Below are 285,520 nucleotides of genomic sequence, written 5' to 3' on the forward strand. Positions count from 1 at the left end.
CTTCTCATCTGAAATGCTGGATCTGCCCCAGGTACTTGGTTTACACTGGCTCAAAATGCATTGAAACTTATGAGAAGATATATGGTTAATAGACAGATTTCCGGATATAATTCAGGTTTCAGTTTACACTGGTTTTAGTTTACACAGGTTTCTGGGTAATTCAGGGTTCAGTTTACACAGGTTTCTGGGTAATTCAGGGTTCAGTTTACACAGGTTTTTGGGTAATTCGGGGTTCAGTTTAGACAGGTATTCACTGTATCTACTGAGTATTTTGTTACCTTTTCAATATTCTGGGCAGGGGCTGTAAAAGAATGAAAGGTTAATGTCCGAGTCATACAAAAAACATAAAAGACAATGTTTGTACTAACATCACAGTGCAATCTAATTTCAAACAAAACCGTGTCAACACACCTTTAGGGGGAGGAGGTATCAAATTAACTTTCCAATCTCTTCTATGACCTCTATAATTATATTTATCTGATCTACAATGCTTCAAGCTGTTTCCTTTCAGTTGAAGGGTAGACAACAAAAAAATAATTTGCCAAGTCATTTCAGTACCTTTGTGTAGCATGATTTATATAAATTCTAATTAGTTTTTAACCCTATCACATGTGAATATCATAAAATTACAACACATTTTATAGCCTTAAACCAAGGTTTTTGTATCAATATCAAGCTGTCATATCATCAAAGGGAGGTAATACACTAAAGATATTACCATCTATACATCAACAATCCAAGAGGCAAAAAAATAACTATTTTCTACATCATTGTACAGTTATCGTTCAAGAACGATTAAGGGCTACTGACTCCTGAATCATACACAAGGTTCAAATCTCATATCTAAAAACAAGTACTATCTTTAAAAAAAGATAGCCAACACATTAAAATTTTACATCTAAGATTCTACATTTTTTCAAGGAGTTATAGAAAATATTTATAAATCCTTGATTTCTTTCAAGAAAATAACACAATTTCAAATTTTCGATACAGTTATTTCGAACACAATTTCAAATTTTCTATACAGTTTTTATGAACGCCACTAAGTTATCAGTATTTGGCCAATCGGGGAAACAGAATTGCTATCAGGTGACTTGCATTTCCATAAAAGAGTGTCCTTAAAGTCAAAGGGGAAAAAGCGAAACAATACTGACTGTGTCGGAAAAAGTTATAAAAAAAGAATAAATAACTGTACTATAAGCACATGATACACCCACCTCACTGGGAACCAAACTGAACAACTGCTATAATTCATGAATAAAATAAATAAAGAGATTGCCTTGAAAAGGGGAGTCAGATTTTGAGATCAGCATAATTAACTGCTCTGTAAAGTTTGAAATAATATAAAGCTTTCTTAAGATATGGTGTGACATGCAATACACCACTCCAAAACCAATCCCCTACCCCAGCCCACATTTTTAGAGTGTTCCATGTTCAATAACTTGAACAGATATACACTAATATAGAGTACATCAATAATTATAATATGTAAAGGTTGAAATATTATACAAAAAGAATTTTCAAATTATAGTGTGACATGTTAATATATAGAAGTACAGACAGACTGACTGACAGATGGACTCACAATTGTATACCCAAATAATCTACAGGACACTGTAAAGATATGGGTTGTGGTCTTTTAGACATTCACTGTGAAACTACCATTGTTTGTATGATACAAAATTTCATGGTTTTCACTGGTCAAATTTTGACAAACCATGAAAATTGGTTTCCAATAAAAAGGAAACTTTCCATTCATTTCTATGATGCAGTTGTGAAATTTACAAATTCAATAATACACTTACTAACATTTCTTCCTCAAACCACAACCTTAGTGGTCTAGTAAATGCATAATGAGGGGGGAAATCCTTTTGATTGAACCTGACAAGATTATCTATTATTCTGATTAAATCAATATTTTTTTCATTAAAAATTCAAATTTAGATACAAAATGCCATTAGCCTTGAATTAACTGTGATTCTCTGGATTTATTTTCATTAATCTTATAAATGTTGGGAAAATCATTCATTCAAAACATTCAATGGCTAAAAATGCAGCCATAAAATGCAATAATATGTTTTTTTCTTTCAAAAATTCAATGAAAAAACTTCAGTTGTTGACTCAAGGAACAATTGGGGCTATAAAAGGCTTTTCCAATGCTGATAAACTTTTTAGAATTAATAGAATCTTTTATTAATAAGTTAATAAAAACTGACATTTCTTCTGTGTCACAAATTTATTAAAAAAAGCCACAAATATGATTTGCCATATCTGAGTGATTCATTAATTAGAATTCAAAAATAAAAAATACATATTTGTATAACTTTTGAAAAATGCCAAGGCTTATTAACAGAACAACAGTTCAGATGTTTCATATAATATCGCTGTCAAAGAGATTGCGAAAGTAAGTACATAATGTTCATGGTGTCTGTCTGTCTGTACCATGTTTATAAAAGTTTTCTCGATTTCTCACAGATATTTTGCCAGAAGCATTATATAGATAGTCCAAATTATGGAAAATGTCGTCATGATTTTCAGACTTCCTGTTGGACAACTTTTTGTTTTTTTTGTATGTTCTTGGATAAGTATTCGACAATTTTTGCAAGTATGAAAGCATAAGATCTTTTAATACAGAAGCCATAACAAAATGGAGATGGCAGGAAAGAGGATCCCTTATGATTTCTACAACATGCTTTTTAGGCCTTATTATGATAAAAAGAAACATTATGGGAATGATCAGTGAGAAGTTGGAGTAAAGTAGTTGGGTTTTTCAACAAGTTTGTGAAGTGAATTGCGAGTAAAGGGGAAGCCAATTAGATACTGATACCCCTGTAATTTGCACTAAATTGGTGGCTAGTTCATAAAATATCACATGCTGCTCATATATGAACCCTCTTCCATCAAATTCATACTAAATATGTCATTACGAGCTGTGACTTCAAAATGATGTAACAATGTATTAATTCTTTGTAACTTTCATTATTTTCTTACAATAATGGGAGGTCTGCAGGTGGTTTTTCTGTCCGGACATTACAAACTTAATACTTTGTCAAAAGTTGTTATGATGTGGTAAGTTTTTAAGGTTGGAAAATTAAATTGTTGATGCATGTGGCTAAATATCCTACAACACATAATGATAAAAGCTTTTTATTCCAATTTGCCAGAATTTACACATTTTGCCTACAATTTGCTCCAAGCTTTCCATTTTATGTGAGGATGAACCGCCAAACAGGATTGTTGGCAAAGTAAGCACAAAATATACTTAATATTATGCAACATCCATAAAGATTTAACTTAGTGTATTTTTAGGGGTGAATTATATATAAAACCAACTTACACCTTTGTCTATAGTAATTCTTCTTCTATGATGACATGATTTACAACTAATTTTACATCTTTGTTAAATCAAATATAGTGCTGTAAACATTATTTCCACTTAAATTTAATTCAAAGCGTGTTAAAACAGTATTTTTAAAAATTACTCACCATATCAAACACCTACAACATTTGTGTGTTCAATTAAGACCGAAAATCTTATTCTAATTCACTGGACAACAAGTTTTAGGCCCATAGCCAGAAATTTTTAGAGAAGTATAGAGAGGAATTTTACCAACTTTAATCATGCTTAACCAACTATGAGCTTGTTTTTAACAGTTTTTAATGATTTTTTTGTTCCTAAGGGACGGAAAAAAGCATACTTTTCACCAAAATTCATTAATACATACAAAGGGAGATAACTCAAATTTAACGCCACATAAATGCTTGCATTTGCACCTGTACTTAGAGCAACCAGGCTCAACAATTATTTTATTTAACTGCATCTAAAGTATGCTAAAATGATGATTCATTCACAAAAAATATTAACAAGACTCATTATATGTATATGCAATTTTCAATTTTATGTATTTAAACATGTAAAATGTTCACCAAGTTTTGATGCATACCATGATCAAGATATTTTTAGCATGCAGGTAGCATATATCTTAATTGTAGAGCTGACTTATGTGTATATTCCAGACCATACTGGTACATACATGTATGTATTTTGACTATACATGTATTGTTAGGACTATATGTATATAACCCTAATGGTAAGACCATATGCTTACCCTACCGGTGCACCTGGTCCATGCTCCCAGTTTTCAGTGGAGTCTGAGTTGCTCATTTGCTTTTGTTACTTGGTATGTATTATTTTAGTTCCTTAATGTTCTTTGTTGTGAATGTCTGTTTTCCATGTCTGGTCTTTGTCCCTGGATTACATTCTTTTGATTACCACTAGAACCTTGGTTCCCTTGATTACTCTTACAGTAAGGGTCATCAAACAATTTGACCTTACAAGTCTCTCAACTATATACCATATATATTTTGACAAAATCTGTAAATTGGCACAAAATTATTTACCACTGATTAATTTGTGTTTGATATAACAAAATAAAATGAAAAATAAAGAGGACAAAAGTTCTTTATTCATATGATTGGTGTTGATAGCATTAATAGGAAATCTCTTCATTTTACACACACTGACTGCTTTAGAAATGTTATTAAAACATGTTTTTATTCCTATTTTATGACTCATTTGATTCCCTGCGTAAGGTGAATATTTTACACAAATATGACTTGTTGGAATATTGAAAAACAGTTAAATTTTAAGAAAATTTTATATTGATTTTTATGACAGGTTTACTGCCACCATCATAATAAAATTCAGTCTGTAACCAAGGTGCGGATCAAAGGATGGGCATGGTCTGTAACTTTGGCCACTATTCCAATGTCCCAAGGCGTGGATCAAAGGATGAGCATTCTGACATGCATTAAGGAAAAAAGAATAACCATTAAAATAAAGTAAACAAATAATACCACTTTGAAAGTATCATAAACCAAATACTGTACATATCAAAGAAGTCAGAAACTACATTGTACATAATTCCTCAAATTCTGACTCCTTCATGCTTTTCCAACACAATAAATGCTGTGCTTGTCTAAGAGGTAAGAAACAATCACCCCATTTATATATGGAAGATTTTGTAAATTTTTGAGGTAAAATTGACCAATGATAGCATTAAACCCCTCTGAAACCCCCTTTCTGGATTCAAAACAACAAAATACAAATGTAAGGCTCTTTTGGCCTGTAATATCTGTGTCCACTACACAACTTCAGTTAATACCCCCACTTGTCATTCAAATTACTTAATTTTAAGTAGCTGTCTTTGTAAGAATCATGCAAAAATGTGATAAACCTCCAAAAACCGCTAATTTTTTTAAAATTGTAATTAAGTTGTTTTAACAGTCTATATTATGAAATGTGTAATTATTCATTCATCTCTGCCTGCTCTTAGGAGATAATCAACATTGAAAATCCTATAGAATTTATTGTATTTGAGTGTCATTTACAGAGTTATCTGCCTTAATTTTGAAATATACAGTGCATTCTATATAATTTTTATCTCCTATGAATAGGGGTTATATGAAAAACCACTTGTTACGTTCTGTTTACTATTACATTTTAAACAAAATATCAAAAATAAAAATATGTAGGCTTTCCAACCATGAATCACATTTTGCATGATTCTTATGTGGAGTGAAACTTAAGTTGAAAATTTTCTTCCATACTTGGGATAAAATTGGCCAACAATAGCAATGTCCCCCTTTCTCTCCTGAAATTAAATAAATCTGGAGATCTGCACTCAAAAATAATGTAACTAGCCTATTGTATCTGTGTCTACCAACACACGACCAAATTGATGTAAGGCACAGTATACATAGAAATAAGGGGAAGATAAAACTGAGGTTGATTTCTGTTGAAGGCATTCAAAATAACAAGCTCCAAATGAATAATGCTGTTTTTGTATTTAGTGCAGTTCTGAAATCTGTCAGGGGGAGGTAGACCTCAGATCAAGAAATTTATACATAAGGTGTCAAGGCTATTGTTTGTCCATTTTTGCCCCTTTACAGCATAAAACAAAATACCAACACATAGAGGATCACAACCCTTGGACACCCCTGCTGTTTGATCCCCAAGAACTGTCTATACATTATGGAACCAGGTAAACGATACATTCTTCCTAACTTTACCAAGTTAGCATACTAGTATGTCCTTATTTTCAATGAAAATTTGAATTCAGTCCAACAGAAAATATTTTTTTTATAAATCCTATATAATTTCAAAAATTGGAAGACCCATATTACAAGACTGGTTACCAAGTAGATATGGTTTAAGGTTAGGTAAAATAGAGAATTATGATAGAAATTTCATGGATTATGTGACTGTCACAGGGGCAGATCCATGAATTTTGAAGAAAAATTCTTTCAGGTCAGGGGGCATTCATAGAATCAATATTATGTGAAGCAAGTATGGCAAGCCAACATGGACAAAAATGAGCATTTTCTAATATTAAAAAATGATTTTTAATATTACAAATTCTTTTTCTAATATTACAAATTGGATTTCTTATATCGCAAAACACTTTTTTAATATTAAAAAATCATTTTTTATCTCCAAATTCAATTGAATTTTTAATACTAAAAATTTTTTTCTAATATTAAAAAAAATGATTTTGTAATATTAGAAATTCATTTTCTAATATTACAAAATACTGATTTTTGTCCACTTAGGCTTGCCATAAGCAAGCAAAAAAAAATTGGAGTAGAATTTGTGAAAGATCAAGATTTCATGCACAATTTTTTTTATTTCATGTGGTGGGGGCATATATATTTATCTTGATATATGAGTGAATGAAATACCTCTGATAACATAGAAACCTACAACTTTTTTACTTCACTAATGCCTTTTTCTTTAATTTTAGAATCTCTGGATTATTACTTTGGTTTCTTACGGGGTTCAGTTGCACCCTACTAATTTTTGCTAACAGTGCATCTATATAGAATTTTAATCTTTTAACTGGTGTCTTTTAATGATTTCAATCAGTCAATGACATTTTCTGAAATGAATAACATTTCCCATATCTTATCATAAATAAGTTACCCCCTCCCCCCGGCCCTACAACGCGATTCAAATAGTTTACCCTTGGGTCATTTTAGTCATACTCCTCATCTTAGCTATTTTTTTTCCACACTTCTCTGTTTGTTAGATTATGTCAGACCGGGGAGCGTAACGAACTAATATATGTTCTTCGTTCTACACCTAAAATCAATGGTGTTGCCGGGAGTTCCATTCTTTTGATTACTACTATAACCTTGGTTCCCTTGATTACTTTTCCATATGGCTTAATTGTCTTACAGCTAAACGGCTCGCAGCGCCATATAAAGTTTTAATAAAGTAGTTTTTTTTTTGTTGTGTTTTGGTATCTGAAAGAATGTAATTACTGAATTAGTTTTTGAAATAACTATAAAAAGTTGCTTATATTTAATCACTATTCACTGTTTCATTGTCGTTTCTATCTCCGGCATAAGAATAATCAAAAAATATTTTGATTAAAAGGTCTCAGTATCGTATTAATTTTCCCATAGACTTCTATAGTGAAGTGCATATTTTTAGGATTTTTTAAAAAATATGTAAATTGATTCAATAAAACTTTCACTTATGTACCATTTCTAAGGACATGTGAAAAAAATAATTTCCCGCAAAAAAATAGGGTGAGTCCACGAAGATCGGACAAAAAAGTAGTCTTGAACTATAAGTAGTCATTTTCCCTACTTTCACTTTCGTTTTGCACTCACCAAACCAACCTTTTCAGTCGAACATTTTTATGATATTATGTTAGATTTTCTTTTAAAAAAAGTTCTTCATCTTACAGTGTGATGTTTGCGCTATTATATAAGTCATTGTTCATATCTTTTGACAAAACATTAGTTTGTAGAGAGGCAAAAAGAAGATATGGAGAAGCTCAGGGATATGCAATACGATACTGGTACCAAAACATATATTTTGGTAAAAAAATGATACGTCTGTTTCCTGCTACCTTATGTACCCAGAGATATAAAATACATATTGTATACAGGCGCGTAGCTGGGGCCAAATTGAAGTGTAGGCAAAATTACGGCAGGGGGTCTGGGGGCGGCTTAAGGCCCCCCGCAGGTCCAGGGGGCAGAGCCCCCCCCCCCTCCCCCCCCCATGAAGCTCCGCGGAGATAGCGTTTTAGAGCATCATTTATGTCTCTCCTGGACGTATTTTATCTCCAAAACAATGGCAAAATTAAGTGCAGGCAAAAGCTTTTTTGCTTAACGGCAGCTACGCGCCTGGTATACTTATGGTTCTGGCTTATCCTAGTTTTTTTGTGCCAACCCTAACATTTTATGGCTATTTTAGGAGCTATCGACTGTAATAGTCACAAATAAAACAAAACTTCGACTTTAACAGTGCTTATTCGTTTTTAAGGGGGTCTTAAGAACCTACGGGTGTGTGGTAGCAGGAAGCAAGACTTTTTTTTTGCCTTAGTAATATATTTTTAACATCACCAAAACCCAAGTAGATGGACAACCTGGATTCCACTAAAAAACACGGAGTATTCTCCAGGTGCACCGGTAGGGTGGGTTTCCACTGCTTTTCTAGAAATTTGAAATGTTTTCAAATATTTCTGCTCATTTTCTTTAATATAAGATGCACTTAGATTCAATCTAACTAAAATTGAGGCTTATTTTTTGCATCACATTATGATTAGACCTAACATAAACTTGTTTAAATCGTACTAAATTTGAATAAAATCCACCTTATTAAACTCCAATAGCCACAGTCAGAAGCTGAATCACGCACGCTATGGGTGACTGTTCCTTTATCACTGAAAAAATTACAATCAACTTCTCCAGATGGAATAAACGAGAAAGGATAATTCATTTTTAGGTCGTGGTCTTAGGCTGATACAGCACTACATGCTATACATCAATACGCCAGACTACTACATTTTGACTTTTCTTAATTGTTTTCCACAGTTAATTCATTTCTAATTTTTAATAAAAACATCCCGTTTCTGGTTTTCATTCAGATTCCTTTACATTTGCTTATGTGTGACTTTGATATAGGTACAATCACCCACAGAGTATATAATATATATATATATATATAGTATACCAAGATATTTAAGTAGCACTCCACATAAGAATCATGCAAAATGTGATTCATGGTTGATAAGCCTACACATTTTTATTTTTGATATTTTCTTTAACATGTCATAGTAAACAGAATGTAATATGTGGTTTTTCATATAACCCACGTTCATAGACGATAGAAATTATATAGAATGCACTGTATATTTCAAAATAAAAGGGAGATAACTCTGTAAATGACACTCAAATACAATAGAACCTATTAGATTTTCAATGTTGATTATCTCTTAAGAGCAGGTAGATTCAAATAAATATTTACACATTTCATAATATAGACTTATAAGTCAACTTATATCAAAAATAAAAAATATGTAGCCTTTTTAGAGGTATATCACATTTTACAGATTTTGCATGATTCTTACAAAGACTATTCTTACAACACTATATTGCTATTGGGATTCAAACCGGACTATAATGTGTATCGTTATTTTTACTGTTTTCAATACAATAGGGTCAAAGGTTATTAACAACACAGTGTGTAAAAAATAACATGACTCTTTTTACTGCATACATGTATTACTTTATATTAAATGAATGAATACAACAGAATTGGACTAGATAAAAGTTTCCCAAAATTCTTCGGTTATGTCATATGCTAAGAACTGGATGATGGTCCATTTTCTCCTTTCCTTGAATATTTATAAATCCAAACAGTAGACTTCGTGTCACCAACCCAAAGATGTCCTTCACAGTCCAGCGCCATAGCATTCGGACCGCGTATACCGTCCTTCTCCGAAAGAAGAAATCCGACAAATTGTCCGCTTAGGTCTAATAAATGTACCGCATGGTTACTCCAATCGGCTACAAGAACATTTCCAGTCTTATCTGCAACTACACCGAAAGGATTGAATGGTTTCTTAAGTCCTACATCCGAAGGTCCTTTATAGTAATGTTTCACAAGGCCATCAATGGCCATGGTTGTGATATGAACATTGTTCTCTTCGCGGTCAGATACAACAATATCACCGAGCATGTTTTCGTGAAGTCTGTAAGGGGCACAAAATATCTCTTGACAGCCATATTCCTCTATTTGGTCTAACATTTGACCTCGTTCATTGAATCTGATTATCATTCGTCTTGATGCTGCAGAACGCGTGGTAACGTAACTATCAACAGCGCATACTAGCAGCTCTTTTTTCTTTGTGAAAGTAATACCCCCAGGAAAATAGTTCAAGTTTAAAAAATCTTTTGGATTTAGATCCTGATCAAGCTTAACAATCTTCTTTCCATCATAACTGGTAACATAAACTTCGCCGTTTGGGCGAGCGTGAATATCATCAATCTGGATATCTAATTGCTGCGAACGTAATTTTTCGCCCTTATTGGTAAAAAGGTGCATCTGGTTCATTCCCCAGCCACAACATACCCACGCCTCCTTATCAGAGATTGGTGCAATCGCGTGAATAGTGTCATTAATATCAGCCACACGGAAGCTGTGCAATAGTTGAACATCAAATTGAAGAGCCATTCTTAACCCCCATGGCAATGGAAGGAAAGGCATTTTGATGTCTGTGTCTTCGCAGTACCCGACCATGTCTTCCAAGCATGCAGCATTATCTGTTCCAATGTGGAAAGTTGTATTTTTACAGGATTTTAACCCAGACTTGGGAATTTCCTTGTCCACGTGTTTAAAACGGTTCTGAATTTTGTGACACGTCATGACTACTTCGGCATCATTTCCAAGATTGAGAATCTCTTCAACGGAATTGTTGATGGACGAGATAGAATTTATTGTATGCGATGTTACTTCCAAATGTTTGTCGATCCGCTCGTCCTCTTCTTTCTTGCGTTTGCTCACCTCTTCTACTAAAGTCTCTCCTATTTTGTCAATCTGATCTTTCAAGAACTGACAACGATTTCGAATGTCCTTTGTAGCATCTTGAGAATAAGTTTCGAGTGTTTTCTTACTGTCCAGCATATCATTCACGTAATCTTGCAGACATGGTAAATATTCGTGTATGCTTTTTATCATCGGTTTTACCTTTTCGCGCCTTTCTTTTGCTCCCTCGTGAATACCTTTATATTTATGTCCCTTATGATCTGAAACCTTCTCAACACATTCCTTACACACTGGAATTTCACACAGCATGCAATAGAAGTTATTTTCCAGTTTATGTTTTTCGCATACCGATTTATGTGAAAGTTGCGTAATACTATTTGCTTCTGGATTTGAAAGTTTAATAACGTGGTGCTCCCGATTCGCATCATTGTTGATATGTAGGCCGCTACATGTATCACAGAAATTAGTCTCACATTCGAGACATCGCTCTGATGCCTCTTTGGTTTCCTTCTCTTTACACAAACCACAAGTAGAAGTAGTTGAAAATGCAGCACTGGCCTGAATAGCTCGAATGTAGTAATTTACTTTTATCCCTTTTACTCCAGATTTTGGAAGGGTTATTTCAATCTTGCACATCGGACACGCGAACGACACTTTGGCTTCAAGTTTGTTCACGAGTTTATCCAGACATTCTCGGCAAAATGAATGAAAGCAGTCCAATATCCGAGGGTCTTTATGTCTTTTCTTACACAATAAACACTGTAGAGGATCGACAGAAGACATTTCTGGTATCAGGCGTTAAGTACTCTCTGTTGATCGCCACCCGGTCTGAGTGAATTAACCCTAATCTCCTAACGAAACACCACCAGAGTATCTGAATGAAACCTCGTGTATCTAAAATAGTTTCTTTGTCAATATACACTTCAGGACTATCGATCACGATCATTTAAAATATATTCAATGTCAAGGTATATTGGTACGTAAAGAATGAAGGAGTAACACCAGAGGAGGCCAACACGGGATGTTAAAAGATTACTTCCAAAACAGCACCGACATGACTGTATGGCTTCTTGATTGCAGATCTAAAGATGCAATGGGTCGTTTAAGAGAAAGAAAATGCTTTCCATGCAATATCAAATCAGCCAGATTGTTCAAATATTTATAATATTGACCTAAATCCCATCAATATTTAATCAACAAGCTCAAACGCGATGAAGGTATTTAAATGTAGATTTAAAAACTCGAATAAATAGACTATTAGGATCATGAACACACATACGTAAAAGATATTATTAATTGTATGTGTTTCAATATTTGAAAGCCGATAAACATATCCAATTGTTGACACTTTGATTCTTAGTCGTGATTTTTTGTTTTGTGAACAATGTAATCTGGCTAATATCAAAACTCAGCAGATTTTGAACCGCGTCACTAAGGCAGTACGGCCTTATCCGTTAAAGCTATCGCATTATCCATATAAAGAAGGTTATTACTTAGTCTTCTTGTAATTTTTTCATTGTGAAACCATAATTGTGGCATACAGGCATGAAATGTGCACAACTTAAAGTGTTTGGATAACGAAAAGATTTGTGTATTTGAACCCTATTCTTTACATATATAAACATTCCATGTTCTTTTAAAGAAGTAGAAATGCTTCATAGTGTGCAGCCACAGCACTGTATTTTAATCTTGGTTATAACATGGTTACTAAAGCAAGTTACTCGCACGGTCTCCCTTATAGGCATCAATATATTATACAGTTGTTAATAACTCAACTCAACTCGATCAGAATACGTTCTAATAGCGACTGAGCTGACGCCCAGGTCACAACCTACTCTCGATCAGATCTCGCGTAGATCTGGGAGCATTCCCCACTGCATGGAGAGGCCTTGAATAGTTCTCTGAAAATTGTTTTTTTATCGTTTTTTAACATTTATAGGCTCCCGCATGGGACTACAGAGCAGTGAAGTTTAAGTCCGTCCAGTAATGATAAAAAGTTAGTCTGGGTGGTCACTGCTTCTCCTGGAAGAACACGGTATGTTATGTATCGGAGACCTATAGGCTGACGACTAGTAGTTTCGAATCAGAGTTGGCAAATGATGATATGCCCGGCTACTTGTGGGCAGTTGTTTCACAGTGGGCAGTGGCACACAAAAAATACAACTTGCCGGACTAGGTATAAAGCGGGGTCTGTGCGGGGTCTGTGCAAGTGATCAATTGTTCTCGTCCTTGAATATATGATGTATCTGTCATAATACGTTTAACACAATCAATGTAATTTTGACGTTGTAATGAATATGCCGCGAAATAGACCATGTTTGAGTTCGTAGAGAAGACAAAAGGCAAGGGAAACCATGTAGTTTAAAAGAAATGAATTCAAATCTCAAAAGCGTGGCAAAACAACAGAAATAACTTATAATCTTTATAGCAACTACGAGAAATAGTTTGGTATTGCTTGTCCAGTGATGGTAATTGAATTGAGGGGTGGATACAGAAATTGATTAAAAAGGAGAGTCCGATCCAGAAACTGAAAAAAAAGTAATGTAGTTCTAGGCTAAAATGTGCCCATCTATACCCTATCTCTTGACTCCATATGCTCAGCGTTTAATTCTAGTTCTAGATCTGCCCCCCTGGATCCGTGATGTATGACCATAAAACTGTATTTAAATTACAGATCTATGGTATGATATTACATATACTTGTACTTTCATATTCGTAAGCATGGGTTTCATTCATTCATCTATCGTTTCTTTTTTTTAATTTCTGTATTTCGTTTGTTGAAGTAGGTATAGGCTCGGGGAGGAGGTTCCTGTATGTAAGGTGATAGGACATGCCGCTGGAATAGGTACCATTTTCCAGCTTGCAAATAGACAGGGAAAAACAAACATGATTATATGATAAGTTAATAAGTGTGCATTACAAATTATATGGATAGTCAAAAACATCATTGTCATTTCATCTGTAATTTGTAAAATAAATGCATGACAAATATTGCTATTATATGTTCTAGTGTATCATAATCAAGAGAACACTCCTTATATATATCTCAGAATGTGACGACTCTATTCGCTACACTGGTCCATCGGATACAGGGAAGATAACGTAAACGTAAAGAAGGGTCTGAAAAATTCCCAACGATGTTACAACTGTCAAATTTGCGATGCAAATTTTTGGTCGTTTCCTCCGCGGGACTCGAACTCGTACCGCTGTAGACCACTCGGCCAGCTAGGCTGTATAAAAATATAGCTTTCGCTGTCCGGGTCATACCTCCTCGTAGGATTAATCTAGGGCTGTAACTTAGTACACGATGTATGGTAGTACGGGACATATAGCGTAGCTGGCCGAGTGGTCTAGGGCGTTGGATTTAGTGCAGGCGGTGTTGCCATAGATGTCACAGCGGTACGAGTTCGAGTCCCGCGGAGGGAACGACCAAAAATTTGCATCGCAAATTTGACAGTTCTACCATCGTTGGGAATTTTTCACACCCTTCTATATATATAGCTTTAAAATGGTATTGATTTTTTCGTTTGTTTCTTATGTTTTTTGTTTCTTTTTGTTTTGTTTTAATTTCTTTATTTTTTTTCTCTTTTTTGCATAAGAAATACTATAATAAGAAATAAAATTGTCATAATAACCTAAATTGGGACGGTTTTTCAATGTGACGACTTGTCCAAGAAGATAAGAACTTCCGATTCCGTATGTCCTTGACCTCGCTGAAACTGAAAGTATCTGGGCTGCTGCATGAGAAAGCAAAAACACAAACATCGTCTTTGATTAATGAATAATAATACTTTGTAGGTATTTTACACATTCAGTATGACAAATAGTTGTATATTAGTAAATTTGAAATGATAAAAATACCACTTATTACTGGGTAAATGATGCAGTGCAAATCAAATTTTCCCTTCCAACCCTCTTATTCTCATGAGAATCAGAATTGTCCATTCTGATGGTATAGATTTATACTGATTGCTAACTTTTCTTTTATTGCTGATTTTAGTATGACTTGAAGTCACTAAGATTGAATATACATGTGAATATGTCGTCAAAGACTGTAGTGCAAGCTGTAGCTAGTGTGGAACATGATGAAGGGGAGGGAGCTGTTGTCAGACGCAGTATTGGAATACCTGAGGTAAGTATTATTGGGTTTAGTATTAGAAAACCTGAGGTTAATTTTGTTAGACACAGTATATAAAAACCCAAGGTAAATTTGATACAGTATTTAAACGACTGGGGTAAATTTTGTAAGATGTAGTATAAGTTAGGATGAAACGATTCATCACAATATTGGTGTATCAGGATACTTTTGGTCTTGATAAGAAATTATACATTTGAATGAGGTTTCAATATGATATGATACAGGTCAAAATACAACTTTTTTTTTCAAACAATTGATGAAATTACTATGCAAATAGTAAATTAGGACATGGCTTGTGAGGAAAAATTCAACAATCTTTGTTAGGATCAAAGTTATAGATGCTAAGAAGGAAACCTGGCTTTAAGAAAATTCATCATACATTGTACATGTACGTATATTTAAATCTGTTGAATATTCTTTATTCCAAATGGTATTACAATTTATGTATTGTATCATGAGGTAGGTTTATCATTGCAGCCCTAAATATAAGAATAATATAATAATATAAGTAGGAAGGTAAAATCTTGTTTTTTTCAATTAATTTACATGGACACTTTTGGGATAATTTCTTGAATTAAATAGTGCTTAACTGAAAATGGTAGTGAAGTGGCAATTCATTAAAAATAATAACAATAAAGTGTGTTAGGGTAGGCAGAAAAAAAAGGGTAGATAGGGTAACCTTAAGCTTTAACAAACAATTTTTTTATCTTGGCCTTACATGTACTGGTAGTTTTTACCCTGTTTCATAACATATAAAATCAACACAGGTATGGTAAAGGTCACTACATTAATTATCAATATGAGAAAGAATTCACTAAAGGGGTATCATAACTTTATGTCAGACTACTTCAAAAATACATAACATATATCACTGTTGTTAATTTATGTTTAAAAAGACAGAAGTATATGTCAGCTAAGCCATTCTAGTGTTTAAGTTCACTAGATTTTTTCTTGTTAGTCAAAGCAACCCAGTCATGAACAAGAAGTCAGCATGGCTTGTGTTGACAGCAAGTCTGTTATTACATTGGTTCCTTATAGACTTGTAATAAACACAGCTGTATAGTGCTATGGGGAGGTAGGCAGTAAAATATAAATCCAAGGCTAATTTGATTAAATGTGAAATCTCAGCAGAAATTATGAAATTAGGTGAAAATGTGTACTGCCAGGGTAGGAAACTTACTCAAATTCTAGCCAGTCCTGAATAGAATTTTTCAATATATTTACTATATGGCTATATAATTTTTTTTCAAAAAATAGCCAGTCTTGGGCTGGCGGGCAGGCTACTATTTCTTACTCTGGTACTGCCAACTCAATTTTTGTTTGGAATGTAACGGTAAACAGACATAATTTTTATCACCTTATTATGCTTGCATTATTGTTTATAGTTGAAGCATCTGGATCCATTTTTGATGTTGGATGAGTTCAAAGTAAAGCCACCTGCTGGATTCCCTGACCATCCTCACAGAGGGTTTGAAACTGTAAGTCCACATTTTTGGGTTTTTATCCTTTAGGATCAAAATACTTTATGTTGCCAATTTTGCCTGGAACTTCTCTACTGTTTCTGAACACTACACAAAAATATGGCCAATTGTAATTCGTTTTTAGCTCTTACCAAAATTGGTATGAATGTTCCTTGTGGTGTCCTGCATAGAATGGATGTGGGGATTTTTGATCCGTCGAAAAACATGGCCGTCGTTACTAAAAATAGAACATAGGAGTCAGACAATAGTTTTTCACATATATCTCCATAACGTTTAGGTTTAGCCCATTCTGAAAGAAATTAAAGTATTCAGCATGATGAGATCTATCTGCGGTCAAATTTCCATTTTAATCTATTAAGCCATGTTGGAGTTATTGCCCTTTTTTCAAAGTTTTTTGCTGTTTTTAATGTTATTTCTTTCAAAAATCTTCTCCTGTGACACTATTTTACCAACTGAAACAAAACTTGGTATAAGTGTTCCTTAAAATTGAAGTGGGGTTTTATGATCCGTCGAAAAACATGGCCACTGTCACTAAAAATAAAACATAGGGGTCAGACAGTATTTTTTCGCATATATCTCCAAGACAGCTAGGTTTAGCCAAATTCTTCCAATAGCTGAAATGATCCTTATTTCTAGGACTACAAAAGTCTTCAGGCATTAAATTTGTCAGATGCCTTCTATTAAGAGTTATTGTCCTTGACAGGGGAAAATGACAGGTTTTTTTTTACAGTTTTCAGTCAATGTCTTGAAAACTATGATAGATTTAGACTTTCATTTACTGAAATGATCCTTATGATAAATCCTATCAAAGTTTTTGTTAGTCAAAATTGTTGGACAACTTGTTTAATTTATTGCCCTCGTAAGGCAAAATTCAACCAGGTGAGCGATTCAGGGTCCTTGGAGCCTCTTGTATATCATTCATTACATCTTTTATAACTTGTAAATATGTTTCTGGCAATTACTCAACTCTATGATATTATATTATTTCTGAAAATAAAATTAAGATCTAGTCTTCTAATGAACTAAAAATTTGAGGGACTCCTTATTGGCCTTGAAAGATGTTTATTAATAAATGCGCATTTAGGGAATGAAGTTTTTGCAGTAATGTGTCAAGAAGCATTAAATGTGCTAAGCATGTTTCATTTATTACAATTATAAGTCAAAATCTTCATTATATCATTTTTTTATTAATAAACAGGAAGTGAAAAGCAGTGATTTTAACCTAGTAAAATTGACGGCAAATTCAAATTTGTAAAAAGTGTCTTGTTTTGAAAATTTTATTTTGATCAAGGAAATTATTTTTCTTTGAGTAAAATTGCAGTGTATGATTTACTTAGTTGTAATAGTTTTGAATGTGATTGCAAATTGACTTTTGGACTGATTTAAAAACTTGGGAAAAAAATGGAAATGAACAAAATTTCTAAATGTGTGTGAGGTTGGATACTGTTTAACTATCGATTACAGTTTCTACTTCAGAAATTGGTAGTATTGATTGAAATTCAGTTTACATATTAGGAAAAACAGTTTTAAATAAAATGAAATGAAAATGTATGATTTTAGTTTTATTTTACATCATGTAATCTTATAACCTTTGTCCATGGTACAGGATATTTCTGTACATGATGAAGGTGTGCAGGGTCAAAGGATTTTGATTTTCGTGAAATATTACAGAAAGTGGTTAAAGTTAAACTTATTTATTTTCGTCAAAAAATAAGGCTATATTGCTTGTATGGCTATCTCTTTCTGTAGTTTTTGAATTACATTTAAAATATTTTTGGCATGATGTTTCTACACATAATGATGGTGTGCAAGGTCATAGGATCTTGATTTTCATGAAATATTACGGAACTGGGTGATAGTTAGACTGTGTTATTTTTGTCAGAAATATATCCCAAGCAACAAAGTTAGGGATTTGTTATTGGGAGTATTAACATTTAACACTACCAAACAGAATTTCATGACATTATGTGGCCAGGATACAATATGTAGATATGCATATATTTAGGAATTTCTGATCCCCAAATTGATCCCCAGACCATGAGTAACACAAGCCTTGGAAGGATTTCTGAATCTGCAAACCATGTCTTCATATAAAAATAAACATGTTACTAATTTGGCAAATCTAGTGAGCGGGGGCATCATTAGTGTCTTACAGACACTTTTGATTTACTAAAAAAAAATCACTACTAACAAATGAGGCGGGGGCTTTTGTAATAAACAGGCTGTCTAGTTTTTTTTGTTTTTTGTTTTCATTACACAATATCTTTTCACTTACAAAAATCTTTTATTTCGTGACCAGTTCTTATATATTGATGCATTATATGCGCCCCATGCTTTTGAAATGGTTTCTATGTAAAAATGTTCACATTATACACACCAAAATGCAGTATATTTCTCCTTTGAATATTTATAAAGCAAAACTGCATTTACCAGAGATAAAAATAGGCAGTTTTGCATTATACTGAAAGGCAGTAATGCATGTAATAGCTCGGCTTGTTATGACATTTTTTTTCTTAAATTTCAGGTTTCTTATGTACTGAAGGGTACAGATGTAATAACTCTGCTTATTATGACATTTGTTTTTCATTTCAGGTTTCTTATGTACTGAAGGGTACAGGACAACATGAAGATTTCTGTGGCCATAAAGGTGCCCTTAACAGTGGTGATGTTCAGGTATATGTTAGTTATTTCACAATTGAAGTGAAGTTTCAAATGGATTATGTATGGTAACATTTTGGTGACTAGTCATAAAATTGTCTTATAAATACATTTTTGAGACCTAAAATAAATATTTCCTTTTTTTTTCAGTTTTTTCAGACAAATTTTTTATTTGATTTAAGAAATGCTGAAAATGTTTTGTACCACAAATACTTCTGGTAACACTGGAATAAAAAAGCACATTAACCACATGCATAGCTTTTCTAAAAAGCTTTAAAAAAAAATTTGAATTTTTCAAAAGTTAAGCTGTCCATCATATAGTGAATACAGCTTATTGCACAATCTTTTTTACAATGTCAATTGGTCGGAGTAATTAGCTCCACCATCATTATTCATCTATACTAAGGGTCCAGACATTTTATCAAACTTCAGCAGATATTTGTGTCAGTCTTTTACATGCTCAGATCGAAAAATAAACTTAAAAAACTTTTTATGTAGTTATTTTAAGATAAATATTGGGAATTGTGTTATTTCATCACATACTCTGTCATTTTCAAAATATCAGAACTAGTGAAAGAGTTCAACCAGGGGAGTTTCGACCACAGGTGGAAGTTCTAACATGTAAACAAAACATATCTCTCAGACCTTTTCATCACATAGGCAAACAGTCGAAAAGTTCCAAGTGATGAAAGAAAATGTTGATTATTTATAAAAGAAAATCACAAACTCATATAGTATATCGATTTAAATGGTCTGTTGACTTCAGTGTTAAAACACTTCAATCGATAAATTAATAATTACAAACTACAACTGATTTGTAGTTTCAGTTTCATGCGCTTTGGTTACCTCTGAAAGATCGGCTGGTAAATGATGGACTTGTCAATCTTTTTTCTTTATTAATCAACTAATAAATGTATGAAAATTCTCCGAGTCACTTCAAGTAATTTGTATATGCAATGGTCCTGCACGTGTACCGTTAATTCAATTATGCAATCAACTAATCCGTTTCAGGTAAATCACAGTCACAGGTGGCTGCACATCGGCTAAAATTGACACACACCTGTCAATTCATTTCCAATAAACGATTAGGAGACTAGTAGATGGGATGTTTATACAATAATAAACGATTAGGACTGTAATTTATAAGGGTTGACAATTTTTTATGTCTAATATTGGAAAATGGTCGTCGGTCATTTGCAAAATTTGTCGGTCAATGACCGGCTTTTTTACTGTTTCCATACTCTTGATCTATACATGTAAATTGCTAAATAAAGCCTGCCAAAACTGTAAAAATAGCAACCATAAATAGGAATCCTTTGTTTCCTTGATTATTTACATAAAAAATGAAATGACCAGGGAACCTATAAATTATTAAGTAGTACTACAGTAAAGAATCATGCAAAATGTGACTCATGGGTAAACAGCCTACATAAATTTTATTCTTGATATTGTGTTTAAATTGCCATAGTAAACAGAAATTAACATTTGGTTTTTCATATGTGTTCTTAGGAGATAAAAATTATATAGAATGCACTGTAGAATTAAAAAATAAGGGAGATAACTATGTATATGACACTAAAATACAATAGAAACTATTGGTTCCTTGTGGATTATCTCCTAAGAGCAGACAGATTGAAATGAATAATAATACATTTCATCATATAGACCTATAAAGCAACATAATAACAAAAATAAAAATATGTAGCCTTTTTAAAAGTGTATCACATTTTACAGAATTTGCATGATTCTTAAAAAGACTGCTACTTAATTTGAAATGGCCTATTGAATATTTGTTTCAGTGGATGACTGCTGGTAGAGGAATTGTACATTGTGAGATGCCCCAGGGTTCTGAAGAAGCTCATGGTCTTCAGTTATGGGTAAATTTGGCTAAAAAAGACAAGATGATAGAACCAGCTTACCAGGAGTTATTGGATAAGGACATACCAAGGTCAAATAAAGATGGGGTCACCGTCAAGGTCATTGCTGGAGAAGCCTTTGGTGCCAAAGTAAGATATATGTGTAACTTTATTGCATTACTTTGTTTTTGTTTTTTTTTGCCTTTGGTATTAAAAACAGGAGTTTTTAGTGCATTTAGAAAAAATGGCAATACTGTTGACTTTTACAAGTAACACCATTGGCCATTTTTTATATGGTTTTCATTAAAGATGACCATTGAATAACAAGAGAAAAGGAACCTTATCAGGATAGTACCAAAACTGATATTCCTTGTCTGATTTTTATTTCAGTCCCCTATGTATACCAGAACTCCGACCATGTATTTAGACTTTAAAATGGAGAAGGGGTCAAGTATAGATCAACTCATACCTGCTGGATGGAATAGCTTTATATATGTACTCTCAGGATCTGCTCAATTTGGTAAGGAAAAATATATATGATAAGGTTTTGAAGGCAATGGGGACAATTTTTGTATGTACTTGCAAGACCTGCTCAAATTGGTAAAGAAAATAAATAAAATGGGGTTAAAGGCATTTTGGAAATTTTTGTCTCATTCTGTTGATGGAGGTAATATTGTATAAAACTATTCCTCTATCTAGTCTGTCAGTCTGTTCACAGTCAATATGATAATCATAAAATGCTCTTAGGGAAATTTGGTTATTTTTAGAACTACAATCAAACCTGTCTTACGTGACCTTTTATGGAAGAGTAAAATAATAGTCATGTAATACAGGTGGTCTTTATACAGGTTCATTCAACATAGAATGCACTACATTTTGAAGCATGGTCTCTTAAGACATGTTAGTGCTCTATATAGGTAGTTGCTAAAACATGTTTGACTATTATATGTTTTTTTTAAATGGATAGAGTAAGGCTTGTTCATGGGGAAAATGAGTGCATAAATTTACCAAATTTCAGTTTTTCACAGGAAAACTCTAAATGAAGATTAACTTGAAGGCTTCTTTCCAAACTTAACAAATCCTTTTAAAGTTCGGGCTTTCTACTTGACCAAGAGAAAATGGGACATAATTATCAACTTTCTTATACCAAAATTACGCTTGCTTCTGGTGACTGGAAAGTGGAATCCTAGAACACTGATGTATGTCTTATGTACAAGTGCAGCTGTATTTTTTTATTGATGTTTGGTGTGTGACAAGTTTTGTAATGATTTAATTTTTTTTATGGATGAGTGTGCCCTTATAATTAGCCAAAAACATTCATTAACATAGTATGCCTATGGCCTCACAAAATATCAACTTTGAAATTTGTTCACTTTTTTATTCAAAAGTTGTTCTAAGGTTATAGAGCTCTTGCCTAATTTATTCTGATTTAGATTGGATTCACTACTGACATTCAAAGGATACATGTAAATGAATAGTTACAGTTTTGCCTTGAGATACATGTGCATTCAGTGTTGTTGCTGCTATGTCAGAAATGATCAACAATATACAATACACTAAAGAGATGTTATGACTAGTGAGATTATGCATTTTGACTTTCGCTGTTGTGTCCGCAATTATTGACAGATGAAAACAAAACATTTTGGAATAAAAAAAATTGATGTTTAAATACTTTTAATGTGATTCAGATTTTTTAATAGAGGCAAAATATTAATTACATTGTTGTATATATATGATATTTTTTAGGCTGTACAGACAAACCAACAGTAGGCAAGCCACATGACACCTTGGTTCTCAGTGAGGATGGGGAAACTATACATATATTTAACCCAGTAAGTCATTTTATAGTGCATTTATTGTTTGATATCAGATTGTGGAAATTTCAGTGTAGACAGTACAAGAGAATCCTTAATGCCAGACAAGTTTACCTTTACAGGTTCTCCATATTTCTATGAATTTTTACTGCCAATTAAGAGGGTAAGAATCCACCTGTTCATTGGTACACCACAATCTTTTTAGTTACGGTCCTGAAATGAATATTGGTTCTGTTTTTACGATTCTGATTTGATTCCTCATTTAGCTTTACCAGTAGTCAAAATAGAAGTAATGACCTCTAAAATATTGTTTCTCAATCACAAGGCTAGTCAATACTTACAGGTATGACTATGTGTCATTTTGTTCATAATGTGTTGAAATGTAAATGAAGTAACAGAAACAAGACATATCTGAAAAAATTGTAATACAAATTGGATCATCAGCCAAGAATCGTGATCTCTGATTGTGGCAGAGTAGAATTGTTACTCCCTTACTGCTAATTACGCTCTACGTATAGTCAGTCTCGCCAAAGTGTCTTTGTAAAAAATCACTAAGTTCTGAGTTTTTTGGATTATTTTCTTAATACAAAATATCATAATAGGATAATTAGTTGGAATAAACAAAATATGATCATGAGTGTCAAAGAACACGCTGATTTAACGAGTGTGCAGAACTTGTTCTAGGCATAAGTTTAATCTTATTGCAATCTTGCCACAAATGATCATATTTTGGTTATTCACAATAACTAATTAATTAATTATTTATTTATTTATTGTATAGATTTCTTCATCATTCATTGCTATTTTCAACATGAATTTTAAAGTTTGTGAACGGTGGATTAATATTAGTGTTATATTTTGTGACGTTTTGGTGGGAGAAAGTCAGAGAGTGAAATTATCAAATTTATTTCGATATGAAATATCGAAGAAAAAATTTTACACTGGGAACATTCAGTAAATCATTGCTATCTATATAATTAAGAAGCATACACAGGTATGTACAGAACATCTTATTTTGGTGTAAACTTTGATTGCATTTACTCAATTATCCTAATTTTTTGTTTACAGGAATCGGATACCTGCCATTTTGTATTGATAGGAGGCTTGCCTATAAATGAACCAATCGCTCAGTATGGTAGGTATCTGGGGTCTAATTATGGGTAGTCCTTTTGAAATAAATTATGACAAAGCAGAGAGCCTAGACAATATCTAACTATTTGTCGTGTTTTTTGTACATTTTATACCCCCACAACTTGGTGGCATATTGGAATCATCCTGTCATTCCACCCATCCATCCACATTTCGTTGCAATTTTCTCCAATCCCAATGGCTGGATTGATTTCAAATTTGGTGTGTGGCTTCATATAGATGAGACATACATTATAAGTGATATTTGTTTTTTTTCAAATATCAACTTCCTGTACGAGTGGTGGTATGTCTAGCACTACAATGCATGCAACTTCCTGTTGATTTTGAAGCTTTGTAAATATAACAGTTTCAACCACACATGGGTATTCTAACATGTAATCTCGTTATCTCTCTGACTTTTTCATCACATTGGCCAACACCAACAGCCCAAAACTTCTGAGTGGTGAAAAAATGTTGATTATTTATAAAAGAAAATTGCGAATATATTTTGTATATTGATTTAAATGAGTTGTTGACTTAAACTGTGTTAAAAAGATTCAATCGATAATTTAATAATTACAAACTACGACTGATTTGTAGTTTCAGCACCATGTACTTTTGTTTCCACTGATAGTTCTGTGGGAAAATGTTGGATTTATCAATCTTTTTTCTTGATTAAATCCAGTAATTAATGTATAAAAATTCTCTGAGTCACTGTAATTAATTTACGCAATGGTGCTGCACATGTATCGTTAATTTAATTATGCAATCAACTAATCAGTTACAGGTAAATCACAATCACAGGTGGCTGCACATCGGCTAAAATTGACACGTACCTGTCAATTAATTTCCAATAAACAATTGGACAGGTAGACAGGATGTTTATACACTTATAAAACCAAGCAGACTGTAGTTTATGAAGGTTGACAATTTTTTATGTCTGACATTGGAAAATGGTCGTGTGCCATTTGCAAAATTTGTTGGTCAATGACCGGCTTTTGACCTTTTCTGGACCCTTGCTCCCTTACCTACTTATCTACCTTACCTAAACAAAATTCAAGGTTGAAGAAGCTCCGTTTTTATAGTTTTGTTCATAGTACTTTATGACTGTCTGTTGTCATCACAACTGGGTTTATTCAATTTAAAAAAAAAGACTTTCTGTCACCTAGAACTAATATTTCTGATTGTTCCCTAAAAAAAGTGGGTGTATCAGCATACTGTATTTTAGTCAGTTTTGGAATAAGAAGTGTTAAAAAAATGTTATTGGTCACGTGCAGTGATTTGATGGAGGAGCTTAGAAAAGGTCTGAGCCAATTCACATACTTGTCAGTCTGTCTGTAGCAGTTACTGTAAATGAATTTGTTTTCCCAATGTACTAGCATCTTAATTTTTGCAATGGAATATAAGCTAAACACTGCACAATTGCAAAAAATCATATCTTTGTCTGATATTTCTGTGATAAAACATGTATTTTTTATTTCACAGGACCATTTGTAATGAATACAGAAGAAGAGATTGAGCAGGCATTGCTTGACTATAAACTTGGACAAAACGGCTTTGAGAATGCTAAAACCTGGAAATCTGAGTATTTGAAGAATGGATAAAGCCCCACCAGTCAGCTGCAATTATCTGTGATAGACGATTTTATATTTCATTGTTATTTATTGCTGCACTTGATGGAGTAAAGTGTTCATTTTTTTTTCAGTTTTATTAATTTATTGTGTTCGTTTAATAATTTTTGTTAGCTTTATTTGGGTCCAAAATATTAGTTGTTAAGAAAAAATACAGATTGCAGGGGCGGATCCAGGATTTGAGTTTAGGGGGTGTTAATTGAATTAAATGCCGTCCAAAGCAAGGCAAAATATATTATTTGGGTGAAACTTGTGAAATTTTTTTTCTTATCAATTTAGGGGGGCGTACGCCCGCTAGGCCAGTCCTTGGATCCGCGCTTGGATTGTTAGTTTTCCATATATTGTATGAATACATTTTTGTGGAAAACATTTCAAAAATGGTTTTAATGAAATAAAATTTAGAAAGTCCATTTGGCCATCTTAAGTTTAAAAGGACAAAGCATTAGCAACATCCTTCATGTATAGACGGTTTAAAATATGGCAATGCATCATCAATAAAATCTTTGAGTACAAATAGTTCTGTCCCTAATAGGCAAAATCTAAATTAATGTTATTAGTTATTAATATAGTATTAGTAATATTATTAGTAACTGATTGGTTCCCATGATGCATTATTTTTTTTCTATTAGTATTGAAGAAGTGTTACAGGTGGCAAATTATTTAAGAAAAATTTAACAATAACATGCCTAACATGCCTAAAAGACTTTATTTCATACATGTTGGAGGAGAAGTATCTTTTAACAAATTCCTATTGCCATTTACCTTTCTAAGACTACATTATTAGTTTTGCTGAATGTTTTCTTGAAATAGCCATAAAATGGAATTGTGTAGAATATTGTTATTTTTTTTTGTTATAACAATGAACATGTAATGATCTTGATTTTTTTCATATTTACAACAATCAATCTTGTATTGACGTTAAGAACATAAAATCAAGTTAGAAATGTGACTTGACATTATTTTGATCTAAGTTCATACAAGAAAACTTTTTTTTCAACTTATCTACAATTTTTTATGGTTTTGAACTTTTCTTGAAAACTAGCTATTACCTATGATTTGAATAAGTGTTGTTGAACTAGCCCACAAATTTTATTATACCCCCACTCAGTAAGTAGGTGATATATTGGAATCTCTTTGTCTGTCCGTCACAATTTCCGTTGCCAATATCTCAGCTACCAGTAGATGGGTTGATTTCAAATTTGTTGAGTGGCTTCATATATGTTAAACCTGTCTAAACCGAACCCAGAATAATCCAAAACCTGTCTAAACCAGACTCTTATTGAAGTTTCTTTGTATCAATTTAATGTATTTTCAACTTTGATAAACCAAACTCTTTTCTAAACCGAACAAAGTCCGAAAGAGATTCTGTTAAGACAGGTTTCAATGTAGAACTGCATCTGTTGAAAGCAATTTAGGTTGCTTTATGATTCCATGGTACTTTGCAATTATTCACTATATGGGATGAAAGAGAAAATTTTCTTCACAAAAATATTGGCTCCTAATGGAAATGGATTGATTTCAAATTTGGCATGTGACTTTAAAGATGGAATATGTTTTAAGCAATTTTTGTTGCTATCCACTATCGACTTTCTGTACCAGTGGGAGTATGCATAGCACGACAATGCATGCAACTTCTTGTTTTTATACTAGTCAGTATGGTTTGCCCACCTTGCCTTCAGCCAATTATATACCTCCTGTCTCATACTTTTTTTTTGCTTGGTCTTGAATATTATTATTATTTTAAGTGCAATTTTCAGATTTCTTTATGACTGTGTTCTCGTCTATAGTATTGTTTGCATAATGATTGTATTTCTGGCAACACATTTGTACACTGTATCATTGTTGAAAAGCATTTTTATAGCCTGACATTTTGACAGCCATTTAAATGTATACTGCTGTCTGTCTGTTCATCCATACATGTTCAGGGATGTTAATGATTTTTGTTTTTTGTCTGTCTTTATAAATAGAATCTCTCTTTTAATTTTCATTGTTTTGATGCCTTTCAGAGTTTTCGAGATAGAGGGCTTCTAACAACCATTGTTTGCCTTAGAAAAATCTTTTTGAAGGAAATTTTTGACAGTTTCATACTACCAATTCAGGAAGTATTACGTTAATTTTGTATGATAAAGCCTTCACGATATGAATGGTGCTTATATTGATATCTTATTCTCTATAATTACTTACTGGGTACTGTGAAAGTACATGTATTATTGTTTGTGGGGTTCCTAATGGAAAGGAAATGTCTCATTCATTTGTAAGATGGAGTTGTCAAATCCACTCAAAACTCTACCAACTGACATTTTCCCCTAAACCATGGAAATTGGTATCCACAAGTTCTTTCACAGTTTATTGTCACAGAGGTGTTTACTCTTACCAGATCTTTGACTTTTTCACCCATTTTTACTGCAAATTACACTCTATATTGTTCCTATGTAAATATGAAATTCAGGATTCTACAGATGTTAATAAAATTGGGCCAAAAAATGATGCTTGTCATAAATTAACAGGTAGTGTGAACAGGTCTTTCTCAGAATATGCTCAAGACTACCTTAATGGGCTCTTTACAGACCTGTTTCAGTTTATAATAAAATAAGAGCATTATTTTAACTATCCTACATGAATATTTCTTCAGTCATATATCAAAAGTTGTTTCATATTTCCTTGTTTCTAACGAAACTTGAACTTTGCCAAGGTAGACATAGTTTTGTTCTTTTTTCATAGGCCCTTAGTCTGTTTTGTGCCAAATAGTACTCTTTTTTTTTTCACTACAATCTGAAGTTGTATTTGTAAATTAATGCTGACAAATGTAACATTTAAGGAATAGAACGTTTTTGTACATTTTTATTCTCACGGCTTTGTACTGTATTTTATAATTAGATAATTGTTTCTTATGTTTACAATAATAAATTTCATGCATTTATTTTGTAATCTTCAATTCTTTTAAAATTATTTATTGGCTAATTAGTTTGAAAGAGTGAATAACTGAAGTATGATTCGTAATGCTGAAGAATGCAAAAAAAAAAATAAAAGTGAGAGCCCCCACTTTTTTGACAAACAGGAAGTAGATGTCATAAGAGTATAAAAAGGCATTCCATAATTCAGTATTAATATGTATAAAAATATCAACAGCTTGTGATTAACAGAAGCTGAGAACTTTGATACAAAAACTGTCAGTATGCTTAAAAAATTTTGTAAGTTAATCGGTAAACAGGAACAAGATGGGTGAGGAACCTGAAAATTGTTGACACAGTACAAGTCATCATGTAAAAGCAATATACAAAATGTACTGAATACCAAAGCAGTATACCAAATATCCAAGCATTCCCTCTCATGGAAGTTAGGAAATCTGAAATTAAACTCCCACATAATTTGAGGGATCTGAAGTCGCAGGTAATAAGAACAACAACATATGATATTGTGTTCTTACTACATACTAAGTTTCATGAAATTCTGTTCAGTAGGTTATGAGGAGAACTGATGTATAGATTATGGACACTTTGTTGTTTCGGGTATGTTAGAACCTTGTAAAAATTTTCTCATACATGTGTATATGGTTTTACCTCCAAGTTATTCAGGCAAATTAAATAAAATAAAACAACATCACTATTGCACATTTTATTGTATAAATATTTTACATGTCAATTCCATCACTGGATGGTTTTAACATTTGTTTTTTGTACAATTTTTTATGCAAAATACATGTCTCATCACAGGAAGACTGGAGAAATTCAGAATTTTATTTCATTCTTGTGTTTATAATAATGTTCTCTCTACATCTAAAAAAAAATCATACATCATTGATTAAGACAACGAAGGGTAACTTTTCTAACTCTCTGGACCATTTTTCAAGTCTTTACCTAAAAAGGTAACATTCAAAGGGCCATTTGGTCCCTTTTTACCAATATGCAATGGCCTCAAATGATCTCAGAAATTTATCCCTTTGATATCAATGATGGAACATAATTTCCCTTAATTTACTTATAAACTCACCCAGTTTCATGCAATTTAGACACTTACAAGTTACCTAAAGGAAGGTCAATCTTTTAAGATGAACATTTAATGCAATTAATTTCTTTATCAAAATCCTCCATGCAAATCTTAAATACTGACTTTCATGGAATATTTCACAAGAATCATTTAAATGACCTGATTGGTAATCAAATCATAGCACAAAGACAATAAACCCAGGTAGTACAACCATTAATATCCAGTGCTTAATCTAAAATACTGTGAAAGTACTTTTTTCGTGGGTACCAATATTTGTGGTTAAGGAAGAAATGATCAGTTCGTGGATTTGACACCTTTATCATACAAATGAATAGAAAAATTTCCTTTTTGTTGGGAACAAAATTTCTTGGTTTACCAAACCCACAAAAATTAGTACCCCATGACCAACAATACTTTCACAGAAGACCAAATTCTTTATTTTTGCATGGTTTATGACACAAGATGTGTGGCCTAGTAATACCTTTCAGCTACTCTCTTGTGTCAAGTTTAGTGTAAGAGTTCATCGATTGCTGAAATTCACGGATTTTCCAGCTATTTAGCCAGAAAGTAACACCCCATCATGAAAAAGAGGAATTAAAAGTTTATACCCACTTGATAAATGATTAGGAAAAGTGTGAAAGAGAACATTATTACAAACACACTGAAAACAAAATCCATAAATTTTCACCTGTAAGTTAAAAATTTATGTAAATAAACAAAACATATAAAATTTCCTAACTTCGAATCATATTTAAAAGGAAAGTAAAAGTCATATTTGACAGAAAAAGTGAAGAAATCAACATAGTATGGCATCTACAGCTGTATAGAGAAAACAAGTACTATAAGATATTGATGAGTTTGAAGGTCAGCTGCTGATGGTCAATTAACAACAAATAGTGAGTGTAAACTTCCTCATAAATCATGACAATATGTCAAAATAAGCAACTCACATAGTGAAAGCTATGTCTGATTAATTTTACACATACTATTATCAATGAAACAAATAATGTAAAATCTTGACTTTTTAAGATATTCTCAATGTGAAAAAAAGATTGAAGTTCTTTCATCCAAAAATAAAATGCCAAATGAAGGGAGCAGCCAAGTGAGAGACAGATAAATAAATAAAATACAGAATTACCACAAAAAAAACATCTATCCATTATCATTACCACAAGTTATGTACCCTTCACTGTGTTTTCTTTTTTGCATTTCTTCCGAGTAGATATTAAAGCACAATGTCAAATTCAAAACCTAAGTTAAATTCCTCGTTTGAACTGATACATTTTCAACAGACCAAATAGAACTACTTACAAATGACATGATCAACTACAAAGAAATTTTGGAGTTTTACTGACCATTAACAAGTTTTATTCTGATGCAAAAGGTATAGTTTCACATTTTACCCTTTGACCTTAAGGAAGCTCTTCTATGGAACTGCAAGTCACCTGATCACATTCTGTTTCCTGATTGGCCAAATGCTGTTAACTTAGTGTCGTTCAAAAAAACCGTATCGAAAATTTTAACTTGCTTTAAGAAAAAACTGTATCGAAAACTTTAAATTGTGTGCCATGTGTTATTTTCTTAATGAAATGTAGAAACTTAGAAGTAAAATAAGACTATACGTCTGTTATCTTTTTTAAAGATAGTACTTGTTTTTTTTTCACTCTGAGTACTTTCAATCATTTGGCAGTCGTGAAAAACAACTTAACAGACACCTAAAAACTTTGACAACAAATATAATTGAATCAATTGCTTTACAGCATGTAAGCCTAAGCTTATTTAATTATTAAATTATTCTACCCTTCAATTATCATAATACCAATTAAGCTTCAAATTATTGACCAAATTTTTCATAAGGTGAATACAGTAAAACCTAAATTCCATTTTTAAACCTTTAAGATGATAAATCTCTACAAAAATAGTATCAGAACTAAGTGAAAAATGCCCAGAAAAATGTGGAGACAAATCTGCATGATTATGAAAGTAGAAAATTCGTATTCAAAATATTCTATCCTTTTTTCAGTCAAGACTCAAGATCATTGACCAATTATTTTTTTATCAATATAAATGTGATATTTTATTCACAATTTATAAAATATCATTTGAAAGAACAAAATAGTAGACGATAATAGAATAAAACATTCAACAATTCTTTATAAGTTAGGAATGGAGTTAAGCAAAAACTCCAATTCGTAGCATTTTGCTGCCTTGTTCAAACTTTAACAAGTAACAAAAAAAAAACATGTCTGTAGTCTCCTAGCAACAATGGTAGTCATAGCAACAAGTTGTCATTCTAACAATGTGTCTATATCACAAACAGCACTGTCCATGTCAAAAATTAATCAATGTACCACACTGTCATTGCACTGTGTTGTTCCTTTCAAGTTGTTCACACAATGTTTTGATTTCTCATTTCCATGGATGGAATGACATCATAAGAACACAAACAAAATATTTTGCTCCAATCACAATAATCACCGAAAAAATATTTCGGACAAATGAAAAAAAAAATTCCACCTCTGACGAACTTCATAAACAAAATACTCAAGTATGATATCCAATACTGAATGAATAACCAGTAAAAGAATAATCCTCATAATTTGTGAACAGTGTAAGTAAAAGTAAATGTCCCATTGCCAAATTTTAGCTAGGGCATTATAAATCAGCTGGTTCAAATATCAACATATTCTGTATTAGTTGTTCTAAGAGTGAGATCTTCAATTCCAAAACAATTAAAAAGATCTAAATCTCATCTAAGTGAAGGCATTCGACTGGGAATCAGAACTTGTTATAAGATCATTGAATGCACGCTCGAAGTTTTGTTTCAACTCGGCATATGTCACAATGAGAACACTATTTTCATCACGAGAAATTAGACAGATCTTCTCAGGTGATCCAGCATCCAACTGTAAAATACACCACAAAAAGGTCATCAATTAAAAAAAATAGACAACAAAGGTTATAAAGTAGGTCCATTAAATTCTGGAATAGGTAATATATGACCCATATTTTCAATGTGTATTTGAAATATTAATTAATATATAAGGTATTCATACATAGCGTGTTCGATGAAAATTTTAGAAAAATAAAACTAGCAAAAGAATAAAAATTCACCTCTATACCATAAAAATAGTAAATTGTAACTAGCAAAAGAATAAAAATTCACCTCTATACCATAAAAACCAATAAAAGATTTTAAAAATATCAATATTACTTTGTTGGGTAGCTTTAATAAAAATATAATTGTTTCTCACCTTATTAAGAGATTGTACAATATGAGCCATATCAATCCATGGTGTACCATTGCTGTCATGCTGGTGAAACAAGAAATCTCTATACAACTTCAACATGTACCGATCTCCAGTTTCAGACCACTGTGGATCCATCTGAAATCTAAACATCACACATTATTTGTAGTTTTCAATCCAGACAAAAATTCATTTTTGCCATTTGTTTTAATTTGTACAAAGAAATTTAAATGCACACCAGATTTTTTTTTCAGTCAATCATAAAGTTCAAAATGCTTACGTGTATGGTTACGCTGATTTACGACAAGAAAATACAATTTTTCAATAATCATTAACAGGCATCAGCCCAATAAGGGCAGACATGGGTTTGCTCCCTACAGTTGGAAAACAAATTATATCTGGTTGCATAAAATCAGTTTTCGATTTTCACAAATTGAAACGAAAAATCTGCTCAGTCATTATTTTTTTTTACTCCTCCCTTTCTAACTGGAAATCCCAAATCTGTCAAAAATACATATACATCAAATAATAAACTCAAGACAGACCCTGTTAAAATACTAATCAAAGGGACTTACTCTTTCCTCTCGTTGATAGTTCCTAGTTTACACAGGATTCTAAATAACCTGCCATTCTCTACAGACTGTAAAAACCAATAGAAATAAATTTCAGGAGAGAAGAATATTTAATATGAGGAAGATTCTAACTTGAATGCCAATGATGTTTTTTTTTATAATACAGTAGAGTGCCTTGCCAAGACTAAAATGTGTTTTATTTCTAATTTTGGTAAGGTGGAAACTTCCCATACAAATTCAACAGTTCCAGTTGTAATTAAAATCCCATTACAAGCAAATACTTATTTCAAAAGCACTAGGTACATGTATGCCATAGTTGACAGACCTTTTATAATTTAATTCAATTTGATAAATGGCTGCTGAAAATGATATTTTGGAGAGTTCAATCTAGGCACTTTCAAAGACAGCAAAACAAAACAAAACTAAACCATGCCAGAATAACAACATTTGGTGTAGTGTTGTACAGAATGTGTATATAACCTTAGATAACTCCACTTCTATCACATCACTCCGTAACTGAGCTGCATCCAACTGTGTGTAGAACCTTGCACCAATCATAGGCATAATATCATTTATACTTCGTGGCCTGTTTGAGTTAGTCAACAAATACCTAAAACAGTGAAAGACAGATCAAGTATTCTATATCAAGAAAATTCTCCACTGGTTGCAGCATTATATGACCACAAAGGTCAAATCCTGATCAATCTGAGCAAGCATGAACACTACATTATAAAGAAATAGCAAGAAATCACAGTATGCATAGCTCTTTCTCTATAAATAATTCAATATGTATTATATTATGATCAATGTATGAAGAATAGATCTTAAAGCTTGTAAAAATGCATTACACATATACATATATTTACAAATCAGCTTCCTTTCTTGGGTGCTAGGCATTTAAAATCATTTATCAGACAGAAATGAAATGGTAACTAATTCAATACATCACAACACTTTTTAAGAATCTTAAAATAAAGAAACATATCATCCTCAAGTTCCCCTCATTCTTTTTATTAAAAAGTTCAAGTCTCAGTTATACACAAAAAAATAGCAAAAATAATTTCAACAAAAAAGTTACATATGAACATATAAAATAACTAGTAACAAAAACCGACACGAAAAAATTTTTGAGATCTGCTGAATAGTTGCGTGCTACAAGTTCCATGGAGTTGCTGATGTTGTCTCGCTGAATGGCCATGATATTATTGCAGGCTAAGGCTAATACAACCTTCCCCAGAAATACTAAATCTTCTTGCTGAAATAAATGATAAAAAACATACATGAATTCTAATAAAAAGGTTTACAAAATAGAAGAAGAAATGCATGGAAGAAATATATTTGTATATCTTCAAGCTTCTAAGATCTAAAAGCAGGTATGAAAAAGAAATTTACTGAACAGGTAACTTTCATCCATGGTTGACTTAATCTATGAAATGATGAAAATTGGTACCATGGGCACAAATTCATTCTCATGGTGTATAATTTGATAAATAATACAAAAATATACCTGATAATGCTGCATCATTGCCAAAGGGTTGCCCTGGTTGCTGTCAAACGTTAACACATCCATGATGCCAACACAATTCAATCGTAACCGAGACTTGCTGTAGATAAGAATTTTGGTAGGATCCATTGTTCTACATGCCAGGCCTGCAGCATGAATGGCCCTCAAGGCTGAACTCAGCTGCACCACATAAGCCCAGATCATACTCTCTGGTAACAATCCCGCATGCTGTCGTGGACCATTGTTGCCACCACCTATAAGGATCAAAATTCAATCATATACTTGATGTTTATATACTTAATGTTGAATGCTATTGTAAGTGAACAAATGTCCTTCTAAATTTTTGATCAGTACTAAACCTAGACTGAGTTTATTTACAGTAAAGAATATCAGTCAAGAAACAATAATATATTTCAATGTAGTTAAGCCTTAGATTTTAAGAATTTTTTAGACTGAGTAATAGAATTTTAAAGTTCAATGACGAATCTTGGAGTTGGTAGCATTGAATAGCAAAATTTCCTATATTAGTGACTTTGTCCTTTAGACTTTAAACCTTGAATCATTCCTGCAAATAAGTCTTACAGCGAGTCAATTGTTAACTTCAGGGTATAGTTGGTCATTCCTTGATTAAATGATCATTATTTGATGGAATGTCTTAATAAACTGGAAAACTGACTAGAATCACAGTAATTTACAGAAGAATAATTACTAAAGTTCTCACCTTTAGAGTTGCCACCTGAGTTGAATGACCTTGAATTACCATCCATACTGAATGGTTGGTTATAACCGTTGATAGACCCTGGACTGTTAAAGTGTCTACTCATCAATGTCTCAGCACCAGCAAGGAAATCATATACAAACACTATGGCTGTAAAAGACAAGCATATTTAAGTAACAGTTCATATAAAATTCAGACATTACCAATGGTAAAGTGATTCATGGTGAAGAAAAATCCACCAAACAAATGATGTTTCTTCAGTCTATAGATGTTATATTTTCACATAACAATAATCATCTCTGCATTCAGATCTGCACTTTTTTGAAAAATCATACATTCATCTCCCACTAAAATCAACCAAATGAAACCAAATCAAGGACAATAAATCTTGCAAAGTGCCATTTTCAGATACAATCTATAAAATTTTTATCTCAAAAGCACAACAACTAAATGAAAAACTAAGATTGGTTATGTTATCTGTTACTGTTTCTCATGCCTATTGGAAATAAAATTGAATTTGGTGGGTTTTTGACATGCATAAATCATGTCTTGTCCAATTTTCAGAAAGACTGCCAGTTACAGTAACTGTAAACATGAAAATTACGTCCCATAAAAATATCCATTTTGACGGAATCTGTGAAATTTAATGTGTTAACATTATTTTCTGTAATGATGTACACATTTTTTTTTTGTACAGAATATTCATTTAAAATTAAAAGACAGAAACAAAGAAAAAAATATTTTCAACCGAAGGCAACAAAAGCCAAAATCTTATCTTCATTGTTTTAAAAATTAACTAAACTTAAACGTTATTTGAACCTTGATGTTTTTCAGTTACTTCTTTCTAAGGAAAAACATCAACAAAGGATTACTTTACTGAACTTAAGAAAGAAAACATGATAAACTTACAGTTATCACCGAAGGCCTTAGTAGTGAAAACTTCTCTGAGCTGTACTATGTTGGGATGATACATTTTCTTCCACATATCTATCAGCATCATGCACTTGGTATTAGATAATCGAAAACCTGTAACATAAATGATCTAAATAATCTTCTAGAAATCAGAATTGAAGAGAATGTGTCCTGTTAGAGTCAAAAATTGATTGGCTGGTGGTCATTTTATGCTTTTGGCAGTATATTTTTGTAAACCAATTTATTTTCATGGAAACTTACATTCACAATTAAGGGAGTCAATCCAGTTTGAAGGCTATTTAATTTTGCTTCTAACACTCTTTTAAACATGTATTCATTAAATAAGAAAAAAAAATGCTCACAAAAATAAGTTGATTTACAATATGCCTTTAAATTTTCTGGAAGATCTGATAAATCCAGTCAACTTTACTTTGTACTAATTTGTCAAAAAAACTTAACCTGACCTTTAACATGCTAGCTAAGACCCAACTCAAATACATTATTCTGAAGAAATACAACTAACTTTGAATCTTCCATACTGAAGGTAAGAGTAATTACTAGAGAATTCTTTTAGACACAAGAAAACTTCAATTATCATGTTGTTAAGATAGAATAATTTTGCTTGTGGATTTATTTAAGCAATAATGAGAGGTCAAAACCAACAACTTTCATAAGTTCCAACATTCTGTGTGTTTTTCTTTTTACTTTATGTGACTCTTTCAATTTGTAAAAAATAGTGAGATATTTCTCAATATCTCAAACACCAAAGTCTCTTTTTGGTAAAAAAGTACAAAATTGTATTAACATCTGATTAAAGCATGTAAGATTGTACTCCCAATACACACTTAGTACTTGAATTTTATCTTTGTCGTTTCTAGAAATTCTGTCCACCAATCACTTAATAAATTTACATCCTTAGAGGGACATCAGAGTATTATTGGCAACTTTTTTTGTTTTTCTACTGTTCTTACTGCCTTAATATATCAGCAATTTCCAATGACAATGTTATGTCAAATTGACTGATGCCCCAAATAAGTGGAATAACATCCATTTTGAACATCTCAACAGAACGTCACATCTTGCCCTAAGGTTACTCCATGTCTCGACCTCAAAACTGCTGTAACTTTGTAAATAGTCGAACTTCGTTAAGTCGAAGTCGAAGGGACTGGGCAAAAATGTTCAAGTTATCCGAGGTCGACTATAAAATGGACATAATTTGGTTGATGCCATGATTGTTTACATCATTAGTTGTGCTTGTACATGTACATGTTTTTCACTTACAGGGCTTTTTGTTCGTTTCATATCAGAAGTAATGTTTATGTGGTGTTTATCATGTTTTAAATATTGAATGGCACTGAGTGTTTAAGGAAAATTTCAGTTTCATTTTTTATATATCTGAAATGTCAGAAGTTCCAAACATACTGCTTTGGACGACTTGCAATCAGAAGATTAGTCAACACATGTGCTCTACATTACTACGATAAAATTTCAGATTCACTAGCGAAACAAATGTAGTCTTCGAAATATACACTTTTACTATCGTCTGTTTGAAGTTTAATTAAATATTCAGATACATATACTATTACAATTCATCTGTAATTAATATAGTTTATCAAAATATCCAATATCACTGTTAGTGTGAAATCTGACGTTTGATAAATAAAGTTCATTTCCTTTCACTACACACGCTATATTTAGATTAATCAAGCCATAAAGAGTATCAACAAATAATTTCAAAAGCCATGCTAATCATAGTAAAAACACACATCGATCATGGTTTGTAATAAAGTAATCAGTTTTCCAACCCATTAGTTGACTTCGAGACATCAGGGCTAATTAACCTCAGTCCTATCGAGAGGACTGATTGAAAACCTTGAGTTATCCAAGATTCGTTTCATCCAAGTTCGAGTAATCTGAGGTAAAATTGTGTGGGCGTAGAAATTAGTTAGAGTTATCCGTGTTCGACACATTGAGGTTTGACTGTATCCAATTTCTTACACAGAATCAATAAGCATACTTACCATGAACTCTACGAAGACAATAGGTAAGTCCATCTTTGGTGTTGACAGCTTTGTAACAAGTGGTGGGGTACCCAAATCTGTTTGATTTCTGCATGGACGTTGGAGGTGGGGGCTCCAAGGGGAATAAATTGTGATAAGTGTCCACTTCAGCTGGTATGTCTGTAAATAAAATAGCAAATAGGGCATTAAGGAGCATTAAGTGATACCTGCTATGTAATGTGGAAAAAGGGGGATGGCAAAATGTTCAATAACTACATTTCAGATTTTGCTGGAGATATTACTCAATCTTGAATTTCATGGTACTTAAAAACTGATTCATTCTCAAATTATCATTTGCACAGAAAGTCACACAACTTAATGTGGCATGGTATAAAAACTAAAAGATATAAAATATTTCTCCACAGAAACAGAGTTCATAAAAAAAGTTTCTAGATTACTGGAAAAGAAAATGTTTCATATGTAAATATTTCTGGTCAAAATATGTTCAATTTAAGGTCTGGTAACAAAATGTCAACAACAAAGAGGAGTATGACAGTACCAACAACAACACATCATTATACAGTTACATAATCTATGCAATAATATACAAAAATTCATATTTCATATACGTTATGTTGATATGTTCAAATTCTATTTTTTCTTCAATATTCACATAACTTAGTGTACGCACTAAATATCTATACCTTGGTTTTGTTGCAGATCTATCTGGGCAAGAGAAAATGCATGTCTGTTCAATATGTCCTGTAATAGAATATCAAAAAGGTTTTGAAAATGGAAATATGTAAAAATGACAGCTTAAATAGCCTTTAATTATTTTATCAAGAGGACTTGTCACTCTAAACTGTACATTGAACTTTTGAATCTACAGGTTCTGTTAAGTAGCAGTCTTTCTAAAAATCAGACAGAAGGTGATTCATCCAAGTCAGAAACCCACCGAATTCTGTTTTATTTCTTGTTGATAAACAGTAACTGATCATGTAACCAGTTTTCCATTTGGTTGTTGCTCTTTTGAGATAAAAATTAGATAGATTGTACATAAAATTTGCACTCTGCAAGAGTTATCGTTCTTGATTTGGCTTCATTCGGTTGCTTTTAGTGGGAGATAAATGTATGATTTTCTCAAAAAGGCAAATCTGAATACAGAAAAGGTTGTTGTTATGTGAAAGTATAATATATGTAGACTAAAAAAGCATTGTTTGTTTGGTGGGTTTTCTTGACCATGATTCACTTTACCATTGGTAGTGTCTGAATTTTATGTGGACTGATACTTAATAATACAGTTATTTTTTTTCCTTAAAAATGACAATCTTGGAGAGATTTCTGAAGGAAAATTGGCCATTAATAGTTAGCTGCTCTTGCAAAAGCCCTCATGGATTGCAGAATTAGTTTATTAAGACTGTCAGCCTGTTTATACCAGTAAAAATGCAATGAAACATGGAACTGAAGATGTCTTGTCAAACTGTTTAGACAAGTATTACTGTGCAAATCTTGTTCATGAATATTCTGCATAATTTGCTAGGGGGAACAATACCATTATGTAAGACAAATTTCAAAACTTACCATTTTGAGTTCATCACACATAAAGAACTGTGGCATGTTTTTCTTGACTGTCATGTGGGCCACATGTGGAGGTAAACTTGGGAACAGGGTGAAATTTGGTAAATGCTGAAAAAAAAAGTCCACCTATAGAACCATGTGTACTTGTATAATCAAATATGAATACCGTGACAACTTTACGTCACGTCCTATTCAGTATGGTTTCTGTACAAGTCATAAAATTCTGGAGAGAGTTCTACAAATGTCTCCAAATATTGACGGTTTCTATACAAGTGTTAAATTCTGGAGATAGTTCTACAAATGTCTTCAAATATTGACACGAGTTTATCTTCATAAAAAATGTTTTGACTTGGTGTTGACTTAAGTGAGATAGGAAAATTATATGCCTTATACACATTTTGCTAAAACCTTCTAGACTTCAATGGAAGAAGTTCATTGCTTAAGTAAAGTTGAAAGGACACAAAGGATGACAGACTAATATTTCTAAGTCCAATGTGTAATTAAATTTCACATTTCATAATTTAATAACTGTATGGTAGTGATTTTGTGAAAGATGTTAGATGTAACACTTCAGCTAAGAATCATGCAAAATGTGATATATTGTTGAAAAGCCTACATATTTTTATTTTTGACATTTTGTGTAAAACGCTTTACTAAAAAGAAATTAACATTTGGTTTTTCATATTACCCGTGCTCATAAGAGATAAAAATTGTATAGACTGCAATGAAGAATTTAAAATTAAGGGAAATAACTCTGTAAATGACACTCAAATACCATAGAATCTATTGGATTTTCAAAGTTGATTACCTCCTAAGAGCAGGAAGATTTGAATGAATAATTATACATTTCATAATATAGACCCATAAAACAACTTAATTACAAAAATAAAAATATGTATCGTTTTTTTAGGGTTTATCACATTTTTCAGACTTTACATGATTCTTACAAAGACTGCTACTTACGTAATTACATGAAAACCAAATGTCTATAGACAATGACAACATTGAAAGGATATAAGGTCTCATCAATATTCATCTGATAAACTGATAAAATATACTTTTTTAATACTTACAATGCCTTCTCTATGTACAGAATATTCCTCTGGATTGTAAAAATATGTAGTCCCACCAACACTTTCCTACACAGAAATAAAAAGGCATAGACATTTAATCAATTTCAGCTAACAAAGGCATCAACAAATAGTCATGTTCTGAAGATTGATGAAAGTCCCAAACCTTCTAGATGTGATTAAATGAGTGAGATTTTCAGTAACGCAATATCGTCAAAATCATTGGTCAGGTAGACCTAAGGTAAGGGACAAAACTCTTACAAATCATTGGAACATTGGTATTCAGCATTTTACATCAATCTCATGTAAGCATCAAAGTAACTTGGACTGATTTCATTCTGGTTTTGGTGAAATTGAATATAGTACCAACACATCACTGATTTCAATAGTTATGTCCCTTATCATAGAGTAACCTCCTTAAGCAAATGATATTAACCAGGACAGTTATTCATCCTTTCTACTCCACTGATCAATAATTCCACTTCAAATGTGAAAAAAATGATTATTTATATCAAAGAGTGCAGGTAATTAGTATCTGTTATTGTTCAAAAATATGTAAAAATTAAAAACAAAACTTAAATAGTTGAGCTAAAATGTAAAAAGTTTTTAGCATATGACAAAGAGATACAGTCGAACCTTGTTAAGTCGAAGTCGAAGGGACCATGCAAAAATGTTCGAGTAATCCGAGCTGAGGATAAACTGGAAATACTTGTAGTTTGGTCAATGATTGTTCCTGCATTGACATCATTTTTGTTGCGCTTGAACATGTACAATTTCTTCACTTAATACGGTACTTCATAATGTCTTGCGTTTCATATCAGAAGATATTTTTTGTATATTGTATTTCATGTTTGAGATACTTAGCATTTTAGTGAAATTTCCTTTCTATTGCTTTCTACATCGAAAACGTCATAGATCATAACATGCTGCTTCATTTGACTCACAAACAGGAGTATCATCAAACCATGTGCTATACATTATTAAGATAAAATTTCAAAATTACTAGCGAAACGAATGTGATTGTTGAAATACACTTACTATCATCTGTTAAATGTTTCATTAAATAGTCAGACACCATTACAATTCATCTGTATTTTTTTTTAAATTATCAAAATATCATAATGTCCTATATCACTGTTGGTGTAAATTCCGACGTGTGATTAATAAAAGGCGTTTTTTTTCAGTACACACACAATTTTAAATTAAATAAATAAACAAATCAAGTCATAAAGAGTGTCAACAAATTAATTTTAAAAGCCAGGCTAATCATTGTTAAAACACACTTCGATCATGGCTTGTAATAAAGCAATCAGTTTTTCGACTAATTAGTTGACTTCGAAACATCAGGATTAATATCCTCAAAGCCCTATCGAAGGGACTGATTGATGACCTTGAGTTATCTGAGGTTTCGATTTATCTTAGGTAAAATTGTATTGGAGTAAGGGGAGTTTTGCTGAGACATTGTAATTAGTTCGAGTTATCCAAGATTTTGACTAATCCTTTTTCGACACATCGAGGTACGACTGTAATAGGATGTCTCCACAGTTTTAAGAAAGAAATTTCTATCAAGACTGACAGTTGAATAAGCCTAAGTTGCAATGAAAATTTCTACCGAGTATAGAGAATGCATAAAACCAAACATCATTATCACCTGGGATTATTTTTCTTAGTATTGAAAAACAATCAGTGTTTCCTGGTTTAGATATTGGAATTGATTCTTTTCTTTATAATTACCTGTCTATTATATAAATTTGCAACACTGGACCTCTTAAAATACAACTTCATACAATGCATATTTTTGCCATATTTTATGAAAATTATTTGTATACATGAATTTTTGCACTTTTTTATATGGGTACTATGAGAAGATTCACAATCTGTAAAGGTAAACACCTCTTCAACTGACAGATTGATCATGGCTAATGTCTTATAGTAGATATTTCATGCATTTCAGGGTGACAAATGATTGACCAATCAAACAAACCTTGCTTTGTACAAGACTGATACACTGAATCAGATCTTTATTATGCCAGCTCACAGAAGCAACACCCTGCAGGTAAGCATGCCAACCCCAATCTGAGACAATACTCAGACTCTGAGCCAACCACTTGTCACTCTAATCCCTTAAATAAAGCAGTGACTACCAACTTTGAAGTCTTTGCTATGACTGCTGGTATCAAACCCACGACCTCTTGCACTTGAGGTGAGCATGCTACCTTGAGACCAACAGGCAGTTAAACACCTCTTCAACACACTACACAGTAATATTTGACATGAATGGAACAGGAGTAAGATCTTACCTGGATGGTATTGTTTTGGTTTTTCTTTGGTGTTCCTGGTTTGATTGGAGCCAGAGGAGAACCTGTTCTCCTCATCATCAAGGGAGAACTGGTAGGAGAAAGGTGTGGACTGTTGTTTGGACTGGCTGATGAATAGGTTACACCTATAATATCAGAATATTTTACCATCAAATTCATTCAGATTTGTGTTGCAGTGTACATATATGTATAATATCAAAATTCTAAATTCCAGTATCCTAATAGTAAGTACTAGATTTAGTTGTATCTTCCCTTAATATTGAATTTTGTATAAATAACAAAAACAATTTGATGTGAAATTTTATTCTTGTATCCACTATATCTATCAAAATCAGTATCTCAAGTACTGAGAATGTATAAATAGGTGTCTTTTCTAGAGAGATCACTTAAAGACAGCCATAACAGGTGATTCTTTCTACTTCAACCTTAAAAACTTTAATGACTATATACAACCATTTATTAACAGGATAAATTTATTAAGAATCAGCAAAGTTGTTTGTTGTAGCTTAAATATTATTATCCTAATGAGACAGAAACACATATATGGCCACATTAAGTTAATTTGTAGTTTTTCATCCTTGCCCACCTTAATTTTTTTAAGGCAGTTCAAAGTTCCTTTTTTTTTAACATATATCCATCATGACACTACTTCTACACAATGACTATAGACTTCCAGTCATAACAAAGTTCAAACTTGTGATGAAACATGGTTTATGTAATTTAATGTTGTCAGCAGATCTCAGGATGATGTATTTATTCAATAGAATGTTTTAATCCATGTATTATTGTACTACGCATGTTTGACAGCATATGCTACATGTAGCTTACTCTGCTGTTAATTTATTTGGACTGTACAGTTCCTAAACAAAAATTAAATAAATTCCTCCCATCCATCCCCTTTTTTTTAGTCACTGATTTATGAGAATCTGCTAATTAACCTGATGTGGTCTACATATCTTGGTTACACTATCAAACCTGTTGGTAATAAGTGATTTGGTGGTGGCGTGTTTGACATCATTGGACCTGCAATAGACAACGGAATATCTCCGCCAGGCTGGGTAGAGTTACCAATGTGACCATTGTCCATAACATGATGGGTGGCATTTGACATGGGAGGCATTCCCATGGGACCATTTTGAAATGATGAGAAATTTGGTGAGCTGGCACTATGTGTTAAGGCTCCTGTCTTGGGAATGAACTCATCTGCTCCAGGATTAGATCCCTGTTAATCAGATATTTGTGTTAAGTATCAGACTCTATATAAATCAAGAAATGGATAGAAATATTATGAAATAACTCACCACAGTGTAATATGACTATTAGTATAATACATACCGTCAGGATCAAGGAATAAAGACAATATTTTATACATAATTTAAATAAAATGACTTATAATTTAATGGAACTTAATTGCAAAGTAGTATCTCAAGGACACATAACTCTTTTGCAATTTCCTAACATGAAAAACTGACGTGTAGAAATAAGTTTCTTTTCTGATAGTCTTGAGGTCTTTTCTATTTTTTTTTATCTAATAAAAAGAAATGAATCTGGTTTTAAATAATGTTGGGGAAATGTACATATGCATCTTTCTCCCCTGTTCAGCTCCACTGTCTATTCAAGAACCTAATCCACCTCAGAAAAAGTATAGCTTTGATCATATTATCCACATCGAAGCATAGCTTTTCTAAGATAGGAAAGGACCTTTTAAGAGCATTCATTATCTTCTTGAAATAGAAAGTCAGTTGCTAAGACTTGATTCTATTAGTGCTCAATAAAATGAAATTAACTTATGAATGAATAAATCACTTCCAAATAAGTTTTAATGACCTTTTAAACTATTTCTTTTTTGCAATGTATGTAAAAGTACAGTGTACATTTTAAAATGAACCATAACCAACTCAAATGGTAGGAATGTTTATAGTATGTACTTATTTCATTTACCTTCAAATTACTTCCAGGCATCTGAAGATTTAGAGCAGCAAAATCATTTGTCAGACCTTGATCAAGTCTAGATCCTAAACCATCAAATTTGGGGCTATCAATTCTGGACCCATATCCATCAAACATCTGGCCTGGACCAGGACCTTCCATTCTTGGGTCAGGGGGGCCATCCATTCTAGGCATGTCCATCCTAGGACCCATCCCATGACCTGGTGGTCCAAAATTTCTAGGTCCTGCTCCTGGCATTGGACCCATCATGTTCCTAGGTGTTCTTCCCATTCCTCTTTGTCTCTAGAATTAAGTTTATATTCAATTCAGCTGGAGTACTTTTAAATGTTTTTCCCCAGTGATTGGGAAAGTCTATGTAAAGATTTTTTGTAATGGGTTTAAAGACCCTTACTAGAACAATTTATAGGCCATCAGGCTAAGTGAATAGACCATATTTTCTTGATATTTGCCTTATTATTTTTAACTTCCATAATTTTGAACCCAGAGTGCAGCTGATGGTACATTTTTTAAGACATTTACATGTTTAAGTTTAGTAGCTGAGAAAAGTAGTTCATTGAATAAAGGTCAATAGTAATAAGTGGAATAGAACTTACATTGAATGGCTGAAAATCTGAGACAGGTGGTTCATTGCCAAAGGTAGCATTAAAATACTGGTCACCATTACTTCCCATTGAGTCAGGTATTCCTATAGGCAAAAAGAAAACATTTATTCAAAACCTTGGCTATTAAAAGCCACTATAAGTCTTGAAACTACCATGATAATTTGTAATTTTAAAGTGTACCACACTTGGATGCCAATCTATAGTACTTTGTACACCTTTTGGAATTACCAATGCCTTTGATACATGTAAAATTTTACAAAAGGTGTATCAGTAGTAAACCTGTAGATAAGTTCAAACATGTAAATTTTACATTGACAATTTCAAAAAGATTGCCTTTAACTGTATAGAAAATAAAATATTTTACATGTTTCTGTTAGGATCAAACTTAATTTCACACACTGTTTAGCAACCTTCGAGTATGATTTACTTAATATCAACCATGTGTATAGTCAATTTAAAATACCTATCTCTACATGTACAGTATATCCAGAATGCATTGATTTGTGAATCCAAGCTATTTCTCCCTAAATATTGTCCACTAATAGAGTTGTTTTGCCTCTTTTCCTGTTCGCCCTGAGTCATTTCACTAAATCTTGAGTTGGACACTGATGAACTACAACAGCTGTTTATTATTTTTTTTAATCGATTATCTCACCTTTCAATTGCAATTTAATCAACTAATTGATTGGTATTCAAAATTTGAAAATGGTTGACATCTTGTTTATTGTATCATAAAAAGCTGACTTAAGAGTTCAAACAAATCTGTAGAAAGTTATAAAATTCTTCTTTGTGTCTATCATATAAAAATCATCTTGCTGATTACTCTGAAGCATATTATTTAAATAAATCATATATTTCATAAAGATTTAAAACAATAAGTAAAAAGTATAAATCATTATTTGGTAAAAATACTATCACATTAACATATCAGAATGTAAAAAAATAGTCATGAACTATACTAAATAATGTACAATCTGAACTGTCTTAATAACAGGTAAAACAACCAAGCACAAATTTACCCAGGGCAATCGAACAGGTAATGGGGACAAAACGACTCAATACCCATTAATTAAACCACACTTTGAATAATAAAACAAACAAAATACACTTTCCAAATTTGACATTGCATAATTATAGTTTATGGTACTGCTTAATCTAAATGATAACATCTAATGTTCTTGAAATTTCATAAAAATGCAATTGGTACAAATGTGGATTCACAAATTCAAATTTGTTGAAAATGAAAATTAAATCAAGAGAGTTCAACCAAGTACATATATTATATATCTTTTCCCTAAAATATGAGGAAATAATCATATTTTCCCCATTCTTTCAGCAATTTGCTTTCTCAGCTGATCTGCATTGATCTAAGCATGTTTGTAAACAATGGCAGTTCCCATGTAGAAAACGGCAATATGGACTTAGCGCCCTTTCTAAGAAGGATTGTGACAATGATCACAATACATATTTTAGAAAAGGCATGCCAGAATGCAAGATTTCAATGATGACACTAATCGCACCTTGCTTTTCTTGCAAAGGACCATTTACGAGTTGTTTTTGAAACTCAACACTTGGGTTATGGTGGAGAAATTGACAGTCGTCTCCGAAATTACAAGTGCCTGTTTGCAGAAAGAAACGACACGGTGTAGATTTTTTCCCACCAGGAACTCCAAAGGGCATCCTACTATCCTGATCTTAAACACTTTTACGCGATTGTTGCATTTTTACCGAGTTACAAGATTTTTTTCGTGGTGCATTCAATCATTTGAACAGGTCCTTCGCTTTGGATTATACGCTGATTGCGCATGTGCATGTAATTGGGTCAAGTCTTTGTCTGAGTAGTGTTTTGTCAGATAAACGCTTCATTTTCACTGAATGCTATATGTAAATCGAACATACATTTTCATACTTTTTCATTCAAAGAAGACTGCAAACCGCATAATAAGTTTTCAACCCCAAGAAAATGTAATATTGAAATATTGAAAGAAAAGCTTTTTCGTTTTGAAATTATCAAATACGAAATTTTCACCGTTACGAAAGTTTGATACGAAAATACAAAAAGTACTTGTAGGTTCTTAATTAAAAACGGGGTTGCTCGCTTAGTTTTTTAATGGAAATATGGTCTTTGAAGCTGGTTTTTTTTTCAAATAAAATCCGATTGATTTGTCAACGGCCCATAAAAGATTTATTCGTAAAGGATACATGTTTCAAATAATTGTCTATTCTTTAACCTTTTCTACGAATTCGGCGACGTATTGTGACGTTATTTTCTTTGTTAACGTCATAAAATATCCAAATGAAAACTGCTTCAAAACAACTCGGCCTGGCAGTGAAAGATATAGTGCATACCAAAATATGCCATGGCAGTAAAAGGGTTAAACATTGTTTTCACATTTGTGCAGTAGTACGTGGGCTGAGATAACCCCGTGCACCCCCACTCATCAACTCAAATAGTTTATGATTTTCATGTACCCTTATACCTCCTAGTTGTGAATCATTTTGTCGCTTAAAATATTAACTCTTTCAGTGCCACGGCACATTTTTCATTTTGTACCTCGTTGAGGAAAAAAAATACAATTTTTGTTTTTTTTTCTTCTAACTTCTTTATGGAGATTAGGCTTCACATCACAAGAAGCAAAATGCACCTATAAAATGTACAGAAATGTTTTTCCTTTCAGAAACTGTTTAAATTTTTTAAATAAGACGAGAACTTTTTTCACAGCACTATGAGGAACAGGGGTAATTTCTGCGTAGGACTATTTTTGCCTACGTTCCAAATGCTCATTGGTTGAATTGGTGGTCTGTAACCTGGAGGCTTTGATTTCGGAAATGGTTTGCAATCCCTTTGTTCAGCAAATTTGTGTAATGAGTTCAATAAACCAGTGACAAAATTTACAAATTTTATATTCGCAAATGATTATATCAGTTTGGTTGCACATTGATTTGATACAAATGGTAAGTTCGATTATTGATATGTTACACTTGATTTGGCCTTAGATTTGTTACGGGTTTTACTGTCAATGAACTGTTACAAATGGTGGAGCCTTAATTTGAATTACTACAGGTTATGGATATGTTTTCAAATAAGATTTAGTATTCGATTTGTAACAGGTGTAGTTTGGGGTTTTCGATTTGTTACAAATAATTTAGTCTTAGATTTTTTTTGTTATAAATTATATATCTACAAATGCATCGGCCTTTGATTCGTTACTATTGTATGGGAAATTGATTTGTCTTTCGATAGATGTTTTGGTTATCGACTTGTTACTTATGGTTTAGCATTTGATTTGTCACAGGTATTTTGATTTTGATCTGTAAGAAGTGATTAAGCCTTTGATTTGCTACAGTTTATTGATTTGTTACAAATGAGTTAGCCTTTGATTTGCTACAGGTGCATTTTTTTATTTTGTTACAAATGACGCAGGCTTTGATTTCTAACGGATTGATAATTGATTTGATGCTTATGATTTAGTATTTGACTTTCAACAGATGTTTTTGTAATAGATTTGTTACAAATTAATCAGCCTTTGATTTGCTACTGGTGTACATGTGTACTTGTTACATGTGTAGTTTTAACTTTGTTACAAATAATATATAGTTTGATTTATTACAGCTCGCAATTGCTTATTGATTTGTCACTAATGAAGTACCCTTTGAATTGTTTAAGGTTGATTAGTTATTGATTTGTTACAAATGGTCTAGCCTGTGGTTTGTTACAAATAGTTTAGCCTGTGGTTTGTTACAAATGGTTTACCCTGTGGTTTGTTACAAATGATTTAGCCTGTGGTTTGTGACAGGAGTATTTTAAATTTTATTTGTTACAAATAATACAGTCTTTGATGTGTTAGAGCAGATTTGTTATTGATTTGTTTCAAGTGAATTGTTCTTATATTCATTACTGGTGTATTGGTTATTGGTTTGTTAAAATGATTTAGCGCTTGACTGGCTACAGGTGTATTGATAATTTTATTTGTTACAAATGATATAGTCCTGGATTTGTCAACAGTGGATTGTTTAATTAGTTGCTGCAAGTGAATTAGCTGGTAAGTGATTTGTTACAAATGGTCATTTAGCTTTTGATTTGTAAAAGATGGATTGGTTATTGATTTGTTACAATGTTTTTAGCCTTTGATTTGATATAGGTGTTGTTTTCAGTTGATTTAGTTACTGATTTTTACAGGTGTACAGGTATCTTTATGTTTTTAAAAATGATTCAGCCATGGATTTTTAACTGTTGATGGATTTGTAACAAATGAGAAAATGGGTAGATAATTTTGGTTTTTTTTAGCAAGAATTGAATTATCAATAAATGATTTCTTCTAGTAACAGTACCTGCTCCAACAATCAAGATGCATTCAAATCAGGAAGACAACAAGAGTGCAATAATTGAAATCAAAGCATAGTTTTACCAACCATTTAGGTCTTGAAAACACAACCATTTTTTTACACTTATGATCTGTTAGTGATATTTTGTTTTCTGTTTTCTTGTATTTTTTATGGCACATCTGTGTCTTGTATGAACCAAAAGTTGGATTTCTTATTTTATCTTACTTCTCCAGTTAACTACTGTTTATATAGTATTTCAGGCCAAACAAAACCAATTACTTGATTCTCTTACCCTCTTTTGTACTATTTAAGGGTGCATCACTACTCATTTTACTGCATGTAAAAAAAGACCAAGAAATTAAAAAGCATCACCCTAATATTTTTTTTCTGTTTATGAACAATATAAAAGTATCCTCATAACTTTTTGGGGGCATCATAAAGGTAAAAGATATGATTCCCTCCTAATTAATGGCTTGAGAATTCAATAAAGAAATTAACTTTGAAGGGCCTTAGAAACATAGTTTTTGTTTTCAATCATTGTGGATATTTGGGCATTATATTAATTTTTATCAGTCTTCTTTTTATGTAAAAGAGTAATCAAGGAAACCAAGATTCTGGCAGAAATTGAAAGATTGTGACCCAGGCACAAAGACCAGACATGGAAAACAGACAGACATGACAAAGAACATAAAATAACCAAAATAACATGTACAAAGCAACAAAAGTAAATGAGCAACTTTGATCAAGTACCAATAACAAGAACTCGTGTAACAATTGATTTGACTTTGTCATTTGGATGGTTCATGTACAGTGGCAGATCCGTAGGGAGTGAGGCCTTGTTGTGTGAGGAGGGCAGCCTTGTTGTGTGGTGAGTGGGGCCTTGTGGGGTGAGTGAGGCCTTGTTGTGTGGGGAAGGAGGTGTTTACAGGGTACAGTGAAACCTGTTTATACCAAACCATGTTTGGAATTGGTTCTGTTAAGACAGGTGTTTGGTTTTAAAAAATGCATCAAAATGTTCATTGAAGGAGGTAGACCTAGGGTAAGGTACACAACTCTTACAAATCAATGGAACATTTGTATTCAGCATTTTACATCAATCTTATGTAAGCATCAAAGTAACTTGAACTGATTTTATTCTGTTTCAAATGAAAGCTTGAAAGGCTTTGGAGAAATTGAATATGATACAAACATATCACTGATTTCAAGAGTTATGTCCCTTACCCTAGGTCTACCTCCTTAAGGACTTTAAAAATGTCTGCTTTAAACAGGTTTTCAGTTTTTTCTAGCTTTGATTGAGACAGGTTTCATGATAAAAAGTTAAAAAGTCACACATAGCAGTGTAAAACTTTTAATAAGAATATATTAAGCTGACAGTGTTTCACAAATACAGTTAAATTAATCAGATGGACGGACTTTACTACATGTATAAATTAACAGATCTAAATTTAATCCATAGCAATATAACCATTAAAAGTCACAGTAAAATAGAGATTAAAAAAAAAAAAACAAAAAAAAAACAAAACAAAATCATCAGAACTAACATTTTAAAAGTAAGATGGAAATTTCGAAAATGTCAAACATGTAAATGCAAATCAGTGCATTGTAATTCATTATATTACAATAGAAGGATTTCGGTCATTGTTCAGACTATTATTCAGTTGTTCCCTCATCAGGGTTTAGGTATTTAGTGGCATCACTCATTTTCTCTAGATTCTCTTTCAATACTTTCTCAGAACACATTGGACAAGTTTCCTCGGTCTCCAACAACCTATAAACCAACAAAACAAGATTTTACAAGTATTGCGCATACTACATGCTCTACTAAACAATTCTGTTAAAAGTAATCGAACTTCATTATTTTCAAAAATTTCAATTCAATAAATTTTCCTTCTAATTATATCAAACAAGTATATTTATTAAAATATACATATTTCTTCTATTTTAACTTGAACTTATTCCTTGTTTTTCTGTTTTTGTTTCTTAATTTAAATGTTCATCTACACGCCTGAGTTTGAAATGACTGAATTAGTGTAAGCCTATCAATTTTCATGGTTGCTCATTTTGGCAGATTCTTTCAAATGAACATATTTGCTGATATCAATTTTTGCAGTTTCAAAATATAATTAGCAAAATATAACTAGAAGCTTAAGGTTGTCCAAATCACTCGTCTAGATAACTACCCAAGGTGGTTCCAGAGGATTTTAAAGACAGTAAGTGATGATAAACACTAAATTATAGAAGTCCTAATTAGTGATTCTTACAATGTTTGTCTACTTGTATGTATCAAAATTGCTTTTTAAACATTTTCAGACATTTCTATTTAACAACTGATAACAATACCTGAGGAATTCTGAGAACAAAGCTGGGAAGTCACATTTAGGACAGGCTGTCAGATCATCCTTCAATATATGTCTTCCCTGAAAAGTATGAATTAAGATTTTACTTCAGAACAGTTAAGTGTTAAGTAGCAATCCAGCTAAGAATCATGCAAAATGTGATTCATGGGTAAAAAGCCTACATATTTTTATTTTGGATATTTTGTTTGAAATGTCATAGTAAGCAGAAAATAACATGTGGTTTTTCATAATATGTGCTCTTAGGAGATAAAACCTATATAGAATGCACTGTAGATTTCAAAATTAAGGGAGACAACTCTGTAAATGACGCTCAAATACAATAGAATCTACTGGATTTTCAATATTGATTATCTCCTAAGAGCAGGCAGATTTGAATCAATAATTACTCATTTCATAATGTAGACCCATAAAACAACTTAATTACAAAAATAAAAACATGTAGCCTTTTTTGGGGTGTATCACATTTTTCAGATTTTGCATGATTCTTACATAGACAGATACTTAACTATTGATTTATTTCAAATTCCTATATCAATAATTTGTACAAATAGAACAGTCCTCTTGACATTTATCACCTCCAAAAAACTTTTACTGATGAATGCCAAATGGTAGTTTTCCTAATCATCACCCCATCAAATGCAATTACTAAGGTCCATTTAAAAAAATAGGGTTTTGTTCATTAGTCAAGATTTCATTTTATTTCCATTACTTAGCAGTGAAGCAGTTTCCTATGCTGTATATAATGTTTTATTTCACATACAACAGAAATATTTTATTTCATTACTTAAATCTCACAAATTCTCTTTTGTGTCTCAAGATGTAAACATGGAATGTTAGCTACATGTACAAAATTTTTGGCGCTTTCATATACACAGTTTTTCAAATGTAAAAAAAAAACAGGTCTTCTATCTTGTCAAACATTTAGGTGAGAATATAAATCCAGAAATCAAATAGACACTCTGGTATCTAGACTGAACAAAGACACATTGTAGTGACCATGAGTTTACATTTCCCCGAATCTAGGTCAATCTGGGGAGTAACCCAGGATATGACACTGGTTCTCACCAAATAAGGTATCAGCCTTATAGAATCATCACTATCCAGAACAGACATTGATCAAGCTCCATGGGACCTTGAGCACATTATTAACTAGAAGTAATGCATTGAACTTAAATATATTCAAGCTTGAACAAAACAATCAATATTCATGATATTCTGTCTTATACAAAACAAATGGCTATTCATAACATTCCAGTTAAGACAAAACAAATGAATATTATTCATGACATTCCAGCTTGTACAAGACACTCACCGTAACAATGCAATATGGAATGGTATTTTTACAGTCTGGACACAGAAGATCAGTCTCAGGGATCTGGAAGCCACATGTTGGACAGTTAGTTAGTGGCTCTTCCTCCTCTGATTTATCAGGCTTCCTGACAATCACTTCTATTTTCTTTTTATACTTCAGATCAATCTGATTACGATACTCTGGTCTCATCAACATGGCAGCATAACTAAAAGAGGAATTCTTTAACCCAGCTCGATGGCATTCTATCACAGTTGAAGTTAGAATGGGAACAATATCTGGAAATAAAATTAATAAGCTAAACAGATTGATTGATCATTTGTATTGTACGATATTTCATGCATTTCTTGACTGAAACATTAAATCAATCCAGCTGCTCCTGGGTTGTACTAGTTCAACATTCTACATTACATAGTTTATTACCCTACCTGAACATTTGTTCTACCTCTCACATGCTATGTGGTATACATATTTTTATGTGTCTGAGTTATTAGGTGTGCTTTCTTACAGAGTTTAACATCTGCTAATACTCAACAAGCAAAAACTTAAGAGAACCCAAGATGGGTTTTTTTTCATCGCTATATTCCAATAGTTGATGGTTTCTACATTCACTGAGTGGCAGCTATTAATTCTAAAGTCTTACCCTATCCACCCTTAGCCTCAACATACTTTAGGTGAAAGAAGTTCTCCAAAGCCTTACTTTGCTGAATGAGTAATAATAAGCTACGAGTTTTGATTCATCTTTAAAATTCAACCATATTGTAAAACAATGGTTAACTATGACTAAACTTACGTGAAGGAAATTTGCTAATATTGTTTGCAACTCTTATTAACATCCTTGCACCTTTGAGATGGTCCCCTCTCTTAACATGGATCTGAAAACAACATTGAAATTTTAAAATATATTGAGGAAGTTGTAGCAAGTAAATAGACTAAATGGTTTAATCTTTCACTACATCAGCGTTCTCCAAAACCCACACAATGCTGTGCTTTAAATTGCAGCATTACCATTTTTTTGCATTGTGCTACCTAGGTAATATCAATATTTATGATAAGTCTTTTGACAAAAGTGTGAAATTTTGGGGAATAGCCAAATGAGCTATGATACCCTACAGTGCTTTTCTAAATTTTGGAAACATTGAATTATCTTTAACCAAAATCATCAAAATTTTTACTGTCCCCTTCCTCTTTCTCTTTTCACTTTTAACTTTTGCCACTTGATTATCACTAAAAGGAATTTCATATCTTGAAGCTTTCATTTCTGCTAACGTCTTATTTGATAAAATATACTAATTTATAAAAACTGCTATAGCATTTAGGTTCATTCTATAATTAATTGAATAATACTGTAACCATACTAATTTTTGTGGTTGCTAATCTTCTTGGATTCTGTCAAGTGAACATATTCTGGGGTAACAATTTTCACGAAATCAAAAAATAACAAGTGTTATATAGGATTAAAAATCAATTTCACTATTTTTCACACTGTTCAGTCCACTGTGAAATTATTATTACACAGCGATAATTAATACTATTGTAGTATCTTTTATTTTTACAGCTATCATCAATCATTTTTAAACAAAACGCTAACACTTTGAATTGCTATCTGAACTCAATTTCAACTAATAATTACATTGGTCTAGAATCCTAAATGTCAGTCATTTCTGGTATTTTTATTTTTCATACCTTGACTAAGATATAACTATGAAGAATCATCAGATTGGTAGCCATTTCTGATGGTATTTTTATCTTCTGTTGTTTTAATTCCTGGTACATACTATACAACACATCATGAGCATTTCTGTAGTTACCTATATAATGAATGAAATTCAATGTAAGCGTAACACAGACTTCTGTAAATGAATCATGTTTCACCATAAACTAATTTTCACTATTTAAGCAGCAGATAAATAAAAGTACTAGCAACAGTAATTTTTATACAATATGACATTGTAAAACTTTATTCAATTAAAAAAAAAGAAGGACACTAAAATTTTAGATATCTATACAGTATTTAAGCAGCACTCCAGATAAGAATCATACAAAATGTGATTCACGGGTTAAAAGCCTACATATTTTTATTTTTGATATTTTGTTTGAATTGCCATTGTGAACAGAAATAAACATTCAATTTTTCATATAACCTGTGTTCTTAGGAGATAAAAATTATATAGAATGCAATGTATATTTCAAAAATTAAGGGAGATAACTCTGTAAATGACACTCAAATGCAATAGAATCTATTGGATTTTCAGTGTTCATTATCTCCTTAGAGCAGGCAGATTTGAATGAATAATTACACATTTCATGGTATAGACCCATGAAACAACTTAATTAAAAAAATAAAAATATGTAGCCTTTTTTTGGGTATATCACATTTTTCAGAGTTTGCATGATTCTTACAAAGACAACTACTTAATATTAATAGTCTTTTGCTTTAAGTTTCTACTGTTCCTGGACTTACTGATAGTTCAAAGGTCAAAACCCACATGTAATCAAGTTGTATATTTTCAACATTAATTAAACTTATCATTGAGAATTTAAATAGTTTGAAAAATCGTAAAAATCTGGTCTTCTGAAAACAAAAATACACATGCACTTCAGCAGTTTCTGGTACACATACTAAATGTGAAGAGGTTACAAAAACTTAAAATATTGAAATTCTGTCAATGCATTAAAGAAATGAGAAAAGTGAATAAAATACAATATTATTTCAAAATTTCATAATATTTCCATGATTTAGGATATACAGTCGAACCTTGTTAAGTCGAAGTCGAAGGAACCATGCAAAAATGTTCGAGTTATCCAAGGTTCGAGTAATGCGAGGTCGAGGATAAACCGGAAATACTATTAGTTTGGTCTATCATTGTATCTGTATTTACATCAATTGTTATGCTTGTACATGCACATGTACTCACTTTACACGGTACTTCATAATGTCATGCGTTTCATATCAGAAGATATTTTTGTTTGTTTGTTGTATATCATGTTTGAAATACTGAATGGCAGCGAGTGTTTTAGTGAAATTTCCTTTTTATTTTTTCTATATCAAAAACGTCATAACATGCTGCTTTTTTTGACTCATAATCAGGAGTATCGTCAAACCATGTGCGCTACAATATTATGATAAAATTTCTGATTCACTAGCGAAACAATTGTAGTCGTTGAAATACCCTTACTATCGTCTGTTTGATGTTTCATTAAATAGTCAGATACCATTAAAACCCATCTGTATTTTAAAATTTATTTTTCAAAACATAAAAATATCCGACATCAATGTTAGTGTAAATTCTGATGTGTTATTAATACAATTGGTTTCTTTTAACAACACAAGCAATTTTAAATTAATTCAATAAACAAATCAAACCATAAATAGTGTCAACAAATTAATTTTAAAAGCCACGCTAATCATTGTTAAAACACACTTCGATCATGGTTTGTAATGAAGCAATTAGTTCTCAGACTAATTAGTTGACTTAGAGATATCATGGTAAATTAACCTCGAAGTCCTAACGAGGGGACTGATTGATTACTAAGTTATCTAAGGTTTCGATTCATCCGAGTTCAAGTGATCCGAGGTAAAGTTGTATTGGAGTATGGGGAGTTTTGCTGGGACTTAGTAATCAGTTCGAGTTATCCGAGATTTTGATTAATCCGAGTTTGACACATCAAGGTTCGACAGTATATGAGATACAAACCAGCATTCTGTTCCTCTCTGGCTATTATGATGGCAGTCCTGGCAGCCTCTCTGTATTGCTTCAGAGCCATGTATAATCTGAACAAATATTTGGCATCCTATGAAAGAAAAGAAAATTTCCTAGATGTCAGTAAATTAAACGTACTTTAAATTGTTTGTGTGATTGTGTAGGGGTATATAAAAATACTTCATTGTCAATATTATTAAATTCCATATACCTTGGTAAAGTACATGTCAAATACTAGTATAAAATAATTTTATTTTGTACTAAGACTTAAATCACTATGTTAATCCCAAGATAAAGTTATTTTATCAAGAAAACTTTATGACGTCAGTAGCATCAGCATTACAGGAAATAACAAAGTGACCACACCTTTTGTTCCCATGGAAACCTTACCTTGGGCATGTTGTCTGTTTCACCCATGAGAAAGTCTATAAGTTGCCTAGTCAGACTGTCATCATTTGCCCTGCCTACAGTCTCTATTGCCAGCTCTATTGCCTGGCTATCTTCACCATTACATTTCAGGAAATGTTTCATTGCCTGTTAAAGAAATAAATTATTTGAAGTTATTTCAACGTAGTCGATGTGAGGTTAGAGCTGCTAGAAAACTCACACAAGGCAATCACCTACTAAAGTTAGCGATAGATTGTCTCACTTTCCAATCACACATGAATTCATGCATGTTGTTTTGGTCCAAATTACTCCATCTATAAAATCTACATTGTGACTTCATTAATCTCTTATTTGAAGAATAGTTCAGTATAAAGACAACAGGAAAAAATGTTATGGCATTCAAAATGGTGCATATGTATATCAGACAATAATTATATTCTTCATTGGTTTTTGACATATGTCTAACCTGTGCATACATGTATTTTCATTAAAATCTATAAAATTCTCTAGAAGCCTATGTATCCACTTTACATTCGTAAGAAAAATGAAACATTTTGAGAAAACAAAAAGTTTGTACATGTACATATATGGATATAAATGAAAAATGAAATAATTTTTGCCTCAATTTAATTTCATTTAAATCATTACTCATAATTGTTCAAAATCTTACCCTCTTATATTGTCCACTGAGTAAGAAGAATTTTCCAGACAGGAAGTGATTTTTTTCATTCTCAAAATGTAATGCAATACTTTGATAATCCTCTGGTGTAGCATCAGGCCCTGTAAAACATAATGTTTTAACTTCATTAAAAAGTAATTTATAACATTTGTTTCTATCCAAGGTCTCTTCAAGGACATAGACCTGAGGTAAGGCACACAACTCTTACAAATCATTGGAATGTTTGTATTCAGCATTTTACATCAATCTCATGTAAGCATCAAGGTAACTTGGATTGATTTCATTCTGTTTCAAATGATAGCTTGATAGGCTTTGGTGAAATCGAATATATTTTTTTTTTACTTTCAAAGTACAGTATTGAATGATATCAACTTTATATTTGACAAGAGAGATTCCCTTTTTCAACAAATTTATGGTCAAAATTTCATGGCAATATGCAAAATAACATATTGTGTCCTTACTATATATATATGATGCTTTGTGAATTTATGTTCAGTAGTTTGAGAGAAGTTTCAATGACATTAAGAGAACTGATGGATGAACAGACATCATAACAAGATGATTTTACGAGGTCAACAAACAAAGCGGAAATTGGCAAAATCTGAAGTAAATATACAATAAAAAAACGGTAAAATCCAGATTAGAAACAGAAGAATTCCGCTTAAAAGCATAAAAAAATCATGTCTGAGACATGGCAAAAACAGTATACCCTGCTCAGCCTTGTTGTTAGGGATATAATTATTGCTATTTGTATCCCTATTTCCTAGCTGCAAAAGAGAAAAAAATGCCATTAAATAGACACTTTTCGGTCCAAACAAATGAGAAAAATTTCAGATTTTTTAAATGAAGCTATCCACTGAAAAACATTATTTGGTATTAAACACTAACCTATAATATCAGCATAAGTTTCCATCTGATTATGAGCCTGAGCTAACTGGAATGCTTCATCGTTACATTTAGACATGACAAGGAACTGTATGGCTGATGAGTAGTCATTTAGTCGCTGGAAAAATCTAAAAATAGAGACATGACAAGGAACTGTAAAGCTTATGAGAACAGTAGTCATTTAGTGACTGGAAAAACCTAAAAATAGAAACATGACAAGGAATTGTATAGCTAATGGGTAGTTGTTTAGTTGCTAGAAAAATCTAAAAATAAATATAAACTTTACTTGTTCTGGTTTGTTAAAGGTACTACTACTCTGTGCTATGTTTCTCAGTCATGTTTTCATTGTTTTGGTTTTTTTTGTTGTCTCAAGGACTTTTTTTCCTCCATTTTACTTTTAGCATTATTAAGCCATTATTGCCTCTTGAAAGAAATGTAACCATAAGGAGAAAAAAAAACAATGAATTGTGTCTCAGTTTTTTACCTTACACTACTAATTATGATCCTGAATTGCTGAAAATTTGTTTTTTTAATATTTCAATTTTGCCTTCAACACTTCTTGGGTAAGTTTTTACTCAAATATCCCAAAAATAGGCAAGGAAGTCACCAGTAATATTGTGGTTGACACAAAAAATCTGGTTATAAGGCCTAAAAGACTACATACTTGGCTACCATCTTTGCCCCTTCAATAGACTGAGTTTCTCTGACATACTTCACAGCTTCTTCTGGATTCTGCAGATAGTCTAGATTAATTCTGAAAATGGCAAAAAAAGAATACTTCCATGTAAGTGAAAGAAGATCCAAGAAGGTCCTGTTCTTTAAACGGAACTCAGATATACAGGCTGCAATCTTGACGTTTTGATATTATTAAAAAGTCAAAATATTTCACAGGAAATATAATGAAGCACTCAGGGATCATAAAATCCGGATTAAATTCATTTGCAATTGACTACTCAGGGTTTAAAATGGGTTTATAGACATAAGTTTCCTTTAACTTGGGTTACAGCAGCCTGTGAAATAGCTTTGTGTTGATTTCATACATTATCATAAGCTTCCACAGATTAAGTAGCACTTCAGCTAAGAATCATGCAAAATGTGATTCATGGGTAAAAAGCCTACATATTTTTATTTTTGATATTTTGTTTGAAATGTCATAGTAAACAGAAAATAACATGTGGTTTTTCATATAACCTGTGCTCTTAGGAGGTGAAAATTATATAGAATGCACTGTAGATTTCAAAATCAAGGGAGATAACTCAGTTAATGGCGCTCAAATACAGTAGAATCTACTGGATTTTCAATGTCGATTATCTCCTAAGAGCAAGCAGATTTGAATGAATAATTACACATTTCATAGTATAGACCCATAAAACAACTTAATTACAAAAATAAAAATATGTAGCCTTTTTTGGGGTGTATCACATTTTTCAGAATTTGCATGATTCTTACAAAAACAGCTACTTAATACTTCAAGTATAGATAGGTCATTTATGGATCAGAAATAAATGTTCTCTAAAATATTTATATGATATATTTGAAAGTGTAACAACTTTATTGGTATAAGCTGATTCCAGCCCATCAAATTTTTAAAAGCTTCAACAGTTTGAAACTAGTGAGCTGATTATGATGTGCTCTAAAACTTAGGTCACTTCTGCATGACAAAATCCATTTAGAAGTATACCAACCTTATAACTTGATCCCAGTCTTTAGCATTCTTATAAGCCTCTGCAGCCTCTTTGTATCTACCATCAGCTTCCTTAGCCTTAGCATACTGTATGTGGATCTTAGGAGATGTAACGTGGGATAACAGATCTCCAACTTTGTTCCTGTTCAAGAGAGACAATTAAACACTTATCTTACTATATCTTATGATGAAATGTTTTTACTTATGAGTAAGAAGTTAACTTTTTTGGTATTCTTTGTAAAAATTTCAATTTCGAACAGTCTTTGCAATCCTGAATTAAATAGTTTTCAAAGTTATCTAGCCAGGTCTGTTGTAGTAAAATTCAAATCTTACCTACTAAACTTTGAATAAAGCACAAATCCTGTTTTTTTAAGAGATTATTAATTGTGATTCATTCACAACAGTACAGTCTGTGCATTTTTAATGTAGATCTAAGGTTGATTTCAATGAGATATTATTCCTGTTACAGTGTTTGGGAAATACCAGTGATTTACATCTAAATAAAATAGATATCTGACTGAACCATAATTAAATGCATAAATTGCATACCAGTTTTTAGCTCTGATATAGACACTAGCAGCTTTGTCATAATACCCTCCTTGTTCATATAGAGTGGCAGCTTCTGTCCATTGCTGAAATCAGTATTTATAAACTAAGAATTTTAACTCCTTGAAAGCACAAATCAATGTCAACTATTAATTGTACAAATTAAATATTTAGGTGTTTTCTTGATATTTCGTTTTCTTTTTTTTATATTCTTAATTAGTACCATATTCTTTGAAATTTTTAAGGAGATAGACCTAGAGTAAAGGACACAACTCTTACAAATCATTGGAATGTTTGTATTCAGCATTTTACATGAATCTCATGTAAGCATCAAAGTAACTTGGACTGATTTCATTCTGTTTCAAATGAAAGCTTTATATGCTTTCTTGAAATTCAATATGATACAAACATATTAGTTTAGATTTCAAGTGTAATGTCCCTTACCCTAGGTCTACCTCCTTAAATAAGAGTTGTGTTTATCATTAACATTTGCACCTTGATATTCAGATGAAAAAGATTTTCAGAATTTAAAATAAAATACAAAAAGCATTTCCCTCATCATTTTCCCTAGCAATGAATAATATGAAAAGGACCATCATCACTTTTTGGGTAAAAAAAAGGCAGAAAGAAATGCCTAACCCTCATTGGGTTTCATGGCAAATGTCCTAAGAACCAAGAAAATAACCTTAAATGACAAACAGTCATCAAAGCATGACATTTCTATTGACAATTTTAATGCTCTTATAATAATGAAAAATTCAAAAACTAGCAAAATGTATACAAACCATGAAAATTGATAAGAACAATACAAGTACCTTCATGCTCTCCAGTATACCAGCACATTCCTTCTTTAACATTCTGCTGGGCATCTTCATAGCCAATTGCACTCCTCTGAAATATTGTAATCCCATTTTTATATATACATAATTTTAAAAAAAAAAATGATGCCTTAAAGTTTTATAATTGTAAAATAAACTGCTGCAAAGGGGAGATAACTCTGCAAAAGGGGGCAAAATTATTTTACTTTAAAAAAAAATTAAATAACAAGTGTGAATTGCATGTAAGTTTCTGAAATATGAAGATGAATTTCCTTATTTCTCATTTCTCAGGGTCTCAATTTGATGACAATAACATATACTTAATAAAGCCAATATGAAAAAATCACAACAATTTATCAAAAGTTGGTGTAATATTGATGTGAAAAAGACAAAATTCCATACTTTCTGATATCTCCCATTCTGATGGACATCCTAGCTATACCAGCCACACACACTTCATCATGTTCCTTGTCCTTCTCTTCCCTAGTGATGCCTTTCTCATAATGGGCCAGAGCATTCATGTAGTCACCAGTAAACTCAAGCTGTTGAGCATACTCTCTTGAAATGTAAGGGATCTGCTCAGGAGCTAAGGCCTTAGCCAACTGAAGGGCACTATCCCAGTGTAACAAATCTCTTCTCATCTTAAAATAAATCATCAAGCATATAAAATTAATACTGGAAAAACAAGTTGTAATTAATTTGCTGACTTAACTTTCCCATAGTGGGTATAATAAAAGCTTCAATATTAAAAGAATGACTAAAAGTAAATATGTCATTTTAACCACACAATTGGTAATTAAATTTCTAGGATCAATTTCCCTGTTGTTTCTCATGGGATACCTACTTTTGTGGTTTTGATGGTATTCGTAAAAGTCAAAATTTTGACAAATCAAGAAAATTTATAAGAAGAAACAAAAAATCATCTTTACAGCCTTTAGACCTCATATATCTCACCTCTAAAGCAGCTAGGGGTTTTCCAGATGCTAAAAATAGATCCTGAGCAAGGTTAAATTCTCCCAGAAACATTGCTATGTTCCCTGATAACAGGTTCTTATCCTCCAAATTCTATAAAATTAATTATCACACTTTATATAATATATTCATTAACTTACTGAGAAGAAAGATTAAAAGAAACTTCATTTGTATTCTAGAAATATCAACTTCATAACAGACATTTTTCCTAATGAAATACCATAAAGTATTAATTTTTGCGGTTGCTAATTTTCACGGATTCTTTCATAGGAACATATATGTGGATATCAAATTTCTTGCTTTAAAAAATTTTTTACTGTTACATAGTAAATCACAGGTACCATTACTATCTTTTTTAGCTCTGTTTAGCCTACCATGGAAATAGCAAAAAATTAATACGTTTACAGTATACAAAAGGATCATTTTTGGAAACAAGTGCTGATAAAACATTTCTGAAGAGTCAGTGCTACAGGGCTACATTTAAGAAAAGAAAGTTGTAAAGTTACTGACTGGAAAAATTTCCAATGAACACCTATATGTATTTTCCGAGATATAATGATGGTACAAATAATTTTTATTGATTCAAAATTTAACTTGAAATTTTGAAATGGGCAATTCTTCAACATTCTTTGTCTTTTGTCCATAGAATATGTCCCTACTTATCTCAAACACATTTTATGTCCAAGCATTGTACAATTGTTTTTAATATATTTTGATATATAATAAGAAAACCCTATTTTTCACAGTGAAACTCCTACCATGTCTATAGCCAACATTTAGACACAAATGAAAACTTGATTATTGAATATTCTAATATGATGTGCTTCAAAGCTCTAAGACCACAGCCATGGTAAAAAAATGATAATCTCTTGACCAACATTTCATGCAACACATAGGCTGCCTCTATTCAAAAATATAAAGAAATTTAAAATTGTTAGAATTGAAATTAATCATGTAAACTCTATTTTATCATTATTTTACAACGAGCTGGCCATTTATGTTGTTATGATTTACAAGCACCTTACCCTTAGCTGATGTAAAGATGTTACCATGCCAACATCACCAATATCTCTGTACACTCTGATAGCTAGAAAAAAGAAACAAGGTTTTGGTACATTTCATTGCAATGAAGAGTAATGTAATGACAAAATTACTGGCTGATAAACTTTAGGCAATAGTCAAAAGGCTGTTTACAACCTTATTTCTTGACACACTTTTACATACGCCTATTAGCCATATTAATAAATGCTTTGCAGATCAATGATATCCTAAATTCAAAACAAAGAAATTGTAAGCACAAGGACAAAAAATCATTTTTTTTTTATTTCAATCAGCAATAAAATTTTTAGGGTTGGCATCAGAAACAGAGGTCAGGAAACACACAATTTATTTATTTTGGCCTAATCTTAGTACCGTAAACAATGAACAGTATAAACAATATATACAAAACTGTATCATAAGTTAAGCAAAAAACATCAGGAATTTTTTCCCGTTTTATTCCTATTTTATTGCGAAAAGACATCATTTTGTACACTGAAAAAAGTAGGAATTGAGAAAAAAAAATAGGAATTAGGTAGGTAAGGTCTAGAAAAACACTGCTTTTTACTGTTTCAGAAAAAAAAAATTAACTTTTGATAATAAGATTTCAAATAAAAAAACTTGGAATTCCAATATAGAAAGGAAGAAAATCAGTCTGACTGTAAACTGTAAATGATGTATTTCTTAATTTAAATTACCAAACTGCTGATACAATAGTGGAAATCTTCATAAAACTTTACTCTAAAATGTCCTCCCTATGTGAAACAAAAAAAGGACTGGGGCTTTCCACTCCATGCCATTGCTGTGTAAAGCAAAATGTTCAATGTTGGGTTTGGGATGTTGACAGTCTTATAATTACTGTTCAGTAGTATCTTCAGTTCTGTTTTAGATCTCGACTTAAAAATCAATGTTCAATGCACCTATCATACAGACACAATCACATAGTTTTTTTTACAAATCTAACAAGAATACAGAGCTTACCAAAGTCTACCTCTAAACTTTTCAGTGCACCTTTTCCAAGATCTATCCATGCTACAATGTCATTCAATTTCTGGCAAAATGTCCAACAATCTTTAAATCTGTAAATTAAATCATATCACTATATATTGTTGGAGCTCCTTATGATTCTGATAATTAAATAAAATATCATGTTTTGTTTCACTTTTTGAATTTTCCTCTTTAAATTTTCCATTTGCATATCATAGTAGATTGTGAACAAATGTATATCCTGGACATAATAGGCTGAACCTGGAAAATGAATGCATATTATTCTTTCTAGAAATTTTGAATTTCCTATTTGGACTCCTCATCACAATAATTTTTTTTTCATATTATCTGAAAAATACCCGATTTTAACAAAACATACTGATACTTAAAATGAAAGAGGTGACATTAGCTGTAAAAACATTTCAGTAAGTGGCAGTATTTCTAACCATCTTTATGTAAAGTAAAAGTTGTACACAAGTTACCTTTTTAATATAATGCCTTGCTTCAGTGCAGTTCTCATCTGTAATGATATTAACCATAATTAAGGAGGTAGACCTAGGGTAAGGGACATAACTCATGAAATCAGTGATATGTTTGCATCATATTCAATTTCAACAAAGCCTATCAAGCTTTTATTTGAAACAGAATGAAATTAGTCCAAGTTTATTTGATGCTTACATGAGATTGATGTAAAATGCTAAATACAAACATTCCAATGATTTTTAACAGTTGTGTCCCTTATCCTAGGTCTACTACCTTAAATACTGTTTGTAGAATTACCAGCACAACAACAACAAAAACCAAGGAAGCTATGATGAAGCCATTTTAAAGAAATAACAAAATATAAATCAGAACATATTTAAATAAGTCAGTGATTCTACAGTATAATGGCATCCATACACATGGCTTATTCTATTCTTGATGAGCACAAATTTAACCTGCAGAGGAGGTGCAGTGGTATGTGGGAGTTGAACCAGTTTGAACCAGAGGTCTAATTTCCTTTGAATATGTTTGGAGTAATGCAAGAAAATTGAATATATATTGTACCAATTACAAAGCAATAAATTGTATTGAATAAACTGATGGTGTTTTATGTCTAATATTTACCTGATCAGGACCAACATGGTCTTCTATTTCTTCTCCAATAAGAGCTGAGTGGGTGTCAAGAACCTGGGTGGCCAGTCTACCACTCTGTGATTGTAGAGTTACTTCCCCTGCATACAGTAGTATTGGTATATTACCATATGGGAGTTTAGATTCTCCAACATACTCTACTATAGGACCTAAAGAAAAAAAATCATTCAGGATTAGTAAATACCTCATAAAACTTTTTTAAAGCAATCTGAAATAGAGTGATAACAATTTTTATACAAATTTACTGTGAAAATACCATTCTTCATGGGGTACCAATTTTCGTAGTTTTCTTTGGTTTGACAAACCATGAAATTGGGTTCCTAACAAAAAGGAAATTTCCTATTCATTTGTATGATAAACCTGTTATTTTCACGAATTCAAAAATCTACAAATTGAAGTTACTTCTTTAAACCATGAAAATTTCAATGATTTCTCACTTGCGTGCCTGTTTCAAAGCAGGAGATTTAGCCTTATTCAGGTATTTTCTAGTCTTATATAAGTTTGCATTAGAATTGTAATAAATAAATATAGTTATATCAAAACATGTCACAAAAACAAAAACTGGGCAAATCTCCTGCTTTGAGAAAATTTTGAAAGGGAGATCTCCGCTTTAGAATTCTGACACCTATGGAATAACATAGTTTTAATTAAGCATGATCTTTAGCAGGATGAATACTTAAGTAGAAATCCAGCTAAGAATCATGCAAAATGTGATTCATGGGTGAAAAGCCTACATATTTTTATTTTTGATATTTTGTTTGAATTGCCATAGTAAACAGAAATTAACATTTGATTTTTCATATAATCTGTGTTCTTAGGAGATAAAAATTGGATTTTCAATATTGATTATCTCCTAAGAGCAGGCAGATTTGAATGAATAATTACACCTTTCATAATGTGGACCCATAAAACAATTTAATTACAAAAATAAAAATATGTATCCTTAACAATGCTTACCATGCATGCTTTCTCTACTGTACATATAGGTGTAAATCTTCTCATCATCATAGGTAATAAACACTCCCTAAAAAATCACATGATAATTTTATGAGGGCATCAAATATATGCTTCATAATCTAATCTTATACTATCTGCATACATATATATTGATTGGTTTTATTTTTCATTGCATGCAAGTGTCATCAGATACTATATACACTTACTAATATACAATTAAGTACCAGTCATTATAAAATTCAGACACTGCCAATGGTAAAGTGATTCATGGTGTAAAAAAAAAACACAGAACAAACGATGCTTTTTCAGTCTACATATGCTATACATTCACATAATTATAATCATTTCTGTATGCAATCCTGCACTTTTTAGAAAATAATACATTTATCTCCCACTAAAATCAACCAAATCAAATCAAATCAAGAACAATAACTCTTGCAAAGTGCCAATTTCATGTACAATCTATATGAATTTTATCTCAAAAGCACAACAACTAAATGAAAAACTAATACTGGTTATGTGATCAATAACTGTTTCTGAAAAAGAAATAAAGCTGAATTCAGTGGGTTTTTGACATGCATGAATCACCTTCTCTCAGATTTTTAGAAAGACTGCTACATAATGACTTTGATATAAGTTGTTATCATGATATATCAAACTGAACAATTGTAATATTACCCAAACTGTACATTATCTAAAATCTTAACCATATCTACATGCATATTGCTAGCAAATCATGCAACAGTGAAATTCATCATACATGTAGGGTAAATTATCTTTCAAAGGTACCTGTAGACACCATTGTTTGTGCTTATGCAGGCATACAGTAAATCATTGGCATTTTTTACATGCATAAAAACTTCTTGAATATACAATGGTATTAGTTTACAATTTCCTTGAAAAAACTTACCCTGTCAGGAGCCCAATTTTCCCATAAAGCACCCTTTGTGGTGGTTGAAAATCTGGGAATATCCAGAATTTGATCATTTACCTGAAAAAAAAAAACAAATGATAGGAATTCAAGAACAGTAACTTGTACTTCACTTTTTGTCATACTGAGCACAGTTATCACCCCTTATGTATGTATGCCATAATACAGTGTTTAAATAAAAAAATCCATTATAAGACACCTAGCTGACTGTGTATGATAAGTTACTTACAGGGTTATAAACATATCCATCACTCTTGTTGTCGATGAAGATAACCCTAGTCCCACTTCCATCAGGAAAAATATTCTTGATCCCATCTATGTGTCGGAATTCATTCACCATGTTCCAGTCCTCAATGTAAAAGTAGTTAATACCACCATTCTGAAATAAATGATTGATTGATTTATCATATGTTTACAACCTATGACAAAAACTGCATAGTGGGTAATTTTCATATGATGCTAATTTTGGCATGTTTTAGCGGTCTGTCTAAAAATGCCAAAATAAATTTTGCAAAATATTAACTCAGGACTTCAGTACTCAGTGCAAAATTTAGCATCCATCAAAATTAGAAACTAGTCTGACATGCTTAACTACTCGTTTTAATTTAATTTTTAAATACAAGCGAAATGTATCAATTAAACAATTACATCAGTGCCAAAGACAAGGAATTCAGGTGTAATAGAATGACATGTAATCCTGGCATCATCCTGGTCTCTATCAGGGAATATTCTAGTTTCTCTCTCATCTGTGGTCCCCTGGGTCTCACCTTCAATCTGTAACAGTGTAAAATAGATTTAGAAACATTTAAGACAGTGGAAAGGGGAATTAATTTTCTACAATATGTACATTTTGTCATTAATATAACACAACTGAGACACCTGATTTCTAGTACTTGGAAGATTTTAGAGAAAATGGCAATCTAATATTTTAGATTACCACTTATTCAAAAGAAAATTGTTTTCAATTCCTGTGAGACTTACACAGTGGATTCCACTTTATTGCATACCTGTTAATCACATAGAAACTTAAAGAACAAGACATACCACCATGGATCCGGAAACGGTCAAAAATGCCAGTCATTGACCAACAAATTTTGCAAATGACCACATTTTCCAATATCGGACATATAAAAAATTGTCAACCCTTATAATTACAGTCAGCGTGGTTTTATTACTGTATTAACATCCTGTCTACCGATCTCTTTATTGTTTATTTGAAATTATTTGACAGGTGTACATCAATATTAATTAGCCGTTGTGCAGCCACCTGTGACTGCGATTTTACCTGTAACAGAATAGTTGATTGCATAATTAAATTAATGCTACATGTGCAGCACCATTGCATATACGAATTAATTTTCATACATTTATTACTTGATTTAAATAACAAATCCATCATTTTCCTGCCAATCTTTCAGTAGTTACGAAAGCACATGGTGCTGAAACTACAAATCAATCGTAGTTTGTAATTATTAATTCATAGATTGAATGTTTTTAATACAGAAGTCAACAACCCATTAAAATCAATATACAAAATACATTCGTAATTATCAAAATTTTTTTTCATCACTCGGAAGTTTTTGGCTGTTTGCTGATGTGATGAAAACGTCCGAGAGACACGTTTTGTTTACATATCAGAACGTCCACGTGTGGTTGAAACCGAACTTGTTCACTCGTTCAGACATTTTTCAAAAGACAGAGTATGTGATGGAATAACATAAATTCCAATATTTATCTTTAAATATCTACAAAATGGTTTTAAAGTTAATTCTAGATCTAGGCAGGTAAAAGACTGATACAAACATCTGCTGAAAATTGATAAAATGTCCGACATGGGTTGTCAAAATTTCCGGACCCTTGTATACCACTCTCCTTGAAGAGACAGTTCTCATATTTTGCTTGGTAAAAGAACAAGTATGTTATTTTTTGCTCTCACATTTTACAATTAAGCATAATTTTAATGAAAATAAATTCATTGGCTCTTCATTCAAAGTAACTCACCATATGTAACTGAACTTTTCCTTCAAACCTGGCTGCAGCATAGTCAGCATTCAGACATATAGACTGTACCGTACCTAAGTATTCTCTGTCCTTCAGCTTCTCTATTCCTATAATAACAGTGTAAAATGTAGAATAACATTAATTTACTGTCAATTTAGAAACTATTGCAATAAAGGGAACTGACTTAAAACCACACTAATCAAAACTAACAATGAGGAATATTCAATATTACTGATGTGGGATTTTTCTCAAAATTGCAAAAAAATTAAAAAATGCATCCTCTACAATAGTGACAAATTGCAATAATTAATACATTAATTTTTTTTTAATTTACAGAATTTTCATGACAAGAAATCCCTTTTGCATAGCTGTTATGTATAAAAAAAAATTAAAAACTGATATTACAGAGTGTTTTAATGTAAATCAATACAATCCGATAAATAAGAATTCATTTTTATTTCTTAATGCAAGTGTTGATATATACATTTTACTTAATGTGCAGTAGCTTCATACATTCATTGTACACAAATCTTAAAACATTACCATTATCTCCTAGCAGATAAAACCAAGCTCTATTATTCATTCCAACAGCTAGATGATATGGACCAAGTCCAACAAACGAGGGTTCTACATCAATAGGTATGGTAGCTGGGTGATCTTGTTGGATATTGTCCTCCACGGTAACTTCTAACAATGAGGTCAGATGGGCAATTCTTGTCTGATTACAAGAAGCCAACATGGGCAGTTTGGTCAAGTAAACGTGGAGACTACCACGGTTGGAGGATACAGCTAATAATTGGCCATCATCTGTCCAGCTGATTTTGTCAAGTCCACGTTCATCATCCAGTTGAATGATGGCAAACATTTCCTTCAAGTCAGACAAGTCATGAATTTTTACACTGAAATAAAAGCATAATATTTTTCAAATAGTAATATTTGTATTGATACTGAATTTATCAATTTTCATGGTGCAGTCATGCCACAAAATTCCAACATTAACAGACAATACACTTTCCAGAGAACATTTAACATTTACAATTTATATGAAAGCTATGAGATCAGAATGAAACAAACTTACAATACTTTGGAAAAGTGAGAAATTTTATGCTAATTTCACAGGAATCTTTCCACTTGTTTAACACATGTCTCTTTTTGTGTTTCACAAAGTGAGAAATATTAGATTTTCACATTTACAAAAATCATCATTTCAATAAATAATTTGGAAAAAATCTAAATATATAATTTAAATATTGTTTACACTAACCAATTATCTCCACATGATGCAGCTTTATTCAGAGAAGTAGATATACCAATACAAGTCAAGTTGTCTTTGTGATTCCTTGCTTGGAACAGTTCCTACAAAATATATCATTTATTGTGACTATTCTAAGCAATAGCTCCTTCTATAGCATTATTGTATCATTATGTTTGTAAAACAACTTAAGCCGCAACCAGTTACAATTATAGTATTTTGTGTTGGATGCCAACTCACTTGTTCCCAAATACTGCCATTACCACAAGAAGCTTCTAAGATCAATTTTTATGACCCCACCATCTTTTTAAAAAATTGATTAGTACCTAACTTGGAATATGGGGCCAATCTTGGAGACTTTGATAAGTCTAACCATAAACCTTAGTAGTGATCTTTTCATATGCAAAGTATCAAGTCTTCAAGATTTTTTCTTATCTGTTATGAATTATTTTAAACTTTCAATGGTTGTCATTTCTAAATGATAGCATCTTAGATTTCTTAGAATGATACTGCACAAATGCAGGCAGTGCCCTATTTTAGTGTAATGTTTATTTTCATTTTGTTCCACCATTTATTAGCAAGCAATAACTACATCTTCTAACTTTGTCAGTGTTGTGAATTATTTATTCAAACTAGTGGAGTTCCACCATAGTCAATATGAACATACCTGTCCAATCTCCTTCATGTGGGTAGATATCACCACAAAGAACCCATTGGAGAACCCAATCATAATGTAACCATCTCCATACCTAGGAAATATATAAAAGGTAGATAACTCCTATATATTCAGACACATGTATCAACAACCATTATTGCTTAAGTATTAAAGTTTTTGTGTTTATTGTTTTTTTTATAATAAGTACTGCACCAGTACTGCTAATATAGACTTTCATATAACTATTTCGAAATATGGAGAAATGAGTCAAGTTCTAATTTAATGCGGTTCTCACTAATCCAACAGCATGTTTGCCAACAAAACAATCAGTACTAGAACTTTTATTGTACCAAATGTTAACAAAGCCATACCATTTATAAGACACAATAGTCCCATATCTTGGTTGGAAGGCCAGTTCTATAGGATTATCAGGATCATTTAAGTTATAAAGGAACAGTGTCTTCTTTCCAATTACAACACTCACCTATAATATAAAATCAAGACTTTATGACGTCAATTGCTTTGGTTATTCATGGTTCAAACTATGCAGTAAATTGTTGATATTAAAAATTAAAATGGTAAAAAAGTAGTGGTAATGCCATTTCTTACTTCTACAGCCATTTTACATGAAGACCAATGAGGGATGGAGACATTTTTATTTATTATCTCCCATGGAAGTTATGGAGTGCTTTTTTTCATTGTTTATTACTTGACATTGTTGACAAATGATGCAGAAGATGTTCTTTTGTTGTTTTTATTTTTTCAATATAATGATGAAAATAGTTTATGAGGCACTCTCAAAGGAGAAGAGGGAAGGCCTTAGAACCACAAAATTTATTCTAATTGCTATAAGCACCTTACAGCATTTTCAAATATTAACATTAATATAGTTTCCAAATTACAGTACCTAAATTATAGATTTTGACGAAGAATTTTAACTGAAGAAAGCTGGTTCAATATTTGCATGTATGCATGTCATCCCTTTTACTACATACAGTATTTTCACCAATCTGGCTTCTTTCATCTCCCTTCATCTCGGAAAACTGAACTTCCTGAGGATTAGCTCGCACTGACGTCTGTCTGATAGTGTCGCCTTCTACATTACTGATAGAGATAGTGTTATCGTCACTTCCCAAACAGAGCAGATTTTCATTACTCCAAGCTCCACATGTTATTCTTCTTGTGTGTTTACCCAAAATAGGAACTTTCCTGTGTAAAAATAGATGTAATTTGTAACATTCATTATTAACCTACGGCAAAAAGGTAATGTCTATTTACATCTAGATTTTTTACCAACCATATTCCTACCTGTCAAACAGGAAGTTCAGAATTTTTCTTTGTATAATATATTCTAATATATCACATTCTTCAACTGAATCTCAGAATATGACATAAAACACTCATAACTAATGTTATGAAAAAATACATAGCTATAACATGTACAAATTAACAAATTAAATACTGTACTTCAGATCTTACTTGATACCAAAAAAAGGGCCTAATCCAGACATCGATGAAAAGGAGAAGTTTTAGTAAATTCCGTTTTAAAATTGAGAATATTGACATTTTTGTCCATGTTATATATTACAAAAACTTCTCCCTGTCAAGACAAATGGGAGAACTGAGCTAAACAAGGAGAAGTTTTTGCTCAGTTCTCCCTGTAGATTAGGCTCTGTACCAGTGCATGTATTGCTTACTGGTTTCTAACTTTCATGATTTTTGAGGTCAAAACAAACCAACAAGAAAGACAGATCCAGGAAGTTTGATTCCAATTATTATAAGAATAGTTAGTGACATTGATCGTTAGTTACATTGATGTTGTGGAGGATGTAAACAATTCTTGTACATTTTGGACATGTTTTGTCTCTGTGTAATGTTTCCCGATGATTTTTGTTTAACCGTAACTTTACCTGTGATGATGAAAGTGAAGATTTGTGGATTCTGTTTCTCTGCACTGGACTTATTACATTTTTATGACTGCTCAACCCGAATAATAATATATAAATGCAGTAATGTCCAATGTTTTGAAGATTTACCTAGAGGACTGATGATTGTAGATAAGTAGGTTTCCTTTAGCAGTACCAACAGCTAGATAAGGTCCTGCTTTGGCCCATAGTATAAAAGTCATAGTATCTCTGGAAAAAAAAATAAAGTTTTAGAAACAACATTTTATTCATCTAAGAAGTTTGAGTTACGTGTATACAGAAAAAAGAGTATAAAATTATTAAGGCCAGAACTAAACTAAGGAAGAAGACAGTTTCAAAACCATGAGGAGACAGACATTTAAATTAACAGAGGCAAAACATTTGAAGAGCAAATGTATTCGAAATATATGTTAATACCAATAGGTGCATGTACTACATATTTTAAATCTTGTAACACTACATGCAGTATTTATTTCTACTTAACTTCAAGATTGACAAAATTCAATAATAAATTTGCAATCAAGGACAGGTAATGGAATGAACTGATCAGACAAAAGTCCCTTCATGTCAAGAACTCAAAATCTCAATTGATAGATCTTGCCTAAAAAACAACCTTAATTACTTTATTCAAATAGAATGATACAGGGTAAAAACTCACCTAAAACCACTATCAATCTGAGCAGAGCGCAGGGTGTTGGCATCCCACAATGTGACAACTCCATTTTTATCATTCACGATGGCCAGAGTATCACCGTCTCTATCCCACGCCATTCCAGTACACACTCTGCAAAAGATCAGTTATGCCAAACCTTTTTTTTATATATCAAAGAAAAGGTCATCCCATTTGATCTTTTTTTTTCAGGTAAATGTTTAAGGTAACAAAAACAATCAGATTCAAATAGCAAATAACAAATATCATTTACCACTGGAGTAATGGCAAGTTTCAATGATAGATACTCCTGAAAATTCAATGTAATTGGTACTCTGAAAAAAAGTATAGCCTCTATGCTGTCTAAGTAACTAAGATTAAGTAGCTATTTCAATCCTAGGGTTGCAAATGATTAAATTATACTAATGTTCCATTACATTATTTAAATATGTACTTAATATCTCCATGGTAAAGTATCTGAATTACATATATGTACTTTATATTATTAACCTCATTACCCTTCATTGTAAAAAATCATAAAATTTAAAAAATGTTTTTATTTCTTACCCTGGTAAATGAATTTCTTCTTTAAGGTCTCCATGTCTGTCATAAAGTCGAACTAAGTTATCACTCCTGTAGAAAAATATATACATTTAAGAACCTCTTACAAATAAAATAGGGGTGTAAATTTGAATTCACATTAAATAGATACTAGTATGAATAAAAGCTTCAGTAATAAATACAGTTCTACTCCTAGTTTTCCAATACTGACAAGTCTTTTCAAGATTTCTGGATTAGAACAATCAAAGAATTTAAATTTTAAGAGAAGAAAATATAAAAAGGTGGTCATTCAATTATAATAAACCAAAAACTTAAGAACCACATTGATTTATCCATAACACAAAATTTATTCTACAACAAACAGTAATTTCATATGATTTTTTTTTAATTTTTCAATTTATGTCACGTTTTTTAATTGAAGAAAAAATAACATTCAAATTCTTAAAACAATGTACTTATTTTAATGTATGTATTCTAATATTTCTAGAAAAGCAGAGGACGCTTACCCTACCGGTGCACCTGGTCCATGCTCCCAGTTTTTAGTGTAGTCCGAGCTGCTCATTTGTTTTTGTTACTTTGTATGTATGATTTTAGTTACTTTATGTTCTTTGTTGTGTATGTCTGTTTTACATGTGTGGTCTTTGTCTCTGGATTGCATTCTTTTGATTACCACTATAACCTTGGTTCCCTTGATTACTCTTTCTAATAGATTTAAATGTGTAACATAGTGCTATTGTTTCACATGAACAGTTAACTTACACTTTTGATGATACTTACCCTGCAGTTGCTAGGTAATTCCCCAAAGTCTTTTGCCAAGAATACTGCAAATTACCTTGAGATCCTAATGTTTTGCTACTTAAACTGAATACACGCTGAAATTAAACAGAAACACCAATTAACATTATAACAATCTGTTTTTGGACATTTCATGTCATAATACCTAATAAAAGGAGTTAATTCAATACAAATAGTTTCCAAACCAACTTCAAAGATAAAGATGTTTTCTTAAAAGTTCAATTTTATCCATTTGGTTTTAATGTTGCAAGGAAGTTGTGATTCTGATTTTGCTCAAATCAGGCATATATATTAGTCAATATTGTCCTGAGCAAATATAATATTGCAGGAGCTTGCTCTTGCAATATTGTATTCAGCAAGAAACAAATTACAGTAAATTGACAGTATTTGCATCTATTCAATATCTACCTGATAGTTTCAACAAAAGATAAAATGCATTTTCTAAAGACCAGCATCTGCTGTTTTGTGTTGACACTTGACAACAAAACAGTATTAACAAAAGTCAATATCGAAACACTTCAGCTTTCTTTTTCTGAAAATGATACTAAAGCTTGTGTGCAAATACAAGGATATATTACAAAGTGGTTTTCACAAAATTTCTATTGAAATTAGAGAGCAACAATTTGCTTTTTTGCTTTTTAAGAGGAGCAGAAATTTACTATCATGCCTTTTTAATAGGAGAAAATATAGGTTCTGCCTTTTTTTCTTTGGTCCAGAGCTCCAAATCTTTTTTTGAATAATAAGAAAAATGTCAAGATAATAATAGATCCTGCCTTTTTATTTTTGTTATGGCCTGTCCTACCTTTTCATTGCTTGAAAATTTCAATCCTGCATTTTCATTTCAAATTTCATCCTAACCACCCCATAAAACTAAAATGGTACTTCCCTCAAACAACAATTTATGAAATTCTCTGATATACTTAAATAATTTACTGATTCAGAAACTGTATGGCATTTCAAGGATTGCTCTTGTCCATAACATTCCTGACTGGTCGATGTATAATACATGTATATTATCATAAAAATTTACCAGTATAGTGGTACTCTGGTGATCAAAATATTCAGCCTCTGAATGAAATTCAAAACAACAATTGATGGACATGTTTTGTTTCTATACACATAGCTTGGATATTCTTCTACTAAATGTTGAAAAAATTATTACGATTGTACACCTTGATCCAACTAAAGGAATGGATGAATGACAAGGGTCATCAGGCGTCATTACTGTTTTTGTTTAACCTGTACAAAGGTGAAATTATTGGTCATGCGTGCATTTAATTATCATATGATTTTAGTGATGAATGTCTCCTACATAGCAGACCATTAATCAGTTCTGTTTATTTTATTGTAGGTTGAAAATCAGTTATAAAATACGAATTTAATTTTGGATACATGCACCAATTTTTAGGGTGTACAGTAAATCAAAATTGCAAACTTATAAAAAGAATAATATACCATACATGGAATGTTAAGCTAAATTGAATATGTTAGTTAACAACTACTGAACTGACCTTGATGATCTATGATCCACACACGTAGGCCCCTGTTCTTCATCACAAATAAACCCAAATTTGTTATTGCACCGGAAATAGGTTTCACCAGAAATATAAGGTTTAAACCACCATACACTGTGACAGTGCAAGATTAATGGTTTACAAGGACAAATTAAAATCCTGAATTGGGCAATGGAATTGAAATAAATGAAATTTTTTGTTGCATGAAACTGATTATGTATTTTATGTACATGTATAACCGCTTAATGTGTCTTTATTGTGTTAATAACTGTCTGGACATGTTTCATTTATGCACTGTCTATGTTTCATTTCATTTTCTGGCCATTATTATATATATGCTTTCACTGTATATATGTTTCACTTAATGCCGGTTATAAAAGCTCTTCAAGAGCTTATGTTGTATTGTTTCTTAACTTGCCGACTCTAAGCAATGATTATTTGATTTGAATTGTATTTATGTATCTCTAACAATAACTGGGTTCCATAACAAAGAAATAAATTTGTCAACAGACTCCAAAAAAAGTCCTCTTTCAGGGGTAACTTTTCTGAAGCTAGGCCACCTCCAAGATAAAAGAAAGATCTTCTTCTTTAAGTTTTCCAGTAAACCATCTAAGTTTTAGGTGATTACATACTGGTGCATGTGTGGCCTATATAAATGAAGCGTTAACAATTAAACTCATTTACTGTATGCTTTACTTTTGGTGTGCTGGTTGCTTGTCTTCAAGTTTCTTTTGAGAAATCCAAGTGTTTTATTAGCTTTTGAAATGATGTCATCAGTGGGGTTGTCCCATTTTAAGTTAGATTGAAGAGTGACACCTAGTTATTTAGCTGGAGAGACTTCTAGGGTGAGGTTATGGAGAATATAACTATGTTGGACAAGTTTTTGTTTACTGGAACAAAGAGAACAGTGCATTTATCAGGGTGGAAGGCCTTTAGCCAGTCTTGTTCCCATTTTGCTGCTGCCTCAAGATCACTTTGTAGTTTAAGGCAGTCATTCTTTGATTTAATAGGCATGTATGTAATACTGTTGTCAGCAAATAATCGTAGTTTGCTGTGTTTAAGATAATCTGGAAGGTCATTGATATATACCAAGAATAAAATAGGACCTAATACAGTACCTTGTGGTACACCAGAGGTGACAGTGTTGGATACCTTGCGGGCCAAGACTAAGTTTTGAGTGTAGTCAGAAATGCTGAAGTCTATTTTATGGTTTTGCCTGAAATTCCATAGTAATTTAGCTTGTAGATAAGATGACAGTGAGAAACTTTATCAAAAGCTTTAGCGAAATCCATAATGATCAGATCAGTTAGTGTATTTGTTGTGTTTTGCATGAGCGAGAGTGGCAAAATCTGTGGAGATCATAAAGAATGTTATTGGACTCTACATGTTTTATGATGTGTGAAGTGGCAATATGGTCCATTAACTTGCAGCAGATACAAGTTAATGAAATTGGTCTGTAACTTACAGGTCTATGTTTATTTCCTTTCTTGTAGACAGGGGTGACATTTGCATGTTTCCAGTCGTTAGGTTTTTTCCAGATGCATATGATTTTGTAAAAAGGAGACAGACAATTCTTTTAGCCGTCTACCACTGATGTTATCTAGGTCTGTTGTCTTATAAGGATTGGTTTTAATAAGTTTATTCAGACTGAAACTGCTCATAGCCAAATGTCTGCCTCAGCATAGACAAATGTCATGGTCACTTGATCCTATTGGTGGTAATGTGTATATATAAATTGGATTATTGATCATGATCAAGTATAAGATACAGTCAAACCTCGGTAGCTCGAACTCATAGGGACCATTGAAAAGTATTCGAGTTACTGGGAGTTAGAGAAATTGAAGTTCGTATATTTCCAGATTTCTTTCGTTGCCAGTCAGAGTTCAACTTCATCGTTAGAAATTGCTTACTTCCTCCGAAGTTGTGCTAGATCGTGGATCTTTTTCATTCGCTTTCGGAAGATTATGTTGATTTGTGGACATTAAAAATGCTGTGTTTTCTTTTAAAAACGTCCAGAGTGTGGGTTCATTGGTCAATAATTTGTTTTCATCCGATTTTCTGTCATACCGACTCTGGAACTTTCTTGAACTTCAATCAGTTTTATGTTAAGATAAAAACTACCTAATTAGTGATGACTTAAATATTACCTGTAATTAACTAAAATGACACTGATTAATGATAGGGTTTCAGTTTTTCACAGCTTTTATTACCCAAGCTGACAAAATGGCTGATGAGTTCGAGTTAGTGAAGGTTATTCTCTAAGATTTATTAATGAACGGACCGATTAGTCGGTTCGAGTTTTCCAGAAATCAAAGTTCGAGAAATTCAAGGTTATTTATATTGATTTTATAGGAGAAAATTTTGGTACTTTGAATTGTGTTCGAGAAATCCCGGGTGTTCGAGCCATCCGAGCGAGCGAGTGAAGTTCGACTGTACGTTCATTTCAAGTTAATACATCTACTATTTGGTGTAGGTTTGTGTCATATATTCTGTCAGAGGGAGTCTGTAGTAGTAGAAGATATCATGATTTGTCTAGCCTGTGTCTGTGATGTAATTTGTAAATCTACCCATATTATTTAACAATCAGTTTGAAGCTCTTTTATTTCAGAGCTCATGAATTCTTTGCTTACAGCAATGAGCATACCCCCATAGCTTTCATTACTTGTGCTGAAAATTATTACTTGTATGTAAAAGAAACGCCATGATCGAGGTAACAATGATGATGCCAATAGTATTCCGATGTCCAGTTCAGTTTGGAGTGGTAAAATTTTTTATGAAACGAAACAAAAAGTTTACACTTAAATAGATGAGATTTTATGGATCATCAGTGCATATATTACCTTCATTCTTAGCAACTAATTATGCAGAAATTCAAAAAGTTGTGTACATATTCACCACGGGAACCGACAGGTGAAGGAATTTGAGAGTAATTAAATTTTCTTTGAGAAGAATTCCAGTAAGGGAACTAACCCATATTGTAATTATTTCATCTGCTGTGGTTACACTTAATGTGTAAATTTAAAAGAAATTGATCATGAGTGTATTCGCAGACATTTTCCCCACAGAACTGAAAACAGTTCCGCCACAGCGAATGTAGGCAGTTGGGGGACGGGATTTTTCAAAGAATGGTTATGTCTGAAAAACCAGGCAGGGGGATTCATCATACATGTATATCAAGATTATCAATGCAACTGTTAAAATCCTTGGAACGGCCAGGGGCTATACACTCACATATCATGAAATATTTTTGACTGGTTATAGCGGAGTAAAAATTCTGGCGCGAAATTTCCCCCACAGACTGTTTCTGTAGTACTTTAAGTATTCCAGTGGACAGCTTTCATCTGCACTTTTATTTTTGAATAGGATCTCTTTGAATCCTACAGAAGAACTTAAAAAAAAACTTTCTATCAAAGGTCTATATCTAATTCCTTGTTTTCAACTAGATGCTTGTGAAATTCGTCTAGATGAAATATACAAATTTTGATAAAAAAGCATCGTGACACTATTTTAGTAAATCTAGCGAAATGCCTTTTTAATTCATGTTTACTTTTTTCCATATAGACATCAATACTTTCGTCTCTTACAGATTCTTCCTGCCAAAACTTAGATGTTTTAATACTATTTCGATGTCTTTTTACTTCATCTAAATCTTGATATAGAATCGTCTTGATAATCGTTTCTCCAAATATGAAATGAGTGTACTATTTTTACTACATGCGTCCCGGTGTGTTTCTTATCTAGCACAATCCATAGGCCGATACAAAAAGAGAAGGCGAGAGGCCCACCCCATATGCTCGAAAAATGGTTGATAACTAAAAAAAGAAATGGAAACAAATTGCACTAAGTTCAGTCAGCGACCCCTTTTCGAAAGTTCTGGATCCGCCACTGATTGATATTGTATTCTTATATGGGAAATATGGAGTTAGGCGAACTTTACTCAGCTGCACTGTATTACAGGTCTATGACTGTGCGTACCATCCACTACATCCCGATGAAGTCACTAATTTGTGGGCTTAAACCATATATAAGGTGAATGACCACCAAATCCTATGTTTTTATTCAATGAAAATGACTTTACTTACAATTAATGTAACCCCCAATGCACTACATTTTTATTGATCTGACTGAACACAATTGTGTCTTATGCCCTTTTGAGGTTAGATTTATTAATCCGATTTTACTAAAATGCTTGGTGATTAGAACATCGGCCATGGATAGTAAAATGTAAAAATAAATGGTAAAAAAAATCGTTAAAACAACATCATGAGTGACAAAAAAATATACTAAAATGTTCTTTCAACGATTTTTTACATTACCGTCCAATGTCATACACAGTTTGAACGATTTTTTTACATTTTACAATCCATGACTACATACTTTAGTGGCCATAGATAGCAAAATTTAAAAAAAAAATATGTTAAAACAACATATCAGTACTGTATTTGTTTGTCATTCATGAACTCAAACTCGCGTGGATTAAAAGGTAAGAGGGTTAAGAAATCTTGTAGTACGTAAGATGCTGTGTCCAAACTTTTGACCTTTAACCAGGAAACACGTTGTAAGTAAGAGACCTATTTGAATTAAAATTGTTATGGCCTTATTAAATATATAAAATCGCTTAAAGCTTTTAAGTGAAATCCTCAAAACAACACATACACTTAAATTTGAAGTCTTAAACCTCACAGATCGTGGTAATTCAGGTCAATATGTCATATGTAATAAGCACCCGAAGTAAGGATTCAGACTTTTTTCCCAACATTTTACTATCTACATTACTATGAGTGGTGATTTGTCTTTTTTGTTTTTCCATTGATACAAACTGCATGCGTTGTACTATAAATCATTTTATACTCTTAACACTGACCGTATCTCTAGAAATAATAAATCAAAGTACTCGTGTACTGAATCAATTTATATCGATCGTTTGAGTTTTAACGCCTCAAATAATCGTCATATTACAAAAAATATGGGATCAAAGGAAAGTACGGGAATCGAATTCAAACTTTACTGAAAATAAGAATATTTCTATAAATGGTTAATACTGAACTCTTTGTTTTATTTTTGATTTCACCACTTGATTACGAAAGACATTTTAAAAACACACACATCAAAATTCATAATGCATCGTAGCAATGCGCCATTTTGCGTAATATTCAGGTTCGATATCGGTTTACATGGAACACCTAGATGAATGAACGCAAAACTCTCCGACATAGTGCATAATTGAACTACAAACTACTAATTAGCTATTACCAGTTTTTTTTTATTATTATTTTCAGGTCGAAATTAAATTCATCGACCTCCAGGTCGAAAGTGTCTGTTAAATTATTCAAACTTACGCCACAATCATTGAAATCATATCTTTAAAAACATGTCCCTCTCAACTAGATATATTTCTCAGTTGATAAGCTTTATTGCTCAAATGCTACTAGTCATAGACACCTATGTGTCATGTAAAAGCGCTGAGTTTCTGGGCACCCTATCCAGAGACACGTATATTAACATACACGATATAATCACAGGGGCTTGCTCCTAATATCAAATATACAGCCCGACTAGTATATAACACGAAAAGAGGGATCCTTTCAACTCATTTCCCACTAATAAAATCGAACATATTACTATATACTGCTCTGCAACCAATCTAATAAATAAACACAGGTATCACCACCAAATACTTCTTATTATATATAGACGGGTTGCATATATGATAGTGGGAGAAAGCCCCCGTGATATAACTTCACCAATCATGCAATGTGCAGAAAACATTAGACATGCACTTTTAAAGCCCTGGAGCACCTACAGCTCTATTATAATAGCACACACATGACCAAAATAGCTAAATAGAATGATTATTGCAAAAAGCAATAACACCAGACCAAAACAAAATGACACAATTCCCGAGCATTGCATTATCGAAATTCCTATGCCACCGTGTTTGCCATCTCCGGGCTTCCGATGTCACGAGGCGGTTACCTTAATAAAATACACGATACAGTGAATGATACATCAGGATGGTTTCGGGGGTTGTGCTATCCTTTTGTAACAAAAATGGCCAAAAGATGAGCGGCAAATAATAGCATGAAATCCCTTTCTTTATACAAGTGTCTTGATTGGAACAACTGCCCCTTTTATCCGCCAGGGCCTGCATGAGATATCTGAAAACAGTTCTTCCAATTGATACTCAGCATTCCTCTTCATATTCCAATTCTATGATTGAAGAGTTGTATTAATATACATGTAGGGTTTTTATTTCTAGCTAAACATCAAATGGTTTATTACGCGTTTAAAATTAAATAGGCAACTTGAATATATCGACACTGAGCGACTTGTTTATTCGGGTAAATGCATATAAATAAACAGGTACTGATAAGAGATCATCTATTTTTAATTACAAACTAAATTAATCAGCATATTAAGTTCGCAGTAAAAGTTGTTTATTGGGTTTGTTTATTGTTGTCAATAACATAGAATTGAAATGAACATATTAGTAATACCTACAAAGTGGACCTAACTATCTGTATGTGAACCTTAATGGGGTATGCCAATGGGACCATTTTCTTGCGGTAGTATAAGAAAATTACAGATGCTACCAGGCTTTACAAATCTGAAGGCTCTGGCGACTGCTATCTCTTGTGAATGGAATTCCAATGCTTTACATTAGTAAAAGTAGGTGTAAAGCATTGGAATTCCATCTTCGGTCTAAATTGATAAAAACAAGAAATGTGTGAGCGATGGCTCCATCTTCGATCTAAATTGATAAGAACAAGAAATGTGTGAGCGATGGCTCACTATAGTTAAATCACGATGTAAGGGAAATAAACAAAATCCTCGGTAAACAGGAAACTGTCGAATTTTGTCAAAAATTCAATACCTACAGGAAGAATGTGTTAAAATTTCAAACCACAGTGATGAGTAGTTGCAGAAAAAGGTGCGACAGAAATTTCAACATTCAAAAATATAAAGTTAAACAATAAACAAAATCCTTTATAAACAAAAGTTGTCATCTAATCTTTCCGAAAATATTTCCCACCATATGACATACCTACAAGAAGAATATGGTAAAATTGCAAGCCGCTGTGTTAAGAAGTTGAGAAAACTTTGACGGAAAAAATGTTACGGACGGCAACACCGACAAGGATAAAACTGTATGACCCTCTTCTCCGAAGCGGGGGCATAATAATGACATAACACTTAAGGAGGTAGATATGGGGGCAAGGGATATAACTCTTGAAATCAGTGATATGTTTGTATTATATTCAATATTGCTAAAGCCTTTGAAGCTTTCCTTTGAAACAGAATAAAGTCAGTCCAAGTTACTTTGATGCTTACATGAAATTGTTGTAAAATGATGAATACAAACATTCCAATGATTTGTTAGAGTTGTGTCCCTTACCTTAGGTCTACCTCCTTAAGTGCGTTCGTGACAATGATTTTTTTTTACATAAAAAATATCATTGGACATTTAGTATCCAAAACATGCCTACAAACACTAAATCGATCTACGCGTATATTTATAACTGTTTACTGAGCAATGAAACCTTGAAATTGTCGATAATTAAATAGACCATATTATTTATTTTTAGGGCATGAACAACTAAATTCAAGTTTAAAGATAATCTTAAGTAAAATAAAGTGTATAATGCAGTGTAAAGCAGTGGAATTCCATTCACAAAAGAAAATCAAGACTACCGTATTAAGCAGAATTTCTTTCACAAGAGTTCTTTTCAAAATGTCATTGTCACAACTAATTTCAGATTCAAAGTATTCCCAATTTTGGGGCCCCATGCAGGCCCGGGGAGTCAAAAGTACGAATAGACCCATGCACAGCAATGCTAGGCTTGTCGTGAAAGACAACTGAATAGACTGACCGGGGACCAAGGCGATCTGCCCACAAAACAACTGGGATGTGTACCTCAGGTGGTTGAATGGGGTAATCCTGGCATGCTACATGCTGAGGTCGTCCTGCCATCATACGGGAAACCTGACCGCAAACTATGGTGGTGCAACGTGTTGGGAAAGATGCCACGTTCCTCGCACATTAAGAATCCTGCTTTAGCCTTTGCGATCCGCCAGAGGAGGCTAAATTGCCGCCGACCCTACCCACCTCTCCCTATTTCCAGTGGCAATCAAAATTCGTCGACCTTATTATCCTTGCGTCCCATCCCATTTTCATTTCATCATTTCATGTTCATCGCCTAAATATAGCTGATATATCGCTCCTCAGGCGTGAAACACCAACAATCAATCAATTAAACTTTGGGGTTTCCTACTACACGGTTGATGTGTTATTTATAGACAATTTGTTTTACAACTTATTATTACTGGACTACAGCGACCACTTCATTATATTGTGATCGTGGACTTCGTGAGGATGTTTTATTTTATAATGCTAACGATTTCATATGAACTGTTTAACATATGCTGGTGTCTCTTTCCTGTACAGATTTCCCTCTTGAATACGAGCCGAATATTGTAATAACAGATTGAATTTTATCCGCATTTATTTTTCAATAGGAATTTCTTTTTAGGCCATTCTAACATTTTGATACGACCTTAAACTCATACACTGAACATTTTGAGCAAGCATAGTAATTATTAACTCCGATTGACTCGTATTGTAATTTGGATTTTAAATAAAAAATGCACACAGGACAGTTTGTGACAAAGGTGGACTGGAATATGATGGACAGCTTAATATTTACTCAACGTACATAACATTTTGAAGTTAAACTTACATTACACACATGCCTCTCAACAACTGAGAAACATTTCATGTAATATTACTAGACCTGACCTATAGTTGAAAATTCTTAACAAACCCCATTAAAATCGGCTGCGCCAGACGACTTGACTACTAGCATCTTATGTTGAGCAATACCCCTTTCCACCATAGATAGGAAGTCCTTTGTCTTACATTTAACTGAATTTTATGATCCCTTTTTCATATGGTTGTAAACACAACTCATTCTTACTATGACTATATATTTGAGGCTGCAAACTCCTAAGACAGAACTTCACAGAGGATTTAAGGTGGCTGGTAGAACTCCATATGGTTTAAAACCATGTAAGCTCAAAGGAGCCTCTTGTTTACTGAACCAGATTAGTTATGGAAAAGCAATTTACATTTTCAAACAATACAGATTTTAGAACATTGATAAAGACACTAAAGTTTTATGAAATGCCTTGATCATTACCCAATTCTATTTGTTGTCCAAAATACATGTTGCAAAATTTGATATCAGTCTGTAAATTAAAACTGAGGTAATGACATCTTAAAAAAGTGTCTATGAATGGCCATGATGATGACATAGCCATACCATTGAATGCAAATTATTTGTGGTCACACATGCATACAAATTTTTGGTTTGGTGTAATCAAAAAGTAGAATGTAAATAAATTGGGGAATTATACTTGATCTAAAAAAAACCACCAAAAACTGGAGGTTCTGAAGCAGTGGTGGACTGGGGGGAAGGGTGCAGGGGCTTGATGCCCCCATTGTATTAGAAATTTTTTTGGAAAATTTGTCATTTTCATGTGTGAAATGGACAAGAAATGGCAAATAAAGTCCTAGCACCTCCATTTTTTTGAGGAACACTGTATTACACCCCTTCTTTTAAAAGTGTCTATATCCACCCATGTAAAGGGCCTGCATCACTCATCTGGAACTCATTTCTTTGCCAAATGAACTTTGATGCCAGGAATAAAAACTATTCCCAGCAATGAAAACCTTTTCCTATCGCCTCTGGTTCTCAAAATATAAGCCAAAAAAAACTGCAAAATGGCAATTTCTTAATCTTTAAGGGCAAGTAACTGCTAACAGAAATCTTACCAGAACTCTGTTTAATTTTTTGTAGGGCTGATCATAAGAATCATTTCATCAATTGAAAGTTTCTTTCTACCTATTATAGTTGTCAAGATATTGACTTTTATTTTTTTGCCTTCCATGGGTAATAACAAGGAGCCATGACCCAATGGAGACTTTTTGTAGGTCTTGTTATAAGGATAATTTCATCAATTGAAAATTTCTTTCTATCTATTTTGGTTTTAAAAATAATGGCTAAAACTACAAAAAATATAGTTTTTCACCTTCAAGGGTAATTTCTCTAGGATAATAAGGAGTCATGCTACAACTTTGACCCTAAACAATTGAATAATATTTTTTTCTTAGAATTACAAAAACAAGTATTTGTAGTAAATGATTTTTTTTGTGTATGTTAATTAGATAATATGATATGTTAATTAGATAATATGATATGTTAATTAAATAATATGATATGTTATTTCAAACTTTTCAGTAACTTTCCGAAGACTACAAATAAAACAAAAAATTTTCAATGCAAAATTCTATCTTTGTTATGAAATCTACATGAAAATAGAAACAAAAAAAGAATACATTGTGTACTATGCACAAGTGCCTAATTTAAATGTTGACTTTACCATATGAGCATATATTCATCTTTTTTTAAATTTAAACATATAAAGAACTTTGATGGTTTTATCATACATAAAGTAGGACAAAACACATCACTACTTTCCTAATAAAACAACATTTATGATTATAATGACAACAAATGATTGGTCAGTTTATAATGTATTCAAGTGTCCTTCAATAAGATATTTGTAGATACAGTGGACATTATAGAGTGAGCAACATGGAAAAATTAATTCTGCATTGGGGATATTGTGGGTCTATCATCACCTCAAGCATGGGTTGTCAAGGATTTAATTCTGACTGGGTCATATTCAATGAATTTAAAATTGGTAGTCACTGATGGAGCATGTATAAGATAGAGTGGAGACCAGTTGGCTTGGAGACAGAATGATGTGTCAGAAGGAGGATGATATCACTTCCTGAAGGCTTTTGCTTCTGTGAGCTTGCACAATAAAAATTCTTTCAACCATGCTGAACTGATACAAAGCAGGTTCTGTTCTATTTGTCAAATATCCTCCTAAAATGCTTTAATGAGTAAGGGACACAACTCTTACAAATCCTTGGAATGTTTGTATTCAGCATTTGACATCAATCTCATGTAAGCACTAAAGTAATTTGGACTGATTTCATTCTGTTTCAAAGGAAAGCTTGAAAGGCATTGGTGAAATTGAATACAATACAAACATATCACTGATTTCAAGAGCTATGTCCCTTTCCCCAGGTCTACCTCCTTAAATATCTTCCAAAGGACCTTTAACTACAATCATTCAATATTAAATATAATTTAATTAATCATTCATGTAAAGGATTCAGCAAAGGTAATCAATTTATCCCAAAAGGCATCCTAAACATAAAACAAACCCCAAGTACCCACTTCTAAAAAAACCAATTTCAATGTCAAGGTTACATATTTCTATATTCTACAAAGTATACATGAAATTTCAAAAGCTTGTTAAATCAATAGTTTTCAGCAAGGTATTGCACTAAGTCTTTGTATCTTTGTTCACAAGTCAACACTATTGTCATCAACTCTTTAACTGCTGAACAACCTGGAAAGAAATAAATAGATTAAACTTCATTGCAAAATATATATAAGGCCAATATAAATAATATGTCTGTTTTCTGCTACCTTAATCATTTTATGGCTATTTTGGCTGAAGCACTGTTAAAGTCTAGATTGTTTCCCCATTAACAAACTGTAAAATGTTTTCGAAAAATAAAACTATTTCCCTTCCCACTTATCCTATTTTTTCTTGCTGGTATCAGGAAACAATGCTATTATTTTTTTGGCCTATATACTAGTACATGGGTCTATTCCAAGGTATTGTGATCAATAAATTTGGGCTTTAAATCAGCAGTTATCTATATCTATTGAAGAAAACAGCAGGTTTAAAATTCTAATTCATGGTTCTGTGCCAATTATAAGAACTTAAAGTTACAAATATAAATAAAAATCAGGCAAAATTTGAAACAATGAAAAAAAAACAAACATCTAAAACTAAACTATTACTTAAGGTTACCTCTATTATCTGAATTATCTACTAAATGTACCAGCCCTAACACAAATGACATATACAATATATGTACATTGCCAAAAAAATGCACTGGCCTAAGAAACAGTCAAATAGCAAGGGTTTCCCTAGTAGTTAAACCCTTGCCATTTACTCTATTTCTAAAAATATATTCTAAAGCACATTCAAATAAATCTGAAAATTTCCAGCAATGTACATGCATTGTTTTTAACTTACAACTGTATTACTATTTAATGGTATATGCAGGTGAAAGATGAAAAATAGTATAATTTAATGTCATCTCTTGAGCGTGGATGTATTAGGAAGCACCCTCAACTGGTTACCTGTTTTCAAAGTTATGTTATATCCAACTGAACACCATTCAAACTTGATACAGCTATCAGTTTTGATAGCAATAAGACATTTTGCAGAATTAGCAATTAGTTTTTTTACCAGAATCAAAGTGCCCCCTTTTTATTATTCCTTGACTTCCTTTAATGGAATCGCATCTTGTGGGACAATTTCAAAGAGATCCAATTTTGTGGTCAAGTTATTATCTGGACATCAGGAAAAAATTTGTTTCAGGCTCCTTTTTTGGTCCTTCATTCCTAAACAGTTCAGATCTTAACCTTCAAAATCGATTCAAGTCTGTCCTAGAATATGTGGAACCCTTTCAAAGTCATCCACATGCTTTCACTGGATTTATATAGTTACATTCTACATATACATGTTGTAATCCAAAAAATTAATATCAAACCAGGGGCAGATCCAGACACTTTGAAAAGAAGGGGTGCTAGTTGGGTTCCTCAGAAACAAGAGGCTCCCAGGAGCCTGAATTGCTCATCTGGTAATTTTTCACCATTCAAGGGCAATAACTCTTACAAGGAGTCATCCAACAACTTTCATCCCTGGAGACTTTTAAAGGCCTTACAATAAGGATAATTTCAGCAATTGAAAGAATTTGGAAAAATCTAATGGTTTTGGAGATAAAATATACAAAAAACAACCTGTATGACCCCTATGTTCTATTTTTAGTAATTGCAGCCATGTTTTTTGACAGATCATTAATCAACAAATTTTCACCAAAATTTGACCACAGATGGATCTCACCATGCTGAATGACCCAAGTCAGATTTGGTTAAACTTAACCATTTTGGAGATATAACAGATCAAAAATCCAAACGGTAATTTTGTCAAGGATACCCTTAAAAACAAAAAAAAAATAACTTTCATTAAATTCTTTAAAGTAGTTTCTGAGGTGAAGATTTTTAAAAATAATAACATTAAAAACAGCAAAAAACGTCAAAAAAGGGCAATAACTCCAACATGGGTCAACAGATTTTCACCAAATTTTGACCACAGATAGATCTCATCATGCAGAACACCTTTGACCCTGTCAGAATTTAGCTAAACCTAACAATTTAGGAAATATATGTGAAAAACTACTGTCTGACCCTTATGTTCTATTTTTAGTAACAGCCGCAATGTTTTTCAATGGATCAAAAATCCCCACATCAGTTCTATGCAGGATACCCAAAAAAAACATTCATACCAAGTTTGGTTCCAATTGGTCCAGCAGTTTCAGAGGAGAAGAGTTTTGAAAAATTGTTAACGACGACGACGACAGACGCCAAGTGATGGTAATAGCTCACATGGCCTTCGGGCAGGTGAGCTAAAAAGGGCAATAACTCCAACATGGCTTAACAGATTAAAAGCAAAATTTGACCAGAGATAGATTTTATCATGCTAAACACTTTAACCTATATCAGAATTTAGCTAAACCTAACGGTTTAGGAGATATATGTGAAAAACTACTGTCTGACCCACTATGTTCTATTTTTAGTAACGGCGGCCATGTTTTTGACGAATCAAAAATCCCCACACCAGTTCTATGCAGGATACCCCAAGGAATATTCATACCAAGTTTGGTTTCAATTGGTCAAGTATTGTCAGAGGAGAAGATTTTTGAAAGAAATAACACTAAAAATGGCAAATATTTTTAAAAAAGGGCAATAACTCCACCATGGCCTAACCGATTAAAACTATAATTTGACCAGAGATAGATCTCATCATGCTAAACACTTTTACCTATTCAGAATTTAACTAAACCTAATGGTTTAGGAAATACATGTGAAAAACTACTGTCTGACCCCTATGTTCTATTTTTAGTAATAACGGCCATATTTTTTCAAAGAATCAAAAATCCCCACAATAATTCTATGTAGGATACCCTAAGGAACATTCAAACCAAGTTTGGTTTCAATGGGTCAAGTAGTGTCAGAGGAGAAGGTTTTTGAAAGAAATAACATTAAAAATAGCAAAAATTGTTGAAAAAGGGCAATAACTCCAACATGGCTTAACAGATTAAAACCAAAATATGACCAGTGATAGATCTCATCATGCTGAACACTTTAACCCGTAACAGAATGCAGCTAAACCTAACAGTTTAGGAGATATATGTGAAAAACTACTGTCTGACCCCCTATATTCTATTTTAGTAACGGCGGCCATATTTTTCAACAATTCAAATATCCCCACATCACTTCTATGCAGGATACCCCAAGAAACATTCATATTAAGTTTGGTTTCAATTGGCCAAGTATTGTCAGAGGAGAAGATTTTTGAAAGAAATAATAAAAATGGCAAATATTGTTGAAAAAGGGCAATAACTCCAACATGGCTTAGGTCTCACTAACCACTTTTAATGTTTCCATTACTTTACATGTTAAAAAAGTAATTTTCAAACTTTCACTGTGAATTCTCAGGACAAATGACATCATAAAGTTGCATATACCGTTGCGAAGCTGGGAAAATAAGATTCTAAAATCATTATGTTAATGGTACGATGATTGCAGAAATTCTTCACATAATTTACTTGAATAAATAATACTGAAAATCCACATTTTTACCTTTTCTGCTAACTGACAGCATGGAAGCAAATAACTCGCACATGTAAACAATATTCATACACTTTTGTAGTTAATAACATACATGATTTTAAAGTACACATTCTCAGCTTTATTTTGACCTTTTAATCATAATACACACAAATAATGCACTTACAATGTATATATCTAGGTTCAGTGTGTTTTTGGTACTACAAAGGGGGATGGCCATTTGACCCAGAAATGGTTAGTGAGACCTTAACAGATTAAAACCAAAATTTGACCAGAGATAGATCTCATCATGCAGAACACTTTAACCCTGTCAGAATTTAGCTAAACATAACAATTTAGGAGATATATGTGAAAAACTACTGTCTGACCCCTATGTTCTATTTTTAGTAATGGCGCCATGTTTTTCAACGAATCGAAAATCCCCACGATGAATCTATATAGGATACCCTAAGGAACATTCATACCAAGTTTGGTTTCAATTAGTCAAGTAGCGTCAGAGGAGAAGATTTTTGAAAGAAATAACATTAAAAATAGCAAAAATTGTTGAAAAAGGGCAATAATTCCAACACAGCTTAACAGATTAAAACCAAAACTTGACCAGAGGTAGATCTCATCATGCTGAACACTTTAACCCACATCAGAATTTAGCTAAACCTAACAATTTGGAAATATATGTGAAAAACTACTGTCTGACCCCTATGTTCTATTTTTAGTAACAGCGGCCATGTTTTTCAATGAATCAAAAATACCCACAAGAGTTCTATGCAGGATACCCTAAGAAACATTTATACCAAGTTTGGTTTCAATTGGTCGAATAGTTTCAGAGGAGAAGAGTTTTGTATAATTGTTAACGACGACAACAGACGACGACGATGACGGATGATGACAACAACGCCAAGTATTGGCAATAGCTCACATGGCCTTTGGCCAGGTGAGCTAAAAAAGGCGGGTGCTAGGACATTATTTGCCCATTTTTGCCAATTTTACACATGAAAATGACAAATTTCCCTACATCCTCCCCCTGGATCTGCCATTGCAACCTTTCTTTTGTTGTTTGAAACCTTGTTAATTATTTTTATAATGATTAACCAGCTATTATTACAGTTATCGTAAGAAAACCATGTGTATATAGAAGACAACTACAGTTTCTCTATAGTATATAATTATATACATTCTCCTTCGGTCTCAAGGGGATAAGAGGATATCAGGGTCATATCATTATACAACTGCAAATTGTTTGTGGTTCTGTGAAAAGGTAAACAGGAGACAACATTATGTTACATGTACAAATACAGTAATGATTTATTTGACACTCTCAACTTTGTGCAAAAGAATATCTAGTTGCAGGATAAAAAATAGCATGATGGAGTGCTGCAGAATTTTAGGCATGTTTTAAATAGAATATTACAATATTATGTGTTTTGTTGTAGCTATCTACATCTACTTCTATGCTGTTTTCTAAGTAATGCACAAACCTCTGTTGTTATGTTCCATAACTATTACAGAAGTACTGGTAAAAAATGAAGAAACTAAGAGAAATATGTGCAGTGAACATGAATGCCACTGTCTGTCTTTAAGGTAGATCAAAGCTATTTCATGGAACATTCTGTTATGTTGCAAAATCATAAAGAATTATTTATTTTCACTGAGTAAACAGTGTTTGAAAAGATGCAAAAAAATTATCTTCAAATTTTCAAAAAGATTTTTTGGCATAAACTTTTAAATGTTGAAATTACAAACATTTCTGCCCAGATTTTTCCCTGTATTAACCCCATCACATTTTAGGAGTGATTTTATCCAGTGTAAGACTAATGAAATTTAATCTGTTCTACTTTAACTTGAGTAGAATCCTTTGGATATTTTGCTTAAATTGGTTCTCTAACCAGGACCTCCTCAGAAGATGCCACCTAAAAACTTAAAAAACACTATCATCATTAAAAGCTGGAGATGGATTGGGCATGTCTTGAGAATATCACCAAAATAAAACAGCCTTTTTTTTCACCAGTGTAAAAGTGGCACAGAGGTAGGCACAAGATACCGCGGGTAATATTGTAGTGTAAATAAATCAGCAAATTTAACCACTCATGGGGAAACTTAAAGAAGATGGCCAAAGACAGGCAGAAGTGGTGTACCATTGTCACTGCCCAGTGGCAGATCTGGGGGGAAAGGGGTGCAGAGGTTGGCACCCCCCTTTTATTGGAAAATTTGTTATTTTCATGTGTAAAATTGACAATAATGGCAAATAATGTCCTCCCACCCCCTTTTTCTGAGGAACCCTGACTTGCACCCTCCCTTCAAAGTGTCTGAAACCATCCCTGCTGCCCCACATGCCATGAGTGTAATGGGTAGTAACTAGAGTGTAATGGGTAGTAACTAAGTAAGAAAGTACTCAATTTAAAACAGTATTGTGTGAATAGGGGATAGGTTTACAAACAAGCATTGCAATCTACTGACATTATGGTTAGATAATTTACCTTGTCAGCAACTTCAAGGTTTGTTATGAGAAAGTACTCAGTTTAAAACAGCTCTGTGTGTACAGGAAGGTTTTCAGACAAGCACTGTTGATTAGATTATTTACCTTGTTAGCACCTTCCAGGCTTGTTATGAGTTTTTTAAGGTCCTCTCTGTTAAGTTCCAAGGAATGAAGTTGTTGTCCCTGATGACTTTGTACATCAAGATCTAGTGATGTAATAGGCTCTTGTACTGATGATATCTTATCACTCGACAATGCCAACTTAAAAAAACCCAATAAATAGCTATTTACTCTGAGTATATAGATTAATAACAATTTATTGTAAGCTTATCAATTTTTCGCTATTTTCATGGTGGTAAAAAAAGCATGAAAAATAGTAACAACAGAATTTTTTTTTACAATATGACAACCTTATTATTTTTTAAGCAATAAAATTGATACCCAGGAATACTTTCATTTTAAAGAATCAGCAAAAATTAAATAGCTGTCTTTGTAAGAATCATGCAAAATCTGAAAAATGTGATACACCCTAAAAAAGGCTACATATTTTTATTTTTGTAATTAAATTGTTTTATGGGTCTATATTATGAAATATGTAATTATTCATTCAAATCTGCCTGCTCTTAGGAGATAATCAACATTGAAAATCCAGTAGATTCTATTGTATTTGAGCGTCATTTACAGAGTTATCTCCTTTTAATTTTGAAATCTACAGTGCATTCTATACAATTTTTATCTCCTAAGAGCATGGGTTATATGAAAAACCACATGTTAATTTCTGTTTACTATGACATTTCAAACAAAATATCAAAAATAAAAATATGTAGGCTTTTTACCCATGAATCACATTTTGCATGATCCTTAGCTGGAGTGCTACTTAACAACTGCAAAAAATTATATGTTTAACATATTTTGGAACAAGTATGACCAAAATATGTATATTCATAATCATATCCCATTCCTAAACAGTATAATGTGCATTAACCAAAACCTGAAATATATGAGAAATTGATTCCCTTGTTACACCATGACACATTAAGTACTGCTCCGTCTAAGAATCAGGCAAAATGTGTATTAGGTGTGGCACATGAAGAAAAAATATAAAGAGATTTTATTGTATTATCCGAGTATTATATCTCATAATCCCAAGAAATCACTGTGAAAGTGATTGTAGTTTGCCTTTTTAAGATATTGATAAGTCAAATTTAGATGAAATGAACTGTGGAAAAATAGCAGGAAAATTTTCCCTCATTTTTTCCTTATATAAGCAGTAAATAAATATAAGTGTCACAGATTCTTCAGGATGAATTTAAATACTGTTCAGTTGTTTTCTAGTATTGAATATATTTAAGGCAAGAAAAGACCAAATTGAAAATTATGATGTGTCACCCATTGCCTGATTCTTACACAGAATGGTACTTAATTATTTTTCATAACAGTGAACATTTATACCTACAAAGATGTTCATTAGAGTATAAAAAGACTATAAACTGCAAAATCTAATATGTTTACAGTTCCACAGACATATAACAGCTTTCTAATATACTATGCAACACTGCTAGTTTACAAGTTCTGCTGTACAAGATATAAAAAACTTCAAAAGTTCAAAAGGCACGAGCAGTACTTTTCTCACTGAAGAGACAAGAACATTTTATTTTTAACAGTGTGAGATTTCATTATCACACCCACAGGTTGAGACAAACATGTCCGCTTTAATGTAAAAAAAAAATGGCACAATTGAATAAAGTGTTTATGAACAATCAAATCTTATCAATATTGAATACCGGTATTAGCTTGAAAATTCTTTTAAACTTATAATTTTATCAAGAATAACTATTGATTGGTTATTTTCTGCAGTTCATTTAAATACTAGTGACCTAAATTTTACACCTAGTCATGATGTATTACTGGCCTGATATATCACAATCAGCTGCTAAATGCAGGTCTTTTCCATTCAAACATTTTATCCGAAAACTAACTTGGAAGTGAGAAAAATAATCAAACACCTGCTTTTCTCATGCAAATAGGGAAATCTTAGACACCATGGGGTAAGATGTAATAATTCTCTAACTTGGCAGGGCCTCATTAGACAACAGTTAAATCTTAGCCTCGGGTGTCTGAGATTTCCCTATCTTGCACTCATACAGATGTTAGATTCTTAATATCTCAAATCTGTAAGGTTGTCTCACATACATTGTATACTGTACTAATTAATTTGCATAAAGAGGCGGGGCTTAGTACTAAGTGTGGCAGAGGTTTAAAAGCATTGAATATAACCACTGTGAAGGATATTGTAGCAGACCATGGAAGCACAAACAAGACTATTCCTTATATACATGCATCTTCAAGTATCTATAAATCTGTAGATAGTCTACCTTAACTTGCCAATCGAAGTCGGTGAGAACACTATCTGATATAGCATTGGTCTCCGTTTTAAGGACTAGTCGAACATCTTCCCTTCTAATGCTTATTGTATCAATAACAATCTGTTTATATTCATCAGGTAAGCCTCCCATTAACTGTAAAAGCTGGAAGACACAAAGGTCATTTAACTGTCAATACAGGCTTTCCAAAGGATTATGCAGGTGAAAAAATGTAATGTTGAAATTTTTTGTCAACTTTCTCAATAACCATAAAATCTTTCAGAAAGTAGCTTTTATGCTAATAATGCCAAAAAGGGTTTGGAAAGAAATTAAACTGGTCAACACAGATTAGGCTAAAAAAAATATACACTTGTTTCCTGCTACCAGCAATAAAAAATAGTGTTAGGTAGGTATGGAAATTATTTGATTTTTCAGAAACATTTTACATTGAGTTAATGGGAAAACAATCTAACAGTGCTTGAGGCAAAATGGCCATTAAATTATTAGGGTAGGCACAAAAAACTAGGGTAGGTAGGGTAGAAGGATACAGACATATTATTTGTTTTTGCCTTACCTTAAGTGTTTCATAAATCACAAATGGGACTTGCTGATTCATTGTCACTATTGAGAAAGTTAAATAAAAATATGGACCTTACATCCTCTGTAATAATCTATACCTGAATGACTTGGAAGTAATTTTCTTCTAATTTCTGGCTTAGAAATCCTCTATTTTAATTATCGACTGTGAAATGCCTCTTAAAAAAGTTAGCAACTCTTCTTTTAACCAATTGATGCATTATATGTACTAGTAAATATATAAATAAGATCTTAGGAAGATTTAAATAAGGTCATAAATAAAAAGGTATTTCATTGAAAAGCTGTTGCTCACAACAATGCAAGCACAAGAAAAATCAGAGTCCATGAAAATGGTTTGGCCTGTCACTATTGACCAACAACATTTTTTCATTATTTGTTCAGGACTGGCAATATTTGTTGATTTTGCAATAAAATATCAAATGGGGCTGACAGGATTTCTTGAAGGACCACCTAGGGAATAGGGCAAACTCTGAGGATTTAGGCAGAAAAAAAAGTAATAATAATACAAGTACATGTATGTTTTTAGCAGAAATGGTAAACTAAATAGTAATATAACTGAAAATGGAAGAAAATGTGTCCTGGCCACTCCTTCATTTAATATTGTATAAACAAGAAACGGATGTGCAATTAAGGTGAATGGCTCACATACGGTTCATCTCATCAAACTGAATCTCCATATTAAAGGCGGACAGGGGGTAAGACTTCCCACTTACATCCCCTTTATTCAAATTAAATCTTCCTTAAATTGAAAAATAAAATGTTAAAGCAATAAAAAATTTTAAAAAATCAATTTACTTTACTCTCCCCTAAATCCTGCTTTCCAACCCCTTATTTCCTTGGTTTTTAACCTCCAGTCCACTGGCCTAAATATACAAGTAAAAATGGTAAATCATATACCGGTATTGCTTTACTAAGTTTACTTTAATTAAAATACCTCATCTTTAGAACTATCTTCTTTGACAGCTTGCTTTATAAAATCAGTATAAGAATCTTGTAAACTCCACCATTCTGGAAGAGTGTAGGTTTCTCCATAGTGCTGATAAACAGGTCTACCTAACTTACAGATCCCATCAACAATACTGTGCAGTACCTGAAATACATATTTTGTTCAAATTATTTACTTCTCCGATCCTCACAGTGGGGGAAAATACAGGTAATGGCCAATCTATAACCTCTACCAAAACTATGCTAAAACTATTTCAATGTAAACTATTGGTATAATGCTTTGCAGGCTCAGCTAGATACAAGCACATTGGTCAGACACTTAACAGTTGGGGTAAGTATCAGTTAGTATCAAGCAATGAACAATTAAACTTCTATTGTCTAGAAAATACTGGTTTCTGGCTCCTTTTTGTCTCTCCTTTCAAAACAGTTCAAGTTTTAAACACCAAAATCAATCAGGCTGAGATTTGTAGTATAGAGTATTGTGAAGCAATATCAGAGAAATCCATATGCTTTATTGGGGTTATATAATTAAACTCCATGAAATGCATGTGGCCCCCTAATTCTAAAATAGTTGAGGCCATAACACCCAAAATCAATACAATCCTTCCTTTTGTGATTTTGAACTTTGGGATAAAATTTCATAAAGATCAACTGACTAACATTCATGGTACAGCATGAAAACCAACTGTCTACAGTATCCAACACGAACCATGGCAGCACCATACCATCATATGACTGTAGATTTTTTAGTGGTAAATTGAAAGCCAACTTTCCAAATAATATTAACAGAATTTTGGTACACATAAAAGGAGAAAGTTATAGATATATTTCAAATACTCTTGGTGGTGACACTGTAAGAGTAATCTAGGGAACCAAGATTCTAGTGGAAATCAAAAGAATGTAATCCTGGGACAAAGACCAGACATGAATAACAGACAAAACACAACAAAGTAACAAAAGTAAATGAGCAACTTGGACTCTACTAAAAACTGGGAGCATGGACCAGGTGCACTGGTAAAGTAAACGTCTACTTTTCTACAAAAACCTGGCGAGTTGCTCATAAAAAGTCAAGTCTGGGGTAGATGAAAGAAGAAACTCGACTAATAATCTCTATCTTGAAAAGAGGAGAAACAAAGTTTCATGTTGATGGTAGTATAACATTTTTGTACCTCTCATCTCATTCTGAACTTTTGTTTCATTCTGTTTATTTATACAAGCACATGTATTCCATACAAATTAAATCATAAATTATTCATCTTACAAAACACCCTCTAAAAGATTGAAAATTACAGGCATATAGACAATTTACTTGAACCTTCATCATAATTTCTGCAGATTACCAAGGTATACACAATACAACTTTAAGGATATAGGTAATAACAAAATTATCTTACTGATAGGTCAAAAGAAATAGTCAAACGAAAAATAAATCTGTATAACAAAATAGCAATATCAGGGTAATAACCAGAAAGCTGGAAATCACAATTGTTTTCTTAGTCAGATATCCTGATTCAGCATACCTTAATAAGTTGATTAGGAGAATTTTAATACCAAATCAAATGGTGTAGCCAAAGTCAATAGTGTATCAAATTCTAAAAAAATAGAGACTGAGTTAATATTTACAGGTTGTAATGGTCTATAATTGTTGGTTAACCACCATAATTAGTTATTTTTTGTCCATCTGATATAGTTTTTGACAAATTTCAACTATATTTAGTGGTTGAACAAATCATTGCTATATCATACCTCAGAACAGTACTTCTGAAATAAAATTTTCAGAAATTTGGCTGTAGAAAATCTGTTGGATTACTGGAACATGTTTACATTTTTCTGAGCCTCATTAAAAGTTTCACATATGTCTATAGACTACTTTCACATTCCCCATTTATGTCGCATCTGGTGGAAAGTTTACAGTTTTATACTAGACGAAGAAAGGATATTGGATTCAAAGGCTACAAGAACAGTAATACCAGTAGTAAATATTATGTGGAAATACTTCTTTGAACATTTATATATCTAAATGCTTTTATGTATCATTTAAAAATTCCTGGCAGTAATCAAATCAAATTTCTGTTACCTTGGCTCCCATTGCAATGTCATACGATCTTACACCTGTTGACCTCAGTTGATTTTGATACAATTGAAGAACATTTCTGGAATGGTAGTGAATGTGAAAGTTGTCTATTCTTCAAGGTAAGATAGTTATCCTTTTGCATGTTTTGTTGTCAAGTATGAACCGTAAAACATTTATCAGTATAAGGAAAAAAGTTCACATCATATTCTGTTCAGATGCATGTACATGTTACAACAAACTTCAATTCCAGCCAAAATATAATGAATGTCAATCTTACAAACATCGCTATAAAACTTTAATACTTCTTTTAAAAAATATAACTAAATAGTCCAAAAACCTCTTAAAGTAGGGATTTAGTCCAGGTCTTCAGCAATAAATGAATGTCATTTTTGGAACACTACTTTAACCTAGTATACTTTGCCAATATTATCTTATAATAATATACACGTAAACTGGCCTGTTCTGTGGTATGAGGGTTTCCTTATCATTGATTTAAGAGCAGTGAGTGGCCTTGGGCTGACATTTTCATCCCTATGGAGTTGTTGTCTCTTTGACATTTACACTATACCTATTCTATACCCAATTAATCAGTCCTGTTAAATTATCCCCAGATTTAGATAGCTGCTGAGCAATTTGCGTTAAAAGTTGTTCATGGTATGACAAACTTCTTTCTATGAGGGGGGAGTGGCATATCTATCTCCTTGCTTTGTAGTAGCTATATGATGTACTTGTTACTCAATTTTTTTTTCTTAGGCCAGTTAGGGATTCATTCATCAGCTGAATTGATTTGTCACAGAACTGTTACTGTAGCCTTTAAAGTTTGATCTTTGATGGCAGAAGGTATAATGCTATGTTGTGAATTATGCTCTTTCTTAATGCATATGCACTAACTAAATAAATACTGGATCCATATTCAATACATTGACAGTCATTATGCATTGTAATATTGTGAAAATGTAAAAAATAATAGAAAAAATAATCAAATCAAAGCGTTTCTTTAAATACTGGTAAAACATAGTGCATATAAGAATAATTATTGCCGTAACGTACAGTTTTTGACTGCTTTATGTCAAGTTTCCTCAAGAGAGTAAGACACTCCCATTTATCTTGTTCTGTCATTTTGCAATCATGTGTCTTACAATTTAATCACGTGATAAAACAAGTACCTGTTGTCAATCAGATTTCAATTGGTCCGAATTAATGAAAAGCTCCAATCGAATTTATCGTCTCTTCTCGTATCTAAGTTGTGGTGACGTAGTTGTGTATGTACACAAAGCAGTTGCGAAAATCGATCGGAAATTCCGTTCTACTTCGGGACATGTGTTTGAAGTAACCCTTAGTGATGCCATACAGAATGGCCAAAACATGGGAAAAGTTCACGGGATGGTAACTCAACCGTAACATTATTGTAAATTGTACCATGACACCTGAAAACTTACGAAATTTAATGATGTCGTAAGTCATGGTTGAAGAAAAAAATGGAATTTCACTGAAATCCTTTACCCGATAATCTGTCAAACATATAGATGGATTTTGAAATGGAATAAGTTCAATGGACATTATTTTATTCTGTGTGTATTATCTTTTTGTAAATTAGTGATGTTCTAAGTTATTTATTTCACGTGTTTAATATTTGCAGGTAACCGGAACCATACCAATTTCTAAAGGATATAACTTGCTTACCCTATACAAGGATTTGCAGACTATTTGATATTACAAAATGGGAAACATATTCGAAAAAACCAACAAATCGGGACCAAAGACACGTATTGTGTGCCCAAACCATGTTCATTCTGATCTGTCGCCTACAGCAAAAACCCATCCAAATCGAACTTTCAAGTCTAATAGAATAAGAACTACAAAATATTCATTAATAACCTTTATACCGAAGAATCTATTTGAACAATTCCATCGATTTGCTAACTTATATTTCATTTTTGTGGTATGTTTAAACTGGGTACCACAAGTTGCTGCATTTGGAAAAGAGATTGCCATGATTCCTGTTATTTTTGTGTTGTGTGTGACTGCATTTAAAGATGCTTATGAGGATTTTAGGAGATATAAATCTGACAAAAGTATAAATCACAAAACATGTAGAGTATATAAACATCATTCCAGGTGAGATATTTCAGAATTTTCACAACAAAGCATATATTGTGTTCACATATGTCTTCTAGTAGTACGCTCATAAACATTTTAATGAAAATTAACATGATGCTGTTTGAAGTTTCAGAGTGCAAATGAACTTGCACAAATCCATTGTCCTGTCAACCTGGGCGAGTGCATTATTTTGGTTTTGTTTGGGAAATCTGCTTAGTACATGTATGTTCCATTTTCCATTTGACAAATCAAAGATTTGAATTTCTTTAAGGATTTGTTGAGTTTGTAGACTTCAAATCTTTTTCTTGAATAAGTTTTCCTGTGGAAATCTAAAATTAAAAAAAAAAATCCCTGAACACTTATGTTCATGTTTTTGTACTTTTTCAATTTTACATGAGATTGAGTGAAGACAATCTTGTATGTTTTGCATTTTGAGCAATAAAGTATAGATTCATTTTTTATCTTGCGACCTTAAATCACATGTGTTTACAACAAATTAAAATAAGACCTAATGGTATAATTGGTAGGTTTAATTTTGATTAGATTGATATACATGTGTATTTACAACATACATTTGTACATGTATGCTCTGGTAATTATGAATTACATGTACATGTGCATTATACAGTGTATACTCTAATACTTACATTTTGTACAATGTACAAAGGAGAAAGTCTTGAAAAATACAGCAGAAAAAAAAAATTAATAGGAGATCATCTTTAACTTTGCATTTGAGATTTTAAAACTTGTTTGTTATAAATTCAAATGTTCAAGTACATGTGGAAAGAAATTGCTTAATTGTTTCTTTATACATATACATATGAAATATGATTTATTGGGGGTAAATGAGCCATGTACATTTTATTACATTATACTACAGAAATTATTATTATGTTAATGTTCATTGTAATCATAAAATATTTACAAACATTCTTGTTATTTTCCGAAAGTGATGGTGATGATAGATATGTTAAAACTGAATGGAAGGATATTTACGCGGGAGATATTGTACATCTATCATGTGACGAGATCATACCAGCTGATATTTTACTTCTTCGGAGCAGCGATGTTCAAGGAATTTGTCACATTGAAACTAGTAATCTTGATGGAGAAACTAACCTCAAACAAAGAATGGTGGTAGAAGGAATAGACTATAAGGTAAACATTTCACATTACCATATACATTATGTACATGTATGGTGGAAGAATAGACTATAAGGTAAACATTTAACATTACCATATACATTATGTACATGTACATGTATGGTAGAAGGAATAGACTATAAGGTAAACATTTAACATTACCATATACATTGTGTATATGTACATGTATGGTAGAAGGAATAGACTATAAGGTAAACATTTAACATTACCATATACGTTATCCTGAATGGAATTTCCACCTAAAGAAATCTCGAAAAGTCCTCAATATAAGTAAATGGAAAATGTGGTACAATGTACTTGTAGGACCTAGATAAATGAATTGAATTCAGGAATTCAGGGCTGTGGCGTCATGTCACAATCCCAATACAATTAAATTTTGAGAGTAAATACTTAATGTTAATTGTTATAGCTAATTTTCATTTTAATTACTTTTAAATGATTTCCTTTAAAATATTAAAAAGGGTAAACAGAATTTAAAAATAATGGCCTAATAAAAGGTTATATATGCATTTCTTTGAAGTCTCAAATACATTTTACTTCCTTAAATCTAGAAAAATATACAACTTTTGGATGAGAAGGTATGATGGACCACTTTAACATGTATTGTGGTATTTAGTACCAGTCATTGCTTTCCATTTGATGTACATGTATATGTAATTGGACATTAAACGTCATATACATTTTTGTATTTGTATGTTGTACTTTTTTTCTTGTATGTGAACATGTAAACTAATATCATAATACATATAGCAACTGTAAACATGTAGGTTTTTAAATTTTAGGTACAAAATATAGCTTATAGTGTGAAGAAGGAACTTAAATTGCAACATGAATTATACAATGAAAGAAAAAAAAATATCATAGTAAATAAATGATTTGCCTGAAAATTATTAAGGTATACATGTATTTGTTCATGAAAGAAAATTTTGCTGGGAATCCTGTATGTTTGGAGGTAAAAATAGGTTTTATAACACATTTGAATTTGAACATACATGTTTTAATTTTTATTTTCTTGAAAGTCATGCATTTTTTTCAAGGTTTATCAAACAAACCACCATGGTGTTATACTTGTTGAATATTGAAAGGACTTCCTACATTTGTATGTAGTTTTAATGGTGTTTTTCCTGTCCAAGTTCCATGATTGCTTTTAACGGTTCATTAACAACATAGCAACCAATTGTTTAACCACATCATATGGCACATGTGAACCTTATGAAATGGTTAATGAAATCATATGTTGTGAAGTGGTTCAAATTAAACTTGAATAAGAATAATGAATTAGTGAACAATAGCCATGTTTAAAAAGGTTAAAAGGAACTAAATACAAATAAAAGATGAATAAAATGTAAAAATATTGAAAAACATATAAAATGGTTAATGATTTGCTAAGTGGACTTCATGGTCTGAAATTGACTACAAATTTTTTTTTGCTTTGAATATACTTGTATATCGGTACATGTACTCGGATACAAAGAAATGGAAGAGTTCAAGTTTCATATACAGTGTACAAAAATATTTCCTGTAAATGTTAATACATTTTCCCCATACATGTACATGTATTCATACAGCTCATATACAGAACTCTATGACTTCTTCTTTTATCAATGTAACATTCATTGTAGCAATTGTATTATTGCGCTTTTATAAATTGAGGATAATGTGTGTCTCACTCTTGTCATCAATGATGGTGTCTTGTATCATTTTCTGAATATAATATTTCATACATGTATGTATAATATATACATTACTTTGTACATGATACCTGTAAAGATCTATGTGTTCTCTGTGTGAAGATTGGTATGTTAAAATTGAATGGAAAGGTATTTATGCAGGAGATATTGTACATCTATCCTGTGATGAGATCTGCCCTGTGATACGAATGTTTCTTAGTCGTTCATTAAAGACCTGTGAGTGGCCTTGGGTTGACATTTTCATCCCGTTGGGGACTCTTTGATATCTATATCATACCTATTTTCATTAAAGAAGATACATATATATTGTCACTTATTTGCTTTTTTTTTTCTTGTTTCCTCATACAGTGTTTGATGAGGGTCAGATGTACATGTACATTTACTAGCCCTGACTGTGGTGTGAGAGTTTCCTCGTCATTCATTGAAGACCTATAGTTGGACTTGAACTGATATTTTTGCTTCACAGTGGGGTTGTTGCCTCTTTGAAACATTCACCATAACTATTCTCATGGCTATAAACTGTTGTCTCTGAGATATTCACCATATCCATTCTCATTATAGCTATAAACTGTTGTCTCTTTTAGATATTCACCATATCTATTCTCATTATACATGTAGCCATAAACTGATGATGAAATTTGGCTATTACTGGACATATGATCAGTTATCATGTATTTGCTTTAGACAATCATCCTTGTCCTGTCTTTATAGAAAACACCTTTAGGTTCTTCTGGAAAAGTGCCGATTTTTCATAACATACATGTATGTGTACTGCCTATTTTTCATAAGATCTTTACATTTTCTGTTTTTTTTGTCAACCTCATTATTTTCCTATGTTTTTACCCAGGACATTATTCCTCAGTCTGTAAGTCCAGCAGACCTTAACAATAAAATATGTATTATATAGACGACTTGCACATTCAGCATTTAACTCAAATCTGATGGAAACTGGTTTATGGTTTCTTATTAGACAAATAAAGGATATTGGATTTGAAGGCTACAAGAACAGTTATATTCGTGTTGAAATACATCTAACATAAAAATATTTGAAATGCCTTTATGATAAATGTATCATTTATAAGTTCCTTGTAATAACAATTGAAGTTTCTGTTCCCTTGGCTCCCATTCTTATGCTGCTGTACCCCAGTTGACCTCTGATATGAACAAATAGCATTTCTAGAACAGAAGTGAATGTGAAAGTCATTTATTGTAACAAACAAGCACTGTCAATAGAAGTAAAAGAGATGATACCATGGTTAAAATGAACAACTTGATGTTAATGATCCGGGGACATAAACAAGACTTACAGTAGACCAGACCAAGCTTAGACAGACCAAGACAGAGACCAGACAAAGACAGACAAGACTAAGATATAGACCAGACCAAGATATAGACTAGACCAAGACATAGACTAGACCAAGACATAGACCAGACCAGGACATAGACCAGACAATGACAAACAAGACCAGATGTAGACCAGACCAAGATATAGACCACACCAGGACATTGACCAGTCAATGACAGACCAGACCAAGATACATCGTGTAGACCTGAGCAAGATGTAGACAAGACTTTGACATAGACAAGACCAAGACATAGACCAGACCAAGATATAGACCAAGACAGACAAGACCAAGGTATAGGCCATACAAAGATATATATCAGGTCGAGGTATAGACCAAGATCAACAAGACCAAGGTATAGGCCATACAAAGATATATATCAGGTCGAGGTATAGACCAAGACAGACAAGACCAAGGTATAGGCCATACAAAGATATATATCAGGTCGAGGTATAGACCAAGATCAACAAGACCAAGGTATAGGCCATACAAAGATATATATCAGGTCGAGGTATAGACCAAGATCAACAAGACCAAGGTATAGGCCATACAAAGATATATATCAGGTCGAGGTATAGACCAAGACAGACAAGACCAAGGTATAGGCCATACAAAGATATATATCAGGTCGAGGTATAGACCAAGACAGACAAGACCAAGGTATAGGCCATACAAAGATATATATCAGGTCGAGGTATAGACCAAGATCAACAAGACCAAGGTATAGGCCATACAAAGATATATATCAGGTCGAGGTATAGACCAAGATCAACAAGACCAAGGTATAGGCCATACAAAGATATATATCAGGTCGAGGTATAGACCAAGATCAACAAGACCAAGGTATAGGCCATACAAAGATATATATCAGGTCGAGGTATAGACCAAGACAGACAAGACCAAGGTATAGGCCATACAAAGATATATATCAGGTCGAGGTATAGACCAAGATCAACAAGACCAAGGTATAGGCCATACAAAGATATATATCAGGTCGAGGTATAGACCAAGACAGACAAGACCAAGGTATAGGCCATACAAAGATATATATCAGGTCGAGGTATAGACCAAGATCAACAAGACCAAGGTATAGGCCATACAAAGATATATATCAGGTCGAGGTATAGACCAAGATCAACAAGACCAAGGTATAGGCCATACAAAGATATATATCAGGTCGAGGTATAGACCAAGACAGACAAGACCAAGGTATAGGCCATACAAAGATATATATCAGGTCGAGGTATAGACCAAGACAGACAAGACCAAGGTATAGGCCATACAAAGATATATATCAGGTCGAGGTATAGACCAAGACAGACAAGACCAAGGTATAGGCCATACAAAGATATATATCAGGTCGAGGTATAGACCAAGATCAACAAGACCAAGGTATAGGCCATACAAAGATATATATCAGGTCGAGGTATAGACCATGACAGACAAGACCAAGGTATAGGCCATACAAAGATATATATCAGGTCGAGGTATAGACCAAGATCAACAAGACCAAGGTATAGGCCATACAAAGATATATATCAGGTCGAGGTATAGACCAAGATCAACAAGACCAAGGTATAGGCCATACAAAGATATATATCAGGTCGAGGTATAGACCAACACAGACAAGACCAAGGTATAGGCCATACAAAGATATGTATCAGGTCGAGGTATAGACCAAGACAGACAAGACCAAGGTATAGGCCATACAAAGATATATATCAGGTCGAGGTATAGACCAAGATCAACAAGACCAAGGTATAGGCCATACAAAGATATATATCAGGTCGAGGTATAGACCAAGACAGACAAGACCAAGGTATAGGCCATACAAAGATATATATCAGGTCGAGGTATAGACCAAGATCAACAAGACCAAGGTATAGGCCATACAAAGATATATATCAGGTCGAGGTATAGACCATGACAGACAAGACCAAGGTATAGGCCATACAAAGATATATATCAGGTCGAGGTATAGACCAAGATCAACAAGACCAAGGTATAGGCCATACAAAGATATATATCAGGTCGAGGTATAGACCAAGATCAACAAGACCAAGGTATAGGCCATACAAAGATATATATCAGGTCGAGGTGTAGACCAAGACAGACAAGACCAAGGTATAGGCCATACAAAGATATGTATCAGGTCGAAGTATAGACCAAGACAGACAAGACCAAGGTATAGGCCATACAAAGATATATATCAGGTCGAGGTATAGACCAAGATCAACAAGACCAAGGTATAGGCCATACAAAGATATATATCAGGTCGAGGTATAGACCAAGATCAACAAGACCAAGGTATAGGCCATACAAAGATATATATCAGGTCGAGGTATAGACCAAGATCAACAAGACCAAGACATAAACAAAACCAAGATATATAGGCAAGAAAACAGACCTAACTGCAAAAACTAAAAAAGTACTATTGTTTGGAATTAAAATTTGAGCCATTTTTAATGATATTCAGAATTTCAAAGGGCCATTCTACAACATTTTTTGTAAGAAAGATCATTTCTGCTGGAATGTGACAAATGCCCCCTTCTAATCTGAATATACATAGAAATTGTAGGTACTAATAGTGTATAGTTATTTAAGATGCTTCAGCCAAGGACATGGTTCCAGTCTTGTGGATGGAGCCCAGGCCTCGGCTTCACAAAAAGTCATAAGTGTGAAATTGATCGTAAATCATGATGTCACAATGCTATTTTAGTTTATGATGTCATTACTTATGATCAACTTGACACTTACGACTATTTGTGAAATCGAGACCTGGAGTATTTTACATTGCTGCCTTACATTGATTGTAGAGTATTGATACATGTTAAATTCTTAACCATAAATACATGTAATATGAAAGTCATGTACATGTAGTTATAAGAACCTGTTTGTGTATAATTTTGATAAAATTTCTACAGGTCATTCAACTGAAAAGCTAGCAAATCCTAAGTGAATGTTTTTATAAAGGTTGGACGTAAGACTAATTTAAATGCAATGATAACAATTTTAAATGATACAGCTCATGTTACAGTTCACTCATTTTCCCTAGTAAGAGTTTACTTGGATTGTTTAAGGCTTATTTTAGGTATCCTTTGGTAGTAGAAAAATAATTTACCAATAACTTTTCACAATAGAGGACATTTTGTACCCATCTGAAATATTTGGAGACAGATTAAAGTTGTATGCCATGTATCATAAATCAAAGTTAAGATGGATTTTTGATAAACTGATTGACCCCTAGGGATAAAACCACAAGAGGTCAAGGATCTTGAATACAGGTACAATATACTGTATTGGATCCTCCTTTGATACTTAGTACCAGTACATGTATAAATACCTGCTGTTCCATTTCTTACATAAACATTGTTAGAATTTTGAATACTAATTGTAATACTGTCATTGAAAGTGGACATATAAAAACTTAAGTTATTTGAATATGTTTGCTTCTATCAGTTTTTTTTTTGTCATATTAAAGTGAAAAATAGCCTTGCCTAACTGTTAAGTTATTATTTCTAAACTTCTTTAAAAAAACAAAATTCTTTCTCTCATTATGATGACCCAATCTTATTGTACATGTATCAGGAACAATAAGTTTCATGTAGACAAATAGGGATAGATTTTCATTGTTGTAAACTTCAGAGCATTTTGAATTTTTAATGTGGCTACAGTGTGATCCCTAGTTGATTGTAGTGTGAATTGATTGTCTGACTTTTGTCTCAATCATCTGTTCACTTCCTGTCTACCAGACCTGGACATTTGTTATACAAGTTAAAATTAGTGTCTGAACATTAGAGGGTGGCGGGGGTGTTACTTCATGTAAATGACTTAAAATTAATGTTAGAACATTAGGAGTGGCAGAGGCCTAGACAACTATCTCATATTGAGTCCAATATATACTTTTTTATAATATTGTATAACAATTTTTTCCTGGTAAGATCATGTTATCCAAAACTGTTTTTATCTTTTCCCTTTTTATGGCCTGTTCCCATTTCTACATGTAAAGTACATGTACAGCGATGTATCTACAAATAGGCACATCTTGAAATGAAAACAAACTGCAAATATGTACTACATTTACAGATATGTAAACTTAAAGTTGTGCATAATGTTGTGGCAGTCTCAACCTCTTAAATTTAAAAAAAAAAGAAATGTCAAACTTTTCAAACTTCCATTAAATTGTCACATGAAAAGGTATGTTACAACAGAATATGAAAGATCTGTTTTGGAAAACAAAGGAATTTGCAAGTTTATTGGTATTTAAAAATCCATAATCTATATGTACATGTACATTGTAGGTCAATCTCTTTGTGTGCTGGTTTTCTGTAAATCCATTTCGGAAACATTCTTTACATAACATGTTTACTTAGCACGTTTTCTGATATTTTGGTAACTTGTCAACGTTCCAAGTTCTACATGCATTATTCAGCAATTTAACTCTTAGAGTTATTTAGTATAATTTACAAAAAAAACTCATAATAAACTACATGGACGTTTACATTTGTAAATTGAAATGAGAATTCTACATGTAGTTCCTAAAGATCTTATTCACAAAATTATCTTTTGAAATAAGATTTTTCAAATGAAATGCATTTATGTATGTAAGTTGATAGACTAGAACATTAATTTTACCAAAAAATAATTATTGTGCCATGATACAAATGTACTGAACTTTAACTGAAGTGTTATGCTTGAATGGTTTTCTTTACTCATATTTATACATGTTTAAAAATTAGTGTGTATGTAATTAGTAATTGGGTGTTAATGCTATCCTACATGTATGTGTTGCTTTTGGAGAGCATATCCTATGGTAATTTTCTACATTTTGTTTTTAAAGATTTTATTTATCAACTGATGTTCAGAATACTTAATTGGCAAGTTTTGGCTTACTACATGTACTTACATTTACATGTAGTTAAACACTACTATTGCAGATAATAGTCAAACATGTCAGAAAAATGGTAGTCATTACCTGTTTCTCTGGGTGAGATGATTTTCGAAAGGTTTTCTTGCACTTTAGATTAATTAAAATTTTCATACTTGTTCACATGTTGATAAGAAATAAATGTATTTTCATAACTGGAACTTTTTTACAGTAGAATTTTTTTTTTAAAGTAAATATGAAGGCACTGAAATCTTCATGGAAAGTTATGTTAGTAAATTGTGCTTGGTGGTCTGTATCTGGAAAGCTTATTTTAATGCCAAACTTTTCTTTAAAGGGCACAAAATCGAAATGAACTCCTGTGAATATATATACATGAATGTTTCCTAGCAAATGCTATGTACATGCATTTACAGTTTCCAGACAAATGCTATGTACATGTATTTACAGTTTCCAGTCAAATGCTATGTACATATATTTACAGTTTCCAGACAAATGCTATGTACATGCATTTACAGTTTCCAGTCAAATGCTATGTACATGTATTTACAGTGTACATGTACCATTGTATTGATATAAATATTTGGACCATAAACTGTAAATTTTATTGTAGAATCAATATTGTTGTTTATGGTGGGTCAAATTACACAACTAAATACAGAAATAACAAATGTTATCAAACAAATTACACATCATTCCATTTGTATAAACTTGGAGCAAAATAGATGACTCAAGCATTATTTTATAAGGTTCTTTTAAGGAAGTAAGATTTCCATACATGTACAAGAAACCTTACAATGTAAAGAAACAAAATCATTGTAACAGCACTAGTGGTTTATTTTGTAAAAATCTATTATTAATACATATTAATCCAATAGCGATAGCTGACAAAAATTGCTGGAAGGGTTAGGGTTTGAAAAAGTAGTACTAGACATATCAACCGGAATTTACATAGAAATATAATACATATAATTGACTTCTTCATAAAATTTAATCCATATTTCCTCATAGATTTTTATACTGGCTTCTGAAGTGCATAGTTGAAATTTAAAAACCATATTTATTACTTGAATTTTATCGAGTTTACCTTTTCAGTAAAAGGTGTATGTAAGGTGTTTAGTATAATGTGTTATTTGATTCGGATTGAAATATGTCTCCTTGACCACTCCCTTGAGTGTCATCTTGCTATTTTTAGAAAGCATTTAAATTTCAATTTTTCTGCTATGTTTATCCTTCAATCCTTAAAATCAGACCATGTGTGTTTTTAGGTTTTCTACCAATCTTGTTAAATCACAACAGATAACAATGTTGTCAAGGGAGTTAAAAGTTCCTATATACTACATGTATCGTATACCTGCAAAAGGTATATTCTTTAGAAAAACTGTAATTTCATACTTCTGTTTATTTTTTGGAGAGATGAAAAGTATTTTCCCTATAGGATCTACATATACATGTTCATATGCATAATTGTCCTGTAAGACATCATGGCAGGGCAATAAAAATGGAAACACACTGTTTGTTCTCAATTCAAATTGATGGCTCCTATTGTGGATATTACATGCACAAACACGCACACAAGCGCATACAAACTTTGTCAGTGGAATCTTAAGAGAAATCAGATTGTTTATAAATCATCAGCTTGGGTAAAAATCTATATATTTGATAAACTATTAAAACCAAGCTTTCGGTAACCTAATCCTGCAATTATGCATATAATGTATATACATGTAATACTGTTTTACTGGTATCTTAGTGTATTTTGTCAATCTGTCATTTCTTCCATCTGTCCGAAACAATTTGGAAAAGCACAAAATTTAATATTTTTTATGGGAGAGTAAAGTACATGCAGAAGAAATCCCCCATTAGTTGTTCCAATTTGACTTTTATAAGCATGATAAAATTTCAGTCTTGTTCCCTCAATAGACAGACATTATTTTTTTAATGAAATGAAATGAGTGTCATGTGACTTGATTATTGTTGTATAGTGTATATTACATCATTTGATCATAGTTCTTGTTTTTTTTTCCAGGGAGAATTCAAGCCAGAAAAATATGTATATGAAACAGAGTGTGACCTTCCAAATGCTGAAATATACAAGTTTACAGGTTTTATGTGAGTACATACATGTATACTTCAGAGACAAGATCAAAACATGGAAATTCTATACTTTCAAAAGAAAGGTTTTTTCTTTTTTTAAATTAAAATCATTTGGTCTTTAATTACATTACTTGTTATATAAAGTGGAAGTCAGTATCATGTGAAATTGACATGAAGCTCAATTCATACATGAATTTCCAGTGTACATGTACTTGGTCACAAAACTAGTTTTATGATTCAGACAAGTCATGTTGAATTTGTATGAAAACTGTGGAAGAAATCTCCCTTTTGTTTCATTATTTTTAGAATTTATTTGCCTGTGTAAACATGTACTTGTATGATGTTTTAGTAACTTGATAACATGTACATCAGATTTCTTTCTATGTTGTACAAATAAAACTGGAGTTTTATATCCATTATATACTTGTACACGTATTGGTTTATATAATTTATGGTCATGACCTCACATGTATGCTATTCTTGAAACAATCAAAACATGTGAATAGGACATTTTGTACTGATTATCTATACTAGATTCATAGGGAAGATCCAGCCACTTCAAAAAGGAGGGGTGCCAGTAAGTGTTCCTCAGAAAAAGGAGATGCTAGGACATTATTTCCCATTGTTTGTCAATTTTATACATGGAAATAACAAATTTTCCATTAAAAAGGAAAGGTGCCAAGTTACTGTCAGCCCCCTGCCCCCTGGATCTGCTACTGTATATATTAAAAATACCCATACATGTGAAGTGAAGCCTGTTTTAACTGCTTTCAAAGGGAATAAAAAAGTTCTTTTAGTTCAAGTGTACTCATGACTTGCGCAGGAACAAAATTGCAGCATATGTTAAATGGAAAATATAAGACTATGCCTAGGACTAAATAATGAAAATCATGCAAATAAAAACCATAAGTTAATCATAAATTATCTTAAGAGCTTCTTATATAACTTTGGTAAAGTTTTTGTATAATTTTGAAAAAAAAACCCAAAAAACTGGTTTTTTTAATATGCACAGAAACACATATTTACATAATGGTAGTCCTAATACAATACCGGTATGTTGCAAATTTTGTGTATGCATTAAGGATCTTTAGAAGATAGCTGGTTCAGACAGGTTTTTGGTGTAGCGTACATACATGTATGTGTATGAAGTACTATTCTCTGTAAGTGTCAGGCAGTGGTTGAAACAATAATTTTTCTTAATTTGGTCTTTTTTGCCTTAAATATATTGAATGCATTGTACATGTAGAAATCAATTAAAATGCTGTATAATAAATTTTTCCTTAAGCATCTGTGACACAGAATACTTTTACTGCTTTTATTGGAAAAATTTCCCACCTTTTTTCCATAGAGCATTTCAAATAAATTTGACCCATTAATATCTTAAAAAATACAAACTTTACAAACACTTTGATTTTTTTTTCTAGAAGCAAAATTTATAAATACTAAAATAATGTAATAAAATTTCTGCATTTTTTTTCTTCATATGCCACACCTATATGGAAAAACCGTTCATTTTAACAGTGTAATTTGACTTACTGCACTATCAGAATCAAGGAAAACAGACAAGATTTTCCATATCATGCTGGACCATTGAGTAACAATTTCATTGAAATGCACTGAAAATGAACATTTCAAAGGCAGATAACTCTGTCTAAAACCTCATTTTTCAAAGATTCTATTGAAAAATATCTGTGTAACGCAAGTGTTGCAGACATTAAATAATGGTCTTTTGTAATAGAGAAATTATCCTCGAGTGATATTACATTATCAGATCGGTTGGGTTTTGACATTTTCGGTTTTTTCCCATTTTGCCTGATTCTTACAAACACTTACACTTAATACTTATTCTATTTTATGAAGAATCTAGACATACACAAAAGTATCTATTAAGATTTTGACTTGTTTCTAGAAAAGCAGAGGGCGCTGGTTTTTAGTGGAGTCTGAGTTGCTCATTTGCTTTTGTTACTTTGTATATGTATTATTTCAGTTACTTTATGTCCTTTGTTGTGTTTGTCTGTTTTCCATGTCTGGTCTTTGTCCCTGGATTACATTCTTTTGATTTTTGCTAGAATCTTGGTTCCCTTGATTACTTTAAAAACATATTCTGTGAAAGTACTTTTTTGTGGGTACCAATTTTCTTTGATTTGGGAAAAATGATCAGTGCGTGGATTCTTGAATTTGTGAATTTTACAACCCTATCATATAAACGAATGGAAAAATTTTCTTTTCGCTGGGAACCAAATTTTATGGTTCACCAAACCCACAAAATCAACGAAAATTGGAACCCAAGGAACAATATTATTTTCACGGTATTTAAAATGTGTCCATGTGCTTATGTACTCAAAGGAAAAATGATTTGCTGTAGTTATGAAAATGAAAGAAAAAGAGTTCAATATCAATGATCATGAACTGGACATTAAAAATATATCCTATCATGTTCTGATTTTCACTACAGGGTTAGTCATAAAATCTAATTTTATTGTATAAAAGCAATCATTTTCCAAATGAGAAAAATGTGATTCTCCTGACTTGCTGTCATGGTCATGTTACTATCACATGACACTTGCCCTTTGGGTTTGTATGTACATATCTATTGATGATGAAGATATTCCAACACAATGGAATAGATTAAATCTTTTAAATATTTTAAAACATGTGGTTGTTGTCAAAATAATGGACTTTTGTAGATCTATACATGTAAATCGATTGTAATTTATGGTGGTTTAGTATATGTTTATCTGGCAATTTAGGGCTTAGACTATTAGGGTCTTTGTTTGAACAAATTTTCAGTCACAGTATGATTGCAATTTCACTTTGATGTAAACTTTCTCATGAATAATCTTGTATAACTTAACTCCCTATACAATATCGCCTGAATATATCTGAAATATTGCCGCTTGGGCGTTAAATCCCAACAATCAATCAATCAACCCTGTACAATGTTCTTGCTTGGATCTGAAAATAGACAGCGACAGGAGAAGGGTACTTAAATATGCTAGATGTATGATAGATCCTCATATTTTTCATATTTTTAAAAGTATATATGGCATTTGAAGGAAAGAGAAGTAATTTACGATGTTTAATAAAAAGTCCTTGCCAGACACTCTTTATTGAATGCTCATCAAAGAACTTTGTAATGCAGGGGTACTCAGTTTGGGCAGAGAGACATGAATCTTTGAACAGTTGAGCATAGCGCTCTCTATTTTTATTTAATGAGGTCATTACAATAGCATAAATTTCTTTGAAAAACATATAAAGGGCTAGTGTACAATGGGATACTAGTATCTGTCACCTGAAAATTTATGAGGTCAAGTTGCTAAGTGGAATTGTAATGGTGTATTAAATATGAACTGCTATATGTAGTGAAATTTCAGGATATGACATAATGATATGCACTTCTGTGGAAGCATGCAAATCATCGATTTGCCTTCTTAAATTACTTAATTGCACAGTGAAACCTCTCTAAACCAAACCCTGAATTAACTGAAAATCTGTCTAAACTGACACTTTTTGAAATTCTTTTGTATCAGTTTTAATGTGTATAAATCGTACACCTGTCCAAACCGACCAAATTTTATAGTCCGAAAGGGGTTCGGTTTAAAGAAGTTTTACTGTATTTGTTTGATAATCTGTAAGGTATCTTATATGATATAGGTTAACAGAGAGACAATTAATAGTGAACAGCTGTTTCAATAGAAACAACATTGATTAGGTAGGCTTGGCTTGTCATTGTAATTTTATCAGTCAATGATACAGTTTTGAATCATTGAAATTGATATCAGGTAGAAGAAAGTGTATTGTGTCAGAAGTTAGGACAATATATATACTCCTATTTTGAGGTTGTATTTTTAAAGATGTATTTTTTCAAAAAAAAATCACAGTGATTTAAGTACTTAGGTCAGAAATAAGGACAAAATGTAATTAGTCATTTGTATCATTTCGAGATTTTTTCGTGTTTTTTTTTTTACATTGGTTAATTTATCTTAATCTAATATGTAGTAGACATTGCCTACAAGCAAGCACAGCATTTTTTGGAACCAGTATTAATCTTTTGTAAATGACATATAATTGTAGGCACATGCATGGGCAGTACTTAGCAGAGAATGTTGAATATTCATATTTATTTTAAATAAAATTATCATTAAAATATATAAATTACCAGTAATATTAAAATTTATATTTGTGTGTGTTATAAACCCCATATGTATTTGTCCATTCACCTAAAATTCTGGCATATTAAAATTAATTGTCCTTTTAAATGAGTGGGACCTTAATGTAAATAGTGTACATACTTCCAGCCCTCTTTTGTTTTTCGTTAGATTTTTAGACATTCAAGAAATCGTTTTAGTTTTAAAAATAATTATTGGGGATATAATTCTTATTTTACATTCTCTCATATCACTGCTGGATGATGATTTTTTGTTCTTATCATTTTGCACTCAGCAGACTTGCAAGTGCATGTTGCTGTAGAGCTCTCTACTCTTGCTATGGCTTTGCTGCGGCATTGCTGCAGCTTGACCTGTGTTCGCTCTCAAGATAGTAAAAGATTGATTTATATAGGTCAATTTTAATTGGTTTGAATTTTTGAACTATTGATCGGTTTCATCATAATACTGCATTGATGCGAAGCAACAAAGTACAAACATTATGTTGAGAAACTAGGACAGAATCACAGAGCTCGCAAAAATTTTTTTTCTGCTGTCGGACATAGGACTGACAAAGGCAAATGTTTTGTCAGTCCCACTGAAAATTTGCTGGTTCCGTGTAATCAGACTTCACAAAATCTTTTTAACGGCTGTCAGTCATGGGACCAGCACAAGAGGTTGAAATGCTACCTGGTAGTCCTACCCAAATTTTACCTGTCAGGACTGGCGATTTTCGCAAACTCTGGAATCACATTCATTTTTACTTTCATGTACAGACTATTGATTACATTTTTTTAAATAGCTGATCCAAAAGGACATGATGTTTGACATTATTTACTATTGTAATGAGTATATTTTGTAATATAACTACAGTGTCAGAAACAGAATCAGAAATAGCTTCAGGTAGGATTGAACTAATCACACCCACCTGTTAGGATGTTAACCTAATTATAGAACATTAACCTGATTTAGAATACAGATTATCCTTATTACAAAGGATTTGTTAGTGCACCTAACTCCACAGTTTTATAATAATAATACTTGTCTCAAAACAATATTGTGTCAGCATTTCATAGCCAGGGAGGGGTTTTTATATACAGATCAGGTTATGTAAAGTCTATTTCATTTTATAGGTACCTTCTAATTTAAATCATTAATATGAAAGAAAAGGTCTTTATTGGTGGTCCAATTACGCCGTCACAAAAAGTTAGTTGGATGAAATTGGGTATATAACTCTTGACATCATAACATTTCCATAAGTAGTGCTGTGATTTATGACTTATTTTGCTCTTCAACTTTGCGTAAGTAGCATGAATTTACCATTCAGTCAAGGAAAGTTGAACCACACGATTGACCTTATCATGTTAACTGTGGGTTATTCAACAAGCATGCATGACATATACTTCTGTGAGGTAGGGCATAATGTAGAACGAAGGAAGTTTCTTCATGGGCATGTATTTTTAGTGTGCTCATTGACTATCCCATAGTCAATTTGAAAGACCAATAGAAATGTGTATTGATTTTTCATGATTTTTCTTTATTTTTGCAGAAAACATGGAACAGATAATAGAAAGAAAGTATCTCTTAATAAAGACAACCTTTTGTTGAGAGGATGTACCATCAGAAATACAGACTTTGTCGAAGGAATGGTTGTTTATGCTGGTAAGTTATAAAACTTTTAAGTACCAGTCCATATAAAATTCAGACACCAACTATAGTAAAGTGATATATGGTGAAGAAAAACCCACCAAACAAACAATGTATTTTCAGAGTACATGTGTTTTACTTTCACATAACAATGATCATTTCTGCATTCAGATCTGCACTTTTTAGAAAATCATACATTCATCTCCCATTAAAATCAACCATATGAAACCAAATCAAGAATGATAACTCTTCCAAAATGCCAATTTCATGTACAATCTATATAATTTTAGTCTCAAAAGAAAATCAAATGGAAAACTAAGACTGGTTGTGTGATCAGTAACTGTTTCTGAACAAGAAGTAAAATTGAATTTGGTGTTTTTTTTTTACATGCATGAATCACCTTCTGTCTGATTATGATATAGACTGCTACTTAAATAGAAAAGCTGAATTCATGGTTTAAATGGTAGATACTGCAACAGTATATGTCATAGAAGTATTTTCAGTACTAATTTCACATTTTATACACCATTTGAATTAGTAAAAAGTTTTCATCGTTTTATCACCATGGATAAAATCACAGCAATGCTTATCATAACACATCATACTTGAATAACACAAGATGACCCTCCCTAAGCATATGGAAGGTACCTTTTTGTGAATTTAAGTATGAAATCAGGTTATTTGTAAATAATTACTTTGTATGATTATTTTTTTTTTTACATTCTCAGGTCACGAAACAAAGGCCATGTTAAACAACCGATCACCTCGTTACAAACGTAGCAAGTTGGAGAGATGTATCAACCGTGATGTCATATATTGTGTTGTATTGTTACTTTTAATGTGTTTTCTCTCAGCCATCAGTAAGTGTAGTCAATAGTTACTCCTTAAGGAAAACTTCTAGTGCTTTAACACATGTCAGATATCTTGGTAAAATTCATTTGGCAACAGTAACTTCACCAAAGTAAAGACATAAACTTTTGCATTTTGTTTCGAATACTGGTTACAATCTTGCTCAGAGTGTATAACCATATTCTACTGTCTGTGTGACTGTACAGATATTTAATTGATATATTCCTTTACATGACTGGTAGTCAGTTTTACAATCTGAAAAATACTTCATTTCTAATATCATTGGAACTCCAGGATTAGGATTATATGAAGTCACAAAGGGTTGAGAATATTCTCTGATACATGAGTGTACTGTAGCAAAATAATAAATATTTTATTTTATGCATCAATGTTTATTTGTTCTTTTCAGTGAGTGCTGTGTGGTTGGGTGCATTTGATGACAGTACCATTGTACCCTTCATCCCCTTTGAGAGTGAAGAATGGTATAATCCATACTTCCAGGGATTTGTTGTGTTTTTCACATATATCATTTTATTCCAGGTAAGATGTGTATCATATTGTTATTTCTAATTTCATCATGAAAAAATACTGAATAGAGTTCTGTATAGTATATTTAAATTAGAGAAATGTTAACAGAAAAAAGTATGAGAATAAAAAGTGGAATGAAATGCACAGATAATGAACAACATAGCATTGAAACAAAAAAAAAAGCATTACCTGGAATGCTCCTGATGGACATAAAACCACAAGAGTATATGGATGAAAAAAAACGTCAAAGCAGTCTTTGGCTTCCATGACACCTACTAATTAGCCAAGTTAGGAAAATTTACTTCTAGAAACCCTTTTCCACTATCTTGCAGAACTTTTTGGGCATCCATAGTATATTGGATCTGTGATATTCACTTCATCATTTTTTTTTATTTTTCTGCTATTTAGCACCTTTTCCAACATATGAAAACAAGATTATTTTACATACTTTTATACCATGCTAGACTTCTTACAATTAGGCTTCTGGAATAGGGTTATTTGGCTACAAGATTGAAGTCATTACTACAGAAGTTTCATGGTTGTCATCATGAACTTGTGGATTGTTACGTTGTACCCATCTGCACCATGAAAATTGATTTGTTCTATGGTAATAGTTTTCCTTTCCTCTTTTGTCTATCCCGGACTTGACTTTTTATGAGCAGCTGAGTGGGTGTTTTTATAAAAACAGAGGATGCTTATCCTATCGGTGCACCTGGTCCATGCTCCCAATATTTGGTGGAGTCCAAGTTGTTCATTTGTTTTATTGCTTTGTATGTATTATTTTGGTTATTTTATGTTCTTTGTTGTGTTTGTCTTTTTTCCATGACTGGTTCCTGGTTTACATTCTTTGATTTCTCTATAATCTTGGTTCCCTTTAATATATCTTCTTCATCTTCATTGGAGAAGTTGTAATATTCAATTACCTTCAATAGAAAATATCTTTTCTACTGCTTATTACTGTTGCTGTCATTTTTATCATGCTACATGTATTTCTATTTTCATTTTCAGACTGTGATTCCATTAGCCTTATATGTGTCGATAGAACTTGTCAAATTAGGTCAAGTTTTCTTTATAAACTATGATTTGGATTTATATTATGAAAAGAATGATAAAAGAATGGAATGCCGTGCCTTGAATATAACTGAGGATTTAGGTCAGGTGGAATACATTTTCTCAGATAAAACCGGGACATTAACTGAAAATGAAATGGAATTTAAGTCTTGTACTATTTGGGGAACAGACTATCCGCATGCACCAGGTAAGTTAGCAGAAGTTTTAGTGTGATATTGTGTGATTTGAAATATTTGTACAAATGGGTGAAATGTTCACAATATCTGGGTGTCTATACTGAACATGTCTTGCGTTGAACAGACCAATTCTGTATACCACATTGTAAAAGTTCATCTTATATCCTGACAAGAACACACTAGTATAAAAAAATGTTCTAAAACCCCCTGCAAACAAAGTTTAGGGGCTATAAATATTTCACCCTGTCTGTCTGTCTGTCTGTCCCTGAAACTTAATTAGGTGTTAAATTGCTATATTGGAATGTTCATATTGTCAGGAATTTATGTTTAAAGTAAATTTGCAGTTATATTCTGTCATTGTATTGTCAACAACAACAAAAATAGAACTGATAAATGGTACTGATTGTGGTTTGGAGTTTGGTGTTTTAGAAATGGCAGCAAAATTGTTTTTAAAAAGTGCATAGTCTATGCACCATTAAAATTGTGTCTATAAATATTAACCGTGTGTCCACATGGGTCCCCAAATTTACAGGGTTCAATAATCTGGAGGGGGGGGAGGGTGTATTAGGGGCAATGTCTAGTTACAATAGAAAAATTTATCACTTGAAATACAACCTGTAAAAATTCAGTGTTATGGTTGCATTGTTGTGTGAAGTAAGCTGTGCAGAAGTGAAAACAGACATTGTATCTCACAATATACTGGAAACTACGACAGATATACATCACAATGAATATCAATCAAAGAACCTAATGAAATGACAGGAACTTATAACGTTGTGATGTATATCTATATTTGTTCTTTGGTGGGTTCCATTCATCATGAGGTACGATGTCTGTTTCTGTTTACAGTCACTTAATGTAACATTGCAACAGTCATACTGAATCTTTACAGTTTGTTCTTCAGATTTTGAAAGGCACATCAAGTTTTTTTTCCTCCGCAATAGATACTTCTTTCTTTGTGCACCATAATTTTGAAGGAAATTTTTTAAAATTTGAAAATAATCTAAAAATATTCTGCATCTGTTTGACATAAATAAAGAACTCTAAATACACAAGAACTAATTAAGAAATCTAGTTCAAACAGTACATGTCCTTAAAATCAGGTAAACAGATTTAGTGGTCATTATTTTTGTGTTCACTTATGATTTTTTTTCCTGTTTTAGATCACAAACTTAATTTTTCAAATCTGAATTTTGCCGTTTTTCTTTTTTTACTGTACATTTATTTCCGATTTTGTCAATTTTTGTTTGCTGATTTGTGATCATTATTTCCATGTGTGTATGTGTGTATTTTTTTTCCCCAGAATTTGATGAGAATATAGATGACAGTGAAACAGATAGCAGATTTTCTGTAGCAACCAATGTCAGTAAATCTAGCTCTGTAAGTGATATTTCTTATGGTTGTAATTTCATCAACTTAAATTGTGCATTGTTTTTAGTTGTTTGTGAAACAAATGAATACATAACAATACTTTTAAAACAGTCAAAAATGTCAGTCATTGATTGAAAAATTATGAAAATATCCATCATTAAAAAAAAAAAAATCAATGATTTGAGGAAACTCTCATTTTGAGATTTTTTTTTTAATGAAACCCATTTGATACCTGTACATATCTAAATCGTTTGGGTAGTTGCCCATAAAACAGGAAGTTCTGCACCAAGAAAAAGCATGCAAAATGTTATTATATATGAATTGCAGTTTTTCCAGACATAAAATACATGTTAAATTCAATCAATATAGCTCTTTTGCTAAAATAAGCGATTATTGATATTGAAACATTTTTTTTCATAATGAATTATGATTGATATTTTATTGATATCTTTTTTTTCTGTTCTTGTAGATAATGAATGATCTAAAAATAGAACCAGGACTTTGGCGGGAAATTGCTTGCATGAGTCTGCGTAGTTTAACAAATGTTGAATTAAATGTGGATTCAAGTAACCGATCATCCACTTATAATGAAACTGATTACCAGAAAAGTCAGAAAATTCAAGATTTTTTCCTGTTGATGGCAATTTGTAACACAGTTGTCGTGACAACACATGCTCACGAAGATCTGGTAAGTGGTTATCAATATGTAAAAAACACTACATAATTGTCTTAAGTTGATTATCAACATCTAATTTGATTTCTATAATGTTGAAGGTATTGTATATTTTCTTAGACTTAACATCTTTGTAACATCAATTTGACTTTTGAAGAACTGTGTAATTGTACAGTTTCATTTTCATTTTCTTTTCCTTTAAATAGTATGCAAGTTTCTATGTGTGCTTGTTTAACCAGAGCTAGCAAATACTTGTAGCTTAATTGTTTTGAGCTTGGAATTTTCTGTGTAGATTAGTTCTGAAAAGATTTCAGTTTTTAGCAAATGTTTGTTTTGTTCTGAGCATTATTGATTTTGAAATAAGTCTAGTTTACAACTTTTATTTTATTCTCCCACCAGATGAGTTAGCATCATACAGTGATCCTTCTATTCATTAGTCACTCACACTTACAGTTTCTGAATAACTGTCCAACTGATCTTTTCAAAATTTAACAGGAGGGCAATTTATATTTCTATGTTCTTGGGACCACCCTCATATCTTTTGTGGCCTTGTTACTTTATTAAGCTTTTTATCATCATAACATTTAAATGAATAAAAAAGAAACCTTTCTTACATTTTTTTTACTGTGCACAATGTATAAAGCATCCACATCACCTTTTAAGGAGGTAGACCTAGGGTAAGGGACACAACTCTTACAAATCACTGGAATGTTTGTATTCAGCATTTGACATCAATGTTATGTGTGCATCAAAGTAACTCAGATTGATTTTATTGTGCTTCAAAGGAAAATTTGGAAGGGCTTTGGTGAAATTGAAAATGATACAAACATAGGTCTCACTAACCACTTCTAACGTTTCCTTTACTTTACATGTTAAAAAAGTAATTTTCAAAGTTTCACTGTGAATTCCCAGGACAAATGACATCTTTAAGCTGTGTACCATTGCAAAGCTTGGAAAATAAGGTTTCCAAAATCATTATGCTAATGGTATGATGATTGTAGAAATTCTTCACAAAATATACTTGAATAAATAATACTGAAAATCCACATTTTTACCTGTTCTGCTAACTGACAGCATGGAGGCAAATTACTCACACATGTAAACAATATTCATACCCTTTTGTAGTATATGATTTTGAAGTACACATTCTCAGCTTTATTTTGACTACTTTTAATCATAATACACACAAATAATGCACTTACAATGCATATCTCTAGGTTCAGTGTGTTTTTGGTACTACATAGGGGGGTGGCCATTTGACCTGGAAGTGGTTAGTGAGACCATATCACTGATCTTAAGAGTTATTTCCCTTACCCTATGTCTACCTCCTTAAGGTAAAAAGTAAAAAAAAAAATGCTTCCTGCCCTCATTGAGCTTTATGAAAAGTGGCCTTGGAACCAAGTAATAAACTTTAAATAGTTTTGGACATTGTTTGTACTCCTAATGCTCAAAGTAAAGGAACTTATTTAGTAGATATATGTAGTTCAACATTTTCAGATTGTTTATTGCATACATAACATGAATAACATCACTCTTAAGGATAGAACATAGTTTTAGTTTTATATTTCTGTTCAAGTTAAATCTGTTGTCACAAGATATCATGTACTATGAGATGGTGAAATATTGAAGCAGTCAAAAATTTCAGTCAAAATTATTTACGTGATTTTTTACATGAATTTCATGTGACATTCACATAACTTGCTCCTGAATTCAGCAGTTAAAATTTTTGAAAAAGTTCACATAAAATTATAAGTAATGAAATTTTTTTGTAGCCCCTAAGTACTTTTAATATTGAAATTTACAACCATATTAGTTGTCGGTCGAATGCCGCCATTTTCAATGTCAATTTCAGGGGTCAATTTCACTGAATGAGAGCCTACAAAAAAAAAAAAAAAAAAAAAAAAACTATTAAAATATTTCCGATAGTTAGGGATTGGAATTATAAGGATTAAACATGTTTTCTTTCAGAATTTATGGATGTGAAAAATCAGACCATTCACTCACAAACCTGACATAAAAGTCCTTTGGACTTTCATTTGTTTTGTGACTGTATGGTCCAATTTTACACATTGATAAATTTAGGAAAAAACATTGTTAAATTCTATTTTAAATTAATTTGAAAAGGAGCACCCTTAAAAAGATCAATAATCAGAAATATTTTTTTGTTGTTGCCTGAACAAGGACTTGCTTAATTTACCTTTTTTATGGATTTTTTTTAACATCAAGGAGTTGCAAATTTTGCTCTCTGCTTTCAACTTAATGATTTAAACTACTGGGAATTATTTAAAATTTATTTTCACCGTCTCAAACCAGTATGGCACTTTCTAGGCAACTCACATTTGATTTTTTGTTGTTAGTTATAGCATAAAAATATTTACAGGATGGCATTATCTTGGAAATGGTAATCACATCTATACCCCATAATAGTATACAGAGCTTATGATTTATTGTGTGTCAAAATTTTGTACTTGTTTTCCTCATGTTTGTTGTATAGAAATTTGGAAAAAAGAAGAGTTCAAAGTCTAAATTGAAAACAAAAATTATCTTGAAAAGTAGAGAATTTGTCATTTATGAACATCTGAACATTACCATCAAATTATGGCAATAATGCATGCTAAAAATAATTCCTCTTGTAAGTAGCATCTGTAGTCAATTTCATTTTTATACCCCTGTTCCAAAGGAGAGGGGTATACTGTTTTACCCTTGTTTGAAAATGTGATATATTAGTATTGTATTACATGTATGCGAAATTAATATTTTCATATTTGATATTGTAATATGACTACCTACATGTAAATGACCTTATGATCTGGATCACGTCAGTGTTTGAATCATCATTTAATATTGTTTATGTAAGAATTGTTTATATGTTTGTAATACATGTATGTAGATTTCTATGTCATCTCTTACCAACAAACTTGTAAGAAACATTAAGTACATAATTTTTGTACATAAAAGCCATTTTGAGGGAAACTGCATGGCCTTTATTTCTTAGTTTGATTATTAAATGCATTGTAAAAGGTAGAAACTTTAGATCGGTGAATTGTTTATTTACTTTTTTCTATACTTTTTATAAGTACATATTTCTGGACATGGGAAATGGTATTTTTCTATTATTTTTAACTATTTGATACTTCTAAAAACACTCAAGCTTTTTTGCACTCTTAATAGTTTAGTATGAGTTTTTAACAATTCTATTATATATATCTACTCAGTTTTAGTGGTGTATTGTTACTGTATCTTAGTGTAGTATCCTTGGAAAAGGCTTTCAAATCTGCCATTGAAGCATTTGTAAATTAGAAACGGAACAGTAATCTTATCTGAGAGATTCAAATGGCATAGATTCACTTTAGTTTTAGAAATGTGTACTTGCACACACTCTTTACATTCCAACTACTCAAACACACTCACATGTTAACCCTCCCACTTTAGGGGTGGAGGAGACTCACACAAAATTGATGAAAAATTTAGAATCTTCTCATAAAATTGTAAGATTTGTTGGAGATTCTCAGTTAAAATTACTATAATTTAAAAAAAAAATACTAGGTAATTTAGCCTTTACATAAAAAATGTGTGTTTATGTAAAAATCTCCCACATGAGACAGTGCCAATGGAATCTCCCACATGAACTATTCCAAAGGTTAACGGGTATGCAATCTAATGAATAAAAAACTTGCTGAGACAAATAACTTTATACAATATATATTAAATATCAGCTTCAAGATTGCATTAGTCGGCAAGGATAATTTTGATTATTATTATTTCTACAATGTCATTTAATATGACGTAAATATAACCAAAATTTTATTTCATGTTAGAAAACACACAATATATTATACTCTGACTTAGTATCTATTTACACATTAATATCAGCAATTACACATGGAGTCAAGACACGTGAATATATTATATATAACACATTAGGCCAATAATGGAATTAATTGGTAGATTATATTCCTGCTGCTTGAAACAAAGACTAGACTAGTTTATTACACCTTAAAATGTCGTTGGGACATCTTGGCATTTTGATAATTCCAATTGTGATAAGATGTATATATCCCTACTTGTAAAAGCTTGACAGGATGAGTTGGAAGTGTTATGCTAAGTCCAACTACCTATGGTCAAGGTGAACCCAAAATAGAAAGGGTTAGCTCAACACATTTCTCTTACTTATTTCCCAAAATAATCTAAATGCAACTAAATACTTGTTTCTGATTAACTTTGAGAAGATTTTAAAGAGTCATCCTTGGAACCAAATTGCATGAAACTTCTTGGTTTTTTAAGGAGGTAGACCTAGGGTAAGGGACACAACTTTTACAAATCATTGGAACGTTTGTATTCAGCATTTTACATCAATCTCGTGAAAGCATCAAAGTAATTTGGATTGATTTTATTTTGTTTCAAAGGAAAGCTTGAAAGGCTTTGGTGAAATTGAATATGATACAAACATATCACTGATTCACTGTCCCTTACCCTAGGTCTACCTCCTTAAAGTTCTTTTGGTTTTTTTTCATGTGTGTTAATTATCTAGATAGTAACTATGTTGCCAAATAAGTGGGGTTAAGTCATGTTTAGGAAATTGAAATCAAACCATACTTTAGTCTTATATTTTCAGGCAGCTTGGAATAGAATTTATTAGTTAAAGTCTTCAAGTTTCTGTCAACTTGATGTGTATCTGTAAACAATATTTTACAAAACCAACTTTTTTTCTTGCTTACTTACTTTGCAAGTTGGTAACAAGTGACAAACTATTGCTTTACTTTAACTTCTGCTCTGCTAAGCAGACTTACTTTAAATATATACCAAAATATAGTTACACTCATGATTTTTTTCTTCACAATTTTATAATATGTTAAGTATGATTACAGAATGGAACAGCAATCTCAGTTTCCGCTATATAGATGACGTATTATCTTTAAACAATCCTAATTTCGGGGATTTGATACATCGCATCTACCCAAAAGAACTTGAGATAAAGGATACTACAGACACTGTGAAGTCAGCCTCATATCTTGACCTACACTTAGAAATCGATGGTAAAGGAAAACTATTGACCAAACTTAACGACAAACGTGATGACTTTTCATTCAGAATTGTCAATTTTCCTTTCATCTGTGGCAACATCCCTTCAGCTCCTGTGTATGGAGTGTTCATATCACAACTCATACATTATGCCAGAGCTTGCTGAAACTACGCAGACTTTTTGTATCATGCTAGAACTCTAACAAATAGGCTTCTGGAACAGGGGTATGTTGCTACAAGATTGAAGTCATCACTACAGAAGTTTTATGGTTGTCATCATGAACTCGTGGATCGTTATGATGTATCCATCAGCACCATGAAAACTGATTTATTCTTCAACGGGTCATAGTTTTCCTTTCCTCGTTTGTCTACCCCGGACTTGACTTTTTATGAGCAACTCAGCGGGTGTTTCTAGAAAAGCAGAGGACGCTTACCCTACCGGTGCACCTGGTCCATGCTCCCAGTTTTTAGTGGAGTCCGAGTTGCTCATTTACTTTTTTACTTTGTATGGATGATTTTAGTTACTTTAGTTCTTTGTTGTGTATGTCTGTTTTCCATGTCTGGTCTTTGTCCCTGGATTACAATCTTTTGATTACCGCTATAAACTTGGTTCCCTAGATTACTCTTTGGCAAATTCATGCATAGACAATAGTTGGCAATGATAAGTGATATTTCTCTTTGAATAATACTGGTAATTCAATCAACTTTCCTTTCCTCTTGTGATTTGAATTCTTAATCATTCTACAGATATATTAAACAATGGCTTTCTTTAGAAAATACTGTTTACGATAGAATATCACTAATTCCTTAACTTTCCACAGAAGAATGTAGTACTTTCTTTTTTATAAGTAGATATTTAAAAAAAAACGTGCACAAGTAACTCTTCATATCTTTTAAAATGAGAGCAAAAGATTTACAGGCATTTAATATTATAGGGAATTAATCACATCAAACCTTTCCTATTTATTATTATAACAATCTTCACCCACTAAAATCTCTTCATAGATAGGCTATGAAAAGGTGAGGATAATCTTTCTAAACAATAAACCCTATCAGGCTAAGATCAATTTTGTTTGATTTTTGGTATTTTTTTTTATTGATTACACAAGTTCTTAATGGGCAGGATATACTGTAAAAATCATGAAATTTTTGCAGCAATTTAATTTTTGCTATTTTGACAGACAGATGGTAACATGAAAATTGAAATTGATTTGAATATTTTCTTCCTAGAGTATTATAATTCAGTTTGAGAAAAAAATCACAAATTCAAAACTGTGTGAAAGTAAATTGATTGCCAAAGACATTGGAAATGTATGGGGCAAAAAATGACCTGGTTTACAGTACACAAAAGTACCAGTATAAACAGGTTTATGACTTATGACGGGTTTGGTTTAGATAGATTTCACTTTATTTTTCTTTACCTTACTTGATGACTTATAAATATTCCTTTTTAGATGGACGACAGTGGTAATGTGCACATGTCTGCTGAAGAAGAGAGACGTCAGGCCAAACTCAAAATGAAAAGAAATAGTAATGGAACTATGGGAAGAAATGGCCACCTACCTCCAATACAAACAATTAGTGGTGATGTCGATGCTAAAAAACCAGTCCGACTGCCAGTTGTCGCGGAGTCATGGGCATTCATGAATGGAGGTGCTGATTCTCCACTGCATACTCCATCTGAGGGAAGTATAACAGGATCGTCAATATGGTCAGACATGTCCAAAACCAGATTTGAAGCTGAGAGTCCTGATGAGCTTGCTCTAGTCAGAGCTGCTGCAACCTATGGCTGTTGTCTCAAAAAACGATCGCATGGAAAAGTCACTGTTCACCTGCCAGGTATTTCTTTTTAAAAATTAAAATGATTAACTGCAAAATCACTTTTCGTAGCATTATCATAGAGTTATAGGACGACATTTAATTTTGGTAGCTGATTTTTTAGAATATTAACCGATTGAATGATTTCTGTGGTCATTTCAAAAGAAATTTCTAGGTAAAATGAAGTTTTTATTACATGTATGTGGCAATTAATTGTTTTATTGTCTTAATATATCCTCGTTTGATAATAAATATTGGTACTGTGCAAAAATCAAGAAATAATGAAAGTTCATTACTTTCAATATGTTCATTTGACAAATTCCTAATATTGGTAAACAAAATTATGTTTGCAATTGTGGTGTAACACAAAACATACATTCCATGTTGGATTTATTTGAATTATACGAAAAATACTTGACTTAGAGTTTAAGGTGATAATTCATGCTTCAAACCTTTGTTTCCTGTCATGATTTTTTATACTCTGTCGCAAGAAGTGACAAGGCATTATGAAAAGTTTAGTATCTGTCCTCGTTGGTTTCCAGATAGTAACTTAAGAACGAATCAATGAATTTTTTTTCAAGCTTTGCACAACCGTTTACTGCCATGGAATACAGGTTAAGTTCATTTTCAGCAAAATCCAAAATGTAGTTTTCGAATTAAGTCATTTTGAACATTTTGCCATCCCCCTTTTTCACCATTACGTGGCAGGGTATCACTTGATGTTCCATTAATGCCCTGTATTTATGCCAATGAGGATTTTGTATCGTATTCAACACTTCCAATTACTGTGAAAGTATCATTGTTCGTGGGATATCAGTTTTCATGATTTCCATTGGTTCATAAAACCACAACATTTATTTTCCAAAGAAAAGGAAATTAACCATTCATTTGTTTGATGAAGTTGTCAAATCCACAAATTTAAGAATCTAAGAAGTGATAATTTTCTCCTCGATCATGAAAATTGGTACCCAGGAATAAAAGTACTTTGATAGTATATATTTCCATTTTTTTTTCATTTTTTTTTAAGTAAAATCATGTCTTTTGTTTTAGGCGAAGGTGATGCAGAATTTGATTTGCTCCATATCCTCCAATTTGATTCTACAAGAAAGCGAATGTCTGTGATTGTCAAACATCCTACAACCAAAGAAATCATTTTACTGACAAAGGGAGCTGACTCCCAAATCCTCAGTGTTCTCCACAAAAAATATAAAGGTACTTGTATGTGGTGTGGTAGATATTTCTCTTTAGTGAAAACCAAGTGTAATACAAAGATCCCAGTAAAACTTAAAAGGATCAAAATTTCAAAAAAAAAAGAAATGTCAGTGTCTAGATTTACAACTTTTAAATATCAGTTTTTGTCATATCCTACTGTTGTTTTTTTCTTGGGATGGAGTGGGGGGGAGCTCATACAGTTCATCAAAATGTAAATATCATAAAATGAAAGATACATGTATGCATGAGATATATAAATATTTAAAAGTGAACAAAGACTTGATTATATAATAGCAGAAGCTATATGAATTTTTATTGTATGCTTACTGGTTTTGAGACAGTATGGTTTTAATCACTATTTCTTCAGAATTGCAATATGTTCAGATTGTACTTAACTTACCTTTTGCTTTGTTTAGAAAATGAAGAATACAAAAAAATAGTAGAAGACACTGAAGACCATCTTTATAACTATGCCTTACAAGGGTTGCGAACATTGTGTATGGCGAAAAGGGTAAATATCTGTACTATTTGAAAGTAAATTTTCTTTTTAAAGGGTTATCAAAATTTTAGTTAATATTTTTTTTTTTGGCTTCATACTGTGGAAGTATGATTGTTCGTGGGGAACCAATTTTTGTGGTTTTCATGGGTAGGCCAAACCACAAAATTTGGATCTCAACGAAAAGAAGATTTCCATTGAAGTGTTTACTGAAAACCTAAAAACCACAAATTCAGGAATCTACAAACTTGTGTATCTTCTCTAATCCACAAAAATTGGTATCCACAAATTAAAGTACTTTCACAGTAATCTTTAGAGGTGTTAATTAAATGTCAGTCTCTTTAAGAATCAGGCAGTAGGTGAAACATGGTATGAAAAAAACCATCATTTTGATAGTATAGTTTGATAATTTGCACCAACTGTCAAGGAAAACAGACAATGTTTTCCATATCATGCTGGACCATTGAGTTACAATTTCATTGAAATGCACTGAAAATGAATATTTCAAGGGCAGATAACTCTGTCATGAGCCTCATTTTTCTAAGATTCTGTTGGAAAATTCCTGAGCAAATCCAATGATGCAGAAATCGAATAATGGTCTTTTCAAATAGAGATAGCATCCTTGAGTGATATTTTATCGTCAGATCAGTGGGGTTTTGACATGCATGTTTCTGATTTTTCCCATTTTGCCTGATTCTTCGGACCACGTGCACTGAAAAAATCAGTTGCAGTAGTTGGTATTAAATATAAAAATATTTAAACAGAAAATACTAGTTAAAAATTTATCATAGAACACTACCGTAATCACTGAAAGTAAATGCATCCTTACAATATATATTGAGAGTCTTAAATCTAGTATTAAGCAAGGTATGTTTTATCGGTCAGTTATTTCATCCAGAAATGTATGAATTATCTGCTATTGGAGATTAAACCAACAGTTTGTTTTAATAGATATTATCAAAGAAAACTTATAAACATTGGAAGAAGAAATACAAAGAAGCAGAATCCTCTATGCAAGATAGAGACCAAAAGTTGTTTGAAGTAGCCTGTGAAATAGAACAAGATTTTGAATTACTAGGTAAGAAATGGTCAATGTTTTTGCAAAATCTTCAATTTTAAGTGATACGATTGGTCAAAATTTGAGTTGAGGAAGGATTTGAGGAAAATCTCAGTTTGAGATTTTTTTGCAACTGGGTCCTGGACCTTTCATGCATGACTTAAGTTGACCCCTTGAAAAACTGTATACTTTAGTAGCCTTTGATATAGAACAAGATTATGGTTACTGGGTAAGGAAAGGACAAGATTATGGTTACTGGGTAAGGAAAGGACAAGATTATGGTTACTGGGTAAGGACAGAACATGATTATGGTTACTGGGTTAGGAAAGAACAAGATTATGGTTACTAGGTAAGGAAAGGACATGATTATGATTACTGGGTAAGGACAGAACATGATTATGGTTACTGGGTAAGGAAAGAACATGATTATGGTTACTGGGTAAGGAAAGGACATGATTATGGTTACTGGGTAAGGAAAGGACAAGATTATGGTTACTAGGTAAGGAAAGGACATGATTATGATTACTGGGTAAGGACAGAACATGATTATGGTTGCTGGGTAAGGAAAGAACATGATTATGGTTACTGGGTAAGGAAAGGACATGATTATGGTTACTGGGTAAGGACAGAACATGATAATGGTTACTGGGTAAGGAAAGAACATGATTATGGTTACTAGATAAGGAATTGGTTTATTGTAGTTAAGTTTGTTATAGACCATTTATGCTCCAAGATGGAAAATGGTCCTTTGATATGTGAGATTTAAAGACTGAAAGAGAAACTTTTGACTGTTCACATTAAATCAGGCTGATTTAATAGGGAAGAAATTCTAACATGTTCTCTTAGATTCTATAACACCACAGAAACTGTTATGAAAATTTATGATCTCTAATGATTTGGGTGATAGCTGTCTATTTACATCATTTAATTGATAAGCTTCAATTTATCCTTGATGGCAATGAGGGTATCTGATAAATCTATTGGAAAATACATGTCTTCTTTATTTACATATCACAGGTGCTACTGGCATAGAAGACAAGTTACAAGATGGGGTCCCAGAAACCATAGCTAAACTCAGGGAGGCAGGCATCAATGTCTGGGTTCTAACTGGAGATAAACAGGTATGTGTTTGGTAGAACATTGCCAATAAAGTTACAGAGGTTAATTGACACTGAATGGCCTTATTTTACTGTACCCAGCATGAACAAATACACGCAATACCAATGATTTAGGATATGCTGTACACATGAGTCAAAGAGTAACCTGTAATCACCATCATTAGAACCAATTTACATAGGAAGTTCTTATTCTTAAAATAAATTGTATACAAGAAGTACTTGAAACCAAATAAATTGAAAATTACAAGGATGTTTAATGTTAAACTTTTTGCCACACTAATGAGTGTACTACAATAATTTTCTATGAAGGTCTAAACATCTGTTTATTGTTGTTGTAGGAAACGGCCATTGAAATAGCTTACTCATCTCAACTATTCTCAGAAGAACAGCTTCTGATTACTCTTAATGCTAGCAATAAGGTTGGTATAAAAATATTGATTGAAAAAATGATTAACAGTAAAAGCTATTAAGAACTAATTACATTCTGAAGCTAAATTATATCAGTTCCTTTGTATATTTAGCATTTGTTTATTCAACCCATACCTTTGAGGATGAACGTAGGGAAATTATTTAATTAGACCTGTTTTTATTTTGAAATTCTTCTCTTAAGAATGAAAATGAGGAATATGAAATAAAAATAAATATTATGACAAGAAAATAATACTTGTATATTTCTCTTACATGTAGGAAGAAACTGAAGATAAGTTAGATCATGAACTGGGAGAGATTGAAAAAGACAAAAAAGCACCAAGACCACTCAGTGCAAGAAAGAAACTTGGTTCAACAAGATCTCTACGTAGCACTGGACGTAAATCTGAATATGCTCTGGTGGTAGATGGCAAAACATTAGCATTTTGCCTTGAAAAGGCATTAGAAAAGAAGTTTTTACGATTGACACAGATGTGTAAATCTGTTGTTTGCTGTAGAGCGACACCTATACAGAAAGGCCTGGTGGTAAAACTGATTATGGATAATTTAAAGAAAATGTCATTAGCAATAGGTATATTAACATGACTTTCTAGAATTATATTTTACAGTAAATATTAACTAAATTGAAACAAAATGACTTATTTTTTGTGGGTATTGCTTTGTGTATCAAAGAATTATATTTAAAAAGTAAACTTTTATGGTTTATGAATTTGGAAAAAAAATTAGGTTGTTTATTGAAAAGTTAGGTATGAAGTGAGTTCATCTCACCTAAATTCATTAATAGTTATATGCTTGAGCTAGCTCTTATACTGATTTTAATGTGAAATATTTTCACTTCAGAAGACCAAAGTATTCTCAGTTTTAGAGCAAACTACACATGTTTATAGTTTATACTTTCTGAAAATCACAACATGAACATGTTTGCTGATGATTTTAATAGGTGATGGTGCCAATGACGTTAGTATGATACAAACAGCAGACGTTGGCGTAGGAATATCAGGTCAAGAGGGCATGCAGGCTGTTATGGCTTCTGACTTTGCCATCTCACGATTCAAGTTCCTACAGAAGTTGTTATTTGTCCATGGTCATTGGTGTTATACAAGATTAGCTAGATTCTCATCATTCATGTTTTACAAAAGTCTGGTAAGTTAAAAATAGATTAATTTTTGCACCTGGTCCATGCTCCCAGTTTTTAGTGGAGTCCGAGTTGCTCATTTACTTTTGTTACTTTGTATGTATGATTTTAGTTACTTTATGTTCTTTATTGTGTATGTCTGTTTTCCATGTCTGGTCTTTGTCCTTGGATTACATTCTTTTGATTACCGCTCTAACCTTGGTTCCCTTAATTACTCTTTCACTAACACCTCACTGTCCCTGGGTGTTAAATAATCGATATAAATGCCATACCTATGTTAAAATGAGTACAAATCTACCCCCTCCATGAATTATTTCTTAATTTTACCATAGAGAATGGAGAAGTAATTTAAATCAAGAATAGGCATAATGAGAATGGGATTCTCCCATAAAATCTGTTGAAACAGTGGAAATTGTAATATGGTGGGGAAACTTACAGAAATTTAATCACTGCCTGGTGCTTGAAAAGTCACATGCATTTTTAATCACTGGCTAAGATTTCTCCAACAGATCTAAAGTGGGAATATATTGAACTACAATATTAAATGGCCAGATTTTTTATTTATTCTCTACTTATGTTTAGTATGGTCGGATTGTTCAGGTGAAGTCATCTGAAACATTGGTTACAAAAGGGATTAATACTCAGATTTCTTTGCATGACTAACTTGTTTCAAAAATCTGTTTTGTTGAATTGTGTAAAAAATCTTTTTACTAAACGGCATTCTTTGATTTTCTGATTTAATTCCCTATTTGTCAAGAATGGAAATAATTTGTTTTTTCCCCACATATTAGGATTCACTATTTCTTAAAACTATTGAAGTTTTGATCTAACTTAACTGTACTTTTATTTTCTACTTTCATTTTTTCACAGGTGACTGTATTCTGTATATTTTGGTACCAGATTTTTGCTGGCTGGTCAGGTGCAGTACAGTTTGACAGTATACATCTGATGCTACAACACGTTTTGTATACTGCTTTACCTCCAATTGTCAATGGTGTTCTGGACAGAGATCTATCTGCTGAAACACTGCTGCAGTTCCCAAAAATTTATAAAATGGGACCAAAAAATGAGGTTTGTATTAAAAAAAATAGGGGTTTTTTTTTAGAGTGATACGTAAAAGGTTTATACAGGTTTTACAATGTGATCCATATTTCAGGATATTGCCATTACAATCATAGGATTAGCTACAATACACTTAATTTGTATAATTTTAATGTATATGAAACAAATAGTTAACCGTTTTGTATACTGCTTTACCTCCAATTGTCAATGGTGTTCTGGACAGAGATCTATCTGCTGAAACACTGCTGCAGTTCCCAAAAATTTATAAAATGGGACCAAAAAATGAGGTTTGTATTAAAAAAATAGGGGTTTTTTTTGAGAGTGATACGTAAAAGGTTTATACAGGTTTTACAATGTGATCCATATTTCAGGATATTGCCATTACAATCATAGGATTAGCTGCAATACACTTAATTTGTATAATTTTAATGTATATGAAACAAATAGTTAACTGTTTGCTAAACGTTTTTGATTGAAATCTTATGGGTTGGTCTCTTACTTTGGCAGAAGAAATTTCTTTTCATATCTATGATTTGATATCTGAATGAAACAATACATGTAATGCTTATTTCAATTTTTCAGATGTATACCAGAAAGTCATTTTTCGTGGCAGCTTTTGATGCTTTGTACCAAAGTGCAATTTTATATTTCTTTAATCATTTGGTGAGTTTTCAATAAAATCTTTATATTTCTTACTTATTACGTCTTATTTTAATTCAGGTTATAATTCATGATAGCCACACAATTTTTGTATTGATTTTTTGCCTCAGTCAATGTAACTTTTAGGAATGCTTCAAGATGATATTACATGCAGCAAAGTGCCACAATTGTGTATACCTCTGCCTTTCCAGAATTTAGGACATTATTTAGGAGATCACCATGTTGTATTTGAAGATTTGGAAGTGTCAATTGTTAATTTGACTGTGACAAAATTAGTTTATTGTAAAAGAATATTTGCCACTGTGAAATCTAGATTGATGGCGACAAAAGCAACTAATGAAAATGTCATATGTATCTGTTAAAAATAACAATTAAAAACATTAAAAAATAAATCTCTGCATTTGTAATAAGTTGAGATAGTCTTTTGTGGAATTGATGTCCTGAAATTTTTGGTTTTTTCAAGGAAATACATTTCAATGGATGTTGCATTAGAATTATTTTCTAACTACTCATAGAAAATGGTAATTCACTGCAGTGTATTCTATTCGGTTTTGAGCTGAACGACCCAGATTTTGTATTCATTGAAATTGTTGATTCATAAGTTTTCAGAGATAGACTTTAAGAGCATTAAAAAATATGCCAATATAGACTTTAAGAGCATTAAAAAATATGCCAGTTTTAAATGTTACATGGCTGAATTAGTTGAATATTACGGATTTTAATTGTTGATTTTCAAATTTAATAGATCTGTTCAAGATGTACTTTCTGACTATTCCAGGTTTATAGTGGTTCCATAGCAGGAGTGTGGGAGTTTGGTACCACAACTACTGTAGGACTTGTTTTAATTATTTTGTTTCATAATGGCGTTGAGACATTCTCATGGGTAAGGTTTGATCTTGCAACTTGTTGAAAAATAGTATTTCAGTATTGGTTCACTAGTAATTTAACTCTTTTTCCAACTGACCAGAATATATAGCTTTATGCTTTAAAAAATCATACAATCTATTTCTTTTCTTCCAAACCTGTCAGACCTAAACTGTTGATAATTTTTTTCCTTATTTGAAATTTCACTATATCATTAGCAAAACTTTTTTTCCATTGGAGGTGATAAATCAGTATTTGATGTAAAATTGGAATAAATGAATATCCATCATTTCGTATAATCTTCTGTTTTCAAAAAGTTTGTGTGTAATTTGACCATATATGTTTTATTCCAGATATGGCCACAGTGGTTGATTACCATCCTTAGTTTCCTATCGTTTTGGTTGTTTGCAATTGTCATTAATGCCATATGGTTTTCATTCGACCATCCATCTAACCCGTACTGGGTAATGCAGAATACCATGACTCAGCCCATCCATTTCATCACGGTCATACTGACTATGTTGACATGTTTATTACCAAGGTAGGATTTTCATAAAAAAAAAAAAAAAATGAATGGTTACTGTGAAAGTACTATTGTTCTTGGGGTACCAGTTTTCGTGGTATCTGTGGGTAGGCAAAATTATGAAGTTTAGTTCCCAATGAATAGTAGATTCCATTTGATGTATATACTGAAATCTTCAAAACCATAAATTCAAGAATCCACGAACTTGTTTTTCTTCCCTTATCCACGAAAATTGAAATTTTTTGTGTGGAATGGAAGAGGCCACGTATTTGTTCACTCGAAATAATTTCACATGAGTTGTAACTGACAATGATATACAAAATATATGAAGCATGAGAATGAACATGCATGTGGCCATTGTTAAAAGAAAGAAAAAAAAAATACACAAAATGTAGAGCTTTCCAGCCTTGTTAATAAATTTTCTCAATTTTAGCCAAGTTTGAAAGGCATGTATGAGAAACATTAATAAATTTTCTTCAGATAGACTTTGATTTTGAGGCCAAATTTTGCCCTTAACGAACCAACTTCTTTGGTACGTAGTTTTATGTATGTAAGAGATTTTGGTTGCTATCTAATACCAACTTCCTGTACAATTTGGAGTATACCTAATGTAATGGGAGAACATGATTTGACTTACGCCTCCATCACCAAGGACTCGACTCTATAGCAGAATCAATTAACTGGCAATTTACATCTCACTACCTACTACAAATCAGGTAGGCAGGTCACTCCTACACTGGCAATTTACATCTCACTACCTACTACAAATCAGGTAGGCAGGTCACTCCTACACTGGCAATTTACATCTCACTACCTACTACAAATCAGGTAGGCAGGTCACTCCTACACTGGCAATTTACATCTCACTACCTACTACAAATCAGGTAGTTCTGTCACTCCTACACTGGCAAAATTATTTTATATGATTTTCACCTGATTTGAGCAAAAACACTTTTGTGACAGAGTTCATGTGAAATTTTGGTGAATTGAGCCTTTATATAAAACTTGTATGAATGGTTCAAATGAAATTCATGTTAAGTGAATTTCACATGAAAATCATGTTAATTTCATGTGATGTTCACATGAATTTAATGTGATGCTCATTTAACATGAATTTCATGTAATAAGTATTTGCCAGTGTAACATGACAATGCATGCAACTTCATGTTTGTATTGAAATACACGGAAGAACATGGAACTTTTTTTTTCTGGGTTTAATCATTGTGGTTTGAATTTTCATTACAGGTTTGTGATAAGAGTGTTAACAAGGACAATAAACCCTGACCTCATTGTAGAGGCACAGTTATGGGAAAAAGCTCAGGAGGAGTTGCGTGAGAAAAAGCGAGAATCTCTGGAAGAAGATGAGACAAACAATGCTCAAAGTAGAGCAACTAGTCCTGATGTGTTTGATAAGGATGTTACAACAAGGAAAAGAAATGGTGATGTTAAAAATACTATTGAAGATAGAAGAGAGGTTGCTGAATCCTCTAAAAATAGAAATGGTGATGTTATTTTTAGAAATGGTAATTCCCATGATAATAATGGTTATGAACACACTGAAATGTGAACCAACCACAATCCATGAATACCATGTCTTTCAATTCTTTTTGTTTTGGTGTTTTTATTCAGTTTTTATTATTTCAACTGTTACTTATTGGTCGTAGCTTTCAAATGAGAAAAGAATGAAAATAAATCAAGTTGTGTATTCTACAATTATTTTTTTTTAAGTTGTGAAGACAAGTTTAATGTTGTTATTGTTTTGACACAAGACACTTGTTTTATTTCTCTTGTTGCCATAACTATGAAATGACAAATTTAGTTTCAAGTTTTAAAACATATTTCCTCTCTCAGCATGGAATTTGTAGATAACAGTTAAACTTTCAATTGGTACTGTATTGAGGGAAATAGCCCAAAAAAATGGAATCATATTTAATTTAGAATTCAGAATATGATTGTATCAAATAATACTCTTAGATTGTAAATATATATTCAAGAATAAGGGGGGGGGGGGGGTTGTTTCATGATCTCTTTATAATGTCTGGGAAAGTAGTTTCTAGTTTTTTATCAATTTCTAAATATTCAACTGTTTTTTTATGACCATTAAATTCTAAATCCACACTTTACATTATTAACTGGGCTTTATTATTAACAATATACAAACACCAACATTTCTGCCGACGAAAAACTGAATGCAATAATCCTATATTTTGGTCATCAAGTTTTAAATGAGAATATTCAAACTTATCAATTTACATTAGTCAATAAATTGAAGAGGTTTTTGTAATGAAACCTCAGACTTTTCAATGACAACCCTTTGTTTTGGATAAGAATAACCTAGATCTTCTCCTTTTTTTGACATTAGTGTCAAGATTGCATGTAATTCATCAAATTTACTCAACTTGTGTTTGGATCATCTATCTGTTTTGAACATTAGAAAGTCTACTCAAATAGCTTTAAAAATCAAAATTGTAATGTTTTTGTTACATGGTTGTGGGATCACCATTGATAGATATTCCAACTATTTACAAGTTAGTTTAAATATTCATTAGTGTATTTTATGTGCAACTAATCAAGTTGCTGGTAAAGTTGTGTGCATTAAAGCATCTTTCACATTCTAGACCGTTGAAGTTTATAATTTTTCCCACATGGTCGTTCTTCCATTGTAGGTTCTGCTCCATTTGTCACCCATGCTCAATCATAATTGATAGTTAAAACTCAATACAGCTATTTTACAAAGTATAGGGAAGAAACTTTGTTTTTAAACGATCATTTCTGTGTGATATACTTCTTTTGTTTTTCAAGTACATTTCTGTATCCTATGTCATATGACTTATTTATATCCAATCAAATGTCTTGTTCAACGCTTTATTTGTAATTCTACATGTCTTTTTGAAAAGTTTCTTTCTGTGTACATTGTGAGTTCATTATTATTCTCTTTAAAAATATCAGGAATCCAGCCATATTGTAAAATATTGTGACTTTTGAGAAACCACATTGTGGTCATGTGATTTGTTATTAGCCTGTTAATTTATATCATGTGATTTTGTTGACCAATCATAATTTGTACATAAATCATGTGATTACTTAACCTACAATTAGAGAGCTATCATAGTGCTATTTGTGAATGTTTATCTTTTTATGTGTACAATACTGCTGTTATGTTTTTACAGTTTATATTTCCTGTTTTATGTTTGCGTATTTATGTTGAGTGAATGTGATATCAGTCTTGTATAATTCCATGTTTTATGTGTGTGAAATGTTTTATTCAAGTGGTAGGTGTATTGATATTTGTTTTCCCTTCTGCAGTTGTACTTGATCAGAATGTATTTCAATATTTCTTTTCACTAATATTTTAATCCAAATATCAAAATTTGTAACAGATATTGTACTTGAAATGTTTTTTTAATGTTCCTGGAACACGGAAATCCTTTTTACTGTCTCATGACATTTGAATAAAAAACCATGTGAGAAATTCTGGCAAGTTCAAATTAATCATGCTTAAATGTTAATTGAAAAATGCTCTTTTTAATTATACAGATATACTTGGAAATTTGTTAAGTTGCACACTTTTGTAAAGTATATTCTTTTAAATCAGTAATTTCAAATAAAAGAATTTCAATAATGTTTTTTTTGGGATTATAACTTTTGTAAGTCCCACCGATCTTACAAGTGTTGCGTTGAAATGTTAAGAGTTTGTTTTTTGAAGTTGCCCTAGTTAGGTTCATATGAGATTTAGATTGTTGGTGTTTCTATTTGAATTGTTATCTTGAATCATTGATAAAACACGTGTAGAGATCTGTCTCTTTATTCCATAGTTATGAAAAATCCAAAACAGTGTGTGCCATGAAACAATGGTATTTTCTTTACAAAAATAACTTCAATTTATTTTTTGTAAAACTTTTTGGAACTACACCTAATATCTAGTTTTGTCTCAGAGTTTATATTTTTAATGCTTCAGTCCCATAATTTATGAAAGTGTAAAAATTGGTATAATCACAAGTGTTGTTTGTTTATATTTTTCCTGAAGTTCTATTTTTATTCAGTAACACATTGAAATGCTTTATTGAGAATTTGAATATTTCGAAATGGAAGATGAATAATTGTCCAAAATAAATAATCACTTAAAAAGTTTTTATGAAAGAGTTGTCTCTCTTGGTATTTCAACCTCCAGTCATTTTATGCTTCATTGAGATCCAGTGTTACTGTTAGTGTATCACAAAGTTGTGATTAAGAGTAATCAGTGTATTTAAGTTGTGAGTTAGACTGATGTTTTGGGTTTAGGATATTGAACAAGTTGTGAATTGAAATGCTTGTACCAAGTCAGGACCATTGTTGTACCAGCTGCTCCAGTGGTGTAAATATCTATTTTGCCAGATTTATTTTGGACTTGACTTGATTATAGATCAGATTAGTGATATGTAATTTTGTTGATACCCTTATTTAGGAGTTGTGTATATATGTTGTGATTTAGTAACTGTGAACAAGTTTTGCTGAAGTGAAAACTGAATAAGTTGTGATTGTGTAAAAAGTTGTGTTTAGGTTGTTAATGTATTCAAGTCAAATTTCATTTTTCCCCTATTCATTAAGTATGTGATTGGTACTTTCACACAAGAAAACAAAAAGGTAAATAGATGATCAGTTTTTCAATTCTTTTCAAAATAGTTCATTATAAGAAAAACATCTTTTGCTGTAAAAATTCAGCTTTAAAAAATTGGTATTTACTATTGTTTACAATCATCGTAGTTGCATGTATACTTTTGTAAGATGCTGTCTGCCTTAAGAGAAAATAAACTTTTTGGGTAAAATGTAATAAAGTACATAGACTCAACTAAAACAAAGTTTCTGTAACTAAATATGAGGATTGTGATTATCTTTAATTTTTATTATCATTTAAAGACTAGCTTCATTTTATTACATGACAAAAATATATTTTGACAATCAAAATGATTTATTTTTGCAGGAAATATGATTTTTGGGGCATTTTTCAAAAAAAAGCATCTGATTTTTTAAACATGATGTGAAATTCAATTTATATTGATGATGTTCAGTGGATATAGTCTTGATTAAATGACAATTACCTGGGATACAGTTCAGATAAAATGACATTTACCTGATGAAGTGTCTTAGATAGTTAAATGGACAATTGAAAATGAGATCAATATCTATTGAATTGTCAGATAGGAAGTATAAATCCCCTTCAACTACCTCTGGTGATCATCATTTAACCAAAGGAAGACTTAACTCTTTCTCCTGAACATCATTATCACATCTGCTATAAGATAATGCTTATAAACACTGATGTTGTACTTAAAGTGATAACATACACCTTAATTACAGTGCATACAATTACCGTTCATTTTAACCATGTGGGTCTGATCTGTCAAAGGGGATTAACTCATTAAGATATAAACATAATGAAATGAATTCTTTTTCATCCATCCTATTTGCAATATATTTGTTGTCAAACTGCATTTAAATTTTCTAATGCATTGTTGCCATGACTCCAAACCTGTAGAAATTTTCGAAGAACTAAAAAAATTTTTTTTTCAAAATGTTATTTTAGTGAGTTGAAAAATTGATATTAAGATGTCTTTCATCAAATAAACACTGGCTCTGAAACTGTACTTTGTTTTTTATTTTAGATTAAATGTATTTCTGCAAATTTTCCTTGAAAAACATGTAAAAAATCATGATCTTCACATTAAAATCAAGGTAAGCTCATGTTATTTTTACAGGATATTGATATGGTTTCTATGTGAAAACTGGATGCACAAGATTTTTTTAATATGATTTCTGCAGCAATATGGATATAGTATATTGACAGAGAATTCATGTAATCACATTTTGTCTTATGCCTTCTACAATGTCTGCTTGTTTCAGGGGTATTTTTTTCATGGCCTTATGTCTGTAATTGACACTAAATTATAATTTTATCTCCCATTACAGCCAGTACAGTGATGATATTCAGGGGATAGAGTTGATTTCCTTTAATTGAAAGAGGTGCACAGACAGATAGGTGATGCAAAAAGGGGGATAACAATCTCCTAATGAACTTCTCTAGGTAGTTAAATGGATGGTATCACCTGTTGCCATGGGTGTATGATTTGTCTAAAGGAAAGTTTAAACCATCTCCATTGTCCCGTTAACTACCTCAGATATCTGTAGAGATAATGACTGTTCAGAAAAACACTTGAAGTTGTTTTATAGATATTCATTACATGGCATCATTCATAATGTCATTTAATGAAAGGAAGACCGACTCTACCCCATGAGGATTATCAGTAGATGTGCTGTAAAAGTTTGTACAATCAGAACATTCCACTGCCATTTGCTCATTATGATGAACCTCTGACAATAATTGTATTGTAGTTATCATTTTCATATTTTGTCATTTTGATTCATTGATTTGTAACCAAGTCCTTGTTATACATATGTTTGAGAATCTTTATGAATAAGGTTTTTAACCCTGAAACATGTTCTTCATTTTTTTGCAATGCAAATTGTAATAGATATGGTAAGTTATTAATTTAAAATAAATCATAGCAAGATATTTTGATCAATTTAAAATGTCTGAATTACACTTAACAACATGTACAATGATAATGTTCAAAAGATAGAGCTTGTCTTCCCTTGTTTAAATGAGCATCACTTGGCGAACATTTCCAGGTAGTTAATGGGTCAATTATTGACAAGATTTTAACTTTCTATATATTTCGTAGGCATTTAAATCTATGTCTGATATCAAGTTTTAATCTCATTTTCAATTTTCCAGTTAACTACTAAAGGAAGTTCATCAGGTAAGGGTTATTTTATCAAGGAAAGACCAACTTTATCCCATGAACATCATCTTTGTATGTGCTATAATACATGATAAAAATAGGGAAGATTTTAGTCTAAATTATTCTTTAGTTTATAGAAGCTAGTCAGCAAATCTGCACATTGGGTACAAAGTTCAATGGAGTATGTTTTGTTCACTATTTGGGAGTTATCATCCTTAGTGGTTTCACTAGTAGTTTATTTTCTTAATCTAGATGGTAAATGAGCAAAAACTTCTCTTTGTTTCTGCTCACTTTGTCCATTTGTTTTTGACAAGGAGAAAATCATACACATAAATATCAGTAATTCTGTTTTTCAAACAGAACTTATTAAAACCTCTCCTTGTTAAGGTGTAATCAGTGTAACTCATAAAATCATTGGAACGATTGTATTCAGCATTTTACATCAATATCATGTAAGCATCAAAGTAACCTGGACTGATTTCATTTGGTTTCAAATGAAAGCTTGATAGGCTATGGCGAAATTGAATATGATACAAACATATCAATGACTTCATGAGTTATGTGCCTTACCCTAGGTCTACCTCCTTAAATGGGTATAAAAACTTAGTTCACAGAAAATAATTCAAGATTTCTTTGTAGGTTGTCTTTTAAGTTTTGTAAGTCATGATTTGTAATGAGGAAAGTTAAGACATTTTTTGGATTAAAATGAGGAAATGGTTTTATACTTCTATCAATATGCAAGTCTTCAGTGAAACATTTGGTTTTCTTGTAATTTGATTTTATGAACCCCATAATCTTTTCAATATTTTTTTAATTTGATTCACAGGTAAACTTCACAAGAAATGAAATTCAGGTTTTTTATTTATTTGATCTTAATCACATTTGCTCTTTTTGTATAAAAGAGATGGACACTGCTTTTTTGTAGTCTTTAATTTAAAGTTTCTGCCCTTTAAATTAAAAAAGAAAGTTATTCATTGGAAAATTAAAATCTGTTGTATCTAAATTACTCTATTATTGATATCCAGGTAGCATATTTTCACTACATCTACAAATGGGACCAATATAAGATTCAAAGAGTGATGACATTACTGTTTATTCATCATAAAATTAAAACGAATTTACTATTTTTATCATTTATTTATGAAAGTGACAGCATCTGTTATGCAATTGACATTTATTGTAAAAATACACCACATTTATGTAGGTCTATTTGTAACCAATCTTAATATGTTAATTGTATGCAGTTTTAAGCTAATGTGATATGTTTATTATTTTCTCAGAAGACGGAGGAATATTTCGCTTCTGAATATGATGAAAATAAATTGATATTTTCAAATTAAAATGTTTTAAAATATGTTGTCTTTTTTTAAATGATGATGTGCAATATGATTTATAATATGTGAAATGGAAAAGGAAAGAGGTCAATAGATCAGTTAATAGGGCATTCAGTGAGGGAAAGAGTTGCTTTTCACAAAGAAATATTTTAATGTTTATACCCCATACTTAATGAATGGTAAGTTGGAATCAACTTGTTTGTCTATCTCTCTATCTGAATTTCATCACAGCTATCCCAAAACTCAATATATGGATCTTCTAATTATTGTTTGTTCAATGTTTGTATGCTGCAGTTGCCATCTTGAAGCATTTTTTTTTTCCAGACAGTAACTTGAGTAATCAAGAAATCATACCACAAGATTCCATACAGCAAAGTGAAGCCTTTGGTTGATTCATAATTGAGTATGAAGGACCGAAACAAGCATTTATCTGGATTCCTGTCAACAAGTTCAATTATTAATGTATGGATTTCAATGATATTGCACAACAAGAGTTGATAGCTGAAACTGAATATACACAAATGTACAAGCTGAATAAGGACTACTAGAATTTGATGGACATGCCAACTTCAGACCAGTTTAAATCTACAAAAAGTTATGTCCCCAAATGTATGGATCCTTTTGAAATTTTGCCAAATGGTTCTATTGTACAAAAGGGAGGTTAGCATTTAGGAATTAGGGGCCAAAACAAGCATTTGTATTAAACTGCATAGAATTTACTTATTTCTCAACATTTTTCAATGGGATTAGTATTACTGGGTTCTTTGACAAGGAGAATCATACAGTGGATTCAGAATTTGACTTTGGGCTCAGTTTTCAATTTTGTTCAAAATTAAGAATATAGTTAGATTTTAAAAAAACAAGTGCACTCTTGGGGTAACTCAATATGCTGCATCCATATAATGGATTTTGAATCCTGGTTCTTATTTAGTTCACATTGAGGTCAAAATTTTCTTTATTGCATTCAACCCTTTCATTTTAGGTTTTGGAAGGTTAGTCCACAGGGTCCAAAATTAATGTTTGATAATTCAAGAAAAAATTATTCCAAGGGTTCTTCGATGTTCTAAACCTAACCTCTGTATGTAGATAATGGATATAAAATCTTATCCAGGTATTTTTTTTATATAAGGGTTGTATAATGATATGACGCTGTGGTCATTGTTGTTCATAAACATTTAGTGTCAAGAAAATAACTTGAGTACAAGTGCATAGACCTCTTCGAAATTGTTCCACAGGTAGCATACCATAAAAGGAAGGTAAGACAGGAACTTTAACGGATTTAGAATTACGGGTCAGAACCAACATCATCCTGATGTCTTGACAATAGTAAAAATGTATCCATCTCATTGAAATTATACCACCAAAATATGGCTGGGGTTAATATTAGGTGTCATGACCTAAAATGTACGAGTAATAGGGACGAAAAAAATGCAACTTCGATTCTGTGTCAATTATCAGTAATCACAAGACAAATTCAGAGCTGTATTGTGCTTTAATAGTGTGTCCATACTAGTCTCGACTGTTCTGGGTTTGACCTATGCAGCAGTATCAACTTCCACTCTCGGGAGCTTTTTACCTATTATTTTTTTTAATAGTTTCATTTTGATCCAGAACCTACAGTTTGTCAGACACTGAATTACAATTCAGTCAGAGTTGTATCAAGTTTGAATCTTATTTCAACACTTGTGGCAACTGTCTAGGAATCAACCTTTTCGGTCCTAATAAGCTGTCCCTGCAGAGCACTTAATTTCAATTTTTCCATGAAAATTATATTTTGTGGTTTGGATTTGAATGTTTTTTAGTTTTAGAGGTACACATTTTTCAGGATCTTTGTATTCAACATCTATCCTACTGAAAATATCCAATATAAAAATTTGTGGTAATACTGCTGGTACAAAAATAGTGTTTACATATTTAGTGCATTTAATAAAGTTTTGAAACCAAGAATAATCAATTATAAACTGGTACGGAAGTACATATCTGTCCCATGTCATGAACCTGTCAGTAAAATATTGGCAAAAGAATACTGAAGAATAAAAATAGGACAATTCTCAGACATCAAAATCAAAGAGCATGGGTTACAGGGGAATGTTTTGTTTTAAACTTATAGTATGTAGCTTCCATATGATGGTTTCTACCAATTGTGGGCTTTTTGTCCAGGTCTTACATCAACTGGAGTAACAGCTTGTATTATACAGACAGCTGTGTTGTTTTTAATGTTCCTAGTGTAATAAATTTTGATTATTCATACTGTGAAATAAATTCAGTAACTTCACTTTCTGAATTTCTCCCGCAAAAACGTCACAACTTTGATATTTTGATATCAATCTGCCTTTCACAAAAGTTAAAACTTATGTTGAAAATAGCGATAATGGAGGAAATCTGAATAATCAATAGGTTATCTCATGCCAAGAACACAGTAAGATTTAACTTGTGTGCGGACAAGTTCCGTACACTCGTTAAATCTAGACGTTCTTTGGCACTCACGGTCATATTCACTTCTTCCAATTAATTATCCTATTAATATTTGATGATTCAGTTAGAACATGTGTCTTCGAGACATCATCTCGTCGCATCAAGACTTCATTCCTTGTACTGCTCAGTGATGGGTTCGGCTTCCTTTTTTGATATTTTGGGATTTAGATCTCCTTATGTATTTGATTCTACTGCTACTGATTAGAGGATATTCCTTGAAACATGTGTGCAGCATACGAAAAGTATTAGAATGAGTGGTATTTTTTAATTTGATCATACCAGACTTAAGTGCTTGTTTATGTCATCATCTATTCATCGATCAGTGCCAAGTTCAAAAGTTCTTCTTGCTAATAGTTTCCAAGTAAGAAATTTAATCTGTTGATCAACAGATTTAAGTTACAGGTAAGGAGACAACCATTTGATATTGAGGGGGGACTTGGAAGATTTCTTCCAATAGACAACGATTAAAATAGATTATGAGTAGTTTTAATTAGATCAAATGTTTTCCTATCTTCAAGATCAAAATATTTATTAACAAAGGATCAAATAAAAATGTTAATTCTAAAATTCTTCTAAGTCTCCACCCCTCCCCCCCTCAAAATGAAATGATTGACCCTTTAGAACTTCACAACCGATATTTCATGTAACTTGGAACAAGAATTTCATATCAATTCATCAAACTGCTTTGTACTTGTCCAACATTTGAGTTTGACTTTTATGTACTAGCTACGAAGCAACTTGATTATAAGAAATTCAAAACTGTTCTTTGCAAAATGACAAAAAATGTAAAGAAACATTTTTATTGATGATATGATGATATAAAATGTGATTTAAAAAAAATTAAAAGATGAGTCAAAATTGAAATATGATTTCTAAAACAAGTATATGAATCTGAAACACAAATTACACATTAACAATGATAAATCTTGAACAAATCAAACACAATCATGATATTAACAATAATTAGTTCTCATTGGAATGTCTTCATAACAAATATATTACAATAGGTATTCATATATGTATAGTCAGGCTCCAACGCCACAAAATTTGAAAAAACTACTTACATCTTGGTAAATTCTTAACTGTTTGTGAAGTCACCTATTTTCAAAGACTTAAGATTGGAATTATCATGGAAGTTAAGAATACTCTTAGATTCATTTTTTAATTTTTTGTGGCGCCAGAGCCAGGATTTAAACTTGTAGAACCCTTGAAGGGACTATCAAAATTAGTTTCAGAAATACTAAGTGTTCACGTTATTGATAGCAAATAACAAGAAATATTCACTTGTGTAAAAAGTGGTTCAACTAAAGAGTTGTGTTAGATTGAGATTTGACTGTACTTACAATATTTTTCTGTAGTTTTTAAGGGCAAATTTGAGCAGAATTAAGATCTTATTATTGTAAATAAATTACTGATCTAAATGTCACATTAAGAATTGAAAATCAAATTTTCTCATAATCAAGTCTGAAACAGCTTCAATAAATTAACAGGGGCATGGAAAATTGGACATTGAACTGCCTGCCTGAAGCAAAAAGCTATACATGACATGTTGCAGCAAAAGGCAGATGATTGTCAAAGTGTCAAAATCCTGATATGTTTTATCACAAGCCTAAAATTAGTAAACTCTGGAAGAACAAAACTACAACACTAATTCTTTGTATATACAATATATATTTATGAAACTACACAATACACACATACACATTCTTTTTTTTTTTCACAGAAAAGCTTTCCTCTTCATACATTTTTTTCACACTGAAACCTTCAACAATAATGTATTCTTAGAACACTTTTGTACCATAAATATAATATACCAATCAGAAATACTCAGCCATTTCTGCTACACTCAAAATAACCTGAATCGTTTGCTGGAAAGGTAATGATCTGCAGACCTAAATAGTTCCATCCACCAAGTGACACTAAAATTTATTAGTTCCATATCACTAGAAATAAATATTTACTCCTCTAAGAAATTGCGCTTGAAAAGAGGAGGTAAAAAAATGTAAATGTAATCGTAAAAAAAATCAACCAGTTCATCTATAATTTTAGAATGGGGTCAGACTAATTTCATACTGATTCTTCCATCCTATACATACCAGGTTCTACTGTTATGTAACAAGGAAGACAGAGCAGATCTGATCAATATATAACGAGAAGTCACTTGACTAACATCAGGCAGAAAAAGCCTTCCTACATTCACCTAAAAACTTGTACATCCAATCACACTCTGCAGTTGGTGAACAAGATGGTAAAACCACTAATCACACGTTTTGCACAATGACCACATATGTTAATAGAAAATAGAAAGTTCTCCAAATCTGAGAAATTTGTTGGTGAACAGTGTCAATTGATTTTTTTTAAACTGTTCATGGAATCATGATTGTTCATGAGTTTACATTTTTCTGAATTTTTTGGTATGACCAGGAATTTAAATTCCGCATGAAAAAAATATTTTAAATAGAAAATATTTAGGTCATAAAAGAAATCAATGAAGTTCCAAATATTTTCAAAAATTACCATTACAGCTTCACATTTTAACATTTACAGTTATATGCATTCCGATGTGCTTTCATTTACAAATTATGTAAAAAAGGAACTCAATGATAAAGAATAGTTCAGTAAAACTAAGTCGCATGATAAACCGCCACCAAAATGCATTAACATTTGCTCTAGCACATCACACTCATATGTACCTCACAAAATTTCTCCAAAATGTAAATTTTGAAGGACCTGCCTTTCAAATGAAAATGTCCATGCATAAAAAAATGTTTTAAATTCCATCACTATCTCTTTTCATCATAGCAGTTAGATACTTTGCATCTAAAAAAATTTTTCATTACTGCTAGAAATGATAACAATAAACAAAAGCAAAAGGGAAAATAAAATAATATTTAAATAATTTGGGAGTCATACAATTTTTTTTCAAATTTTGAAGTTTCAAAATGATTATACATTCTAATCATCTACAAAAAAATGACACATTTATGACATTTGGCAGCAATATCAAAAATATTTATCAACAAAGAAATTTCTGGGAAAAAATGAATTCCTATTCAAATCATATTTGAAGCTACTTGTTGCCAAATTAAAAACTTAAAATTCATGAACATGTGAAGCTTGAAAAATGACATATTGCACTTGTTGAATGTTCAAAAATGTGAAGTAAAATTATTCTAAAATGATAACTAAAATGTTAAATAAATTAAAATAAATCTGCTGCCGTTATTTGAATCAAAAGATGGTTTGGTAAAAAAAAAAAACAACAGTATTATGTAAATAGAAAATTATCTTTATATCAACTCACTACTTTTCTATTTTAATTTCAGACAGTAACTGCGCAATCAAGAGTAGTAGTAACAGAGAGAGAGGTTTGTATCACAATGTTAAATTGATGTAGTTTCAATATAAAATCACAATTATGAGATAATTTCCTACTGAAAAGTAGATTTAAATATGGTACAGAGTTCAAACTTCTATTATGATATAGTGGATCAACTTATTTTCACATAAGGTGGATGAACTATTTTTTTGGTTCGGTACCAATTTTCGTGATTTTCATGGATTGGTCACACCACAGTTATAAGCCTAAAATGTTGAATTTCTTTTGAAAAGTTGTAACTGCTCTTACTTCCTAGAATGGTAATAAAATTTTATTAAGCCAAAAATGTGTGGATGTACTTTGCCCCCATTTTAAAGTATGGTGCAAGTAAAATGGTGTGGTACCTTGAGAAAAAGGGTCATCAATTTACTTTTGAAGAATGTATGGTGTGAGAGTATAAAAAGATCAAGTTTATATACATTTAAAGATAAAATCATGGTTTGTCCTACCAGCTGCTACACCAGGGATATTTTTATTGATTTTATATTGCAGTTAAGAAATAGTCGAACAATAGGGACCAATTATGCAACACAGATTTGTGATAATTTAATTTTTTTCAATTTTTTTTGTCCTGATGAAAATCATTAGCAATCTTATAGAGACGGCTTACAGCACTTCCACCTTAGTGTTACAACAGGAGTAAAGCAGCTTGTGTTCATTTACAGTTCAAAATGTACAATTCAAAGCACAATTATCATGAGTGACAACAATTAACATAATTAATAACACTTGAAGATGAAGGTTATTTAAGCAATATTTACAATTTGTACAACAAACTTCTGTACATTCAGAAATTATTGCAAAAATATTTTAAAACTCACCAATTTTGAAATAACTGAATTTTGTGAAACGTTTCTCAAAACTTCAGCGATTTCTGATCATACCAATTGAAACCACATTCAAGTCTAAATTGCAAAAATTGCGATATTGCAATCATTATCGCATGCATAATTTCTAAATGTACAGAAGACAAGGAAGCACTATACATGTATTATGCCATTTATAGTATCAAACATACACAGTGTTTGAATTAGCTAACCACTTGCCTCATTGCCTGGCAAAGTTAAAATAATTGGCAAGTTATTTTATTTCAGCCTCATTTCAGATAGGCAAGTTGAACTGCATTATCTACTTTATTAAAAAGGGTACCTAAACAAACAAAACACAAACATGACTATGCTTTAAAAAAAAAAATAAAGGGGGCAATTTACACACACAAGTTTTGCAACACAATAAGAAAATTCCCTTGCCCAATAAAAAGTAGCTGAAAAGGTTAGTTCAAACACTGTGTGCAAAAGAAAAAGGTTAAGTGCTGGGTTAAAGTATTGTATAAGTGTTTAGAAAGGTTCTAAAAGTAGAATTTTTTTTTTATCAAATTCATATGAGAATCTTGGAAATTTAAAATATGATAGTTCTAAAGAAAAAGAATTATACTGAACCCTTAATGGTTCACAATAAATATTTACTGATTTTATCACATTAATAAATTTATAATGTTTTGATCAATATGCTGTAAATCACATGGAAATCTGACCAAGAATAAAAAAATTCTCAATCTTTTTCTTCATGTGCCTTAAGAAGCATTAAAATTGTTCCTATAGAAGTTATATTTACATTCCACAACCAGAGAGCAAAAACCCATCACCATAGCAACATGAAGTTGCATGTGTTGTCATGCTATGCATACCCCCACTCATAAAAGAAGCTGATATTGGAAAGCAACAAAAATTGCTAACAATATACTGCCCATCTATATAAAGCCACTCATCAGATTTGAAATCAATCCATTCACTGGGAACTGAATAATTGCAATGATAAAATTGGAAAGACAGACAGACAAGGTGGTTCCAATATTCCATCCACACACTGAGAGAGGTTATAATATAAGAACAATGAATTTAATCAAATGTTACTGAAAACAATGTGATAACATTATAAAACATAATCTGTATAGTTTCTTCATTGTCTTCATAGTATCAATCTGAAAAAAATGGGAGATTCCAACAAAACAGGAAGTTAGTATCTAATAGCAACAAAAACAGGAAGTTATTATCTGATAGCAACAAAAAACACTAACACTGTATGCCCCATCCATATAAAGCCAAATATCACATTTGCAATCAATCCATCAAGCTGCAGCTAATATTTTTGTGACAGAAATTTTCTCTCTATTTCCGTACAGAGGGAAAAATTTAAATCCAGCATAACAGGAAGTTATTATCAGTGAACAACAAAAATGGCTTACAACATATGATCCATCTATATAAAGCTATATACCAAATTGAAATCAATCCAACCAGTGGAAGCCAAGATTTTTGTGACAAATTTTTTGTCTATTGTTCCATACAGTGAAAAAAAATTTAAGTCCCATGGAATAGAAAGTTAACATCTGGCAGCAACTAAAATGGCTTACAACTTATGACCAATCTATATAAACCCATAGACCAAATGTGTAATCAATCTAGCAGAAGCTGAGTTTATTGTCCCAAAAGTGGTACAGACAGACAGAATGACTGATGGACATGGGGATTCCAATATATCAGCCACTTGTTGAGTGGGGTATAAACAATTGTCTGTAGACAGAAGGCTGGACAGTATGAAGTTCACTGACCTGTTTGAAAAGAAATGGTATGATAATGTGCAAAGTTATTAGGTGATACATAATGTTTAGATATATTAGGCAAGCGATTCTGACTAGAACATGCAGTGTGCATAGGAGATGATGGAGGTGGCATGCTATGATTGGTCGAGGAAGCACTACTGGTTCCCTGATTACTACTACTATTACTATTCTGTACATTTTGAAACACCATACCGTTAGTACCAGGCACAAAAGTTTGTGCAGAAGGATTTAGATTGACCTGGCAACCATTACACTGAGAAGCTGGTACCTGATTGGCTACAATGTGACCTCCCACTTGTTGAGGTACTTTTGGGGGAGCCAAAATAATTGGCTCACCTTCACATCGAGATTTTTCTAAACTTAAATATTTTAACAAATCTAGATACTTGTTTGGGATTTCTTTGATAGGCTTTATCAATTTGAGATTCTTGTACATATAATATTTTCTGCGCTTAGCAGTCCGATATCCCTGTTCAGAGGATGTGTCCACTTCTGGGGGTGGACTACCCACAGTGTCAGATACAGACATGTCAGAACAATGACTATTTCTCTCATTACGTTCAACTACCACATTGTCGTTGTTACTATTTTTAACATTTTCTTGCTCATTATCATTTTTGTTAGTTTCGCACCCACTATCGTTTGATATGTTACTACTGCGATCATCATTTTCGTTGCCTGTATCTGGACTAGTAGTTGGTGGTTGTATAAATGTTGAGAATACAGGACTATATTCCACCCCATTACTTGGACTAGATTTATATTTTTCACTGGGTGCTGATTGACAATAAACAACCCCTGACTGACCCTGTGCCATTCCACTGTGACTAAGGAGACTCACTGCTCTGTAGTGCTGAAGTGAAAAAATAATATTTCATTACCATACAAAAAAGGAAGTAAACTAGCTAATACTCAATTGGGAGTACAGTAAAAAGAAAAATTTTCGACATTTTAGCAGCAAGACAAAATAGTAGTGAATATATTTTTAGTAGAACGTTTTAATTCAAAATTAGAAACAATTGTGAATTCAAAACAGTGTGAAAAGACACAGCAAAAATTTCCCAGTTTACAGTATTATGGTGGAGCTTTTTTCCATCCGGTACCAATTTTTGAGGCTTTTTATAGTTGAGTCAAACCAGAAATTTCAATGTTTAACTAAAAATCCAATTGCTATCGAAAACATAGATACTATACTACAATTCAAGAATTCAATATTCCATGAATAAACAATATTCGGCATACAACAAAAATGGATACCAACAACAACTGGGGCCTTCACAAATTAAAAACAAAAAAATACAAAACTTGATCAATCACTATTTCTATAATGTTTCTACTATTTAAGTTAATTGTTGTTCTATGTCATTGTATCTCTATATTATGAATGAATGAATGAATGAATGAATGAACATCTAAAGCAATCCAAAAAATGTACTTGTACTTTAATAAATACCATAAATCAACTAAAACCAGTCACTTCATGCAATAAATCAACGCAGCATTTTTAGATGGAAACAATAACAGCTCAAGTCTCGGGCAATTATCATCCTGGACTACATTCCTAGTTCAAGCAAAAGAAGAAAAACTCGTCCACTTTTAAATGAATTACCAGATGTAAAAAAATACTTCCGATTTGTAAATGGAAGATACTACATAAATTGACAAGTAGACTTACCCCAACTCCTAAATTGAAGAAAAATCTCAGTGTGTTGATATCTGTAATAAAAGAAAACAAATTCAACATTAGTTTAATTAGACAGGAAACCTAAACATGTAAATTCCTTTGAGCTCTTTAAGGAGGTAGACCTACAGTAAGGGACACAACTCTTACAAATCACTGGAACTTTTGTCATCTTTTACATCTATCTCATGTAAGCATCCAAGTAACTTGGACTGATTTTATTCTGTTTTAAATGAAAGGTTGAGAGGCTTTGGGGAAATTGAATATGACACAAACATATCACCGATTTCAAGAGTTACATCCCTTACCTTAGGTCTACCTCCTTTAAGTGCACAAGTATGAATCACCTGACTGCAATATATATTAATTTTAAGATCTATGAAAATATCAGCCAATTTTGTGTATCCTACACAACAAAAGTAATATACATACAAGTCACATGTGCTGAGTTCTCATTTATTTGTCTAAAATATGATTGATTTTATATGAAAATATATTAATATAATTATCAATATTTCAAAAGTACAAATGTTAAATACAATTGTATCTGCTACAAACTATCTGCAATAGAAATGCAAGAATAGACAGCTCTGACATAAAAAAAAAAAAATGGTTGTCCCCTAATGTTGTTACAAGTCTCATCAATTGGAAAACTAAGAAATACAAGGTACTGTCCTTAAATAAGGCTACAACTAAACATTTCCATAAAAAGTGTTGAAGAATAATGTCTGACAAATATTTTTGCAGAAAAACGACAGGACAGTTACATGTCCAGCAAATTGTGTTTTTAATTTATTGTTCAATATATATGGATAGACAGATAGCTGTGTTCGAAAATCTAGCTGTTTAGAAAAATTATTACGAATTTTCTCCCCTTGCAGTAATCAGACATTAGATGTCACCATTCACGCAAGCATATCAATATATGATTTTTAATCTTCATGTAAAATTTAATATATTCTGTTTATAACAGTTTAGGAGTTGTTCTTACAACATATGTAGACAGGTGGACAGACAGCATGATTCCTATATGCCCTGAAAACTTGATATGAAAACCCCAAAATTCAGATTTTTAAAGAATCCGTATTTACAAGATTAAAGGGCGAATAACTTTCAACATAAAAAAGAAATACTGTGAACAAGCTCACAAACAGAATACCCCCCCCCCCTGCTTCAAATGGTCTTAAATAAACTTATCTCCCTTAATAATTATATTTGGTCTCAGTATTGTATTCTTTGCCCCATAGGCTTCTATAGTAAACCTTTAAATTTTCGAGGTTTAAAAAAAAAAAAAAAAGACAAGGAATTTCAATCTAACTTTTGACTATAATTTTCCATTCAGGAAATGTCAAAAATAATTTTTAGGTCCAGTTTTGCAGGAAAAAAAGGCACAAACTTTGGTACACCACAACAGGTCGAACTAAAAATAGACTTCTCCTACTTTCACTTTAATTTTGAGTTCATGAAATAGACCCCTTTTCTGAAGTATTATTATTCATGAAAATAATGTTTTTCCTAAAAAAAAAGTTTTTTTGTGTCATAGCTTGACATTATCTCCCTTTGGAATCCTCAGACAGTAATTGCATTTCTTTTTGCAAATTAACATATGATACAAAACCTTCCTTTAAATTTTCTTCAAACTTTTTGAGAGGTTTAGTAATTCTGCTTACTAGAAAATTTATGTGGATTGATGGACGGACGGAATGGCAGACAGATGGACAGATGGGATGATTCCTATATAGCCCTGTTTGCAGGGTATAATAAATAAATAAATAAAATTGGACACAATTTGAAAATTAAGCGATACCCTGCATCATAATGCCAAAAAAGGGGTGGCAAAATTTCAAAATGGCCCAACTCAAAAACTGCATTTTGGATTTTGCTAAAAATGGAACATAACCACTGAGTGAAGTTTAAAAAAAAGTGCCTTGATCTTTCTTCAAGTTATCATCTGGAAACTGAGAGAACAGACAGATCGAAAGAAGGACATCAAACTTTTTGGATATTTTTACATAATCCTCCACCACTTTGTGTGGTGTGATAAAAAGAAAAAAACTTATGAAAATTATGAAACCAAGTGCATAGCAATGTACAAATGCATTTAAAAAATAGGCACTAACCATTGAGTGGAAGATCTAATCCCCTGGAATCCTCAGAAGGGGGATAATCTACATTGACCTCAGTGGGTGAAATGGTCTCCATATACGGTACACAGACCACAGGGCTTGACATCATTGTTTCTGGTACCATCATTCCATTCTCTCCATTGTAGGGGACCATTGTTCCATTCATCATATGGGGCGGCATAAAAGGTGGCTGCTGACCATCTATGCCAAGGCAAGCAACAGGGATCTGTTGTGCAGCCTGCTGATCAGTGCCATTGTAAGATACCATTGGTGGTTGGTGGAATACTGGAGGTGGCTGCATGGGGACAGCCATTTGTGGAATTGGTGGTGGTGGCGGTGGCATACTGACTGGTTTACTGTTTGATACTGGTATAGTTTGTTGCTCTGTTGAGAGGAAGTATGGATAAAGATAATCACACTGATTACATGCAAAAATCATCAAGTATATCATGATCTAAGAAAAATGTGTTTTAGTCATACAAAAGGTTCTCATTCAATAAGTCATCTTAAAGTTATACAACATGCAACATGATACGCAAATAGGTCATTTTAAAGATTATCGGACATTAAAAATTGAATTTTTTCTTCAAGTTTGGCTGCACTATAAGTCAAGCTGTTTCTTCTAAGTAATAGACATTTTGTGTTCCAACAAAAGCTTTTCAACAGTAATAGAAATTCAATTTATTTGGTACATTGAAGATGGTAAACTACATTCAGTACAGTGAATCTTATTGAACTGAACTCGTAACCAGAAACTTAGATAACAAATGAAGGCTACTAAAAAAAGGAGAAGACCACATTATTGTGCAAGTCATGAATATACTAATCAGTTAAATATTAATGAAAATTAAATAGAAACAAAATAATTTCCTTTTCTTAATTAATCAAGATTTATAATTAGAAAATTTTGATTTCCTGCGCATATGGGCGCCACCATGATCGGTTGAACTGTGACGTCACGAAGTCGGTTTGTAAAATGAAATAGGTAATTGAGTACGATGTCCCAAAAATCGCAAATTTGGGACTTTTCCCTTGTAATATCAACCCAAAATAGATAGAAGAAGAGATTGAGGCACAGCATGTAAGCAATGTCAGACATCATTGAAGAACAACGGGATTTGCAGCCAGATGACTAGTATTTGTAAGAGAAATATTATGACTACTTCTGAAGAATGTTCATGCTGCTGGTAAAAAAAACTTTTCTCACATTTCTCTTTTATTCTTTATGCAATCATAAGCTTGACAAGTCATCATGTTTTGGTGATTAGATAAAAAGGATCATAGATATTTATGGAATATTCTTTGTTTACATATTCTTTGCAGTACTTGCATCAGTACCAAACCGACGTCACTTAGATAAAAAGGATCATAGATATTTATGGAATATTCTTTGTTTACATATTCTTTGCAGTACTTGCATCAGTACCAAACCGACTTAGTGACGTCAAGAGCCAATTGGAAACTATCGGTAAAATTCAATTAAGTCTGACTGATCTTCCTTCAGATAGGAAAGTTCTGAAAGATGGCTATCCACTTATATTTAAAGGATTTTGAACTTTGCATAGCCTTGAGCATTTTATAAAAGCGCATTTTGCATTAAAGGTTATTTATTTTTGTTTACGTAGGTATGATTTATCATAAGAGCCTAACTTAATGAAAAGGTGGTCTTTCCCTTTAACTAATCTCAAGTTTCTTATCCTTGCTTGCTCTTCAAGAACTACAGCAATGCACCCACATTTGTTTCAAGGCTTGCCATATTGTTTTAATTCTGAGTAACTTTTATTTTCTGTTTTCAAACATTTTCTTTGACTCAAAATTTACCTGCACTCAAACTGTTGTATTTCTCATGATGAAATCAGGAAATTTATTTTAAGATACTGACCAGCAATATACATGACTTAAAACTGACATTTTGGAATACATGCCTGTCCTCAAATTGTTTTTTTGTTTTAATAAAAACATACAGGCTACAAAAACATAGTTAGGCACAATCAAAAGTATCCTTGAAATTCTTTCATTATTATAGCATTTCAACCTTTCCAGAACTGTACACAATCATGCTCAATTGAACAGAATCCATAAAAGTTGGCCATTGGAACTTTTCATGAAATAGAATAAGTAAAGGTAACAATGAAACCTATCTTAACCAAGTACCTTTGAAGTACAAGTATTTGTAAGAAACAGGCAAAATGGGGAAAAAATCAAAAACATGCATGTCAAAAATCCACCATTCTGACAATAAAATATCACTTAATGATGCTTCCTCTATTTGAAAATACCATCATTTGATCTCTACATTGCTGGATTTGCTCAGAATTTCTTCAATAGAATGTTAGAAAAATAAGGTTTCTTTACCCTTGAAATGTTCATTTTCAATACATTTCAATAAAATAACTCAGTGGTCCCGCATGATATGGAAAATCGTGTTTGCTTTCCTTTATTCTTATGGTGCAAACAGTCAAATTACACTATCAAAATGATGGTTTCTTTTTTTCATACAATGTTTTTACTACTGCCCAATTCTTACAGGGAACGACAATTAACTAAACAAGACATTTACCCAAGAAGTAGTTTGATGTACACAGATTTCACAGTATTAATGTTTTTTTGTTTTTTTTGATGAATATGAATTTAAAGGAAAGTAAAAGCAATACAAATGAAATCGTCAACATATGTCACATACAAAAACCCAAGTTCCTTTTCTCTCTTTGTGTGTATTTTTGTCCATTCAATCATTATAAGGAAGTAATATCAATAACACAAAAGATACAAGATGATGCAGATTTCTTTCATTTTTTCAGACAAGTTTTCAAGTTTTGTTAATTCAAATGCTTTATACAATTTACACACCAGTTGAATGTTTAGCCTTATTGGCCGTTAGAGTAAATTGATTCTTCAAGATATAACTGAACTATTGCAATTTATCATTAATCAACAAAATGACTTGTCAACAGTCTCAATACATTATAATAATAACTATTTTTAAATGGTAACTGTGGTAACTAAACAGTATTAATTACAATATTAATAAGTGTTAATGGTTAACTTGTCAGTTCACATTTGTAATATGTTGAAAATGAAACACCGAAAGATAATATGCAGTTTAATTGAAATCATACATAGAATGTCATAATACATTTCTACTCAATAGATACACCTGAAGTTACTGGACAGAGAGACAAACAAACATCTAAGTGCTCTGCCTACATCTACTTACCTCCATTGGTCTGTATAAGAGGAGGAGGTGGTAAAGATGGAGGTAGGGCGGGAGGATTGGGCATGCGAGGAGGTACAGCCTGTTCAACAGTCATCGTGGGAGCTATCTGAAACCCAGTACAAAAACATGCAAGAAATAATATATTGTTCTATTAGTGTTTGTGTACAGACTAACTGACCTAAAAACCAAGTCTAAGATATAGTGCTCATCACCAAAGACATGCCAAGTTATCATCGTTCACTGTTCTGTTGGTCAAAAAGATAAAATAAAGTATTCAAGTCATGCATTGAATATAGTGAGATCTTATTTGTTTTTCAAAACAACATAGGAGTAGTGTGTTTTACATGACATTAAGAATTATTTATAACATACATGACATCAGGAATTATTTATAACAATGTTAGAATCATCTGTTATTAGCAAATTTTAACCATTTTAATACATGCGTTCAAGAATTTTACTTGTAACCACGGCATCCTTACAACTGAAATGATATAATTTCATTGAGTTTCCTTAGTTGGCATATAAATCATCTAGAAAAAGATCTTTTGGTTGAGACAATGTGAAAATTTAATTAATTCTCTATAAGTATTCTAAAGAGGTGTGCTCTTCAATATTTTTTTCTTTAATATCTACCTTTGAAATAGAATAAGATCAAGGGAAATAACCCCTGCTTTTCCAATAATAAACAACCAACACAAAAGAGACTGTGTAAGAGTGCAGGAGAGAGGAATAAGTTTAAAGACAATCACCAAAGACATATTCACTAGAAAAAGGAAAATCACTGTACCTTTTTTGATAAGTCTGAAATGGGCAAAACATTGTCATAAGTTTCGTATTAGGTAATGTTACTCTAAGACAAACATGTACATGGGCAACATCATTTCAAGTGTCGAGAATAAACAGCAAAACCACAGCACTTTGTTCAATAATTTAGAGGATGTCCTTTACACCATGAAGACCTGTTTGATATGAAATACAGTGGAAGATCTATGTATAACGAGAATAGGTATGGTGTACATGTCAAGGAGACAACAACCCCATCGGGATGAAAATGTCAGGCCAAGGCTACCCATTGGTCTTCAATAATTGACGAATCCTCATACCACAGGGCAGGCTGTAAGTCAAGGAGACAACAACCCCATCGGGATCAAAATGTCAGCCCAAGGCTACCCAATGGTCTTCAATGAATGAGGAAGAAATCCTCATACCACAGGACAGGCTGCAAGTCAAGGAAACAACAACCCCACCCGGATGAAAATGTCAGCCCAAGGGTACCCATTGGTCTTCAATGAATGACGAAGAAATCCTCATACCACAGGGCAGGCTGCAGCTGGCCCATATGGTTTGTTTGATATATATTTTTGTGATTTTCATGGTTTGATCAAAGCTAAAATTCAAAGTCCTTGTGAAAGGCTAAATTTCCATTGATATCATAGATGCTCAGAAGACATTCATAAAATTTAAGTTAAGAAATAAAAAAATAAATACCTGTTTAAGGGTATGTTAATTGAATAAATAATGGTAGGTAGGTAGGTAAGTAAAATCATTTGATTTTTTCAAATCACTTTATATAGGTACTTAAGTAAGGGTTTCTTGACTTAACCCCAAAAAAATAAAATATAGCAGCATTTCTTTTTTCTACCCCGGACTTGACTTCTTATGAGCAACTCGGCGGGTGTTTCTAGAAAAGCAGAGGACACTTACCCTACCAGTGCACCTGGTCCATGCTCCCAGTTTTTAGTGGAGTCCGAGTTACTCATTTGCTTTTGTTACTTTGTATGTATGATTTTAGTTACTTTATGTTCTTTGTGTATGTCTGTTTTCCATTTCTGGTCTTTGTCCCTGGATTACATTCTTTTGATTACCGCTATAACCTTGGTTTCCTTGATTACTCTTTCATACAAAAATTCCAATAAAACCATATATTTACAATTTCCAAAAATGAAGCAAATTTTAAGTAGCTGTCTTTGTAAAAGTCATGCAAAATCTAAAAAATGTGGTACACCCCAAAAAAGGCTACATATTTTTATTTTTGTTATTAAGTTCTTTTATGGGTCTGTACTATGAAATGTGTAATTATTCATTCAAATCTGCCTGCTCTTAGGAGATAATTGACATTGAAAATACAGTAGATTCTATTATATTTGAGCACCATTTACAGAGTTATCTCCCTTAATTTTGAAATCTACAGTGCATTCTATATACTTTTTATCTCATAAGAGCACGGGTTATATGAAAAACCATGTGTTTATTTCTGTTTACTATGACATTTCCAACAAAATATCAAAAATAAAAATATGTAGACTTTTTACCCATGAATCACATTTTGCATGATCCTTAGCTGGAATGCTACTTAAATACTTAATATAGCATGAAAGGGTCAAAACCCCTGATTTCCAAATTTAATCTTAGAAATAATAACTTATAACAAACAAAATGCTTATTTATAAAATGGTTACAAGTAAACATGAAAATTTTAACAAAAATAATTAAAAGTATAGAATACAACTAAGTTAAAACAGGGACATTAAAATTATAGAATAAGTTGAAAGGACATCAGACTTGAGACCTAGATACAGGTAAGTGTCATTTACACTAAGGTACAATGGCACTCCAAAGATTTCGAAAAGGAGGGGTAAAGGAGTCCAGGCTTATATTTGATCATTTTTGCCCAAATTTTGCAAGAAATAGCAAAATTTTCTAACAAACAGGAGTTCTAACCCCCCCTCACCCCCCGGGTTTTGGTTTGTTCAGAGTTTGGATTAGACTGGGCTTGACTGTACTTCAACTTGACATGATTATACATTCTTAATTTTGCCATTCATATAATACTACAACTAAATAAGGCACTGTGTTCGTTTATTCATTTGTGGATGTGGGTTGGGGAGGGGCAATTTTCCTAGTCTGTCAAAATACAGTGAACTTCATTTATGTGCAAATTTATGGCAATCTCTAGAGCATCTAGGAATTAAAAAATAAATGGTTTGACCAAAAATTCAAAACCTGCAAAAATTTGTTCACTAAAAACAATTGCAGTTCTTCCATATTATATTCTTAAGAAGTTATAGCCCGACATCTTATTTATCAAAATATATCAGAACATTTTTGAAAGAAGTCAACTGAAATCAACTTACTCTTCTTTTCTGCCAGTGTTTGAAAACTTGACCTGTGAAAAAAAATACCATCTATAAAGGCAAAACTCAAATAGTAAAAATAGATATACATGTACATATTACAGGGTCATAATAACCAAATCATAAATCTAAGTAATAATATTTTAAAAAGTAACAAATTGTACATGTATAAGATATTAACAAGTAAACTTTAAACTGTAAAAACTATAACCAAGAATTGTAACCAAATGTTGTCATTTCAAAATACAAAAATATATAAAAAAAGATTGAAAAAAGTGTGTTAAGCAAGGGTAAATACTGATAACATTGTCAAATCATTATTCACAGAAAGAATAAAAAATTGGATGAAAATATATCAAGCAAAGAAAAATACAGATGTTACTTACACGACTTGGAACTTTTGTCTGGCCGTAGTCTATCAACCTGAACCTCTTTCCTGGATAATAAATAGGAAGTCCTGTTAATGTCTTAACTCTGTAAACATCAGATTAAAGATTTGGGACCTAAATCCCATACAGTACATGTACATGTTTTCCTTCATAATATAGCCTATCCAATACAGGATATACCCTTTGTTTTGACATCTAGCTCATCAAATCTGTGGTCAGTTAAATAAGGATTAAAGAAAATCTTATGTGTCTCAATATTTGTTGATTTTTGTTATAATACCAAGCGTATTTGATTTTTCCTTTTAAAAAAGCATCAAAATTTAAGTGGCACATTCAAATTAATCAATACATTCTGTTGTTGTAGGAGCATATTTTGAAAATACACAGTGTAATTTGATCATAAAGTAAATATTTCAAAATCATAATTATCTCATTTAAAGTTCAAATTAAATTCTGTTTAATATTTTATTTTGCCTGTGGTTAAATATACAAAATGATTTGAACTGAAAGCAAAATAGTATGGATAGATAGAAGTGTGACTGTGAATGTCATGAATTTTAAATTTTCCAATTCCCTTTAAAATATTATTTAAAAATTCAGGTATTTTGCTGAATCTAATGAAATAGTAAATTATCCAATTAAGGAATTATCTCCCTTTCATTAGTCCTTGATTTCATAAAACAGTCCTTATTAACAATTAAGTCCAAACTATCAAATAAATAACATTTTTTAAATGTACAGACAGTTTAAAGTGATTATATTTAGCCACTGCATATAAAATGAACAAAATATTTGAATATTTTCTGAGAACCAGATTTGCCATCTTCACTTTACCTTTCTCCAACTTCTTCAATGAAAGCAATCACAGCTTTATTTTCAAGAACTTCTTGTATGTGTCCATGATAAAGTTTTTTACCCTCTTCAGACACAATCTGAAACATGGATGGAAATTCTTAGCATTTTATTGATCATAAATTTTTGTTCAAATCAAAAATGCAAGTTATACTCAAGGAGATAGCACTGAATGCCAATAATCATACATGTATTATGAAATTAGTAATTGACATTTTTAGTACCAGCTGTTTGTGTAATTAGTAACTAATATTATGAAATAAAAATCTTAAAATTCCCTCTTCATGTCCTGGAAACGGTGAAAATATATGTAGAAAAAAGATGAAGTGGTAACTTTTCTTATAAAGTTACTCTACCTACAGACATAAATCCGATGATTGGAAACAGAGAATGAGGCTATGGGAAACTTCCTATAAAGCCTGTCTGCAGTGACCTTCCAAGAGAGAGCAAAATCATTGTCACAAAAGACAGGTGGTCTTTATATTCAGGGTAATTTGATATAGAATGCACTACATACAGGGATATTATAATTATAGTCTTTTACAGCCACTGTTAAGACAGGTTTAACTATACTATCTGTATAGAAGTTTGAAATTATTAAAAATCCTAGAGAATACTGAAAGATGGAATATTAAGGAGGTAGACTTTAAGTAAGGGACACAACTTTTTTAAATCATTGGAACGTTGTATTCAACATTTCATTGTACATCAATCTCATGTAAGCATCAAAGTAACTTGGATTGTTTCATTCTGTTTCAAATGAAAGCTTGATAGGCTTTGTGAAATTGAATATGATACAAACACATCACTGATTCCAAGAGTTATGTCCCTTACCCAAGGTCTACCTCCTTCAGGTGGTGCATGCCTATACATGTACCTACTTATCCTCTTCCTCCACATGCTCACATATACAAGAACTTGTTGTCAAAATCTATTAACATACGAGGTGAAATTTTGATTTCAACATGAAACCTTTTAAGTTGTAGGGTAAAAAAGGGGGAGATAAAACAATTTTAGTTTTTTTATGACACTAGACTCCCTGCTGTAATCAAAACTGAAGGATGAATCCACTGGGAAAATTTTATATCATCATAAAACCTTGCAAGTTGTAAGATTTAAAACAAGGGGAAGTAAAACATTTTACACTGTTTCCTATTGCATTTAACTCGTTACACATATCCCTGCTATATTGCCCAAACAGAATATTTTTAAAATATTAATTATTACATTACCTTTTTAAAAAAATTACAAAATACTTTTACAAAATAAATGTCATTTTAAGCAATTTATCTCATTTTGTTAAAGTAGCTAATTTTTATACTATTCAAAAATGCATTTTAAAAAAGCCTACCAGATCATGGGTTTTAATCCTTTCTTTCCTGTATAATCGTCAAATTCCTGTATGTATATGCCTTTCAATATAACATTTGACAAATCACAGCACCTATATTACAACCATCTTACATCACATAGGTTTAAACATGTCCACTATATAAATCATCATTCAAATTTGGCCCTTATAAAATACCATCCAATTGTATTATAGCATGTGTCTTCCTTGTAAGCAAATATTTGTGCATTCAGATTTCCTACTATTTCAAATTTAATTGTCCATTACCTGATATGGGTATATGAGAAATGAAGGGACAATAAACTTGGAGTGTTTTTATCGAGTTTTACGTCAAGGTCCAACTTCTATAGAAAATTTAAATACCTGCAGAACTTTGAGCTTTTTTTGTACTTGTTTTTTCCAAATAAACAGTTAACTTTGAGACATAATATAAATGTAATCGTATGACAAATTTTTTCATGGTCAAACATTCTTGTAAAAAGACACTAGTATTTGTAATAATGAGATGCCTACTAGTTTTCAGATTTTTTTTTCTCCTCGAATCCATTTCTAATTACACCAGTTTTAGTCCATTTTTTAAATAATTTTTTTTTTTAATTTCTGATCATAATATTATGTTCGAATTCAAAATGTAATATTCATTCTAAAGAAGTATTGAAAATTTATTAAGTTGCAAAACTTAATTGCAAATTCAGGCACAGGAACAAAAAACATCTAACATATAGAATTTATGACATCACAAATAAGTTTAGAATATTCTCAGACTTAAGAACTTTTTTCAAATTTTGTGGCACAACCACACAACCTTTTTTATTGTGGGGAAATCCAAGAATGAAAAAAAATGGTGTTACACCTGAGCTTATTTAAGGTGGATATTGGAACATTCCCACATTTGTTCAATTCTGACTTGCAGAAATGAAAGAGCTCACGATTCTAAATCTAGCAATCTAACCACTCAGCCATCATGACTGACATACCCTATCCAATGCAGTGATAAAATTCACTTGAAATCACACTCAACAACAATGGTTTACTAAACATACCTTGTCATATATTATTCACCTTTAGAATTGAGTGTAATTTGTATCTATTGAATAAAGTTAAGCATTGGCTTAAAACTCTGAAGTATAGGCCAGAGTTAGAAGCAGGCTGTGTTGCATCAACTGAAAAAATAGTAGAATTCTATTATTGCAGCCAGGCATTCAGTGAATCTCTGAAAAAATCCCCTTACACTTTACAGTATACATTCTGGATAATAAAGTTAAGTTTAATTTGAAAATTGGTTGAAATGAATGACAAAATTTTCAAACCATTTTTGGTCCTCCTACAAAAAAGCAACATTATCTCCCTTTCCAACGCCATCTACGCACTATTGTTTCAGTCAGATATGTTTTCTAGGTGTTTTTGAATGCAATTCAACCATAATAAGTCACACAAAATAATTATAGGTTTATCACAGTATGCCTGATTCTTAAATGGACATATACTTGAAACACATGAGTTGCTTCAATGCTTCTAGTAGATATGTACCTAACTAGCATTCCCTGTCTAGCAATGTATGTCTTGAAAGATTATTTTAATGCTTCTCATGACTTAACTTGTTTAAAAGCATGTGCTTTAAAATAAATGTGGGACAATTTCACATGACTGTTCATACAGTAACTTTTCTTTGCCATACATTTAAAATTACAAACAGCTACATGAAACGCATTGGGATGTGAAATGAGAATGCTGAGGGTTAAGACATTGAAAATGTGTTCTTTAAAATCTAAAAAAACAAAACAAAAACAACAAAAAAATCTCCTGTATAAAATTAAATTAATTTTGATCAACTGATTTAACAAGATTACAAATCATAAAAGGTATAAAGTTGAAAAGGGGGTCTTGAATTTTGTAAAATGGTAGTGCAAATACATGTGTATTATACTTCAACCTCAGGGAAAATCCTTGTAACAAATTAATTTCACAAGAAAATATCAATACTTAAATTATAGGGAATTTACAATACTAATACTGAATGTAATATATCAAAAAATTGTATTTAACAAAATTTGTAGACAAGGCAACTCCCAGGACAGCATACATTTACATGTATATTTGTAGGTTATTGACATATATCTGTGGTATTTTCTGGTACTTATTTTCTATGTACATTGAAGTTTAAATTCTTCAGATCTTCTTTTGTCTCAATATCAATGAGTGCAAAAGGGTGATAGGTACAGTGGAATCTGTACAAATGCAAAAAATGAAATGCCAAAACCTGTCTATAAGAGACACATTTTGGTCCTTTAAATCAGTGTAAATGTATTTAAAATCTTAGAAAACCAAATATCTGTCTATATAAAGTCCAAAACAAAGATTCAATTTATGGGAAAAAACTTGCTTAAATACAAGTTATAATTCAACTTTGCTAGTAGATCTTTTCCTTTTGCTAAAATTTGCATTTCAATTTCTATATGTATTTTAAGTTCAGCCCAGATATAACTAAAACAACTTAAGATTTAGAAAGTGTGAATTATCAAAACTTGTATTATTTGGCAAATAAAAAAAATAATTCAAATTCAATCACTGCAAAAGGGGTTTTAATTCGACAAATTTCAATGTGTATAAAAATTGAAAATGAAAAGTCAACAATGTTACTTCTGGAGTCAATTTCACAAAATGTTGTATGTGTAAAGTTGATTGTAAGTAATGACCTCACAACAGAAAACAGTATTGTGACATCATAACTTACAATCAATTTCACACTTGTGATTTTTGAAAATTAATGTTAAAGACAGTATTGGTCATCCATTACTCAATGTTTTGAGTATAGTTTAAGATTTACACAGTATTTGGTTTTTACAAATTTTGGGTAAGTTCCAAGTTGGTTTAGACAAGATTGGAATAAAAGTGGTTGTTTTCTCATGCTTAGGTTAAGACACATTCTGAGTTCATTAAGGGACTCGATTAAGGCAATCTATTGTTGGATTTAAATTGGGTTTGGTTGAGACATGTTTAAGGTTCATATGGAGGTTTGGATCAGGCCTGTTTTTTTAAACTAGAAGCTTTAAAGAGCCTGAATCACTCACCTGGTCAAAAATAGTCTTTTTAGCTTTCTGAAGCTGGACTCTTGAACTCACTGTTCTATTGTCACAAGAATCATTTAATCTATAGAGATCATCTTAGTTATCTACCCGATTTTCACATTATAAAATAAATCTCTCTAAGTCATTTTTTGACTCTTCAAGGGCAAGAACTCTTACATTGGTCAACAGATCTTTATGACATTTAGTTTAAAAAGTTATACAATGAAACTTTTCAAATCCAGACACCACTGGAACAATAGAGAAATGGCAGGTTTTGTGATAAACAAGTTGTCTCCCTTTATGTGTCTTGTAACCTTACACATTGTCAGTTAGCTGGTTGAGACATGTTGGACATAGAATTCAAAACTAAGGGAGATAATTCAGTAAATGACACTAAAATACAGTAGAAACCATTGAAATTTCAATGTGAATTATCTCCCAAGAGCAGACAGATTGTAATGAATGATTACAGACTTCATCACATAGACCTAAAAAGCAACTTAAAAACAATAAAAATATGTAGCCTTTTCTGGGGTGTATCACATATTACAGAATTTGCATGATTCTTACAAAAACTGATACTTAAATCATTCATAGTTTGGCTTAGAAATGGTTTGATCATTTAGGGTATGGTATAGACAGTTCAGTGGTTATCAAGGTGTGATTTATACAAATGTTTGATATATTAGAGTTTTAATTCAACAGGATTAATATCCTACTCTGGTGAGAATTGTAATGACATTTTTGTACTGTTGTAAGATCAATGCCCTGTAGGTAAGACCTTTTACCAAATAATGCCTAAGTTTTCTATTTCACTGGCATCAGTTTGAAAAGGTGAGAGAACATTTCACGAGGAATTCAGGCATTTGAAAGACCCCTGCATAAAGGTACTTATGGGTCTTTGACAGCTTGCTTTATGATACAGCTTTTGCTCATCACTGAAGACTATATAGTGACCATTAACTGTTCCTTGCTTGGCTTTTGGTGAATGACTATCTTGTGAGCAATCATACCACCACCTCTACAATTTTTATAATGATCCTTTAAGTAAAAAATACTGAGATTATTGAAAAGAAGTATTGGTCCACAGGAGCGAAATTTACCCCTTCATTTTGGAGACATAACACTGTAATTTGTATTAGTTAAGTGTCTTGTGACTGGTGGAGTATGCATGTCGTGTAAAAGATTAAAGTTTTTTATTGTAAATTATGGATACTCTTGATTTCCAGTCTGGAAGATCTCTACAAGATGTTACATTTACAGCTAGATTACAGCAAACTTATGACACTCACAAACTGTTACTTCTATTTTATAGATATTAAAGAGACTGTAAAAAGGATAGATTAAAATTCAGTTAATGTTTAGCAGTTCAAGTGAAAGACATGACATAATATTAGACCCATATGTACTGTAGTGATAATTTGATCATAGAAGATGATAATTTCATTAAATACATTTCAGAAAACACTGTCAATAAAACAACTACTTATATTATGTAACATGGGATGCAGTTACATGTATCAAATACATGTACATGTATATCCTCCAACAGCTATATTTAGTAAACACATTTTCAATGACAGTATAAAAGTAAAGATCTGATGACATTATATTTTAGTTTTGTTTTAAAGTCCTAACATTGTACTCACCCATCTACAATTATCAAAATAAAAAGATTTCCTAGTATTAAGCAATGTCTACAACTGCTCAAATCTGGTTTAACATGCAAAATCCTTATGCGGGATTATTTCCCTTTGTAGATATTGGACAACAATGTAGATGTCACATGATACCTATCCTTTCTATCAAAATCAATTAAGGTAGAGTTGTGTTTATAATTTTAACCATGTAAAACCTTGGAAAGTTGGACAACTCCCTTTTTTTAAACCCTACCTTAGATTCTCTTTTTTTAGTCATCAAACAATAATAATGTCCCATCATGCACACACACCCAACATTCAATTTAAATTTCATCAAAATCCCTTGAGTGGTTTAGGAGTTGAGCTAAACTTGTCAATTCTTTTTAGACTTCTTGAACAAAAATTAACTACTTCAGGCCAACAGTCAGTGTATAAAAATATCTGAAAAATGTATTTCGGGCCTGTCAACTGGAAAGTTAGTTGTGAAGGCTGGACAGGGTGATTTCTACATATCCTCAAACTTCATTAGGAGTATAATAATTAAAGGTCTAGTTCCAATGTATTTAAAAATAAGAAATCCCTTTTATGATTGTCTGTATCCTGTGCAATTAACAAAATATATAAATATTTATAGAAACTAAAATATTTCACAACATCAGAGATAACATACTAAGCAGGATATAGGCTCAAGCACATATAATTACTCACAGCTAAAAGCTTTGCTAAAAACTACATCAAGTTACACCCAATACCACTATACATGTGTACAGAAAATTACAAAAATCTTACCAATTAATTAAGATATGTTCCTATAAAGAAAAAGAAAATTAACAAATTCAAATGATTGTACAAAATCATTTACTCCAGGAACTCCTAATCCAAAAGGAGTAGAATCACAGTATACAGTCACTGCCACAAGTTTGAGTTTTTCAGGAGAGTTCACACACGAAACTTTATTTTGAGTGTAAATATTAAATCTTATATCTAAGATATTGCTTGACACAATTCTTTATCATAAATAACATGTAGGTCCTAAGGAATTTTTCTTCAGATTAAAATGCTTTGCATGTAAAGGTACTTCTGATTTCACCACAAGGTTGTAGTAAAAATTATGTAATTATAACATTTTCAATGGAACATCTTACTTAATACCATTCAATATATCAGTGCAATAATAATAAAACTACCGTACCAAAGTCCTTCATGACTTGCAAATTAATACCTAAGGTCTAATTTTCAGCCAAATCAAAATTACATATTTATAAGTGATTATAAATAAACATCAATGATGTTGTTGGGCGTTTCCCCAAAACTCCCTTCAACAAGACTACTTCACAGCATTTATGATGAAGAGCTCTAACCAACCATGTCTGGGAGACTCTCAATTTCATCTAGCTTTTAAATTTTCACACACCATGAATGGGGAGGTTATCAATAGATGTTGACATTTATATCGCTATGGTCTATTGCCTTATTAATGCATCATTAGAAAGTATGCCAAAGTTGCTGTTAAATTGTAATTTCGACCTTGGGGTGTCTCATATCATATTTTTTTCCCTAAAGGTCAATTTAATAAAGTAGTTTTCTTCTTCATAATTCAAATTTGTATGTAGATTTCAGATGTTAAGTCCCTAGTTGTATATTAAACCAAAATCTTTGTTTGGGCTTTATATTCAATATATAGCCAAATGCTCACCTTGCATGAGAACATATAATACATCAAGAATTTGAAATATATCTCAAATCTTTTAGTGAAAGAGTAATCAAGGGAACCAAGATTATAGCGGTAATCAAAAGAATGAAATCCAGGGACAAAGACCAGACATGGAAAACAGACATACACAACAAAGAACATGAAGTAACTAAAATCATACATATAAAGTAACAAAAGCAAATGAGCAACTCGTACTCCACTAAAAACTGGGAGCATGGACCAGGTGCACTGGGAGGGGTAGGTGAAAACATGAGAGAGAAAAAATTGTTGCAAAAATTATTGTGTTTACATTCTATCCTTTCCGTTTAAATGCCAGTACATGTATTATGACGAGCCTCTTGAACCATTTTATGGTCCATCCTAATATTTTAACAAAACTGAAAGTTTATGGAGAAGAGAAGGCTACTTAAACAAGATTTTAAATTATAAAATCTGTCTGAATGTAACACATTAATTTTGGTAAAACATATTACAAGGGAAAACAGATGTTGCACACAATGGTAACGTAAGTATACCCCAAATCAACCATTTCAGTCAAAGCTGGGAAAGGGAGGCACAGTTTAAGTCACCATGCAGAAGCAATATAGCAAATATCTAAACATTTCCTATACTAAAACCTGAGAAATCTACTAAGACAACTTCCATTATGCACAAACTAAAAAATTACTAAGTTGATCAGTAAACAAGAAGTAGAAAAGACACAGTCTTGAAAAGGAGAGAAATGGTCAGGGGTTTCATTAATTTTTCAGGCAGGAGGTATTTTAAGGAAGGAGGAGATACCAAATAAATTTGGCAAGGGGTCTGGGGGCCCCTTAAGGCCCCCACTGGGTCCAGGGCAATGCCTTGGTGGGGGTCCTGGGGGAGGGGCAAAGCCCCCCGGATGTTAGCCTTTTTTAGATTTAAATTCAGACTTGAAAATATTGGATTAAGTCTGTAATATTTGCTTCAGTTTTGTTTAAAATATACAAATTTGAAATCAAGATATATGATGAATCATAACTGATTTAGTCTTAAAACCCAGAAATCCAGGAGCTCCCCATGATTTCCACGAGATCCATTTCTAGACTAATGTTGATAAACTTTGTTGACTGTTTAATACTATGCCATTTTATATGAAATTTTGATAAATGTCATATTTTGTTCTTAGGCATTTATTTACTTGTTACAAAATTTGAACACTAACACATGCAAATTAAAGCATAGGAACAAAACTATTAAATGATATTCCGTAACATGTGGTGGTTCCTAGTGCTGATTAAATTACTTCGTTGTTTATTGTCTAATTATTACTGTGACATGTAGAGCAATTGCATGTGTCTTACTGTGAAATATTGGTCTAAAGACCAAGCTAGATACGAAATTCTTTGCTTATGAAAAAAAAAAAAACAAGGCCGTCAGTTTTAGTCTGGTTGACTTTTAGACAGACAGAATTTTTATAGTTTCTATTATTATCTATAGCAGTGTTGAATCTCGGGTTCCAATATTTCTTTATATTCTTGTGAGCAAAGGCCAGACATGTTCTTTTCAAACTTAGGGTTGCCAGAATATTTTTACCAAAATTCCCCCTCCCCGCCAAATCGAATGGTCGTCCCTTAAATTATATTCTGTAAAAGTTTGTTCCACGCGTTGACTTGTTGTCAACACTAAATATTCCTGCTCTCTTCTGCACAAATCACATCAAATATCAGGAAAAACGATGGGTATGGAGCAATTCTAAATACAAACGGCATTTTTTTTTACACGTTTTCATAGAATCTTCACCTGTGTTTAGCTTTTTGTTCAGCACAAAATAATTGGTGATTTTCTACATGTTTTCTACAAATGGACACTGTATGTTAAATCGTCGTAGGTTAAAGCGCTTTACTGATTAGATTCCAACGCAGACCTCAACGAAAACACCAATATAAACAATAATAAACACTTAATATCACAATTTTGGAGACAAAGCCTACAGACAGAACTATCTCAGATATATATTTACTAGATTTTATCTCGTGATTTTTTTTTCTTTTAATTTTATTCTGCCGGTACCAGACACTATTGTAGCCAGGTAAAAGTACCGGGTACCGGCTCTTAATGAAAGCACTGCATGGTACAAGTCATCATGAGAAAACAATATACCAAATTTCTAAGCATTCCCTCCAGTAGAAGCTGGGGAATCAGTTACAAAAAAGGTGTAATGGACGGACGGACAGACAAGGTGATTGCAATAGAGCCACCAATCTAATAAGTAGGGGTATACTAATAATATTCAAAACAAGGTTTGACTGTTTGATTGATTAAATGAACCAAGTATGCTCCAAAGTGACTACCAAGGCAGTTTATTTAGAAAGGGATGCAAGATTTAGATTTAAATGGTAGCATGGTATTCATTTAATAAACTATATTCAAGACTCAAAAACAACCTAAAAAATAAACCTATTTAATATTGACATATTGTTATATAATCTATTCCAAGAAATTCTCACTTTCAAAGACAAATGGGAGAAGTCAGCAGAAACAAAGAGAATTTTTTGCTCATTTCTCCTTTTAAATTAGGCCATTTGCTCAACCTATTATATATCAAAATAAGTAAACTCTATTAAGCCAATTGACGAGTTAAAGAGGTGCTTGGTTTACACAAGTGATGTACAGAATTTGGTATGATAGGTACTCAAAACAAAACTGGTTTGGACAGGCTTGTGATTGAAGGGTGTGAATACATGTATGAGAAAGAACTATTTACACTGCACATGATTTCAACAAGTTACAAAGCAGCAAAATAAATCTATACGGATGAAGATCAATAATTAACACTAAGTTTTTGTAAGACATTTGACAAATTAGTAGCAGTCATTATAAAACTGACAGAAGGTGATTCATGGATGTCAAAACCCTACAGAATTCACTTTCATTTGTTATTCAGAAGCAGTTACAGACCCAATAACCAGTCCTTGTTTTCATTCTGTTGTTGCACTTAGGTGATAAAAATCATAAAGATTATACATGAAATTCACAATTTACAAAAGTTATCTTTCTTGATTTGGTTTGAATCGATTGAATTAATTGGGAGATGAATCATGGTGTTCTCAAAAATACAGATCTGAATACAGGTAGGCCTATCATTACATGAAAATATGACGCAAGGTAGATCAAGAAATTATTGTTTGTTTGATGGGTTTTCTACACCATGAATCACCTCTATAACATTGGCAGTGCCTGAATTTTATATGGACTGATACTTAAATAAATAATTTCATATTGTATGGTTAGAAATTTTCCAAAAAGAATACTGAATTTAATATTAACAAAACATGTCAATATTTCATTAGTTGTCCACCCAATAATTTTCTTTTTCAGAAAAAACTGAAGTGAAAACTCGTATAATTCATATTATCTTCTTTTAAAACTGCTACCCAACCAATATGCATAACTATATGAATATATCTATCCTTATAACTTCAAAAGTAAAAACCTTTTCATTAGTAATTTATACACTTTTTTATAATAATAATGACATATAGTGCTGAAGTTTGGTTTTCCAATGTTAAAGTAGTGACTTTAATTCAACTATTTGAAAACAAATTACAAAAATGAATTTGTTATTTTTGCAGTCAACTGTTAAATTCAATTCATGAAAAATTTATGCCTGGCATGAGATGCTAATAACACCATCAATATTAAAATATTTAATATCCCTTCATTAAAATTGGTCTAGGATTTCACACGTTTGTGAATGGTCAACAAATTTATAAAAAGTGGGTTTTTAAAGCATTTCAGTTTAGACAAGTCATTAGCACATATTCTGACTGCGGGGGTTTTTAACATCCTTGACTACCTTTTGGGTCTTGCATCAAAGGGCACACACTCTACTGCACATTATGTTGTAAGAGAAAGTTTAAATTAATAATTTTTAAAGTGAAAGGACATTTAAAGAAAAATATAATTTTAATTTCTGAACTGCTGACCAACAATGAACAGAAGAACCCTATAAAAAGCATTGCTATTTTTTTTTTAGAGGACCAATAAATACCTGTGGATTTCTTTTGAACAAATAATTTCTTAAGATGATTATAATTTACTGTGCAACAATTGACATCCAATGAAATCCTGTATTATTTTAACCAGATATAAAGTGCACACATTAACTTTATACACTCATATCCTACTCTGCATTACAATGTCAATACATTTTTTAGGTCAAGGACAAGTATCTACAGATACTTGGCAAAAAATTTTATAAATTCAAGATTTGAAAAATATACAACAGCACTAAAATGCCTACGGTTGTTTCCCTTATTTGAAGGAGGAAAAAGAAAATGAACAAGAAAAAAAGAAAACTTCTATCAAGGGACACAACTCTATGAAAAAAAAAATGGAATGGACAGTGGTTTAACATAATCATGTCCATAAAAAGATAGAATTAAAAAACTTAACCAGCATTCTTATTATTTTCTAACAAGAAAATTTTGGCAAACCAAAAGACCTTAATATGCTCCCAAAGGGGTATAAATGGTAGAGAAGTAGAAAGATGGTACACTATGAAAATCCAGGATCGGATATACAATGGATCCAATAATATTTCGGCCAGATAGTAAGAAAAGGGTTTTCCCACACACAAATTTTCTCCATCTCTTGTAATTTTATGACAAACCTGTGAAGACCAGATTGATCTAACCAATCAGTACAGAGACTAAATGGGGTATGAACTTACAATTTTTTGGGAGCGTTTTAGATTTAGGTCTCGTATAAAATTTCTAAACTTACCATACACTTATCACCAGGACAATATACAATTGCTTTGTGTCTGGCCTCTGAAATAAAACCAAATAAGATAATTAGTACCCAAGTCTGCAAATAAACCTTACAAGATACGATTTAAGTACTTAACTTGAAAGGAAGTCATATTCTGAATAGATGTTATAATCATTTTTTTGTTTTAAAAAGAAAGATTGAATGCTTCATATTATTTCAATTTTTTAGAAACCAAAATAGAGGGCAAAGGTCATCTTACTTTCAAAACTATATTAAATTCATAATCCTGATGCACTTGATGTACTTGCATAAGCTTGGGACCTTATCAGATATGAACATACTGGAAGCCTTTGCTGTCAGTAATGTTGGATGCTCCAAACAATTTCAAATTTTTGAGACAGAAATAGGTAAACTCTTTGGTAATAATAATTTCTGTGCTTTTTTACAATTTGGTCAAACCACAAATTCATATTCCCTCTAAAATATCTTCAAATGAAAACAGTGGGGGTGTAATAAAACTGACTCATTCAGCATCCAGGATGTGGTGAAATTTAACAAATCAAAAATATTGATAATGACAAATAAAGTACTTTCATCTTGTTGGATATGCACACGTTTATACATTTTGGGTGATCATTTGTACATTGATTGATTAATTGTCCCCCATGGCAGATATTTCATGTATCTCATGACAAGAACATTTGATCAATGGAACATACTGCACTTTTTACTAGTCCAAAAGGCTAAGCCAGAATTTAATGTGGTAGCTCACAGAACAACAGCCTATATGTATGTAAGCAAGCCATCCCAGTTTGACACATTCATTTGAACTTGAGCCGACTGACTGTCATTCCATCTCTAATATGCCAGATGCTTGGCCAACAAGTAGTCACTACCAATTAAAAGTATTGAGGTATGCACTGGCCAGACTTGGGATTGGAAACCACAAGACTTCAGATGAACACGCTACCATGAGACTCCAAAAGCAGTCTCATTGATCAAATTACTTGCTGTTAAGTAGCACTCCCATCTAAGAATCATGCAAAATGTAATTCATGGTTGGATAGCCTACAAATTTTTATTTTTGATAATTTGATTAAAATGCTTAAGTAAACATACAATGGTATGTGGCTTTTTATATAACTCTTGTTCTTAAGAGATTAAAATTATATAGAGTGTATTGTAGAATTCAATTAAGAGAGGTAACTCTGCAAATGACACTAAAATACAATAGAAACAGTTGGATTTGCAATATGAATTATCTCCTAAGAGCAGACAGATTGGAATGAATGATTATTGATTATACATTTCATCATATAGACTTGTAAAGTAACTTTTTAACAAAAATAAAAATATGTAGCCTTTTTTTGGGGTGTATCTCATATTACAGAATTTGCATGGTTCTTACAAAGACTACTACTTAGTGTGAGCTCTCCTCAGTGTAGAACACAAGGCAGTGTCCATTTATAATTACCAAAAGGAAAACCATGTAGTTAGATGATTTTTGCTTTACCATCTTATGCATGATCTTTTTAACTGAATACAATTTAAAATCAAAATTTACATTTTAAGTTTCAAATTATTACATCTAACTGCTATGAAATGCCAACCTGACTCAATATTACAGCATTAACTCAAAAAACATCCATCTTGTCAATTTATGATTAATATTACAAATTTCATAAGACTTTTTATTAACCATTGCTCTGCACACTTGAGCTAAATTTGTAAAGGTGACATCTGCAATGCTCAAATATTTAAAGGATTGTATGAATATAAACTACATTTTCTCCTGAAAAATTTTATGAATGAAGCCTTAAGTTCCTGAATTTTTAAAAAATCTAAATACAGATCTATAAGGATCAGGCAGGTCCTAAATTAAAATTGACATGTCAAATTAATATGTACATTTAATGCACCTGAGAAACAATATTAGTAAACATTATTAAACATTAATAATTAGTTTAAATTTTATGTCTCTCTTCCATTATCAGCAGTAAAAACGTCTCTATTCACAATACTATCTTACCACTATTATTTTACGAGGTGATATATGGATTTCAGGAATAAAAAGTTCCACAAAAATATTTGATGTATCATCAACTACCTGATTCTTACATTTTATCCTCTGTTCAGAAATTTATTTAGGAGGGCACAGTATTTCTATCAAGCATGATAGTAAACCTTATCTTTAAAAAAAAACAAGTCATAGTAGCTATTATTTTGACTGACATACTTAATCTATAGATGTTTCATATTAATTGATTATCTTATTTGGACAAGCTGAGTTTTGATCATACAGAAATAATGATAGCTACAATGGTCAATGATCATAAGAGCATTTATTAAATTCTAATTAAGATTTAAATTTCTATGAAAAATTTATGACTTTCTATCACCCATCAGAATTTAAACTATTCACACTAACATTATTGAAGTTGTCTCCAGGATGCTATTAATTTTGCAGAATCAAATGCTATACATGTCTCTGCCTGGTTATGGACTATGCACAAATGTTTCAGTATATATCAAGCTAGCAGATATTTCACTACAAACTGATAAAACTAATGATATGAAAAATTGTCAAATAAAGTATGAATCTCCTTATTCCAAAGCTGTTACGATCTTTAAAATTTGCTATCAACAGTAATTAACCCTGACAAGAGGTGGAATCAAACATTAATATATTTATTAGAGGGAGGTTAATTAAACAGCTTTATAAAAAAAAGTGGGTGGGTGGTTGATGTCTTTTGCACAAAGCAAATTAAATTTTTTAACCAAAGACCTGGGGAGTAAACCCAGGAACAATCCCCTGAATCCACCACTTCTGAGTGTATAAATATCTTACTAGAAGGTGATGTAGTTACTATAAACAGCCCCAGACTTTCAATGGACACAATAACACATACCTCTCTTATCTTCCTCCCAGATATCTAATTCTGTATTTCTATATATCAGAGGATCCAAAGCCTTGGCAATTCTGAATGGTACTGGTGGCTTTATTATCAGAACTCCAGAATCATCCTAAAAGTACAGCATTAAAAATAAGTCCAAGTCTAAGTTACAAAATATTGAAAAACTTTGCCTTTTAAAGGCACTGCCTATGCAGAATAGAGCAATAAATGACCAAAGTGATGATGCTTTGCCATTTTATAGATGATGCCACAACCAGCAGGAATATGTACAACTTCCTAGATCAACAATTTTAGACACGAATTTAAGTTAAAAACAATCGCTTCCAATTAAATACGTAATTTTCAAGCCATTCATGTTTTAAACATCTTACCAGGCATGGATCCAAGGACTGGCATACCAGACATACGCCCCCCCCCCTAAATCGGTAAGAAAAACGTTTTTTACCACAAATTTACCATAATATTTTTTGCCTTGCTTTGCACTGCATTTAATTCAATTAATGTCCCCCATCCCAACCCAAACTCAAAGCCTGGATCCGCCCATGCTTACATATACAAGACCACACTTACGGGTATATTCCACCTCTTATCACAACTTGAAGAGGTAGACCTAGGACAAGGGACACAACTCATACAAATCATTGGAACGTTTGTATTCAGAATAAGGCATCAATCTCATGTAACATCAAAGTAACTTGGATTGATTTCATTCTGTTTCAAATGAAAGCTTGACAGGCTTTGGTAAATTATATATGATACTAACAAATCATTGATTTCAATAGTTGTGTCCCTTACCCTAGGTCTACCTCCTTGAGGTAGTACATAATGCTCTCAAATTTTCAATCGATTTTCACACCTCTGACCAATGTGAGAAAATATTGATTGGTTGAAATAGCAATTTGTGATTGGTGGTTATGTGATTGAATCTCACTGTCCAAAAAATCTTGTTGGTCCAAAGCATCGTTATGACATTTCTAACACTGTTCTCCAGAATAACTGTTGACATCATGGACAGACAAAAGCTATAATTTCTACCATGACAAAGAATCATATATAAAATTTTTCAGTTTAACAAATTAAAAGAAACAGAATATAATTTAGCTCCTCGATTATATAATTTCTTGCCCCTGGAGAAATTTATTTCAGTTTTAATACCTCAGCAAACCTTAATATTAAAACTATGAAAATTTATTGCTCTCGATGTAACAAATTTCCATAAACAACTTGCTATAGTTGTTGATTCTATATTTACAAGATGGTGCCTTTTATTACAAGTCATACTGTCTAGAATTTATTGTGTACAATATTTTATTGATTGACCTTGATGACCTTGAGCCAACTGCTCCACGTTTGATGAAGATAAAATATATTTATATTGACCAGCTATTACACCTACTCACTCAAAATATTAGCTTAAACCCTGATTTTACAACACCAGGAATTCCAAGCATTGAATGATCAAATGGGAGAAACATGCCAAACAATAAAAAAAGATCAATTAAGGGCTCAAAGAAACTTTGCTGAAATTCTTGCAGGGTTCACATGCCATTCATTATCTAATACATTAGCATGGGTTCAAATTAGCAGTGGTCTGAGGTTCAGTACCCTTAATTTCTGATTATACATTAATTATAGTTTATATGTTAATTGCATTATCTCCTAAATATTCCAGTAGCCTCCCCCTGCAGAACCTCTTATCACAGGTGAAGCCTCGTTTTCATATCATATGTCATTGCAAGTTTCAGTTTCTGTTACGTTATGTTTTTACATTCAAGTGGAATTTAGTTTTTTCATTTCTTGTCATTTATAGAATAATATTTCATCATTTTCTGAACACAACTGTATCAGTTTCACTGCTATTATGGAGAAAAGCTGTATAACCATTATACTTTGCCAGCAGATTTAGTGTTAAAGAAACAATTCTGCGAGCTTGAATTACGATCTTGGACAATAATGGCTACCAGAAGATCGAGAACTAATTTAGATGCTAATAATACTGCAAATTGGACTAATTTACAGCTTAAATCTGCTCTTAAAGATTTAGGCATCAATATATCAATCGCATTTAATTACAGTGCTTTACGTAAACTGTATGAGGATAGCAAAGATTCTCGTGCTACTATGCTTTCTGGAAATGCAGAACCTATCAACCAAACAGAGATTGCTGCGAGTAATTGTTCTACTGCAACACGAGTAGATTCTACAAGCCGAAACAACATATCTACCGCACAACCAGTCCGCGCAACTTCCACCCAAATGGAGAACATGTTGGTTAATATGCAGCAATTGTGCCTGCAGACACTACATCAACTGATGACACGTCAGGATTCAAACTCAATAAACAATTTCAATTTGCAAACTGCTGTGGGTAATTGGAAGCAGCCAACAACCATCTTATCTTCCCTACCGTTCATCAATTCCCATTCAACCTGGTTTGACAATGCCTTCTGAATCTATCAATAGTATCAGTGCAGTGCCACTCTACACCATAAACAATTCCAGTACTTTTTTTGGAGTACTAGCTACATCTATAAAAGATACTGACATGGTGTCTCCTGAAATTCAACAGCAAATTGTCTCAGGTAAAGATGTCAGTCTGAACATTCTTTTAATACCTAAATTATGAAACTCCTTTTAGGAAAACTCCCTCTTGTGCTGAAGAACTGGATTTATACCTTGTTCATATTGTTGAGACTGCCCACATTTGACCACACAAGTTTTTTGAGTACCACAGGTTATTTTCTGCAAAGTGTACTACTATGCTGTTGCAACATAATGTTAAGATTGACTGGTCAAAAGGGGACACTGACTTGAGACATAAAGTATGTGCTGGATCTAGGGTTAATTCCTGTGGAAAGTGTAGTTCAACCATCCATGTGTCCTATCCCATTCAAACAGCATGGAATCAAGTCTTCACACTAGAGCATGCTTTTAATTGTAAATATTTCAGAATGTCTTTTCAATAATACACTTCAGCTGAAACATTTTTGTAATGCATCATAAACTATAAATAATTGACAGGAACAATTGTTCTTGTAATCTTTTTGATGGTACCTGTGAACTGTCATAAGGCTCAATTGCAAGAGTGTAATCCATATTCCATGATATTGGACGGACCTTCAACACCCAAGCCACAATTCCTGATGCAGGCTTTTTAAAATAATAACTACCTAGGTCCTAGACATATAAAATTTACATTCACTCTTATTGAGAATCTGATTTCATTCAGTTTCAAATGAAAGCTTGACAGGCTATGGTGAAATTGAGTATGATACAAACATATCACTGACTTCATGAGTTATGTCCCTTACCCTAGGTCTACCTCCTAAAATCTAAAAAAAAAACAAAACAAACAAACAAAAACATGTCCCTCAAATTCACATTGAACTGGTAAAACCATATCTGTTCTTGTTGCACAAAAGTGTGAAATACAGCACCCTCAAAATCATTTTTTTAACAATAAAACACTCAATCATTTTGAATATTGTGAAATTAATATCTGTGAATTTGTTCATTTGACACATTTCTGCAAAAATTAATACCATGACCAAATATCATCAATTAATATCAGGACCCTATCAGGCTGTATCTCTATTTAAATTTTCTCTTGATTATGAATCTCAAATTCGAACCAATAAAATGAAGTGGTATTAGGGTTACCAGTGATATAAACATCATATTTTTATCTATTACAGACAAAAGATTCATGATAAGATTCCTTTATTGTTGCTGACAGACTGGTAACAGATGTGATCTAATACAAAAGGGGGGTAACTCTGATCAATTATATAAAATGACAATATTTGTTTGCCTTTAAATCATTATGAATGGAAGGGTTTATCAAGGTGATCTTGATTGCTCAGTTATTCATGCCTATTTTCCAGATAACAGTAAATGATATGAAAACATCTTAACTAATCTGCAAAAGAATACAATAGATAGCACACCTGTGTTTTACTATGCATTATACATACATGCATTTGCTCTTTTAGCAGTACCAAAATATTATTACTATCTAATGTGGTGCAACCAAATTTAAAGTAGACAGTGTTTTCATTTAGAACAGAAGCCATAGTGTTCTAAGATTCCTATTTCCCGTTACCTGGGGCAAGTGAAATTTGGGTCAGGGAAAGTTAGGTACTTAGTTATACTTTCCCGTGGCAAGTTGAAAACTACATAAGCTGTAAGGATTTGTTTTGTTAGGGAAGCAGTCATTGACTGTGGGAAAGTTGATTTAATATGGATTTTTCCCGAGGAAACCTCAATTTCTGAAAAATCCTAGAACATTGAGCCAGCGAAAATCACTGGCTATTAGTTTAATTTTTCCAGCTATTCAAGATTCTGTTTTCCCACTGGCCTATAGTCTTTTTTCCACCTACTGCAAAACATTTTCCTTCTATCAAAAAAACTTAGTGAAAACAATGGTAGCCATAAATGAAAACTGTCAGCCCAAACATAATTACTTGAATTTCAAATGATATATAACCTTTGACTGCATATGAACTCGTTAAATAATAAAAAAAACATTCTTTAAAGTTTTAATTAATTTTTATATAAATTGACCATGAATAATTCGAACAAAGGGCTATTAGAAACTATTAGGATTGTAGCTTAGTATAGTTGCCTCAGTAAAACAATGTTGAGAACTAAAATGGTTAAATATATATGGTTAAAACATGTGCTAGGCATACCCCTACTTGTACAGGATGTTGACACCAGAGAACAACTGAAATCACTAACAACATATGCCCCACCTTTATAAAGCATCTTGCCAAATTTGAAATCAACCACAATTGTTGTGACCAAATTTTCTTATATATCATTCCATAAAGTGAAAATTGTTAAAATCTCACAAAACAGCAAGTTGATTTCTGATAAAATTAAAAATGACTTACAAAGTATGCCCCATCTACATGAAGCTTATCCACCTAATTTGAAAAATTAATCCATCCATTGGAAGCCAAGATAATATCAACAAAGTTTGGAAAGACAAGGCGATTCCAAAATACCACATACTTATTGAATAGGGGATAATAAACAAGGTCTCAAACCTTAAGGTTTCATAATCTATAAATTTCTACTCTGGGTACAATTAAGTTTAAGAATGATTGATCTGCACTTACAACCAAATTTTGAATATCTTAATCAAACAAAAGGAATGAGAGACAGATGGTGCTGTTTTCAAACTATAAATATAAATTCCCTCTACTAGTGAACTGAAATAATGTTAATTTTTGTTTTTTGTTTGTTTGTTTTTTTTTTAATTATCTTCCCTTGCAATAACCCAAACTAGCACATCTACATATGATGCCTAACTTTTATTGAAAAAAAAATTACTAAAATTTTTACGGTGGTTTTGGAGTTTCCATTTTCATTTAAAATTTTCAAGTTGGATTTTTCCCCTTTACATGCTTCAGCCATTAGTTATCTATTCTATTTAAAGAACTAGCTTCATTTTTCTAATTAACAACAACAAAACAACAACAGATCAAATGTTGAAACTTTATAGGTAACAAGTATGAGACCACAATAGAGTATTATCATTAAAAGCCCTTTTTGCTTTCCTTTCATTAATAACCACCAATTAACAAGTTCTGGACTTAGAATATGTCTCATGCATTTGCTAATCTCAACCACAAATATCAATCATTGCACAATCACCAGTTACTACTAACTTTTATATATAATCAAGATACACAAATATCTTGACCTCACAAATTTAAGTCAATTTTTGGCTGTTAAGGGAACTAGTTAGAAAAGGAAGTTATAACATTACATAAGGGGCACAAATTCAGTGCTAAGCCAACAAAGGCTGATCACAAATGCAAAAGCCAATTTTTGTTTTCGAAAGCTCATATGGTGAATATGTATATCAACACAAAGCAAATTGAACAAGAGCAGTGCACCAGGTCCCCCGCCTAACAACAAAAGTAAAATTTCATCAAATATTATTTCCTTACCCCATAAGCCCTCAACTGTCAAAGTTAAGTGTAATTCTATGAAGGCATTCAAAAGTAACGCTCCAGAAACAAATTTTTGCCCACAAAATTATATTTTATCAAGTCCGTGCGACCTCGACCTTTAATCCACTGACCTCATATTCAAGAGGTATCTTACCCCATAAGCCTTCAACTGTCCAAGTTTGGTGAAATTTTATGAAAGCATTTAAAAGTTTCACTCCAGAAACCAAATTTCATCTCACAAATAATATTTCATGAAGTCCATGTGACATTGATCTTCAACCTACTGACCTAAATATCTATACGCATCTTCCTCATCCCATAAGCTATCAACTGTCCATTTGGTGAAATTCTATGAAGGCAATTTTGGACAGATGGAAAGTGGAATTCCATACTCCTCAGCTTTCGTGAAAGGCAGGGGACAAAAAGTACAGTGTGGGTCACAAATTTCTGAATGTAGATTTACAGCATGTACTGCTGAAAAATGACAATATGAGGTGCACATTTTTAATACGTGTTTTAATACTATGCAAAGTTATAACAATATTGGTTCAATAATATTTTAGTTACAGATAATAAAAATAGGTACTGTCCACTACAAAAAGGTGAAGAAATGGCAGACAGAATTCTTCAGAGCTTTTTCCCATTAATATGAACAATTGACCAAAGTTTTTATTTAAATGGCTTTGCTACATGTAGGGTTTAACAGGAGCAAAACAGGAACCGAACACTTTCATCCAATACAATGAACGCCACTGAAGCTAAATAAGGTTTGTTACAATCACAAGTGGGAAGTAAGGAGTCCCCTGAAGGGTCACTCTTGTGAAGAAATGGGAATTTTTTCCAATTTTCAGCCTAAGTTTGGCCTTAAACCGTAAGAAGTCAATATAAGGGGTAGACATAGAAATGGTGGTGAGAGACATCATTCTTATTTAGATGCGAGACAAAATAAAGCACAATAGATCAATTCTGGCAAGGGGTCAAGAAATTAATCCTACCCTCCAGGGTTCGACATTAACGGTTGCCCGATTGCCCAGGGCAAGTAAATCGCCGGTCTGGGCAAGTAAAAACGACATCAAAGTTGCCCGACTGGGCAAGTGAAAAAAATATGTGCCCAAATTACATTATTTCTGATCATCGCAGCTCTAAAACATCGAAAATTACTTCTGTATAGTTCGCCGTTCTTCCCGACCTTGCTGACCTAGATTATCATTGGATAGTTTTCGGATTTTCCCTTTGCCAAAAATAGATCGTATGATATTAATGTCGACCAATCGGATGCGTCCAATTGTACATCTATTTTCGTTATCCAATTGAACATCGCGATTTATTTATGGAATTTCTTACTTTGGAAAACTGTAAGAAATCTGTATCGAAAACTTCGAAAATATGAGAGAAAAAGAGAAATAAAATTCTATTGAAGATAGTTATTGTTGTCCATTTGTTAAACTAAAGATGTGAAATAAAAACTCCTCACATGAATACTTGTAATTTCTTTGCTTCTTGTTTTACCCCTTATTCCCGCAAAAAATATGACGGCTTTTCGATTTATTTGGCTTGCAATTAATCAGTTCTCCCCAAGTGTCGAGGGAGTAAGCATGGCCAAGCAGGGGACACTTGACTGTTTTGGGGTAACTGGGGTCCCCGAAATTCCACAGAAAAATACAAAAGCTGACTATGAATTAAAACGAAAACGTGGGTTTAATGATGGATGGCTGAAAGACTTTGATGGCATTGTTGATTCTGAAAATGGCATGATCTGCACTGTCATCTGCATTATAGTTGAACAGTTTCTTGCTATCCACGTCTTATTAAACAAGGGTTTCTGGTTTAAACACTATATAGTGACACAAAGTTCCGGGCAAGTATTTCAATATTTCGGGCAAGTGAATCACATATGTCTCTTGCCCGACTGGACAAGTGAATATAAAAGTTAACGTCGAACCCTGCCCTCTAAAAAATCTCACTTTTTTGAGCAATGGAAACTCATGACCTCTTCTTTCAGCTCTCCAGTCATTATTTTTTTTAAAAACTCTACATCAGATAGTCTCATTTTAAAGCGCAGTCAAAAACTGAGCTTTCCTAAACTAAGATTAGCACTGCTGGAACCAATGAAACGGAAACAGAACCAATCCTGGACAGCTCAAAATCTTTAAATTTGGTAATAAATAAGTTTCAGAATAGAAAATTTTTAAAGAAAAGTGAACAGACAACAACCCTGATGGACACAAAGTGATGGCAAAAGCTCACCAGGACCAATTGATGAGACTTAAGCATCAGACCAAAGATAATTTTTGTGATCTCACAACTTAATTTATGTTACCAAAATAAGGTTTTTGTATCGCAGTAGAACTCCAACAAATAGGCTTCTGGAACAGGGTTATGTTGCTACAAGATTGAAGTCATCACTACAGAAGTTCTATGGTCGTCATCATGAACTCGTGAATCGTTATGGTGTATCCATCTGCACCATGAAAACTGATTTATTCAACAGGTCATAGTTTTCCTTTCCTCGTTTGTCTAACCCGGACCTGATTTTTTATGAGCAACTCGGCGGGTGTTTCTAGAAAAGCAGAAACCCTACTGGTGCACCTGGTCCATGCTCCCAGTTTTTAATGGAGTCCGAGTTGCTTATTTGTTTTTGTTACTTTGTATGATTTTAGTTACTGTATGTTCTTCGTTGTGTATGTCTGTTTTCCATGTCAGGTCTTTGTCTCTGGATTACATTCTTTTGATTACCGCTATAACCTTGGTTCCCTCGATTACTCTTTCAAATAAACATTATGTTAAACTAGTATCTCTATCATAAATGTGATGTAAAATGCTTACTCCCATATACCAACAAATTTGAAAAACAAACCTTGTATAATTATTTCAAATTAGGCAATTATATGTATCAGTATATACTCAGTATTACTAAAATGATCATTTTATCATTACCATTGTGGCTACAATCTCCTTTTACAATTTATGTGGTAAAGAACAAAGTTTTATACAGTCATTATTTAATACTGAATGAATGTAAACCAAAATTCTATGGACAACAAAAAAGAGCAAAGCAAAATAAAACTTTTTGCCTTCATATAAATAAATCTCTCTAATTGAGTCCACTGAAACATGTATGTTTTACAAACTTGTAGTAAATCCCTTTACCATGAAAAGTTGATCTTACAAACCAAATCCAATTATTTTCACATAACCACCATGTTAACAGAACAGTTAAGCCCAAAATTATTCCATGTTGATTTACGGAAAATTAGAAAAAACAAATGCTTACATCTGTTTACTACATAATCCTATTATGGGATATTAAATTACAATGGATTGTTTTTTTTTCACGTGTATTTGTCCATACAGATTCACCACTTAATGGATTTTTCTAATGATACTCATGGTTGACTTACAGAAAATTTTTGAAAGGCAAATACTTACATTTTCCACTAATCCTAATATATGAGGTAAACTGAATGGATTTTTTTAAGTGTATATATCCTTACCGATTTGCTACTTGAAGGAGATTTTTCGGGTGACTGCTCCCCTGCACTACCACTGCTACTACTGTCACTGGGCTCCAAACAGCTGCTGTTAAAATAAATTCCTCATTAGAAAAGATAAGATTTTGTTTTCTCATCTACAGCATGAATAAACGTCATAAAACAATTGATCAGTTGGAAATGAAACGTCTGTCACATCAAGAAACCAGTAAGCGTGGGACATCTTCAGCCATCCACTCAGAAACAAAAGACACCATGTGTTACAACAGATCAATGGCAAGTTATCATATAAAGATTTCCAATTTTTACCTCTTTTCACAAAACTGAGATTTCATTAGTTCAAAATTACACATAGGATTGATTAAATGTTTGTAATCTGTAAACAATTCAGATAATAGATCTACAATCCATCACTGCTTAGAAATCTGGCTTCTAGCTAATTGGTTTTTAATTTTTAATGTAAGATGTTTTTCAAAAATCTTTATCATAATTGCATATTTTTAAGAACAAAAGCTAGAGTGTCTGCACAGCAGTTTGATAATTAGTATGTGACAATGTAGGACTAAAGATCAGAACAATTAATGTAGCTGAAGTTCATTTGAACTCTGAGTGGGTGCTAATATTTGTACAATAAAAACAGTCAAAACTGAACCACTTTTCAACTTTAAATTTTGTTCTGAGTAGACCAGTGTTTCCGAAGGTTTGTCGGACCACCAGTGTCACCAGTAAAAATGTGACAGGACCGGTAAAGAAATCCAGAATGCCAAACTGCAAGTCCGGAAAATTTCTAATATTAGTCCTTCTTGAATCAGGTCAAAATGGACAGTAAAACTTGGTTCGGTCTCTAGATTTCAAATTTAAGCTGATGGTAAAGTTGAATTTTAATACTCCATAAAAACCTCAAATTTCTAAAATCAATAATTAATGTTGGGCGTTTCCTGATGAAAGCATCATTCAGTTTATGACTTACCTTACATTTAGAATATTACAAATACACTGTATAAAGAACTGTAAATGCCACTTTGAACATTGTTACTTTTATCCATAAAAATGGTGAAAAGGACTTATATTTAGAAAAAGAAAACTTTGTAAAGAAACACCGATCCATTTTCGTCTTTTTACACAACAATGTAATAAAAAGGATTTATTTAGCAGTTGAAGATAAATTGGTTACATTTATTGACTGCAGGGAGCTGATGGAATTCAGGATACCAAACAGGAGCTGATGAATACGACAACTTTATTTAGTTGTTTTTGGCGGTACCCAATAAGTAATAGGTAGATAAGAAGACGGAAACTGTTGATTATGTATTGACATTCACAAAACCAGACAAAACTTAATAATCTCATTTAATCTCTGTGATTTAGTGTAGTATAAACATGGCCTCACCTAGCCTTCTGATATAGTACATTACAAATCACCATTGTTTCTATAATATGAAATCAATTGTACGAGATTTATGGGTTGGTCATATCAATACTATAATATTTCGTTCCCTTTGGTCAATATGGTAAACATGATAACATGTACAGTAAGGATATTAACTAAAAACTGTTGGGTAAAATCTCAGGATTTCATAATTTCAGTAAGAAACTTTCTGCTACTATATTTTATATTAAAAAATCAATATAAATACTGTGGACAGCTGCATTTAAGGAAAACTTGAGCTCAACCTAAGACTCTCAAATAGCACTAAAAAATTATACTTCACTCAAAATTGGGCAAATCAGATCATTTGAAACTAAAGATTTGAAGAAAACCTCAGGATTTGAGGAAATTCTAAACTTGAGAGTTTTTGTTAAGAAATCCAGGCCAGATCTCTCAATATAGCACAATTCTTATAATATTATGGGTTTACATACAACAACACATCATTAGTGAAATCTGTTTTCACATATTTTCTCTCTTCTTTATCTCTACACTAAGACAGGAATCTAATTAAGACACTTGAAATAATTATATCCCACTTAAACATTTAAAACATTCAGTATTTTCCCTTAAAACGACAATTTCTGTTAATTACATATTCCTATTCCAATTAAGACTACTTGCAATTCACAAAACTATGTCAAATTCATGATGTCAAATGTGTGGTAGAACATGGACAAGGCTACCATGCCAATCATGATATGTAATCAGTAACAGTAACCATAAACAAAATTCTTTCTGAAAATGTTTTTCTTCACCCTGTTCACCGATGTTGATATTTTTTTTTTCTTTTTACTTCATCCATATACGAATGCATGTTTTCTTCTCCTAACATAGCTATTTAACTTATTTGTATTATATTGAATTATTTTTCTAAATCATTTCTCAAATATCTCATGAAATGAGGAAATAAAGATATGAATGCAGTGTGAGAAACCATTTTTTTCCCCAACTTGCCATTCTGGCTAGTGAAATATTGATCTTGCTAGCCAAATATAAATTCAACTAGCCACATTTTTTGGGTTGTTTTTTTTTCTGTACTATTATCTGTTTTCTCTTGGATTTGACTATCTTCTGCCTTTCTTTTTCTTTCTTCAACTATCTCTTCATTTGTTTTTTTAAATTTATCAAAAACTTTTCCATCTTCGAATATTCCCTCCCATTTAAGTTTTTCATGTACTTTACAGTAACAAAATAAGTACTCCATTTCTGAACTCATATTTTAAAAATAAAATTACATTTCAACAGATTCATCATTATGAAACAAGAAAATTATTTGCTTCTTGTTCATTTTTATTTTGACAATAAACAACTAATTTGCAAGGTAATATTTCATAAATTACCAAGATAATTTCGTTTGAATACTAATACGACATCAGGACCGTCTCCTAGGTTTTTGGTACATCCCGTTTACCGGAAATTGAAATGGCAGATCGTAAACAATGCTTTACAAGTCAATAAAATTGTGCATATCATGCCAAAATTCACTAGACATATTCAAGCTAAACTTCTTAAAATGTAGGGAACATATTTTTAATGTATGATATTAAGGGATGTTTTACTAAATAACCTGTTGGCCGGTTAACTTTCCTTGGAACTTGCCAGTCAAATGACGGTCGCCAAATTGATGAGTATAAGTAAATGAGAACTCACCAAAATACATATCTACTTGTATTTGGCGAGCTGGCGATCAGTGGTTTCCCGCACTGTGAATGAATGAAATATCCACCGTAAAATGCCTAGTCATAATTTCAAACTTTGCAAAAAACCCATTGCATGGTTAAGAGATAGATGCACTTAAAAGCTTTAAATATCAGAATGCTAGCATCCAAATAGATCAGCTCTTCAACATTTGAATGAAGTTTCATTAAAATCTATCTAATAATTCACAGGTAGATGCACTCATACTTATATAACAAAAACCCTGATTCTAGTTACTGTGAAAAGTAATTTGTGGGGTACCAATTTTTGTGGTTTTTGTGGGTAGGCAAAACCACGAAATTTGGTTCCCAATGAAAAGGAGATTTCCATTGATATGTATACTGAAAACTTCAAAACCATGAATTCAAGAATCCACAAACTTGTGTTTCTTCCCTGACCCATGAAAATTGGCATCCATGAATTAAAGTACTTACACAGTATAATATATTGCACAGCATTACCACATAGATGCATGAAGTTTCATTTTCTTTTATGTAAAGATTCAAGAGAAGTAGAATTTCAAATAAAACAATAATCTATGGAGGGATAATTGCCAATGATATGATCATCATAGGTGCAAAGACCTTTCAAAATCTTATCCAAACACTTGGTAAATGAACTGTTTCACTTAATTTCTTTACAGTAGGATTCATATAAAGCATTTTTACAGGCAAGCAGGGGGTGGGTGTAGGGGTGCACCCCTTTCTCCTAATTCAAATGACAATGTAGTACAGTTTCAAAGATTCCACTTTCCCACCATGCAATTTTGGTACGGGAAGGTTGCTTATTATGTTCCACTTTGTCTTAAAAATTAAGGCGCGAAGAAAACTTGAATTTCTGAAAGAATTTGATAAGTTCAGAGAGCAAACTTCAGTTATTTCATTTACTTTTATATAGTTTCCCTGTTAAATTCTACAATTTAAAAAAAAAAAAACAACCAACCTAGAGCACTGATGAGTGTTGGTAGTGCTCACATCATAAGAAATTTTTCAAATCTTGAACTGCAGTGATAACAAACTAATGAAGTAATATACAGTAAATCATATAAAATTATAAGGTCTATAGAGGAGATTACAATGTGTTATATATTGCTTGCAGAATAAATAAACAGACAAACAGAAAAAAAAGAACAATGAATGTTTACTTATCAGCATCATTTAGACTTTCCACATTTATTTTTCAAGGTTGATAGTAGTAAATTTTCAAAAAATTCAAAAATATTTTTTAAACTAAAAAGAGCCCGAGTCGCTTTTCTGGAGAATTTGAAATCATGTGGTCATATCATTCAATCATTCAAACAAAAGGTTTAGAGCGTTCCCTAAACTAACATCATTCCTGCCATCTACCAACCACATGAGATATATAAAGGCAGTGATATAGGCTGAAATGTTATTCAAGGGTTTCAATGGCAAAGCTACCCATTGAGCCACCTGATCTACACAAAAAGTGTATAATTTGTAGAATGCATTTAGGCCACTGAACCCTTGAAATTTCAACACATAAGCACTTGTGGTTTCTGAGAAGTTGATCTCATAAAATTGGCAGATCATAAGCATAAATAGCCTCTAGCGGCCATCTTGTTTAATCAAGCAAAAGAAAATTATTACATGTTTGAGTTGTCCATATTATTATTCCTGCCTTGTTTGGTTACCACTGGCTAAGTAAAAGCAGAGGTATAGGCTGAAATGTATTTCCCAATAGGGTCTCAATGGCAACTTTGGGTGGCCACAGCCACCTGATGAACCACCTTAGCCACACAAAAAGTGGATGGTTTGTACAAGGCATTGAGGACATACAACCTATCAAGTTTTACAACATTGGTACATGTGGTTTCAGAGGAGTTGATCCTGCAATTGGCTAACCAGAAATAGCCTCTGGCATCCACCTTGTTTAATCAAATCAAACCAAAATTGGATCTTTTAAACTGTGAAAGTACTTTAATTGTGTATACCAATTTTCATGGATTAGGGAACTACACAAAATTGTGGATTATTGAATTCATGGTTTTGATGTTTTCAGTACACACCTCAGTGTGAATCTCCCTTTCATTGGGAACCAAATTTCGTGGTCTGGCTCACACACGAAAATTGGTATCCCATGAACAAAAGTACTTTCACAGTTATAGCTTTTTCTTACACCATTTCTGCCAAATTTGGTGAAAACTGGTTATAGGTTTTCATATAGTAGAGCAAAATGTTAAAAGTTTATAGACTATGGACACAAAGTGAAGGCAAAAGCTCACTGGGACCTTTGGTCCAGGTGATCTAAAAAGGGGAGCATCCCACCCCGACCCCTATTGGGACTATTAAAATGCTCGACATGAATCCTGTCATGTCATTTGCCACCATAAAATCATGGAATTCATTAATTAACTGTAAGTTGTTCATGTCACAAAAACAAAATTAATTATCAACTCTGCAGGGAAAAGTCACATACATTTAATAATTAATGAGTACTTAATTCATCATTACAGATTCAAATTTCCAATACATATTTATTTAAATACTACCATGAAAGTCTTGGAAAATCAATAAAAAACAAGTATTTACCTGCAAAGATAGTATAGAGAGTCCTGTGTCACAGATTTTCAAACAACATGTTACATGATCATAGGTACAAGAGATGAAAAAATTATGTTCAACTATAAAATAGCCACAAGTGTTAGTTGGAAACACTTGTAGAGTTTATGTAGTAGATTCCTTCAGGAAAATGTTTTCTTTAAATTTTTGCTTGAATCTTGTCAATTTTTACAAACAAGCTTATAATGTTTGGTATCTACTAGATATTATGAGATGGAATTCTTCTTTAACACTAAAATTAAGAACTCTCCTGCTGGCAAGACCAAGTAAATTTCGAAGTCAAAGTCAAAGAGAATTTGCCCTCTGTGCCACCTTATTTTGAAAAGTTCCATTTTCTGTTCAACATCATAAGGGCAAGTAGCTAGTTTAATTACAGCAAAACTTGTCTGCTTGACCAGATGGACAATTTTGTTTAGTTCTACCCTTATCCCCTTATATCCTTTAGGTCACATGCCAAATTAGCAAAGACAAAAAAGTACAGTTTGGGCACGAGTTTGGATACGAATGCAAAATACTTGCAATGATATCAGGGGTGGTTCCAGATGAGGATGTAATGGACCTCTCCTCCCCCTTTTCAAAGAAAAAAAAACAAATACCATAATCTACTAGATATTGTACTGAATATGGCAATTAATCAGATTCATTCATTATACATGTCATAATCTGATTTCCTTTTATACTGAATCTTGTAATTATGCCCCCATTTCATAAAATGCTTGTATTTGACCATAGACTGTTTTCTTATAGTATGCATGGCCTCATGCACTTGTGTCAGTAAAAAAATCATACCGTGTGTAATTAAAATCTGAGGTACTGCAACAGTACTTTAATTGGTGGTTATCAAAGTTTGTTGAGTTTTCAATTCAGCCTCTATTTTTAAAAGAAACTTTGTTATTCATTAGAAATCATTATTATGGTTTGGCTGAACCACAAACCATGAAAATTGGCAATACATGAACAATAGTTCTTTCACAGCATATTGTAAACAAATGCTTTTGCCTAATTTAAAGGTCCAATTTAGGCAAGTCCTAATTCAGTGATTTTTTTATTGTTTTTGGGAAGGGGTCCATGGCCCATGAAATTGGTAAAAATACCGCAAAATTCTCAACTTCAATATATAATCTATATATAATTATGAGGAGAAAGAGCTTGATACAATTATAATTTGCTTCTATTCAAGTCCTTGATGAAGAACAACAAAACAGCTTCAAATCACAATTGAGAATTTCACAGCTTGAATTTGGAGCATATTTTTCTTTGGAGAAAGATGCAATATTTTAAAACTTATTTTTTTCAACTGGTCCTTGATGAACAACATTACAGTTTCTATTGTATAGACCTAAGTCCATCAGGTAACCCCAGGATTACAAATCTGATACAATAGAGTGAAGAGGATTTTGTATATCTCACAAAGCTCCAATTTAATTAAAATTCATGTACAATTATTGAGACCATGTTACAAGTCAAAATTGAGAATTTCACAGCTTAAATTTCGATCATAATTTTCATAGGATATTCGGCCAAATTTGGACCAAAAATAAGAATTGGAAAATTACTGTAATCAGAAATAATTTTACAAGGTCAACAAATAATGAAGAAATTGGCAAATCTAGAAGTAAATAAAAAGTAAAAAAAGAGAATCATAATTGTAAAACAGCGGAAAAAACCATCCCTGTGAAAAATGCATTTAACTTACTATTTCGTGGAGTTATATCTGTTCTTTTTCTTCTGTTTTCCCTCTTGTTCCCTTATGACCTGTTTGGCCTCAGAGATCTCATCATTACTGAATCCAAATACACCCATGTATAGGATTTCATATACTATAGCTAGAAAATAAAATACACAGTCTAAAATCATACACATTGATTAAAGTTTACCTATGTTGCTTTCAGGAAGGATTGATTGATTGTTGTAGAACAGCCTATTGCAGGTATTGGCATTGCAAAATGGTTACTGTAAATTCAGTGATTAATGCATGCATTATGTATTGCTATTTCTAGAAAAATCCATTCGTTATATTGGAAATTCCATAACATGAATCTTAATATTGAAATTTTAAGCAAATGGCATCTTTCACAAGAATTTGTTATTAAAACAGAGTACGCGAAATTTGTCGGTCCTGACCATTAAATAAACAGGGTTGTCTGATGTTTTTATCACGAGTGATGGTCCGAGGACCACCATTAAAAAGTGGCTGTCACAGTGCTTTGTTGGTTTGATTGTTTGGTTATTAGATGTTGACTGGTTTGTGTAATTCCATTTCCGGTTTAACATTGGGTACCAGATTGTTGACATCGTGCTAATGTGGCCTTTTCAACACTTTACCAGTTCTGTTCCTGGCATATGGCCAAGCAACTGTCATATTTTCAGATTAATAATACAATGCCTATAAAAGATGATGATCATCACGGGGAAATAGCTGCAAAACGTAGCTCTATTTTTTTTGTGATTTTAACGTTAAGATCACAAAAACAGAAAAAAATCAAGCGCTATGATTTAGCAGCAAATGAGGAAATGGACAGTGGTGATGAGTTTGACTTCGGGCAGACTGAAGCAGAAAACTTTTCATGGATTAAAAAATATGCTGTTGAAGAATGGTTATGATAAAATAAAATTATTGATATTCAGATAATCATATTGATACAAACTAAAGTTACTAAACTAATCACATGCAAAATGGGAAATAAATAAACATGTATTAATTGCCATTTCTGAAAACAGACTGGAAAATAACTCCACAACCAAGTCAATACAACAAAATGAAAAGCTACTTGGCATACCATAAAGTCATTGAAGAATTTTAATTCACTAACAGTATATTTATGAAAATAAGGGGGACTGGCTAAATATCTGTGGGATTGACTGGATAATCTAACCACCCAGTCCCATGACTGACAGGGCAAAACAAGTTTTGACGGACTCTGATAACAGTATATATATTTACATGTACCTAGCCAAATGCTTTGATGGTTGATGAATTCCAATAGCAACCTACTTCGAAGTCATTAAAATTGTTACTACATGATTGTGATACAGAATTTGTTTAAAACATTTGAATATAGTCATGATTTCAAATACAAAATACCAATCATAGTAATATTGCAAATTTCAATATGCTGTACACGTATTTCAAGGAGTTACCTCTCATCGGCAGTACATAAGAAGATCTAAGCTCAAAAACTGTATGAAAGTAATCAAAACTATAATTATCAAAATAGGAAGCTATAAATCATCAACAAGACGTTCTCCTAAATTCTAAATACATGTATGTATACTCAAACCTTCTATGTTCTCCTAAATTCTAAATACATGTATGTATACTCAAACCTTCTATAATCAGACAGAAGTGGACAAAAAACAGCATATCCCTGCTGACATTCCACACATTAAAAGTTGGAATATTACCAAATGAATGCCTTTTGAATACCTTCAAAAAGGTATGTCTCCCCCTGTTCCAAATTTCCAAAGGGGTACAACTCCCACAAAAATTCAGTGGATCATAAATTCTTCTAATATGCACTATTACATATCATGTCCTAACTATCAAGAAAGTTCCATGAAATTTTGGTGCAGTAGTTTCCAAGGAGTAGCACTTCCACTTACAAATGTGTGAAAACCAGACAGTCAGATGAACTGGGTGAATGGTACAATTTTATTTTTACATCGATAATGGATGGCTCAGAAAATGATTTTAAAGTTTCCTAAGAAAGCAACCGAATTTTGCACAAAATGAAAGAACTATCTTCCTTTTTCAATGAATTTATGCACCTGATCCATGCTCCCAGTTCTTAGTAAGAGTCTGAGTTGCTCATTTACTTATGTTGCTTTGTACATATTATTTTGATGATTTTATGTTCATTGTTGTGTGTGTCTGTTTTCCATGTCTAATCTTTGTCCCTTGATTACATTCCTTTGATTTCCACTATAACCTTGGTTCCCTTGATTACTCTTTCAATGCTTTCTGTGCAATTCATTTCTCTTTAATTGTTGCAGTTAATCAAAAACCAACAATTAACTTTGAGAAAGGATGTGTTTGTGATATGAAATAGTGTGCCACCCACTGCCTGGTTTCTGTGTGGACATCCTCTTTAGGTTTATTTAGAGTTCATCCATAGGTTTACCAGATAGGGTTAAATGCACCACCTGTCACTAAATCTATGATAATAGAAACTGCAGGTAGCCATTTGCATTCTTATTGAACATCAAATAGCTCACATCACAGATATAGATTTGATAAAATGCTTACATTCTACAATTTTTCAACAGATGGTGTTTTGTCCATGCAAGGGAGATAACCATGATTAAATTCTTGGAAAAAGAAACATTTCTAAAAGAACACGAGTTGATCTAAGAATTGTTTTTGTTAAGAACCCAGGAATAGAATCATCAATTTGTCCATCCACACATTTTTATACAGTTTTCTCTGAATCACCATGATCACATACATCTCCAGCTTTCAAATTTGAATATGCTAAATGGTTAAAGACGCCCTAAAGAATTTCAAAAATGTTTACATTCTCATTTGTAGTCGTCATGATTCAACCAATATGAACATAATGGTGGACTACAACATTGTGATTCTAATTTTGAGGAAAGATTACCCCCACCCCGACAAAAAAAAGCAAATAGTTTCACCCTAATCCAAATAACCAAAAAATGCTTAGGTGCTATATCCTTAAGAGATCAACCTTCTATTAGAAACATAAAAAAAAAATCCATTTACATGCAAATTTTAAAGCTACAAGTATTTAATTCCAATGGGGACCAGAATTACATTTTCATACTTGAAAGAATAGTTTTTCCTGACCTTCTCCTGATTTTTTGGGTTATTTTTTGTGGGACATAGATTTATAGGTTATTTTAAATCCTACTTGGCTTTCACCCTTCAGTAAGAGAATAGTCAATTGGTTGGATCATGCAGATGCCAACAAATCAATATTTTCTGGGTCACCACAAAGGTCAGGAGGTATCCAAAATTTAGGCCTGGGAAAGTTGCAGTTAAATTGATTTATGAATGGAAGTGCTGCAGTGTGATACTAACAAAAAATACAATGTTTACACATCAAAGTCTAAAACATGACAATGCTGGATTCAGCAGGATGTAAGAAGTACATTGTCACAAATCAACTAACATAGTTAAACTATGCTTCAATTTTAAAATTCTGTGTGCACATGCAAGGTACAAGTAATAAATATATTAGTTTTCATGGATGCACTAAATTGCTCTATGGTAGGATGCTGAAACAAACAGTACCCATATTTCCATATACTGAATTATTTTAAAGAACAAAAATAAATTTTAGGTAAATAAAGCCATTTTATTCAACTTAAATTCTAAAAATATACTTTTAAAACTAGAAAACCTGTTTATCACAGGAGCCCCCGCCTCATTTGTTAGTAGTGATTTTTTATTTTATTAAGAAATCAAATGTGTCTGTAAGACACTAATAATGCCCTCACTTGCTAGATTTGCCAAATTAGGAACATTTTTATTTTTGTATGAAGAAATGGTTTGCAGATTCAGAAATCCTTCCAAGACTTGTGTTACTCATGGTCTGGGGATCAATTTGGGGATCAGAAATTCTTAAATATATGCATATCTACATATTGTATCCAGGCCACATAGTGTCATGAAATTCTGTTTGGTAGTGTCAGACTAGTTGCGATGAGAAAAAGGGGACCGATGGACGTATTAATGGACACATAAAAAATGTTAATACCCCCATATCAAATCCTTAACTTTGTTACTTGGGATAAATTTCTGACAAAAATAACAGTCTAACTATCACCCAGTTCCATAATATTTCACGAAAATCAAAATCTTTTGGACCTGCACACCTTCATCATGCGTGGAAATATCCTGTAAAATATTTTAGATGTAGTTCAAAAACGAGGAGATAGCCGGACAAGGCATGATCCATATATTTCTGAGTAAAATGACTAAGTGTAACTATCACCAATTTCCGTAATATTTCACAAAAATCAGAATCCTTTGGCCCTGCACACCTTCATCATGCGTGGAAATATCCTGTAAAATATTTTAAAAACTGTACAAGGAGATAGCCAGACAAGTCATGATCATGTGTAATCTGGACGGATGGACAGGGTAAATTAATATGCCCCCGACAGATTGTCGCAGGGCATAAAAAGAAATGACCTTTTTGAAAATTAAAAATCATGATGCTTAAGTTAGCAAGAGTCCAGCTCAACCTCCCAATAAAACAATACATAGGGTTTTCTCTCTTTTGTTGGTGTATAAATCATTTTTAATAGTTCTTTTAAAATTATAACTTTTTTCTTTACATTTTAGACACATTAAATCTCAAGTTATTCAACTTACATTGACACAGAGCCATTTTCTGTATGTAAGACTTCGGATAAACACTCTCAAGATGGGACGAGTCAATTCTGCACAAAACGACCTGTATAATACAGTTTCAAAAGTTAATATTGCTGAATCTATGCAGGGATTCTAAAAAGCTATCACAACTGAATTTTAAGAAATTGCCTATCCTTTGAAAATTAAAAAATAACTTGAAAAAGTTTGGTGAATATGTCAAAGAGACAACATCCTCATCAGCATGAAAAATGTCACCCCAAGGCCACCTATTAGTCTTCAATGAATGACAAGGAAACCTTCACACTGCAGGGCAGGCTGCAGCTCACCCCAAAACATCACTATACACAGGCACAGCAAAAGAGTTGCCCCTACATTCTCAAATAACATATAAATAAACTAAAGGTGAGAACGAAACAAGAAATTCCTGACTTTGGACAGGCAAAAAAAATGTGGCAGGGTTAAAGTACTTTGGCGTGATCATAACCCTCCTCCTTTAAAATCTGGCCACTGTGGAAAAAATATCACAGAATTAAACATAATAAAAATCAGTTCAAAAAGGAAACATCAAAAAGAAAACTGAATATAAATTTCACAAATGTACAAACTTAGGAATACTAGCAGTTAACTGACATGCTGGCTCCAGACCAGTTTAAACCTACAAAAAGTCATTTCCTCATCATACATAAGCATTTTATAAATCATCTGTGAAAGGTCATGCATGTAATTCCTATCTCAAAGATTCCATTCAAGATAAGATGGGACACAAAACTCAGACTCATTAATTTCAACCTCACCTTCCCTCTAAAAGGAAAAAAAATTTACCAGAAATTTACTAGTCATAGCATCAGTGGAAACTCCTGGACAACTATACTCACAGCAAACAGTTTTCTAAAGTGCCAATCGTTCTCTCCATTAAATCGAATAAATTTCATAATGGTCAATTTCTACCAATATTAGTAGATTTTGCCTAAAAATCTTAAAAAGATACAAAACATGTACCAAGCTAAATTTACAATATGCAAAAATCCTGAATGTACTGTGCACAATTCAAAATGAATTTACTCACATGCTCAAAAAACCCGTTGTCTATTGCTATATGTGGTCCTGAAGTTTCATAAATAATGAAGTTGCGTCTAAAAGAAAACAGAAAAAAATACATTAGAATGGATACATATGTACACATACCAGTATCATGTATTCTTTCAAAATGTAATATTTTGTCACATTTGTAGATGATCATTATAATGAAGGGGAGATTATTCCCATAAAGAAAGAATTTGAAATCTACTTCAGCACATTTTTCATAAAAATGATAGTAGTAACTTGTCATACATGCAAACTGTATATTTGACAAATAATGAAGCTGTTAGAATCACTGTCACTAAATTATAAGTAACTGTTGATTTTCTTTAGCTATAAATTATGGAATTATGCAGTTTTTTAAATCTATTTGAGAGGCTGTTCATGTCAAAAACAGCAGATAGATCCTATGATATGGGTCGAACATGGTAAATTTTATCCCACTGAATTTTTAGTTTCAATGTAACGTATATTAAGGTTGTTTTGAATCGACAATGGATGGCTCAGAAAGTAATCTTCAAATCCCCTAACAAAGCAACCATATTTTGCTCAAATTGAAGAGTATTCTCCCCTTTTTTGAATGAATTCCAATGCTTTCTATGTAACTTATTTCTATTCTATCATTGCAGTTAATCAGAAACCAACATTAGACTTTGAGAAAGGATGCATTTCCAATATGAAATAGATGAAAATTATTTTATAACGAAATTTGTCATGTGCCTTCTACTGCCTGGTTTTCATTGAACACCCTCATAAACCTTAAGACTTAAGTGTTATTCCGCTATAACTTGTACCTTACTATACATGATAGAGCATTCATTGCATCAGATTCAGACCAGATCTGGAAGAAAATCATATAATTACTGAGGACAGTAAACAAAGCCCTGAGTATCAAATAAATAAACTTGCACTTCAAATAAAAATGGAACTAAATCCTATGACTTTTTCCTGACATGTACTTGATGGCATTAAACCCCACATACATCTTGCACCAAAACATAAGTGAAAAAAATTACAAGTTTTGTGGCACCAGTGCCTAATATACACATGCAGAGCTATTGGCATTTTTAAAAATAAAAAGCCGTACAAACTTTTGTGGAATGAAGTTAGAAACACCAATCACAAAGACCTAGCACATTCAAAAGATGAGAAACTGATTCCACAAAAGTGGAACCAAGGATGATGTATGTGAGAGTGAAAGTGAGTAACAGCCAGGGCAGATTCAGTAATTTTTGAAAGGTGGGTTCCAGGGTAGTACAAATGTATGTATTTGCTCATTTTTTGCCACAAATTTGAACAGAATTAACAAAAGTTTCCAACAAAAAGGGTATCAAACTACCAAAGCCAGAAACCATATGGTCAAATAAAAACAAAGTGCTCAAACAAGAAGTTGATGTTGTTTCAGTCTGAAATCAAATTTAACAATAAGTCAATTAATATAAAGCTTTTGTAAAAATATCAAGCTGCATTTTTACGTTTGTACATTGTAGTTGCAGGTGAAAGTTGTAGATGGACAAAGGGACAAAGAGACAGACACTATGATAACTGTATATAGCCCTCCTGCAGATACAGAGGGTGTATAAAAAAATGCATGTCTAGATAATGCAGAATGTAAGTAGATATATTGAAGGATATTATATATTACACAAAGTTCAAGTAACAGCTGTACAATGTGACTATATGTTATACAAATTAGCATGCTTAATATGTATCAAACCAGGAAAATAAATCACTTACATATTTTTCATCAATGCCATCCAAACTATAGAAAACTTCTTTAGAAAGTTGGTATAACTTTTCATAATGGGTCTGTGTCATATAAACCTGAAATATAAATACATACAAATGTATACAATTTTGAGACTGAAAGGTACTCATTTGTTGCCCATGTTAAGTATAAATAACAACATTTTCTGATCATCTGACCTAGTCTCTTTCATACAGAACAGTTTACTGTGAAATTTCAATAGCTAGGTCAAGTCTTCAAATAAAATAAAAATTAAATGTACAAGGTAGCTTCTCATTTCCTAATTTAAATCATTATAATAGTTTACTCTATTATAAACAATGGATTTCATCAGAAAAAAACTTGCCTATTCATGCAAAATTTATTTAACATACTGATCTTCGACAAAGAAGTACCTGTATAATGCATATACCAATATTTTTGTTAAATAGGGAAGTTTATAATATTGAAATAAGAATTTTATCATTTATAATCTAGCAACATTCATAAAATATTTTTTCTAAATCACATCAACCAGGGACTTTCTAATATACACTCCCTGTATTAACCAATTGTAATAAATTTTTCACCAAATAACAAGAAAATATTTGGGTTATTCTGAACAAAAAAAACACAAACAGTTAAACAGATTTTTCACCAAAAATTACGATAAATATTTTTTTTTAATTCAAACTTAAAATATTTTTAGAATAAACAATATTGTATCAAGTTAGCAGAATCGTTGGAGAATTTTCGCTTCATCATTACCTTTGGTTTGGCCAGGACCAAGTAAAATATTAATTGGCATGAACTTGCAAACTTCATAATTACCTGCTCCGAAGTTGCTCGGAAAAGGCAATATCCATCGCGAGCGACTGGTTTTCTCCACAACCCGAGAGTAGAAAGATACGAGTCCATAGCTGATTGTGATCTTTGACAGGTCTTCCCTGGGCTGTTCACATAATAATGCATTGCTCACGGACACAAGCTCACGGTCAAATACTTCTGTCGGTCTGTGTATCCCACACACCGCCAGCCACGATCAGCCAGCTTGATAAGAGTGCACGAAATAGAAATGGACAAGGTCACGTGCTCATCGGTTCCCACGGACTCCGCATGAGCTTTTCCTTTGAAGTAATGACCTACATTCATCACCGCCAGTTATATAATTAACATCAAAGGATGTGGTGGTATGTGATTGTGGTTTGAACATTACTTTTTTTTCGGAACCTTTCTCAAAATGGGAGTGTATATTAGAAACGGAAGGAAAGATATTTTCTAAACTCCGGTTCTGTTTATTTAGAAAAATAATTTTTATGCATCAACGACGGACAGGGGCTACGGGTTTTATTTAAGAATTAAATATTCCAAATTTTAGCGAAAAAAAAATACCTGTCATCTGATCACAATCAAATTATGATCATTGTAAGATCATAATAAAAATGATGTGCATATAACATGTATATCGAATCCTAGTCTTTGACTTTTCTCAGTTAGACCTCTTTGAAATTAGAATTAAATTGCCTTTAATTTCTTATGTCTTTAGAGTCCAACTATAGGAACTACAGCATTTTAAATTGGGAATTGTTTCGATTTGAACATAACGTAAATGAAGTGGGGTTGGGGGGAAGTGATGCTTTGTTTGGGAAATAAAAAGTATCAAGTTAAGTTTAATTAATGAAAATATTGAGCAGTATTCTAACGATATCTAGTTTACATCAACACATTATACAGGATTCTGAATATCCAAGAAATGAAAAAAAAGTAACTGAAATCAAATCAAGCAGTGCATGTTTAACATAATGAAGTAAAACCTAAGGGAAAAAATAGTTCCAGCCCCCCCCCCCAAAAAAAAAGGGTGAACGACTGTAGGGACGACATGAAATTAAAACATTGATAAATTAAAAACTGTGAGTAATGCTCACTTAATCTATACCCTCTCTCTCCCAAAAATGACCATATACATAGAAATCTTAATTGTAGGCTAGGTGCAGAACCCCCAAATAAGAGTTTTGGAGATTAAAAGAGTCTGTGAAATTCTGATATTTTCTACCCTAGTTCGGTCATTGTCTCTTTCATATATAATCGAAATCCATTCTTGTTATATCCAAAAGTGCTATGTTATGTACATGTAACCTTTGACTTGTTTAAGGTTGAGTGAATGTCCTTAGTGATTTATTGGTTTCTTGCTAATAACAGAAATTTTTAATAAATTAAATAATAATTGTGTTATATAAAGCAGTAATCTATAAATAGAAATACCATAAAAGGTCATCTAATCACTATATCGCAAAACTTTCAAATTTTGGCGGAAAAATCCCCAATACCGCACATGAGAAAGTTCTAAGTCGCTCAGTAAATAGGAAGTACATCTGTAGATGACCTAAAAGGCTGAAAAAAAGCGAGACACGGTACAAGTCATTGCGCTTAAGCCACATACCAAAAATTTAATTCCTTCTAATGGGTGCTGAGAAATCTGCGACGGAAAATTTCCCGATACTCCACACGTAAAAATTCTAAGTCACTCGAAAAACAGAAAGTAAAAGACCTAGAGCGCTGGAAAAGACACGGTACAAGTCATCGTGCTCAAGCCATATACCGAAAATATAATCATTCCTACCAATGGGTGCTGAGATATCTGCGACGAAAAAAAATCCCAGAACCACACATGTAAAAATTCTAAGTCGCTCAGTGAACACGAAGTAGATTATCTAGAAAGCTCGGAAGGGATGACACGGTATACAATGTAGGTTATCATGCTTATATTAAGACACATACCAAACATCTAATCATTCCTTCCAATGGATGCTGAGAAATTTGTGACGGAAAATTTCCCAATACCGCAAATATAAAAATTCGAAGTCACCAGCTACAGCCTGAACTGTGGTGTGAAGATTTCCTCGTCGTTCACTGAAGATCAATGAGTGGCCTTAAATTGGGCTGACATTGGGCTGGTTTTTTTTTACATATACACCATACCTATTCTCGTTATATGTGTGTATTGTTTCCCTTTTCCTCCGAAATCGGCTGTTAAGCCTACGAGGATATCTAAAGCATTTTTTTTTTTTTTTTTTTGGGGGGGGGGGTTAAGTACTATATATTCATTTATATGTTGCTTCCGCAAGTTTTTAATACCTTAGGAATTAGCACCACAATTTTGTGAACCACTTGCACCGCTAGAATTGGTCATAAAAGTATCACTACTACCACACCATAAGGACTTGAGGTCGTGAGTTAATTTCATAAAATGGGCAAAAATTTTACTAAAGTAACTGTGCCTCGGATCAGTTTTCGTTCATTTTATCATCAATTTCATGTTCACCGTCTGAATATAGCTGAAATATTGCTGCTCGGACGTTAAACCCCAACAAACAAACGGATCAGTTTTCGACTTCATTTCAGGAAAAAACCACTGATATATCTGTCACCATTTTTCACCACTCAGTTTAATTTTGAAATTACACATACTTACCAAATTATCTTCAACTGAGTTTAAAAACAGTTAAAATCAAAGAGCTGTAGTACGGAGTTAAGAAAGATCTTCAATTTGTAGTTTAAGCTTAGTATGAATGATCACCATTGTTGTTACCAAAACACTCATTTATACTGATCTTTCCTGTGAATACTTCTTGTTCCTTTTCTTTCGTAACATTCTCGGCTTTTCGCTGTTCTCAACAATGCTCTTTTGTTTTATGTGTAATCTTGTCATTGGATATCCCTTTCCTTTAAACATACGAACTGCGCTCTTTCATTATGACCCCGTGCATGTCCGGGTGTTAAAAGAATAGACCTGCAGCAGCGCTAAGCTTGTCGTAAAAGGCGACTAAATAGTGCTCAGAACCCTAGCCGGGGGCTAGGGCGCTCTGCCCACAGAGCAACTGGGATGTGTACCCAGGTGGTGGAATGGGGTACCCCTGGCGTGTTGCATGCTGGGATTGTCAGGCTATAATACGGAAACTCTGACCGCAAACCACAGTGGTGCACCGTGTTGGGAAAGATGCCACGTTCCTCGCACGTTAAAGAACCCTACTGTGGTATTCTCCCGGAGTAGGAACCATAGGGCTCCGCCACAGGAGGTTAAATTGCCCGACCCTACCCACCTCTCCCTATTTCCAGTGGCAATCAAAATTTGTCGACCCCATTGTCCTCGTGTCCCATCCCTTTTTCATTTCATCATCAATTTCATGTTCATCGTCTGAATATAGCTGGAATATTGCTGCTCGGACGTTGAACCGCAACAAACAATCTTTCATTATGGTGCACAGAATGATCATCAAATGAGGTTGATAGTCATTGGTAGTAATGCATTATGAAAGACAATATTTGAACAAGAAGTAATCAAGGGCATGGTTTCACGTTTGTGAAATACTTTAAGCAAGACTCTCAGGTTAGGAAAAATAGTCTGAAAGGCGAAAAAAAAGAGAAAATATACAAAATGGCAATGCCCCAGGCTATCTCCGTGAACTTATCCCCACTCCTGTTCAGAGTACAACAGTCTATCCGCTACGAAATGGATCTGATATTATATTACCCTTCTATAGATGATCATTAACTAGTGAATTCATACCATCTGCTATAAGAGAATGGAACAATTTAAGTGAAGAAGTGCGAAATGTGAATTTAATATCAAGATTCAAATGTGCAATCGGAAGCAAAAATACCTTGCATAAACTAGACATTCCCCAATATTTTAATTACGCCCTCGTAAATTAAATATCTGTTTGACCCAGCTACGATGTTCTGCGTCTTTCCTTAACTACGATTTACACAGAGTCCATATTGTAGCTGATCCTGCGTGTAGTTGCGGTGCTCCAATTGAAAGTGTCTACCATTTTTTTTTTCGAATGCAAAAAATATACAGAAAACCGGTTTCTGACCTAATATTATTATGGAGGTAAAACCAGTATCACACAAGGACAGCGCACCCACCCGTCCACTTTATGCTTCTCGAATTTCAAATGTTCATATATTCCACCTTATTGTCGATTTTGTAGAATACCGTAGTATCTTGACCTACACTTAGAAATCGATGGTAAAGGAAAACTATTGACCAAACTTTACGACAAACGTGATTACTTTTCATTCAGAAATGTCAACTTCCTTTCATCTGTGGCAACATCCCTTCGGCTCCTGCATATGGAGTGTTCATATCACAACTCATACGTTATGCCAGAGCTTGCCGAAACTACGCAGACTTTTTGTATCGCGCTAGAACTCTAACAAATAGGCTTCTGGAACAGAGTTTTATGGCCGTTATCATGAACTCGTGGATCGTTATGGTGTATCCATCAGCACCATGAAAACTGATTTATTCAACGGGTCATAGTTTTCCTTCCCTCGTTTGTCTACCCCGGACTTGACTTTTTATGAGCAACTCGGCGGGTGTTTCTAGAAAAGCAGAGCTTGCCGAAACTACGCAGACTTTTTGTATCATGCTAGAACTCTAACAAATAGGCTTCTGGAACAGGGGTATGTTGCTACAAGATTGAAGTCATCACTACAGAAGTTTTATGGTTGTCATCATGAACTCGTGGATCGTTATGATGTATCCATCAGCACCATGAAAACTGATTTATTCTTCAACGGGTCATAGTTTTCCTTTCCTCGTTTGTCTACCCCGGACTTGACTTTTTATGAGCAACTCAGCGGGTGTTTCTAGAAAAGCAGAGGACGCTTACCCTACCGGTGCACCTGGTCCATGCTCCCAGTTTTTAGTGGAGTCCGAGTTGCTCATTTCCATTTGTGACTTTGTATGTATGATTTTAGTTACTGTATGTTCTTTGTTGTGTATGTCTGTTTTCCATGTCTGGTCTTTGTCCCTGGATTAAATTTTTTTTGATTACCGCTTTAACCTTGGTACCCTTGATTACTCTCTCAAACAAACTTTTATATGATACAGTGCATTTAATTCGTATTTTAGTTTTCAAAAGAAACCAATAAAGGAATTTTTTACGTCCATTCCATTAAGGTGGAATATTGCCACCACAACCCCCGAAAAAATGACCTCAACATGAACCAAAATGCCATTTTTCATATAACGATGTAAAGAAGATATGTTGGCCACTATATTGTTTTAGATATCAATGTATCCATAATATCTGTTCATTGCAGGTGCTTAATTCTCAGTTTTTCGATGATAACAATGACCTTTCCTTAAAAAAGGGAATTTTCGGAATTTCAGTTTTTCTTTCATTTTACCCGTAATAATTTTCTTTTATTTCAAACCCGATTTTATACGTTCTGTGGCGTCATAGATATACATTTTATTGAAGCATGAATACTCTAGAAAACATGTTAATTTAAGCGATTTTCCCGCGGATAGGGATACACTATGATATTTTGTATTTCACCCCAAAAACGTAAATGTTACCGCATATTGGTTGATACCATTTGAAAGCTGAGATATTTGGTAATATGATGATACCTATATTATTTAGTTTCTCCGTTATGTCACAGGATAGCTTAGTCGCTCGAAAAATTGAGTCACAAAAATATTTGCTTTTTGATCCAGTGGGCACAAATATATTCTTATAATGGAAAATAATTCGAGAATATTTTTGGCGACAATTTTGGAAGTATAAATGTATCTTAAAGCCGTCATGAAGTTGATGACTGATAGGGTGCACCAAATTATCAATTTTACAAAGTTGTTCTTAAAGCGACAAAAATCACAAAAAAAAACACAAAACAAACAAAAAAGAGAGAAAATTGTTCCCGGTTAGAAGCCCATGGACAACTTTGCAACAAATGGTTATGGCATGAATACAAACAATACTATAAGAAAAATGCTAAAGAACAGTTGTATACATAACGTGTATGTATTACTTTATGACCATGATGTGAAGTGGTATTTATATATATGACAGAAATAGACAATGAAAAAGAAAAGAAAATCACGTATGTTCAAATACTTCAAATATACCTGAGATTCCAGCATTAATTCATGATTTTAATTTTAGTATTTCAGCTGAATTGCAATTTCGTATTATATAGGACAAGTCTTTATCGTAATGAAAGGAATAAAGACTTTATTTCAGAATGTCTCAATAAATATTTCTCTGTGATGTACGTTGCATTCACCTTGACTTCTATGACCACGTCCCTACTATCGAACAAATAAGATTAACTCTTCCTGGCCCTTTCTATAGCCAACGCATTTCCGTTATTTGGAAATCTATTGATGACGAATCCATCCTTCTTCTATTTTAGATTTGCATATATCAATATATAGTAAGGGTCTTTTTGAAGTGATGTGCATTTTATGGAATTATTCATCCAATTCTACAGAGACGTGACATATAGGTATTCGGTCACTTGTAAATTTTCCTTTGTTTCTGTAATGGACTTAATGTCTATGCCAAATCACATTTAAAAAAAAAAAATATTGGAAAGTTCTTTCTCAATTAATGTTCATGATTTTTCACATATCTGAAATTAATTATTTTATTTTGAAAAAAAAATTCTGACTGAAAATGGATGAATATTGGCGACCTGATTGTCGAGAAAACTGGCGACATTAACATTACAATCTCACACTATTTTAACCAACTTTACAACACTTTTATTTTCACTGTACTTAACTCTTTGACACTTCTGAAAATGATACTGTAGAACCTCATCATACCAATATAAAAGTTTAATTCTAGCATTTTTTTTGTGGTGAAAGAAATCATCAGGATCAGTTGAGGATTTTTTGTGTGAAAAAGTATGATTTTACATGGAAAGAGAGACTTAATTTACATTACTTACATATGTAATCTAATATACGAGGGATGGGCAGAGGGTTACTGAGCTTTTAAAACCGACATTGTCTCTGCACCTATGTAAAATTGAAGTTGGCAACAATTCAACAATTTCTTTACATGTCACAACTATATAGTATACTTTTATCTTCATGTGTTTAAAAATGTCTAACGTAGTATATGTGGGTCGATTTGATGATGGGGCGAAAACTATATTGGGCTTTGTTAGATGGCGCTACTGAGCAAACCGGAAGAGTTCATTTATTTTTTTTACTGTTGTATGTTGTTTATGTTCATTTCTTATCATTTTTTGCTGCTTTGCTATTTTGAAGTAAGAATAAGTTGGTTAAGATACCACTTGGTGACCGTCAAATACCATTCATACTCAGTTGCGATTTCCAATGAGTTTATATCAAATCTTCATTACACACAATATTTCAACACTAGATTAGCCAAGTCCTGTCCCTTTCCTCATTTCGTTCGTGCAAGACCCAACGGGTAGTTATAGACCTTAAACCCCCCATCAGTCCCTTCAAAAACCCTTAGGTAAGAGTAGATGAAAAATCACGTACATAATATGAGGATGACACTGGCCTAAGGATTATGTGCGAGTTAAGCATAAATAAGCATTTTTGACAATTTCAAAAGCATCAATAATTTGTGATACATATTCATGTATTGTGTTTTGCCTTGAAGCAATTTTCTGAAGTGTCAGTATTACAAATTTTTAGACGATTACTATACGTCTAAAAGCAAGCTTTGCTTGTGATGCTAGTGATGCAGCTACTTCAAAAATTACAATGAATCTTGCAATCTGTAGTACTATGGTAAGCTTAAAAGTGCTTATAACAAATAATAAGAAAATATCTCTCCACAGAGGTATATTACAATGAAAATTTGAGCCATCTGGCAAATTTAGAATCTAACATTGCTAAGAATGTAAGACAGAGAAATAACAGACACCCAGAGGTTAGATTTCCAGTTCTCTAACCAGGCTCAGCTGAGTTAGAGAACATCTAAATCTTACCTTAGGGTGTCTTGGATTTCCTAGTCTTGCATTTTCTGGTCGAGATTCTTTTCTCATATTTTTAAAATTATTATTATGTTATTAGTACACAAATTCAGAACGCCCTGTTTGCAGATTTTTTTTAAATTCATTAATACGTTATTGTGATGACACGGGTAGTGAGATAAGGAAATCTAGCATGGCTAAAAATAGGAATAATCTTGTCTCTTTAGTGAGAAATGAAGGTCTCTCAATACATTTGTTGGTTATTGTGGTCTTTGTTCCCAACTTGTTGAAAATGTTTCATGACTTAATGCTCAACAACATACATGTGCACAAATGTAATGCATTCATTAATAAACCCTCATTTTTTTCGTTTTCAGAATATCATGTGAAAGGTTTTGATAAGACCTCTTTAGAGGCAAAAATGGAAAATGGAATCATTTAGTCAAGCAACTGAATATGCAGAGGTCTGTACTTGATAGGCATTGTTATGTTTTAACTTGCATACTCATTGTACACTGTAAATATTTGATTTTCTGTCATGGCAATCAAGCAGATACAAATGGTTTGATTTACTAGTTTTTGTAGTAAATTACATAGAGAATAATGTCGATTTTGTTATTTTTCTAACAAAATTTACTAAAACTTCTTGTCATGATGTCCGTATTAGATCCTGTTGAAGAGTCACACATTAAAAACTGGCTATCCTACTTACAAAAGACAAAAATTGTATACAAGTGCATGTACCTCATAACAACTTTAGTGCACCACCATGTTGTTATGGATGATGTCTCAACCATAGGTGATATGCAAAACGTCCTTCTGAAAAGGCTCACCAGTGAATACTACTGTTGCAGACACAAGTGGAATGGCCATTATTTTCAATTATAAATATGTCGCTTCATTTCTGTGTTTTTCTTTGTCTTCCTTTTGAAAAAAAATAAACAAAGGATCCACTCTATGACTGTGTTAAAGATCAAACAATCACATTAGACAGAACAATTTTAGGCTATGTTTCAGACCCCTACCTACATGTACATGTATATAGGTTGTTGCTGACATTCTGGCCCAAAATACTTTAACTTAGTTTGACAGCATTTAATTTTTACTAAATTTCAGTTTTATAATATTTTTATTATTATTTTTTTGTAGTTCATTATACAGAAAGTTAAGCAGAATCCAGAGTCCTACATAAGCCAAGAGACAAATTCTGGTAATAGAAGGTAATGCAGTGTGAATATAAGTTTATCATTACATAGAAAACAATTGTTGTTGGTCTGTTTAATAAACTGTGCCTATGTTTTTATATTTGTAAAATGTTTTCCTCTTTTGAAATAGCAGTCATGGCATACATTTTGTAGCTCTTTAATTTTTCTCTAAAAACTTAGAAGGTATAGTTCTTTTTGTGCATTCTTTTCTAAAAGAAAACATTAAAATTTTGATTATTACACTTCATGAAAAAATATGTACTTTACCAAGTAAACCTTTCATCACATGTCCTTTTTTATGTAGCAAATCTATTCACCAGAAGTTGACAGATCTGTATTTAGAGGAGAAAGCAAAAGAAACAGAGGAATCGGTAGGTGCACATGTACAATTATTTTTATTTTTAGTAACAATCAGTGGTTTGTTGCACAAAGTGTGATGTAAGCAAAATTGACAAAATGTTTTTAAGTCTCCATACTTTAAATAAAAAAACTGTTTGTCTTTCAATTTTTTTTTTTACACTTTAGACTTTTAATGACGACTTCCCAGTGATTGTTATAAATGACTAGTGAAGAAACTGTAAGTTTAAAAAGTTTTCAATATAAATTCCAAGCCAAATTAGGCTGATTTTTCACTAACCTTAGCTGAAGCATTCATGGAGTAATTGTAATGTCTTTTTTCAGGATCAAGTTTTTGCAACCAACCTGCTTGCCAAATTAGTGAAAAAGGAGAAACTAGAATGTTTAATTCTCAATCTTTATCCAGGAAGTGAAGGGTATTCTCTTATCATTAGAGGTAGAAATGGTGTAGAAACAGAAACACTGAAACTGCCATATGAGGTGAATAAAATGTAAATGACACTTTTTTTCATTTATTGGCTTGTACTATTTTTTCCCAATTTTATATCAGACAGAAATTAAGTTATGGTAGATATTGCTCATAAAAAATATTGACAATTCTGTACCCAGTCAAGGTCACAGTTGGGTCCTCAGGGTCAAGTCAATAAGATGCTTTTGGTTGCCATAATATCAAATACAATGAAACGTAAGGGACATAACTCTTGAAATCAGTGATATGTTTGTATCATATTCAATTTCACCAAAGCCTTTCAAGCTTTCCTTTGAAAGTGAATGAAATCAGTCCAAGTAACATTGGTGCTTACATTAGATTGATGTAAAATGGTGAATACAAACATTCCTATGATTTGTAAGAGTTGTCAGACATGATTTTTTTCCGCTATTTTAATTTTACTGTTACTGTATATTCACTTTCAATTTTGACAATTTCTGCTTTGTTGACCTTGTAAAATTATCTCTGAGTTGTGTCCCTTACCCTAGTCTACCCCCTTAAACCAAGCTGTGGGTTTATCCAAAACTTGTGTATATTCCAAAATTTCTAAACATTTTGAACTGCTTAAGCCAAACACCTGCTTTAACTGAACAAATACTATAGTCCAAAAGAGGTTTTGACTTAAACAGGATTCACTGTGTATACAAAATAGCAGGAATCCTTGATATTGCTGCTGCTTTTGTAGAGTTGAATTGTCAATCATTTAAAAGATTTTTTTTTTATTTCAGGCAGCTGAATTTCTGGAATATGTTGATGCCTCAGAGGTAGGTTATGTACTTTACACTGCTGTCATTATATACAAAATATTGTAAGACCACTTCTGTTTGTTTACTATTTTTTTTAAAGCTTTTCTCTTGGCTATGAAGGTGAAATTGAATGTTTATAATTAGTTTTCATATCTTTTAATATACACTATGAAAGAAAATAGCAATTTGAAATGAAATTTCACTGATTCATAACAGTTCTTGGTAGAAAAAGGTTGAAAATGTGAATATCCCAAAGAGAGAATAACTGTATAACCTAAGAGTCTTCTGCATGATTTTGATAGCTCTCTTGGTGGAAATTAGTCCTGTATTATATCAATATATCTTACTACTGGGTATACTATCACTGAATGCCTGTGTTCTTTAAGGTACAATCTTTAGTTTAAATAATTGTCAGTAATAATGACCTTATTCTCTGAACTTTACCTTTACTTTACTTTACTAAATTAGATATTTTCTTTGTAGCTTCCACCTTTTCTTGTTGATTTGTTAGACAGAGCTCAGGTATGATGTATACAATATACAAGTATGCTTACTTTGACTAAACACTGCACCTGCTGGAAATAAATTAAGCACTTGTCAGTTCATCTAATGTAAAAAAAATCTTTACTTGCTGTTCTGCCATCATTGCTCACTGTAAATCAAAAGAACATAATGTCAGCAAGGTCCTATACATAAATAGCTAAAAATCAATCTGTTGAAAATGATATGCATAGTTTGGAAGTGATTGTTTGAACTTTTAACACACAATGGGTGTCAACTCTAGCATACTCCTTTTGGTTGATTTTACCCATTTTGCAAATACCTCCTGGTTCTTCATAGGTAAAGCTTAAAATCACAATAAGCTAACATATTGAGATGAAAAAATCAGGCAACATAATATATATAGTTTGGAATTCTGTTACTTGCTGTATTTTGTTTTTAGATAAATGTAAACAGCTGTTTATCTCTTTTTATTTTCAATTTCCTTTTTTAGATAAAAAAAAAATGTGGTGAAATACATTAGATGTAAGTTAATGAAATTAAATGTATGAAACAGGTTTAAGGAGTTTAATAAAGGTATATATTTTTAGGTCAATGTGTTCTACAGTGGGTGTGTCATCTTAGAGGTCAGGGACTATCGGAGGACAGGGGATGGTAACAGATATGAAACTGATTATGTCCTGCTCAGACCTACTCCACAGGTGATTTAATAATGGGTTACTTGTATTTTCATGTAATAAATGAAATATTTTGCTATCAAAATCAAATGTATTAAACCTGTGAAGTATTGATTGATTGATTGATTATTGGTGTTTTTGAACAGCAATATTTCAGCTATATTCAGACGATGAACATGAAGTGGATGATAAAATGAACATGAAATGACGATGAAATGAAAAATGGGATGGGACACAAGGATATTGGGGTCGACAAATTTTGATTGCCACTGGAAATAGGGAGAGTTGGGTAGGGTTGGGCAATTTAGCCTCCTGTGGCGGAGCCCTATGGTTCTTACTCAGGGAGAATACCGCAGTAGGGTTCTTTAACATGCGAGGAATGTGGCATATTTCCCAACACGGTGCACCATGGTTTGCAGTCAGGCTTTCCGTATTATAGCCTGACAACCCCAGCATGTAACATGCCAGGGGTACCCCATTCCACCACCTGGGGCACACAACCCAGTTGCTCTGTGGGCAGAGTGCCCTAGCCCCTAGTTCTGAGCACTATTTAGTCACCTCTTACGACAAGCTTGGCGCTGCTGCAGGCCTATTCTTTTGACACCCGGACTTGCACGGGCTCCTGTAAAAATTTCTTTACAAAGTAACATGTAGATATGACTGTATGAAATTCTTCATTTAAATTTTGATAAATGTCAAGGCCAATGAACACATTGAAGTAAATAATTTTAAAAAATGTCAGTTTTTCTACACATGATGAAATTGATTTTAAAATATATGTAACTGATTTTGATGAAACTAGTACAGAAATATTTAAAAGAAACCATTGATTTATATGAGGAAAAATCTTTTAGCTATTATTTTTTATGCTCTGAAAACACAGATGGCATTAATTACAATGTGACATTCCTAGATTTAAAAATAGCATCTTTTTATTCTTCATTGTTCATTCAGATATGTAAAAAAGAAGCTATCTAGAATGACAACAAATTATTTTTTTCTGTGGCCTACCACCAAAGGATATATATGTCCTTATGTCCTTTCTGGGGCATGCCAACAATAGTCACATGTGTCCTTCCTGAGACAAAAGTGTTATTTAAATCATTGTTGGTGTGCCATTTTAAAAATTTGCCAAGTTGCCATGTTGTTGTCATTTACAACCAACAAGAATTCATGAAATTTCATGCCATACCATGTATACCAAATTTCAACGTCACTACAATTTAAGTAGATAAATTATGAGGAGCTGTGACTCTTCATTGGAAAATTTGCCAAGCAAGGGTGTTTGTGATCCTAAGGTCAGTCATCTTTGTTCCTTACATTCCAGTCCCTGTTAGCAGATATATACAACTTAAGCAGTGATGGGCACCGCTGGACACAAGATGATTTGTTTACATTGGAGAGTCAGTTGCTATTGGCAACTGAAGAACCAATATGTTTGGATCCTTCACCTGCAGTACATCTTGTTGCAAATAAATTACAATATGAGGCCAAAATTTTAGATACACCAATGATCAAAAGGTATGATGATATTACAGATACGGGCTTGTCATATTTTTTTTTAATGTAAATGTATTTGCATGATTTAATTTGCTGATAATGAGTTTTGATTCTAACATGGGAAAATTATTTTGTATGAGCTTTTTCTTACCATCGATAAACTGTATAGAATGTTTTGAAAATTGAACCTGTCATTAATGACTGCCAAAATCTGACAATAGTCAATGTAGATTCAGTTTACTGAATTTTTTATATCTAAAACCCTGTTAAACTCCATTTGAAATATTATTAAATATTATTTTATTTTATTAAGCTATTTCACACGATAGTAGATAGAAATCAGTTTTAAAAAATCTGAAAGGATAAAATTGAAACAAATGATAAATAGAAAATTTGAAACTCAGAATATTTTCAGGTCATTGAAGAAATATTCCCAAGCATCAATCAACAGGAAGCGAAAGTTTGAACATGCACCTGCTCCAAAAGAGCTACGATTGTATGATTTCCTTCATAAGAAACGACATCGCTCCCAACCACCCATCAATCTGAAGGTTGGAAAAGCTGTATGTAGTTTGCATGACCAGTTTGTATAACTCTCCTTTTCTTTTTTACACTTATTCTTTCACATTTGTTGGTTTTTATAAACAAAAAAAATAATCTTCTCTGCCAAAACCTTGTGGAGGAAAGTGTCATTCCTTAGTTAATCAGTGCAATCATATTTATTTTTTTTTGATAATGAATTTTGTGAAAAAAACTACTTCAATCTTTTAATCACTATTAAAAGCAATTACCACGATCAATAGGTGTATAGATATTGATAAAAAAAAAATCATTTCCTATTTACCTGTAATGTATTGAGTTATGCCCCTTTGAAGAATGGATTGATATTAAAATTTGATGTATTTTTTGTATACTAGTATTCAAATAGTATTTTAGCTTTAAGTTAGGCTGATAGAAAATTTCATATAGTGAGTTGAAATTTCGGCATAATAGAAGGCCTGAAAATAGTGTTAATGAATTTAACTCTTTGACATGACAAAAAAAAATGGATAATGGGCACTCTTAAAAGATACTAGTAAGGGCTTGAGAACCAGGAAATCATTTTCTACTGGCCTAAACAGGATGAATGTAACACAGTTAACATACACTCCCTTAAGATTTATTTCTCAACAATATGTTACCCATGTGACATAACTTCCTCCTTTGTATGTTGAATATGTTTTCTTCTCCTTAAAACCCAACAATAAATCAATCAATCCTCTCCTTAAATCCTTGTCCTTGAGTATGGACAAGTTGTGGTATATTCTGAGTAGATGATTGAATGCACATATGTAATTGTATGCTATGATAGCCTAGATTTTGTCAGTTTGTATCACTGAATAGTGATCCCTTCTCAACTTGTTATTATGAGTTTGGTAATTTTGTTATTATCTTTATTGTCAGAAAAGATTTATGCTATTATATAATTTCCATCATTTTGAAATTAGGCTTTTTAATTTCTCTTTGTGAATGAAAGGGATACAAATTTTTGATCTAAGTGAACTGCAACATGTAGAGAGATTTTTGGCAGGAAATGCTTTAATCTTGGCCACAGTTTGATGACTAGTGTTAGAGTCATTTACAGAATTATTGAATTAGGCCAAGTAAACCTAAATGGTAGATTCTCATCCAACCTTCACAAAAAATATGGGGCGGGTGATAGGATTTTATTTTTTATTTCTTACCAGATATTTGCTAGCCTAATTTTAGCTATTTGAAGTATAGATATGTTCTAAATCCATACCCACATTAGTTTCAGGGAAGAAACATGGTTTTAGTCACCGAGAAATGAAAGATCTGTGTGTTATAGTATCTCAATACTAGAAACTGAGTCGAAAAAAATCCTTATTTTGAAATTCCCACTCCAATAAAAAAAAGAAAAAAATGCAGGAGGGGATGAGAATCTAATAATTAAGTTATTTGGCCTTATTCTGTATGTGAAAATTTCTATATTGAATTATTTCTGGAAGTAGCATACACAGTCTACCCATCAAAACACAATATGTTGTCATTTCTGGATAATTTGGTCTAAAAAGACTTGAAAAAAGTATGAAGTTTGTGATTGCTTTTACTGTTTTGGAAATACAGCTAATTTCATATAAAAAAAATTAGAAGTTGGAGTTGTCTGTTATCTCCAGATCAATATTTTCTGTATTAAGTATGTGAAATTTGTGCTCTTTTAAACTCCATTTTTGAAAGTAAGTGCATGCTTTCTCTTGTAGAATCTCTATAAGGTAAATTTTAAATTCCACTTTTCTACAATTTACTACTTACAGTCTATCGATTAACATGATTATAAAGAAGAATTTGTGCATGGGTTCTATGTAACAATTATTTTTCCTTTTAAAATTATCTATTAACCCAAATCTGTGAAAGTTGTAAATGTTAGTATCTGCTTGAAAATTTGAAAGATTTTTTTATTCCCCTACATTGTGGGAGGCATATAGTGATCTTGATGTCTGTCCTTCCTTTCCTGACCATCTTTTCTTGCATTCATTATTTTTTCGATACCATTTTTTAATCAACCACCTATCACATCCTCTTGAATTTTTTATAGATGTTTTACACTGGTATGCCATTCGATTTACATTTGAAGTGTCATCAACTTCTTTTTCGACAACTTTGTTCACATTTTGACCATTATATGGTTACTAGGTGGGGAGCTGGTAATATCCTTTAGTTATCTTTGCTTACAGTTGTTCTTGTTTCAACTTAAAACTACACAGAACTATTCCAAGGTAGTGATAACATAGTTTTTTCATGATACTTGAAATATCTATGCAAACTTGAAATTTAACAAGGACATTAACCTTTATTCTAATATGACATCCTTAACTTGCTTTTAGACCACGACTGTGGTCAATTTTCAATTGCTTTATGAGCAGCACACGACTTATTGGGCGTGGCTTGTTTGTGTGTAAATTACTGTCAATCACAATTATGTAAACAAACACACATAACATTCTGATGTATCAGCTGTTTTCATTCATTTCAGCAGTGTGAATGAACATCAAATTCATATTTGATAAAAATATTTTAGAAAAGTTATATTATATTCCAAAAAAATTGCTTACACACATACTCGGTAGCATTCGCCACGTGTCATATGTAAAATCAAATAATAACAATTATCATTGTATGAAACATCGTACTCGTCCTTCATTATAAAAAATACAAAGCAAAGTTTCATTAGCGACCATTTCAACTGATATAGCATAAAGTGTACAGCCAAATACATGTATGGACAAATATGGCGGGTCTAAGGTTACCGTGTTATGTCACAAAAATGTAAAATATTGTCCTATTAGAATCCAAATAAATCACGGAAACTCCTTTTTATCATTGTTTTACCACAGGCTGACCATTTATGCAGATACTGTACCCGTCACTATTGCTTGGGGTAAAATAATGCGGCATAAATGGTCATCTCATGGTAAAACAATGATGAAATGGAGTTTCTGTGATTTGTTTCTTAATTTAACTAATAACTATGTAAAAATACAAATGGATAAATGAAAACAATTTATACTTACAAACAACTTTCACAGTAACCTAATTGTATCCTAGATTTTGATTTCTATTTTATTCCAAACTCCCTTTTATGTATTTTATGAGGGTTTTTATTTAGGTGTCCTCCCTACACTAGGTAAAGCATGTACTTCAGATAATAGTATTATGATTTTTTTCTGTTTTTATTATGGGTTGTATATGTTCTTTGAAGGTATTTTATTTATGGGTATTAATTTATGTGGTTTGTTAAAACTTTATAAGTTCATAACAAGTAATTTATTTAAGTACCAGTCCACATAAAATTCAAACACTGCTAACGGTATAGTGATTCATGGAGTATAAAAACCCACCAAACAAACTATGCCTTTACTAAACAATAATCATTTCTGTATTTAGATCAGCATTTTTGAGAAAATCATACATTTATCTCTCACTAAAATCAACCAATTCTGACAAAATCAAGAATGATAACTCTTGCAAAGTACTTGTTCATGTACAATCTGTATAATTTTTATCTCACAAGTGCAACAACCAAATGAAAAACTAAGACTGGTTATCTGATCAGGAACTGTTTCTGAACAAAAAATTAAACTGAATTCCCTGGGTTTTTGTCATACATGAATCACGTTATGATTGGTACCCACGACGAATTGTTAGTACACAGTTGTATTGGAAATTTTAAATGGTGTAATAACAGTATTAAGAGTTTGATTCCTGGCTTTTTTTTTGATTTATTTTTCTTGTTTTTTTTTCCCTTACCACTACGCTGAAGTGGACATAGAAATACCGGTATCAGATTTCGGTTCAGATTTTGTATGATTGTTTGCTGCCATTTTGATTTGACGAATTTTACTGGAGTTATGGGACTTTTGCACTTCAATTTTTTTTTTTTGCAATGGCGGGGGGCATGATTATGATGATGAGTTGCTTGTTATTTTGAGGTTTCTCCTGATGTACATGTATACATGTATTAACTGGTATTATTAACATACATGTAATGGTTTAGTCAGGCATTATTAAGAAGTGGTCATTTTATGGTACAATAACAGTGTACTTGTCTTATGTCATAGAAACCAATAAAAGAAAATAAAACATAAATCATCATAAAGTAATATGTAGGGAAATTATTTTTATTTTTTATCATTAACATTTCTTTTTGAATAATTGTAGGTTTTTCAGAAGTTAACAAACATTTTTTACTTTGTTTATTATCATGATTCTTAAGAGCCTCATTTGGTGGTTAAATTACTAAACAACATAAAACAGAGCTTCATTTAATTTGATGAGATAAAACCAGCATTAAAGACCCATCTATATGATGCTTTTTTCATGAACAGAAATTTGTTGACTAAAACACTGCAGGTTTTATACTAATCCTCTCCTTATCTTATTAAATAGGAACAGGGTCAATTACTCTGCCAGTACACCTGGTCCAGCCCTGTGCAGATCCAGGTGTCAAAAGAATAAGCCTGCAGCAGCACTAAGCTTGTCGTATAAGGCGACTAAACAGTGCTCAGAAACCTATCTGGGGGCTAGGCGTTCTGCCCACAGAGCAACTGAGTTGTGTGCCCCAGGTGATGGAATGGGGTACCCCTTGCATGTTACATTGCTGGGGTTGTCAGGCTACAGTATGGAAAACCTGACCGCAAACTATAGTTGTGCACCATGTTGGGAAAGATGCCATGTTCCTCGTGCGTTAAAGAACCCTGCTGTGATATTCAATAGGAGTAGGAACCTTTGTGCTCCGCCACTGGAGGCTAAATTGCCCGACCCTACCCATCCCTCCCTTTTTCTTGTGGCAATCAAAATTTATTGACCCTATTATCCTTGTGTCCCATCCCTCTTTTCCTTTTATCATCATTTCATGTTCATTTTATCATCCCTTTCATGTTCATCACCTGAATATAGCTGAAATATCGCTGCTCGGGAGTTAAACCCCAATAATCAATCAAAAAAATCACCTGGTCCAAGTCTAGGTCACATGTACTTATTTTTTTCTGTGTGTTTTCTTTTGATATCTGTGTGTTGATCTTTGGTTCTGTCCAGTTTTCCTTGCCCAGTTTTTGTCCTTTGATTTTCAAATTTTGGTTCTCCCTTTGAATTGAATGCTATTGATTTCACAAATTTACAATATTTTTATTTTTACAGCATGTGGATATGTGGAAACAGAAGCCAGTCCAGTTGGCAATCCCAGAAACTGTTGAGGTATGTTATTGCCTAATTTATTTTTATGTGAGCCAAGAACCATTAGTGTAAACCAGCTACTAAAAAATATGACACAGGAAAGGTTTTATGTGCTATTCACTGTAAGAATCAGGCAGGGGGTGAATCGTGGTGGAAAAAAACACACGTCTCTCTCTGATTCTTATTCAAAATGTTATCTGAAATGCAGAAATGGCATACATATATGTTTTTTTTTTGTTTTTATGGAGCGACAATGTGTCTTGATTATTCCCCAAAAGAGTGGTTAATTTGCTATTCATTTGCAGAACATTTTATCAAAATAATCATGCATAAAAAAACGATGTCTTTAAAATATGTTTTCCAGATATATAAAAACTGTAAGGATGTTTCAGGCAGAGCAAGTACAGTCTGGAGTTGGTTTTCCCTAAGTTTAAAGTTTAAATCCATATATTGATTCATTTATTTCAGGTTGAAAATTATGCAACTGTGATTGAACCACCAGAAAACGTCTCAGATAATGATACGGTAAGATATATGTGTTCATGTCAATGTAAGTAACTGGTAGGTTGTGATACAACTAACGTATGGCAGGTTTTGTTATTGATGAAATGTATTCAACACTCCTAGTTATGCTGTTGCAATTTTCTTTATACTTTTTAAAACTGTTTTTGAAGCAGTGGTTTGTGAACTTTTTGATAAAATTTTAGTTTTCTGACTACGAATTATCGAATGGGTCTGTTACTCCCTCACAATCAAAGAAATGAATATTTTTATTACGGTGCCTGTCTATGTAAAACTGCCTTTTGAGCATTTAAGAACAATAAACTAACATCAAATAACCAATTGAGTTTCAAGGTGGTAGGTTAAGGGTTAAAGATGTGAAGTCAAAATTTTAATAAGGATGTCTCATTTAGGGTTGCCCTTTTTGTGAACTTAATCTACAGCTATTTATTTCTATTTTTAGGATCTTGTAGAGGAGCAGATTTTAGAAAGGGGAACAAATCAAGAGAAAAAGTTACTGGCAAAATTATCAATCCTGAAACGTAGATCTGACCATGTTTATTATGGAGAGCTATATATAGATCATGATCATAAAGAAGGATCACAGGGATCATCATGCAAGTAAGTATATATATGGTTCTGTAAATTTATTCCAGTAACATCGTTATAAAATGCTATAACTTTTTTAATGTTTAAATTATTTCATGATTTTTAAAACAGCTTATTTCCATGTACATTTATATTTATAAATGTGGTTATGAAACTTTAATCTTCAAAGAAAGAAAAAACTAGTACTTGCAAATTATGATTGTAGCTTCGCAATTTTCACTGTTTCAGCTGGCTTTGGACAGATATATATATATATAGAGAGAAAAAGGTCTGAAAAATTCCCAACGATGTTAGAACTGTCAAAATTGCGATGCAAATTTTTGGTCGTTCCCTCCACGGAACTTGAACTCATACCACTGTAACATCTATGGCAACACTGCCTACACGAAGTCCAGCGCCCTAGACCACTCGACCAGCTAGGCTATATAAAAATATAGCTTTTGCTGGCCGGGTCATTCCTCCTCGTAGGATTAGTCTAGGGAATGACCAAAAATTTATATATAACCTATTTGGCAGAACCAATCAAATTTGTGTCTTTAATTGTTTTACAGTTTCCTGCTTGGATCAAGAGGCAATGTTGACAAGTAAGTATGTCATAGTTTTGGCATTCACTATGTCATGTGATATAGTTTTAACATTGTTATCATTGATATTTGGGGATGTATAAACTTAAAAAAAAAACTGTAAAAAGTGACAATATGGCAGTTTGTTTACCTACATTCAAATCAAAGAATGTTTGAGGTAAGGTCATTACAATGTTATTTTATATACTGTAAATGTACAAATTTTTGCTTTTTTCTTGGTGGACAGAAAATCACGAAAAATAGTACCTGCAAAATTAATTTTAAACGTTATGTAATGCTTATAATTTTTTTTGAATCTCAGAAATTGATACCCAGAAAATTTGTTCACTTGATAGAATCCGTGAAAATTACTTACCACAAAAATTAATGCATTTACAGTACATTTTTTTGCTTGTTTTCTTACCCCTGGTAGTGAATATGTGACATAGTGAATTTTGTAGAATTTATAGAACTTTAAAAACTTAATAAATTTATACATTGTAAAACAAAGCAGAATTTACTGTACTGTATCTTTTAATCAAGATTTTATTTTATATTTTTTTTGTTACAATTGGTCAATTTTAGATATGTACAACAGTTCAAAGAAATCTTCACAGAAGAAGGTAGATTAGCTGTAAAAATAACCAAACAGGTTCCCGGTCAGGCACCAGTTATAGAGTATACCCAAACATCATCAACCAGTTCAGGGATTACAATTTCAGGTGCCCAGGCTGTTTTAGGGACCCATCATATATCATCTAGTACTTCAGGGGTAGGTTTACATAAAAATATCATATATTGTATGTATTGAACATTTCTATTCTATTTGATACTGTTTTTGATTTTGTTCTGGAAGGCTCTGTGTCTTTTATATCCCAACACAATGAGTGGGTGATACATTGTAGATTATAATCACGTCTGTCTGTCTGTCCAAATTTTGTTGCAATTATATCAGCTCCCAATGGATGGATTAATTTCAAATTTTGGTATTTGGCTTTATATAGATGGTATATATGTTATTCAAACATTTATTCAAAACAGAATGAAATAAATCTAAGGTACTTAGATGCTATCATGAGATTTATGAAAAATAGTTTACACAAATATACCAATAATTTGTAAGAGTTATGCCCCTTCACCGAGGTAATACACCACACAATTATTGAACCATAAACAATATGCATGGAAGATCTGACTGCCAATTACAATGTTAACTAGTGAACAAAAGCTGCCACAAAAAGCAATCAGATAGATCATGTGTATAGTTCTATTGACCTCTTAATAAGTAATTTGAAAATAATATTCATACATGTAACTTTCCTCTATCTGATAATAATTTGATTCACAACAAAAGGTTAATTTTATATACATGAACTTGAGACACATGTTGTTAGAGTTATACTGATAGCCATCATAAGATGCCCATTTAGCTTAAGGATGTCATTTATAGAGAAATGTTATCCAAATATTTTCTGTAATAGTTTCCTTCTAATTTCTGTATTGTAGGCTGACCAATCGTTATTGATGCCTAAGAGGAATGTTCCAATTCAGTTATCTCTTACATTAGCACCTGCAGGTAACTTTTATAGCCAAAAAAAAAAAAATAGAGTACAATCAGCTTAAAAGTCCCTGATAGTTGTATGTCAATACCAATAAGTTTTGGTATAAGATGCGGTAAAACTATTTATTTCTGTTTTAGTATGCCTCATTCTTTTCTTTTTTTCCCCTCTTTGAATCATTTCTAAAACTAATATTTCCAAACCAATTACAGAAAGTACTAGTCAAAAACAATTAACAGAAATAAGTCAACTAATATGATTTCATTTTCTTTTAGGTAGTATTCCATCTAAGAATCATGCAAAATGTGATTCATCTCCTAAGAGCAGGCAGATTTGAATGAATAATTACACATTTCATAGTATAGACCCATAAAACAATCTAATTACAAAAATAAAAATATGTAGCCTTTTTTGGGGTGTATCACATTTTTCTGATTTTGCATGATTCTTACAAAGACGGCTACTTAAATATTATTCAACTTATGAATAGTTATTATGTTTCATACCACCTTTTCAACCAATCAGTGTTTAGAACATCCTAAAAAATAAACCTACATATAAACTTTAGCCTGTTCATCCATGAACTGTTGAAATAAAACTTCTCTTTTTATCAAAATATTCTGTAAGGAAAAAAAATTTTTGGACATTTTGTTACTACATTTATTTTACAAGGCAGGCAAAATCTCTATAATAATTTTAAATACAGCATTTTATTAGGCTGCATTTAGATAGTAAGAAATAAAAAACATGAAATGATTACTTATCATAGGTCATTTAAAGTTGATTGCTTGGTTCTTAAGCCATTTTGTATAAAAATTAATCAGTCAGGATGCATATCTCTTTCATCTTTTTTGCATGAAATTTTTCATTGCTTATACAAAACATATATTAGAGTTTCAGAATACAATAATATTAATATTATCTCCCTTAGGTTCTAATGCCCAAACAGGAAACCAGTTGCAGCTTAATATCCAAAAACAGCCTATCAGCACACAGTCTCAATTTTCTGGTCAGAGGAATAAATTCTCTACATCTTCATCTTCATCGCAAAGGTAATTTTATATAAGTTTCAATCAGCCACAGGCGTTCAAGAATTTTTTTTTTTGGTTTTAAAATGATCATAAAGCGAAGTACTTACATCAGATTTCTACCTAGGGTTTGAAAATAGGGGGCATATGAGGAGAGCACATTAGTATGTGATTTGTTTGATGCATTGCAAACCCTCAGAATTGTCAAATTGTTTTAATACACCTAGTATATATGGCACTTTAAGGAAAAAGTAGTAGAGAATTTTTGTCTCTCCTATGACAAATGTCCACATTAAAGGTTTTCATGTTAAGTTTTCTGATTAAGTCAGTTGATAAAAACACCTTCTGCTAGGTCAATCATAATTGGTGTGCAGTTGCATTAGCATCATTCTACAACAAATCTGTATCCATTTCATACATATGTCCCTGGAGTCACATGGTCTATCACTGTTCTCCCACAAATCTGTATCCATTTCATACATATGTCCCTGCAGTGACATGAACTATTGACTTTAATATTTCAAATTTCAAGTTGAGATATTCATGTTAAATTTTCTGATTAGGTCAGTTTTGCTGGGTCATATTTGAAATGCAGTAGCATTTGCAACACTTTACCACAATTCTGTATCCATTTTGTGGATAGTTACAGTCCATTGACTTTGAGATTATCACTAAGTCACAGTTCCATATATGCAAACAATAAGCAATACCTGATGAGTATGTCCACTTTTGTCAAATGGTTTGTAAAAACACTCCACTTGACTTCTACAATTCTATCTCACAGAGCTGGCAACTGATTTGAAATTTGCCTCTTGGTATTGATTGTAAGAGAGTCATTGAAAGGAAACTCAGTTATGACAGATTTTCAGTAGTTTTCAATGTGACATGATTTCTGAAAAAAATTATCTTATTCTAATAATATAAAATTACGAATACTTTCTCTAATAGGTTAAAGTTTGTATTGTGTTATCTCATTCAGAAGTGACAAGTACAGTTATGGTATTATGTACCATATTTATGTCTCCCCCCCCTTGATGGGGAGACATAGTATTTTTGCCCAGATCATCTGTTTGTCTGTCTGTCTGTTTCACATTTTTGTAAGTGGAACTCCTTGGAAAGTACTGCACTTAATTTCATGTAACTTTGTAGGTAGTCAGGACATGGTATTTGGTTGTGTATATTGAAATTTATGATCCACTGAAATTTGTGGGAGTATGAACTTTGGAATAGGGGTGACATACGTTTTTGAACTTTCATTCATACTTGTATCTTTTGAGATTAAAAAATTTGGAAAGTAGTTCAATAAAGATCATATGACAAATGGCCTGAGAACCAGTAAATTATCTTCCAAAGATTTACTGTGAATTAAGAAGCCTTTATTAATGAGTTACAACTTAATTTGATTTCAATTTAGATCTGCTTCCAACACACCAAGCCAAAGTCCAGCCACTACTCCAACTTCAAGTAAGTTCGTTTAACATTTTTTCAGATAATTAACTCAAAATACTTCTATTCTGCCAAGCACACAACATGTGGGAAAAAAGAGTGACAAGTTATTGGTTCAGAGTCGAAATTAATGTGTCTGAATGGATGACATGCTTCCCTTTAGGCTGTAGCCTTTGTCAACTAGCACACAAATTATCAGTCTAGTTCATAGCAGGGTCTGTTCCACTGATCTAACAATCTAACCGTGAAATGTATACATAACAAATTTTACATCTCTTCCATATTTCTGCCATACTCTGCAAGACTACAATCAATCAATCAATCAATCTTTTATAAAAATAGACATATACTTATTTGTGGACACAACTGAAAGATGACTTAAGTCACAAATGAAATTACATAGTTCCTCTCACATCAAAAGTTTATTTGGAGACAAATCTTGGGTCATTTGGAGCAAAATCGCTAATGTGAATTCATGAATTATCTTACAGATGTAGTACAGAGCCAGTTGTTTCCCCATCTGTTATCCAACACCTCTAAATCGCAACTTAACATCTCATCTCCCTCTCATACACCGGCAACAAACCCAGCTTCCGTATCCAGAAGATCAAGTCTTCCTGGTTCAGAGGTTACAGGTCAAGGTCAGATCAACCAACAACAGTCAGGAATTGCATTTGTTCAGAGTGAGTTTGGTTTCTTCTTAGTGATTAAGTAGCACTCCATATAAGAATCATGCAAAATGTGATTCATAGTTAGAAAGCCTACATATTTTTATTTTTGATATTTTGTTCAAAATGTCATAGTAATCAGAAAGTAACATGTGGTTTTTCATATAACCTATGTTCATAGGAGATAAAAATTATATAGAATGCACTATAGATTTCAAAATTAAGGGTGATAACTCTGTAAATGACACTCAAATACAATAGAATCTATTGGATTTTCAATGTTGATTATCTCCTAAAATAATAATTACCATATTTTCCGGACTATAAGTTGATATTTTTTTTTTCAGCAGAGTGTCAGGCTTGACTTTTCATCCACTTCGACTAATCTAAGGATTTTTCAAGAAAAATGTTCACCTACAATGCATTTTATTAGATTTGTTTAGTTCACTTTTGATTGCTTTAATTCAAAATTTTTGGTAAACTGCAATCAACAAAAGCTGTCACTCAAACAGTCAAACTGACGATTGAATTTGAATGTAATAGATAATTGCCACTAGGCCTATCCTTTATGAATGAAAACAATGATGTTAATAAAAACTCTGAAACTTTGAAACCATTAAAATATATAAATAAACTCTAGAAGAGACGTTAATGAAACTCTTGGAAAACATTATCTAGTGTTTTGGAGTTATTGGTCCTTTAATATGCAAATTTATACCCATTTACGGTATGTCGTAACACATTGGCACATGACTCAAATTATAATTCAATTATGGTGTTATCTAAATGGCTAATTGCAACCAAATTTGCAGGTAACAATTATTTTTAATTGTATTTCGTGATACCAGGTATTATTGTTCATTAATTGCCGCTCGTAATTATGACCTATTCACCAAACAAATTTCCCGCTTATTTCACACATGGCTGCCCAGTTTGACATGTTAAAGATTTCATACTCCCGATGATCTATGGCTTCAGAGCTATTGACACGCCATTCAATAAAAATAACTGAACTCGCGGACGAAGTTCACTTTAACAAAAACACAAATATTTATTTAATTCAGAAATCTTATACTTAGTAACATCGCTGGAATAATATGCTGTTGAAAACAAACCGCTCAACTCCGATCTCTGCTGACACGTATGATATAAATGCACACATCTGTTCCTCGACTTATCTATGTTTTTTTTGTCGATTTTGGTCAAAATTAGGTAATTCGACTTAAAGTCCACATCAACTTATAGTCTGGAAAACACGGGACACATTTCACAATATTGACCCACAAAACAACTGAATTACAAAAATAAAAATATGCATCACATTTTTCAGATTTTGCATGATTCTTACAAAGACAGCTACTTAAAAAAATTTCATATTTTATACATGCATTATTTTATTCCAAATTTAAGTACACTCCATTTGAAGATATTTGAATCTAAAATTACAAATAAATACTGGTCCTTTGTAGCTGAAAAAACTACAATGGCAGGAGCCATTGATCGGAACTCCTAGTTTGGATTAGGAAGGAGTCCTTAAATATATCCAGGGTACTTCTGCTTGAATTAAGTAAGGGGTGGTCCAAGGTCTAATAAATTTGAGGCTCATTAAACCATGTTCCCTCTGGTTTCTAAAAGTATCAAATAAAGTAGAAGAAAATGTTGTTTTCATGGCTCAATCCTGTTGTATGCAGGAAAAATGCCATATATGTTTTCAAAAAATTTTAAACACATGGAAATATGTTTATTCCTAGTATGTAGATATGTAATTTTGACCATACTAAACACTTAAAAATATATTTTTCCAAAACCATATGAATTATCAATGGGTTCTGTATAGATAATCATACAAAGACATGTGTTTACCATTACTCCTACAGTATAACAGATTGGAATTCAGACAGAAAATACCTTGCCAGACAATCTTTAGCATTGCTGGAGTAGCGTTTATATTTTTACATACTGTGAAAGTACTATTGTTCACGAGATACATTTCATGGTTAACGTGGGAAGGCTAATCCACAAAATTTGATTCCCATCGAAAAGGAGATTTGTGTGTGTACTGAAAACTTCAAATCCTTGAATTCAAGAGTCTATGAACTTATGTTTCTTCCCTAATCCACAAAGTAAGGTACTTCCACAGTACTGCATGTTGTTCCTGAAGGTTTTCATGCAATCTTGAGATATGTTTTTCATTTTGTTCCTAAACATGTGGTAAATGTAAAAAAAAATATGTTGCAGCTGTCTGTATGCATGGTAATATTTGTATGTTCTGTTTTTATTATCTTCAAGTTCTATTTCACACCCTGTTTTTCTCTTATTGGTAACCAATTCTAGGTGGTGATAGTAACCAAGGGCAGACAACTCCATCACAGAACGTCACAAACATTAATTTTGGTGGCTTAGCACCAAACATCAACATACAGAACCTTACTGGTCTGTCTGGCATCAATATTGCTAATTTACAGGTAAAAGAATGTTTAAGGAGCTGGCTTCCAGGATTTAGTTTAAGTACATTTTGTTAATGATTAATTGATGAGGAAGTATTCAAGGTCTCTTTCCAAATTTCCTCCACATTTTAAATATACTATCTTTTTTGTCTGTCTCATTAGGTATTATTTATAGGATAAAGAATCATGAAGAGTTAATAACCAAAATACACATATTTATACTAAGTGCCGAAGATCTCAAAGATATGAAGAGTGTTTCATGGACGAATAAAATCTTCTTTTGTTCCTTGGAGAAGTGATCATATTTTGGTTATTTATTTATTTGATTAGCCTTTTTATTATATTGATTTAAAAAAAAAATCTTTAGTTATTCCATGGACAAATAAAATCTTCTCTTGTTCCTTGGAAAAGTGATCAAATTTTGGTTAATTATTTATTCTATTAGCTTTTTTATTATATTGATGTTTTAAAAATATTTAATTGTAATTTCAAACAATTAGCTTGATGTTTAGATGCAACAACATCTGAAAATAAAAAAATTAATAGGGTGCTCAGGCAAAAACCTGGCTGTGGGTGGCACATGGCCAATTTTATTTTTAAAAAAATCACCTATTTCATATCACAATTTTTTTTTAGAGTTAAATGCTGGTTTTGAATTAACTGCTACGATAACAGAGAATTAATTACATATGAAGGATTGAAATTCATTGAAAAAAAGGGAGATAACTCTGTAATTTGAGCAAAATTTTGTTGCTATGTTAGGGAACTTTAAAATCAATTTCTGACCCATTCATTGTCAATTCAAATTGAACATACATATGGAATATACATTACATTGGAACCAAAAATTCATTGGGATAAAATTTACACTGTGGTAATGGTATGGGATCTGCCTGATTTTTACTTGGACAGCCTCTTAAAAGTAATTTAACATATGAAATATCAAAATCTATGCCCAAACTATTCTGTGTTTGACCACTATAGTCATGTCAAGTGAGCTTTGCTTAACACTTTATATGTTTATGACTTGGGATTCTGAAAACTCAAAAAAGAGTTTATCATTTGTTTAAAACAGCTGCTCAAACACCAGTTTTTGTGTTTTAGAGTTTACAGAATATGCAAGTTTCAGCTATACCTGCAGGGTCTATACCTGGAGGTATAGCAGTACCTATAACCTTGGTCACCAGTAGTGCAGGGGTGATACCAAATCAAACAGGAATATTTGTCAGCTCACTTCCTAATTTGGTTTCCATGGCAACTACAGCAAACAGTAATGTATCAACAGCACATGTTTCTCAGGTGTGTGAATAATAATATCTGTAGTAATAAAAGTTGAACTTGTGCATTTTAATCACTGTTCTTTGACATAGATTTGTTTTTTTTCTTTTGCAGAAAAAGAGTTCAGCATGTTGAGTTAAAAGTGTTTAGATTATTTAAACTACATATTATATTATACTTAAAGATTTTGACTTGATTAAATATACATCTGCTAGTCTATAATATGTAATATGGACCGCCCTACTTTCACATCATGATTTAAAATGTGATGTATAATTTTCTTTAACATTTAAAAATACATGCATTTATTTTTTGATTTAGATTTCTTTTTATTACAAGATTTTCCATATCATGCTGGACCATAGAGTTACAATTTCATTGAAATGCACTGAAAATGAACATTTCAAGGGCAGATAACTCTGTCAAAAACCTCATTTTTGTAAGTTTCAAAAGTACACACATTTATTTCGTTTGATTTTGATATTATTTTTATTACAGACAAATATATCCAGTACAGCTCCCAGTATAGTAACATTTGTAACAACATTACCTTCGACTGTTTCATCTACAGTCAACACTTCTTCAGCAGGTTAATTTTTATGTCGGTGGTCTTATTGAAGTGTGCTTGCCACAAGTTAAGGTGTTGTGGGTTTGATTCCTGGTCGAGTTACTCCAAAGACTTTAAGTGTCAGTCTCTGTAAGAATCAGGCAGTAGGTGAAACATGGTATGAAAATATCCATCATTTTTGTAGTGTGATTTGCACCATTAGAATCAAGGAAAATGGACAAGATTTTCCATATCATGCTGGACCATAAAATTACAAATTCATTGAAATGCAATGAAAATGAACATTTCAAGGGCAGATAACTCTGTTAAAAACACCTTTTTCTAAGTTTCGATTGAAAAATTTCTGGTCAAAGCCGGTGATGCAGAGATCAAATAATGGTCTTTACAAACTGAGGAAGTATCCTTGAGTGATATTACATTGTCAGATTGGTGGGGTTTTGACATGCATGTTTTTGATTTTACACATTTTGCCTGATTCTTACAAATACTTACACTTAAACTTGATTGTCACTGCTTCTCCATCAAGCAAATGGCATATAGGAGTTCTAGAGTGACAACTGATTGGCTTGCAGTCAGGTTAATGTGTTCTAGAGGGGTGACATGCCTACCTGTGGGCTTCTGTGTACTAGCACAATGTAAAATCCTGCTAAGAATGTAAGACTGGTACAATGCAGGGTATGTTTGATTGGCTTGCTATGTCAGACTGGTACAAAGCAGGGTCTATTTGATTGGCTTGGCATGTCAGACTGGTACAAAGCAGGGTCTGTTTGATTGGCTTGCATGTCAGACTAGTTCAAAACAGAGTCTGTTTGATTGATTAAACATTCTTGTCCTGAAAATGCATAAAAAACTGGTCAATTGATGATGAAAAACCACAATCAATCAATCTATCAATTATACAATGAAGGTCTGCTCCTGAAATAATGGCCTGTTTGTGGTTAAATCATATAACCTAGAGGCTTGCATTATCTTTGTCTTCAGTTCATTTAAAGATTAATTAAATTAATTACAAGTACACATACTGGAATATATTACTGTGAAAGTACTATTGTTCCTGGGGTACCAATTTTTGTGGTTTTCGTGGATAGGCCAAACCATGAAATTTGTTAACCAAATGAAAATAAGAGTTTCATTAATGTGTATACTAAAAACCTCAAAACCATGAATTCAAGTAGCCACAAATTTGTGCTTCTTCCCAATCCAAGAAAAATTGGTTACCACGAATAAAAGTACTTTTACAGTATTACATGTTACATGTTACATGTTATTGAAGAAATGCATTTTTAAGATTTATAAATTAATTTAAAAGCTTGAGGATCACTTTTTAATGAAAAAAATGAAGTCTGAAATAATTTCAGAGATAGAAAGGAGTCTGTTGGAATGTACATTTAGAAGACAGCATCAGATGAGGATTAAACTTTTGTTTTATATTTTAGTTTCAGCATCTGCCACAGCTACAGTGGCCCCTACAGGGGTGCTTTCTCTCCCAATGGCTAGTCTGGCCCCTCTAGTCAGTAGTGTAAGGACTCAAGCAGTGTCAGGAATTAGGGCCAGCACCCTTCCTCTATTACAGGTTTGTTCGGCTATTTTGGGCTTTTTTGTCATGATGAAACACAAGAATTGTCTTAGATTAGGGTTATCCTCCTTCCATTGTTTTTGAAGAAATTTTATTGAAAGTTTGGGCATCATATGTATATATGCAAGACAAAATTTGTTATTGCCCAATGCCTGCGAAGGGAGATAAACATTGTAAGTTGAAAAAAGTATAGTAAAACTGGCCATTGTATGTAGATGCTCATGAAGAAAGGTAATTACTTAACTGTGTATCTTCAAAGGGAGAAAATCCAAATTAAAGCCTCCTTGACATGACTCCTCCTAAACTGCTAAAAAACAAATTCACTGGCAGGTTAAGGATGCAGATGTGAATAAAAAAACCCAACCTACAAATGTAAGAGCCGTATAAAGTCAGTGATATTGTTGGCCTTTATTGAAACTACCTCATTTTGTTTTTATTTGGAATATATGCCTCTGTTTATTAAATTAGGAAATTTGGAATAACCTTTAAAACCTTGGTTTGTAGTTGAAATGATTACTTTTATAGAGACATTCAAGAAAAATGACAACACATAAACATTCAATTAGTGCAATGTCCTACTCAGACTTTCAATTGGGAAATAGTTTGTCTTGTTTAGAATTTAGCCAATTTATGTGACTAATTGGGAAACTTTCATGAGGAGTAATTACTTCGTTTCAGAGGTAATTCAAAGCACACAATATCACTGGAAATTAGGGTATTCTCACAATTTTTCTGGTTAAAGTTTGAAAATTTGTGAAGCAGAAGCATCTGTAAAGCCATGTCCTTTATTAAGTCTATTGGCATTCCTGCACTGTTAATATTTCTTTTCATCTAATTTTTTTCTAAATGCAGATTCAGGGTCAGCCAGGAAGTTTACAGCTTGTTAACCTCCAACAACAAAGAGCTCCAATGAAACCAGGAACAGCAACTCTTGCAGCACAACCACCTGGACAGGTGCACATGGCAGCAAAGAGTACATCAAGTATTCCTAATACAGGTATATATGTCTTCTAAAAATATTATTTGCCCAAAAACAAAATTAAAGTAGGAACAAAAACTTCTTAAAATCAAATACTTGATGAGATTTCTCTTAAAAAAGCTTGTGTATTTTGAAATGTTTTTGAGGAAAGTGATTGGTGGCTAATTGAGTATAATTATAAGAAATTGAAACTAAAAAAGAAGATTTTAGAGCAATCAACTGAGACAAAAAAATCTGTTAATTCTATTCAGTGTAACTAGTTATTTTTTTTTTATTAAGTACCAGTCCTTATAAAGTTCAAATACTGTAAACATTAATATTCGTTGATTGCTAATTTTCGCAGATTCTATCATGTGAACATATTCGCTGGTATCAATTTTCGTGGTTTCAAAAAATGATAAATGTTCTATAGAGTTGAAAATCAATTTTGCTGGTACTTTTTTTGGAGATTTTCTGTCCACCCCAAAAAATAGTGAAATAAATACACCATGAAAATTCATATTTTTACAGTACTGTTTATTGTAGAAGTGATTTATGGTGAAGAAAAACCCATTGAACAAACAATGTTTCTTTGGTCTACATTATAACAAAAGTCTTTTCTGTATTCAGATCTGTATGTTTGAGAAAATCATATTTTCATTTCCCACTAAAATAAACCAAATCAAACCAAGTTAAGAAGGATAACTCCTACAAAGTACCAATTTAATTATGAATTCTGAATATCTGATATGCCTAAATTACCTCCTGTCTGATTTGTATAAAGACTGCTACTTAAGGAGGTAGACCTTGGGTAAGGGACATAAATCTTGAAATCAGTGATATGATTGTATCATATTTAATTTCACCAAAGCCTATCAAGCTTCCATTTGTAACAGAATAAAATCAGTCCAAGTTACTTTGATAATTACATGAGATTGATGTAAAATGCTGAATAGGGTATGCACGCCTAGTTCTAGTTTCATTTTCTTTACTGCAATTTCCAATGTAGAACGTATTGAAAACCGTAGACCGATCTGCATTTTATCGTTTACTTCCGGGTACTCGAAACACTGTACAACAATGCAAAATCTTCTATTTTCTGTTTTTTCCTAATATATTTATCATGTAGAAATAGATATTTGTCATTTTTTATCGGTATTTATTACACAAAAAGATGTTATGCCCTTAACACTGAACTCAATTCTTGCAAAATGACAAATCCCCATGCTTTTGAATGGTAGACTAGGACCCATTCTCATGAAATCACAGGGTATCATGATGAGACTTACATACCCTATACGAACGTTCCAATGATTTGTAAGAGTTGTGTCCCTTACCTTAGATCTTCCTCCTTAAACAGAAAAAATCAGAGGTGCTAATTGCCACATACTTAAGAAAATCTGTTTTTTACCTGGAAATGAAAAGTAGTGTACGAAGACAGTTTTCCTGTGACATTGCTCAACACTAATGCATATCAACTTGATATTGATTTCATTACAGGAGTATTAACAGCACAGTCAGTTCCTTCTGGTCACCAGGTTACACTATCTCAAATAAAACCAGGTCAAACAACTTCTGTTGGAGGACAGATTCCTCAGCAGCAACTAATCATGCAACAACTCCACCGACAACAATTCCAGATACAACCATTTCAGCAGGTTAGACCACAGACCACAACAGCAAACCAAATGCAAGCAAATGCTAAGGCAAAGAACAAGAAGAGGACTACTCCTACTCCTCCTAAACATTAAGTGTCAGTCTCTTTTAGAATCAGGCACTGGGTCAGACATGGTATGAAAAAACCCAACATTTTTAAAGTATTCTTGACTATTTCACCATCAGAACCAAGGAAAAATGACAAGACTTTCCATATTGCTTTGGTAAATTGAATTATAATTTCATTGAAATGCATTGAAAATGAACATTTCAAGGGTAATTAACTCTGTCAAAAACATTATTTTTCTAACATTCTACTGAAAAATTTCTGAGCTAATCCAGTGATGCAGAGTTCAAATAATGGTCTTTTTAAATAGAGAAAGCATCATTGAGTAAAATTTTATTTTCAGATAGGTGGGGTATTGACATGCATATTTCCGATTTTTCCTGTTTTGCCTGGTTCTTACACTTAAACACTGTCTGCCCCTAAATACATGTATTGGTAATATACATAGACAGCTTTGAAACACGTTTTTCATTTGTTCTGGATCAAAATTAAAATCATATGCTAAGCACCAACAAATTAATTGATGAAAAAAATGTAAATACACATTGTATGGTAATAATATAGTTACCATTTGACTCAAAATATGAAAAGATTGGGGTTTGCATAATTTTAGATAAGTTTCATATTTCCATATTGGTCCTAAACCTATAAAAACATATGTTGCATTTTCCTCTGGATCTGGACAAATTGAATAAAGCCAACATCAATAAACCTTTTGCTTGCAAATTTCTGAATGATGTGGGGTTACAATGTAGAGTGTGTTTAGCAATAATTGTAAGTTAATAAATTATTGCAAAATTTTTGTTATTACAAAAAAAAATGCATCTTGGTTGTTATGAAAGTAACTACATCTTGCATTATAGGACATTTTGCATTATTCAAGAATTTTTTTAGTATTGTTTAAATTACAAATGAATATTAGACACAATTGACAAAATCACTATCATAAATGCCTAAAATTTTTAAATTTGCCAAAACTTACACTTGTTTGAAATCATTCTTCATTTTTCAAGATGGGAATGAATTGAATTTTGTGAATGAAATTTTAATTTGGTCATTAAACTGCCTTTGTACATGTACATGTATAGTGTCACATACAGTGATACGTAAGAGAAAGGCTGTGTATCTTTAATGCTTTTTCAAATGTAAAATAATGTTGTATGAAAAATTAAGGAATTTTTTTTTTTTTTCAATATTTTAGTGCAATAACTCAGTTGAATTTATTTCATTTATTTTTAGACAAAACAAACTGCAATGGCTATTTGAAAAATTGAAGAAATACTGATAGATTGATGTTTATTACACATAAGTAGACTTTGATCCCAGCAACTAATCACAATTTTGATTAAGTACAATGTAATCAGGATTCCTATGATAATGTGCTACTGAAACACTTACATCATTTTATATATATACATTTATTCATTATTTTATGTGTAATTTCATATCATGTTTTTATATATTTTATTCTGTGTAATATTTGTCATTTTTAAAGAAATAGAACTTTTTTGGAAGATGTTTTGTTACTTTATCTCTATTTTGTTTAAAATCCCTTTGATCTTGCTATACAATGATTTTCAATCTCATGCCACTCGAATGAGAATGAAAATTATCGCTAGTATCTATGTCCCCCCATGACATACAAGCAACAGTGTAGGAATATTTGACGACCCAAATAACTCTCTGTTTGTATACTGCGTATGAAATAATGGCTAATTTGTGGCAATATTTTCTAACCTACAATGGGAAATGATTAAATACAGTAACTTACCCGATTAGAATGAATAAATCCCAAAATTATTCCACAAATTTTAAATGCAACTGTCATAGTTAACCAATTTAAAAAAAAAAAAATGTGTATCACAGCTGCACAACATACATGACATCAAGTAGCACGTCGCTGAAAAATAGTCCCGAAAGGAAATTTTGCAGCGCTCATAAAACTTACATATTTAGGTCAAGAAAACTGAAAATAAAAGAAAACTAAAACCTTACAATTCGGCAAAACATTGATAAACAGATTATTAAATATTTTTTTCAACTCGCAGGAGTTTCTCATGATCATCTCGTCTCGCGGCAAAGCCGCTAACGAGATGAGCATTAGAAGCTCCCTCTTGTTGACAAAATATTAAATAATCTAATAGTATTGGGTTTTTTTTGGTTTTTTAAAAAAAAAAAAAAAAAAACACTGAAGATTATCTCAAACATGGCAGTCTGTTACTGTGAAAGTACTTTAATTCGTGGATACCTATTTTCGTTGATTAGGTAAGAAAACTCCTTTTTGTTGGGAACCAAATTTCGTTTTGGCCTACCCATGAAAACCATGAAAATTCGTACCCCAAGAACAATAGTACTTTCACTGTTAGTTGTATCTTGTTTCTCTGGAAAAAAAAGTTTTGAGTCACATTGTCATGAAACTTGGTACACAACACTAAGTATATCACTATAAAAATACATGTAATATGTGATTTCCGAGACCAATTTTTGATTGAGGTAGGAAAAGACCTTTCCAGTAAAGTTTTGTCAGTCTTAGTTACAACAAAAAATTTTATTTTTTTTATGTTGATCTTTTACTTACTCACAGCACACCAAAAATTGGAAGGGGTGTCAACATTTGTTTTATTTTTAGTTGAAGATGCTATTTTACAACACCTTTTTTTTTAAATTGATAAGATATTACAGGCTTTACCTGGTACACACCATTTTTTATGCCTAACAAAACTCAGAAGTCACATAATTAATTCAGGTTGATATGGTTAATTCTGGACAAATTCAGAAATCAAGTATTATACCATGCTCCAAAGGAGGGTACATGTATACCATTTTTATTCTGCAAGTAGGTTTTCTAGTTTACAAATATAAGATGTAAAATATAAAATAATAAAGATATAGTATAAAAATAATACAGGTACATAGCCACAAAATATCAGTTCATGAAACAGTCTGAATTGCTCAAAAAAACCCCAGGCATGTGCTTTGATTTCAGACTTAATTGGTGATTCTATTTATATTTTGACCATACACTCAAGCTTTGTTTGGGGAGGGGGAGTATCACTAATCAGAATTGGTTCTTGTATCACTACTCACCGAGTTTCATCACAATTATCTCGGCTCTTAAAGAATGGATCAATTATAAATTTGGTATCTGGCTTAATAAAGATGGGGCATATATTGCAAGCAATTTTGGGTGCTGTTGGATATTAACTTTCCAATGATGGGAGTATCCCTAGCAGGACAATGCAAACAACTTCATGTTTCTTTTATCAGATTATCTTGATCACATGCTGGAAAGTATTTATTCTATTTAGATGTACTGGTTTTTTATACACTTCATATTTCTGTGCTAAACAATTTCATGAACATATTATTCTGTCAATCTGTCCACACATCATGCACAACCCAAGAACCTTTTATTCACTCATATTTTAGGTACGCTGTAGTAATACTAGGTTTATTGGCATTTTGTTTCTGTTTTGTTGATATGAGTTATTGGAATTATTATTTCTCCTGCTCTTCACTATTACAAAGCTTAACACATCTCCCATACCCATTTTTTTCACATCCTGTATAGTACAACCTATTAGCTATACAGATGAGATCAGTTCTAACCTCTCAAGGGAACTGTCAGAAGAGTCGGCTCCAGGGCAGTTCTAAATGTGTCATAAAACAGTTCTAGAGCAAGCTCTTCTGACAGTTCTACTAGTAGAGCCAGCTCTATGAAAACAGTTCTACTTGCAGAGCCAGATCTCTTAGAACTACCAAAAGAGCTGGCCCTAGAGCTGCCAGAGAACTGTTCTTCTGACAGTACTAGGACAGCTTTGTGGGAGGTTAGAACTGATCTTATCTGTAGCAGTTATACATAGTGAACCAGGAAGTTGTGTGGGGAGAAGTTTGTAAATATTTAAGTACAAGTCCATATATAATTCAGACACTGCCAATGGTAAAGTGATTCATGATATAGAAAAACCAACTGAACAAATGATGGTATTTTCAGTCTACATATTCTATATAATAATACAATAATAACGATAATCATTTTTGTGTTCAGATCTGCACTTTTGAGAAAATCATACATTCATCTCAAACTAAAATCAACTAAAAGGAACCAAATTGGACCAATAACTCTTGCAAAGTTCCAATTTTGTGTAAAATTTATATAATTTTTATCTCAAAAGTGCAACAACAAAATGAAAAACTAAGACTGGTTAATATTTTGTGATCAGTAACTGTTTCTGAATTCGATGGGTTTTCCACACGCATGAATCACCTCCTGTCTGATTTTTAGAAAGACTGTTACTTAAGTGGCTTTAGGGGAACTGACATAGGCATATTATCTGCTTTAGTACATACTGCTGTTTCATTTATTCAAGAAAATCATTCATAATTGTGTGCTATCAAACATGAACTGCAATCCAATCTTTTTCACCTTGCTCTGACCTTGGAGTCTTATTTTGTGGAGGCACTTTTTGATTTTCAGAATAAGCACTATTTTCCTTTCTTGGTGTAACAATGTTTTCCTTCCCAAGATTAGCACTTTTATCAAAACTCATTTGAGTCTCAACCATGTCTGCTTCAATTATTTCATTCAAAGCCTCTTCTTTAGCTTTTCTGATTTCTATCTTTTTTTCTTTCTCTATTCTTGACTGTCTTCTTAAAGCCATTTTCTTTTCAAATTCTGCTTTTAATTGTTCATCTTTCTTAGAACTAGCAAGCATTTTCTTAAATTCTTCCACCCTCCTTTTAAAAGCCGGATTTCCATCCATGTGTTTTGCCATTAGTTTTTGAAGTTTACCCCTGACCCTACCAACTTCGGTTTTCTCCAGATCAATATTATTGTCTGCCATTGTCCTCATCATCTTAGCTTTCTCCTTTCTATGTATCATTTGGGCTTGCATCATTTCTCTGTAAAATTTGACAACATTGGTCAATTAAGAAGAATAGGCAATTTCAATAAAATGAAGAAACTGAATTTTATAAAGGAAAGAAATATTTTGTTTCTATCATTAGGTCAAATAAAATTTAGTTGTTTCTCATTTCCTCCCACCCATAAAAATTGACAATAATAAAAAAATATTGGGGCAGGAATTTCAAAATCAGGATTTTTTTTGCATCAGTTTCTAATATTAAGATTCTGTAGCACACATATCTTTCTTTTCTTGGTGACTAAAACAATGCCTCTTCTCTGAAACTGATGTGGCTATAGATTTAGAACATATCTATACTTCAAATACTATAATTAGGTTAGCAAACATCTGGTAAGAAATGAAAAAAAATTAAAATTCTCCCACCGAAACTATATTTTTCATGAAGGTTGGATGTGACGCTACCATTGAAGTTTACTTGGCCTTAGAATGCAAAGTAGAGAAGATTTTCTAATAAATCAGGTTTCTGTTCAAGTAAAGATAAGCATTTTGTGGGCATGTGAAGCATTCCAAAATGTTCAGTTTTCTAGTGACCTTTTCACCACTATATAATATCTTATATAAAGCAAGAGCCAAAAACATTAGGCAACCTAATTGCTACCTGGGAATCATTGAAGGAAATATGTTGAACCCATAATGCTGTAGGTAAAAGAGTAATCAAGGGAACCAAGGTTACAGCGGTAATCAAAAGAATGTAATCCAGGGACAAAGACCAGACATGGAAAACAGACACGCACAACAAAGAACATAAAGTATCTAAAATCATACATACAAAGTAACAAAAGTAAAAGAGCAACTTGCACTCCACTAAAAACTGGGAGCATGGACCAGGTGCACCGGTAGGGTAAGCATCCTCTGCTTTTCTAGAAACACCCACCAAGTTGCTCATAGAAAGTTAAAAGCTATAAATAACGTATTTCTTGACTTGAACGTGAAAATCTAGCTCCTACTTTTTATCCATCGAGGATATCCTGTGATACACAGGAAAAATATGTTTCTCATACATTGTATGTTTTTCATATGCTTAGGACCACCAAGTCAACAAACTTATCGTCTTATAGTCTACACAGAGTAAAACACTCAGAAAATATATCACCCTCTACATATCTACCTCATGTGTATAGTGATACACCCAGTAACACACTCAGGAAATATATCACCCTCGACATATCTACCTCGTGTGTTACTTCGGTATAACACCCTCTATTGCAGGCAATATGTGCACATATCAGCCCTTAAACATATGTTTCCATATGTTTAAAAATATGAAAACATATGTTGCTATTTCCCCCGTGTATGATATACTTACGCATATTCAATCTCCCCACTGTCATCATCATCTAGCTTATCTATCAGAATGTTTAGACATTTCTCCTGTAGGGGGATTCCCGCCATCTGAAATGGAGTCCATGATTGTGAAATGCCAAAAAAAAAAGTAAATATGGTTATGAGTACTTGAACAAACCGATAAATGTTGGACCACCCTCTTAAATTTGTTTGGTATCTATTTGCCTAACTTGTAGAAAAATATATATACATGTATACATATATGAAGAACAAAAAAGTATTTGGAAACCACAAAATTATTTTGGGATAAGGCCTTTTATTTTTATTCAGCTTGTATTGACAAATATAAAACTATCAGTTCAGTATATGCTATTATGAAAGTGTGAGCAGACGTATAGATTGACTGACACATTGGTTGTTGTATTCAGTGTACACAATGTAGTTATATATAAGGAACCATGTGTGATAATGTCCCCTTTATTGCGTCCCTGCACTGTCACAATTTGTACTGCAATTTGAAGTGTGGTGATAAGCAGAAGTATCTCCTAATGCCAAGCAAAATAAACCTCCAAAGCAAAAACCAGTAAGCAAAACAAAGCATGAAAATCCAAACTTAATACACACTACGTAAAACAGTTAATTAATACTTGCAATAATTTTATACATACTTTGAATAACTCCTGTGTATTGTAGAGAAATCAAATATAAGAAATATTCTACCAAATAATTGGCTATCCATTTCATAACTTAGCAATACAAATTTGGTAAGTATTAAGTAGCACTCCGGATAAGAATCATGCAAAATGTGATTCATGGATGAAAATCCTACATATTTTTATTTTTGATATTTTGTTTGAAATGCCATAGTAAACAGAAATTAACAGTCGGTTTTTCATAAACCCCGTGCTCTTAGGAGATAAACATTATATAGAATGCACTGGAAATTTCAAAATTAAGGGAGATTACTCTGTAAATGACACACAAATACAATAGAATCTATTAGATTTTCAATATTGATTATTTCCTAAGAGCAGGTAGATTCGAATAAATATTTGCACATTTCATAATATACTCATAAACCAACTTAATATAAAAAATAAAAATATGTAGCCTTTTTTTTTTAAGTATATCACATTTTATAGATTTTGCATGATTCTTACGAAGACTACTACTTAAAAATTCAAAATTCGATGTAGTTCGTATCAATTTCTGTTCTAACCAAAAGCTGGAAAATTAAGTTACTTATTCGGTCAAATTGTCATAAAGGCGGTAAGCCATTTCTTTTTTTTAAAAAATATGATTTGCAGACTTTACAGTAAGTACCTTTGTCAAGGCTTTTTGGAAATAATAGCATCAGGGCCGTTTTTATAGTAAAAATAAACACCACAAAAACTAACCATCAGTCCAGTTTTGATCTCTGACTTGTCCAAAGACTTACTCCCATCTTTGTCAAAAACGGAAAATAAATCCGTTAACCTAAATCCATTCATATGTCCAAACTCCATTAGCACTATAATAGGGTTTTCATCTATTAGAGAAAGTTCATCTTCGTCGTCTCCCCCTCCACGATCCCCGCGAATCATACCATGAACTATTGTAATTTGTCTGTCCGTTTTCAATTTCTTCACATTTTCTGAGAAAGGCTTTTCTACAAGTTGCGTCTGTAATGCAAAGTTTGTTGTTTAAGATTTCAGATATACACCAAAAGCACTAAAGAGAAGTATCAGTCGTATTACTTGTATTATCCACATGGTCTTTGAGCATGAATGGTGTTCCAGACACCACATTTTTTTAGACGAAGTACCATTATTTTTGCTGTTTGATTCGCTTCAATTTAAAAAAAATGCATTTTGTCAGCTTCTAACCCTACTTACTGACATTTTTTAACACAAAATTAATGGCTGTAGAGGAAGAAAGGGGTCGATCATAACAATTCATACCCAAGAGTTTGTGGTTTTACCACTTTGTCATTTAAATAAAGGATTTACATTGTAGTCATGCATATTTTGTTGGAAATATAAGTTAAAAGTTTGTTGTTGGAAAACTGCTGAACTGCAGGTCTCTATGAAAACCAAGTGACACTTGCAGCTGGTAATAACATCTGAGTTCTATTCCTTTCAAAACAACACATTCAACGATAAGTCAAAATGAATCTCCCAACTGAAACATTTAATATGTCTTATCCAACGATAGCGATAGAATAATGAAATCTAAGCTGCACACTTTGTTGACGCTCTCTTATTCCCCACATTTAAATTTGCATTCCAACAACCCGTCTAACCCGACATTAAAACGAAATGTTCTGGAGGGTAACGTATAAGTGTAGTGGATCGACGGTAGCAGCCCTACTTCCTAACTCTTCATTTCAACTTTTCTGTCCATATGCGTCTGTTTCTCTCTTTAAATTGGAAAAAATCCACTAACCCAACTCAAGGGCCCAATCTCCTACAGTAGTTCCCACTTCCCGTCCCACACTTCCGGGTTACTCTTTCTTTATACTTACCCTGATATCAATTTGTTTAAGGGCAGTTGTTTGGTTTTCATTGATGAAATCCAAGATAAGTTGTGCACCCTTTGTTGTTATTGGATTCCATCCTAACTGAAAAAAAGGATGCCATGAATTAACGTATGCTGAATGTGTTATATAAAAATTTGAATTTAAAAATTCAAATGATAGTTATATCAAGAGCCCTCAAAATGGACACCGAAAGCTAGACCAAGAGGGCAACAAAGGACTGTTGAAAATGAGTTACATGTAAAAGTTTTGAAAATGAAATGGGGTGAAGCAGAAGTTTAGACGAAGAAGCGTGCATGCTGAGTAGCGAGGCCTCGTGTTGACCTCGTGCCACAACAGGAGCGAAGAGGATAGGTAGGTAGGTATATAAATTCGTGACAACCTTTACCAGAAAATACCTACTTATTTTTTGGTGGATTTCTACCCTTAGCAAATATCCAACTACGTACATCCCCACTGATATGTCAAATACTTTCTACTCAACTCTGTTTCAGCATTTCTACAGCATTTTGCCTATTTATTTTGAAGAAGTGTAATCGTTCTGTAACCGTGGATTTTATTGGACTTTTGTTGCCGGGGCCATTCAGAGCTTACTACTGAATACCCTCTGGTAATCTCTGTCAATATTTACTCTTTTTATAAAGGTGGTATGATGGTATGATGATCTGTTGCCTTTCGCCTTATTTGTTCCCTTGTCTGTAGATATCCATAATTAATGCTCCCTTGTAACCTAATTCTGTTTTTAACTTTTAATCCCTTTTCATTCCCTTTTAAATGAACATCCAGTGCAATTAATCTTACTTTGAGAGTCTCTAATGTCTGGTTGTCTTTAAACCCTTTCAGCAGTTTCTCCAAAGCTTCCTTGTTAATTCTATTACATTCTAAATTTAGTTCCGTCAACGTGTCGTTAAGCTGTAGAGCTGAGGCAAGTTTTTGGCATCCTCGTATCGAAAATCCGTTCCACGAAATATCTAACTTCTTAATACCTTGATTAACCTAATACAGATAGATGAAAAAAACTTCATAGAAAAACATCCTTTCTATTTTTTCTAATCATTGTATGTTTACTGAAAATATTATAGAATGTGTTTTGACATGATGGTGTAAACGGACTTATTTCGTATTATAAAGCACGCCGTTCTCGTCAAAAGTTTAGGATAAAAAAATGTGATATAAAATTTCAAACTACACACTCAAAAGTTTTATTACGTACACACAATTTTTATTCCGCACTAGGATTTCAAACATGCACCAGAAATTCCTAAATTGTACAAAGAAATGAAAGAACACACTCTAAACAGAAAATAAACTCAAAAATCGGAATTGTGCGCAATTTTTACGCCAAGAAATCATAGAACATAATTTCCATAAGCAGACCGGCGATTGTTTCAGTCGTCAAATATATAACTTTTGCCACGAGTTTGAGATAAGATTGTCATTTCATGGTGTTTACATACATGCGTTTTTGATGTACAAAAATGTATAAATTCAAACATGGCCGACTTACGGCTAATCCATCCGCTACAGCGTCCGCACCGGCAAACCGTAAATGGTTCCAACTGAGATCGAGTTCCTCTATCGTGTCATTTATTTCTACATTAAAATAAACTTCATTTGTACTTGAAGTACAGCTCCACCTAAGAGCCATAACAAAACAGATCATAAGCGATTTATACATTATCCTGCAAAAAAAGTTCTCCTGGAACACTGCAGAATGCTTATAATAGACTGGCAATGCTTTCAAAACCGGAAGCGTCAGTGGAATTATAGTTTTAAAGATATTACAGCTGTATATTAATTGACTTATACTATTATAGAATATGGGAAAATTTCCCGCCAGAATTTATTTACAGTTTTTACACCCTACTCTGAAAGTACTTTTGTTAGTGGATATGAATTTGCATGGTATAGGGAATAAAATGTCAGTTCATAAATTCTTCAATTCAATGGTTCAACAGCCCAAGCATACATATAAATTTGCCAAACCAACAAAACCACGAAAATTGGTACCCAGTCCAACGGATAATGATACAATGTACACATTATTTTGATTTGCGTAAGAATCTTGGTTCCTTTGATTACTCTTTCACAGTAATCAGCCCCCCCTCTCATGAAATAAACATACTTTATATACTATTATATGACCTTAAGGACACATCATCGCACTTTCTGTCTAGAATCATGAAAATGTTGCTGAAGGGCTTTCACCTTGAGATAGTGATTTAAAAGTGATGACCATGCTACAGGAACATAGAAGATATACTCTATACATACTTAAAGCTTGTCCAATAACTTTTCCTCCAAACTCCCGGAATTCATTATGACTCAAATTCAATTTCTGCAAATTATGGGTATCCTGCAAAAAAAATGAAACTAAATGGGTACATACGAATATACTCTTTTCCCACTTGGCAGTATAAACATTACCTTTCGAATTTTGAAATTTACAAGATTAAAGCAAAAAAAAAAAAAAGCCAAATGAGACATGTCACCCGTCTTCAGAACATTAATCTCAAAATCATGCTTAGTCGTTAATGTCAAATTTTGTGAAGACAACACTAGACTGGATGCACGTCATGCATTTACAGAGTCATGAGTCGCAGCAAGCGCATCTGTCAATATACTGTACGTCACTTACCTCAAACAGTTTTGTGAGGTGTATGGCATCGAATTCACGTAGGTCGTTTCCTACAAAATAAATTTTGATACAAAGGAGTATTAAACACGTATATTGCATAAAGATGTTTCAAAACTCGGTTTCCTATTTTAACTAGAACATTAACAAATTTTTAAAGCTTTTTTGTACTCTTTCTGAATTGATGATTTGTACATGCAATCAAATCAAGAATTCTTACAATGACAAAAAAAATGCACAATGTCTATCATCAGCCAGAACGATGTTCGTCGATTTGCCTTTTACGTGGCACCATCAACAATGAGACACACGACGACATGCATTTTGCACATTATATCGGTATCTAATAAGTGCGACGTAAATGTTCGAATTCCGCCATTTTATTTATACAGTGAGACGTCTGAAAATCTAGAATAATTGTGCCCAATTTTGACTGGCACTAATTCACATAGGTTAAAACCAGAAGAAGCTTAAATTAAAGTCAAAAGCGTGATCAGTGCAAGGACCTCGTATTTACTCCTTGTACGTTATTTAAGATCTAATATAAAATAAATATAAAAACAGTATATTTACCTGACAGGTTAAGCCTTTCAAAATTGTCAGATTCAGTAGCTATATCTAGTATATGTTTAGCACCATCTATTCCAAGTTTGTTGTCTGATAAATTCTGAAAAGGTAACAGTAAATTTTAGTACTATCTGAACGCAGGGCTAGTTAAAAAAATATACTGAGACATTAAATATGCATTATATTAAAATGTGTTCTCATAAGAAGTGCAATAAGTTTCTTATAAATTTCGTGATATGATGGGAAATGGTTACTTTCAGAATACGTTCATAATAAAACAACCATCACTTTTATAACAAGTCCATGAAATACGACAATCACTTTTAAAACAAGTCCGTAATACATGTTGTAATATACAGGAATCACTTTCTTACTAAGATTGGAATAATGCGATAAACAGTTACCGCATTGGTAACACAACAACTTACATACCAAGTTTGTAAAAATGCTGTAATCACTTACGTGCCAAGTCTGTAATCATGCGGCAATCACTTACCTATCAAGTCTGTAAACATGCGGCAATCACTTACCTACCAAGTCCGTAAACATGCGATAATCACTTACCTACTAAGTCCGTAAGCATGCGGTAATCACTTACGTACTAAATCCATAATAACACGGCAATCATTAATTTACTAAGTCTGTTAATAATGCAACAATCGCTTACTATGTCCAAAATTATTCTGGAACTTTACAAGATTATCATTTATTTTATACGGTCACTTCTTACTTACCAAGTCCGTAATGATGCGATTGTCAGCTAACATTTCTGCAAGGTACGAGGCACCAACAGGACCTATTTCGTTATCAGTCATATCAAGCACTTGTACATAACCATTTTCCTGTAAAAAACACTCTGTTTATAGACGTCTATAAGGTCGTTATAAATTTTAATAGTATAACGTGTTATTATTCAAGCGACAAATTATCGATATTTTCCCATTCAACTCAGTTCAAGATCAATTCCAATACCATGTCCTGAAGTCTACCTCATAAAATTAAACAAGGAAATTCTTTCATACGCCATGAAACACAATGTTAGAAAGTCGCGTACTGTTCTACCGGTATTGTTATTTTTTTTCTATCCATCATCAGCAAAGTTTTCAAGTCAATAAAAAGGGCGAAGTCGGAAAGGAAATTTCTCCTTTCTTCGGTACAGCGGATGCTGATATGGACAAAGGTTATAAGATAAGAGACATTCTCGATTTTGTCTACTATACAGCAAACTATTTACAATTTACGTTTTATTACAGAAGGCGCTTTCCCTACCGGCGCACAAATTCCATGCTCCCAGATATTAGTGAAGTGAGAGTTGCTCATTTTTTGGCTCAAATCTTGGTTCTCTTGATTACCCTTACAACTTACCAATAAAGCAACAGCGATAGCTTTGGCACCTTTGGAACAGAGAGACCGATGTCGGACGACGACTTTTCTGGTTGAAAGTTCCCGGATGAAGGATGAGACCGGTGTTATGTTCAGATGTTTACACATTTTTCTGTATTGGTTCTCGCAGTAAGATGAATGTTCGTGTGATCCTCTGATTTCGTTCTCCTCTGAACAAATGACAATAAAAGTTAAATCAAATGGGCGAATAAAAATAACCTCGATTTCGAAAGGTCTTCTTTTTTCATCAAGTTTACATAATTATGCACAATGTCATGTTAATTTTTCTTTTTTAATAAAAACATATCTACTACTGAATTCAATCTGCTTTTAAAATATTGAATATAATAATTTGATACAGTCGTTACTTTTATACCCCTTCACTGTGCATGAACGCCAAAAACCATGTAAGCATATGAATGAATAACCAACACCAACACCATTAAGCATTCACACCTCTTTGTGGAAGCCATAAAACTAGGCACCAAGGGCGTTCCATAGTAAAGATCAGACATACCTAGTTTATTTTTCAACTCCATATGATAGTGATGAACTATACAATAAAAATAACTAGATGGACATGAACGATGATAGAAAATACAAATGCTGCATGCAATAATGAAGTGCATATCGTCATTGTCTTCGCGTGCCAAAAAAAGCGAAATCTCTTCAAACCGTATAAAGCTAAGTATTTTTTTACGTTCAGACAATAATGGAGTACATATTTCAAGGTAAGATGATAATCTGCTTTCAAGCTCTTCTGTGACACTGTCCTCTCTTTGTTTGTTGTTTGGTAGAATGTCGAGCTTCTCGTTGTCGAAATCCGACTCTATATTTCGTTTAAAGTAAATGTAACATGCATATATAAGGTTTATATTTATATCTTAAGTTTTCAGTTTCAGTCATTCAAATGTGTGTGTTCGTGTGTATGTATATGCTCGTGTGTATGTATGTTTTAATTTAATCTGTATTATTGCCCGTTTGTTGTCTTCTGTGGCGTTAGCTATTCCTATAGTCAGTTGCATGTTTATAAGCGTTCAAATATAATTCAGCTTATATTGTAGTTTTTAAATTTGATACAGTGACCTGCTTTGGAATTTAAGACAATTCTTTCGATACACGAAGTGTTATTTGGACTTAAAATCCCACAAAAGATGTTAAGGCCTGGGTTACATTCTCCCATTTATAATGATCAAATAGATCGAAACTAGAGTTGAGAAAGGATTTTTATTAAACCAGGCACCGGTCCTTTAGAATAAAAAAGAAAATCAATTCTCTCATGCATTGAGTCTTTTTTTTTTATAATTATCTCACCCTCAAAGTCGAATTCTTCATTAAACTCATCGAAGTAGTCTGTATAAGAGGTGTTTGTATGCTGGGATTCGTTGCCATAAATACTTTCTCCCTCTGAAGTTTTACGTCGCACCGATCTCTGTCGTTTGATGATGATGCGATTTGATTTCCTATTTGTCATCTTGGCTTTGTTTCGGTATTTGACGGCCATGACGTATGGCGACGCCGTTTGTGGCCTTTTGACAAGATTTTTGTTTTCATACTGAAAAAAAAAAAAAACATTTGTTATGTAACGAAACGTGTTTCATTTTTGACAAGATTTTTGTTTTCATACTGAAAAAAAAAAAAACATTTGTTATGTGACGAAACGTGTTTCATTATTTTTCGATGATACAGACTTTATTGCATTTCACTTAATTCTACGCATCATTTTAGTAGATTTCATTTCTTTGCGTCTCGTCTAGACGTTTCATATCGATTGGAAGTATAATAATTTTCGTTTCCTTTAGCAGTTCAGAACATTCTGTTTTTTAGTAGCACTTCCTGTCAATGAAAACTTCCGGTCTTAGGATGTATGTTTTGATCGAGGTTTGAAATAAACATTTAAGATTGATTGATTGATTGTTAGGGTTTAACGTCCGAGCAGCAATATTTCAGCTATATTCAGACGATGAACATGAAATGGATGATACAATGAACGTGAAATGAAAAAAAAAGGATGGGACACAAGGATAATAGGGTCGACAAATTTTGATTGCCACTAGAAAAAGGGAGGGATGGGTAAGGTCGGGCAATTTAGCCTCCTGTGGCGGAGCGCAAGGGTTCCTACTCCTATCGAATACCACAGCAGGGTTCTTTAACGTGCGAGGAACGTGGCATCTTTCCCAACACGGGGCACTACTATGGTTTGCGGTCAGGTTTTCTGTATTATAGCCTGACAACCCCAGCATGTAACACGCCAGTGGTATCCCATTCCACCACAACTGGGATGGATGTGCCCCGTGCAGGTCCGGGTGTTAAAAGAATAGGCCTGCAGAAGCGCTTTAGCTTTTTGTAAAAGGCGACCAAACAGTGCCCAGAAACCTAGCCGAGGCGCTTCTGCAGGCCTATTCTTTTAACACCCGGACCTGCACGGCCAAAACATTTAAGTAATGTGCGTTTCGTGTATAACTATAAAATCCTTTTTGCAATGCAAGCTTATTTACTGTGATTTTGGATATTTCTAGAGGATATTGTGAGACTTTTTTTCATTTACTTTTAATAATTAAACATGTTATATGAGTTTTTTGAAAAATTGGTTTAAAATTTTGATAAAAAAAAAATCACGATCTACATTTTATTGCGACTTCTGATTATCAGTTCCCATATGAATGCAAAAAAATCGATAAAAAACCGTAAGCTTCAAAACAGCTTCAGAATTCAAGTGTGTGGCCAAAACGTGAAAACAGGGAAAGAGACGATCTACAAACACAAAATTGACAACAGAATAAAATTCAATTATACATGTATTTAAAAAATAAATGAAGGTGTCTTCATGTATATACTTACTTCATCTAATTTTATTAGTGTGCTTTCATCCTGTATTTCTAAATTCACGCTTTGTTCTTCCAAAATAATACAATTCATATCCTGTTTGCATAAATTCAAACATTCAAGTAATGGCAATTTTTCAAACTTTTGTGCGTTGTCCATTTCACCCAACACTAAAATATTTTGATTTCTCGTAGTATTTGCTACTGCTTTACTTAAATTACTATTGATCTTTTAAAATAGATTATTGGAAAATAATAGGTACTAATCTAGGATATATTGAGTCGGTCTATCAGTTGAAAAGAAATTGATTTTTTGAAATGTGATACATGTTAAATGAATAAATCATGCTAGTAAGATGGATACCCGAAATATAAACCAGAAAAAAAATTTTGGAGATAAAGTGGGATTGGTGAAAAATGAACACATTTGTCGAACATTTTTTTAATTACTACATGTTTCAATTAAATGTAAAGAGACTAGCATTTTGAGGAATGGCAGTTCCTTTTCGAATGGTGATCCTGGCAAAGCAGGAAATGCCATATAACAGTTTCTTTTAAGATTTACATGTACTTGCCCACTCAATAAGTATTCAGGTAGACAAAATTTTGGAATACACGTTTTTTCCCTACCCCTACCACTTGTAAGGTATAATATTATTGTGATAAATATAGGACATATCACTGCACTTCTCGGTGTTAATAGTCGATATATAAGCTGTAACTATAAAATCCCTCTCAACAGGAAACCAGTTGGAAAATGCTGATTTTCATTCGATCATGATTTATTGTGACATTTAAATCCTTTAGATTTATATATGTAAACAAATATTTGATAAAAATACAATTTCCTATACGACTGTTAGGGTAAATTGGTATGATTTCTGGCATTTACTTATGAATTAATTATATTTTTATCTACAAATCCAGTGGCGTTCGAAAAAACTGTATTGGAAATTGAAATTGCATGACGCGTTATTTCCTGATGAAAATCATAAGTAAAAAGAACAAATTTTGCTGCGTCAACTATCTTCTTTTTAAAGATAGTACTTGTTTTTTTTATTGCGGTACCAATATGTTTTTGTTTCATCTGACTATTTCGCAAATCATTAATATTGATTGAAATCTCTAAAAAAAGGTCCAAAATAAATGTTTGTCCGAGTTTAAAAGGTAGTTAAAAATATCATTATTGTCTGTAAATTTAAAAAGTACCATCAAAATAACTAACAATTCCTTTGTTGATGCCTGTATTATGTTTGAAGAGTTTGATACATGTTTATTCATTTGCCAATCCTTTAAAACATCAAAGAGGACACACAATGAACCGTCGGTCTAACATACCTAAAACTGAGTAATTCAGGACGCAACAAATATTGATTCCGGAAGTAGTCGGCATTAGGTCGGGTCATTAAGTAGATCCGTCATTCCGTTAGTAGTGCTTTTGTACCGATTAAATTTAGCTAAAATCTTGTTCGTAGAATGCAATCTAACCATTAAGTTGCACAACAAAGAGACCAAATCCGACGAATATTTTATCAAGTGCATGTAACCGTATACTCAAGACACTGCGATCTTAAACCTCGCAGACCAAACATTGAAGACGCCAGAGGCAGATCAGGGAGAGACGGGCCTAGGAAGTTGGAACCCACTTTTGTTCATTTTGTGCATAGTGAAAAATTGACCTAGTGATCAGGGGCGGTCCAGCATTTCATGTTACGGAAAGAGGGGGTTTATAAAATTCAATGCCGTGTGAAGCGAGGGTTTTTTTTGCTCGGGGGTAGAATTAGTGACAGGTAAAATATTTCATGCACAAAAAGTCCCCCCCCCCGTTTTATTCGGGGAGGCGGTTGGTTTGGTACACTCGTCCTTGGATTCACGCCTTGAAATTATAATATTTTAGATCCACTCTTGGGCGCGGACACACAAACTTCAATAAGTTACACACATAAATGAAAACCAGGATCGCATTGAAATAGTTTTTTTTCAAGTATCGTCACTAATACGTTAATCGTGATGATCACCGAATACAAGCGATAAGAGATCGTCATAAAATCTTTCAAATATCCTTCATTTTAATCTTTGATATTAGCACCTTGGTATTCAGGGTTTAATACCATTCTGATTATCTTAACGACTTAAAAGATTAATTCAATAATGAGACCAAATTCCAATGTAAAATTTTAACATTAATGTTTCAAGACGCCAGTTATACACTTGCCCCTACTGATAAATCAATCCTGACCTTTATGGTGTTTTCGCTGTTCTTGTTTATGTTTCCTTAAGAAAATCTTGATTATTCGTGATATTTCTGCCGAGGTCAGTTTTGCAAACAAAACCCATTTTATCCCATTCTAATTTTGTACCGTCCAATAAAATATTGTGCGAGGGAACAACCATTTAATTTTTATTGGGGGTTGGGGTGGGGTCTAGGATTGATTTTTTTAAATCCTGCTTTTTTGTTTCTTGAAAATTTTATCTCAAATTTCATACTACCCCCAATAATTATTCAAAGATTGCTCCTGTACATAGTATTTTATTTGAAAGGAGAGCTACCATCTGATTTTTATTGAGGGGGCTAGGATGAAATTTACCGTACTGGCTTATTTTGAGAAAATGTAGGCCCTGTCTTTTTATAGCCTATCCTGTTTTTTTTTATTTCTTGGAAATTTCAATCCAGACTTTTTATTTCAAATTTCATTCTAGCCCCCCCTAAAATCAAATAGATGTTCCCTTAAACCTATTTTCTTTAGGTACCAATTTTCGAAATTTTCATTGTTTGATAAAACCACGAATTTATTTTCCCCACAAAACGTAGAACTTCCTTTGAAAAAAAATGATCTTTTACATATATATAACGTATAAAAACCCACAAACCAACGAAATTACCAGGAAAATTGATACCGACGAATAAAAGTAACCTCACAATGTTAGTAACCTTATCGCTGGTTTGCACTAAAACGATAATAATAATAAAAAAATCATACTAAGTTTTACAATATTATAGTTGGAAACATAAGTTTTTCACTTGCCTTTATCAAAACTTTTTTGTGTTTTAACACGTTAAACAATTATATACACGGCAATGCAAAGAACACCTAACGTTGAGAAAACTGCATTCGGTATCAGTCTTGTATTACATATTTCTGAGCGGGTGTACGAAAGCATGGAGGCTAAAAAATATAGTGCGCTTTCTTTTTGCCTTTTCCTGTTTTTGTTTCTTGGCAAATGACTATCATTTTTCATCAAAAGTACAGGGTAAATATCAAGCTATGAGACAAAACACTTGTTTTTGAGGAAACTGTATTTTTATGAAAATAATGCTTCAGAAAAGGGGTCTATTTTATGAACTCAAAATAAAGTGAAAGTAGAAAGTTTATTTTTAGTTCGACCTGGCCTGGTGTACCAAAGTTCGTGCCTTTTTTTCTAAAATGGACCAAACAAATATTTTTGACATTTCCTTAATGGAAAAAAACATAGTCAGAAGTTGGATTGAAACTCCTTGTCTATTTTTTAAAAAAAAAAAATCATGAAAATTTAAGGTATACTATAGAAGCCTATGGGGCAAAGAATACAAGACTGATACCATTCAGTGGTGTAAACAAGGTGGTCTCCCTTTTTTGAATTTGTGCAAAAATTTGCAAAAAATGAACAACCCCTCTCTATAGATCGGGCTCCTATTTAATAACATTTAAAAAAAAATTTCTTCCCCTTGCATTTGCTATACTCGTCCAGTATCATTTTTTTTGTGGCATAAAATGACTTTATCTTCAAATAGGCAGTTGCCGTATGCTTTTATCTTTGCACGCCGTTGAAACAAATGCATTTACATACAGATATAGACAATATATTAAGGAAAATCAATGGTTCTAGCTTGAATGTTATGAAATATAATAAGATATAAATACCTCAGATAACTTCGATAATCTAGATAGAGGTGTCCGAGAAACTGACAAAGCGCTTATTATTTCCATTTTTATTTATTATACATGTACAATATACTATATCAACAATGTATTTGTTTAGAGTAATTTTAGCATTTAATTAAAAATGTAAAGTGATAGCCATTTAAAACAATATGTTCCGTGCCATTTGTCAAGCATTGTCTTGATTCGGTACTTAGTTTAACTTTATTTTAAATCACAATTTTATGCTTTGTTGGTATTAACTTTGAATAAATTCAATATTATATTTATAGCTCACAAGCTTAAGAAGCCCTTTTCCGATCATTAGACAATCTCATCTGTAAGATGTAAATACTCGGCAACCAGACAGAAATTGCAAACACTTTGGTGCTTGTTAACTGTCGAGGAGTTTTGAATGAATGCTTTTTTTTAATTTTGGAAAATAAGTTTACCCTCTAATCTTCAATTTTCGTAGGACTACGACTCTTTGGCTATAGTAACCTGATGAATTGGATCTACGAAATTATAGTTGGACATAAAAGAATGATAATGAATCGGATGATCTATCATTTAAAAAAAAAAGAAATCCACCAGTGTGAATGTGGGAATGCAAGTGATCAAGGGAACCAGGTTCAAACGAAAACCAAAAGAGAATTTATTCCAACAATAATGATAAGACAGGGAAAATAGACATACAAACAAAAAAACATGAAAATCAAAATAATACGTACAAAGAAATAAAAAAATAAATTAGCAACCCGTATACCTCAAAGGACTTGGAGTATGGACCAGGTGCCCCGGTAGGGTAAGCATCTTCAACACCCATCATGTTACGTTGCTCTTAAAATGTCACGTCCGCAGTGGAAATGAGAAGAAAGAACAATTATGAAACGGTTCTCATGGTGTTGAGTGATACATCATAGCGACCCACGAGTTCGTGGTGCAGAGTGATACACCATAACGACCCACGAGTTTATGACATCTGTAGTGACGATTTTAACATTGTAGAAACATAACAAGTCAGTCAATCCACCAGACTTTCGAGAATCACAAATAATTTGAAATTGAACTATTATAACAGTTTTTTACTGTGATATAATAACTCTAATATTTTTAAAAATCTGTATAAATATTTTCATAGACTCAATTAAAGGTTTTTTTCATTTTGATTTATTTTTATTTCGTGGTGTATAATGGTAATTATAGTGGGATTGTTATTATGAATTAAAATTTTTATATAAATGGTAAACCATTCAGTCCCGCATTCAGTTTGCTACGATTGTACTTGAACTTATTTTTTGATATATCAGATTTAAGTCTACTTCTTTGGTATTCCCATAACCCTTTTTATGGATATGGTATTATATTTACTGTACAAAAAAAAAAAAAAAAAAAAAAAAAAAAAAAAAAAAAAAAAAAAAAAAAAAAACCTCCAGATTAGCGTGTCCTACCCATATGGGTTTCCTGATAAGTCCCCTAAACTAAAATGGATAGGAAACCCTGTTTTATAGTATTAATTGTGTTTTGAATGATAACGATAATATTTTAATCATAGAGAAAGGAGAATAAAAACTGAAAAATGCATAATTTTTACCAGGTCAAATAGGGGATCGTCGTCAAAAGGCTTCATTGATCCTAAAAAGTGACTGTGGTCTGAGACATTTCAGGTTAAATAGACTTCTATTTGCCTCACGGTTGTGGGGCTTGTTAACCTTTCGAATTATTTGTTTTCCAAGTTTATTATTTAAAAAAATTGGTTTAAAGGATACTATGTCACTTTAGATGCTTGTCTCCATTTATGATCTACCTCGCATCCCTTTAAGCTATCGGTGCACCTTGTTCATAATCCCAGTTTTTAGTGAAGTTCGGGATGTTCACTTACTGTATCTTTTTACGTATTATTTTGGTTATTTCATGTTCTTTTTGTGTGTGTCTAGTTTCCCTGTCTAGCCTTTCGTTGGAATATATTTTTTTGATTACGGCTCAAATCTCAGTTCTCTTGATTATTCCTTACATTAGTATCAAATCACAACTCTACATCAAAATGTACTAACCTGAGAAACTTTCTGTCCATTGCTTTTGGGGGCAGATAATGGTCTCAATAAAGCAAGGTCCATTTTAAAAAAAAATCTCCCCGAATGTTCAATTATTTTAAGATAACGCACGTTTACCACACAAGTTCTTGGCATAAAAAGTCATATTTTAGAGTATTACCACTGATCCTAAATTCCACAATAAACAAATATCACCATTTATAAAGTGTTCATGTTCATACTTTAAAGCGTTATTATTGAAACACTCCTGATACTTTTTAATTTCAATGTTTTTACAATTAAAGCGCAGATTATCTGAAATTAATTCATCCATTTGAGCTTAAGAGGTCAATGTGGTATTTAATTCTTCTCGAGATTTTAATCTTACGCCCTTTGACCCGATAATTATCCCATGGTTTAAAAAAAGCAAGTGTTTACGGGTTAATTTGCTCTGGTGGGTATCTATTAGAGTTCACATCATCACTTTCATCAGCGGGATCTATGTTACGATGACCGTCTTGGCCAGATATTTGTATTTTTAGCTCACCTGGCCAATGGCCAAGTGAGCTTATGTCATCACTTGGCGTCCGTTGTCGTCGTGGACAAATTTTCAAAAATCTTCTCCTAGCTCTGAAACTACTAGACTGACGGGTTTTAAACTTGGCATGATTGTTTCTTAAGGTGTTCTGCACAAAATGATCGTTGGAAATTTTGTTCCATGAAAAAACATGGCCGCCGTTACTAAAAATAGAACATAGGGGTCAGATGGCAGTTTTTTTTTTGCAAATCAAAACCCGTTGCCTTTAGCAAATTTCTGGCATGGGTAATATTGTTCAGCATCATGAGACGGACCTATGCCGAAATTTTCAGAACGATTCGTCGACTGATGTAGGAGTTGCGGTCCTGAGACAGTTTTTTTTTTGGCATTTTTTGCATGTGTAACTTTGAAAATTTTCTTCTCAATATCCATCGCACAGAATTCAGTGACATTTGGCATATATGTGTCGTAGGGTATCCCATACAAAATGACCGCTGGAATTGTTGATTCATGAAAAAAAAAAACATGGCTGCCGTTACTAAAAATACAAACATAGGGGTCAGAAGGCAGTTTTTTTGCAAATAACTCAAAAACCGTTGCCTTTAGCAAATTTCTGGCATGGGTAAAATTGTTCAGCATCATGAGAATGACCTATGCCGACATTTTCAAAAACATTCATTGACTGATGTAGGAGTTACGAAACAGTTTTTTTGTTGTTGTTTGTTTTTCACATGTACGACTTTGAAAATCTTCTTCTCTAAAATCATATAAGATCATTGAATGAAAATAAGCATAATAGTTCTTTAGTGTATTGTGCTCAAAATAACTGTTTTGAGTTTTAATCCGTGAATAGATATGGCTGCCTATACTTAAAATGGAACTTAGGGGTCAGAAGACAAATTTTTGAAAATAATTAAAAAAAAATGTTGCCTTTAGCAAAATTCTGGTTCAGGTCATGAAAATGCTATGAAAAGCATTTCCTGCATTTGACAATTTAGTTGATTTTAACTTAGCCTGTCTCATTCCTCAAGTTTTTCAAATAAGCAAATGGTTAACCAGGTCAGCGATTCAGGCTCTCTTCAGCTTCTAGTTTAATACATATTGACGAAGGAATTGATTACATATGCACAAAGTAACGCGTTTTAATGGAAAACCAAAGTATTTTTTCCCGAAAAAATAATTGAATTTGAAATGTCAAAGCACAAATACAAAGTTAAGAAAACCGACAGTCGTAACTAATTAAGGTAACACAATGCAAAGTACTGGTAAAGGAACGAACATTTCATTCTTAGGGAAGGCCTGGCAGTTTTGGTCGGGACAGAATAGTTATTAAAACGAATTGTAATTCAGACTTGTTATCAAATGCTTTACCGCTAAATTATTTATTTTCATTACACAGTAAGTTGAATATATAGGCCAGACATTTTTGAACATTTTTTCTAGGTAGTAGTGAAGGCCAGAATATTTACTTCCAATATTTTACTGGCCAAGATTTCCATTCACAAAAACTCCCAGCACCCCTCAGATGGTCGCCCCTTAAGCGGCATAGAACAAACAGAAACGTATGAGTCTCATACTAAATCTCTTTAAATTTACCTATACATTGATATGAACAACGAATATGAATGAAACTTAATGAATTGAAGTACCAGTCTTTATAAAAAAAAATTAGGCAGTATCTGAAAGTTAGACACATTACTATTCGATCTAATAATCACGGATTACAGAGCAGATTTGTCGTAAATTTTTTGGTAAAACAAGTTGTCATTTCATTGAAATCTTCTACAAATGAACGATTCAGGTTATTCTTCAAAATGTAAACAAACTTCTATCAATATTTTTGTTCTTATTTTACTAAAATTTCCTTAAAAAGACAAAATTGAAGGAACTGTCTATAACAGAGTGTAAATGTTCCGGTGTACCTTTTTTACCGTAAGGGGGTGTTCATTTCCTCGAAAGTGGAGTTGTAAGAAATTTTAAACAAATATTTTATCTTTGGACATCTTTGAAAATAAGTATTTCATTCTGATCCGAACATTATGCTTTAAGATATATGAAAAAAAAATACTTAGTTATGTGAAAAATAATTATTTTAAGCTCATAACAAGGTGAAAATAAATATTTTTATTCGATGAAATCTTCGAGTCCCACTTCAATATTAAATGCTTGTTCCCTAAGTACAATTTAACTTAGGTTTAATGCTGGGACGATGCGTTGCCAAAATGTTAGGCATTAAAAGCCAGGTATGAATATGAAAATTGTTTACGTCAGTCGCTTTAAGTTTGTAAATTTTATATTATGTTTTTTTTTTCATTTGCTTAAAAAATTGTCATTTTAAATTTTGCGCTGGTTTCAACTAAGTCTCGAATTTCTGACGAGTTTGACATTTTGAAATTACCATGTCAATTTTACGAATTTGAATTCGACATTGACAGGCGATAAAACAAGTTTTTTGTTAAGAGATATGAACTTGGTCTTGGCTAGACCAATCTAATTCTTTATTATTTTGCTTAAATATGATTCAATATACACATTATTATACAAGTACAATGATTACTTTTGGTGATTAAATGGTTTTGAAATTGCTCTTTACTAACAAATAAAATATATCAAGCTATTAAAAGCAATTAAAATTCAATTAGTGCGGCTCCGAGATAGTTGAAGGATTATCGTCGTTCTGTTTAGTCACTTTTGAGTATGGTATGCATCGACCAAAAACAAATCGTAGGTTCGCTTGCCTTGTACAGAATTTGGACAATATGTAATCAGAATGCAAGTTGTGGAAATCAAAAGAATTAAAATTTATTACGAAATTATTTGATATTTATGGTGTGGAAATTATCTCTCAGTTTTTTAATCAGAGCTATTCGTGTGTATTGTGTGTAATTGTTAGTTGTTAGTCATTTTCTGTAAATGGTCATGTTTCCATTCAGTACATTTCAATGTAAACAAACCTAAATGAGACTTCGATTGGAGTATGGAATAACCTTGAAGAACAAGAAATGTGATTTTACAAGAACCTGTCCTAAATATAACAAAGACGAACTGTTGCAAACGTAGGTAACTCGGAATGCCGAAAATAGGGAATATGCTAGACCGTTAAACACAAAACTTAATGCCGGTCGATCTCCGTACAACTCAGCCACTTCCAACTTATTAAAACGTTTTTCTTCTGTGCAACAAAAAAGTCGGAGTAGTTCCGATTGTTCATTTAGTATTATTCTGTGTTCGTCATATCAGTCAAATTGCAAGATAATTTATTATTTGATTTCAGAAAAAGGCCTTGTACATCTCCCACTCGGCATAGCTGCAACAAAAAATATGCATAATTATATAATCATAGGCAACCTTAAAAACATTGATAACAAACATTCAGGGATGGATTCTTAAAAGGGGGATTATCAAGCAATAACTTGCTCATATTTGTGAAAATTTTGTATAAAAATTAACAATACAGGGTGTTCCATTCCCGGAACCCTCATCTGGATCAAGTACTGGCGTCTGTAATCTTTAAATGTATTTTTATTTTTATTGCCTTTGGCCGACATTTTCACATGACAATTAAATTTCCCCGAACGCACCATGACCCACATTCACCGGTGTGACTCTGCTCGGGAACTGTGTAAACGCTTCGATGCTTCCACCGTCCGTGAGAGACACCAAATGATAGCCAAGTGCGTTAAGAAACCTCTCTGTCCGTCATGTATTACAAATACTACATATGAGTGCAAACCATGTCTAAAAGTATTGAGTATATTTGTTGGCACGAAAACGACAATTAAACCAAGTATAGGAACAGTCAGCTGATTGTCAACGTCACTCATATCGTGCAATTGATTGGCTAACACAGTGCTACGACATATTTTTGGGTATTGTAGTGGTTTATATCCACAAAGACCTTGAAACTATCTGCTGGAAGCAACGATGTTCTAGCTTTATAATGCACGAAATGAAGGATGTAACGGATATACGGAAAGTGCTATCTTTTTCTACTTTATTGTTACAGTGTTATTTCAGTAAAGTACATATCAGATATTATTGATTGTTAGTTCTTATAAATCATTGTAATTCTAGACATGTTTTTACGAGAACTATCAGTTTGTATTCAGAACTTACCAAAAGGCATGCCTAGTGCTCCTTTTTTATTGATAGTTTTTGATGTCTGGAAACCACCACAACCTCCCATGTGCATTTCCCAGTCCATGTAAAACTCATCTTTCATGTGGTTAGGATACCTGGTGACGTTCGACAACGAAATCCATTGTTGCATGAACCATGGGCGAATTTCGCTTGTACGACCCATGCTTCCAAAATTCGGATCAAAGAAAAATGCAATGTAGCTATTAGGATTAGAGTCACAGTTTTTGAAAGTGAAATCCCTCCCCGCGGCCTTATAACCTTGAAAGTTCCTATTCCTTGTAAGACTTGTATCAAGAAATCCGAGAAATAGATAAGGATGAAGCCCGTGATTGGGATGAACAGGGCGTTGATATCTAGAATCCCCATTCAGGGCAAATTTAAGATCAATATGAGAGAATTTAGAAAAGTTTTCAACAATAACCTCTCTTTGAGTTGATCTGTGGATATCAAGAATTCTTAATTTAGCAAATCGTGAAGTTGTATACAACGAACGTAAGTCAACAGACGTTCCCGAGGATCTACGAGAGATAAAAGTGTACCCATAAGTAGTGCCATATCTCCAGTCTTTTTCAAAGGAACAGTAAACTCTCAATGCTTGGTTTCCATGGAAAATGACATACTCTCCACTTGGGTTTCTACAGTCTTCGTAGTAAATATCCAGACATGACCCTATAAATAAATGATTAAAGTACATTGTATCATGTTAGCCTATAGTTCCATACATGTACAACAATAAACGTATATTTCTGCTAGTTGCTTAAGTTCATTATTAATCAATCGAATATAAAATATTTATATCATTCACCCTGTGCGGGTCCGGATGTCAAAGGAATTGGCCCGCAGCAGCAACTAGGCTTGCCGTACATTGTAAAAGGCGACTAAATAGTGCTTAAAACCCTGGCCGAGGGCCAGAGCGCTCATCCCACAGAGTTGTGTGCCCATGTGGTAGAATGGGGTACCCCTGGCATTTTACATGCCGGGGTCGTCAGACCATAACGCGGAAAACCTAACCGCAAACCATAGTGGTGCATTGTGTTGGAAAAGATATTATGTTCATCGCACGTTAAGGAACCCTGCTGTGGTATTCTATCGGAGTAGAATCCTTTGGGTTCCGCCCCCAGGAAGCTAAATTGCCCAACCCCACACATCTCTCCCTAATTACAGTGGTAATCAATATTTGTCGACCCCATTATTCTTGTGTCCCATCCCATTTTTCATTTCATCAATGTTTCATGTTCATTTTATGATCCATTTCATGTACAGCTTACATATTACTGCTCTGCCGTTAAACCCCAACAATCAATCAATCAATTATTCATACCATTTCACCTGTTACCGGTTACGGTAACTCGTCAATTGAAATGAGATAAATAACAGTTAACAGATAACAGATGCAACATGCAGCTTGATCGTGAACGGAAGATGTTAAGGGTCGTAAACAAAAATTGTTGTTTCTTTTTGTCAATTTCATTAAATCTGTAACTTTTACTAACAAATCGAGGATTTACCATTTGAAAAGGATATTGAGTAATGCGTCTTTCATTTCAATAAACCATTCAAAATTCAAAAGGCAATATTGAATGCCATGATAACATTCCAAGATACCAAAAATTCAAACATTTCAAACAATAGTTCTATAGTTTACAGCGACATCATTGCATTGTTTTAAACAAAAGATGTAGATTTATTTAATACTTTTTAAAAAGTCATTAAGATCAATGAATTTAACATTGACTTGAATAAATTCACAAGTATCAATACAAAAAGAAAAATCGACAAGAGTCTTGTATCATAAACAACGCACAAAAGGGATGCAATACAGGACTAAAAACAATGCACGATCCAGTACAGGACCAATCAATGTTATGAATGCTATATATGATTGTCCTTACTTAGTTTGGTGGATATTTTACATGATGTGTAAGACTCGCATTGATGGTGAGCATTTCGGTATGGTCTATAAAGAGTGTGACTGTTTTGATGAGTGTGTATCTGATCGAATGTATATCCAAAGTTGCTGCATATCATGAGGAGAACGACCCAAAGAACCATAGAATATCCTTCATTGTAATTCATTTTACACTGAAAGAAAAAAAAGAACAATTTAATTAAATTGCTTGCGACCAAAGAAACTAATTTGTAGAAATCTTACATTCATCAAATTTTGAATACATTTAAAACTGTATTTTTACTTCCGATATTGATAAACAACTCGCATTAATACGATACAAAGTCTACTGAAACGTTGTTTTACGTTTTTTTCACTTATGCATTCTTTCGAAAATATAGACAGAATTATGTTTTTTTTTTAAACAGCTCTGGTGCAGTGGATTTTTAAAATTAAACTGTCCATCTAAATATTTCAAAAATATAAACTTACCTTAGACTGATGAGTTATCCATCAAAGTACTTTGTTATCACAAAGGAAGGGACCAACAAAAATAATCATATACTGTTAGTTATTGATCAAGTAATTGACCAGAAAACTCAAAGAAAACACCTTAAATTTATCACCAATGACATGTGTAAGAACTGTTTCACTTTCTTAAGTTTTCCTGGAAGCAAAATAGGAAAATATATTACTTTTTTTTCTGCAGTATAAGGTTTAAAAGAATGCATATTCATTCTTCCGCCTTCAGTTATTCGACGAAGAATAAAAAATGAATCAACTAAAATGTACCTACCTTATGTTCACTTTTATTGTGGGATCAACCAGTTATATAAATAACACACTGTTAAACAAGAATTTTTCTCATTCTAAGCTGAAAATTAAATATAATCACCCGGAGGTGGTAAAATTTCTGCCCGAGTTTTTCTGCCATTTTACAATTTCCTAGTTTTCTACAGATTTTATGGGAGAAACCGAATGTCCTTCAGCCTATCCTTGATTAAAATTATTTCTCCTCTATCTATGGTAAAATCAAGATTTTAAATTAAATCTTAAGCCAAAGCTCCCACGTTAAAAATCTTAATTTTGCCATCTCGGATTGTAGGGTTGGTCCATTTTCATCTAGTCATTTATATCTGAAATAAGTCCCTACACGATACTGTCTGAAATTTGTTTATATACTAATCGGGCTGCATATGTGGTTGTGGGAGGAAGCCCCTGTGATGCACCATTAACTATTTCTTTGAATAACTTGAAATTGCAATGTTCAGTAAAAGTTTGCATTTAGTTCCATTCTAAGCTTCCTTTTCCCTTATAAAATCATTTCCGTAAATATCCTGAAAAATTACATGATATTTGAATCAAAACACTGAAAAAAATCTAAACACTAAAAAAGGGATAAATTGATTCAATCAAAAATTGATTATCAATTTCTTAGATTTTAGTGGCGTCCGAGTTGCTCATTTACTTTTATTACTTTGTATGATTTAAGTTACTTTATGTTATTCTTTGTCTGTTTGCATTATTTGGGAGGGCTGGTTGCAGCCTTAAGTGTAAATATATTGTTTTTCAGAGCTATGTTCCGGTATTTCTTCTCATCGCATTGTTTGATGTACATAATTTATTAGCTCTGGGATAGATGAAAGAAGGCGTTCTCGATTTCCCACTATGTTTTTTTTTTATACTTTCTAATGTATGCTGCTCTGCTCTATTCTTGCAATATCTTTGCACAGTTGGGGACCTTACAACATTAGTTTTAACTACTAATACATTTGTAAATGAATACAACTTAAACGCCAATATACACATTATTAATCTTTGTTAAATTATATAATATCACACATGGAGTTGCTACATTGTCTTAGTGGGTTCTCTTTGTGACTCCACCAGTGTATGTTACAGGTGCTTTCTATGTACAGAACACACATACACGTCCAGAGCACCTGATGTCACTCCAAGTTAATGCAAGGCATCAATTTCACAAAAAAGTCGTAAGTGTATTTACTTTGACATACATCGAATCTTTTTTTTTATTTTCAAATACGTAAAGGCGTATTGTCCGGATCTGAGTGATTTGAAAAAATCAACATATTTGTTTTTTCTACTCTTAAGATCATAATATGTATTTTAAAATGGTCTGGGCCAATTTTTTTAATTTAATTCCGAGACTCCCTCAAAATAAAATGGTCATCCAAGAACAATATGAACAATGACTCGGTTGTCTGCTTTATTTCCAAGTTATTCCGGTAAAAGCCTGAACTTGTTCCCACGTTTAGTTCGTGTTTACATGTATTTGTGTTGTCTTGTTTATGTATGTTTTTCCTTGATTTTGTCTCTCTGGTATATGTAGACACGTGCTACCTTGGTTATTTTGTCTTTTTTCTTGATTTTGTCTCTTTGGTAGACGTAGACATTTGCTACCCTGGTTTTTTTTATGCATGTTTTTTCTTGATTTTGTCTCTCTGGTATATGTAGACATGTGCTACCTTGGTTTTGATATTATTTTCATTTTCTAAATATCTTTTAACGACTTATGAAAGTCATTACATTTTGTTACGTGTAATATAAGCCTTCATTTCAAAGGGCTTTTTAAATCGATTTTAAAATCAAGAAATTTGGTCGTCCTGATTTTCAATAAAAGGAATTAGCTAATATGATTAATAAACTTGTATTATTGGAATAGTTCTACTCAAAAACACTTGTATTTCATTTCATTGAAAAAGAAATTGGCGTAAAAATAATAAGTCGCATAGAGAGCAAAAATAATTCTTTATTTGCTTTTCTTGTGTAGTTAACGGCATTTTTTGGATGGAAGTGCTGAAAATATAAGAACAAAATGTATTACTATAGATATTGTCAACCCAGTTAGAATTGTATTAGTATACTCTTTAAGCTAACAGTTTTGGAAAAAAGTTTAATAAAATATAACTTAAGGTAACAAAACATTTTCGCTTCTTAAATATAGTTTAAATCATTGTCTGGAAACAATGTACATACCTGAAATAAATTGAAAACATTTCCAATTGAAATATGTTTATAATACATTGATACATCATCTTCAAAAAACTTACCAAAGGGCATGCCTAGCGCAGCCTTTTTATAAATAGTTTTTGATGTCTGGAAACCACCACAACCTCCCATATGCATTTCCCAGTCCATATAAAACTCATCTTTCATGTATTTGGGATATTTCATGGCAGTTGATAGAGATATCCATTGCTGCATGAACCGTGGAAGATCTTCATGAGTTCGACGCATAGTTCCAAAGTTCGGATCAAAGAAAAATGCAATGTAGCTATTAGGATTAGAGTCACAGTTTTTGAAGGTGAAATCCCTACCGGCGGTTCTGTAACCTTGGACGTTCCGATTTCTTGACAAACTTATATCGAGGAAGCCAAGAAAAAGATAAGGATGAAGCTTTCTGTTTAGGTAATATGGACGTTGATATTTTGAATCCCCATTCAGGGCAAATTTAAGATCAATGTGTGAGTATTTAGAGAAGTTTTCAACAATAACCTCCTTTTGAGAAGATTTGCGAACATCAAGAATTCTTAATTTAGCGAAATTGGAAGTTGTATACAAAGACCTAATATCAAAAGATGTTCCTGACGCTCTACGGGATATAAATGTGTAACTGTAATCAGTTTTTCCCCTTCTGTCTTTCTCAAAGGAGCAATAAACTCTCAGCGATTCGTTCCCTTTGTACAGAATATACTCGCCACTTGGACTTCTACAATCTTCGTTGTAAATATCCAGACATGACCCTGAAAATGATGATAAATGTAAAGCATTTCTAGTGTTCATGTTAAAATATAACACAGGTACTTTCCCATTAATTTGAATAATCTAGGAGTTTTGTTGATCGAAAAATATCTTACTACTTCATTTGCTTGTTTTTAAATAAAGTCTTTAATGCCATGGGAGCAAAAAACTCCAAACTTTCAAGGCAATAGATCTAACAAGGAATCGTCCTACTTTGCCATGTCTTACCAACGGAGAGTTTTGTAGGTCTTATCAGAAGAATCATTTCATCAGTTAAAACTTTTTTCCTATAGTTACAGTTTTTTTCCTACAGTTTTAGTTTTAAAGATATTGGCCGAAAATTGCAAGAAACGTCATTTATTCGCATTACAGAGACAATTACTTTGAAAAGCAGTCTTCCGGCAATTTAGACGTATGGAGAGTTTTGAAGGCCTTATCATAAGGATATTGTTTTTCTATCTTTTATAGTTTCCACAAAAATTGTCTGAAACTGCTATAAGCGTTATTTTTCGCCTTTCAATGCCAATAACTCTAACAAGAATTCGACTGACAACTTTGACCAAATATAGGCTTTAGTTAAGCTCTTCATGCTAAAGAAGGTAGGTCAAAATTTTATCATATAGTTTTTAAGATATATGTAGAAATTAGAGACTTGACCTCTGTAGTCTAAAAGTTGCAATGGCGGCCATGGACGACAGACACCGACATCGCCGCCGACGACGACAGGCGCCAAATAATGAGAGAAGGAAAATAAACACTGATATTTATGAACCGCACAATTACAATAGTGTGTTCGAGAGATTAAAAATAAGCTCCAGTACAGTATACTATACGATGTAAGAATCAAAATGTAGACTTGTAGTGTACGATTTTCAACTGATACTATTATACATTCAAATTTTTGCATGAAGTTATTGGACTTTTTTGTTTGGTAGGCATTTAAAGTAACTTCGCTAAAAGGAGACATGACACAATTTTTTTTTTCTCAATCTTTGGTTTATTTGATTTATCAACCATAAAATATATCATAAAACGCCCCTTAAAGTCACTTAATTGAAGATTAATTGATTCAAAATCGCCCATGACCCAAGCAATACAAATTTTAATCAGCTATGTGGTCACGTAACCGTGCTACGTCATTGGTTCTCAATGGTTGAAATGCGTGGGACTTCTGCACTTTTACGTGATTTCTACAACTGAGAGTGAAACATTGAAAGTTTTGGTTTTCCAGCGAATATGTACTTACAGTTATATCAATTTAAACAACTTTGAAAAAGATAGACAAGAAAATGATAAACAATGACAGAAATATTTAACTATTGCATGTGTGGAGACTACAATCTACAGAGAGACGACACCACTTCTTCTCGAAGATTACATAGAAATATTTCATTTTGTTCTGTCATGTTCGATTGGACTTTTTACATAAAATAAATTAAATTCACATTAAGATTTAAACTGTTCCGACCTCGATCTTCAATGGAAATATTGATTTCACCCCTTTTTACGGAACATTGCTCCTGTCAAGTGTACCAGTACCCCGCAAGCTAATACAGCTATATGACTATACGAACATGTTAATTTTTTTATTGGTTTTTGGTAATGTATTTGAGAACCCATAAAGGTTTCGTGCTGAAGCTTCCTCGTGTTCTTAATCTTTTTTGCTAAAATTACATATTTTAACTGACATATAAAAAAAGCATTATTCGTACCAAAAAAAGCTTCCTTAAACTCACCTAGGGTCGCCTATTAGTGCAGCGGACGGCTAAGGATTTTTCTAACTTTAATAGGCCTACAGGGTATATGGCTATATAATACCACATGTCAATGGAAAGATAAATAAATGTAGTTTTTGAATACCGTACTTATCAAAGTGAAAAACGGTAGAGTTTTCTGATATTTTGCATTGATGAAAAGGGGGGGGGGGTCAAAGATCAATCGACCCCAATACACTTTGATAAGTAATTAAAGTGAACTCGTTCATTGTAGGTATCGAAAACAAGTAATATTTAAAGATCATATGTATAGAATTTCAAATATGTAAAACAGAATTTTCTTCCGACAAAAGTTGACTATTTAATCGCAGAACAAAAATGCCCCTAAAATTGGTTGCATTTTCGTGCATTTTCAATGATTAAGAGATAATAAGACACCGTAGAATATTATAATGTATGTGTAAGTATTCTTTACTGAATAACTAACAAAACTAACACAACGTTCGATCTGCAACATGGGCTTTGCAAAATGAGTTTGAAGCTGCAAATTTTCACATATTTAAACTATTAATTGTACGAAAATTGTAAAACACGAAGTCGTTTCAGGACAATTTGTCCAGTTTCCGGGCTGTTTTATGAACAGAGACACATTGAAAAGTATCAAGTCTACCTTTCGTTTTGACGAACAGACTTGAGGGTTTGAGATTTAACATGAATCAGCGATTCGCAAATAAAAATTGCGACTGGTGTTTCATGATAAGGCTGGATTTCGTAATGAATTTGATAGTACATAAACTCTGAACTTTGAACTCAGTGTGGAAGCACGTTCATACATATACATGTATGTTGTCATAATATTTATATCTTATGATGTACAACTGTGCGCCAGGCTGATGCTTGTAATGCAATTTCCACTGCAGGGGCGGCTCCACAATGTGAAAAGAAGTGGTGCCAGTCGAGGTTCCTCAGAAAAGGAGTGTGTGATAGAACATTATTTACCATTTTTTTTGTCATATGAAAATGACAAATTTTCCAATAAAAATGGGGGTGCTAACCCCCTGCACCCTTCCTTGATCCACCGCTGCTCTGAACGGATTGTACTAAACGAGTTGATTATAACAAAACAGAATCCTTTTAAAAATTCTACAATGGCACAATGGTAACATAGTTGTTTTAGAATATTAGTTCAAAGGAAACATCAGGGCAGGGGCGGAACAAGCATATTAAAAAAGAGGGGGGTTCTGATCAAGACGTTTATAAACAGGGGATAAAATATATCGTTTGCTATTTACTGTGCTTAAGTTGTTATAAACTTACTTTTTTTGCGGCGTAAACATACATGTGCAGACCTAGAGCAGTTGTAGTAAGTGGTTTGTGCATTGAATTGTGCGTTACTTCTGATATCATATTTTGACAGGGTAGAAAAGTTTTTTTGAATATTTACAATGTTATAATTTTAATTTTCGGGAAGCCAATCACGTCTGTCTGCTTCACGTAAAGAATGAACAAGTAAGCCACTTTATGGTTCACAAATTCTGATTTGTTACTATCTAGATACCAATAAAAATTAAACTGAATCTGGGATTTATCACAACTGTAAAAGCATCTTCGCTAGCCAAGGATTACGGTCTTGCCCCTCCTTCCACGCAATGGATTAAAAATGCAACCATTTTTAGACATTTTTGTACTGTGATCAAATAGTCAACATTTGTCGGAAAAAGTTCTATTTTACATTTTTGATATTCTGTTCATGTGATCTTTACATGTTACTTGTTTACCAATACCTACAATAAACGATTTCAATTAAATTATTTATCAAAGTGTATTGGGGTCGATTTATCTTTGACTCCTCTAATTAATGCAAAATATCAGAAAACTTTACAATTTTTCACTTTTATAAGTACGATATTCAAAAACTACATTGATTTATCTTTCCATTGACATATGATATAGCCGTATACCCTCTAGGCCCATTACACTCGAAAACTAAAGCCCTTTTTGATACATGTCCGCAGCGCTATATTATAAACTGTTTATTGTGTCAAATCCTCCATGTAGATTGTTTTATTTCAAATTTGGTAAGAAAAAAGAAATGCAATTATATTTCAATTATCGAAGTCATACACCTGCGTCGACACCTGTGTCACAAGGCGTCGAACCATGTAAAGATAAAAGAAGTCGCCCACGCTTCCTCATTGCCATAATTAAGTTTACCGGGCTTGTTAATTGATATTACCCAGCGGCAAAGAAAGAACGATACACAGTGTCACTATTTTATTTGTATCCTCCTGTTCAAGTTAAAAAAAATAGTGTGCAAAGTAGTTGTGTTTTCGCTACGCAGGGATGTATGCCTAACAAAAATGTTCTGACAGGAAACGAGAAGAACTTTAGTCTTTTTACTCTAAACACGACTATAGGACTCCCACACAGATCATTGGACCACTCTGCATTATATATACAAGCTATTTTTGAAGATTTATTAATTTTTTCGGGCATGTGTATTAATTTTCAATGCACCCAAATGGAGATTGTGAACCAATGACGAAGCACTTCCATATATGGTAAGTTGTTGTTACTTCCGATTTTCATTTATGCATATTAATTAGGTCGTCGTGTTAACACAAATAAATCATTCTAACTCTATTTAGCGCTATCCTGATGAGAAAACATTTGTTATACTCATATCTAAACATACTATAGTTTTTTCTAGCAACTAACCGCTGTAGTAAATTCGAACTTTGATCTTAACCGAAAACATTGTTTCAGGAGCCAAGTTACCATTTGTTTCAATCTTATATGTCTTTCTAAGGTTTCCTAACAGAAATCCTCTATAGGTACTTTTAAATGTACATTATTTTACCATGTGACTGTCACGTCATCATACCTTTTTTGATTATATATTCGCTAAATTCGATACATGAATTAAATTATAAGGAATGACTGTCATATTTTTTCGGTATATGAAGAAGTAACCGCAATGCCCGTGGTGCACACTTGAAAATAACCTGCTAGGTTTTAAAGCGTGCTAAACCTCCCGCTTCCATTACAGTTCATTTCCGGTATAATTCAACACAAATGTGCAGCATAAAATTGTCATTAGTCACAACCGGTTAAATCGTTAATCAAAACAATACAGAGGATTCGAACAATACCCAAGTTAAAACAAAAAGAGCTAAATACAATAAAACATATGTAAATATAAGCCTTTAGGTTCAAAATTAGTCGTGAACTTTGTGTGCAAGGTGCGTCAAGTTCAAAATGAAATAATAATATACAAGCAAAACTTAAAGAACACTAACTTGTAGAAATAGTTCATGGGATGGAGGGTCCGTCGCGCATCCCTACTCATCAACTTCATGGTAATTTTTAAGTACCCTTACCGAAAAAATTGTCGTCAAAGAATATTTTCGGATTCTTTTTCAGTATAAACTGGGTCAAAAAACCAAAATTTTTGGGACTCAATCGTTTGAGCGTTTAAGCCTTCCTAGAGCAGGGTGTGCAAGCTACTTAAACATATGTTTAAGCCTTACAATGGTACCAAGAAAGATGCTGTAACACTTTGGGTTTTGGAGTAAAATGAAAAAATGTACCCCTACCCCACCGCAAAATCACTTAAATAAACATATTTTTCAATGTCGAAACCCCAAGAATATTTTTGCTATAATAAAAGTAGAAAATATTACCCCTTCACTTAGAAAAGTGGTCCAAGTATCAAACAGAATTCTCACACACAGCAAACAGACAGTGTAAAACTCTTATTTTAGGCATTCATATATAATTAAGATAATGATGTACTAAACATATCTGATCAATTCAGGCCATAAAAGTTTCTTTTTGGGGTTACAATTACTGCAAAATCGTAAAAAAAAGGAATTTTCAGAATTTCAAAATTTCTTTTATATTACCCGTTAGTTCCTTTTTTTGTGCAAAACAGTACATTTATATAGTGTCTTAGCTTTCAAATGAGTTCAAGTAATAAATATTTGAACTTTTCCAAGTCTAATTAAGTGAAATATTGCCACCCCATCCATGAAAAGAATACCTCAACATGAACCAAGATGTTGATTTTAATATATAATCGATGTAAAAAAAGACATGTTTGGTACTATTAATTTAACTATTGAGTTATAAAATATATCTGCCATTTCAGTCGCGTATATTTTCAGGTTATTTAGTGTGCACCGTATGATTGAGGTTATTTCTTCATAGACCGAAAAAAAATATCGTATTTACTTACTTGGTTTTTGTGTATTTATTTTACACGATTTAAGGGCGTTGCACATATCATATGGAACCCATCCGAACAAGTACTTCCTGCCAGGAGTTAAGGAACTTGACGAAATACTAACTTTACCATCAATCCGTCCAAATAAGTCATAAATGGCGATGTGATAAAGAACAGATGTTATTGAAAGCCTTCTGTTGAACATCGTCCTCTTGCAACGCTACAATAAATAATTGGAATCCGAACTTCAAATCATCATCATCATTAATAGCTTGAGAGTATTACAGGCAAAGAGTAATCTAGGGAACCACGGTTATAGCGGTAATCAAAAGAATGTAATCCAGGGACAAAGACCAGACATGGAAAACAGACATACACAACAAAGAACATAAAGTAACTCAAATCATACATATAAAGTAACAAAAGCAAATGAGCAACTCGGACTCCACTAAAACTGGGAGCATGGACCAGGTGCACCGGTAGGGTAAGCGTCCTCTGCTTTTCTAGAAACACCGCCGAGTTGCTCATAAAAAGTCAAGTCCGTGGTAGACAAACGAGGAAAGGAAAACTATGACCCGTTGAATAAATCAGTTTTCATGGTGCAGATGGATACACCATAACGATCCACGAGTTCATGATGATGACCATAAAACTTCTGTAGTGATGACTTCAATCTTGTAGCAACATAACAGTGTTCCAGAAGCCTATTTGTTAGAGTTATAGGGCGATACAAAAAGTCTGCGTAGTTTTGGCAAGCTCTGGCATAACGTATGAGTTGTGATATGAATACTTCATACGCAGGTGCCGAAGGGATGTTGCTTACAAAGATAGCTGACAAACTGCATTAATGATTTTAGATATCAATAATTTAAAATGACTTGTAACGGGTTTTTTGTTTGGTTGGTTCTCTTTCAGGAAACCATGCTATTTTTTATAACTTGCTATGGTATTATGAGTCATAAACGTCGATTGGTCCGCACTCCGCGATTTAAATAATCCCAAATTAAATAACGTTTCGATGACGAACAAAGTCTTAATATTTAGATTTTAATCCATTAGAAATTAAATTATATTGAATGTTTCTATTTTTTTAACATAGTATTTCGTATAAATAACATGTTAAAAGACAACACAATTTTTACCTTTAACAATTGCTTAAAAATTGTACAAATTTCATTGTATTTGCTCCTCTTTTTGTTGAAAAGGCACTTTTTGAAAAGAATATCAAATTGAGATCCAATACTTACTTTCGTATATCTTTTTTTTTGTTTTCGTGCAGAATGAAATAAAACAATTATTGCAATTTGTTTAGATATTTAAGTATTTGTAAGACATGTGTAATTAAAATGTTATTGATATTATTCGGCATTGTCATAGTCACGATATGTACATTTGTTTTTGTTAAACAAGTTTATTCTGGTGAAATGGGAATAGGATATGAACATTAAACAAAAGTCGGCTTTGTTTTTTTTTAACACCGGATGTTGTAATAAACATTTTGATTGTGATGAGCAGTTACAGTTTTATTTTAATTTTGAATATTTCATAATTATAGATTTATGTGTGGGCCTTTTTAATATTGCTCTAATTATCAGCCCGAGATCTTTATATCGACTTTAGCTAGAGGAACGATATCAATCGAGGGCTGATAAAAAATGCAATATTAAAAAGGCCATTTAATAATCTGTTTGTCACATTTTTTTTAGACCAGTAATGAATTATTGATATTTTTTTATCATGAAAGGCTAGTGGATAAAGTATGTGGTCTATTTTGTTGATTTGGATATGTTTTTGTTTTTGTTTTTGTATCCATCAGCACCATGAAAACTGATTTATTCAACGGGTCATAGTTTACCTTTCCTCGTTTGTCTACCCCGGACTTGACTTTTTATGAGCAACTCGGCGGGTGTTTCTAGAAAAGCAGAGGACGCTTACCCTACCGGTGCACCTGGTCCATGCTCCCAGTTTTTAGTGGAGTCCGAGTTGCCAATTTACTTTTGTTACTTTGTATGTTTGATTTTTATTACTTTATGTTCTTTGTTGTGTATGTCTGTTTTTCATGTCTGGTCTTTGTCCCTGGATTACATTCTTTTGATTACCGCTATAACCTTGGTTCCCTTGATTACTCTTGTTATCAGTCTTTTCCTGTTACTAATAACATAACCGCCCTTCCTTTTTACACCATATTGTTAATTATGGACAGAGAAACGTTTTCCATTGCTGTTTGTCTCATACTACTTCCGTGATACTAAAAACAAAACGACTGTGACATCGCCTATAAAAAGAGAAAGTTTTGAACAATTGAGCGAAAGTAACAAAATGAAGCTCACTACAGGAATGATAAAATGTTATCTGTCTTTGAAAAAGGAGGGAGGGGGTGACATATAGAAAACAATGCTTTTATTAATTGTGCATAATCAGGGTTATTTCATTAAATATGTGATAAATATCTTTTTTTTTTCACTGACTTTAATTAGAACCTATTGAATGATGCATCACACATTAAAAAGTCGTTTTAGGCAAACAAAAATGTGATGAGTTACTATACGATGTCTTAGAACTGTATTAGTACAATATCACTTGCTGTGTATTGATTCATCGATATAAGACATAAATCTGACGACGTTCTAAACCAGACCCTTTGAGGGAGAATGTAGGGTTATAAAAAGGCTAAGTTATCATTCGCTTCATGTCTTTTTAAAAAGAAACTACATGTAATGTGATGGGGCAAAACGAAATCCAAGGAAAAACCAAATCATAAAAAAAAACGTCTGATATGTATAAACACAACAAACAACGTACAGACGCCAAAGAAAATCAATAATTAATTAAATCAGCAAACCGGGCTCCATCAAAACAATTATGTACATTGTTGAAATTTTAAGACTTTAAAATTTAGTCCACTTTGTTTCTAATGATTCTAAAGACACATTATTGTGTATTTGAACATCTTATTGATATGCCTGATATTTTAATGCAAAATATGTTTTACAACAAAATAATAGTAAATCAATTGACTGAAGTAAGATTGTTTGCCTATTTATTACTTCGTAATCTAAAATTTTATTGCAGTTCACGCTTGGGTGAAATCTTTCCTTTATATATCTCCCTTGACGTTAATTTTGAGCATGAGCTATGACACCGGATATGTCGGTGTTTACAAAAATCAAGGTGGTGTTGGTTTTCGAAGCAGTTATTGATTATTTAGAGTAAAGAATGCGAAATTTGAGATTCTTATTCGAAGTTCAACGATTAAAGATTACATAATTATTGATTCAATTGAAAAGTTTGATATTTAATGCTTTAATTGTAATCGATAGAGCTTAAGTGCGCCAAAAAACCGGACTGCTCTGTACGTTGATAAGGTGCATACTATACTTTTCTAGAGACAGCTGCGTATTTGCGTTTTTAAAACAAATTTCGTTTTTAAATGTTTCATGAAAAACGAATCTCAGGACGCTGGAAATGTCTTTGAAGCATTCCAATTTGTCAACCGCGGTTATTCTGAATAGATCAATAGTAGCAGTATTTTTATAAGGCCGACATAAAGTTGAAATGTTTGCCTGTTTATATATGTTTGAAAGAATTATTTCAAGACATCTCTGAAAGGTAAGATTCGGTTGGCTATTTTACGTTATCAAGGCAACGTCGTCGTTTTGAAAACAGTATTTTGGAGATGGACAATATTCGGGTCATCAATATAACTCTAAGTGACAAGTGGACTTTAAAAATCGACGCTCTGACATACTGATAGTCTAAGCCATCTCTAACAAAATGATTAGACAAATTATATTTCGTCTGTTGTAGTTCTTTTTCACCAGGATCATATAAATATGTTGAGCAAATAGAATTAAATACAGAATCTTTATAAACAACGTATTTTTAAATTACCACGGGCCTCCGAATACATCATGTCTTTAAAATAATGCAGTGTGGAATCCCTTGTTTTCTTATTTCCTGATTCTTGACGACCTTAACAGTAGAAGCCAACGCAAATAGACAGCAATGCCAAGTGTCAACTGATAAATTGTGAATACATGTATTTTTATATTTTATATTTTATATGACAGTTAA

General features: G+C 32.4%; 10 protein-coding genes across 24 annotated transcripts; 3 read left to right on the forward strand and 7 right to left on the reverse strand.

Moving 5' to 3' along the window:
* Positions 1 to 9,555: 9,555 nt before the first annotated feature.
* Positions 9,556 to 11,887, reverse strand: LOC148604999 (uncharacterized). Its single transcript, XM_088549792.1, has one exon. The coding sequence runs from the start codon at positions 11,621 to 11,623 to the stop codon at positions 9,656 to 9,658; it is 1,968 nt and encodes a 655-aa protein (XP_088405918.1). The 5' UTR covers positions 11,624 to 11,887; the 3' UTR covers positions 9,556 to 9,655.
* A 2,653-nt stretch (positions 11,888 to 14,540) lies between these two features.
* LOC148605000 (pirin-like) lies at positions 14,541 to 28,466 on the forward strand. Its single transcript, XM_088550892.1, has 9 exons — positions 14,541 to 14,634; positions 14,841 to 14,972; positions 16,364 to 16,456; positions 19,052 to 19,132; positions 20,917 to 21,123; positions 21,364 to 21,493; positions 22,720 to 22,805; positions 23,856 to 23,922; positions 25,401 to 28,466. The coding sequence occupies exons 2-9, from the start codon at positions 14,880 to 14,882 to the stop codon at positions 25,517 to 25,519; spliced, it is 876 nt and encodes a 291-aa protein (XP_088407018.1). The 5' UTR covers positions 14,541 to 14,634; positions 14,841 to 14,879; the 3' UTR covers positions 25,520 to 28,466.
* Positions 28,467 to 29,146: 680 nt separating this feature from the next.
* LOC148605001 (PAN2-PAN3 deadenylation complex subunit Pan3-like) lies at positions 29,147 to 47,833 on the reverse strand. 3 transcript variants are annotated; one of them, XM_088550891.1, is made up of 17 exons: positions 47,734 to 47,833; positions 45,997 to 46,088; positions 45,395 to 45,685; positions 44,429 to 44,675; positions 43,436 to 43,578; positions 41,139 to 41,204; positions 40,069 to 40,173; positions 39,192 to 39,249; positions 38,509 to 38,667; positions 36,485 to 36,601; positions 35,579 to 35,725; positions 34,861 to 35,111; positions 34,469 to 34,608; positions 33,834 to 33,963; positions 33,357 to 33,421; positions 32,788 to 32,926; positions 29,147 to 32,439 (listed from the first exon to the last, which is right to left on the reverse strand). In XM_088550891.1, the coding sequence occupies exons 2-17, from the start codon at positions 46,072 to 46,074 to the stop codon at positions 32,287 to 32,289; spliced, it is 2,289 nt and encodes a 762-aa protein (XP_088407017.1). In that variant the 5' UTR covers positions 46,075 to 46,088; positions 47,734 to 47,833; the 3' UTR covers positions 29,147 to 32,286. The 3 variants fall into 3 exon arrangements, with proteins under 3 accessions (XP_088407017.1, XP_088407015.1, XP_088407016.1); XM_088550889.1 differs by having other exon boundaries at positions 47,526 to 47,813; XM_088550890.1 differs by lacking the exon at positions 47,734 to 47,833 and adding an exon at positions 46,469 to 46,588.
* Positions 47,834 to 51,757: 3,924 nt separating this feature from the next.
* LOC148605002 (WD repeat-containing protein 19-like) lies at positions 51,758 to 81,026 on the reverse strand. Its single transcript, XM_088549139.1, has 34 exons — positions 80,912 to 81,026; positions 76,540 to 76,634; positions 75,769 to 75,834; positions 75,211 to 75,336; positions 74,664 to 74,762; positions 73,623 to 73,836; positions 72,999 to 73,111; positions 72,640 to 72,721; positions 71,985 to 72,076; positions 71,264 to 71,619; positions 70,721 to 70,827; positions 69,368 to 69,493; positions 68,949 to 69,098; positions 68,699 to 68,779; positions 67,789 to 67,855; positions 66,805 to 66,980; positions 66,180 to 66,217; positions 65,692 to 65,789; positions 64,698 to 64,759; positions 63,655 to 63,765; positions 63,103 to 63,341; positions 62,698 to 62,773; positions 61,886 to 61,968; positions 61,338 to 61,478; positions 60,317 to 60,406; positions 59,656 to 59,780; positions 58,759 to 58,868; positions 58,092 to 58,235; positions 57,696 to 57,792; positions 55,684 to 55,808; positions 54,791 to 54,872; positions 54,001 to 54,275; positions 52,672 to 52,748; positions 51,758 to 52,099 (listed from the first exon to the last, which is right to left on the reverse strand). The coding sequence occupies exons 1-34, from the start codon at positions 80,915 to 80,917 to the stop codon at positions 51,982 to 51,984; spliced, it is 4,047 nt and encodes a 1,348-aa protein (XP_088405265.1). The 5' UTR covers positions 80,918 to 81,026; the 3' UTR covers positions 51,758 to 51,981.
* Positions 81,027 to 89,272: 8,246 nt separating this feature from the next.
* Positions 89,273 to 102,545, reverse strand: LOC148605003 (COMM domain-containing protein 8-like). The gene is made up of 5 exons (XM_088550665.1): positions 102,417 to 102,545; positions 99,282 to 99,437; positions 97,763 to 97,915; positions 95,493 to 95,648; positions 89,273 to 89,555 (listed from the first exon to the last, which is right to left on the reverse strand). The coding sequence occupies exons 1-5, from the start codon at positions 102,483 to 102,485 to the stop codon at positions 89,532 to 89,534; spliced, it is 558 nt and encodes a 185-aa protein (XP_088406791.1). The 5' UTR covers positions 102,486 to 102,545; the 3' UTR covers positions 89,273 to 89,531.
* Positions 102,546 to 102,596: 51 nt separating this feature from the next.
* Positions 102,597 to 148,635, forward strand: LOC148605004 (phospholipid-transporting ATPase VD-like). 7 transcript variants are annotated; one of them, XM_088550663.1, is made up of 23 exons: positions 102,602 to 103,484; positions 104,417 to 104,624; positions 114,579 to 114,661; positions 120,341 to 120,453; positions 121,167 to 121,298; positions 121,697 to 121,827; positions 122,824 to 123,073; positions 124,366 to 124,442; positions 124,903 to 125,121; positions 127,487 to 127,507; positions 131,583 to 131,967; positions 132,997 to 133,158; positions 133,575 to 133,669; positions 134,606 to 134,732; positions 135,729 to 135,832; positions 136,168 to 136,248; positions 136,517 to 136,829; positions 137,199 to 137,401; positions 138,264 to 138,464; positions 139,038 to 139,118; positions 139,894 to 139,998; positions 140,333 to 140,520; positions 141,748 to 148,635. In XM_088550663.1, the coding sequence occupies exons 1-23, from the start codon at positions 103,087 to 103,089 to the stop codon at positions 142,067 to 142,069; spliced, it is 3,999 nt and encodes a 1,332-aa protein (XP_088406789.1). In that variant the 5' UTR covers positions 102,602 to 103,086; the 3' UTR covers positions 142,070 to 148,635. The 7 variants fall into 7 exon arrangements, with proteins under 7 accessions (XP_088406783.1, XP_088406787.1, XP_088406784.1 ...); XM_088550664.1 differs by lacking the exon at positions 127,487 to 127,507; XM_088550657.1 differs by lacking the exons at positions 139,038 to 139,118; positions 139,894 to 139,998; positions 140,333 to 140,520; positions 141,748 to 148,635 and having other exon boundaries at positions 102,597 to 102,752; positions 103,006 to 103,484; positions 138,264 to 138,518.
* An 8,290-nt stretch (positions 148,636 to 156,925) lies between these two features.
* On the reverse strand, positions 156,926 to 209,319 carry LOC148605005 (uncharacterized). Its single transcript, XM_088547813.1, has 16 exons — positions 209,057 to 209,319; positions 208,237 to 208,323; positions 207,294 to 207,340; positions 206,486 to 206,552; positions 205,420 to 205,501; positions 200,776 to 200,905; positions 193,374 to 193,458; positions 183,911 to 184,025; positions 181,014 to 181,060; positions 168,477 to 168,574; positions 167,640 to 167,689; positions 167,254 to 167,285; positions 164,117 to 164,222; positions 160,894 to 161,283; positions 158,768 to 158,808; positions 156,926 to 157,945 (listed from the first exon to the last, which is right to left on the reverse strand). Exons 1-16 carry the CDS (start codon positions 209,195 to 209,197, stop codon positions 157,073 to 157,075), a joined length of 2,391 nt encoding a protein of 796 aa, XP_088403939.1. The 5' UTR covers positions 209,198 to 209,319; the 3' UTR covers positions 156,926 to 157,072.
* Positions 209,320 to 216,176: 6,857 nt separating this feature from the next.
* Positions 216,177 to 244,626, forward strand: LOC148605006 (uncharacterized). 6 transcript variants are annotated; one of them, XR_015915840.1, is made up of 26 exons: positions 216,198 to 216,298; positions 217,357 to 217,443; positions 218,129 to 218,199; positions 218,489 to 218,555; positions 218,866 to 219,021; positions 219,760 to 219,795; positions 220,261 to 220,299; positions 220,869 to 220,979; positions 222,283 to 222,476; positions 222,871 to 223,018; positions 228,153 to 228,209; positions 228,657 to 228,713; positions 229,153 to 229,310; positions 229,850 to 229,882; positions 230,447 to 230,633; positions 231,368 to 231,437; positions 232,352 to 232,472; positions 233,863 to 233,912; positions 234,386 to 234,577; positions 236,897 to 237,027; positions 238,114 to 238,308; positions 238,786 to 238,876; positions 240,292 to 240,428; positions 241,284 to 241,428; positions 242,890 to 243,269; positions 244,352 to 244,626. XR_015915840.1 is itself a non-coding variant. In XM_088548325.1 (26 exons), the coding sequence occupies exons 2-25, from the start codon at positions 217,408 to 217,410 to the stop codon at positions 243,138 to 243,140; spliced, it is 2,733 nt and encodes a 910-aa protein (XP_088404451.1). In that variant the 5' UTR covers positions 216,198 to 216,298; positions 217,357 to 217,407; the 3' UTR covers positions 243,141 to 243,180; positions 244,352 to 244,626. The 6 variants fall into 6 exon arrangements, 5 of the variants coding, with proteins under 5 accessions (XP_088404450.1, XP_088404451.1, XP_088404453.1 ...); XM_088548325.1 differs by having other exon boundaries at positions 242,890 to 243,180; XM_088548327.1 differs by having other exon boundaries at positions 242,890 to 243,047.
* A 111-nt stretch (positions 244,627 to 244,737) lies between these two features.
* Positions 244,738 to 263,249, reverse strand: LOC148605007 (uncharacterized). 2 transcript variants are annotated; one of them, XM_088548329.1, is made up of 14 exons: positions 263,149 to 263,249; positions 257,736 to 257,976; positions 257,122 to 257,250; positions 256,404 to 256,591; positions 255,773 to 255,880; positions 255,045 to 255,138; positions 254,475 to 254,524; positions 254,111 to 254,192; positions 253,344 to 253,429; positions 252,638 to 252,832; positions 251,825 to 251,920; positions 250,719 to 250,982; positions 249,344 to 249,429; positions 244,738 to 248,014 (listed from the first exon to the last, which is right to left on the reverse strand). In XM_088548329.1, exons 1-14 carry the CDS (start codon positions 263,212 to 263,214, stop codon positions 247,507 to 247,509), a joined length of 2,193 nt encoding a protein of 730 aa, XP_088404455.1. In that variant the 5' UTR covers positions 263,215 to 263,249; the 3' UTR covers positions 244,738 to 247,506. The 2 variants fall into 2 exon arrangements, with proteins under 2 accessions (XP_088404455.1, XP_088404454.1); XM_088548328.1 differs by lacking the exon at positions 263,149 to 263,249 and adding an exon at positions 259,263 to 259,429.
* Positions 263,250 to 268,956: 5,707 nt separating this feature from the next.
* On the reverse strand, positions 268,957 to 282,739 carry LOC148605008 (uncharacterized). The gene is made up of 7 exons (XM_088547536.1): positions 282,694 to 282,739; positions 281,459 to 281,666; positions 274,816 to 275,508; positions 272,371 to 272,411; positions 271,749 to 271,938; positions 269,833 to 270,525; positions 268,957 to 269,023 (listed from the first exon to the last, which is right to left on the reverse strand). The coding sequence occupies exons 2-7, from the start codon at positions 281,649 to 281,651 to the stop codon at positions 268,977 to 268,979; spliced, it is 1,857 nt and encodes a 618-aa protein (XP_088403662.1). The 5' UTR covers positions 281,652 to 281,666; positions 282,694 to 282,739; the 3' UTR covers positions 268,957 to 268,976.
* Between the last annotated feature and the right edge of the window lie 2,781 nt (positions 282,740 to 285,520).

Source organism: Perna viridis, chromosome 10 (assembly GCF_037379345.1).
Source record: "Perna viridis isolate PV_CMFRI_1.1 ecotype Kerala chromosome 10, ASM3737934v1, whole genome shotgun sequence".
Classification (NCBI taxonomy): Eukaryota; Metazoa; Mollusca; class Bivalvia; order Mytilida; family Mytilidae; genus Perna; species Perna viridis.

Excerpts from the sequence above, each read along its gene's own strand:
- LOC148605003 (XM_088550665.1), bottom strand. The coding sequence starts at position 102,485 with ATGACAGAACAAGATAAATGGGAGTGTCTTACTCTCTTGAGGAAACTT. Across the intron at positions 99,438-102,416 it reads ACATAAAGCAGTCAAAAACT|GTACTGCACAGTATTGTTGA; the intron begins GTACGTTACGGC and ends TATGTATTTCAG. Across the intron at positions 95,649-97,762 it reads ACTTCGATTGGCAAGTTAAG|TTGGCATTGTCGAGTGATAA; the intron begins GTAGACTATCTA and ends GGTTTTTTTAAG.
- LOC148605002 (XM_088549139.1), bottom strand. Across the intron at positions 63,342-63,654 it reads AACCCCTAGCTGCTTTAGAG|ATGAGAAGAGATTTGTTACA; the intron begins GTGAGATATATG and ends ATTTATTTTAAG. Across the intron at positions 60,407-61,337 it reads GACTGGGATCAAGTTATAAG|AATTAATCTAGACTATCTGC; the intron begins GTTGGTATACTT and ends TGCCATTTTCAG.
- LOC148605007 (XM_088548328.1), bottom strand. The coding sequence starts at position 259,406 with ATGGACAACGCACAAAAGTTTGAAAAATTGCCATTACTTGAATGTTTG. Across the intron at positions 255,139-255,772 it reads ATCGCATCATTACGGACTTG|AATTTATCAGACAACAAACT; the intron begins GTAAGTAAGAAG and ends TTACCTTTTCAG. Across the intron at positions 252,833-253,343 it reads CTGTAGCGGATGGATTAGCC|GTTAATCAAGGTATTAAGAA; the intron begins GTAAGTCGGCCA and ends TATCTGTATTAG.
- LOC148605004 (XM_088550663.1), top strand. The coding sequence starts at position 103,087 with ATGGGAAACATATTCGAAAAAACCAACAAATCGGGACCAAAGACACGT. Across the intron at positions 103,485-104,416 it reads GTATATAAACATCATTCCAG|TGATGGTGATGATAGATATG; the intron begins GTGAGATATTTC and ends ATTTTCCGAAAG. Across the intron at positions 135,833-136,167 it reads TTCTAACTGGAGATAAACAG|GAAACGGCCATTGAAATAGC; the intron begins GTATGTGTTTGG and ends TTGTTGTTGTAG.
- LOC148605005 (XM_088547813.1), bottom strand. The coding sequence starts at position 209,197 with ATGCATTATTATGTGAACAGCCCAGGGAAGACCTGTCAAAGATCACAA. Across the intron at positions 200,906-205,419 it reads GAAAATGGCTCTGTGTCAAT|CTATAGTATATGAAATCCTA; the intron begins GTAAGTTGAATA and ends TTTATTTTCTAG. Across the intron at positions 158,809-160,893 it reads ATTAGATCTTCCACTCAATG|ATATCAACACACTGAGATTT; the intron begins GTTAGTGCCTAT and ends CTTTTATTACAG.
- LOC148605000 (XM_088550892.1), top strand. The coding sequence starts at position 14,880 with ATGTCGTCAAAGACTGTAGTGCAAGCTGTAGCTAGTGTGGAACATGAT. Across the intron at positions 22,806-23,855 it reads CTATACATATATTTAACCCA|GAATCGGATACCTGCCATTT; the intron begins GTAAGTCATTTT and ends TTTTGTTTACAG. Across the intron at positions 23,923-25,400 it reads TGAACCAATCGCTCAGTATG|GACCATTTGTAATGAATACA; the intron begins GTAGGTATCTGG and ends TTTATTTCACAG.
- LOC148604999 (XM_088549792.1), bottom strand. The coding sequence starts at position 11,623 with ATGTCTTCTGTCGATCCTCTACAGTGTTTATTGTGTAAGAAAAGACAT.
- LOC148605008 (XM_088547536.1), bottom strand. The coding sequence starts at position 281,651 with ATGTTCAACAGAAGGCTTTCAATAACATCTGTTCTTTATCACATCGCC. Across the intron at positions 272,412-274,815 it reads TGCGCTAGGCATGCCCTTTG|GAAAACTTAAGAAAGTGAAA; the intron begins GTAAGTTTTTTG and ends TTTTGCTTCCAG. Across the intron at positions 269,024-269,832 it reads AGCACTAGGCATGCCTTTTG|CTATGCCGAGTGGGAGATGT; the intron begins GTAAGTTCTGAA and ends TTTTTGTTGCAG.
- LOC148605006 (XM_088548324.1), top strand. The coding sequence starts at position 217,408 with ATGGAATCATTTAGTCAAGCAACTGAATATGCAGAG. Across the intron at positions 218,556-218,865 it reads CAAAAGAAACAGAGGAATCG|GATCAAGTTTTTGCAACCAA; the intron begins GTAGGTGCACAT and ends GTCTTTTTTCAG. Across the intron at positions 219,022-219,759 it reads CACTGAAACTGCCATATGAG|GCAGCTGAATTTCTGGAATA; the intron begins GTGAATAAAATG and ends TTTTTATTTCAG.
- LOC148605001 (XM_088550889.1), bottom strand. The coding sequence starts at position 47,685 with ATGCCCTTTGGAGTTCCTGGTGGGAAAAAATCTACACCGTGTCGTTTC. Across the intron at positions 46,089-47,525 it reads TCCTTTGCAAGAAAAGCAAG|GAATACCTGACTCAATGGGA; the intron begins GTGCGATTAGTG and ends TTTTGCCTATAG. Across the intron at positions 40,174-41,138 it reads CTGTACATAGAGAAGGCATT|CATTTACCAAATTTCACCCT; the intron begins GTAAGTATTAAA and ends TTTTTTTTTCAG.